The sequence below is a fragment of the Polyodon spathula genome, chromosome 17 (assembly GCF_017654505.1).
Source record: "Polyodon spathula isolate WHYD16114869_AA chromosome 17, ASM1765450v1, whole genome shotgun sequence".
In the NCBI taxonomy this organism is placed as follows: domain Eukaryota; kingdom Metazoa; phylum Chordata; class Actinopteri; order Acipenseriformes; family Polyodontidae; genus Polyodon; species Polyodon spathula.
In genome coordinates this window covers 25,712,225-26,000,582 of record NC_054550.1, presented here as the reverse complement: position 1 = coordinate 26,000,582, position 288,358 = coordinate 25,712,225, and the positions used below count along the sequence as shown (strand labels likewise).

General features: G+C 37.3%; 8 protein-coding genes across 18 annotated transcripts; 5 read left to right on the top strand and 3 right to left on the bottom strand.

Moving 5' to 3' along the window:
- The first annotated feature begins 4,136 nt into the window (after positions 1-4,136).
- LOC121329562 (chromogranin-A-like) lies at positions 4,137-15,319 on the top strand. The gene is made up of 8 exons (XM_041275203.1): positions 4,137-4,406; positions 4,938-4,987; positions 7,982-8,075; positions 9,039-9,107; positions 9,353-9,445; positions 12,537-12,923; positions 13,279-13,772; positions 15,051-15,319. Exons 1-8 carry the CDS (start codon positions 4,361-4,363, stop codon positions 15,129-15,131), a joined length of 1,314 nt encoding a protein of 437 aa, XP_041131137.1. The 5' UTR covers positions 4,137-4,360; the 3' UTR covers positions 15,132-15,319.
- A 5,717-nt stretch (positions 15,320-21,036) lies between these two features.
- LOC121330127 (inositol-tetrakisphosphate 1-kinase-like) lies at positions 21,037-70,426 on the bottom strand. The gene is made up of 11 exons (XM_041276416.1): positions 70,153-70,426; positions 69,487-69,670; positions 57,806-57,829; positions 42,015-42,140; positions 40,437-40,554; positions 29,160-29,258; positions 28,629-28,669; positions 27,453-27,618; positions 26,782-26,849; positions 24,886-25,048; positions 21,037-21,761 (listed from the first exon to the last, which is right to left on the bottom strand). The coding sequence occupies exons 2-11, from the start codon at positions 69,580-69,582 to the stop codon at positions 21,430-21,432; spliced, it is 1,233 nt and encodes a 410-aa protein (XP_041132350.1). The 5' UTR covers positions 69,583-69,670; positions 70,153-70,426; the 3' UTR covers positions 21,037-21,429.
- Positions 70,427-78,047: 7,621 nt separating this feature from the next.
- On the top strand, positions 78,048-80,327 carry LOC121330056 (transmembrane protein 251-like). Its single transcript, XM_041276310.1, has 2 exons — positions 78,048-78,179; positions 79,586-80,327. The coding sequence occupies exon 2, from the start codon at positions 79,604-79,606 to the stop codon at positions 79,997-79,999; it is 396 nt and encodes a 131-aa protein (XP_041132244.1). The 5' UTR covers positions 78,048-78,179; positions 79,586-79,603; the 3' UTR covers positions 80,000-80,327.
- A 5,487-nt stretch (positions 80,328-85,814) lies between these two features.
- On the top strand, positions 85,815-94,302 carry LOC121329927 (putative E3 ubiquitin-protein ligase UBR7). The gene is made up of 11 exons (XM_041276008.1): positions 85,815-86,334; positions 86,959-87,092; positions 87,798-87,858; positions 88,109-88,204; positions 88,599-88,652; positions 90,952-91,057; positions 91,439-91,623; positions 91,970-92,134; positions 92,273-92,441; positions 92,723-92,784; positions 93,245-94,302. The coding sequence occupies exons 1-11, from the start codon at positions 86,206-86,208 to the stop codon at positions 93,335-93,337; spliced, it is 1,254 nt and encodes a 417-aa protein (XP_041131942.1). The 5' UTR covers positions 85,815-86,205; the 3' UTR covers positions 93,338-94,302.
- Positions 94,303-98,177: 3,875 nt separating this feature from the next.
- On the bottom strand, positions 98,178-157,021 carry LOC121330117 (BTB/POZ domain-containing protein 7-like). 6 transcript variants are annotated; one of them, XM_041276395.1, is made up of 12 exons: positions 156,729-157,019; positions 146,585-146,663; positions 129,363-129,528; positions 125,531-126,613; positions 109,991-110,199; positions 108,319-108,394; positions 107,101-107,261; positions 106,251-106,394; positions 105,682-105,871; positions 104,493-104,671; positions 101,595-101,999; positions 98,178-101,396 (listed from the first exon to the last, which is right to left on the bottom strand). In XM_041276395.1, the coding sequence occupies exons 3-12, from the start codon at positions 129,442-129,444 to the stop codon at positions 100,626-100,628; spliced, it is 3,300 nt and encodes a 1,099-aa protein (XP_041132329.1). In that variant the 5' UTR covers positions 129,445-129,528; positions 146,585-146,663; positions 156,729-157,019; the 3' UTR covers positions 98,178-100,625. The 6 variants fall into 6 exon arrangements, with proteins under 6 accessions (XP_041132329.1, XP_041132328.1, XP_041132327.1 ...); XM_041276394.1 differs by having other exon boundaries at positions 146,603-146,663; XM_041276393.1 differs by lacking the exon at positions 146,585-146,663.
- Positions 157,022-162,800: 5,779 nt separating this feature from the next.
- On the top strand, positions 162,801-165,590 carry si:dkey-85n7.8 (COX8 domain-containing protein). Its single transcript, XM_041275067.1, has 2 exons — positions 162,801-162,966; positions 165,247-165,590. The coding sequence occupies exons 1-2, from the start codon at positions 162,847-162,849 to the stop codon at positions 165,337-165,339; spliced, it is 213 nt and encodes a 70-aa protein (XP_041131001.1). The 5' UTR covers positions 162,801-162,846; the 3' UTR covers positions 165,340-165,590.
- A 3,309-nt stretch (positions 165,591-168,899) lies between these two features.
- Positions 168,900-224,943, top strand: LOC121330424 (protein unc-79 homolog). 3 transcript variants are annotated; one of them, XM_041276947.1, is made up of 51 exons: positions 168,900-168,991; positions 170,916-171,036; positions 175,699-175,844; positions 177,200-177,370; positions 177,882-177,977; positions 178,373-178,428; positions 179,376-179,505; positions 179,733-179,797; positions 180,158-180,246; positions 180,968-181,008; positions 182,293-182,321; positions 185,848-186,077; positions 186,401-186,572; positions 190,781-191,011; positions 191,552-191,742; positions 191,982-192,105; positions 192,247-192,387; positions 193,032-193,250; positions 194,104-194,331; positions 194,728-194,866; positions 195,431-195,510; positions 195,829-195,977; positions 196,360-196,517; positions 198,124-198,305; positions 198,961-199,162; positions 199,551-199,727; positions 200,245-200,313; positions 200,831-201,117; positions 201,873-202,055; positions 202,544-202,706; positions 203,161-203,310; positions 204,299-205,495; positions 206,172-206,273; positions 209,493-209,609; positions 210,247-210,349; positions 211,091-211,231; positions 211,802-211,840; positions 213,073-213,185; positions 213,269-213,354; positions 214,121-214,294; positions 214,709-214,777; positions 215,323-215,433; positions 216,617-216,721; positions 217,097-217,174; positions 217,805-217,894; positions 218,130-218,305; positions 218,451-218,634; positions 220,684-220,881; positions 223,179-223,256; positions 223,459-223,500; positions 223,587-224,943. In XM_041276947.1, exons 1-51 carry the CDS (start codon positions 168,970-168,972, stop codon positions 223,785-223,787), a joined length of 7,845 nt encoding a protein of 2,614 aa, XP_041132881.1. In that variant the 5' UTR covers positions 168,900-168,969; the 3' UTR covers positions 223,788-224,943. The 3 variants fall into 3 exon arrangements, with proteins under 3 accessions (XP_041132881.1, XP_041132879.1, XP_041132880.1); XM_041276945.1 differs by having other exon boundaries at positions 175,540-175,844; XM_041276946.1 differs by lacking the exon at positions 206,172-206,273 and having other exon boundaries at positions 175,540-175,844.
- A 12,703-nt stretch (positions 224,944-237,646) lies between these two features.
- LOC121329484 (proline-rich membrane anchor 1-like) lies at positions 237,647-276,348 on the bottom strand. 4 transcript variants are annotated; one of them, XM_041275052.1, is made up of 4 exons: positions 275,723-276,348; positions 272,241-272,391; positions 253,195-253,321; positions 237,647-240,476 (listed from the first exon to the last, which is right to left on the bottom strand). In XM_041275052.1, the coding sequence occupies exons 1-4, from the start codon at positions 275,750-275,752 to the stop codon at positions 240,377-240,379; spliced, it is 408 nt and encodes a 135-aa protein (XP_041130986.1). In that variant the 5' UTR covers positions 275,753-276,348; the 3' UTR covers positions 237,647-240,376. The 4 variants fall into 4 exon arrangements, with proteins under 4 accessions (XP_041130986.1, XP_041130983.1, XP_041130984.1 ...); XM_041275049.1 differs by lacking the exon at positions 275,723-276,348 and adding an exon at positions 275,491-275,716; XM_041275050.1 differs by lacking the exon at positions 275,723-276,348 and adding an exon at positions 275,491-275,716 and having other exon boundaries at positions 253,195-253,318.
- Between the last annotated feature and the right edge of the window lie 12,010 nt (positions 276,349-288,358).

The window sequence follows — 288,358 nt, the reverse complement described above, 5'->3', positions numbered from 1 at the left end:
CAGGTACAAAGTGCAACTATAAGGATCCGTTCAGAAAACATTGTAGGATATAAACCGAGGAGTGAGGAGGTTTTATCAGGAAAAAAAAATACAGAACACAGTTTCTCGGGGTTAGACACCAAGTCACAAACATCTGTAACAAATTGATTTGATTGTTAACTAGGAATTACATTTAGTTACTAGCTTTAAGGTACTAACATTAAGTATTTACAAGCTGTTTTACGAGTGACATGTTATAACAAGCTACGGCTGCAGTCTGTGATTATTGTTATTATTAGAAGTAGAAGTAAAGAAAAAATTTAAAATAATAATAAATAACTGATTTATATGTCACCAAACCCTCTATTATGTACATTATTTCTTATTTAATGTTTTCCTATGACACATTGTTTATGGATCACCCTGTGTGTATACATAATACAACAAAGCAAAGAAGCATTATAAAAACAGAAACATCTGACGAATGATTTATGTTTTGATATTAAATCTAAAAACTATGATTTTCTTTTCTATCTCTCAGGCAGTGAAATGTGTGGGTTTTATTATTGGTTTGCTCCATCTCCACTGCATCGTTCCAGTTTCAAGAGGAGCTCTTTCCCGTCTTTAGCCCTCAGGCTATTTCTGTGTTTCTGTCCATGTGGGAATTCACACTGAGCAAGTCTGCTGCCCGTGCTTGTCTAGCCAGATCATGTGCAAACTCTCCTGAGCCAGGTTTTCTAAACAAGTCCTCACTGTATAGCGCAGAGTAATACTGTGGATATGCAGGGATACTAGGAATGTGGAATAATTGAAAAAGAAAAAACAGATTTTCTATTGTGTCAGACAATACATTTTACACAAGGTGGGAAAAAGTAATATCTTTGGTAAATAAATGAATAAAATTATCAACAGCAGTGAAATAATTTATAGAAACATGCATAGCAGTGGATATTTATATACAGTTTTATTATTGCTGTTGTTTTTTGTTTTCACAGCAACAGATGTCAAATGATGTTGTATGAAAAGAGTGGAGATCAACTAAATTGTTGCCATCCATAGAATTGCACAGAAACAATTGAGAAACAATTGAATTGCTCAGGACCATGAACCACTACAAAACGAGATTAACACAGCATTCAGTATCTGTACATCACGTTTAAATGACAGTATGTGGAAAACAGGAGGCTGTTTTCCATTTACCAAACGATGGTACTACTCCTAAAATCACAAAAACAAAACTCATCCTCCATTCTTTGTAAATCAAAGCCAAAACAAACACTTGATATAGTAATGGTTGTCAAGTTCTTTGACATAAACATTATTACGGTTGTAGGAGCCAGTTTTTCACCTTTGGAGGCCCAGGTTCAAAACTGACTCACAAGTGAAGTGAAACCCAGTATGGACAATATTGAAACCACCTTAAGAAAATAGCATAGCGAATCTCTGTAACACTGTATCTATTCTTTCACAACCAAATGTCGTTCAAATAATGCATGACTCTTGGAGTCACAAAGTAAACGTGTTTTAAGAGGCCTGCCACTGCCTTCTGGTAGCTTTGTATTGCAATGTGAGGTTCGCACTCATTTTAATGGCTGACAGATTTTCCATGAAGTAGAAATGTTGAGGGAGCAGCCATTGAAAAGAAGTGTGAGCTCAGCAAAATAGAAGCAGCAGTGTTTTCTGTGGCTGTTCATTCACCTCCCAAACCACTTTGACAGCTATGCTTTCTCGGCTGTTCAGGCCTTTTTAAAGTGAAGGTTTCTCACTAATTGCAACTTAGTCACTGACTTGCTTTCTTACCTATGGGGAAAGTTATTGGATTTTCAGCACACCAAATGTAAAATCAAGTACCCTTATCATTAAGGCTTATTACAGATTTCACGTGAAATGTACCCGTTGCCATGTAATATGTAGTTCCCTGTGAAAATTCCCATTTCTGAAAGTACAGTGTAAATATGCAAATGTTTTATTAATTAAAAATAAATACAGCACATGTTTGCCTTATTGACACACTACCTGTTACACTGCAGTTAGGAACCTGGCAGCTGGTTTAGTTTGCCTCTGGCAAATAATTGAACCCACTGCATAGAGCAGTCCTACTTATGAGTGATTGTCAATGGTGTCCATTGTGTCGCCATTGATGGTAATGCTGTGGTCTGTTGATGTTTCTTCAGGATTACACACTATGCCAGCAGTATTTTTAGTAAAATATTAAAGGGCTTGTGGGGGAAAAAAGTGCTAACCCTCAACTTGGCTAAAGTTGTGATATGTACAGAGCTTATGAAGAATTCTAAATGGAGAGTGTTCTGTTCATCCCATAGTCCTACACCTGGAAAGCTGGTTTATTCTGGGTGTAGTCTCAGACATTTTAATTCTGTAAAGGGTAAAATATAAATCCCAGAGTACAACTTGTAGCTCAGCAAGGCTGCCAAGGCATACCTCTCTATTCAATTCACCTATCTATGCATTTATTGAAAAAAGCAAAACGCTACAAGTTATAGATTATTAGATTTTTTTCTCTGGTGGATAATAAAATTAATTTTCCTTTGCAAAATAGGTCTGTCCTATTTTTTCCAGTTATATAATCCCTCTCCCCCTATGTTTGTTATTTAATCTTCTGAGAGAAAAGGCCATTCATACATACAGTATGGATTAGCTGTGCTTGCAGGCAACCCATCTGGTGCTTTCTCCAGAGATTGTACTTCAGGCCTATCAAATAGAAAAGGTATTTAACGTGTGCGTATGTGTGGCTCTGTCTGTGCCTTTCCTTAACCTGACAAAACACAATGGAAGCCTAACAATAAAAATTATGTTTTTGAAAGGCCTATGCTAAAAAGGGAAAATAGCACACAGGGACAAATAGAACTGCTAGGAAGATATGACTGAGGATTAGACACCAGTCCCATAGTCATAAACCAACCCAATCCTATTCAACTGCTCTCTACAAAGCTGAGCTGTATAATTTCACACTGTATTTAATCAAGTCAGTGTTTTGTGTAGCAGCAATAGAAAAATCAACAGAGTCTTTAGTGTAGTTCTGTCAGTAAAATAAAATTAAAAAACAGAGAGGGCGCTATTTTAAGGATTTAAATAGTATCAAACTGATCACGATTTTCTTTAAACTGCTTCAGCAAAATGTTGGAGTTACTTAGGCTTCAGGGAAGAACATAACACTAATATTAAACATAAAAAATACTGTGGGAAATTTGAACTCCATAACCCTATAAATATATTACATGGTAAAACTGGCATATTTTGGTTGTGTTGAATGTTTGAGTTTCCTTTGAAATTACTTTGAATATGATCATGCAAAACTATAATAGTCTGTGTAATTATTATTATTATTATTATTATTATTATTATTATTATTATTAGTAGTAGAAGTAGTAGTAGTAGTAATAGTAGTGGTGGTCATGTGTTTAATGATTTATTAATAATTCATTGTAATCATGTATTGTTATTAAATTACATTCGTTTTGTCTAAATCTGCATTCTTATGAAATAAAAACACACTGGACAGAATCATCAGATATATGATTTTGTCAAAGCACTTTCAATTCAGTTCAATACAATTTCAAACGAATATATTGTATGTAATCTAGTTATTGTCCAAAAGACAGCTAGCCTTAATACAGACCCCCTCTTGTTATGATAACTGGTAATCCAAAAGCATAAAAGCGTGTATTCCGAAGTTACAGCTCTTGACATCCAGCTTGCAAATTGAAACGTCACATACACTGTTCAAGACAATGACCCAAACGTAACAATTAAAGATGCAGCACCATTTGTTTGGACACATGCCTGGCATGATATTCAGACATTAATACTATGCCTAAGTGGAAACTATTGTACTAGATGATGGACTCTTATAATAGCAGTATGTAGTGGAAAAAAAACAGCTATATAATGAAAAGCAGGTGACAATTGTTATGGGAAAAAATCTAAATACATTATAATACTGTTATAAAGGGAAAATCATGGAATTACCCGCAACGTCACACAAAAGACCAGGGATAACGTACGCCACCCTATCAGGTGTCTGAATGTCCACCACTAGCCACCTTTAAACACAAAATAGTTATCGAGACTAATACTGTTTCATTTATTGCAATGTTTGCTCCGGCCAATGCCTGATGTCACATCCTCCTCTATAGCTGCTATATAAAGCAGGTGTTGCTGCATTGAAGCTCAGCGAGACCTTCACGAGAGACACAGGGAAACGTTCTGCTGCATATCTGGTTAAAAGAAACCGCGGTCTCCTAGCAATAACAGCAGCAACAACAAAAACATAATATTATCTCAACAGATTTACTGAAGATAAATTATAAGCGACTTAGAACCAGAATCACATCAGCTTTTGTAAAACCTATTCCGTTGCAAAATGTTAACAAGAGGCTGTTTGATCTTGACCGTCTTTGTCTACCACGGTAAGGCAAATATATTTATTTTACTTGTTGTGAGCATGTGGGATTAAAGAATGTATGTGATTTAAACAGAAAAAAAACGAGTTACAGTTTAAGTTGCCGTGCACAAGGGAGTGCGTGCCAACCGTCCTTCAGCACCAAGGACAGCAACACTCATCCTAATACGAAAATATTGATGGGAGATCAAATCAATTACTGTATTTAATATGTATACAGAGGCAATGCACAGGTAACGTTAGGATACATTGATCCTTATTAAGATAATATACAGTCTTCTAAATATGCTTTTAATGCAGTAATGCAAATCAAATGTTACACTGATCAAATTATTCGCAATACAATTTTCACTAAATCAGCATTCAAGGTCATCACTGCAAAGCAATTATAGTTATTTTTAAGGGGTTTCTACGTGAAGTGTTGATTAAGGTCCTTAACAAAGCAGAGTCTCTGAAGTCAATATACAGTGTACATAGAAATGTCCAGGGAATACGCGATAGGTTGATGAATATAATTTGATGCATTTTTCACTTACAGCATTTTCGCTACCAGTATCCTCCGATCATATGAATAAAGAAAATGCCGAGGTAAGCTTTGTCATTTTACTAAATATATATATATATATATATATATATATATATATATATATATATATATATATATATATATATATCTATAACGATTGCATCCAGAATCTTAAAAATATTAAAGTTATAGTCGGAGTATTTTCGATTTAATTAACAACTTTTTTGTGTAATTGGCTTACATCACCTAGTGGATGTCTCAATTTAAAAATCCCTGGACAGAAACAGTCACCGATATAGTTCACTAATTCATTATTCCGTTTAACGAGGTTCAGTGCTATCGTCATGTTACTTAAACGCAGAAAAAAAAAAAAAACCCCGAAGGAAAAAAAAAAAAAAAAAAAAAAAAAAAAACCATAAGAGGTAATTCGCGTATTTCTTTTAAAAGTAAAATCACCCAAAGAGACCAGAAAGTGATCCTCATTGGTACAATACAGTAGTGTTCTTAACATTCCGGTGATGTTCCACGTAAAATAAGCACGCAGAGGATAAGCAGTGGTCGCTGTACAGGGTTGAATATAGAATCGAATGAAATTAAAATGCTTTTAAAAAGGGTTTACTTTGAAAATATAAGCTACAAATGTTAATCTGTTTATTTATTGTTCTAAAATGACCATTTCAGCGACTTTTATTTCTGTTTGTTTTGCTCACTGCAGTATAGTGACTATTTGGCAATGTTTATTATTTTGCTCAGCTCAGACTGAAACTAAAGAACATGCATCATGCCAAAACGTAACTTTAACAAAGTACTCCAGGGCTGTTTGGAAATGCTGAAAAGGTGAAACAGTACACGATACAAAAAATAGTAAACTAACGTTCTATTAAGTGCTGCTAAACTTCCTTTTAAAACTGTGGTTTTCCTTTAATTGTGATTTTGCTCTGGTTGTTACTTAAGTTCATCTGTTATTGGGGAAAGGAAACAGATGTTAGCTTCAATTCCATCTTTGAGCAAATAGCATCAATCAGTAGGTGGCTGTGATTAATATCCCAGTGCATCAATATTGCTGCTGCAATCACATTTATTATGAGTGCTGGTGGCTCAGTTTTTGGATTAATTGCAGCATTCTCATTGCCTTTTTTCAGATGATCTACAAGATGGTGTGATTTATGCATTGCTTATTTTCTAGAAGGTTACATATTTTATTTACAAATTTAAAAGATCCACCAGGGGTTACACATCTCATTGAATACCCCTGTAACGCATATATCCATACCATGGTATATGTATACATATGGTATAATATATATATATATATATATATATATATATATATATATATATATATATATATATATATATATATATATATATATATATATATATATAAAATTAGCTCAATGTTAGGAGGTGTGGTAAGGCAATGGAGGGAGATAAAGGAACTTTTTTCCCAGAGCCTGTGCCATGATAAACATTTATACGTTCCACTTTGCCAATCCCAATGCACATAAATTAGCATAAGAAAGCCTGTTAACCTTGCGTCCAAAGAATAGCTTAAGAAAATTGAAACATACACAGCAAATCAGTTTTATAGCCTTCATTAAGGAGCTTTTATATACCCAGCATACCATTCTGTTATAACACGGCTTCACTCATTGCTTCCTGCACTCCAATTACTCTATTAGAGAAAGCATGTGATACACTAGCTGTTACAAACTCGATGCAAATTGAATTGTAGGTTGACACACAATTCAATTTAGTATAAAGTGTTTTTCATATCAATTTCTTGTTTACGAAGGACCATGTTTCTTGAAAGTAGCATTTTAAATTAACAGAACATTCTTACATCAATAGCTGCATTTGAAGTTAGGCCCATGTTTTTCTGAATGTTAATTTCCTGGTTGTTGGAATAATGTAAAGATTGTAATATCACATAAGTAACTGAGAGGAGACACAGCAATTGGAGGTAAGGAGTCTGTGTTCTTTCAGCCTTGAAAACAATGAGAAATTGTCCCTTTTGAGTCACAATGTAACAGTGTCAACTGGGGATAGGCTGAGACCACCAAACTCACTGTTTGCGCTCACTGAGCTGGATTCAACATGGAAATATCTGATTCTGAAAAGTCAAGATAATGATAACAGTCAGATAAAACATTTCAGCTCCTACTTCTCAGTCTCTCTTTGGCAAGAGGAAACAGATACATTGTAGAAGCCTGACAGCGTGTACCACCTGCTGTATATCAGTATGGGTTTTGATGAAGTATCAAAAAACTCCTTAAATAAGGAGTCTTTATATTTCTTAAAGGAATGCTAGCCAGGATTTTGAAATATATTTTCTTATTAATTCTAACAACATTATCACTGGCTCCCCTTTTGTTCAATTTTTTTAATTGATTTGCAGTACATCTCAATAGACTTAAATGATGCTGTTGTTTCTTGGTGTTTTTAGGACTTGTATTTAAATGAGACGTCACCTCCTCAATCAGAATTAAGCATGAGAAATGCAGCATTTAAAAAGTACACTAATACCTTCTTGGTAATGAATCGTAAAAGAAAAATAGACACCATCTCCATTCTGCTTTGAATAAGAGACCACTATTACTGCACACAGTCATTTGGGTGGGGTTTTTGTTTTTTTCTTTTCAAATTTGAAATGGTTTCATTAATATTGTAAATATAGGCTGTGTGATTATTGCAGTTTTTCTGGTTTTTACTATTTTCGATGTCCTGTTCCCTGTGATCCCCTGACCTTAATGGGACACACCAGTATCTTTTATACAGCATGTCTCCTGAAAACAGAGTTTGTGCAGAAATTGAGAATGGCTCAGTTATAGGAATCAATCATATTTCATATCCTGTCATCAGCGTGCTATAGATGTAGCTGTTCATTTAAATTTGAATTACAAGTATCACACCGACCAAGTAGAAAAGAATCCCTGATGATGATAATGGTGGAAGTGACAGGTCCCTGCCTTGCACTTGTCTGCTTACCCCTGCTCTTCTCCCAGCTGCTGCAGGCTTTCATATAGTCTTATCATGACTATGTTCTTATCATGCAGGTGATGAAGTGCATTGTGGAGGTCATTGCAGACACACTGTCCAAGCCCAGCCCTTTACCAGTCAGTCAGAAGTGCTTGGATGCTCTCAGGGGAGGTAAAGTATATTTTAAGATGTGTGTTTATTTAACTGAGCAACCTGATTCTACTGGCAACATGCAACCTATTGTATCATAAGCAATCCAATACAACTGTTTGCACTGATTCTTTCATTTACCCTTGAGTCATGAGATTGTTTAGAGTGATTCATTTATCCCATTGTGTGTGGTCCCGTGGTTAAAGAAACAGTTTTATAACCTAGAGGTCCCTGGTTCAAATCCCAGCTCAGTCACTGACTTACTGTCTGACCCTGAGCAAGTCACTTAACCTCCTTGTGCTCCATCTTTTGGGTGAGACGTTGTTGTAAGTGACTCTGCAGCTGATACGTAGTTCACATACCCTAGTCTCGTATCTTGTAAAGTGCTTTGTGATGGTGGTCCACTATGAATGGCACTATCTAAAAATTACTATTAATTATAAGTATTAATTAACACGGTCCTATATAAGAAATGAATCTTCTAGTTTCACAAGTAAGATAACCTAATGAAATGTGGGAGACACCAGTGTCACTGGTCACAAGCCTGGGAGTCTAACAAACTAGAAGCAAAATCTTGTCTATTTCACAGATACTGTAATTTCTTTACTCTACACCAAGTTAAGACTTAATGAAAACTGGTTTCGATTCCTTCAAGACATTTCTGGAATACGTCATGAGCAAACTACCTTTTCTCTAATATACTCTTACACTTTTTATATAAAATGTATGTTCACCTATTTTTTTCTTTTTTTTTTTGCCATACATTTATAGAAACTTCATTCCTATTCCCTGATTAATTGTCAGTCTGCAATAGACCATGACAGGTTCCACAATACAATCTAGGGCAATTAGCTCTGAAAAAAAAGGAAAACAGCTGAATCAACTGAAATCCAAGATGTGCTTCACACAGCAGGCCCAATCATTAGAAAGATCTGAAGACATTTTTTGAGGAATATTTAAAAAAAAAAAATCTGTTTGTTTCAGACGACCGAATAATTTCAATACTTCGCCACCAAAATCTTCTAAAAGAACTGCAGGAGCTTGCTGCTGAAGGTAAAGTAGACTTTTCTTACGATTAAATATCTATATTGTAGCACTTTTTACTAAAAACACAATTCAGATTAAGGATACACAACAACATAGAACCAGTAGCCAAAACCATGCTCTAACGAGTGACGTGTCTACAGAGTTGTATCAAATAGCCACTCTTTAGATGCATATTTTGTTGTACCCAATTGCGTGCTTGTTGTGCAGAAAGTATCTTTTTCTCATTTGCTATGGGCTCTATATATTTACAGGTACTAGCGAAAGAGCCCAGAAACAGAAGAAAAGCAGCAACTTGGCTTATCATATTTCTGGCGTCCTTCACAACGACAAGGATGCTGAAGCAGGTAGGTGTCAGGGTTACCAGGTGTATCGTATTACACTCTTCAGAACACTGAACACCACCTAAGCAGCCTTGAGTATTGTTTCAGATATTTCTAAGTGGGTTTCAGCACAAAAAAATGCTTATCATAAAAAAGTAGGTATTTATGACTAGGAGGGCCATGGTCAAGTGGTTATAGTCCTGGGCCTGTACCCAGAAGGTCACTGGTTCAAATCCCCCCTGCCACTGTGTGACCCTGAGTAAGTCAATCAACTTCCTTGTGCTCCATCCTACAGATGAGATGTTAAATCAATGTCATACAATTTAAGTTCACAGCCTACCTTGGTAAAGTGCTTTGTGATGGTCATCCCCTATGAATGGTGCTATATGTGTTATTATAGTTACATAATAATTATAGTTTTTTTTTTTACTGTACTTAATATATTATGCATAGTTTTATTTTTTTTTTTACTGTATCTTATAAAGCTCTTTGTGATAGTGGTCCACTATGAAAGGTGCTGTATAAAGTAGCTTGATTGATTGATACATATGGCACTTTATACAACAAGAAGTTAAACTTGTTACATAAACAGAATACACTAAGAACATTTATAGAGAGTTGTTGGTTATTTCATGAGCATAGCCAGATACAATGCCTTCGGTTATCCTCATCCATGGAATAATTAAGGTACTCCAGAAACAACTTCATAATATGGCAGAATACAGGGTGTGTTTGCTTGAATATTCATACCATGTTCATCACTTCATAGTGACATCCTTTGTATTGTTTTGGTGTGAGGGGTCCTAGTTTAATTTATTATGATTATGTCTGTTAAGAGGATTTGTTTGGTTGAATACATTCAACACCCCACAAGAGCATCAGAGAATAAGCTACTCTGTTATCTCAGGGGTGGGTCTTCCAGTCCCATCCACTGCAAGACTTTGTTCCAACCAGGTCCTTCATTATTTAATTAACCAGGTTTTGAAGAGCCAATGGAATGGAAGAGTCAAAAGTGCCTACCCCTATGCTGTAGCATAGCAACAGGGGATACAAAACCAGAGCCTGTTGCTGAGGACCTTTAAGACTAAGTCACACTTTCACGAGTCTGATTTTAGTGTTTAATAAACTCTGAGAGAGAATCACAAAGACACATCAGTAAGATCCTACTAAAATCTATTTTTAATACTGCTAATCTTGAATTGGACTGCTGTAAAGTAACTCTAGGTTGTGGTTAGAGTTCAGGCACTGTTGTTTTTGAATAATTATGCTGTTGGCTAGGATTAAATCTGAAGCCCAGATTGAAGCTAAACTAGGCAAATTCAGAATTGAAACTCTGGTGAACCCTGACTAATAGCTGCTAGCTGCTAAGCTGCTGTACAGAGATTACCATGAAATCTGCCATCCATTTCCATAACATTATCACTTTTTCCGTTGCAATTAATTATTTATATCCTCCTCCACTGCCCCTGACAGGAGTGATTCAGATGTAGATTTCTTAAAGGAAAATTAATGTAAATATATTCTCCCTTAAAACAAAACAAAACCAAACATCCCTATGGAAACCATTATTGTCATGCACATACTGCATCTCTGTTGAGATGAATAACTGCTGGTACAAAAACAAGACCATGGGTTGAATTGTGCATGATGCATGGGTATATTACTCATGATGTTGCAACAGAATACATCAATAAATTGTGCTATTATGACAACACAATATACAGCAGTAGTTAAGATAATAAGGCATCAGGATTTTGGTTCCAAGCATCCATATCAGTGCTTTCTTTTCCAGTTTCGCAGAGTGTCTCAAGGTAGGACAAGAAGTTTCGTTTTTCTAATGTGTGGCATTGTAATAATGTGTCAGAACAAGAACAGCTGTCTAAGTTCTGCTTCTTAATGTAATGAGGTATCCCTTGTGAAAGTTTAACATAGCAGAAGCATAGCAAAGTGTAATAAAAAAAGTGAAAGCATTGTAAAGCCAAGAGCATATTTAAAAACATGAGAAACTATGGCAAACTGCAGCAAATGCAAAGTATAATCATGGAAAAAGCATGGGAAAACTGCATAACTGCAGCGCAAATTTACCATGGTAAACTTTTAGAATAATAATAATCTTTATTTTTATATAGCGCCTTTCATAGTGGAATACCATCACAAAGCACTTTACAAGATACGAAACTAGGGTGTGTGAACTATGCATCAGCTGCAGTGTCACTTATAACAATGTCTTACCTGAAAGACAGAGCACAAGAAGGTTAAGTCAGGGTCACACAACAAGTCAGTGACTGAGCTGGGATTTGGACCGGGGACCTCCTGGATTACAAACCATTTTTTTTAACCATTTAGAGGTTTAACTTTTACAGATTCAGCAGGCATTATTATAGAAATGTTTTTTGTTCTTATCAAATTGTGAGGGATTATTGTGTTCATGTCCATCTCTAGAACCAACACCGTGACTTTCACTGCATGCAAACAATCCTATTTTAAAACTAGACTATATGTTGTCATTTTTTTTTTTTTTTTATTATTTGCACTGTTGATTTTTACTTGATGTATTTTATAATGCTTTTGAAGTATTTGAATACAGTCTATTGTTGAGAAAATAACAATGTTACATTAGTCAGTACCTGAAACTCCATTTCAAACTTGCCTTTTGACTAGCATGCACGAGGAAGCTATAATGCTTGATGTTGCCATCTAGTGAGAGCCCGGGGAAGTACTTTTATTAGGTCTTACTGTTGTAATTGAAGACTGTTACAATTAAGGCTTACATAAAAACCTGGAATTTTAGAGAGTCTTATATTATCCTTACTGCAGGTATTCTTACTGTTACATGGTAGGGTTCACTGAAAAAGAACTGAAAAAGAACAATTAAACAGATTTACAGTTGTGCGAACTATGCACTCCAGGGTTTTTTTTTTTTGTTTGTTTTTTTAAGTACATATCTTCACAAAAAAAGCATGGTCAGCATCAGCAGACATTATTCTGTAATATATTGTCCTTGAAATTGTACTCACTCTTTTCTGTATCAGAATTTACAACCCAGAGAGCACATTAATCAGCGTAGCCCTTTTCTTTCAAAAGCTTACATTTCCTCTATTGATTTTCCCGGTAGATCAATCCATGCTGGCTGTGCTGGGGCTGCCCAAGTCATCTGCGGACGAGGAGGAGAAGAGAGACGAGTTTCAGATAGAAGAGAAAAACGACACACAGCTATACAATGACCTCACTGAAGACAGTGCCGAGTCTCTGCAGGACAATGAGATTGAGCAGAGCGAGGAGGAGCACAAGAGAGAGGATACTCCTGCCAACCACATCACAGACTCTGTGAGCAAGGAGGTCCCAATTTCTGAGGAGAAGGACAGCACACAAGAAGAGCCTGAGGACACCAGGGAAGAACAATCCAAACCCAGCAAAGAGGAGCCAGAAAGGAAACACTCTTCCCAAGAGGAAGAAGAGAGAGAGAATGAGATCAGAGAGGAGCAAAGATTACATAAAGACAGTAAGGGATTCACTCAAAATTATCTTTATTGAATAATCATAGCATTGTTATTCCCTGCATGTATTGATTTTGGATGATGAACCATAGGTAACACTGGTAACATGGAATAGCTTTGATGTCTTTTTAAACTTGTAATTCCTGATTGTCATCAATCGTCAAAACTCTTATTCTCTATAACCACCTGCTAGCCACTAAATATATTCTATATTGGTCCAAGCTAAGTGCTGGATAATGAACACATTGCTTAAGTTTTCTTGGTTGACCTAACAACAGCGATATCTCCATGGATCTTTGTAACTCAAGATGCAGGTAAGAAAAAAGGAACACTAATAAGCTTGTTTGATTCTGTCTAAAGGCTCTGAGAGTGACTCTTCTAAGAACATTTCTGAGGAAAACAAAGACGAGAAAATCTCCCAGAAAGAAGACTCAGAAGCCGACGATATGAAATCCGCGGAGGACAAAGTGGAAAGTCGCAAAGCAGGGGAAGAGAGTCTCCATGGCAACATGGCCGAACGAGAGGAGAAGAGTAGCAAGGCCGAGGTTGAAGGGGAGTCCAAATGGTTGAACAAAATGGACAAGTTGGCTGAGCAACCGTCCTCAAAGAAACGCTTTAGGGAGGAAGAGGAGGAAGAGAACTCCACTGAAAGCTTGCAGGCCCCCCTTCCCAAAAGCCCACTCCTCGATGGAGACCTGCGGAGACATCTGACAGCTGAGAAGCACCATTCAAAGGAGGCCAGTGTGGAAGAAGACGGCGCCAGATCCTTTGAGTCTGCAGAGCTCCAGATGATGCACCATCCTGATGTGGAGGAGAAAAGGGAAGAAGAAGGCAGCGCTAACAGGAAACCTGAGGTGGGTATTTCATAATTTAAAAAAACTGCTGAAACTGTCCTGTTTATTAACACCATTGCTGATTGCAGAGTCCCAATTGGTTGAAATCACCAGCAGGATCTATTGGGTATTTTCCTTTTCAATTATAAGAATTGTGTATATCAATCAAACTAATCTGTAGTATACTAAAATGGTGCTTATTAAAAGAGAACTAAAAATGTTACAATAAAAAAAAAAATTATATGCATTTAAAGGCTTTGTTCCAGTGCAAAGCTTAGAAAATGGTAAAGAAAAGAACACCTGCCATTGCTTTTAAAATAGTACTGTTAAACATTTGACTTCCCTCTGAAAAAGGGGGGAATCTACATTAAGAAGAATTAAGAAATGCTCTGTCTTAAAGTAGTAGAAAAAAAAAAGCAATCCCCATAGTTACAATACTTTGAACCCCAAATACTGTTAAGAGAAACCAAACAAAACCTCTTATCCTAGCTGACAGATGGTTTCTACAATACCTTCTACAGTAGCAGCCTGAGATTACACCTCAGTTAATGGCATTTTGTGCTAATTCATTTTTTTTTGGGGTATGACCTTTCTGGTTTCTACCAAAATGTCTTATGCCCAAGGGCAAAGTCTTCATTAAAAGTACTCTCACCAGAGCCTATAACGGCTCCACTTGAGTTCTGTTTACAGCCACTGGGAGGCTCGTAAAAAGAGTTTTATTAGCCAGTAGTGGTTGCCTTTTCAGACACCCTGCTGGGATAATAGCAGTAGTACTGGTCAGCGTCATTACAATCTACAATCAGTAACAGTCATGTACATCCCATGGCGTTTGGGATGGTTCTAGACATGTAGAGATAAGGAGCCAGTATCATCAAACAATCTTTATTTTAGGAATTCTTATTTTAAATTCCCAATCCCTGTAAACAGGATTTAGCATTCAGACTAGTCCACAAAGGGCAGAGTGTTGCAGGTTAATGACAACACTATCAGATACCAGATACACTGTACTTGGCAGTTTGACATGATTTTTAGAGCTCTGTTGAGGACACACAGGCGCTTTAAACTTCACCACAATGTGCTGATTAACAGAAAATGCTACAAAGTGAAGCTCAACAAGAACAAATAGTTAAGACAACTCAGATATTTCAAACCCACACCAAGTTGCTCTTTAAGACAAACAGCAAAATAGGGAATTGACTTGATATATTTTTGATATGTACTTCATCTTTTTCATCTTCTGAATAGCACAGAACCTGAAACACAAACTTCCGTAGCAGATCCTTGTTTCAATTTTTTCAGGAGGAGATTGAAAGCCTGGCTGCGATTGAGACCGAGCTAGAGGACGTGGCCCAGAAACTCCATGAGATCCGGAGAGGCTAACCTTCACGCACATCTCATCCAAGAACTTTGATTTCCCATTTATCTGCACCTCTTCTGCTCCCCCTTATTTTGAGCTTTGCTATTTGCCCGCTTATGAAATCATTTTGCACTGTACTATAATAATAATAATAATAATAATAATAATAATAATAATAATAATAATAATAATAATAACAACAACAATGATACTACTACTACTACTACTACTACTACTACTACTAATAATAATAATAATAATAAATAATCAGGTGATGTATTCTTGGTGTATTTAAAAAAAATACTTTATAGAATATTGTACCTATAAACTTACTCTATACTTATGTTCTCGAAGACAAAAAAAATGCAATAAATGTAATAATTTTAAAAGGTGACTGATTTTACTGTAATATATACTGTATGGCATTTATCTAAGAAAAAAATTAAGTGGTTGGTGATATCCAATTGCCTTTTGAGGGTTGTTCATGCATTTCTATAAAACAACTGTGTTGAAGAACCAAGATCAAGCTCTGAAAGAAAGCTCTGTGCTTCCCAGTACTTTATTTGCCTGTAGCCAGCATCATTGTCTCTCCCTCAAGTGTTACTATTAGATCCAGCATGGATATCCTTCTGTCCGCAATTGTTTTTATTGTCAGGACTCAGGTGGACAGCTGTTTAAATGAAAAACACTAATAATGAAATAACTGCATGACAAAGACAAGGCAATTAGTTTTTTTTTTATATAAAAATTAGAGATTACAAAAAGCATTTGTATCGTAACGTAGCTTTAAAATAGGAGAATAAAGTAAACAATAACTGACACGAGTATGAACAATCAGGAATATCTAAATCATGTTATAAAGCACTGGAAATACAGAGCCTTTAGGTGATCCTATCTTAGCCCTGCTGCAGCTCCCCTCTATCTCACCATTTCAATTGTGTGCCAGCCTTCCAAACACTGCCTGATAAACAAAATGAAACCAAACTATCACTCTAGCTGGACCAATCCTACGTGCCTGCTAATTCAATATAGATTTTAAAAGAAAAAACGAAACATTCACTTTAGTACAAGTATTGCCAGTTAAGAGAATTTACAATAACGACTTCACGGTCAACAGCTATAGAATGACTACTGTTGAGGTCAATCTTTAAATTAGGATGATGATCAGATAGCGAAAGCAAGTATATAGGATGGAGTTTGTATGCTGCCACAATAAGAGGGGTTATTTATTTATTTTTTGTATTATTGTATTAATTATTTTTTTGAACAAATTAATTTGATTCATTCCCAATTTTTTCCCAATTTTTTGGAATGTCAAATTATTATTCAACCTGGCTCACCGCTGCACTAACTCTGGAGAGACGGAGACAAGCACACGCGTCCTTCGAAACAAGTGCTGTCAGCCATCTGCTTTATTTTCCCTCTGCAAGCCCATCATGCAGTCATCTCAGAGCTTACAGCATCGGAGGGCCTTGCAGTTCTGAATTGCATACAGGCAGGCCTGCAGGGACCTGGTCAGCCACAGGGGTCACTGGTGTGTGATGAGCCAAGGACTCCCCAGCAAATCTAACCCCTCCCCACCCAGGCAGTGCTTAGCCAATTGTACTCTGCCCCTTGGGAACGCCTGTCCACAGTCAGCAGTGGCATAGCTTGGATTCGAACCGGCGATCTGCAAGCTGTACGGTGCATCCTGCACTCCGGGTGGAGTGCCTTTACTGGATGCGCCACTTGAGAGCCACCAACAGGGGTTATAATAAAAATGTATATTAATAAAAATAATGTTTGGCATTGAGAAGGTTGAAAGAAATTCAAACTTGGGAGTTTGCAGAAATTGTGTAGTGCACACACACACATACACAGTGGATAACCTAAACTATTCTACCTGATTGCAAGACCAGAGTCAGCAATATATTACTGTACTGTGTTGTGGTCTCAAACTGACCCTCACTGAAGCGTAATCAACATCATAAAAATGAAGTACAACTGGAAGTGGGAAAGGACTGGATGAGCACAGAAACTGAACCACTCCCTCACCTGAGGCATGCTGATAGTGCTTGTGAAGAGCCTTCCACAGTCCCTGCTTGTGCTAGACATACAGTAGACAGCACTTCAGTCTCCAGCACTGGTCATGAGCACCAAAATACATCACATTACAAAAATTCCGAATTAAATCATGTGCTAAATGACATGAAGGAACACATTGCTTAGGAGTGTCTGTATCTAAACATTCAAGAAGCTAGAATTGTTCATCAATAAATGACAGCTACATACACAAGGGCAGCTACAAGGGCATGCGCCACAGTATTACAGCCTACCAAACATATCACAATGGTATAAAATCAATTACGTTACCATGGTACCACGTCAGCACCAGTGTGCTGTATTTCTTCCAAATCTATTGTGGTATTTGTCACTGTAATAAGAGGCATTCCCCAGGAAATATCCAGACAAACCACAAGGCACAAGGAACCTGGAAGGAGAATGTGAGTGGAATGTCTATGCATGGCTTGTGTGAGCGCTAGGATGTAAATTAATTTTTGGGACATACCCTTTACGCCAACAATCGTTTTATATTATATGTAAATACAATACAATATAATATATATATATATATCTAATATATATATATTATACCCTGTGTATGTACATAAATAATAGTAAATAAATATTATTAAAATATATTATTTATAATTTTTAAATAAAAATTTAATAATTTATTTATAATTATTTAAATTAAATTTTAATTTGATTCACAATATTTAAATTTAATAGATTATTTTAAATACTTTCTTTTTATTATTTAGTAAGGAAAGAGATTGGTTTTCAAAAGGGTCAAAAGTAAGATATTCATCCTTTGACTAAATCAGCAAAGTGGTATTTTAAAAAAGGAAGACGACATATGTGCACAACATCCTGAGATGGACCCAAAAATGAAAGATGTTATTTTGTCAAACTTGCCTTAAATGCTTATTTTTATTTACTTTTGTTAAATTGCAATAACAATAATAATAATAATAATAATAATAATAATAATAATAATAATAATAATAATAATAATGCTAGTATTCTCTTCTCTATATGTTCATTTAGCCTTGTGCATACTTTTACAAAAGACATTTTGCTTACACCTATTTTTAAATATCTGTAACGAATATTACATTGCAAAGATTTGTGTTTGCTGTACATCTACATATGTATGTGCCAGGCAAATGCACATGCTGAAATCCTGCAGGAAACAAGCAAAAAAAGCACCCGACCAATTAAAACAAATAGTAAAACCAAATAACTGTTCAAAAAAAATAAAAAAAAATAAGCCTTGTTAAAAAAGGCACAATTTAGATTGCTAGTTTGTTAGTTTTCCTATAACAAATTATGTTTTCAAAATGCTTTTGTAAGGAAAGGGTTAAAAAAAAAAAAAAAAACAGCGCAGTAAAACTGTAATCTGAGCCCCAATTAAAAAAAAAAAAAAAAAAAAAAAAAAAAAAAACTTTGCCCTTTTGAAAAGCATGATGAAAATCTACTTAATCTATAATGGACATACAGCAATACATCCATAGTATACAGCTATCAACAATGGAGAAGGTATAGGTTTGGTACTCTAGACACCTGCTGTACTGTACAGAAGCACATCAACTATACAAACTGATGATGATCAAGGGTGTTTGTAAAGACGTTCAGATAATAGCATGGTAATTGACACTGTTAATATAACATTCCCAAGCAAGAAACCTACAGAAATAATTAAATGCCACTGCTTTTCTGAAATATTTACAGTACTGTACTATAAATACCAGAGACGCATGTATGACAAAAAGGTGGAAGTGCATAGCACAGAACGTCACAGGTTATGGGAGCAGCTTAGCTTGGATTGGGATAACAGCAAATAAGAACAAACAGGATGCTCAATCACAGGACAGATGCTTTTGTTCACATTTATTTTTCTATTGCTTGGTGCTGGTTTGTTTATATTACAAAAACTTAATGTCTTTAATTGGTGGGTTCAACTGTAAAGAGATGCACAATTTCAACATACACTGTAACTCAGTTTGCTCCCATTCAAGAAGAGTGTATCTTCTGCCTACAAACCTTTACTGTATTCTATTTGTTCTCCCCGACCACCAGCTTTAAATCCCAATAAGACAACATACATTGTTCTTCAGGCCTACCAACTCATTGTTTAATATACTAGCATTTCTATCACCCATATACACTTGCCTACTCCAACTAAATTATTAAAAAAATATGTGAAATACTAAATTCGATCTAGAAGAGCATGTTCCTCTCATTTCAATAATCAAATTATTTCAGTGAGCGTACAGTACATGCATGCCAAGAACACACACAGACACAAACTAATGTTCTGTTCCCTCATCAGGATTGCTGATGAGCCTTTATTCTGCACCAAAATCTAAAAAAAAAAAATAATAATAAATCAACTTAATTTTTTCATGTCAAGTATATATTAATTGATTCAAACTAGCTATTGTCTTAACTTACTATGCAAAGCAAAATAGAGTGTTTTTCTTTTAACGCAAAACAAACATACCTCATGGAATAAAAAAAAAAAAAAAAAAAAAATGCCCCTTAATCTGATATACAGACCATTATGACAACAATGCTGTTGGAATCATCAGTTCAAAAAAAGGAATGATGTTTTCCTCTTGTGGGTAAGAAACACTAGGAGTTCTGTTGTGCAGTAAATCAAATTAACAAATCATGAATAGCTTTTTTTAAATAAGTGAAGACTCAATTTCTTGAAAATCTCCAAACTAACCCCGAAAACAACCTCAACTCCTGGCTTTTCTTGCCGTGTTTCATGTTTGTAGCTTCGCCTGAAGAACTAAAATGCACTTCGTCAGGTAGTATGTACCAGATACACGACCTGACAGATATAAGGGTTAAAACACTGACACTTTACATGTTGTCATAGCAACATCAAGGTACCTAGTGAAAAGATTAATCTAAAAGAAGAGGAAAGACAACTGCAAACCTAGTATCAAAACAGCAAAGCATTTGATCTCAAGTTCAAGGGTTTTGGTGAATTATGAGCGTTCTCCTTACTTTACTATTTTAGTTTATTAAATTACTCTTACTCTGCTGCCTTCACTTCTCAATGGATGATGTGCTTTATTCAAAATAAAAATGTGTCTGCTATCTTCAGTATATGAAGATATCCAAACAGACACATAGAAGCAGCACTTCCTTTTCATGAATATATTTACTCTCCCCCATTTATGGGTCTTGGGTAAGTACGGTCTTTAAATTTGAAGAATAACTGAAGATGTTTTGAGTTCGGTAAAAAGAAATGGGATTAAACATCCCAAAATAGCGCCATTTTAAGCTTTGATGACTACAGGCTATATCCACAACCTCATCTGAGCAGCACAGTTCCCTTGAACACCAGGCAGACAAAATCTGCCCCAGAATGAGGAGCTCCTTTACAGAACCGCACCCTACTAAAGCTGGGGGTTTCCTTGAGGTCTCTCACACTGACCAGGCCCAGTCACTAAGATCTGGCTGTAACATAATTCACTGGTTTCACTGCAGGAACCTATGGTCTGACTTGTGTTCAATGTCCTTTTGCTTTACTTTGTCCAACACAAACTGTGATGATGTAGGATCACAAGCAATACAGATGAGTTGGGAACCTTCAATCCTGAACTGGCTGGGAATTTAAGTAAAGAAAATTACATACTTTCCCAGGGAAAGATAATGAGAAGTAACAGAGAAGACAAAAATAAATCAACCACATTGTTCTTTTTGTGCCATATTATCTATAAAAAGGAGATGGGGGCTCTAATTATATATATATAGATAGAATACACAGTGATATTCGTCCAGATTGCAGACTGACCCCTACTCAGCCAAAAGCAAATGTTACTCAAAGTCTCTGTTTCCCCTTTTGTTATGTTACTTTTACATGTGTCCTGGGTAACAAATACCCAAAATGGAACCATTTCAATTTTCCACCATACAATGTCAATTCCTTTAAAAACTGTAAATCTACTTTATCCCCCAAAATAAAACAAAACAAAACAAACATGTACAAATCATTTTGTCATAGATGTGTACATAACGCACACTATGTTTACTTTTCAAAAGGCAATGTCAATTTCCTCGCCCACCCCCACACCTCGGTACCATTATAAAAAAGTGTACTGGACTGATACAATAAATTAGTCGCTTATCCTTTGGAGCAATGACGTGATTCACAATGAATTGTAAAAGTGATGGGGAAGAGAGGTTGTCTTAACTGTATAAAAACACTCCTAAAATCAGCATCAGGTGGTCTGTTTTTTTTTTTTCATTTCTTTCTATATATCATTGGGAAGAAGCTTTTGTAGACAGTGTGGCTACACAGTGCTGCTGGAAATTGGGCGACATGGCCGAGTTGCAGCCTAGTCTCTGGTGCGAGGCCTTCTTGCCGCCACTGTCTCCCTCCACAATCCAGGGATTGGCTTCTTTTCCCAGCATGCCGCAGCACCCCGTGGGAGTGCCACTGCCTCGGTCTGCTGTGTTCACCACAACACTGGCCACCTGCTCTGCTGCACTGCCGTTGTGTGGAGCGGCTGAAACCTCTGAAGTTTGCCCCTGAAGCACAGCAGTTATGTGGTTCAGGAGGTCACTGAAGAATTCTGGTACCCCTTCATAACCTAAAACAAGAAAAGGGAGCCATGTTAACATGTTATTGACCAATAAAGAGGGTGCCCCATAGGCCAGGTAATACTATAGATTATGCCAATTAAGCAAAGACGAACAAATCATCATTCAGTCAATTTATTCTAAAGACAACGAATAAAGAGCCAACCAATATCAACTGCTATTCCTATGATACTAGACTTACTGTACATGACTAGAGCAATCAGTATCATGAAAAACAAATTCACCATGATCCACATTCACTGTATGCACATGTACACATGGACAGACGCCTCCACATCCTCCCACATGCTGATACGCAATACTCATGCTACAGAAATTTCTAATTAAGTTCCAATATAACTGAATTAACATTGTGTTACTAGTGGAAAGGTATATCCTTGCGGTGTTAACAGGTTTCAAAGTTTATAGATGTTGGCTTTATAAAAAATAGTAACAATTCAGTGCAAGATTCCCCTAAGATTTTTTCTCATTCAGTTTTTATTAAAATCATTTTTATGGAAATAAGACTCCTATTGCAAAGCAGTTTCACCAATTCCAAATGTTCCTATGAACCTGTTTAGCCACAATGTATAGGTAACAAGCTCAGGTAGTGTCTTATGAAGATCACAGTAAAACAAAGACTGGATCAAACTGCTATGCAGTCATTTAATATTATTTAACACTGTGTTGGAGTGCTTATTGTTATTAGTCATCTGTTTTAAAAAAGCACTTTACATTTTGAAAAAAGCTCAATCCGCCATTAGCAATGGCGGTTAAGTGCGTGGTTATAAAAATATGTGCACATAAACATGTTTAATATTAGTTTAAATGCTTAGGAAATTAAACAGAATCCAGAATCCACCCCTAAAATGCATAGGGTCGCTTGAATCAACACACATCCTGCTAAATGTATAAACTGAAGTGCAGATGCAAAAGATGTGAGTCTACTCTGTGTTTCAACTTCGGATCAATCCTCAATGTAATGTATTTACATTGTAGAAGTAAAACCAACAAAGATAAATCGTTTCTGCACCAAAATAAATCAGGACGGTAGTGTTGCATGAACCTCAAAGTCCACTGGTTATGCTCAATTGAGCATGCCCACGGAAAGCCTCAGGGTGCTAAAGAACGCCCCTTCGTAGCTGAGCAATGCTGGTTTCTAAAGAAACAGCCAATTCCCAGGGTGCTTTGTGTCACCGCAAAGCACTGAAGAAGATAATCCCACGGTAGCATGTAACAGCAACCAGGCATAAACAAACAACTTCCGAGTGATGGGCAGAGCTTTCTTTTCTGTAATGATGACGAGGAAGAATGTGTATTATGAACTTAAACAGATATAGAGGTCACAACTTGGTGATTTAGTGGAAATGTAGTTATAAAACTTTTTTTTTTTTTTTTTTTTTTTTTTTTAAATGCAGTAAAAAGACTAACCCACACATTAAAAAAAAAAAAGAGTGCTTGTTCATGACGTTATGGTTCATTGTGAGCAAGTGTGGAATATAATGAAATTCAATATAAAACCATACTTCACAGGAAATTGCTTCTTTTGAAACACTGTTATGAAGTTTTAAAGTCCAAATATGTACTTCTTTAAACTATCTTTTTAACCATCTCAGTTTGAAAACAGAGCTCCCACTAATGTTTATAACAGTAAATTAAAAGTTGCTTTAAGGCTGCACTGTATTGTTGGAATCCATAATACCAAATGATAGCCTAACATAGATATATGTGTGGGAATTAATGTCTAAATTAAATAAACTCCGAGGTTCTGTTTGTTGTGCCCTCAGGACACATATCTACATATCTCACAGAGGATCTCCTGGCAAACTACGTTAATTACAAAAACAAAACGCAAGGAACTCTGTTTTGGGAAGTACACTGCATATAAACAAAGAATAACAACCACTCTATAAAATGCCAGAGTAATAACTAGTTGTTCAATGCATCACTTATTTAGTACAATCCCGTAAAATGCATTTCTGACAAACTCACTGTAAGGCTACAGTTTACTTTATTTAAATTCACAAGGGAGACACCTAGTGGTGTTAAGACCTGCCAAAAGGTGATTACGAAGCCAGTCTGCAACTGAAGACCGGTGGTAATTACCAGGACCAAATTAACTCCACACCCCCTACAGTTGAACTGGGGGAGTTTATGCAAGACTGGTAAGAAATATTACCTCCCGATCTGAATGGTGGGCAGGCAATATTGAAAACATTTTTAATAAGAGGTGTTATTTTTGAAAATGCTGCATTCTGGTTTAAATGTTGTGCCAATAATGGAACCCATCGTCAAGACAAGCAGGCCTGTATTAAGCTCTCAAGCACCAGATTCAGGACACAGGAGCAGCTTTCAAAGGCATTCGCCAGCAGAGTGAGAGGTTGAGGGGGGTAAATGCTGCCGCTCCAGCCCCACCGCCCCCAAATAGGTTATTAATAGTCAAAAAGGTGTTTTCTACTGGGAACGAAAGTGTTAAAAGTATCTTCAGGGAAGAGGTACAGCTAGAGCAGCACAGCCACAGTGTTCATGCAATTATAAAAGGGAAACTTTCTCAGTTCATTTCCACAACACAGAGGTGTTCATTATCCCACACAAGGGGGGGAAGTGCACACAGTATGACCTCAACTCTCGGATGTAAAATAAGGATGACAACACTTTTCTGTACAGTCCTCAAGGAGATGAGACATTCTTGGCACACACTTTGAACCTCTGTTTCAGCTTTGGCAGCACAACAGAAATCTTACTGAAATATCTACTGCTGCGTATACTGGGAGATGTGTGTTTGTGGAGTCAAATCTTTAAGTTAAACCTTGCTAAGGACATAATAATTTTATATCAAATTAATAAATGCTAGGTAATAATCACAGTTAAAATAGGAGTGGTTTTAGTATTGAAATGACAAATTGTTGCTGAGTGGTACTCAATTGTGTAGACGAGGGAAACGAGTGAACATTTTGATTTGTGTAATTTACACATTTAAGAGCCCTCCTCCCGTTTAATTAATAATGAACAACTGAAAAAACGCTAAAGGGAATTAACAGGAAAATGCGAGTACCTGCATAGCCCTATTGTATACTTAACTCAGTACATTAATAATAGACAACAGTAAGTCAACAAGCAGGTTCAACAAATTACCTGGGAATGCATTAATGTCAATGACTGCGTGCTGGCCGGTTTGGTTGTTGATGATCACATCGATTCCAAACAGGGACACCCCAAGCGCCCGGCACAGAGACCTGGACATCTCCCTGATGACATCATCGCTGGGCAGCTGGGACACCCCTTCCACATTGTCCCTCTGTAAAAGTAATGGGTTTTATCCACACACCATGGAGTAAAGGTCCAGTCTGTGTAGTTACCACAACCATAACATAATGCTGTTCTTAGTCTGTAATATTATTCTGTATACAGCATCCCATCTACCATGGCTTGCACTGTTTGTTAGAACTTGAACACTATGTTCTGACTTTAAAAAGTATGTTTTCAATCTGTTACTTTTGCCTGTATTTTGTCCAGGAGAACCCTTGATGACTGTAAGGCATATTTCAAGGATGTTATCCTGACCCTTTTAAATAAATACACTTAAATACAACCCCCTACGGTTGAATATACAAGATGAAACTTTCATGAAAAATCTAATGAACCAATGAACAGTACAGTATGTGCATGTGTTATAAAGACAGACCAACAGATAGACAGACACCTCTATTCACAGATTCCAATACTCTCAATAACTTGTGGTAAAGAATGTTGTAACCGAGTTTAATTACAATAGAAGATACAAGCATAAATTAAGTATATACTGTATAAAGTAAAACATTTATGTGAAATACAGTACATACATACACATATAAAGACAGAAAGATCATACATACACATATGTAAGCAATAAGGCACGACAGGGTGTAGGATATACTCGAATATCCACATGTCACTGGTGCGATAAGTCACGAGGCAAAGCCTTATTGCGCTTATAAAATGGGTCAACTAACTAAATAATTTAAAAAATAAACATAAAAGACATGTTTTAATTAACAAAAAAGTAAATTTTATTAACTATTCTTCAGCCTCAGCCTCCTAAAAAATAGTCCCTAAAACTAAAAAAAAAAAAAAAAAAAAAAAAGCATCAACTACATTATTATTATTATTTTTTCAAAATAAACATTGAAATGATTAAAAACAAGAAGCACTATTTACGGTTGTTAAATTGAACACTGCCTTTGAAGTTGCAGCTTTGAAGAGTTACAGGCCCTTTTCTTAGATGTTCATTCTGAACAGTAGGTGGAGCTGCAGCAACCGATTTCAAGCAACATGGTGTTTGATTCATTGTTGTGGTTGTCTGAGGAAGTGCAGCTGGACGATCACGCAGACCTTCTTTGCCACGTCTCACATCAAAACAAACCTCTCTCACAAGACCTGCGGCAGTGTCAGGTGACAGTGTTGGGGAAGATTATTATTATTATAATTTTTTTTTATTGACTTGTGATACGGGAGGAGTGACAGGAGGTATCCATGTCAGATTTGTGGTACCGATTCTTAGTGGCAACAAAGATGTTTGTTTGCATTTTCAAATACTCAGACAGCAATAAAAAGGACACCCGATGCCCAGGCAGTGGACTTCTGTGTATTTGTTTCCCTTTTTCTATGTCCACAAGCTGTGCTTCGATAAGTTCGATGCCTAGCAGTATTAAATTTTTTCACCACTGAAGAAGTATTGGTGTCTGATTCATCAATATGCTGTAATATTCACACCCCCTTGTGACCTGTTTTCACCAATCAGGATAGAGTATTTAAAAGACCTATTTTATAAAAAGACTTGTATCCACATATCCTGCTATTACAAGACATATACATAAAACTGCATCTCTACGGGACATGTATCTGCAATCAGATATATATATATATATATATATATATATCCCAATTCTAGCATCACTTTCTTTTTATATCATTAGCACCTTTTTTAATAAAAGATCAATTAATTTATACATATTAAATGAAACAAACAAAAAACCCAATGTTGTTACTTACAGATGTCAGGTCTGAGGACGACTCTGGCTTTGAAACATTGTGACTATTGAAGAATATTGTTTTTCTGTCTGAAAACAGGAGTAAAACAAAGTTGTTTCAAGATGACATGGTATGGAGGACTCAAAGGAAAGCCAAGCTACACCTACATAGCAGTCCCACAAAGACATAACTTTTTTTGGATGGTTAGGCCAAAGCGATGTCAAAGAGTTATCTCGTCCAGCAGTAGGGGGCAGCATAGCAGTCTAAAAGACATTTAAAGCTATTGCTACAAACTACAGGCTGACGGACCAAATGGACTGGTCTGTAGCCATGGGGCTACACAAATATAATATAACACTATAGTCAAACACCTCTTTGATTATCATTCGGGCGGTACTAACAGTTAACAAAATGACCATTTAAAATCCTTCAGTTCCAGTATAACTATTTTAGGAGCAATATACCAAACTGGTAGAGTAGCTCTAGACTTCCAGAACATTGTTTATTGCACATTTTCCACAGATGGTTTTATTAAGGGTTATTTAAAGACAGAATGTACCCTTGTGCTTAGGGCCACTCATCTTTAAAGGAGATTAACTATTAAATGTTTGTGTGACTTTTTTATAAACACTTCCCATACAAATTAAATTGCTGCTTAACATAGCGTCCTGCTGACTGGCCCCTACTCTCACCTGCAGGCCCAGCTGGAAAGTTCTTGAGGGACGGCCTCTCCACCACTGTGTAGGACTCTCCCACCACGAACACCTTGTACAGCACGGCATTGTGGTTGATGAAGCTCTGGATCACACAGGGGGGCTTGATGTCCTTTAGACCCTCCTTGTTGAAAATGATTGCCATCTACAGGACAAACAAATACTGTATATAAAAAAATATGATTTTTGGCCATGACTATCAGGTGTAAAGTTAGACAGCAGTACAAGCCTCAATCGACATCTGTGTCACGTGTTGACAATTTTATTATAGCTTGTTCATGGTACCGAATGTTTTCCCTACAATAAAAGCAGCAGCACAACATATTATTATACAACACTATAGAATATATTATTCTCGTTCAAAAATAAATATGTGCTTTATGGACTAGCGTGTATATAGTTCTGTGGAAAAACTAAAAACTAAAAAAATGGACAAATTGGTTTCACCGATACGTGACTTGTCTTTTTTTAAATGCTGTTACTGATATGGTAAACAGGTAGTATACAAAGACTGAAGGAGATAACTAAAGATCGATACACACGCAAAGATCGATGCAAAATGTTCTTCCGTTCAGGTGAATATTGCTTTTAGGAGTTCACTTGTGTTAAAAAAGGCGACTACAATATTTCTTCTTTTTTTTTTTTTTTTTAACTGTTTCATGTATCATTGAAAGTACTACACTTTCTGAATGAAAGCCAGTGTCACTGCAACACCACAAACAGACACTGCTTGTACAGAACAAATAAGGGAATGCAAGTGATACGATCTAGCAAATTCCGATCTAAACTCAAGGTTCTGGTTGCTGTCGCTTAAAAGACAATTCACTGCTAAACTACTTCTGATAACTGCACCTAATCATAAACAGATTATTTCTTTAGCAACTATTACAGAAAAAAGTGGCTGACTGTGGGCAACATTACCCAATGCCACAGGCTCAACACAAAGCAAAGAGTTTTTCACTATAGGAAAACTGCTTCATGTCACAGGACAATAGTTCTTTGACACCTGACTGCTAGTGACTGTTGCCAGGTTTGTGGCAATAGCATTATTCTGGTCACTGTGACTTAAGAACCCGACATCCACCACAATGTGGTTGCTTTTCTTAAAGAACACGAGAGAGATACGTTTATACTAAGGGACTAAATCTTACTTACCTCATGAGAATTTGTGCCATGTGCTACTCTGGTTTTGCAAACTACAAGACAAAAAAAAGAAAGGAAGATTACAGCAAGAAGATTATTAATGTTTTACCAGACTGGGTACAGCTTACATAAAGAGATAATAACTTCTGTTTGGCTCCTACACTTAGAAGTTATCTACAGGTCATGTTTCTCCAGCTTCAATGTCTGTTCTGTGTTCCACTTCAATTCCATTTACTCACGGCATGTTAGTAGTAATGTGTGTTATGAAACGGTATTAAAAGTTAATTAAAACATTTGTTTCTACGTATTCTGTACGGTGCTGTTTGGAATAATTGCATCAGTCAGTGCTAAAAGGGCTGATACTCACTGTTACTCAGTACCACTAATATTTAATACCACATATTTGTGATGCTTTGTGCATTGACTGTGTTGAGTACTGGCACTTTTGTAATAACATCTGACAATCATACACTGACAGTTTTTGAGTACAGTACTAAGACATTGTCTGTTAAACCTGTCAAACGATGTGACAAGGGTACATACTGAAGGGGAATGTTAGTCTGTGCTTCTCTATCTGCTCCAGGGTATCTGGTCCACACTCGCTGGTAAGCACCATGAAGGGAGGAGAGCAGATCCTGCCATCTGCAAAGCAAAAAAGAGAGGAGGCTGTGAATGCAGCCGGGGGCAGATTCTTGCAATCCCGCGCAAAGGGTATATTGTCAAAACGGTCGCTACTCTTCATTCTTTCGTATTTATCTGGAGAACCGCCTACCCAATTGTCAAGAAACTTGGCATTAATATTATGTCGCTTAAGTTACAACAGCGTATCTGCCAATACAGCCATCTATTACGGAAATTGGTAATAACATTACTTAGCGTACTATTAGATTGTAGGGGACATATGGGAGGTGTGTATGTCATATATGCTTATATCTGGAGAACTGTGTATCAAATTGTGATTAAACATGACATTACTACAGTAATTAATAGTGTATACTGGTACTTCTCTTTACACACTGTTGATCAGTCTGCACATTTTTGCATCATACAGACAGCTCCAATTTACAGCCGTGGCTGGGAATATATGTTTCTGACATACTGTAATTGGCTCCAAATACTACTGTACCAAGTTCAAAACTGACAAGCATTCCCCATTGTTTTTTAAACAGTTTGAATTATATATAGTGTGCAAACTGAAGAACCACATACATAAATACTGTATAGTCTATTCTCCAGATGTAGTACTATTCATTAATGGGGTTTGAGCAGACTGAATAAATGACAGAGGTTCAAATGGCTGTAAAGGATATTTAATGAAATTAAAAACAAACAAACAAAAGAAAAAAGATTCTGAGCCTCGATTGCTGAAAATATTTTATTATTCTGTTTCAGCAATAGGGGATCAGATTCTTATCATCCTTTAGGGATTAGAACTATAAATTCTCATCTCCCACGGGCTCATGGCTGTTGAGATTGGCTTCTGTTCTCTCACTGAATACACTAGATACCGCCATCAGTCTGATTTCTTTATTTTCAGCCAGACTGGGGTCGAGACAAAAGAAACTAAAAAAAAAAGGCCCACTGGGAACTTTTCTTTGCTGCTAGTAAACGTTTTTTTTCTCAATTTCTTGACATGCAGTCATCCCAGAGGAAACTTCTTTGCTGCCTAAAATGCTGTTTAATTATCTGTGACACTCTTTGAAATTACTCCATTTAAAGTCATCTGTAAAGGTCCAGACTTATTCTCAGTTGCAGACTTATTCTCAGAATAGTGTTTTGATATAGTCCTTTGATCCTTATGAAACAAGAGCAGCCCATGCTTTTAGCAAAATTGTCAATTTTATACTGGGTTCACTTCAAGTTGAATGGGTGCTTCAAAAGAACAGTATTTAAAATGATGACAACGTGGGCCATTGTGCAGAACAGACTTTGCTCTCTAACTACATTAGGCTGTATTCATCAAGGAGGCCAGGTATCCCCTTCCAGGACAGTTTCAACACCTTTGAGGCTTGTCGTCACGTACAATCAGAGATACCAATGATGGCCCGATTTTCAGATATTCTCCCCACTGTTAGTGAGAAAACAATGTAAAACCTTGATTTGCGTTACGCCTGGTTAATTGATATTCTGTACAGGGTTTCAAATGACCAGAAAAGAGGTTAATTATAAGCTCTTAGTCATAGAGTAACACACAAATGTGAGCTTGTTGTGTCCTTATCCACCCACAATGAACAGAACTGTTGTGGTGTTTTTTGGTTGACACTGCCGCTCCAGGAGTCTTGATGGACTTACACTTGTACACTGAGGGAGATGGCTACTTTCCATACAAGCACAGTGTATATCATTTGCGTAACAAATTTAAACATCAGTAATCTGATAGACAGTATGCTATGTACAATATTTTAGGTGTTTACATTTTTGCACACCTGCATTTACTGGCATGGTGACCCTACAATTGTACAATAAATAGTTTCTCATTTAAAATGCTGAATAACTTTACAAGTGTCCACTTTAAAATAAAACCGCAATTTAGGTTTGCCTGCTCTTAAATGCTGCCAGTGCATTACTAGGAAACCAAATCAATACATTTAACTCAACAGCTGAAGTAATTCCACAACAGTGAAGCAATCTCTATGAAAGCTCAAGGGCCATTTCTCTTAAATCAGAAGCTCTTTTTCAAACAAACCTTCCGATTACCATTGTGCTATCAAGTCTGCTGCCAAGGCCGTAAGCTCGGGTTTTTCATATTTTCAATTTTACATCTAATATTTGTTAAGCCAAAGTGACCCTGTTCTGATTGCTCCAGTTTCCTTGTCAAGATATCTGCTGTAGTCCCTTTTCTGAAAGACCCATAGCCTTACTTCCGTTTTACCTGCAGTCATTTCCGTTTTACCTGAGCCACTTCTTCACACTGGCAAAGTTCAAAGTCAGAGCATTCTGAGACGTTTCATATTCCAGCTTCAATCGTAATACAGGACACACCTCTGCTGGATACAGTTTATAAAGAAATTGCTTAAGACGTTTTGTGAATTTAGTGCTGGTCTACCGTCAGGGTTAATGACACTGGTTTTGGTCAGGGAGAATCCAGGCAGGCATAATGGGACCTTCCCTTCATAACTGAAAGCACTGAATGCTGACCTGGGCACCCACTGCCACCCAGTCTAGGCTTCTCTCTAGCAATTGTACTAAATTGTGTGTCATAGCAGTAGCTTTGTGAAGTAGACTAATGCTGCCACGATTAGACATTTTATAAAGCACAAAAGAATCCAGCTGCTTTCGATGCTGCTAGCTGCCCACGAGAACAAAGCCCACTATGGTTTAATGAGAACGGGCTTGAGGTGAAATTGAGTTACGTGAGAACCAAGACTCCAGGCTGCTTCTTGTTATGTCAACAAAAAACAGCCCAGATTTAACTGGAAAGAAAAAAAATCATAAAACTGTTGATACTAGCTATCTATTTTCTCATTATTGCTGTGTTAACAGAATGAGCCAAGTACTTGAACACGAAAGGCTGTAAAACAGCACAGCAAAAGTACATCACAGGTCAAAGTACGCAATAGCATGCTTGCACCAAGGCATTTAAAAAAAATACAAAAAAAGTTTTATGCATTCTGTTAGGTGCGAAAGTACAGTTCGTTATGTATCAAAAAAAAACAAAAACTACAGATATTCTGCTAACCTGTTTTTTCAAGTGTTTTTACAGGAGTACAAAAAAACCCTACTTAATTCAAACACTCCTAGGTAAGGAAATCTGGTGAGTTATGAAACCCATGGAAACTGGAATATAACTTGTTTGAAACAGGTTTCTTACTGTGTGTACTTCAAATGCGATTTCACACATGCTGATCCTTTCTATTTACTAGAAATACCAACAGCTTTGTTTTTGGTTGACAAAGCACCAGTGGTGCTACTAATAGTTTTTACATATTTACACTGCCCACAATGTGTTGCTCCCAGTGCATTGTTTGAGTGGAAAAATAAACCCAGTGTTCATATTCTACCACAATGATTAGAGTTGTGCTTTCCTGTGGGGTTTCCTCTGCAAATACTGCCATTAATTGATGTCAATGCACTGACACTCACTGTCAGGTCTTGTGAATTCAAAGAGATCCTTCAGCTTTCTCATTGTTGTTTATGAATAGTCGCACATAGCTCTAACATATTTGATATAGGTCTTGTGGAACAGCTGTAACCACATACATTTGCATGCAATGCAGACTACGGGATTTTCCAATTTTGCCTTACATGCTACAATTTCTTTTGGCATCCAGTATTAAAAAAATGTTACAACAAAAAAATATTCTGCAGCACGCCTTGCGTGTGCAAGTAGATGCAAGGAGACGGTGAAGGGGAATGTCCTCACAGCAAACTTGCTTGACCTCAATGTGATGCTGTCAACATAACTTCCCATCACTAACTGTGTGATACTGGATGAGTGGCAAAAGGACTGAGCCAATGCGCCTGCTGGTTATCATCTATTCTGTCTTTCTAATGCGATTACATTGACAATGAGATTTAGTAGGAATCATGGAAGGCCTATGGGGCAGACTGTCAAGACTGGGAAATGACCCTGCCAAGCTCACAGTATTTGTAACAACAACAGAGCTCCAGTCATGATCTCTACACAAAACAGCTGAGAAATAAACAACCTCCCTTAATATAGGATCGCCGTTGGCTCCTTCACTAGAGTGCAAAGAAACGTGACCTGGTTTGGTTGTTTTAATTTTTACTTTCAATATTATACTGAAAAGTGCATAATGATCTACACTATACAGAAAATAGTGACTGCTTTTGAATTAACCAATTATGCTACAGAAACCAAAAGCAACTCTCCAAAATGATATACTGTTGTGGTTTACATGCAAAGCAGACACAGAAGGTGAAATGACATCAAGGCATTTTATACAGATACAAATAGGTACCCACTGGCATCCCACACTAAAGAGTGCATCAAATGCAAAATTGTCTTGTATAGGTTAGAAACACAACAAGCTGCACAACAAAGACAGTTACCTTTAAAAGAAAACAATTTACATGACATACAGTGCAAGCAACTGAACCCCCTACTGGCGTATGGTGACCAAATTTGAAACAAATATGACCAGTATTAAACTAACAATACTATTAGTTATACTACTGGAATTGTTTTATTCCTCTATTTGAACTTACTTTAAACTAACTAGGGTCTTTAGTGTTGTTCAATGCCTTAGCCACTGTTAAGGAATTGAAGGTTAAGGAAATCCAGCCTGGGTTATACTAGAGCATTATGGGTGCTGTAGGATTATAAAGAACTGAAGCAATGCTTAATGCATAATAAAACTACAGGTACAGATGCCATCATTCTCTTGAGGGCGCAGTTCAATTCTATCCTCTATCCTTCTATCCACACACACCCAACCCCGGCTTATATCTCAGATATATTTTTTTTGCAAGCTACAGCAGGCCAGTGTCACTGGCAGTGAAATCTGAATAAAATGCAAGGACCTTTTCTGTTTTTATTCTGATCATTTTTTCAGGACAATTGAAACAGAACTGCTGATGCTAAAGGAAGGCTGCAGCAAAGTGCAGTATCCTGTTTCAAAGACAACAATTTAGACTCAAACGTAGAAATGTACTTAATTGGTGCTAGCTAGACTGACTGCCTAACCGCCCGCCCCTCTCTAATTTTCCTTCACATACTGTATGTGTTTATAAAATAAATTTGTAAAAAAGAAGGTGTCTGTATGTTTTAAAAAAAATCTCAAGTATCTATCTTGTTAACTAAGATGCCGAGGATCAATCTCTTTATGACCAGCCATTTATTTATTTATTATTTTTTATATATATAAAAAATGTAGTAGTCGTCAATTATTTTTTGTATTTTCTCCCAGTTTAGAATATCCGATTATTTTTTTAGGCTCAGCTCATTGCTACCACCCCACGCTGACCCAGGAGCGGTGAAGACGAACATATGCTGTCCTCCGAAGCGTGTGCTGTCAGCCGTCTGCTTCTTTTCACACTGCAGACTCGCAATGCAGCACCTCAGAGATACAGCGTTGGAGGACAACGCAGCTCTGGGCAGCTTACAGGCAAGCCCGCTGTCGCCCGACCAAGCTACAGGGGTCGCTGGTGCATGGTGAGCCAAGGACACCCTGGCCGATCTAAGCCCTCCACCCCTGGGCAGTGCTCGGTCAATTGTGTGCCGCCTCTGGGAGCTCCCATCCACATTCGGCAATGGAACAGCCTGGACTCGAACCGGTGAAGTCCAGGCTATAGGACACATCCTGCACACCACGCGGATCACCTTTACAGCTTGCACAACTCAGGAGCCCTGACCAGCCTTTTATAAAACGATTTCTGAATTGCTAGACCCATTGAAGCCTGCTTTACCTTTATACGTTTCCTGAAAGATCACCTTTACAACTGGTTTAAACTTGAAATAACTTAAAATACACAACAAAACACAGTGTGGGCTTCTGCTATCCATACCAGCCTCATCGAATAATACATTATCATTATTATTACTAAACTACAAGAACATATTAAAAAAAGTGAAACTTCAATTAGAAACTACACAGTCAACAACTGTAGAACATTCCAATAGAATAAAGTCCCTATTTGCAATAAAACCCTGATTATCCCTGCCACACCTTCCTGATGTGGAACACACTGTACTGTATGGTTATTATGGGCACTTACAGTAAAGTGTTATTGCAGTTTTTTTTTTTCAGCTTTAAAAAGGTAGCAATGGTATTTGTTGTAAATGGTCCTGCTTTGGTAGTTTTATTTAGGCTTTAGACAAAAAGGAGCATTTTATAATTGTGTATGCTTGTTTAAAATAAAATAAAAACATGTTGCTTTTAAAAACTGATATAGTTTCTTTCTTTCTTTCATTGTGAGACTTGAGATTTGTCTGATGTTTTAGCTGTTGCACAAAGTCACCCCACCCCTGCAATAAACAGTGGCTGTCCAGCAAAGCACAGAGCTCTGAAACTTATTAACACAGTCATTCTGCGCTCTTTCAAAAGGGTGTGTAAAAGCTGCAGAAATTGATTGCTTGTCCCTCAGTTTGTTTTCTTGTTTTAGTTTAATGTTTCGCTTACTTTCAATATGTTCTTTTATTCTGTCAGTGCAAAGATGTACCTCTACGCAGCATTATTTGCAATGTAATGCTATGCATACTCTGCTATGTGTCTTTTTGTATACAGTACTTCAAAACATTCATATTCTTTTGAATATTCATAAACTCATTTACATTTTCTCCCCTTCATCATCCTGTCAAAATAACAATTTTGTTCTGTAAAATTTGGAATAAACCAGAAATGTGGAATGCTAGGAACACTGTATGAACTTGTTAATTCAAGGCACCTCTTTTTAATTCAATTGTATTGGAAACAACTAAATCGGTTCTGCCAGTAAGTGCATGTGGTCAGACATAAAATACTGTACACCAGTCACATTACAGAAAAAAAAACAAATTCAATTAGGACATGTAGGTATACTGTTTAAGGTGTTTGTTCCAGTCTTCAATTAAACTAGAATTAAAAGTTTTTCAAAAGGAGAAAAATCCACATTACGGGAATGACACCTGTAAACTCCCCTTTTTGTAATACCCCCTAGGCAACTACAGTAGGTTTTATATCGCCCCTTGTTTATTCTCCAGGTACAGTACATCACAAGTGACTTTATGTTTAGAACATTAGGATTTTGAGAATCCGAGGCATAAATCGTTAATTCCTTTCATCCTTTAAAGTAGATTAACTTCCTATTTTAATTACGTAGTATTAATCTATATTAACATGCAAGGATCATAAGACAAATATTAGGTTCAGCAAAGAATATTAAAATTCTAAGTTTGCACAGATAAATCATTCTGAAAAATGTTGTACAGATATCACAAGAAGAGAAAGTCTAAGGGTGCAGTTTGAGGAAACTGCTTTCTACACACTGTAAAACACTATGGACATTGATGTTGAAGTAATATTCATTTTAAAAAGTATATTATGTTTGACATTTACTGCCTTTGTTAACAGGAAGCAGTAGGATTTTATTACACATACTAAGTTTGTATTACACATGGCTGTATTAGTCACACCATGAGGGTTGGTTCCTGTACAACAGATGAATGCATTTTATTTATGTACCAAACATCATTAGTCAATAGCACAGTAGTTGGTCATTATGTCGGGATCCTATCATTATCACAAGCAGCTGCTCTATTAACCGTCATTCGTTACTGATGAATAGCATTCACTGCACCATCTGTTTGCAAATATTACATCTTCAGATGACCCCCATTGCAAAGCATTAATAAAAAGCAATGTATATTGTTATTACTGTATGCTGTACATAAGCTTATTATTAGTTATTTTAACCCTTTAGGGAAAGCCAATCTCCATTCAGCATTGCTGAGGGGATGTACAGTATGTTTTATGCTTGAAATACTGCAGGTCAGTTTTTTTTGTGCTGTATTTTAAGCACTGCATACCCCCCTGTAATTGAGTGTATAATAAAATATGTCTTTATGGTTACCTGAGCTTATTCGGTCAGTATTTTATTAGTAATTTTGCTTGGTGTCATCTTGCACAATCCTGAGAGAGTTTTCAAGTGACATAACACTGTCCCAAACCTAGTGTCTAATGATCCTAGACACATTGAACTGTACAGTTTTGGGAAACAGGTGAAATTTTGACCCATTCAGACTATAAATAATCATTTCACCTCAAAAGCAAATATACTAGCATAAGAACACAAAAAAATATTACAATTCCCACTGGGCCAGTTTGATCCAGTTTTGGCCAGTCAAGCATTTACAACAAGTACAGTATTTGAGGTGACATCATCATCTGAACTCAACTGTAGTGGGTTTTTGTAGTTATTATATGTATCCTTAGGAACCCATACTTTCACAGGTTGGCATGGCACCCACCCACACACACCCACACGTGACATATATATATATATATATATATATATATATATATATATATTATATATATATATATATATATATATATATATATATATATATATATATACACACACACACACACACACACACACACACACACACATACACACACACCCACACCCATTTCTCAATTTTTTTTGTTAGCATGTGAGAACAATGTTAGAGAATGGGATTAAGGATGTTAGTTTTCATAACAAGGTAAAAAAAAAAAAAAAAGTAATCTCAGACAAAGGTCAATTTTTTATTCAATGGATTGATCATTGGCATGTCTGAACCTGATCAGTACTGTATATTCCGCTTCAAACCAGCCTTCCTAACAAACCTGCTGCTCCACCTTCCACAAGCATCCAGTCTCGCCTTCTTAATGGCAAGGTAGTAAATAAACCACCATACACTATGTTGTATGCTTGAAACAATGCAGGGCAGTTTTTTTTGCGCTGTATTTTAATCATTGTATATGTATAGTATAATAAAACAAGTATTTTTGGTCAGCTGCTCTTACCAGTCAATATTTTGTCACTTGTAAAATTGGCTTGGCATCCTGCACAATCCTGAAAGGGATGTTGTGAACAGGATGGCTCTGCAGTGATGACGTCAGACCAGAAATGCAGACTCCAAACAATTAAGAATGCGGTGAATCTGTGACGCTACAGCGTCCAGGGTTTTATTGTAAATAATAAACAAAACGATTCAAACAAAGCACACAAAACAGGACACGGAACTTGAGGCCAAAATAAAAAGGTAAACAAAGCAGACAACACTAAACAAACAGTGGACGAACAGACAAACAAGTACCATGCTGGCACTTCAAGCACACTGTAGCAATTGTTATTTTAAAACTTCCTTCTCTCTCCCGTTCTCCACTCACGAACACACAGCCCCGAGTGAGTGAAAACATGCAGCTGGACCGAGACTCGATTGCTAATCAATCATTCAATTGGAGTCTCGGTACAACTGCACGTGAATTAATAAAAGTGCAATTCCCCGTGTTCACATATTATTCTACTTGCATGTGAAGTGCTGCGCAATCCTCGTGCCTAAATACAAAATATACATTTTAAACACTTGTATTTATATTTATATCCCATGTATTTTATACATAAACACCAACATTAAACACACTACATACAAAAGAAAACACTTAAAGGGGTGGGACACTCCACCACAGATCTGTACAGCATTGTACAGTCAGCTTCAAACCAGTCTTCCAGCATTGCAGACTGCTCCCACTGTTAGCTAGGAGTGTTACATGTCTTAAATACTTGTTGCCAAACGTTAACAAGCCTTCCTATTGGCAACTGTTTTTTTTTCTAGTGTAAACACAACTCATCAGGACCATCTCAAAATGAATCTCGGGGAACTAAAAAAAGCCAGTGTTCACCATGTGTTGCTTGCTTCAAAGCTTAGTTAAGGACAACTTGGGTACCAAGGAAATCAGCTGTTTTAATGGCCGCTGGTGTACAAAATACATCACCAAATTTTAAGACACAACCCTTATAGGGTCAAGAGGCTTGTTTGGAATGATCCGATAAAAATAATTTAACTGAACAAGACTGACGGTCAAGGCTGTTCTTATGTTTTAACAAGCAAGGAGATTGTGTGGAGGTGGAGGTGTGTGTGTGTGTGTGTGTGTGTGTGTGTGTGTGTGTGTGTTGCCTCATTGTTGTAGTTTCAGGTATTTTATGGAAAAGTCGATGCTCACTGAAGGAAGATTTCTAGTTTGGTGTGCTTCACACAACAGACGGAACAGTGTGTTTGATCTTTCCAGAGATGTGATGTGATCTTATTTGTTCTGCGATCAGAATATTTCAAACCACCAGAGTTTAAGGGTCACAGAATCACATTACATTTTACAATAAGGAAGTGACTTGCATTAACAGTTTACAGCTAGCAGTGCACTTTGTAGCTCAAAAGTCTCGCTCAGGGAAAAAGTGTTGAATATAAATCTGCTCAGAACAACTCAGAATGAGTGAACACACATGCTTGAACAACATTTGACATCATAATTCCTTGTGACATTTTTTGGGAAGTGTCCAGCAGGGGAAGAGTTAATGAATCATTAAACAATACTGTGGCCAAACCCGAGTCAAGCAGACTTTGGTTAATGGATTCATGTTATATGGCTAGTCAGAGTCTATTTGATTTACTGTTTTGCATAGAATTGTGTAAAAAAAAAAAAAAAAACCCGGTGGGGGGGGCTCGGGGTTGGTCCAAAAATGGTCCTTTTTGCCATTATGGTAGAAAATAGAGGAGGCTAGTCCCACACTTGATAGAAGACAGAACATAACAATTTCAAACGAGGCTCAGGTTGCCGTTTGTCTTGGCCGAAAACTGGAAAGTTACTGGCTACTCTGGTGCATTGAGGACCTGCGGCTGCCAGTTTTACAAGACAGGGCATAATTTAAGACTCACACTGTTTATCAGTTTGAGTCATTCCAGCTTTTAGTGAGTATAAAAATCAGGCACACCTGAGCTCAGCTGGACACAATTACCTGCGCCGAACAACGTCCAAACCACAGAATCCAACTTAACCCTCCCTATGTCATTCTGATCGTCGTGCTAAAAAAAAGTTTTTTGAAGTTTCATCCTAACTGAATAAGAGGTTCTCATACAGACAGACGTTCAGACAAACACCCCCCCCCATTATGATTCTGTTATACTGAATAACCTGTAACAACTTGTGTTAAAAAATATTCTGTAGCTAGTTTCATTACAGCATACTTATGTACGTCCACCTCCATTCTATTTATTGATATGCATCCTCAGTGGGGATTATAGTAACTTTCTCATTGCATAAAGAATGTTAACTTGAAGCGTATGCTCTTTAAGTCATGAAACCCAACGGGTAAATAAACAGCGAGGCCTCAAACCTTGCATGCGGTCTTCTATCCTGTGGATCAGCTCATAAGACTTGCACCGGTCCAACAGGGTCCGGATAGCTGGAAGGGGGTCAAGGACAATGGTCTCTGGATGTGCCTCAATGTAGTCCTGAAATCATTCAAAACATATTGCTAAGACCTTTAGGAGCAGATGAATGTTCTTATAAAAAACTGTGCATCTCATTAAAATCGCAAACAAAAAATAGAAGTAAAACAAAAATTATAAACACTGTAATTCTTCAATTCATTCCTTATTGCAGACCATGAATGTACATAAGAGTATGCCACTTCTTCTGTCCCCAAAACTACTCCCTGTGATTGAATGAATGAATGAATGAATGAATGAACAAAATTAATAAATATAAACATTTATATAAATCCTATTCTGTGGGGATAGGAGAACAGTGTTGTTTTGCATTCCTCTTCCAATCCTTAGCCTTTCTTTTTAAGGTGTCCAGTGCATGCAGTGGCTACTGAAAATGTAAACCAAACTAAATCTCAAAGCTCTGGCCTCTAGCGACAAAATAGTGCATCACGCTGCATCCGTCTTCCACAACGCGGTCTTGCACCTTAACCAAAGAGCTGACTGAACTCACAACATTACAGCACATAATGAATCTGTTTAGTCCTGCTATAGTGTTCAAACACTGCAAGAGCTCCTGCAAAAACAATCAAATCATTCTGACCAAGGCACCATCGAAACAAATTGCAGTGCCAGCTCTACTCCATTGACACAGGCTCACTGTAAAGGAGCACAACCGTTACCATTAATATTATAACAATATTACAGCACAGCACTTTTTCCTTAATGTTTAAAACCTGCAACACTTTGTCTTTTTTTTTAAAACCACAAAGTTATAACATTATTACTAGGATAATTACACTGGCAGACAAGATTATGACAGTGGGGATATTGCAGTAGAAGAACATTTCTCTGTCTACACTAACAAGATAATGAAAATGAAAAAAGTTATGCCGGACAAGGTGACAAAGTGTTTGAAGGTGATGAAAATGCCCTTATTAAAATGTCTGGTTTTTTTCCCCTCTGAGTGGGGGGTGACCTTGACAAATATCGTTCTTGTTATTTTAAAACACGTTTCATGGGCTTTCAGATGAAAAATAAGATGCCTAGAAATGGTTTGTCTGCTTAAGATGAAATGACCCAAACCTACTATGAGCTAGATACTGTCCAAGATACAGGGTCAATGAACATCCATCATAGTTTAGTCACAACTGGATAACTAGGACCAACAACTTAATCGCTTGTATGGATTAGGTCACCTGTGGATCTCAGAACTGTGTTACCTCCATTGTCACACTAACCAAAAAGTTTGTCTACAGGACTTAAGTTACTTTGAAAGATCAAAATCCGAAAAACCCTTATCTTGCTGACACCCGATCACTCCTATAGCTGGTGTTTCTCTACAATATATTTGAGGTGACCATTTTGCATTGGAGGGTTAACTACAGACCCCGTTCCCAGTTTGAGGCCCACGTAGTAAACGCACAAAGGAATTCTATTTTAGTGTAAAACGTCTGAGAAAGCAGCAGCCGTGTTGACTGTCTTACCTGGAAACGCTGGACAAGCAGCAGAGACTGAGTGTCGTTTTGGTCTGCCTCGAGAATGAGATCCGTCAGCTTGTGGATGATCACGTCCAGTGGGCCCTGCTCCTCGATGGGTTTCGTCAAGTCAAGCTGAGGAAGAAACGAGAAACAGGGTCAGTGAAACAGTATTAATGCAACCATGTCCGGATTTAAACAAAAATGAACCAACTAACATTACTTACTTAAACAACCGTATCTAACACTCTATTGCCAACTCCATAAAACTAGAAATCAAACAATTCAGTCGTTTCAATACATGGGTGTCATGTCGCTTCAATCTTAAGCACTCCCACATTGTTTCTTTAAAAAAAAAAAAGGAGCAAACTAAAAACAAGAGTTTTTGTGAACAAAAACAAAGCATCCCTGATAGCATAATCTTAGGCTATGTCACATCAGATTGAATGGCAAAACCTGTAGTATGGAAATGTAAAAAAAGGTTCAAAATCATGTGGGAGCTAAAAGGTTCATTTTTGTTGGGCACCACCTGCAATGGACATTTTTGATTATAAATTACAATTAGTAAGTCATGTTTTCACCACCATTAACTGCAACTTAGTATAGTAGTCCTTTCTAGCTCACAGACCTTTTCCTTCTTTGTTTGTCTTTACATGAAATTACTGGACAATGAAACCTACAAGTTATGCCAGTAACACACAACCCCTTAGGATATAAAAACACACGGAATAAATTGCAACAAATGTCTATGCTTCAGCTTTGGCAAAGGGTTCTGAGGAAAATGTATTTATCAAGACACATTTATTAGAACAACAGTATGTCCCTGTGTTTGAGGACAAAGTGAAACACTGCTTCCCAAAACTGTACACAGTGACAATGCAATACAGACACATAGGCCTATTACAACTGTGCTGACACCTGGGACCAGTGAATACCCATTTTAAACTCAAACCCATAACATTTCTCACCACAATTCGTATTACTCTATGTTAGTGTTCAATAGCAGCACCGTCTGGTGTTGCAAAACCCTTTGGTTATTTAACAGAAAAAGCTGTTACTGTGCCAGAAACCAGCCAGAGGGCACTCATGGACAAAGTGGAATTTACAAGACATTCGTTGTGACAGGTATACAAGTTCTGCTCTGGTGAAGTAATAAACAAAAGTAGGCCAAGAACTGTGACAGCAAGATGAAAAGCTCACCAAGAGCAAAGAAAAAACTGCAGGAAAAATGGGCCTATTCAACCCCCAGCACTGACAACCCTGTAGAAGAACATGCAGACTCCAATGCCAGAAAAACAAATAAAATCATCTTCACCCACTGAAATCTCAACATAATTTGACACCTTAACGAGCTATGGCAAGAAAATATTCTAACATTACGTGGGTGGCCTTTCCTTATTAAAAGTTAATCTTTTAACAATTGAATGTTCTATTTCTTATCTGCTGTATTTAAACACAGCACAGACATTTTCTGGATTTCAGCCAGGACCACACCATGGAATAACACCTCTGCCAACATATGAAACAAGATCTTTAAATGTCCACAATGTACAATAGAAAAGACCTGTGGTTACATCTAACACCATGAAGGGGCATTGGTTAGGGACAAGTGCTCCCTCTATAGAGCCACCAAGACTCATCCTTATATTATATTGCAGAAGCTGGTGTTTATTGAAGGCCAGGCCCAATCTACAGTAGCTTAACCTCAGAGAACAGAAGGCAGTAGAGTATGGATAGAGGCAAGCAATGTGCCACATTATTCTAAATAAAATATAAATGTGACAGGTTGCAAGGCCATTTCAATGTCAATAGAATATTAAAGAATAAAAAAAAAAGTGTTATGTATTACAAAGAAGCCCAGGAGAAGTAGCACGTAAGAGCTTCCATTTCTTTTTCGGCAGGTTCTCCAAATGTTTGATCAATGTGGGCTGCTACTGTGCACGTGAGCATTGAAAGATATCACTAAGGGAACTGGTTTAACAAGCCCCAAGACAACCATTACAAATACCAACAATGAATGCTTTTTAACGAAGCAATTACAAGCATACTTTAACACTCTATGGTTTTAAAATTGTATTTTAACATTCAAAACAATTTTTGCAAAAGAACATACAGCAATATGGTCATGAAACCAAGCCTCTGAAAAGCGTCTGATTTCATACTGTAGGTGGACCAGAAATTCATAAAGATGGCTGTGCTGTTTTCTGAACAGGTGAAACTCTAAAGGAGAGAAATATGAATTGCTACAACAAACACATTTTAAGGGACCATTATGTACAGTACAGAGACGTGCCTAAGAGAGAAACACACATGACCGCTTATGGGAATATTTTCACTCATGCACAAGGAGCTACGTAGAATGTGCAGGTATTTGTGCATTATGAACATTGGCCAATAAAATGCATATACATGTGTCACCATGCAGTACTTTAGTGTCTGAATATTTATTTTCTCTCTAGATATGCTGACTGTACATAAATATTGCAGTTTTCATCAAACTGGATATTTCTTGGGGCCCCCTGAATTGTAAAGTGTGAAGCGAGTCAGATTTAGTGCAGAGTAGGCAGCTCAGGAAACCTTTGGAACTGCGTGTTCACAACAGACTGCCTCCCACACAGTTTGAAATCCCCACTGCTCTCAAGCCTGCTTTCCAGAAGGGAAATTATCACTGCTGGCAAGCTATAAAAATACATCTCGTCTCCCAAGATTCATTGCCTGTGCAAAACAAGCAAGCAATATAAAGTTATGAAAGAAAAAGTCATAAAAAAAATACTGCATTGGCATACCGAAAACTAGTTTACCGGTCTGCTGTGTTAAGGCCTGTACTGCAACTGGGAGTGTTGAAATAGTTCAAGGAGAATACAATAACGTATTCAAAAGAAATATCAAAATCTACAAATCAAGTCATGAACAGTCCAATGCAATTTCTCGAACTTCAATAATAAATTTAAAAATCTGTAACACAACTGGGAAGGTATAGGGATGGATGCTGAGAGATAGGTGTTGGCACACTGCAATGTAGGTAGATTTTGCAGTGTGGCTTGATGCAGTTGATCAAGCAGCGGCACGTATGCAACAATGAAAGGATCTTTGCCATAACACCTGCTTTTACATTGTGAACCCGCTCAGTAGATGAGCAAGACAATACTTCAGTCCTCAGTACTGTAAATGTAATATGGATTTCAAAATCAGGGCCCAAAAATAAATAAAATAAATCACACACAGACACATGTGAATTGTAGTACTTTTAAAAACCTCTTGTTTGTCTGCCCTCCAGGAGCGCAACTAAACCCTGCCTTTCACTTCACAACACAATTTCCTGCCAGCTCAGAACAGCTGAATTCTCACAAAAAATAAGGAAGACAATGACTCGGCAAAGGTTTCAGCCGTGCAAATCCAGTCAAACACATGAACAGATTTCACTGAACGTCCTTTATGCTACGACTGGCATGCAATCCTACCCTGCTTACACAGCAGATCAGATACTGTTCTGATGATCTCACATCACTTAATTCTGATAAATGTGTCCATAATAAGCAAAAAAAAAAAAAAAAAAAAAAAACCAGCAAACTAGATAAATAAATCTTGAAACAAGGTGTATTTTTATTTTACTTTTATGCAGCTTTTATAAAAGGTACTGGACACCCTTGTCTACAAGAAACAGGATGACTGAAAATAATCAAGTATAAATAAAAAGCCAAAAGTGGATTGTGCACCAGTGAGATGCAAACACAATGTTGTGACCAAATTTTACGATGTTACAGTTTTTGATTGTTTATTTATCTGGTGGCATTACAATATTTTGTCAACTGACTTGTTAGTAATGCAAGGTCATGGATGTGCTGGTGAAGAAATAAGCAACATAAGACACAAACTTGGGAGGAAGCAACAAAAGACCATGGGGAAGAGGATGACATGACTGTCCCCTTCAATTCTAGGGGGAGAGGTCATTGGGGAGGTAAACACATACAGACACTATGCCATGGTGGGTTTTCACAACTTGCCAATCTTTAATTCACTATGGCGTCATTTTTTTACTTGTTTCAAGCAGGAATCCTTAAAGAGACTTCTTCTGTCTTCCTTATTGCCCAGAGTGTTTATTAAAGCTTTTCACAAATAAAACCAGTGATCATTTCACTGGACTGTTTGTACAATCGTGATGCGATTAGCAATAGAAATCATATTTATATTAAATACTGTACTTCATAAGGTTGTCAAGCAGTTCTGAATTTTAAACCCTGGTATCTGAAAGCACTGGGCTGAAGGAAGCTCAGCAAAACTACAACATCTGTGTATTTAAGAACACACCAAGTTAGCTAAACCGTGTAACAAGGATGAACTAAATAGAAGACAACAGCACGTAGTTAAAACTATAAAACTATAACTGCATTGTAAAGTGGATTGTTTAGTGCTAAACAAACTAAAAATAATAACAATCAGATAAAAACCATAGAAATACTACATTAGACTGTTGTGTAACTGTAATGAACACAACAACATGCACACAGTGCTCAATAATTATATATTTAGACGTTATCTTGCACAAACACTTTTTTGTGCGATGGCTATTACAGATTTATCTCATTAGAAGGTGGCCCCTTCTACAACAGAACAGACTACAGTAAAAGGCAGTACTGCATGGTCAAAGATCTTATTTGCTTAAAGAGAGACTTTGTATTTGGTATGAACTCTCTTCTTGTTTAGTTTAATTTTGTATACAATGTTCCTGTCTTGTTGACATTATAAAACTCAGATGGTTAAAAGCACCCCAGTGGTAGAGCTATCAAACATGTATAGTATTGTATAGCTTGTACACCAGAGTGTAACCATTAACCTGGCCCCTGTAACAGTACATCTGTCCCTAGTGCATGTACGAAATACATTAGTGAGACCACCACAAAAAAAACAAACAAATGTGGTACTTTTTAAATCCACTGGGGGCAGAGTGCAGTGAGAGAGGTTCGTGGCACTGGTGTTCTGTAGTGTACATACAGTAACCATACAAAACAGTATGATTTCAAAACAGTTAAAATGATTTTCTTCCATTTCAAAATAGGGCCCATTCTTAATGCCCTTAATGCGTCCTGCTGCACAAAAACAGTCATTTCTTCTTCTGCCTTTCTGCATGGCAGCAGGCTTTATTATCCTCTACATCCTTCTCGAAGGGACTCCTACTCTCCCTCTACAGCCCTGCTGGCTTTTTCATTATCTTGGAAGGAGTTTTTCAAGACCTAAAGTACATATTGTACTGTGGATTTCATAATGACATCATTGTAAATGTATAAAATACAGAGTAACAGAAGTGACAATGCAAGAAACAAAAGGACAACCGGCTTGTTCAAACCAGTGTGTTGTTTTTCTTATAAACAATAGGTACAGTGTACTGTAAATGAAAAGGTCACTCTCGAAGTTATCCCCTCTCAGCGACGTTTTGCTGATGTTACATTAATGTGTCCTAGTTTATCGTCGGATTAGCATTTCTTGTTTCTGAGAATCAGTCCCAGAGGGAAAACTGCTGGAGGTATGGATTCAAATTGATAGTACACACTAAGAGAAATACAAATACTGACTTTGTACTTTACAGAAACAAAAACACAAATAAATGTAAATGTCTTGTTATTCTTTACTGGGTGTTGCATCACAGTATTTACTGTAAAATCTGACATCAGCATTGTATTACTTAGAATTTTGCCCAGGCGACACAAGCAGGCTTTATTTTCCAGCCTGTCTGAAAATATATACTGTATGCTTTCCAAGCACACACAGATTAACATAACAGGGAAGTATTACACTCTGGGAAGCTGGAAAGTTAAGCGGTTCAGTCGTTGAAGAACAATATTTGATTTTGTCTGCTATTATTAAATACAGGAAGTATCATTAGAGAGGTCATTGGTAGAGGTTTACATCTACAGTAGTCTTCAGAGAACTCCCAGGCAGGCAAGGTAAGCTGTTCCTCATTGGTCAGTTCTCTAGCTGCCAATCCTATTTTTTGTCGCGTCGCTTCAGTGTCACCCGTCACATCGCAGGCAGTGTGAAGGGCATGTATCAAAAATACATGCCCTTCACTTTATTTATTTATTTATTTTTTTTGTCGTGGTGCGGTGTTTCATATGACACATTCACTTGTTGCATTGCGTCCGCTACTGTATCTTTTAATGATTTCAAGCATTCCTTTGCATCAACATGAAAGGGCTTTGTCAGTTTTATAATGAATTCATTTGGAACTGGAACAGCACTTTCACAGGTAACGAAACAGGTATTAAAAATCACACCCACACTTGCAGACAATTCACTGAACCCCAAGCTTGTCTTTCAAAGGCTAGATCTTGGCTTTATTAAATAACTTTAAGACAACAGGTCTAAATGAATTGTGCTTCTAGAGATATTTTAACAGAATGCACAGCAACAGCTGCTGGTACAATGGTTGTTCTGTCAAATTAAAATATATTGAGATTATCCACAATAAGGTAGCAGGATGCAATTTATCTTTTTTTGTTGCCAAGTATTTCCAAATCTGCTCAAGGATGAAGCACTCTGGTCCGTTCCCTGAAATTCATCGCTATTCAGTATTCTCTGGAACAAGGAAAAGAATCTGTCCCACAAACCACCTGCACCATTTTTAAAACTCAATCTCATCTCTGTCCAATATCAAACTGGGGCTGCAGCTGGATCCACCTGCAGTATACAAATCTAGAATCTAATCTGCAACGGGACATTGTACAAAAGCCAAAGATCACCTGTATCTACCATGCTTTTATATCATTCCTATCTACAGTAAGAATCCCCAAACCTACACTACTACCCTATATATTTTTTCTGCAGTCAGAAACTTAATTTTCCTCTTCGCAATGAACACTCACTCAGTAGACAACTTTCAACACCAACAATCATGAGTGATCACGTTCTGCAAGGCCGATATCTTAACTGGGGCAACAGAGTCCCAATTGAAATCCACTCGATCTCAATCTCCTGCTGAAGGAAATGAACAAGTCTGATTTGAAATCGCTTTCAAGTCAACCTCAGCGAGATGGAAAAGTGTCTTCTTTGACCAACCAAAAACACATTTCTAGTGACAAGCATGGTAAGCACTGCTATGGCAGGTTTAAACGAGTACTGTGGAGCAGGCTGGCACACCCTCCATGCCAGCACCAGGGACATCACCAGCATGTGTGTGCGTGCGCACGCATGTGCATGTGTATGTATAACTGCCATGACCTCCAGATTAACCCCATGTGAAGATTACACATAGAAGGTACGTAAAAGAAGAAACAAAAGAAAATGCAACTGGAAAGTAAAAAAAATACATTTAAAAAACAATGTCTGTGGAACCTTTTTACATTACATCTCATATTGTTATGCAGAGTCTGGTTAGCAACTCATTTTTGATGGTCGCTTTCTATTACTACTTTAAATCTCTATTGAGTGTTTACAGATCATTTTACATTTAACATTCTTGGATATCAAGTTAGTCTTGACAAGCGTTAGATCGAATACAGAGGTCAGGAATATTTGACTTTTCCACCAAAAGCATCAACCGACATTAAATAAAGTCAAGTCTCTTTAGTATTAAAGCTTTCCTAATGATCATATTCCACTAGCTTCACTGCCCCTGATCTCTTTTTTTTTTTTAAACAAGCAAGAGACTGAAGGTTTATGGACATTGTCTGAATTAAAGCTGTTTTTTTCCCCATAAACATTTTCAATTTGACATTAAATACAAGATGACAAGTGTTTGCCAGAAATGTAACTGGAGACAGATGTTTCAATAAAGAAGTTTGTCGATGTCTTTTGTTATTTTAAAACAAGCCTTTCTTTAAGTTAAAAGGAGAAAAATACAAGAGAGATAGGCCTCTATCGTGCAATTAACTCAGCAGTACATTGAGAGCTGGTCTGCATAATGTTTGGCATTAAAAGGCTCAATTAGATCCACTAAGATATATAGTTGCTCTTTCACAAATACTTCCTCTCCAATCAGCAGTCTATAAAAACCAAATGATTTTAGGAAACACAGATGTGGGACAGTCAGTAACCAAAAACCAATGCTCTTTACTTAGCCTGAGGCATGACCAAAATCAACCACAGTAAGCACAATTCACAACTGGAGGCAAAATTACTGTTAAATTAGTTTTCCTGTTATGCAATGTAAATTATCACCTGGTTAAAATGGAACTAATTTAGGGAAATGTACTGTGGATCTTGACTTTGTAAGTAAGCTGTCTTGGAATCAGCCAGATTTGTTTTTTTGTGGTTTTGTTTAGTAAAATGTTACCACTCCATAAATTTTCTAGAATATGACTAATTGTTGCAATTTTTTATTGGTTACAACATGTAACCACAAAGTAATAGTTTAACTCTTCTTTGAAAAAGAACACTTAAGGAATCGTCATTGCAAATACTACTTACCTGAAGATCGCATTTAAACACAGACCACAATAGTGTACATTCCTTGCCATTTTTTAGGAAGTGGACAAGTACTGTTATAATGTATTGCTACATAACAATGCTATATACGTAATGTTCTTTCAGATACGAGACGGTTTACACTGAAACTTAAAAGGAGACTCCACTGAGCTATTATACCAGAAACAGTACATCTCTATATAAGCCCTGTGCAATTTTATTCAAGTTTGGCTGCTTTCCCATCAACTACTGCCATCTACTCTACAGTTCGGTTTAAAATAAACTGGTATAACCACGGTACAAAAATAAACAGGGAGTTTGACGTCTTTTTAGTCTTGGAGGGGGGAAATGTTTTCTAGCAAATATCTTGCTTGTCTGGAAAGTGTTTGTGAAGTTGTCCTGGAGGTTAATGCGTCATGCAAGCCTGCACAATGACAAATTCCATCCATAACTAGCTTTTATGTATTTTTTAAAGTTTGAACTTTATGAAAGTGGCACATACAAGCCACTGTCAAATGTACAAAGTAGTACAACAGTTTAAAGCACTAGGTGTTGACACGCTGCACATGTGCACAGATTGAATTCAACACAAGTTCTGCCACTAGGGTACCAGCAATGCAAGAAACGCTAATAAATAAAACTAACCTACTGCTGTTGCTCCCCAAGCCCCGCCTCCCAGCGACTCCAGGTCTCCAGGCTGGGCAGCGCTTTCATAGGCATAGTCTTACAGTTGAAGGGCTCCGTAAACAAAGCAAGCTTTCGCTCAGCCATTATCTGTGTAGCCATGGCTGTACAGTAGCCTCGAGTTGTGGCGCAAACGCTTTTTGAGCTGCGCACGAGCTCCCCAGCACGCCCCCTAGCTAATCAGGACTTTCCGATCAGCTCAGCACTCGGCGAGCCTTCCTGCTCAATTGGTTTCCTAGAAACATGTCTCCTGTCGGGCGTCTTAGCTCCTTCCACAAAGGTACACATCAACGCAAGAACCAGCAACAGGGTCCTCCCATTCACAGGAACTACATTTTAAAAATACACCAAAACACTATCAATTCACAGCCTCCAAAGAAAAGTCTTCAGCCAGTATGTGTGTTGACCAGTCTAAGGAATAGAATGGAAACTGAGTACAAACCAGATGAACTCCAACATATTGTAAACTTAGAACTGTAATTTCCCGCTGAAGCATGCTCCACAGACTACTTTGTAAAGTGCCATTGAGCCAGGTGTCTGCATGGTAAAGCATTTTAATTGCAAGGTGCTGTTCTCCCAAGTCATTCAAACTACTAGTAAACAACTATATAGTTTACAATAGATAACTTGAGACACTCCATTAATAACTTTCTCCATCTGAACCCAGACAGAATGAACACCTTATTAACAGCAAACCCTTCTGTTGCCTTACACTGGTAGTATTCAGAGAGGTTTGGGGACACAAGGTAGAGGAGATAAATATTTAAGGCTATAAAATGTGAATGCAGTGGGGTTTTTTTTAAGATTTTTCCCCAAAAAATTAACATTTACAGTATCTAGACATTAGACACTGTACACACACACACACACACACACATATATAGATAGATAGATAGATAGATAGATAGATAGATAGATAGATAGATAAAACATAGCAGCTCTTGAGCCTCTATTTAAAAGTTTCAGGCAGAAAAAAGTAAACAAATCAGATTATGCACGGAAACGCATAGAGATCTCTATGGAAAGCCATCTGGGTCAAAAATGTGTTGTGCTGCTTTCAGAATCTCACGGGACTGAAAAAAGGCAAGCACGTCTTTCTGCAATGCCTCGCTTAAACAGTGCCCAACTTTTTATATATTATATATTTACTGTTCGACTTTATCACGTGGAATGTAATAAACGAGAACCAAAACGGTGAGTTTTTCTTCCCCTTCAGAATGCCGTTTCCACATTTGTTTTATTTGAAGTGTTTAAGTTAAATTTAAAAAAAAAAGTTTGGTTGTTCAGCTACATAAAGGCACAAGTAAACCTGATGTTACTACTGTATGAAAATGTGTCTGTGAAGAAACGGCAATGACAAGGAATGAAAAAAAAAAAGTTAAAAAAATAAATAAAATAAGGTGTACACTTTATGTACCATTTATTTATGGAATAAACAAAACAACATTTAACTTGAACTGCTATTTGGCATCCTTTGTTTTGTAGTTGATTCACTGCGGTAAAGTAAGGTCTACACAACGTATTCTTTTCTTCCTGGGTTATTTTTCTTTAGTAAAATTATAAATTAGATTGTTAAATTTTAATTAAGACAATAAATCATAAACAAACTTCATCAACAGAATCGTAGACTATGTCAGTGTACCAAGTGTTGGGTGGGTCAAGATAGTTTTGGTATGACAGGTAAACACCATCCACCCTGGCCTATTGTTAACAATCGCAAAAAGGCAAGGACAGGATTTAAAAAATGTAAAAACACACAACGTCAATGTCTTTGTCACAATCGTTGCTCTTCATAGGCAAACACAGCCTCAGGTATGTTGTTCGTAAGGTCCTGTTCAACCTGTGAAACACTACGAATGAACTCCAGGAGGGACAACAGAAACCTTTTACAAATCAACGAGCACAGAGGCATGCGATTACTTTTAATCAATTATCATCCTGTACAATCTGTTGCGTCGTGTTCAGTCACAGGATAGAGATTTACCTAAGCAAAGTCAGCTGGATTGCATTGAGCTGACATTGCTGAGGCACTCAGGAATATCCTTGTTACAGTGACATCATACAGGAAATTCTCATTAAATATTTGCAATAGGTATCTCGCCTCATGAAATATTAAAGCCAGATCAGTCTCATTAAATATTAAATGAAAGCAGACTGGTACAGTTCAACCCCGGTGTTGTCCACCCACTAACACTTTTAACCAGGATTTTTGAGATTTCCATAACATGATTAGTACCTTTTCAATGCTAGTTACATGGAAGTGAAAATCATTTCGGAGGAAGTTTCACCAGAAAAGAGAACTGCAGTATCACCTAATAATAATAGGGAACAGATTACAGGTAAACACATTTTCACAGATGATAAAATATTAATATTGTCCTCTCAAGACATTTATTAACATTCTCAGAACAATAATGGGAGGCATCTGGGTTAAGACACAGACAAAATAAACAAAGGACAAAAACATAACAAAAATGGGATAGAAATGGCTATTGTTGCTGTCAGTACGTGTGTTTTTTTTAGATCTAAAAACTTTGTAAAAGACTAGAATGTGGCACCTTTTGATCTGAAACACATTCTGTACTATACTCCATGTACAGGATATACTGTATTGTAGTAGCAAAACATCTAAAGTAAGTCATAGTACTCTAATCCATTTTATAAACAAGAGCTGAGAGGTCACATTTTTCATTAAAATTAACAGAAAATGGCCAAGAGCCATAATACGGGCATCTGCTAAAGAAATACTAGGAAATACTTTAGCTTTTCTCTGCCCTCCACAGTGTTGCAAAGCTGCAAGTATGTACTCTGACGTTTCCACGGAAACCCCATAAACAGAATTGATAAAGCACCATGAACAGTTGCTGCTGGGGCAATTCTTTACTAAGATTTACTATGGAAACAGTTATTAATAAATAAAAAGGCTAGACAAGACCTGCCATTTATCTACTTTTTCTTGCCATATAGGACCATTTTAAAAGAGACACACTAAACTTTCCCAGCCCAAAAATGGGCTGTCCCTGCTTGCTATGTTGGAACCAATAACCACAGATAGCATTGTATCTCAGCTCAGCCACCAACTCTGTGGGGTTGTGCGACATTGGGTCTCAGAGTACCAGCCGCATGGATCCCTTGAAGCAGGGGACTCGGTTGCTCTATACTGATAATTAAAAAGTTCTTACTCGATGTCAATGATAAAGTATTTCAGAATATCTTTTTTATGAAAAAAAAAAAAAAAAAAAAACATGGATCCAACAGCTTTTATTAATTGCTCTGTTTAAAACACAATGCATTTCAAAACATGATTTGCATACTGGTTTCCTGAAGAGTGTATACTAAGACAGGGATGGAAGTAAGACTCTTACTGCATTGCAGTGTCACCCATTCCAGGTTTTGGTGCAAGATTGATTAGCCACAGTGTATAGGAAACAAGCTCAGTGTGTCTTATTAAACTCATTTTAAAAACCAGGAATGGATCAAACTGCTATGCAATGGAGGCTTATTTCCATCCCTGTTAAGGTGATGGCCAACACTTGGAGTTGTTCATTTTTTACAGTAGTAAGTTAACCCATCCATATTTATTTTGCTATTATTGTACAATATGTGAAGTTAGTTAAATAAAATGCTTCCCAACTGCCGCCCCCACCCCCCAGAATGAAAAGCAGGATGCAATTTTAAAGATGCCATAAATGAAGGAATGTATCCAACTACCATGGAATGGAGGACAATTAAGTCAATTTCTCAGGGCACCAAAACACATGTTCAAGTTAACTGCAAGTCAGGCTGCTTATGTACTGTATGTGAGCATACAGTACTAAATGTATAAAGCGGGCAGAAATGTATTGCTTACTCATGTATTTACAAGCATGTTAATATTTTATGAACACTGCCATATGTATCTATCTTTTGAGTGCCCATGTTACTGGTTACATGTTTTTTTTTTTTAGCTCAGATCTAAACTCAATTAGCAACATAACATACTCAGTCACTGCAGCTAAATCAACTACCTTTATCCTTCTTTCTTCAAAATGACTGCTGTAAAAAACACATGTATTCATTACACTGCAGTTAAACTGCAGACTGTATTTCGTGCTAGATTTGTTTGGTATAAGGCTAATAAAAAATAAAAAAAGACAACACAACTGTGCATCTGTAAAGGCTGCAGGCCTTGCCTAACGTAGAAAGATTACATTTATTAAGATGTAAATGATGGAGTCGCTTTCCTCTGTAAACTTTTCATTCTGTACTAAAATTACAGAAGCCTCTTTTTATGCTCACTGGGAGAACCTTATCCCCCTTGGCTACAACCGAACCATGACCATAACACAGATGTCTAGCAAAACTAGACTTAGAACATAACTATTAACTTACAATGAAATACCTAGTACTACAACATAAATCATACCACTGATCTCAGAACATGGTACAGATTAGTGGACTAGGGTAACATTAAAATGCCAGGTTTGGGTATGTTAAGGTGGAATGAGGAAACAAAAAGGTCATGTGAATTCCTCTCCACAGTCACATACGCAATACCATTAGCTGAAAAGCAATAACGCGTTCAAGGACCTTCCCTCACATTATTCCTTGCTGTAAACAATAGACTCCATGTATACTGCTTCAATCATTAAAGGACACCAAAACTCAATGGACACGCCTACAATCAGAAACCCCAAACCAAGTTCACACACCGCTGTTCCATCAATACATGGTTGTCATGACAAGCTCTGGTTCTCATATATTCCCAGTGAGAAAACAATCCTGGAGGTCCTTTTCCTTAACCCAAAGCAATCCCTAAGCAGATAGTATTCTATTTCTAGTCTGAGTGCTCAGAATGGGAAATCCTATGATGCAAAAGATTCCATGTCATGCATAATGACGCAAGTAGGCTCAGAGGGGACCACAGCATTCAGTTTACAGTTCATTCAGGTTATAGAAAGGACAGATGTTTAGAGTTCATCAGCCTCTGGTACTGTAGCATACTTGAGCTGAAGGAGGTGGCGCCATGGCGAGTATGAAACTTTAGTACCAAAACCAAGATGTGCTGTGCTTGAACCAAACCATGGTACAGAGGTTCTGTCTAATTCAATTGTGCTGCAAGTTTCATCTTGGGTTTACATATACTGTAACTACATGGCCACAATTACACATTTACTGTAGCAGTACAGCATAGCTTGGCCAGGATTTGTGGTGTTGCTGCATATCACTTGAATGGCTAGCTCTGTTCCAATTAGCTGAAATCAACTTGAGAATGTTATACACTTGGGTATTCACTGTTTTCATGTACTAGCCCCTGTGCTTATGTCTACATGCAAGCACTCATATGCCTGACGATACCAGACATGTTGCCCAAGATTTATAAAACTGCAAAAGAGCACGGTACTTTAACTTATAGTACAATCGCATTAAGACATTTAAAGACATATAGGTCAATTTCTAATAGATTTTTAATTCATTTTTAACTAAAATAGATGTGCATACAAGCATATGTGCTTATTCTAGGCAGACGTTACATACTGTTCATAAAGCCATTTATGTGCTTGTATTGTGTAAGGATACACTGTCTGGATTCCAAATGTTGTTGTTTGCAAGTATGGTATTGTGCATCTGGCCATTTTCACCCAACATACCTCAAAAGAACACACTATTTTATATAAGAGACAGGGACACCTTAAATAAAACTGGGGAATCAAGTAGAGTTGGTTTCAGTGAACAATATTGAACAAGGTGAAAGCTTACCATTCCACTTTGCCTTCATACAAAAAAAAAAAAAAAAAAAAAAAAAAAAAACAGACCTATAATACTGAATATGCATTCCTACAGTATAAAAGGCCATTTCAACTGAGGAGTGAAACGAACAGAAAATATATAATTCCTTTACTATATCCACAAGAAATGACATTTATTCTGAAGCAGTACTATTTTTAGAGCAAATCCTTAATCCGTGGTTTAAATAACAGTCTAAAATGTCTATCAACCTGGAACTGACAGAGTCTCCTGAAATGTTTTATTTTAATATCCAGAGAATGTTAGTGTTAATGGGGTACCAGATTGTGAATTAAAATACCCCTTTAAGTGCCTAATATTAATTTCAAACTAGCAATGCAAACACAACGAAGATATTAATTAGTACTTTATGATTTGCCTTTTGAAAGGCTCTACTTCTGTATATAGAGTATTTACATGGCTAACCTGGACACAGCCTTGGCACAAGCAATGCATCGTAGTAAGAATTCCATTGAATTAGATATTTACACACATAGTAGAGGAAGTAAATGTAGGACTAATAAGTATGAGATTCAGGTGTACTCATCAATCACAGCTCTCCTACAGTAAGCCTGCAGTGTGTGGGTGAGAATGCACTTACTGATATAACAAACTAATTTAAACATTAAAACTTAAAATGAATCAAGAATGCACAGTAAAGTTAACTATTCAGTCACCAATACCAGAGAAATATTTCAGTGATCAAAGATGAGAGTAAGAAATTACAACACAGAATTTGGGGTACACCAACAGCGATGTGGGTGTCTAGAGAAGTGAATTGTAAAAGGCAAAGCTGAAACCGTTGAATATATATATATATATATATATATATATATATATATATATATATATATATATATATATTTTTTTTTTTCTTTTTTTTTGACTATGGAATCCCACTCAAAAAGGTTTTTCCATAATTCATAATAAATTAAATATGGAAGACTCACCTGCACCACTTCTATTCCTCTTTTTCCTGTGGGGGAAAAAAACAAAGGAAATAATTAAAATCTCGTCACCCCCCCCCCCCCCCCCCCCCCCCCCCCCCCCCCCCCCCAAAAAAATAAATAAAGTCTCTTATGTATTTTACAGTAAGGAAAAGCAGACTCAAATGCAGTTGTTAGCAGCAGAAAGTATTACTGTAATTATTCTGTGACCAGTCCTACAAAACAAATACTTAAGAAAAAACTCCTGGTTAATATTACACACACCACCCCATCAGTAAATACCACTACAGTAATAACTCCTGTATTAGAACTATAAAACCTGCCCTTTTTTTTTTTTATAAACTTACCTTATTTGTGTGTACTAAAGGCCTTAAGTTTGAGTGACTTAGGTTATGGGTGACACAAAGATATAAGCTTAAGAGAACTAAAATGTACTAATTGCACAATGGGTTAAAATGGAAGAAACTTCTCAAAGTGTTTCTGAATTCTAAATCAAAAGCACCACCTTTAATAGCTGCACTTTTATATTAGAAGACCACACACACACAAGAAGAAATATATCTGAAGGCTTGGGGAAATGAGCCTGTTATGTTTCAGGCAGTTCTTTTCGCAACACTTTTCAGTGTATAGACAAAACCAGCCTACCATGGCTGGATGACACAATGGTACTGTAAAAGCACATTGTTTGTTTTTTTTTTTGTTTTTTTTTAAAAATCTGTTTCCTTGGTTACACAACACTGTAACCGAACAGCTGCTCCAACAGGGCATTGTTCTGTGTCCATTCATACAGGACTTAGTTACAGAATGTCAACAGTTAGTTACAAGCATACTTCATTGTTGTTAATGTAAAGAACAACGCCACTTCACTGACACATAGTTACAAGCACATTGGATTTTAAATAGAAGCTTTTTACGCTAAAGAAAACCTTAATTAGGTATATGAACATTTGCCTTGGGTTTATCTGCTTTTATTTATTTTTTAAAATAAATAAACACATTAATAAATAAAACACATTAGGCCCTGTTCACAAAACTATTTTAAAGGAATGTACTCTTTAAGGACCAGGGGTGTGCAATATTTGAAAAAAAAAAAACTGGTTGTCCAAGGGACAAAAACGCTAGAAAAATCTACTTGCCCCCTCCCCGTTGCACAAAAAACACACAAAAAAAGTAGAATATAACTTGTAGGATTTGGGTTTTACTTAGCAGGTGAACACAATAAATCAATTAGTGATTAACAGGGGCGAGTCAAGCCTTGTAGCTTGACAGGTTCACCAAAATTCTTCAAAATGACCCCACCTCACCTCACCAAACGTATAGGACCTAATACTCTAAGGAAATGTTCCTTTCAATTCAGTTTGGAAAACAGTTTGGAATACTGCATTTAAATCTAAAATAGAAAATGTTAATACGGTAAATAGTAAACTAGGTTAGCAACACTAAAAATCTAAAGAAAAACAAAATCTTTACTTTTTTTTTTTTTTTTTTTTTTTTTTTTAAACATCCCAACAAGTCCTGTACATGCTTGACCATAAAGTTGGCTATGGCATTTTATTGGTGTAACTTTCCTAGACTGCTGCATTTAAATGGCAGGTTCATGCAGCAGCATCACTTATTTCTTAGTTTACAAAAAACTTAATATCTTAAATTTAAAAGATTAGTCTGTGTTGCCAGAGGCTCTCTTGGCAGCCAGTTTCTTTGTAACCAATAGAAGATCAGCTTTTCCCACACTTTTTTAAATGTTTGTGTGTGTGCTCATTAGCAATATACCTATAGTGTCTTTCTAGCAACAGAACAAACATAGGAAAAATAAAAAAATAAAAACTTAAATGTTGATTAAACCCACTCAATCGGTTGAAAAGGGATTAATGGAGTACAGACGATTTAATTAATCAAAATGGTCTTTAATTTAAAAAAGAGCATTTTAGAAACATTTATTGAACACTTTATTCCAGAAACTATAGTGTTGCTCAACTTCTTTCCCTGTTTTCAAAACATTCTAGAGCACTTGAAAGCAAGATACACTTACAAGATCCAAAATAAATTTACAAGACCAAATAACATTTACAAGACCAAATAGGATTTACAGGAAAGCCCATTCCCCGTAATGATCTACAGAGTTACTGGCCTACTTCTTAGCACATGAATATCTGCATCTGCTTACCAGGCATCTGTCAAGATCAGCCAGATTGGTTGTTCTGAGACAATCAAACTCTTTCACTTGTGACCTAAGCCAGAATCTGATCCTAGAAGTGTAAGGTTGGAGGAATGCCCTGTCACTGAAATAGACTTTAACAGTTAGTCTCTTTTACTACTCCAAAGAATTGAAGAATATTGAGACGTTTATATTAAGCATTGTAAATCCACAAATTCTGTATCGTAATGTCACTCTGTAATTAAAAATGTCTCTGGAGTGGCACTCTCTCAATGCATGGCTTTGGGATTCATTTACACTTAAAATACACCTCTGAATATCCCTTAATGATTTGAACAATGATTTACAGAACACATTACAAACGAGAGGAAGTCATTCAGCCCATCTTGCTCGTTTGGTTGTTAGTAGCTTATTGATCCCAGAATCAGCAGCTTCTTGAAGGATCCCAGGGTGTCAGCTTCAGTAACATTACTGGGGAGTTGGTTCCAGACCCACACAATTCTTTGTGTAAAAAAGTGCCTCCTATTTTCTGTTCTGAATGCCCTGTTATCTAATCTCCATTTGTGACCCCTGGTCCTCATCTTTTTTCAAGTCAAAAAAGTCCGTTTGGTCGACATTGTTAGCACCTTTTAGAATTGTGAATGCTTGAATCAGGTCGCCGCGTAGTCTTCTTTGTTCAAGACGGAATAGATTCAATTCTTTAAGCCTGTCTGCATATGACATGCCTTTTAATTTAAACCCGGAATAATTCTGGTCGCTCTTCTTTGCACTCTTTCTAGAGCAGCAATATCCTTTTTGTAGCACGATACCAGAACTGAACACAATATTCTAGATGAGGTCTTACTAATGCATGCAGTTTTAACATTACTTCCCTTGACTTAAATTCAATACTTTTCACTATATATCCATTGGCCTTTTCTATAGCTTCCCCACATTGTCTAGATGAAGACATTTCTGAGTCAACATAAACTCTTTTTCAGATTCCTTCTTCAATTTCAATATCTCCCATATGATATTTATAATGCACATTTTTATTGCCTGCGTGCAGTATCTTACACTTTTCTCTATTAAATGTCATTTGCCATGTGTCTGCCCAGTTCTGAATGCTGAATGAAGTCAATCATTTTGAATGACTTTTGCTGCTGCAATAGTGTTTGCCACTCCTCCTATTTTTGTATCTGTAAATTTAACAAGTTTGCTTACCTGAATCTACTGTAAGTCATTAATGTAGATTAGGAACAGCAGAGGAACTAATACTGATCCCTGCGGTACTCCACTGGTTATCTCGCTCCATTTTGAGGTTTTTCTAATCAGTACTTTCTGTTTTCTACGTGTATCACCCAGCATGAGCACTACTGCACTCACCCAGGACTGGTGACCGTGTATGTATCATTGTGGGACGGATACGTGTTGTTTATTTTTACTGTTTGGGTCTGCAAACCCCTTATTGTTTATTATTATTATTGTTACTGGTCACCAGATACCGGGATACAAAAATAAAAAGAAACATTTCCAAACAGGATTACAAGCCTCTGTTTGTTCATTACCATAATGCATCAGTCTTTGTACCTGTTTCCACTCAGCCACTTTGTCACAGGACTACATTTGAGTTTGCTCTAAAGTAAGCCCTACACAGTGTTTGGAACACCCTCAGCCTAAAACTTGAGTGCAGATACTTCCCTGAGGATTTACAAAACAAGGAATGTGTCTCTTGTTCTTATGTACTGTATATATTACAGATTTAGGTCACTGTTCAGCAACAAGGCATGTTTTAACAACAAGACTAGCAAAGAAATATGCCCAGAATAATTTTTAGGCCATTACGTTTGTTCTATTAAAATTTCACAATATGTGCAATTGTGTTACTGCACTTGTTGCTAAACTGGGCCCCTAATCTTTACTCTTTCTGTGTGTCAAAATATGTATACTTACCATCTATATTTTCATTTTCCTTGCTCTCTCTTCTTCACCACTTTCCACTTAATGTGTTGAAGGGTGTGCTAGACTTCTGTTATATTGCACAGCACATATTATTGTTCTACAGACTTGTGTTAAGCATTGTAATGAATGTCCAAAGGTATTTATAGCTATAGTTCTACTAGTCCACCAGTTTTTGAATGTAAATGTGATTTATAGTTGGTATGAATGCATGCCCCCCCCACCCCCTCCTCATTCAAGTTCTACCTTTTAACAAACTAGTCCAGCACTAATTATCATTTAAACTTCTTACATGTCATACAAAGAATTTGAAAACAATTAATTTACAGTACAATTTATAATTCATGTAAGACATTTCACAGCCACAGTGTGATGTGCCAATGTCACAGGGAGGTCTGGGTGCGAACTGGCGAGTCCGCACTCCACAAGCGAGAGTCTTAACCAGTTTACTCTTAGTTGTTAGAGCTTTTAACCTCATCTCATCTCACCGACTGGGAGCAGAAACCATATCGACAGTGTATCAATCAACACTGCCTGTCACACCAACTTCTGTGCAGTCACTACCCCTTGAGCTTTTTTGCACTGCAATTTCACTGCATTAAAAAGGCCCACGAATGTATTTAACTGATGTATATGTGCATTTTAATTAAGCAATTACCAGCATTGACAGAACTACCACACATTGCAAACCAATTTTGTCAGCATTATGAATACTGCATAATTTCCCATGTTAATCATTAAGCACCCTTGTCCTGTAGCAACACTTTCTTTCTTCCCCTTGTGTTCAATGATCTCCCACTATTACCAGGTATTTACTTAATCATTGTTGGGAAAAACAGGAATCAGTGGGGTAGGAACAAAAAATACAACATGCGTCAAACAGTAGTAAAAAGAACACTGAGATGACAGCCAATTACATGAAATCACCATCAACGCCCACAAATACATTGTGCACTGTACACCAACCAGAAAAGGAGACGAAAATGAATCCACTCCACTGTTGTGTTTATAACTAATTTCAAATCAACAGAAAACAAAGTGATGGATGAACAAATCATCCATTTATCAATAATATTCCTTTTATACCCCTTCCTTACATTTCCACTTGGCCCTAGACTGCGCTGTAATGCACACTGTACAGGTTAAACGCCCGCCCCTCGCTGTCTTTAATGTAACACAGAGAGCTGGATTGATTTCTGCAAATCTAAAAATCCTAACCTGGGTGGACAAAAGTCAATTCACACCTGTTAGTTCTGCTGTGATGTAAATGTACTGGACTGGTGGATTGGTGGGGGGCCTTGGAAACAAAAAGGCAACCTACAGCTACAGAAGTATGAACATAGTTATTTTATTTAACATTCGACCGGAACCCACAATAGTAGTACAGTATTTCAAGTTATATTTTTTAATTCCTGGCAGTTTTTCATGAAGTATAGGGTAAACTACAAAGCGGTATGTAATTCAATATGTTAAAATAACATCATTCAGTAGGTTTATGAAGCAAAATGTGTTAATTCTATAGGGTGATGCAAAACTTTTGGCCATAGCTGTAGAATACAGATGTATAATCTTCTGCTATGTCATTAAAATCTACTCTATTCTAAAATCGCTGCTTTGGTTTTCAATCTGACAACAGGAAAAAAAATCTGTATTTCACGTTATATTTTGGAATAAGTATTTGGTTAACTCAAAAATGATCACGCCTTATGGCCTACGGCCGAAAAGAAGCTTCAAATGCAAACTGAAGTAAAGTAACTCCACATTCTTTCACTCAATAACGACGATCTAAAACCTGATATACACCCTCTTGTTAACATAACCACATACAGTACAAATACAAAGCATGTCCACAAAAACAAAAGGATGTATACATTTTGACGGTGGAAGTAAGATCCACCACTATTTAAAACCATTACAGACAGCAATCTCTTTCAAAGCAATTCTACATACAAAAGAAGTCCGCTGTACTAGACACTTAAAGTAATGTGGTCAACATGGAAATCTAGTCTTCAATATTTGAAGAAAGAAGAGCAAGCTCAAAACAGGACAACACAGGCTACAACCTGCCTGTTGCACATTTGAAAGTTCTCCTTGTGACGCTTTACAGATCAGTAAAGACAGCTGAGAATCAAGGAGAACAGCCAGGCACTTCACACATTGCAGTCTCCACACAAAGGGTGGACTCAGTATCTGTGGCAGGCTGGCTGCATACAATAGATATTAAAAGTGGGTGGTTGTAATCAGTATAATCACCCATGAAACTTGGCATGAGAAATACTTGAGCCCCTATGCCTTTCATTGGCAAATTATCAAACAGCAACTTAAGACAATGCAGGGCTGCCTTAATGCAATCACAGAGGGAATCTGCTTGTTATCCTGTAATTACATATGAGCAGAAGCACTCTTTCTGTACTTTATACAATCGCACCTGTATTTTAAACAGGGAATCCAAATGACAATTTAGGAATTGGACAGAAAATAAAAACATCTGTGTTTGGGAAACTGTGGGGTCCCACCGATTCACTGCATTGAAGGGACAAGTGACCATTCTTTAGTGAAACAGACTCCATAACCCTACAGAGAAGATGGTCTGGAAATCTTTCCCACTGCAGTCATCACCAGTGAAACAGCATGGTGCAGTCGTGGAAACGCGTAAACAGAGAGCTTGCTATCAGCACACTACCAAAGTCAGATATGCTGACTTGCCCACCTTGATAAACCGACTGGCAGCAAAGGAAAAATGCTGTTTACTGCACTATAGAATATGTGCCAGGTACTTGCAAAACAAACTAAATTAGCCAAGTAAAATACCTGAAATATGTAACACACACCGTTACATATTTACTGTAGATACTGCTGATATTTCACTTAAATAAATAAAAAGTATTCCACTGTCCATAGCAGAAGTTAAAAGACAAGGCTTTATTGGGTTTTGAATAAAAAAAACAAATTTAAAAAAGGAGTTTAATTATCTTCAAAAGTGTTTAAACTATCAGTAATATTCTGAAATAATAGCACAGTTAACAAAGACATTGAGAGAATACATGTTTTGCTGCATAGACCGAAGTTTGGCAGGGGCGTTCAGAATTAAAAAAAAGTTAAAACAATAATATATACACACACACACACATTATATATATATATATATATATATATATATATATATATATATATATATATATATATATATATATGGGCTGTATGCATCTTTTTAATACAGTGCAAGAGGGAATCGAATTGTTCAGATTCAGTGGAGGATTTTAGTGGGGGCTACGTTTACAAGTGTTTTCGTAAAAGCACTCAGGCTGACAGCACAGCCTTCACAAGGCCTGGCCTGTGTCGTAAGCTGGGAAATAATTTCAAAAGAGAGAGAAAAAAAAAAAGAAGTACATTTGGAGGTATCCTGAATGGTGACACTTCACTACTGCAGATAGCTAGCAGAAAAAAAAAAAAAACACTGCACTTTCCCATTCACAAACCACAAACAACAGCTGAACTTTACACAACTTTTTTTTATATTTTATTTGGTTCACGGACATAAAAGGAATTAAAAAGAAATAGCTGAAAAACAACCTAACGTTTCGACAGTCAAACGGTCTTCATCAGAGGTAACAAACAGACATACAAATCTCCCCTCATTTACACTCATCATTAACATAAACAAGCATTTCTCATTCCCTAATCAAGGAAATACAATAATACAGTTTAAAATCCAAAAAACATCTGTATAAAACACATACTGTACTACATGCAGTAGTACACTCCAACCACAAAATGATTAAAGTAATTGTAGATAACAAAATAATGCCATACATTTTTCAGCCTATGCATATCCATTTGCGTCACATGACTGAATGGTGTTCTGCAGATTTCAATTAAATCTGTTTAAGCGAGCATGAATTTTCATTTTAAAAAGATATCTGGTACTACACTTGGTTAAAAAAAAAAAAAAAAAATCTGTCTGCAGGCTTTTTATAGCAGTAGTCTTGCAGTTTCATGTCAATTTCCCACCCTTTCGGGGTCTTCTTTTCTGTCAGTAACCCAACAGTTGCTTCTCCTGCTTGGCAGCCAGTATGACAGTATGACGCTTGACCCCCAAAGACACTGCTGAGGTGAAATAACCTAAGAAGTGTAAGCGTAGCACATTTCCTGGAAGACAACAAACTGAGAACTCTCTTTTACCTAGTGTAGTCCAGACGTCAATATTGAAACAAAAATACATGTTTGCACATGAGACCCATATACTTCCAAATTAATAAAGTTGCACCTCTTTCCTTTCATGTTGTCCCTGTATACTGCTTTCCCAACACAACTGCACAAAACCAGCCGATCCCAACAATTCAGCTATACCATCACTAGACGAACCAGAGGCAGCAGCCTTCAATGTAGGGAAGCAGTAGTCAGCTGGAGGTTTATAAAGGATTACCATGTAATCCACATAACGTGTTTAATCTACACTGGTGCAATCAGCCTGCTTTGTGAGTCTACAGCACTGTGCAAGGTGCAAATCCCCTGCACGCTGTTCTGTTTAATGCACAGATGAATTCAAAGCAATAACTGCTTCGCTTAGTCTGGAAAACCAACAACATTTTTTCATTTTCGTTAAATTGTCTACATATCAATATTGTCAACGAATTACCTAAGAAATATGTATAGACAGCCAGCATCTACACACAAGCCAAAAGGCGAGCATTCACAGGGGTTACCAAGTAATACTGCTTGAGCATTTTATTAACGCAGTATTTTGGATGATAATGTTTCATGTCCCTTCTATCTGTGGGATTTCAGAAAGGAAAAAAATGTGAGTTGACATTGAAGGAGGCAGCTATGGATCTTTACTAATGATACCGAGATGTGCAGTGTTTGAACTGAACCCTGGCACAAAATTTGCATCAATTTCAAATGTGATGCAGGTTTCATCTGGGGGTTGTAATATACAGTAAATGGGTTCAAAAAGTGCCACAAAGTTGAAGAAAAAAGGTGTTAACAATGATAAGAGGCCTAAGGAAACAGACACTTCCTTAAAAGCATCTACTTTCCTTAAGCCATCCACATGTCACTGTCACAGCAGAGGTTAAATGTGTGGACAGCATGCTGCACTTTATCAGGATTAATCACTCACAGTGTGTGTTCCTTCTATAAAGTTCTAATACTATACATGGGAAACCTATTAGATGAACTACAGCAGGGGTGGGAATACACTGCAAAACTCCAAATGTAGAACGGTATGAGCCACTTCACATTTACTACTCTACTGAGTTTATAGACAACTGAACTTATGACCTCTACAGTATAATACGCCTGACTAACTCAGGGACAAATAATGGCTACATTAAAATGTGGACTTTCTTGGCTCAAACTGCTATGGAAAAGGCGTCTCTGCCTCTTTCTCTGAAAAACAATTGTTCACTATTTTCAAAGAAGTCCGATTAACATAGAAATCACATACTCTAGTACTGTACTTTAGTCATGCTCAGGCTTTTCATAGTACAACTATCATACATTATTCATATTACACTGAATAAAAAAGGACTCGGTTACACAGAGGAAAATGCCACTGTACAAACAGGAGTTGGTGCGTTCCAGAAACACTGGGAGATGGTGGTAGACAACATGGAGGCTCAACCCAGTCTCACAAGAGAAACGTTAACAGATTCATGTTTCTGCATTTCTGCATTCTGGGGGGAAAAAAAACGTTACGTTGGGTAACGTTTTCACTTTCAACCACAATGCTTCGCAGCAGCTTTTGTCGAAATTCTCTTTTTATATTTATTTTCTGTGAATATAAGTGTACGGATAATCTTGTTTGCTTTTAAAACAATTAAATTGTTACAAAACATCTACTGTTTTTTAGTCAATTTGTTTTAATTCCGTACATGGTCGTGAAGTAGTGCTAAAATATACACTGCCTTTTTTCTTCATATATTTACTCGAAATCTCACACTTTTAAGCCAATTAAATTGTTACAAAAAAACGACTATTCTATAGTCCATTCATTTTAATTCCATACATGGTCTTCTACTAGTGCTAAAAAGTGCTAATATAGGTCTCTGAAACCAGCCATAAGAGCACTATTAGATTGTTTTGGGACTATCATGGGATAAACCTCAATGTGCTAAAAGCTTTTCCGGTTTACAACATTTTTAAAAAGTACAATTAAATACTGCAGGCTAAACTCACAACATGGTGTTGGAACTGTGTTTGCTTTATCGAGAATCAGATTTCTTTGATTGATACAGTTGTTTGCCTACATTAAAACACTATCCCACGTGATGGATATCTTGCCAAAGACTGTTTAAATACTGTTAATTTACTGTTATGGAATTTAACCATTTTATTTTGTACTACCCAGGAGTGAGCACTACTATAACACAAGGGAGTTCTATGCCAAATCAAGTGTCTATCCCTTATTTTAAGGGAATTACAAAGGTTATAATTCGAAAACTATAAAAATGAGATCTGCATGTTTTCAGTTTGTTCTGTTACCACTTCAGTACATTTGAGGTGCACTAAAGTGAAAGTTTAGTCATAAGGTTTAGAATTTCACCTCAAATGGAAAATGAATGGAGATGTGAATTTGACACATTGTTCTCAACTCTGAAACATGCAGAAAAAAATAACTGTCTAACAGCTTTTTCTGTGTTATCCAAGCATGCAAATGTTAGCTTTTGAGGCTGGCCTGTAAACACAATACATGTATATTGTACAGAGGATGGCAACGTATGATAAGCACCTGTTTAATCATTAACTGCCATTAAACTAAAGGATACAAAGACTCAAAACGAAAGCTGATTAAAATCATTTGTGGGTGACACTTGCCATAGTCATGGGAAGCCAGGACAAAACAACTTGAATTGAACATTCTCCTCTATGATTATCTCCTTCAACTACTTCAGGGAAACACCTGCCAACTGAACACCTACTAAATCGGTGCTCAGTTGTAAAAAAAAGTATGTGTTTTTTTACAGCATACCCGACGTCACTCACGTTATTTGCATAACAAATTAAGGAAGCAGTTAACTATAGCAAGAGCTGTACACAAAATGTGTAATGCAGATGAGTTTTTTTTTTTCTCTCAACCCCAGTAGTGTTTGTGTTGAGGTTTTAATATGTTGCGCAGTATGTTATAGCGAGCTTATACCTATTAACATATTGTTATATTTAACATAGTTAACTTCCCTTTTCTCTTTGTCATACTAGAAAACAGAAACTAATAGTTCAAAATAGACATGCCCCAGTTGTTATGAAATGGGAAACATAAAAATAGTGGTTGCACCTGAACTACAGTAAAAAGTTTCAGCACCCAAAATACTGCAGTATTTCAGTAGTATTTTGCGTTAATATTATTAACAGGAGAAATATGACTGATGCCACCGATGTGGATCGTTCTCAGAAATGTATCGTCATTAGCGAATTGTAACATTACTATACTACTCTATCAATGAACGCACCACCAAGCCTAGTGCATAGTGTTTCTTTACTTCATCAACAACAACAGAACAGCTAAATGTTTTGTAGCTTTGCGTGTTTTAAGCTGTTTTCACCGTCACAAAAAATACGGTATAAATAATTAAGCAATGCAAGAACGTTACCTGCACATCTCTGCAAAGGCCTGAAAATTGAGCTTCTTGATCTTCTTTTCGCTCAGCCAGTATCCAACTCTTCTACCTTTAAAGAAGGTCTGCATCTTGAGTTACTGTATCAGTCAAATCCAGATGTGACAAATACTTTAAATGGGACCCGAAATAAACATGAATCCGACTCTCTTCTTAAACCTAGGGAGAGCAGAAAACGTGTTAATATCAAAAAGCGGATATGTATGTAAAGTGAAACTATGTCACGGTGTACAACTACTGAAATGCAGCAACACAATACGATAATTCGTTCTCTGCATCCACCAGTAGATACAAACTGGCTGCAATTAATGTAGGCGTTCGTATTCTATTCTGGAAGCTGTTTATTTCCACAATTTACAAGTGGCTCTTAACTTATACATGAGTAGAAAACCAGTAGTCCCTCGCCCTGTTTTTTGTTTTGTTTTGTTTTGTTTTTTTTTTTTTTAATTTATTTTAAATCAACCCTCTCTCTAAACGTTTTTTTGTTTTTGTTTTTGTTTGTTTTTTGCTGGGGGGGGATTTAAGAAAGAAAGCTGCAGAGTACAAATTCAAAAACTTTACTGCATTTAGTGGAAATCGAAATCAGATTCTCCCTGTGCACAAAAGTGAGGCTTACAAAAACAACTCAAAAAACAACGTACCCGGTTTTGCATTCTTTGATCAGATCTCCATTCCCTCTGCCTTGATCGAAATATCTAGAACGTTCTCCGCACTCCTTAAGACTGTTTGTGATCTCGTGTTTTCAACCAGGTTTATTGCAAATATGCCCCCTGACACACCCTCCCCGTTTCAATTCTGTTCATTTTTTAGTGAAGGCAATGTGCAGCCGGATCAGCCATAGCATGCTATGTGTCTGGATTTGCACACATCAGCCTATAAAGATACGAGCTCTCCTCTTGCTAAAATGAGAAAACAAAACCACCTCAGTTCAACACAGCACCCCTAGGTGGCGGCTTGGGGACTCTCAACGTTAAAGAAACAGCGCCTCGCTTTTCCTGTTGCAATAATGTGTACCAGAAGGCTTAGATAGGACACGTCTATGCAAACGTCTTAGCTGCAGCATGTGCATGGGGCGACCGTATTGCCTAGGTAAGGAAGTACATTCCCTGTGTGGCAACAGCTAGAAGATAAGATAGAAAATAGGTGTTTAGTTGTTGTTTAAACTTTAATTTATAACAGTAATACACTCAAACGACCAATATTACATGAAAATATCGATTAACACAGCGTGTGTGTTTTTTGATCATTAAATACAAGCCCAGGCTGTCACGGTACTGTATCGTTATCCGATTAAGCAATGTTAATCTAATTTTCCACTTACTGTATTAAATGAAAATATGCTAGTTCTCCTTCTTGTCATCATCATTATGACTCTTACCTTGTCAGACAAATCGTTTTTGATAATGTTGCTTGTGTATAGCCTACTGATTATTTCAACGCTGCCTTCACGATTAACGTTTATTTACAGGCACGAGCACCAATAATTAACTGCTAATATAGGTTATTATTCTATAGAGGAATACAAATATGTTTCCAAAAAGTAACATGTTTCATTACCTTACACATAATTCATAAGCAACATCACTTCTTAATTTCGCGTGTTAGAGATTAAGGAAAAAGAGAAAGAAATGTAAAACACCAAATAAATAAATACATACATAAATATATAAAGCATTATTTTAAAGTATAGCATATTTCAATAGAAGAGTAAGATCATGCGTAATATGCATTGGAAATGGAACACAATGTTATAGTTATTTGGCAAACAGCTTTAACCAAGGCAACGTACGTGGTTTTTAATACATTTAAATATAACATCAATCCAACATTAAGTCAGTATAATTATACAGTCATATAAATGAAAACTTTATATATAAAAACTATATATATATATATATATATATATATATATATATATATATATATATATATGTGTGTGTGTGTGTGTGTGTGTGTGTGTGTGTGTGTGTACAGACATAACATTACAGTGTAACATCAGTCCAGCAAATTCAGTCACATGAAGTTGCAGTTCATTTTAGACCAAAATATTAAGTACTGTAAATTGAAAATGAACTACATATCAGGTATCTGTGAACATGAGCATAATATATACATTTATTTAAACCATGCACAGTTGAACTTTAGCGATCATTGACCTCGAAAATAAATAGATTTTTTTTTATCAGAAGTGTGTCGATGGATGGCGATTCTCCATTGACTTCTTTTGAACAGATTATTCGAAAATCTAAGAATATTCAAACATTTCACATCAAAACTGAACATAACGTGAAAGTACCTTGCTTTTCATGTTGCAATATCGTCTGTATACTGTATAGTACAAGACCGCAGTTATCTCAAATGGCCAGGTTTGGCACATCACCTAACAGTAATGACTGTATGTATATGTGCACTATGACAATATCGCCTCTTGTGTGTGCAGTGGGAATACCCAAAATGTATATTCAGTTAAAAGTTTAGTCTTTAATAAGACAAATTAGTGATTTAATTCATACAATGCTATACAGTTAATAGTCAAATTAAAATATATTTTACTATTATTTAAAAGTTTAAAGTTTGGCTCACACATACAAGTTTTGGGAACGTTGTTGAAGCTGTTTTGAGTAGTTCTGGTTTAACTATGTAATCTCATTCTTATGCATTACAACTGAAACTTACAGTTTGATACAACTTATTGTACATGGCTTATCTGGGCTGTGCTGCAATATACCAGGCAGCATACATCTTAAGCCTCACCATGGATGCCTGAAGACAGTAACTGACATTATGCTGACAACAGGTATGGTCTATTGACAATTCATGCATTGGACAGCATGGGATCCAAAGTACATAAAAACTGATCTAAATAGTTAACCCACATTAATTACAGTCTCATGACAACTTTGTGGACTATAGCAAAAAATGGTTAAATTAAAAAAAAAAAAATGATGATTCAAGTGAAGTCATTTTTCCTGCCATCCAGTATGTCATCACTTTTCATACTATTCCAGGTGACAAGCAATCACTGAAGCACCTGCCAATCAGCTCCTTACCAAAGTCTGATCAGATGTCACTGAAAATGACAGCCGTCACAATTCTTCAGGTGTAGGATTCAGTATCAGATCTTAATAGAACTGCATGTGTTAATAGGATATTAAGGAAATATTTAGAACTCTACTTGCTAAATGGGATATTTGGCCATAGTGATTCACTTTTATCCAGTAACGACACTGATTTTCTGAAACACTAGTGGTTTATCAATATTATGCAATGTGATTTAAATTTCATAGGTCAACTACATAATGTTTGTAAGATTAGTGCTAAGACCAAATACTCTTCCAAACTTCTTAATACTGATGAAGTCTGCTTTGTCTTATTTTATATTCAAGCACATACATCTGCATGCTGCCATCAGTGTTTTTAAAATGTCTTTTGAGAGGTCTGTCAGATCAGGTGAGTGAATACTAGATCTAGCACATATCCCTGGGACACACCCTGGCTCTGATGTGGTACTGTCCATTCGGCAGAGAGAGAGAGAGAGAGAGAGAGAGAGAGAGAGAGAGAGAGCTCTGTGAATCATTATCTTCAAACAAGGACACCTTCCCAACATGTTTCATCATGTAATGTATGTCACCCAATTTGAGGAGTTCCTAGGCTTTAAAAGAAAAAGTATACCTCACAGTAGCCTAACAACATTCTCCCAGGCCTTCTTTTGAACCTGTTGTACAGGTTATATGACCCTGTGCTGCCTACAGGAAACGAGGTTGAGTTTAGGCTGTACTGTAATTCTATTTATTAATATAAGAACAAAAACACCTATGCATTTTACAAAACTAACCAGTAAATTATTGAGCAAATGTGGTTTAATGTAATTTTATTTTAATTATTATGCACTGTATTTGTAGTTCAAGAGAAAACAAATGCTCAATGAAAGGCACAAAAAAAACAAACCAAATTATGATGACTCACAGTGCACCATCGTTGTGCATTACAATTATTCATTTCATTTTGCATACAGTTTCTTTATTTTGAAAAGGATCTAAATGTAAAACACTGGCCCACTTATACACGTTTACCTAAATTGAACCTTATTTTTGCAGTTTATTATGCTTTTCCCATGTTTAATCAATGCAAATACTGTGTTTACCTGAAATCCAAGTAAGAATAACAATTTTAGCCATAAAAAGATGTGGCCAAGAATCTACAAAAAGAGCCATTTCCATACAAACCACTCAAGCACAATATTATCTGACTTTTCTCAGATATTATAGACCCGAGTGTCTTGTGTTTGCCATGCATGTGGACTCTGGGATCAGCTCAAACTAAAGCAGTGCTTTATATCACTACAAATAAAATTCTAAAGCATGGGCTTTGTTGGCATCATTAATAAGTAAGGAAGTGGTTTTACTCAGACCTAAGTAGAGAGGTTTTGAATGACTGCCACTTTTCCTTAGTTTATAATAAAACACGGAAGTGGATATATACATGTTTTCATTTAATTATGTGACTTTTTTATGGTAGAAGCAAACTGAGAAACCTCACCTCCCCTAAAACTAGGAAGGCCTGAGCCAAAAGCAAAGCTGTAGGTTGTACTGCCAATCAGTGTTGTCATTTGAAGTAGCCATTCACATTACAGACAACAAAATCAGAGTGATTTCAAACTGGAAATATAAGCATTTGAGTAAAGACATTTTGAGTTAGGCAGATGTTTTTTAGTGTTTTGTGTTAAATTTCTAATGACCGCCATTCAAAAATATTACACACGTAGTACCCTGCAATCAAACTGTAACTGTACAAGTCATGTCCTAACTTCTTCAAGGGTTAAATGATCCCAGATAGTGATGATATTCAGGAAGTTTGGAGCTTGGTTTTATGGAATGCTTCTGTAAGGATTGGGGGAGGTATGACACAAGCCCGATTTTTGGGATGGGACCGCATATCTGTCACGCGTTTTGATTGGTCTTTGTCTGTCACGGGAATATCATGTCATTACGAGTGGGAAAGCTTGGAAGCATTGTGATCAGAGATGGAGAGAGAGAGAGAGATAGAGAAAGAGAGGGAGGGAGATGATGGATGATAGTTTTTTCAATTAAAATATAACGTATTTTGCTGTACTATTATAACAAACTATGGATGAGTTACTTTTTATAAATTGTCATGTTATGCACAAATGTAAGAAGTGGCTTTGTAAGAGGTTTGATTTCTTCTCAAAAATAATTAATCTTCTTCAGATGAAGTCAATCAAAAATAGTTTACTCAGGAATTAAAATTCAAACAGGAACAAAGCAAATCAAATGTGATACATCAGTCATCTCACATACAAGTCTCGGTTGATGGTTTTCTGAGCTGGCATCAGTGTAGATGTTATTTATTTCTGAGCTGGGAGAGAGTTCTGCTTTCCAGAACCATTCAATTAAAATATAATGTGGTATTTTGCTGTACTAATGTAACAAACTATGTGTGACTATTACTTTATATAAATTGTCATGTTATGCACAAATGTAAGAATTGGCTTTCTGTGGTGATATACTTTTTTCTTTCAAATGGGCTTTATTGCAGTGATGATAATAATAAAAAAAAAGAATTGTGTTGCCAAAGCACATACATGGCATAAACAACTAAAATATATAGACAGAGACAACATATCTTTTAATACTAAACAGTAGCCCGCTTTCCTCTATATTGAATAACAACTCCCTCCCTCCCTCTCCCTCTCTTTTTCCTCTGTAGTGTGACATGTTCACTGTCTCTCAGCCTATGACAGGTCTTCACGTATTGATCAACCAGTATTGCTGTGTGTTTGTCTTCCCCCAGCAGGATTGACAGCTTCTGGGTATCGTGCATTTTGGGGAATTCTGGGACTAAATTGATGGATTTGGAGACGAAAATGTCCCTTATGTTTTTATATCTTTCACAGTGTGTTAGGAAGTGAATCTCTGTCTCAATCTCTCCTGTCTCGCAGTGACCAAAGAGCCTGTTCTTCCTGGCCAGCCAGGTTTGCCTGTGTCGGCCTTTTAAAATGGCAAGGTTATGGTCACTGAGCCAGTATTTGGTCAGGATCTGCCTCTGCTTTGTGTTTCTGACAGTTACCAGATATTCTGCCAGAATGTCATTTCTATTTAGTGTTCAATAGCACTCTATTTTGTTGTGTTTTAGTGTTTGTTTTTTTTTGTTTGTTTTAAGTGGCATCAACCACTTGTTGGTACACATTCTTGTTGCGCTGTTTCAGGTGATCAAGCTGGCTCAACACACCCAAGTCATTAACTATAGTAAAGCCCGGGTTTCCTTCTTGCTCTGATGATTTTGACTAGAGGGTGGACGCGCGTTGTCTTTGGACATAGCTGGGAGCAAAAGTAAATTCAGTTACAGACATTTAGTAAGCAGCTCACTTGCTCTTTGTGTTTAACTTTAGTGTAGTTTTTACAGCAGTGGTATTCTCAAACAGCTGCTATAGTTCATGGTAAGTGGTTTTATACAGAACTGTAAACACACAAGAGATATACAACATGACAGGCCAGACATAATAAAAAAAGTCACTCGCTTTATCGTTAACTTAGGTTAACTACACCACTGCTAACCATAAAACCACCCATCAGCCACTTACTTTCTACTGTCTTGGAATCCACAGTAACAACTGATCTGCTCCCTTGCAACATTTATAGTGACGTCACTTAAGGATACACAAGCTCACTAACATATACGTGAAATGCGGGTTTTCATGCGAAACTGGGCGTGGATTTTCCTGTGTTTTTCGTCATTTACAAGAGTAAATGAAACTGACCCTATCCCTTTCTTTGGCCGTTTTTTCCGTCCACAGCCCTGAATTACACAATTTTTTAGCAGAACTCTGAATGCAGGGTTTCTTTGGGGTGTTTAGTCCGGGCTGGTGATTGGACCCCACACTTCACTGCCACATAGGGCAATTGGCTGAATCACACTTTCAAAAATGTTGAGACAAATTCTGACAGGGAGATTTATATTATAGAGCCTCCTCTTTAGGCAGAAATAGCCCTGCATGCCTTCTCCTTTAATTAATTCACTGCTAGGTTAAAGCTCCCTGAGGCACTGATGGTCAGGCTCAGATATGTGTAGCTGGTGGTGTGCTCTAGGGTGGTGTTGCCTGGAGTGAAGTGGTACTTATTTACCTGAGATCTGGCTTTCTGCTGGAATATCATGACTCTGGTCTTGTTCATGTTTACTGCCCGGGCCCAGTGTTGCTCCAGCAGTGACAGGCCATCTGCGTAGAGCAGGAATTTTATTTCAGTGTCATGCAGAGTGAAGCCAGGGACTGCAGACTGCTCCAACACTGTAGCCAGCTTGTTGATATAGACATCTCTCTCTGATCACAATGTTTGTTTGTTTTTTGTCACGTGGGTCTCTTTTTTTTCTCCCATTTATTTACTTTAATATAGTAAGATACAGTAATATTAAAAAACAAACAAAAAAAAATTGCACAATGAACAACAATGAGGCATATACATTCCATAATCAATGAATATTAACAATAAAAAGAAAATACATTTAAAAAAAGAGAAATAATAATAATAATAATAATAATAATAATAATAATAATAATAATAATAATAATAATAATAATAATAATATAAACAGGGCTTTTCAATATCTAAAGGCTACTAAAATCGATAATTTAAAGAAAAGAATATGTTCACAAGTCAGTACCACTGAAGACATCGAATGTATTGATAGCTCTCTTGTCTTTACACATCTTCAAAGAATTGGGATACATTTTACAAAGAGCGAAAATGAGAAAAGTTTGGTTTGGTTTTCATCCATTTGCATTTATGTATGTAATATTTTCCAAACAAAATAATAAAATGTATTAGGAAGACAAGAGAATGATCAAGATCTGATTTCTCAAAATAAAAGATTTTATCTTTTATCAAGAAATAAATGAGGATACTGCAAGAATCAAGAAGCCAGTAAGTAACTCTTCTCCAACATACATTAGAAAATGTACAACTGAAAAACAAGTGAGGGATTGTTTCAGTATGAGAGCTGCAAAAGGTGCAATTTGGGTCAATGTTTGAAAGTATTTTATTCATATAATAATTAACTGGATAAACCCTATGTATGATAGTAAACTGAATCTCTTTAATTTTCGACAATAGGGCATACTTATGAGAAATTGTCCATGTTTTCTTCCAATTAACATTGCAGTTCAGTAATGAGTTCCAGGGCACACAACTTGTATAATCTAAGTCTGAGAAGAGCTGTCTTACAAATATATCATTGCACTTGGAATCAAATAAACTACCATTACGAATACGCAAATCTAAAAACGTAGGGTGTGCTGTAGATGACTGTAGTCAAAGGATGATTTACTGAGGTGAAAAAGGCTACTAGGAAAGCCGTCAAATACTATTGCATATTCTTTTGGAGTCACTGGAACTTTAAATTTATCCAAAAATTCTAAGTCTCTGATCACAGTGTCTCCATGCTCACCCGACACGCTAGTGGTGACGTCATATGTCTGCGACAGACAAGGACCAATCAAAACACGAGACTGTTATGTTGCCAAAAACCGGGCCTGTCCTGCCTCTGGTAGGATGTGCGGCGGCTTATTGGCAATTCTGCGGTCGCTGCTTGAAATGTTTTAGCGTATAGCGTAAACAGTGTGTGCTGAAGAGTTAATTGTTATAAATTAAGAAAGGTAAGTATATCTAGTATATTTACTGTGTGTTCGGTACCGTATGCTGTGCCTTAATGTATTTTAAAGGGTTTCAAATTTACGGAAGTTGGCTGTGTGTGTGTCTATGTGTGGTCTATATATATTCTTTATATATATATATATATATATATATATATATATATATATAATATATATTATTTACATTGCTTGCTACCACCACCAGAATGAATTGAGTTCAATAAATAAGTTTAAGATGGAGAAGGTGAGAACAAAGCCTGGATAAACGACTCGCTGACTGTTTTTTGTTCCCTTTAATATTTTACGTATCAAGTAATAAATATATCGCTGAGCTGAGGCTGTTGCACATGGCTGATAAAGTAAGCACATTTTTACCCGTCGTAAACACAAATATTGCTACTTGCTATTGCTATTGGTTGGGGTTTATTAATTCTCTTTCGGGTGATTTTATAGAGCCCGTTGGATTTGCATTGGTCTTGGTCTACCTCTAAATGGCTGGTGGAAAATACAGCGATACTGCCTTTTATTGTTGTTGCCAGGTGGATACACATGTCACGGTAGTCGGTTTATACTGTGATCCACGTTCTCCGATGACCGATATTTTCTAAATTGCATGGGCTGTTGTTAAAATAGTATGTTGCTAGCAGATGTTAATTAAAACAGGCGGCACAGTAGATTAAAAAAAAAAGTATGTCACTAAAATTAACCAGTATGGAGTTATTTAAGTTTTCCAACACTGGAGCGCAATATATATATATATATATATATATATATATAATATATATATATATAATATATATATATTAACAAACAATCAATTCGGCATCGAATGTAACATTCTGGGCTAGTAGGCTACAAATGGGAACTATTCTGAATCATTATCACGGGTTAAAGTGACGTTGAATAAAACTTGTGAAAGACCACCTTGTTTAGTAAACCAAACACATGCGATTCAAATGATTCTTGAAAATACGTGGAACTAGTCCACTGGAGACATACAGGGCGCATTTATTTCAGTATTCCAACATAGTGTGATGCAGAGTGTCTGTTACAGTCAGGCACCTTTTGTTATTTAACCCTTTGTAATAGTGTAACAACAGTAATCATTTTGGCAGGGATTCTTACACATCTGTGTAAAAAAAAAAAAAAAAAAAAAAAAAAAAAAAAAAAATTCTATACCTGTTATTTACCAATTTTGGTGATCTGGAGCTCTGTTTTGTGTAGCTCACATTATAACAGAATATGAAACCGTGATGATGTTTTTGCACTTTTGTCTTCCAATTTGAAATCCGAGACATTATGCCAATGAGAAGACCGTTCTGTTCTCAAGTATTCTGTATTCGACATATTTCACAGAATAGTACAGGCAGGTATTTATATTCTGAACACTGCACTGCCTTCCATTTCAGAAAGGAGTATGGAGAACGATGAACTTTCGTCAGCGGATGGGATGGATCGCTGTGGGGCTGTATCTGCTGGTTAGTGTTGCTGCAGTTTACTATGTCTTCGAGATCAACCAGACGTATAACCGTCTTATTCTAGAGCACATCAAACAGACTCCTCACGAGCCCCAGCCCAGGGAATCATCGTGGGCTCACAGCCTGAAGAGCCGCCTGCTCTCCTTCCCCTTCTGGTTATGGGCTACCATTTTCCTAATCCCCTACCTCCAGGTCTTTCTGTTCCTCTACTCGTGCACTCGAGCTGACCCCAAAACCGTAGGCTACTGCATCATCCCGATCTGTTTAGCTGTCATCTGCAACCGACACCAGACATTTGCCAAGGCCTCCAATCAGATCAGCAGGTTTCAGCTGACTGATACGTGAAATAAATCATTAAAAAATAAAAACCCAACAAACGACCAGTGAAGGATTCTGGCACTTCAGAAAATCAACACCATGCGTAAAGGAAGGCAAATGAGCCAACTAGTGAAACTGCTTGGGAGGGGGATTTAAAAATAAAAACAAAACATTATATATATATATATATATATATATATATATATACACACACACACACACACACACTGAGTGTACAAAACATTAGGAACACCTGGTCTTTCCATGGAATAGACTGACAAAGTGAATCCAGGTGAAAGCTATGTTCCTTTATTGATGTAAGCTGTTAAATCCACTTCAATCAATGTAAGAGGAGACAGGTTAAAGGATTTTTAAGCCTTGACACAATTGAGACATGGATTGTGTATGTATGCCATTCAGAGCATAAATGGGCAAGACAAAAGATTTAAGTGCCTTTGAACGGGGTTTGGTAGTAGGTGCCAGGCGCGCCGATTTGAGTGTGTCAAGAACTGCAGTGCTGCTGGGTTTTTCACGCTCAACAGTTTCCCGTGTGTATCAAGGATGGTCCACCACCCAAAGGACATCCAGCCAACGGCAGGCCAGTGGTCGAAAACGGCTCATTGATGAAAAAGGCCAAAGGAGGCTGACACGAATTGTGCAGAGCAACAGACGGGCTACAGTTAGTCAACTGACAGTCCAGTACAACATTGGTGCAGAAAGACCCGTAAAAGAATGCACAACTCGTCGTACCTTGACACGGATGGGGTATGGGAGCCGACGACCTAACAGAGTTCCACTTCTTTCAGCAAAACACAAGAAACTGCGGTTACAGTGGGCTAAGGAACGAAAACACTGGACACTGGAGGATTGGAAAAACATTGCCTGGTCTGATGAATCCCGGTTCCTGTTGTTTCATGCTGATGGGAGGACTAGTATATGGAGAAAACCACATGAGTACATGCACTCATCATGCCACGTGCCAACATTGCAGGCTGGTGGTAGTGTGATGGTGTGGGGTGTGTTTTCATGGCACACATTGGGCCCCTTGATAAAAGTGGAGCAACGCTTGAATGCCACAGGATATCTTAACATCGTTGCCAATCAGGTGCATCCCTTCATGGCAGCAGTGTATCCATCTGCTAATGGATTTTTTCAGCAGGTTAATGCCCCATGCCACAAGGCTAGGATTGTCCAGGAATGGTTCCATGAACATGACAGTGAATTTAGCTTACTGCAGCGGCCTGCCCAGTCACCAGATCTCAATCCAATTGAGTATCTGTGGGATGAGATGGAACAAGCTATTCGGAGTAGAGATCCACTACCAGCCAACTTGACACAACTGTGGGAAGCATTGGAGTCAACATGGGCTAGCTTCCCTGTGGAACGCTTTCGACACCTTGTAGAGTCCATGCCCCAACGAGTTGAGGCTGTTCTGAGGGCAAAAGGGGGTGCAACTCAATATTAGAAAGGTGTTCATAATATGTTCCTAACCCACAATGAAACATAACACAGGAAACGGAACAGTTATAACAGGTTCAGAATTTAAAAGCATACTGAGCCTGAGATAACTATCCACCAATTGAAGGTACTTTTGTGTTGTATGTTACAGCAACAGTGAAAATCTTTGTTATCTTTTTTCTGTTAAATTACCTGCACACTCCAAGCATCATCTTGCTATTTTTTCACATTTTTATGATTTAAAAATTTTCAGGTCCTTTTTTAAAAAAAAAAAAAAAAAAAAGGCTGGTTTTGGATGATCCAAGATAAAAACTAGTGTTTCTGATACAATGTAAAGCACATTTAAAGTGAGAAACCCGGATCACAAAGCTAGCCACAATGCAGTGTACAATGCCATAACCATTATGCCACCCCCCCCCCCCCCAAATCTCTGCTTTTATTAAGCCTCATGTTTATTTTGTGCTACATTTACCATGCTTTTTGTGAATTATGCTTTTTCAGGTTAAACAGTTTTCACCCAAAAAAAAAAAAGCTTTTTAATGAAACATTTAAATTATTTCCCACAGGTATTTTTATTCTACTTCATAAAGGCAAATTAGCATAGTAGCGCTTTATTTAGATTTTTTTTTTTTTTTTAGCAATTATACACTGAAGTTAACTATTTATTCATTATGACCACATGAAACTGTGCTCGCATTGATAAGATGAAAAGTAGATAACATTTGTCATTAAGGGATTATGAATATTTCTGTCACTGTCGGCGTTAACTCACCGCTCAACACTTTTCAACAGATTTTATCCAGGCGGTAGTGTGTAATATGATAAAGAAACTTTTTTTTTTTTTCAAATAAGTATGTTTAATATTGTTTGCCTCTCTTTTCTGATTGCATTGCCAGAGAATGGTGACGAGTTTTGTTAAAGGGTGTTTTATCTGTTGTACAGTAGGGCATGGACATTCTACATGCTTGTTTTCATATCTTTGCATTCAAACATAGGGACAACTTTTGGTTTCATTAAAGGCAAAAGCTAGGTTTAAATCCTCAGTAGTGTTCAGATGAAAGCATCAATGTTTATTTTTATTTACAGATATGTTTGAAAAAATCAATTATTTTTTCTCCTGTTTTATTTTACACCACTAAAAGCATGAATGTATTGAAATGTATTATCAGTAAAGGGCTATGGTAGTTGTTGTTGCTCACTGGGTAAGGGTTCCTGCAAGGTTTTAGGACATATGCATGAAATTCTGAATGAGCTTGTTTATGTCTAGTATTCTTATAAATTGAGGTGACACTGTTTCTGCTGTAAGAATTGGTATAGTGGTTGATTTCTCAGTGCCCTGATTCAGACGTTTCTTGAACTTCCTAACTTAATGACTATTCAATTCTTGTAATTTAAGGAACATGCACTACCAAGCAAGCTCCTATGGTACTGATTGTGTTAACCAAGTATGAGTAATTCTCTGTGTATGTGATCAAGGCTGTATGCCAAAGGTAACATGTTTGATCTTATAGTACTATATACAACCTGCCATTTGCCTTTGAAGATATTGCCCTTTTTTGGTTGGGAGTGGAGGTGTACTGAGGGTTTTAAAGTAAAAGCCTTTACTATATTGATGCAGTTTATTATAGAATGTCCAGTTGAAATGAAACTTCTATTAAGACTTTTAGAAAAAGGGTTACCATCAGTATTCATGATGATAAAAATATTCATTTTGGGGAACTTTGTTTTCTGTCCTTTAAAAATAATTGCACTGTGATAAAATAAAACTGCTTGGGTTTCTTTTTAATAATAATACAAAATAATAATAAAAAAAAGTTTTTTTCTTTTCTTTTAAAGCAAAGAAACAAATTCTTGAAATTCAATACAGTACAGGACAGCCCAGTATTGATCTTTCTTTCTGCAGTTTGGATAAAAAGTAAAATGCCTGACACTTCAATCAAAACTTGGTAAATAGACAGCAGGTCTTATTTTCTCAAAATGGCATTGATAAGCTACTTTATTACCCTATTCAAGAATGAGAAAATACATGTTCATCACACGAGTTGTTACATTTGCCATTCCAGATTCAATGCAAGTGTAGACCAGGTGATCACAACATGCAGTTTCCATGTAAACAAGCAAAGTTCAAGAAATTGTGGGGCAGACATCTCTAACTTTGTTTTCAGGATACTGAAACTACAGTATTTATTGGAAATTACTGGAGCAGAGCGTGCATAAAAAAAGTGCAAATAGAATATTAGTCTAGAGACACTTTACATAGTCCTAGCAAAATCATGTCATATCAAGGTAGTTTCCAATCAGTAGTTTATTTTAAATAAACAATTAAGAACATCATATGTGTAGATTTGGATTCAGGCATAAAATGTTCTACATTAATCATGAAAAATGTTTCAACACTGCAACATTAGGCGAAATGTAAATGTACAGGATAACATGGCACAGTTACCATGGTGACTAGTTTAATTGGAGTGTCAGTAACTAACTGTAAGAATGATCTACAAAAGCTTCTCACTACAGAGTCTAAGCTCTTAACTATCCCTTTGTGTCCAGTCTACATCGCCATGCTTCTTAGTTAAGTTGATGACTTTTGCTAGTCATTCGTGTCACAATTTATATCTCTATTCAGAAATGTCTTCATTAAATGAGTTCTGGAGGTCTCGCTTCCAAATAGACAGGTGTCCAAAATGGGAGCAGCCATTATTACCTACCTTTGCTGGCATATGGCCGAAGGTGGAGACGGAACTGCCTTCTTAATCCAACCTAACAGAGACACTCCTCAAGGATAATTAAAGCAAACTGACTGTGAAAAAGCATGCACAATGAATAAAGTGGGGGCATCAGTCCCCAGTGCTGAGTCTGGCTAATATTCAATACAGCAGTAAAAGAAACAAATCTCCTAAGGCAGTCCCCTGTATGTGACCACGGTTTCACACCTGCAAATTTTTGGTTCGTTTTGCAGGTGGCTCCAGACTAGATGCTTTGGTCTTGGGTTTGATTTCCTCTTCATCGTCACTCTCATTTTCATCTGTAATGGATTAGGATGAAACGGATGTTAGCATTAATTAAGTAACGTTCAGTTTTACGTTGCATCTCTTAACTTTACAAAAAAAAAAAAAAAAAAAAAAAAAAATCTGCCTATATCTGCTTTTATTTATTTATTTTTTATTTTATTTTTTTTCTGGAGCAGAGCTTGATCATCTTATGTATTCATTCATTCTTATGTTAATTATGCACATTAATTAAATCCCTGTTTTATACAAATGTAAATAGCTTGGCAATAACGAATGCTTATTACATAACAATGTCGAGGTTTGTCTGAAGCAGGTCTGGTACTGCATTACACAAATAATAAAATACTAGCAACTACAATCATCCATGACAAGTCAGTGTGCAATGAAACAATGCATACAAAGACTCCCCATCGCAAACGTGGCTCCAGGTTGAACTGAAATAAATATTTACAGTAGGTTAAAAAAAAAAAAAAAAAAAAAAAAGCGACACATAAATACTGTTGTCAAGGAGAACTAAACGACTGCTAATTGGACTATGTGCCACAATTCACCTTGATGATCAGTCTTCAGCGGCAATGGAACAGATGACACATCTGCAAATATTTAATATTCAACAGGGTCAGTTTTATTTTTGTTTGTAAAAGGTGGTAAAGACTAAAGAATAAAATAAAACGAGTCGTTTTAATATGGGAATATACAAGCCGTAAAAACTGCACGTATTTGACACTAATCCGTACGGTTTACGTGCATCCTGTTTGAAAGAAATTAAAATATGATGCAAGCCAAACCTGTATATGTTTTTAAAATGCTTTTTATGAGTACTAAACCACATGCACATACCGTCTGAAACGTCATTGCCATTCTGAGAACGTGGGTTCTCGCTTTTTTCTTGAATCACCAAGTCACTGAGCACCACCGACACCTCGTCTTTTAACTGTTGTACCCCACTTAGAATCGACTTTATGTTGGTGTCAGCTTTTACAATGAACTGTTTGGTGTCCCCGTTTCTGAATTTCAGCTTCCCTCGCAGCTCACAGCCTGCCATGATTGTAGCATGACCTCTCAACTCTGAACCTTAGCGCCAAAATAGTCGTGTCTTTTTACTATTTTAAATGTATGCATGCATTTATTTATTAGCAAACATGCACACAAAGTTCATTGTGTTCAAGTTAAAGTTTAATGTTCATTTTTGCAAAGCATTAAGGAAATAATGCTTAGATTTAAAAAAGCAAAAATATCTAAAAAAGAAAATCCTTAGTTACAAAAATGCAAACCATGAAAACATGTTAAGAAGTGTAAAATTAAATTACAGTAGTTTAAAAAAAAAAAAAGGTGAAATGACAGCTCTAACCTTTTATTTCTGACCTGGAAGAATTAATTGCCAAAAAGTTTAGCGCAGTCTTTTCAGTTTAAAATATATGTATATTAATCTGTATTTTCTGCGCTTGCGCCACAATACAAGTCTGCGTTCAGAAAATGGCAATTTACATAACAATTACGACCTGTCATAATTTGCCAGTGTTTCCGTTTTGTTCAAGAGGCCGTGTCATAAGTGAAATTTACTTCAAAAGTCTGATGCATTTTTTTAACAGCAAAACACCTCTCCATTGTGTCTCCTGAGCTCTTTCTATACCCCACAACCCTTTGGCGCAGCGTGGCGGAAGTTCAGTGTTTCTTTGTATATTCAATACGTTTGACGTTCTCTTGCAGCAGCCTTGACCTGGAAGTACCAGCAGTTTTTTTTTTCTTTCACTGTTTTTAAGGATGGCGGTAAATGAAGGAGACGAGGTTGTTCTTTCTATGGTGGATGTCCTAGAGGAAAACGAAGAGTTAGAGAATGAAGCCACCGCTGTGCTGGGGGGCAGTGATCCTGAGAAATGTTCCTATCCCAAGGTACTGTATTTAAGAAGTTGGCACAAGTTGCAGTAGATAAATAAAATGCGAGTATGTATTTTTTTTTTTTTTTCAGCTTAAACAAGAGTCCCCTCCCGCCTCTGTTTGTAAACAAACCATTTCCTACTTGATGCCTTTTTATTTGTTGTTTTGATTTGATAATAATGAATGCACAGAATTTGGGAAATGACAATGAACCTAACGTTTTATATTCCGAATATTTGTTTTTAAAAAGGAAAACCCATTCCTTTTCTATGTAAGCAATTTCTTAATTCGTAATACTTTTTGTTAGCAGTAGCACACAGCTAGGATAACACATTAGAAGAGTTTGGCACCTATTTTGACGAAGGCACTTCTCAATATTTTACAGTAAACGTGAGCATGAGGCCCAAGTGTGGTCCTTAGACTTGTTGCACAGGAAGAACTTGGACTTCTAGTGTTTTGGCAGGGTACTTTTACCATAGATAGTCAAATGGGAAATAAAGTTTCAAGAACTCTGATTATTCTTTTGCTAATGATAGGTAACGAAGTGTTTTTAACGGTGTGTGGTATGCAGATTTTCTAATTTGGGGTTTCCCGGTGTTATTGGATCCCTTACTTTCTGCCTATCTATCTTTTCCCAAGGGCTACGTTAAGAGACAGGCCCTCTATGCCTGCAGTACCTGCACACCGAAAGGTGAGGATCCAGCGGGGATATGCCTAGCCTGCTCCTACAAGTGTCACGAGGGGCATGACCTCTATGAGCTGTACACCAAAAGGTAAGCTTTACTTCTGCACTGTAGGGTGGAGGTGCCATGACTGGTATGCACAGTGTCAGTGCAAACAGTGTATGTAGTGTAAGTGTAATGCATTATATGAACTCTGAGTAATCAAAACTGTTTGCAGCCTTTTTGTATAAGCATATGTTCAAATATTTACTGTGTAAAGCAAAACAAGACTAGTAGATATTTGAATGCCATGAAATGATTTGTCTTTTAAACTATAGTATACCTTCTGTAACTACACAAGGACTACTATAAAAACAATTGTACATTTGTTACACTTATTGGAATAATGGCAAGCTCAATTTTATGTGGTGATAGGTCCAATACGATACGATACGATCCAATCCAACAAAGTCTTGAGCTTGCTGGTAGCCAGAAACGTATAATGTACTTATCCAGCGACACGCTTTTCCATGGAATGGCCCATGATCTAATTATACAGTCTGTGCACCAAGGTTCACTATTTCTTCGGTATTATGAATATAATTTTGGGGTATCTGCTTAATAGTTATTTTTGAAAGTAAGGAACTAAAGGAAACCTGCCAAGGTCTAGTGAATGGCCCCTGCAATGCAGGCATTACAGTAATTAAGCTAACCCTGTGATCACTGTAAATGGATTGAACTGTACTTCTTAGCTGGTACTTGTCCAGTGAATATAGTGAGCTTGGACCATTGATTGGGGATTTATTTTCCTAATAGGAACTTTCGTTGTGATTGTGGCAACAGCAAGTTTAAAGGCTTTGAGTGCAAGCTGTATTCTGTGAGTACTTTAATTTCCCACATTGTGTTGGTGACAATGAATGCATACCCCAGTCTTATGTTTTGATTTTGTGTTATGTTTTTATAACTGTTATCCATATACAGGTAACATATCTCCAACTACATATTTCACATGTAAATACATAGATAAACGTGGATTACCATCTGTTGCAGTAAATCTTTTTTTCTTTAAGCTCTGATTTAAACGCTGCTTTTTATTTATTTATTTTTATGTATTTATTTTTTTTAAGGGAAAAGACACATTGAATACCAATAACAAATACAATCAAAACTTCATTGGTTTATACTGCACCTGCAAAAGGCCTTATCCTGATCCTGAAGACGAGGTATGGATTTGTTTGTTATGGTACTGTAGCAAGAGTCAGCTGAACACAAGATTCTATATATACAGTAGTAGACCCTGATAATATCTTTCTTATATAGGATTGAAATTTTGACATTAGGTTAACTACATTTACTATTTTTATGTACAATCCAAATGGAATTTAATAAGAGAGAGGGTACGCCATGAATGATCATAGCAAACTGTAGTTATTCCATGAACAATGAGCGTCATATGTCTGTTCTCAAAGTACTGGAACTATAGCACAGCATGCTATATTTTGTTTTAGCACAAGTATTATGTATGAAAGAAAGTATGTATAACCCTAGATTTAACAGCTGCCTCTGCATCTGCTTAGCTAGATTTTGTCAACATTTAAAGTGCATTTCTCTCGTCAGGTTTCAGATGAGATGATCCAGTGTATTGTGTGTGAAGACTGGTTCCATGGCAGGGTAAGCAGGATTACCCTTCAGGCACATGGATAGGGAATGTGTGAACTAGTAAAAAAAAAAAAAAAAAAAGGGGGAGGGGGGGGGGGGGGGGGGGTATAATCGAGGATTCTGTACATGTAACACATTGAGCTGGAGACTGTTCATCCATTTACAATGAAACTGATGTTTCGTTTCCCTAATTCCATGGATACAGTTAAGCCATTGTTTGATGTTGCTGCACTGAACTAAAGGGCAGGTTATACAAACGCAAAGAGATTTTGGATCAATTGCCAACTTTGGAAACTATCACTTTATACTCAATGCTCACCCTCAAAGATTTACACAACAGTTTCCCAAGTAAAATAAATAAATAAAAATAGTTTTAAGGTTTTCCAACCTCCTATTTCTATAAACCTATATGCTGCTACAGATGTATAATGAAATTGCATCATTGTACTACAGTACATATAGAATTCACAGTGATGCCTGTAATGCGTTATGTAGACAAGTTATCGAAGATCTTTTGATCTTTAGTGACCTTTTAAAGAAGCACTGTAACAAATGGTCTTTTACAGTTAATTTCTTGTGCATTGGTGTTTGGTATTAATTTTTAAAGCTACTGTAGTTATTAAAAATATATACAGCTCTGGAAAAAATTGAGACCACTGCAAAAATTATCAGTTTCTCTGGTTTTACTATTTATAGCTATGTGTTTGGGTAAAATGAACATTTTTGTTTTATTCTATAAACTACTGACAACATTTCTCCCAAATTCCAAATAAAAATATTGTCATTTAGAGCATTTATTTGCAGAAAATGACAACTGGTCAAAATAACAAAAAAGATGCAGTGTTGTCAGACCTCGAATAATGCAAAGAAAATAAGTTCAGATTCATTTTTAAACAACACAATACTAATGTTTTAACTTAGGAAGAGTTCAGAAATCTATATTTGGTGGAATAACCCTGATTTTCAATCACAGCTTTCATGCGTCTTGGCATGCTCTCCACCAGTCTTTCACATTGATGTTGGGTGACTTTATGCCACTCCTGGCACAAAAACTCAAGCAGCTCGGCTTTGTTTGATGGCTTGTGACCATCCATCTTCCTCCTGATCACATTCCAGAGGTTTTCAATGGAGTTCAGGTCTGGAGATTGGGCTGGCCATGACAGGGTCTTGATCTGGTGGTCCTCCATCCACATCTTGATTGACCTGGCTGTGTGGCATGAAGCATTGTCCTGCTAGAAAAAACAATCCTCAGAGTTGGGGAACATTGTCAAAGCAGAAGGAAGCAAGTTTTCTTCCAGGACAACCTTGTACTTGGCTTGATTCATGCCAAAGCTGCCCAATTCCAGCCTTGCTGAAGCACCCCCAGATCATCACCGATCCTCCACCACATTTCACAGTGGGTGCGAGACACTGTGGCTTGTAGGCCTCTCCAGGTCTCCGTCTAACCATTAGACGACCAGGTGTTGGGCAAAGCTGAAAATTGGACTCATCTGGGGGTGCTTCAGCAAGGCTGGAATCGGGCGGATTCGTCTTTGTGAAGGACGCATGAATCAAGCCAAGTACAAGGTTGTCCTGGATGAAAACTTGCTTCCTTCTGCTCTGACAATGTTCCCCAACTCTGAGGATTGGTTTTTACAGCAGGACAATGCTTCATGCCACACAGCCAGGTCAATCAAGGTGTGGATGGAGGACCACCAGATCAAGACCCTGTCATGGCCAGCCCAATCTCCAGACCTGAACTCCATTGAAAACCTCTGGAATGTGATCAGGAGGAAGATGGATGGTCACAAGCCATCAAACAAAGCCGAGCTGCTTGAGTTTTTGTGCCAGGAGTGGCATAAAGTCACCCAACATCAATGTGAAAGACTGGTGGAGAGCATGCCAAGACGCATGAAAGCTGTGATTGAAAATCAGGGTTATTCCACCAAATATAGATTTCTGAACTCTTCCTAAGTTAAAACATTAGTATTGTGTTGTTTAAAAATGAATCTGAACTTATTTTCTTTGCATTATTCAAGGTCTGACAACACTGCATCTTTGTTATTTTGACCAGTTGTCATTTTCTGCAAATAAATGCTGTAAATGACAATATTTTTATTTGGAATTTGGGAGAAATGTTGTCAATAGTTTATAGAATAAAACAAAAATGTTCATTTTACCCAAACACATAGCTATAAATAGTAAAACCAGAGAAACTGATAATTTTTTGCAGTGGTCTCAATTTTTTCCAGAGCTGTATATATAACCACAAGCAGCCGTAGTGTTTAAAGTTCTGGATGATGTTGCTGACTTGCCTTGTTCCTTCTTGCAGCATCTTGGTGCCATCTCTACAGAGAGTGTGGAGCTCCAGGAGATGATCTGCGTGTCCTGCACAAACAGAACCCCCTTCCTCTGGGCCTATGCAGCACACCTATCAGGTTTTCTGACACCTTCACAGCATGTTCTTGTTCTGAACAACTATGGATGGCTTGATCTGTTGAAGGTTGCTGTTGCTTCCTGTTGAAAGACTTGGTTATTATCCCTAGTCCAGTTGTAATTGCGCTAAACCTGAAATTGATCTGCAAGATACTGCTTCTCTACTTTTTATTTTTTTAATTTTTGTTTTTTTTATTGTAAGTGGTAACATGCCCCAAAAGCTGCACCTTTTCAAAGAAGGCAGAAACCAATTTATAGGGTTTTCAGTAAAATGTAAACTAAATAAGTAAAATTGGTATGTTGCTGGAAAGCAACGTTTTGCATACAAAATTAGAAAAAAAAATTAAATAGGCTAAACTGTACTTTTGGTGGTGAACTTCCAGCTCCTTCTGTGACTGTAATGAGCCCCATCGTGGCTGACGTGGACATGAGTATGGAGGAGACTGAGGGAAAGAAGGGGGTCAAGGAGGAGACTGAGAACAAACCCCCTGAGCCAAGCGCAGAGGAAACTCCCACCTGTAAGAATGAAGGACAGCAGCCTTCCACCAGCACTGCTTCTGACCAGGAGGTAAAATCTATAAAGACCAATTGTATCTCAGCACATCTTAAATAGTTTGAATATTGCCTCACTATACCCATCAGATATTTCTAACCTAATCCAGGGGAGCAATCTTTCTCTTTGGGCCCCCTGCCAAGATCGGCTGCTATGGGAATCATGTACCCTGGAATCTGAGTCCTGTGCTACTAAAGGCAGTAGCTCTCTGTTTTTTTATTAGGTTTTTTTGGTTTATTCCCCATGTTTTACTTATAGGTTATGGTGATGTACTGTGAATCTGATTGTAAAGTGCTTTGTATTTCTTTACAGGGAATATACATACTTAACTAGTTTTTGTTTTCTCTCCTCCCACCTCTAGCCGGTCGTCAATGGAGAGACTGCCTGTAAAAGGAAATTGGATCAAGCAGAGACAGAGACTTGTAAGCTAGAGAAACTGAAAGGAAAGGCATTTGTACAGAAAAACACTGCCATCTACTTGCCATACAACTGGCGCAGCAAGCTGTGTACCTGCCAGAAGTGCAAGGTATTCCTATTGTGTATATAGTGACATTACAATTTGGATGATCATTTTGACTGTTTTCTGGTAATGATATCAAGGAAGCTTTCAGAAGGAAGGTAGAGAAGTATATTAAGTATGTTTTTCTTAATTTATTGTTTTCAGAAAACCTATGCAGAATCTGAAGTGCCCTTTCTGCTGGATGAGTCGGACACAGTGCTGGCCTATGAGAAGAGAGGACAGTCCAATCAGGAGAGTGACGCAGAAAGCAGAGATCCTCTTATGGCAGCTTTGAGCAGCATGGACAGGGTCCAGCAACTGGAGATGATCTATGGTGAGAAAATGACTCTGTCCTGGGAGATTTGTAGCACCAGGCTGCCATGTGCAAAGTAGCAGGTTTGAGTATCTATGTAGTTCTGGCCTTATATTTATGCCAATAAAATATTTGTTGTCTTTCTTATACAGATGTTAAAGCTATGTATGAGTGTGTATAGGCCTTATAGAACAGGCTTGCACTCCAAAAAACAATCAAGATTATATTAGAGTCCTGTGCATAATATGTCTAGATTCTGTGCAAGATTCTTCCTTTTCATCCACCTGTTACTCCCTTTCCAGAGTACAACGACCTGAAGACTGAGCTGAAGGATTATTTGAAGAGGTTTGCCGATGAAGGCAAGGTAAGTGGTGAATGCAGTAATTACACATACCTGTAGTTTGTATACAGGAAATGGCCAAGAACTCTGACTTGAGAGGTGTCCTGTCACTGTGCAGAGCTATGCACCATTAATATAAAATCAGATTAAAATATGAAACTAGATAAACTGCATATGGTTACAGTATGTATAGCTTCTCAAACCACAACTATACTTACTGTTTTATTTATGGATTAAGTAACGTTCAATAATGAGGCAGACAATGACATTGTTGTTCCAAGGAAAAGTTTGAATTTCTTGTTTTTTTGATTGCTTTTGTAGTTTTGTCTTGAACAGAGGCCCTTTTGGCCTGGTTTCCCGTTTTAATATTGTGTATTTAATCTCCATTGCACTCCCTGGATAAATAAAGGGTGTAATATTAACTGTGAAACACACACAGGTAAAAGCCAACTCAGTTTAAAGATTTGTATTCCGTTCTCTTCAGGTGGTAACCAGTGAGGACATCCAGGACTTTTTTGAACAGCTACGGTCCAGGAAGAAAAGAAGGGTTGATAATGACCACCATTACTACACTTGAACAATTTCTATCTCTCGCTGTCTCTCTGGCATTCAAGCAACACTTTTAAACAATTCAGATTTTTTTTCATGCATTTTTTCCCATAGTCTGCTTTTAAATAAAGATGTCGCAATAGGAAATCAAATGGTCCTTCAGGTTTCTTGTTTTAATATTTTGAGCCAGCACCGTGGTTTTAAGACTGTTCAGTTTAATGACTTGGTGTAGGGTATCTCAGCAGAAGACATAGAATGCATGGATTATTAGAATCGCCTTTCTGCTTGGTGAGGTGGTTTGCACCATGAGTGTATGGACCGATATGTGGAATCCAGTGCAACACTGCACAGCACTGCAGAACCTCTCTGCCACAGTACAAAATAGGACTTGATAGTCAGGCTTTAAGTGGGCATATGAGTTTAATGTGTAACTGGTTAATGTGCAAGTAGCACATACTATATTAAACGTGGTACTGTCATTTCTTTTTAGATGTTTTGAGTCGTTGTGTTACCATCATTTTTATTTATATGCTTTTGTTCTTTTAAACTTTAAATCTTTTTGTTTGTAGGAAGAAAATGTAATGCTAGACGGAGCTTTAGTTCCTGGTTGTATTTCAAAGGAGTGAGACCTCTATCTAACAAGCTGTTTTTGTCTTTCCACAAAGCAAGATCTACAAGAAATTTAAAAAGGGATGAAATATACTGTGACAAAAAACGTAATGTCTGACATCGCACAAGCAAACAGTATCAACAACATATAATTTAGCCTTAACAGTAAAAATTCATCTCTGTGCTATTCTGTACTGTTTCATATTTGTAATTGATTTGACAAATATTTGTTAAATTGATGTTTTATTCCATTTCTCAACTGAATCTTCTTGTACTATTTATGTAAAACAGTGAGATTCTAATTTGGTTTAAGTACAGCACTGATGTTGTTTATGACCAGAATAAGGCATAATTAGGTTTGAAATAAAGTGTACATTGTGTCTTTTGGGTTGCCATGAAACACTTTTTCCCCACACCCCAAAATACCTTTTTAAATCCTACCAGATCCTGCCTGTCTAGGTACAACTTGCTTTTTTTTTGTGTGAAGTTTTAATACTACATTTTTTTGTTCCTAAAGAGTGAACAGGTATAGCTAAAAGTTCCATGTTGTAGTGCATTTCTCTGTAGCACCAAAGTGATTAACTATATGACAACCCTCTGCTGAGAGGGGGGTAGAAAAATACAGACTTGACACCAGCACCAGGAGCTTTCTATAGAAGCAGTTTATTTTCAAAATGCCAACTAGTTGCAGACTTATTTTTATCACTGTTACGTGCCTTTTCTGGGTGAACAGTAGAAAAATAGAACTAGTGAAACTTTGTACAACAACCTGCAATGGTAATCTACAAGAAATGTTTTATATATATATATATTTACATATTTATATATGTAACCACAAAGTCTGGAGGTTCTGTTCAGGAGTACCTAAAAATTAAAAAATATGATCTTTCAAAAACACTATATACATTGAAGCATACTAGAGTTTACAAATAACTGGTAATGCAGGTTTGTAGAAAACACTTGCATAGGATATAAGATCACTTCAAGAAATTTCTGAGCCTTTTATATTGAAGGCACTTGCTTGGACTACACAAAGCAAATTAAAAGAAAATACATTAAAAAAAAAAAAATTCTGAAAACAAAAACATCCAAAAATCAACAAAATAACCAAGTTGCACATTTTTAATAAGCCTGCATAATGGATAAAAAAAAGTGTTTTATCCAGCTGTCCATTTTATTGAAGTAAAACTAACTACTAGCAAAATAAGACCATTCTTGTAGTTTAAACTAGAAAAAGATACTTGTGTTAATGCTCGAAGGCTTAAAGATAAAGCAACCTAAAGTAAAATTCTGTTTTGCAATAAACAACTTGACAAAGTGAAATGTAAAATTGGCATGTAGGAATAAGACAATTACATATTGTAATTTATATGGGAAAGTAACCATGAACACACCAGAAGTTACAGAAAGTGTTTTGTATAAGAGCTTAATTCCAAATGCAATTTTGTTTTGAGCTAAAGCTTTGTAGTACTGTCTGGAAATAGTGAGGTGCTACGCTAACTGTTTATTTGAACAGAAAGTGAACATTTTAAACATTAAAAATTAGTTGTGAATAGTACTGTAGATGACTAACAGACATGACTTGTGCTACCACGAGAAAACAAAGAAGCGTGCATGATGGATGCAACTTTACAAGTAACACAATGCAACACTTATGCCAGAACAGCACATACTAGGGAGTCAGTCACACGACACTCTCTGATGTTTGCCTGCCCTAGAATACACCCAACCACAATTCATAAGGGTACAACCGCCTCCAACAAAAAAAAAAAAAAAAGTGGGGATGCATCCATGTAAACAAAACGGGAGGAAACTGGAGTATTTAAGTTACATTGGTGGGAAATGTTTAGGCTTTGTCTGAAAAACACCTACTTCACCCTCGCAACCCAAACTTTCCTCCGCCTCCACATAAACACACAGTACCCTTTTCAGTCACTCATAATAGATATTTTACTTCCAAGTTTGAAATTGCCAGGTAATAGATTTCTTGATCATGTAAACTTATACGTGTTGGAACACAATGTTTATTGACAGAAAAAGAAAAGGGAGAGTTCTGCTCAAAACTAAAACCCATACTGGTCTCTGGCTTAGAACCCTATTCGGCTAGACTATTTTCTTGATCTGGTTATTCCAAACTTCATTTCGAAATCCAAGTTCACATCTAACTAGTACTATTCTGTTCCTGGTGAGTTTATGTTTGATTATATGCATGTTCTTCTATCACTGTTTATTATTTAAGACGACTCCTATTGCTAATGTGTGCAGCAAAGAAAAAAAATAAACAACTGAAAAAATACTATATTGCATAAACAGTGTCATTTACCTATGTGTTCATCTTATGTTGCAGGCTCACTTTTACTTACATTATAGCATGCTTTAAAACCTACAATGCCATGTTTTTTGTGAGGTCTTAAAATCACCAATGGTTAAAGTACAAATCACCATGGTTACCTAACCCAAGAGACCTGTTCTGGTGTATTGGGTTCTATATATATATATATATATATATATATATATAATATATATATTATATATTATATATATATATATATATATATATTAATTAATTAATATCTATCCTTGGGCAAGTGAGACTATAAAAGTATTAAGATTGTCATAAATGAAAAAAATAAAATACATAAACAAAAATGTATTACCTGGGCATTACAATTATTATTTTTTTTTTAAATATAAAAACTGAACAAGGTGACATACCTTATCAAAGCAAAGGTAATAGAAGTTTGACACACAATATATATTTTTACCCAGGAGATAGTTGCCTGAATTCCAGACTTGAGACAACACTCAGTTTTACACTATAAGATTAACAGACCACTATTAAAAGGGGTTATTTCTTGTGCTGTATGCTTTATCATGCTTAAAGTTAGGAATTTGCAGCAGTACTGAGAACAGGTCCTAGTATATCTTATCTGGTCAGGATTTGTTTTGGTGACATCAATGCGTTCAAGTCCAAAAACTCTCCTGTATCCAAGGCAGCCAACAGATAAGCAACTAGATTTAAACGTCACTACAGCCCAGTATCCAAGCAACAACCTCAACACAAATATATCCAAGCAGAATTCTATTTTAAAAGCAAAACGCATACTTATGGAAGAGATGGCCTAAAGAATTAACAGAGTTGACTAATTAATTAATAATGATCATTATGTTCCATTATGCAAAGGCAGTTTAGTACAGTGCTTAGAGCTATGGGGGCTGAAGATTATCCTGGTCACTCATGTGGGATATGACGGACTTAACAAATACCTTTGAGCCCAAGCAGCTTTGCTGAACAGTTGAGACACTGTTGATCAAATTATATTTATGAACAAAAAATGTGGTTCTATTATTTGAGCCCTACTGCCAATAGTAATTACAGACTTACTAGAAATATTTAAAACTCTGCAAGTGCACGGTTCATTTAGCAAATACTGAAAGAGTGCAAACGAGACCGGTCAGCTGGGTTTTGGATAGTGACAGTTTTGTTTGAGGTATACAGTTCCAGAAAGAGCTGGCTAGCCACCCGTCCAGCGGAAAAATTAAATAAATAACAGGACTAGACTTTGCAGGGTGAAGTGTGTCCTCTAGATGGTGATAGCGAGCCTATTGGGTGTGGACAGAAGCAAGATTCTATATAAATTCACGAATCCCACTCCCCCCTCCCTGGAAACAAAGCATATCCATTTTATATTCATGTATCTGTTCAAACACACACACACACACAAAAGTGCGGAGGATACACATTTGTAGGCTTTTCATTATTTGTTGTGGGCTTGAGACTGGGTCCTTTTTTAAAAAAAAAAAAAAAATAAATAAATAAAAAAAGGGTCTTTCAACATTGCAGGCTTGTAGAGCCGTCAGGCCTGCAGTGTTGGAAACTTTAATATTGCTGCACAGGGAACATAACTGCACTCAAACCAGCAGAACAGTAAACTATTCTTGTGGATGACCATTTTTTATTATATTTTAGTACAAAACAACAAAATCATTTCATTAGTTATCTTAGGGCTGTTATTCTGCTGGGTTATTTCGTGGTGATAGAATTAAAGATGCTGTTGCACTGAACAAATTATTATTATTATTATTATTTTCTAGCCCAAGGCTACCTCGGCTTACACCAGACAAAGTGAAAATGTTATATATATATATATATATATATATATATATATATATATATATATATATATATATATATATATATATATATATATATACATACATACATATATATATATATATATATACATACATACATACACACACATACACACACACACACACACACACACATATAAACCACAATTATAGTAGATTTCTACCGCCTCTTCCTAGAATTAGCAACCTATAATACAAGCAATGAAATGAATCACTAGGCAGTGTTTTCAGCAGTACTCAGCAATGTGAGCTGCTGAGTTAACTATGATGTTAAAAACAAATAATGCCAACGAGCTGAGAACAAATATAAAGTCTAATTAAACAAATTTAGTCCAGTTAATGGTTTAGTTCAGTAATTGAGCCCTCAGTTGGAACGAAAACCAGAACATACTGGGGTCCCGCTGACCGTGTTTCAGAAGCCCTATTTTACATCATTAAGATGTAATCTTGTTCAATTATATATTTTTCAAAAGTTATCCACGGTTAACAGTTATCCATAGTGAAATGTGGAATTAGAAAGTTGTCTACAGAGAACAAAAAATACACTGGGATAATGGTGTAGATGTAAAGATGAGCACTGGTGCCAGTTATCAAGCTGTTTATGCATTGTGAACTCATACAAGCCTTGTCCTCTCCTATTAGATTAACATTAACATTCCAATAGGCCAATAACTGCATGGCATTTATTACTCTATTTGTCCATACTTTTCCCAGATAACCTTAGAGTACAGGCACAGCAGAAGAGAGTGTGTGTTTCAAAAGATTTCATCAAGTGCCAAAAAGTTAAAATGAGCACGAGAAGGTGAGCAAGCAGATTTCAGTAGAAAAACAAGGTTTTCTGCTGAGAAATTCTGCTCCCCGTTAAGATATTATTGAAACAGTACAATGTATTTGGGGAGGCTTTAAAATACTGTATATGAATACAAATGTAAATTGTAAAATCCAATATAGGTTTCATTAAAATTTCCATTAAGAAATACATTAATTCATGATTCAATCCACACTTCAAAATCACCATAATCCCAAATGTATCACCAATAACAGGCACTTGAATGTGACTATAGTCTATGTTTACAGCAAACGTTTCTCATCTCACAGTGTAAAATTAATTTTGTTTGTTTTTGCTACTTTCCTCCCACACTAACAAAGTATCCACTGACTGTGAGGACCATATGCTCTGGACCTTTGTGTTATAATCATACCAAAACATCTTCAGCCAAGCCCCTCCACCCTTAACCTCAACACTGCTGTGCATTCTTAAAAGCACAACAATATTTACAAAAACGACAGAAGTCACGGCTCCTGCTGAATACAATACAAGGGATGAGACCGGTGCCAGTAAAAGAAACACTAATGGGAGTAACAAAAAATGGGTGGAAGTGAAACAAAGCAAATAATCACACTGCAAAGTAAAACACAATACAAACAAAGTGTCATAAATAGATTGGAGGAAGGAAAAAGACAAATAGTTAAAGAATGATAAAATAATAATATAATAAAGTAAATGTTTTTATGCTGGCGTATTCCGTGAAGCTCAATGAGCTGGTTTCCCCACTACATTCTCAACCGGAAATGATTGGAGAGTATGTGTTCTGAAGTTCTTGGCAGGGTTGACCCTTTACTCCTAGAACATTTTCTTTTCACACTGTACCCATGTGTTAAAACAGGTGTTTTCAAACCTGGTCTTCAAGTACCATCTAAAGTAGATATGTAGATTTTTTTTTTCAACTAGAAACTGAATATTTTTTTTAAACATGCACTGTTCTCCAGTGTACAGAAGACAGCACTTACATTTGTATGTAAAATCTGTAATATTTCTAGTCTATAACAAATCACCAGACTGAACTACAAATGAAAGAGAACAGGTTGAAACTAAAACCTCAACCATTGGGGGCAGTTTGAGGACCAGCACTGAAAACCATGTTATACAACTCTGTTATCGTTGTGGATATTACTTTCTGAACGTTTAGCCGAGATTCTTTTTGTTGTTGTTACTTTAATCTTTTTTTAATTGAAAAATTTAACTTTTATAAAACCCATGAAAAAAGGAAGATAACAGAAAAGTGAAATGTTTTTATGCCAGCTGCTCCACAACACACTTGCATCTTTTGGATAATTTATTCTGTCTGGTGCATTAAGTATTGTAGAGTGTACAAACAAACCAGCAATGTCATCTAAGGATACTTGTGTGAACACTGCAGGTGCTGCCAGAATGATTCTACAGCAAAGTACAGCACATTGGGCTGTTTAAATCTAAATCTTTACCAAACCAACCACACAATAAATGAGCGCATATTATGCATTGTGTCAGAAATTATGCACTAGTGCCATGTGAGGAGTCAAATTGACTGACCAAAAAAAAAAAAGATTGAGTGGCCCTTAAGTCAGTAAAAATAGCTACTATTCAGAATATTCAAGCATTACAGGCAACTCTTAAATGAAAAAAGAAAACACCCAAAGAGGAAAGGGTCAAAAGTCTTACATATTTCCTATTTTTGTTCTCTTATATATGTACATTTAAAAAAGAAGAAAAAAAAAAAAAAAAAAGAGTTTTAAAGTGCAGATTTCTTGTACTGGTAATCAGGCTTGTTTGGTGACCTGCGCTCTCTGCTGGCTATTGCCTCCTCACTAGCACTGTTCCTATGTGGATGCAAGGCTCCTGTAGGCTCCAGTGGCCCCGCTGTACTGTCAGGGGCTGACCTCCGGCCAGGGGGGCGCTCATCATAAGTCTCTGGGGCCCACCCAGAACCCAGACCACATGTCAGGTCTGTCTCATTTTTGGACCTGACCCTGCCCACCCCGTGGGCCCCCACGGCAGAGCAGTTCTGTGCCACCAGGGCCAAGTCAAGCCGCTGTGGGGGCTGCTCCAACACGTCCAGGTGCAGCGGGTCAGGACCAGGCCTTTGGGAGTGCATATCAGGGAGATAAGAGGGCGGCAGGGAGCCCGGGGAGGGCCGGCTGTGACTGTAGAGGTCAGGCCCGGCGTATGTTCCCTGTGAAGGGGAAGGTGCATGGCGGCTGGAGGCCGGGGTGGTTGGCCGACAGGTGAAGTCGTAAAGGTCCGGGTACTCCTGGCGGATCTCAGCTTTTTGCTCGGTGCCGTGTTTTTTTCGGGAGTTGTGACTGTGCCTGCTGGGGTGGCAGATTGCAGAAGGCTGATAATGTGAGGCGGCTGCTGAGGTCTGTTGGTGCTGCTGCTCGGCTACCCCCACGTGTCCTTCAGCGTCCACAGTCAGCTCCGGCATTCTCCTCTCTTTTAGGTTCATGGCTGACACTCCCATGGCAATGTCTGGCATGAACTCATTGATCACAGGCTCCATGTTCTGTTGGAGGAAGACAGTTGTTAGAAAACAAACTAATCGTACATATCACTTACTACATCTGACTTATCTAACAAAGCAGGTAACATATGATGTATGGTAGTAGTACTGGCTATTGTAAATATATTTTGTTTGACGAGAAATATATAAAATATCAATAGCAGACTCTTTACATTAGAAAATGTTTTAATCTGTACTTACACCCTGTTTCTCTGGATGAATGGTCCGTCCCATTCCTGCTGTGTTGGTGCAGTCGGGCGGGATGGCTTTGGCCCCTGCAGGGTAGGTGGGGATTCCATGCTTGGACGAGGGCCGCAGGTGCAGCAGGGAGTGGTTACAGGGGTAAGAGAAGGAGCGCGAGGGGGGCTGGCTAGGGATTCGAGGTCTCCACCCAGTCTTCAGCTGTCCATGGCTGGATGTGACAGGGGGGTGGTAGGGAGGGGGCAGAGGGGGCAGTGGCGGGTGGAAGGCAGTGAAGGACTCCAGATCAGTAAACATGCTCTCCACTGTTGGAGTGCTGTTAATCCGACAGTGGCCGTGCTGGCGTACTGAGAGAACTGGGCTCTCATCGCCAAAGCGTTCCTCTGGGAAGAATTTATGTGGGTTCTGCAAAGATAAGATAAATTAAATTAAGTTCCTGCTTTTATCAGGTGAAAGTATAACCACTGAGCCATAATCGTCAGCAATAGAAAACCACTGTACAAACTGGGGAGATAAAATCTGACTTCCTGTTTTCTGTAAGAATATTAGTGGCTGCAACTTGTATGAACTGTAGGTGAGGTACTTGAATAATGTAGCTTTGCAATAAAAAAGGCACTCATTTTACCTATCATGTCAAAAAAATTCAGAGTTTCAAAATTTTTTTTTTTTTTCTATCAAAGCTGATTGCGTTCTATCAGTACCTAAACTGATTTTCAGCTGGTCTACTGAGAAGACATTTATATATTAGAATCCACAATCTCTGAAATTCACTCTTGCAGGAAACTGGGACATTACTGTCTAAATCTGGTCTTTCAAAGACTTCATTTTAAAATACATTTTAAAAATATTTTTCATTTAGATTGTTAGATTGCAAATCTCTTCATCACAAAAGATATTTCATAAATGCATGAGAGGACAGAGGCGCACATACATGGCTTGAAAATATGCTTCCGTAAAATATGTACCTAGTATGCAAGACAGTGTAAGAGAAGTGCTATGGTAGAATGTTTGAAACGTACAAAATATACGCCAACAATAACAATTTTACTTTAAAAAAAACTGAGCACCATCTGACCTTCCCTGCTCCAGCTTGTGTTACCTAGAAGCAAATCTTTAATTTCTTCATTGTCCATCTTGACAGCAAAGCATTGTATAGCGTAAAGTGTAAACTGTATTGAAAGAAACGTCTCAAAATCTCTACTTTTGGGGATTTTTTTGTTAAATGCCAAGAAAAAAAAAAAAAAAGTTGAATGCAAACTGTGCAAGCGACTCGTATCATGTAGGCATAACCAACCTCTGGGATCGCTTCAGAAGCGTATGTTTGTATTACTATTAATATTTTTATTAGTAGTAAACTTTGACTGATAACCTGCTTGGAATGGTGACTCCTGCTTGGAGTGTATATTTTTATTTAAATTCTAAAATCATGATTACTGTTCTATATAACATTTTTAAACTACATGTGAATGTTTTATTTCATTTATATGGATTACCTGTAAAATAACAGGATTTTCAATCAAATATAAACAAGTAGCTACAGTGATGTCACCAATATATTATGCAAATTAGTACCATGAAAGGTTCGAACCTTCCTTCAGTAATGTGTTCCGAACCTTCGAAGGTCAAAACGTACTCTTCGTTGTAGCCCTACTTCCATTGATATTGGTGGATAATGTGTGGAACGGTACAAAATAAACAGACTGAACCGGCAGACAACCGTGTTTGTCAAGGGAGCGTCACAGTTTAATGAAAGTGGCTTACAAAACACTTAGTCAATACACAGAGAAACAAGGAGCAGCTGTTATCTAAAACAATATTGACATAACAAGGAAGGAAACAAGACTCACACTGCATAGCAGTTTGACCCATTCCCAGTTTTACAGTGAGTTTAATAAGACATACCTGAGTTTGTTACCCACACACTGTGATGAATAAAACTCAGATTAATCTAGAATGGGTGAAACACCTGTGCAATAGGAGTTTTATTTTCAACCACGATAATATAATACAATATATATGGTAGGCTGCAGCGGATGGTGATTGATAATAGCTTCTTGACATGTAAGTTTTTTTCACAGGTGTTTTGCCACACTACTCAAGTTTCGCTTCAATTGCTCAATACTTGAACACTCCTTTTTATAAACTTGATGATTCAGAACTGGAGTCTGGGTGATGGACCAGAAGAATCTGGATTCTTTCACCCATAACAAAACTTTTAATTAAAATCTCCATTTATGGCACGCTTCGCAAGGGTAGCCAATTCTAGGGTATGTCCATGCTATTCCTATCACAATATTATTTCATCAGCACTGAACTCTGAAACCTGCATGGCCTGCTTTCGGACAGGAAAGTTATTGTAGTGCTCATTTGCCAAGAAAGCCAAACAGATGCTTATTTGTATTAAAAATTCAAACAGCTACAGGGTGTGTTAATGTTCAGTGTGGGATCCTATGGCCTTCACAGCTGTCACAGTACCACAGAAGTCTGATCCTGTCATCAGTGGCAAAACAGGCACAGCACAGCTCTTGTGTAACGGAAAATAAGAGGAGAGGAAAAAAGGAGCATGGAAAATGTTTAGTGAATGTGCAATATCTCTTTACAAGCAGCACAGCTCTGGAGGGGCTTTTATTTACATGGTGTCTTCTAAAGAGGGCAAAGGAAATGTGCAACAATATGTAGTTTATAAGATTTACCAACAGGGGATGTTATAAAAGACTTTCGCTAAGGCTTTCAGTGTAATTTTGAAGGTTGACAGAGCCTCAAATGGCAATGTTATAAAACATTCTGGCTCAAAATGATAGTGATGTAACCTGCAAGGGGCCAGGACATGAAACCCTGTGAAGAGTAGCAGATACAGTAGTACATCATCACACGCTTTGTTGTCTGTCCCTCCCTTACCTGCAGGAGCTCTGCTGCAGCGTCAGGTAACCCAAACTCCCGCAGCACTCTGATCTGGAGCTCGTAGCTCACCGTGGCTCCCTCTCCACAGTTCAGAGCATAAGCTCTCTGAACTTGGTCTGTGTGTCGTATCTCCTGTAACCTTCGAATCATGTCTTTCACAACTTGCAGCTTAGGGACTAAAGGAACCAAAAGGAAAGGTGGAAACATGTCTGACCATTTTAAAGTGGATAGTTATTTAAAAAAAAAAAAAACAAATGTACAATATTTGCTCTTTATTGGTATGCATGGGGAAGGCAGCACCAGGAAATAACTTTGGTTTATCCTTTGATAAGACAGCAATTTCAGTGCATCAGGATTTGCTTTGCTGCACTGCGACCTTCTTCCAGCAATAAAAATGACTGACTATGCGACCCCACTGCCCTGTGTTATTGCAGAATACAGTAGTTAGTTTTGAAAAGTAAAACATGCATTGCAAGGCAATAAACAAAATTAATATATAGCCATTTGTTATTTTGAATTAACAATACAAAATCACAAGATTTTTTTTACAGCCAACCGTAAAAAAAAATAAAATTGAAAAAAATGCTTCCAAGCTGCCATGGTTTACACAAATCATACCACAGCTTCTTGATCCAGGTAAGCAAAGCCAGCCATTAAGCATCTACAAGCGTCTCAGGTTTTTTTTTTTTTTTTACTGCTGATCAGGTCCTTGTTGTCAGCACTTCTTCCTGCCGTGCCACTCGATTCCCCTTCATTACTCCCGTTTCCTACATTTTTCTTCAGAAAACTGTCACTTCAAATATTTACAAAGCAACTTTAACTCGCTTCACAAAAAAAAATAAAAATAAAAATCACAAGTGCATTCTGCTGATTGGCTGCCATGGAAAATTGGTTGCTAGGTAATCAGTTCAGAACATTCAGAAAAAGGCAGGTAGGGCGAGGGACCCATTTGGAGTAAAATTGAGGAAAAGTGCAAATAATAATAATAAATTAACTTATCTGTTTCTTAAACTACATTTAAAAAAAAAAAAGTGAACAGTTTGAGAACCGCTGCTACATAAATTAACTACATTTAAAAAAAAAAAAAAAGTGAACCGTTTGAGAACCGCTGCTATAGAGAATCAAGAGCACTTTAGGGCCTCTCACCAGTAGGGCAGTACACATCTTCATATCTTCTTAAACTCACCAGGTATTTCATTGGCTACTACAGTGGGAGGGCTGCACTGGCTGCTGCTGATTTGCTGGAGGTTGATCATGTGGCAACACTGGGGCACTGCATTGTTCACCATGTAGAGCGTGTCAGGCACGTTAGACATTCGCACCATCCGCAATCGAACCAGGTCAGTCTGCTCCACCATAACCTCATCTAGAACAGCCTAAAATAAAACACACCACAACTAAGACTCTTAAATCAAAAGGAGCCTGGAAAACATACAAAAAAAAAAAAAAAAAAACACACCCATGCTAATAACTATCTATTTCTAGCCACTGGGTGTCACTATTTCACATTTTTTCTCTCTGAGTAAATATTTAGGTAATGGCTAGGTCCAGTATATTTAAAAAAACAATTATAAATCACCTTGTAATGTATTATCATAAAACATGCTATATAAAAGATGCTATATTAATCCCTATTTTAACGTATGTGGGTATAAATCAATATACGCATTTTAGAACAGTGCATCTGTATGTGTGTGCAGCAGGTCATCACTGCACCGGCTCTGTGCTGCTGCGTTTTTCAAGGTACATGCATACCTTGGCCTCTTCTACGTATGGCGAGAAAAGCCGAGGGCGGACGTAGATGCCAGCGTTCTTCTGCCGTAGCCAGGCATTGGCTTTCCCCCCCTCAGCCGTGGGCAGCATGTCTGATGGAGGAGTGCTGATCAATCCTCTCTTCATCTAGGGAAAATAAAGGTTACTTGGAATACAGCTAATCATTTTCTTCATCTGTTTTTTAGTTTGCCATTTTTACCCCATGGTCTTTTAGTGCTTTTTACCAGAACTAAATTGGTTGGCTCTTAGAAAGGTCTTGGAACAGGAAGATGATTATTTTTATTTATTTATTTATTGAAATTGACTGAATCCATTTGCAATAGTAATCTAAAACTGTAACTACCTAGCTGTGAATTACCATTTACAAGCATTTCTCATCTTCAAGAGCTTTACAATGGTTTCACAGACCCCGATTTGGATAAATCTTGGACTACCTTAGAAGCATTACATTAATCTTTGAAGTCATTTTTTAAACGAAAGCAACTTTCAAGTTGTAAACATCTTTTGGACTTAGATTTATCATTTATTTTGCATAATACATAGTTAAATACATAGTTATTTGAATGATCATTTTGGCAGTCCTGTTTGGTCATGAGAAAGAGCTTATAAACCCGCTATTACCCTTTTCTTTCTGGACAAGGCCTCTGGAAATAAAGAGAAACCTTGACCTCTCCACTGCAGCTTGGAGTGTTCTTTGTACAAGATGACTATTTCAAATGGGCTTCCTCTTAATTAAATGTTACAGCTAACAGGGCTGAGCACAGCTGTGCATCTTTTTTAGCTGGGCACTAGTAAGAGTTACAGTTGTAATGTCAGTATGTGAAGCACTCACAGTGTCTGAGAGGACCTCACTGTTGGTGGGCAGTATGTGCGCAATACGAACAAAGGGCAGCAGAGGCGACAGAATCTCCTTCAGCTCCTCGATATCCAGATCTCGCCGCTTCACTCCCCGCTTGTTCACACTGTGAGCTGTGCCACTCAGCAAGTTGGGTTCTGTGTCAGGGAGGAAAAAACAAAACTAAGATGATGCCAATAATAAATAGCCCTTGGGGTCCATTTACTTAAGACTCAACTAGGCAAAAACACTCAAGCCAAGTACAGCAGGATAAAAGTCCTTTTGCCAGTGCTTATGAAAAGCATTAGACACTGGAGAAAACATTCATAGAGGCATACAGATTCACATCCACATCACAGGTGGTCAGAATCCAACAGATTTAGCCTGATGCAGAGTGTAACTTTCGTACACCTGTCCTACAAGAATGGAGAAATGCTCCAGGCGCATACTGACAAAAACCTTCACCAAGGCTCTTGCAGTGGCAAAACCACTCAGTCCTATGATTGAATTTAAAGAAACTGATGCCCTAAATGCAACCAATAATTGCATCTGGAGTGGATCAGATGTGATTACTGGTTACACAGGATCCACATAATGAACTTATATTTCACTTAGGACATGCAGAACAGTGGCACCACCTTACAACATATATTCTCCAGGTGTATACCTAGTTTTTTCATACTCGGCTGGCCAATTGAAATCATACTGTAGTTCTTTCCATTGAAAGTCTGCTCCAAACAGATACTGCACAGATCAATTAAAATTACTAGTATGTTCCAAAATGTACTGTTTAGTGTCTCGAGTTACATCAGTTAATTGTATCTTTCGAAACTTGTGTTGAGGAAAGGTTGCAATAATGCTAACTTTAACTCAGACCAGAAAGTAAAACCAAAAAAAAAATTGTAAAAATAAATAAGTGAAAGATGAAGATTAAAGGAAACACAAGGGCATCGTCTTAATGAGGCATGTCTTAGAACCCTGCTACGTAACTTCAGGGAGAAACGTACTTGGAAAATCTGACTACAGAATCCATTACCAACTGTTCTCTGTCTAGTGGATTCACACACAACACCAATGATGCTCGTCTAGGTCATTACATTTTGCATTCAAGGTTCATTTAAAATTAAAAAAAAGTCCTTTTAACAGATGCACCTTAAATTCAATCCAGTAGGTCTTTTTCTTTATAAATGAACCTCTGAAAATGGTGTCTCTCACCTCTGTCTGCCATTCTTTTTATAAGCTGGTGCTCTCCCCACTTGATGACATATTTGAGGATATCTTGCTCACTTGCCTGCGAATAAATTTTTGTTTTCATTAATTATTTTTTTTTTTGTATCATCATGTTGAGATATGTTGTACTAAGTGACAAGATGGAATCTTTGGAAGAGAGATGTAAGCAAAGCCTTGGTTAATCATTCTTTATGAAGATGTGCTAACCAACGCTTTAAAATCTCTTTTTTTACCTCGTATTAGTTTATTTAATTTCAATTACAATGTATTGTGGTGATACAATCAAAAGAACCAACAGATATTCAAGAAGTGGGTGATAATCTCAATTTTCAACCCTACAGCACTAAAGTGGTGTTAAAGCCTTGATTATTACCCCTCTACCAGGTCCTTCTGCCCTAAGTACTATTAAAAGCAGGTCCAAATTATATACAGTACATACAAGACTCTGTTCTGTAGCCTTTTCATCATGCATGCTCACATTCTTCATAATCTAAAGATCATTCACCTTCAGTTAAAATAACTGGACTTTGGAGCCCACGTGCAGTATATTCATCCAATGGTAGTATCGGGACTGTCATTTTAAAAGATCTGAACATAATGCTAAGCACGTATTTAGTGAACACACAGTGCTAATAAAATGCCCAACTTTTCATCAAAAACAGAGCATGAAACCAGAACAAATAATTTATTTGTTGTCAACCTACTGTAGCTTTATATTCTAAATGCATTTAACAAAAAAAAAATAATAATAATTTACTATCGAGAGATGATTATATTTGATACTTATCGACCAACACTCTTCAGAAACAAATCGGGCTTCAACAAACCTCAAATAAAATAAATATGCTGATATAATTCTGTAGCATAACTTCTGCTGCCAAGACACAAAAGCATTCTACATTAAAATACCACAGTGGCAGGAACCAAAAACACAGTGATGCATTAGAAACCCAAGAAAAACACAAAACAAAACAAATGAGTTACTTGGACACTGCCGTGTTCCTAATTTTGCCCCAAACATCTGGTAAGCAGTTTTGAAAACATCAGGAGGCAAACGTTAAGTACAGCTGTCTCGGATGCCTGCAATGGAAACTCTGCACTGTACCGTCATTAGGAGTAAAGCCTACTTGGCACTAGAAGACAAAACTGAAGTTTCTACTGAACATAAATACATAGCTTTCTGCTTCATGCACTATCCAGTGGAAGCAAATGGAAAATAAAGCAAAGCAGAGATTAAGAGATGAATGAGATTAGGTCTTGCATTAACAGGAAATGGCTTGTCGTTCAGCTTTGCAAAACTAGGCAGTTTGTTTATTTACTTTAACTTGGTTAACCCTTGAGGAACAGAATTTCAAGTTTGAATAAGCTGAGCAGAAGACATGGAAGGACCACAAATCTTAACAGAAATGCAGCGAGATTTGCCAGTTGCCTTTGCAAGCAACAAGCAACTGCCGTGTGTGTTACGTGATAACATGACCTTATTCTGCATCTTTTGCACAGGGAATATATTTCCTCATGTTTCTTTACCACCACTGGTCAATTAAAGGCTGCACAGAACAGTGGCATTGAAAATTACATGCAATAATCCAACAATTAACAGTCTGGACACATTCTCAAGTGACTGTTCTACATTCTATTTGCCCTACTGGCACCTTACCTGTAGATAGTCAGACTGGATCGCGGTAAGCAAGTCATCTTTATTGAGCTCATAAAGAACATCGGAGGTCATGACCTGGCTAAACTCCTCGCAGAGGAAATGAAGAGCCTGTCGATAGACCCACTTCGACCCATAAGGCTGAGAACTCCACCTCAGGATGACGATCAAAGAATCAAGAGAGATGCTCTCCACAATGATATCTTCACAGCCTGGAGGAAAAGTTTCAAAGCACATACATTACGAAGAGATAGTGTTGATATGAATTACAGATAAGCAATACAGACTCAATCTCCTTTATTTATTCTACATGATTATACTTCTCAATTTTAAAGCATATCATTTGCTTTTGCACTTAATAGAATTCCCCAAAAGTAGCTTCACCTCCCCCTTGAAACCTGCCTGACAGTAAGCTACTGCTGTACCACTTGCAGCAGGTGCTGTTTAAAAAATGATAGTCAAGGTTCACTACAGATCAGCAAAAAGAATAAAAGGAGATTGTGGTGCAGTACGGTCTGGTCCCCCCCCTCCAAAAAAAAAAACAACAATAAAAAAGTTGTTTGTTGTACTATTAACAGTTTATCATTGGAGTTTATTCACTTCTCTTGCTTAGTAAAGCTGACAGTAACTGACGGCCATCACAACGACAGAGGCAACAGCAAAAAGCAAAACAAAAAAAACTGTTTTATTGATGCGAGCAGGTCTGCTGAGATTACTTTCTTGTTCCTCGGGTGTATGTGTTACTGTTACTCTTATTCAGTTGTAGCGCTATGTGTCCTCAACACCTCATAAAAACAAACTTACAGGAATTAAGAGAACATTTAGTACAGAAAAAACTAACAGAATCCATCAAAATGTGTACTCTAAAAACTGGAGGCAGGTACTGTAGGGTCCATGGAAGTGCATTCTGGCTTGGGTAGTCTGGGGTTATATTAAATCATTAATAAGACAATAATATATATTTTTTAAAAAAAGCATATTATAAACAGGGATGGAAATAAGATTCTGATTGCATAGCAGTTTCACCCATTCCAGGTTTTAATACAAGCTTGATTTGCCCCAGTGATTAGGTAACAAGCTAATGTGCGACTTATTAAACTCCAAACAAAACCTATAATGGATTAAATTGCTATTCAATAGGAATTTCATTTTCTTCCCTATTACAAGATAATTTCAGGAACACCAGATTAAACTGTAAATGTGTACAAAAGGTTAAAACATCTCTGAACAATTTATTTCATTTCATTTAGTTTAAATCTAGGGCTGTGTTCACGCACTGAATTTTTGAAACAAAGTCCCCCCACCCCCCCCTTCACAGAAACTGTAAACATAGCTGCTGGACAACAAGACTTCTTGAAGAAAAGCTCTTAATTCAAAATGAAGAAAAAAACACTGTTGCCGCCGAATCTAAAAAGTATGCTAAAATAAACAAAGTAGTAAACTGAAGAATACTGAAGTTACTTAATACAAAAGTGCTTTTTAAATCTACTCGAATTGGCGCTTTCTTGATACAAGCATCATCTTAAGCACACATGAAGTGTGGTTTTGTTGCACTGTGAGTCCTGAAGAAAAAGCGGTCTTGCTTTTTCCTTAACCTGGAATGGAGAGGACTACATTACAGATCTTAAGTTTCTAAGTTGAAACATTTTAACCAAGCTATACAATTCTTCATTGCGAGACTCTTTCAACTTTCTTCACATATAAGGACTGGTAGCTAAACAACTTATGATTTTCCATTGTTTACTCCATTGCACAATAGACAGTATGATTAATTCTGTTTGAATCAAAGTAATAATACTATGTTGAGTTACACTGTCGAATATGAAAGCATTGTTGAATGTTGAACATATTAAGAATTCTAATTAAAACTGAATATATGGTTAATTTGTCTTGAACATACTTAGTATAATGCTGGATTATACATTGAAAACAAATTATAACTAATCTACATTTATTTTTGTAAATATTCACATACAAATGCATTTACTTAAGATCTGTAGTTTTATTTTTGTATGTTTAAACAAGCAGTGGCATATGATAACACTGAATTGAATCAAAGTTGAATATTGTCTAAACCTTAAAACACATTCCTAATGAATCAATCATATTTCTACTCAGAATTGTAGGATTACTGTAATATATAATGTATATATAATGTTTGTCTAGCTTTTTATTTCACTTGGATCTGAATGTTGTTTAGATGGTGATATAGGAGGGTATTGTGGTAAAACTCTAGATTATAGTAAGGTATTGTTTATATATGGCTAAAGGCGTGTCTTCAGAAACATGTATTTGGATACCTTACTTGTTGAGATAGCTAAAAAAAAGATTTATGTTCCAGTTACTTTATGAATCAATCCCTCCACATATATGGGGGCTCATTAAATTATCACCACAAAAATTATGCAAATTAGTATCTTCCTTCGGTAATGTGTTCTGAACCTTTGAGGTCAACATAACAGACAACCAGATAGGAGAGAACAAGTCCCGGAAAAAAAATGCTTGTGATCTTTTAAGGGTGTGTACCCGTGCCACCCATTCAGAAAATATCAAAGACGTGATAAACAGTCTTTCAACACATGCTTTAATAATAAAGACATGTCTGAACTTCTGGTTAACAGAGGCTTTGCTCAGCTTTTTAATGAGATGTTCCTAAATGAAACAAAGGGGATCAAACCGGGAGATTTAATTAACCCACGTCCACGCATAGTCTTACATGGCTAGTCATTGTAAACAGCTCTTTCTCGAGACTATTTACAGTCTATCAAGGAATGGAATTAAATTGGCAAATTTATGTTACAGGTTCAGTCCCCCACACCCCCCCCCCCCCCCCCCCCCGTGCTGTTTCCCCCTTAAGAGATCTTTGTGTTAAATTCCAGTCTACCTCCAACTCAGACAGCTTCTGTCACTCACTCACTCTCCAACTGCGCTCAGTCATACAATCCCATTGATCTCTTTGCATTAAACCACACCCTCTATCCTCCTTCACCAATCCCCGGCATGCCACTTGGACCCCAATCTCCTGATCCAGCATTGTAAGAATACAAATGCATATCCAGGATTAGTGAAACTGGAAGACTGGAAATCAACCCCCACCGCCGCAGTCACTAGCTAGTGGTGGGGCACAACAAAACATTATGTAATAGATACATAAAAAGCCAAACAAATGGGACAGTCAATAAGTCCTGCAACAATGGAAATCGTCAGGTTGTTATAATATTGCAGCATTGAGTATGCTGTAGGTTATACCAGGATGCAGTGCAGTTGGGACAGCTGCAAAGGTGCAACATTTAAATAAGCGACTAATCTTTAATAAAGTTTTTATATATATATATATATATATATATATATATATATATATATATATATATATATATATATTGTAAGGTACCAGGGAGGGGGTTAAAATCCTTCCCTGCTAAAAACCTTGTGAGAATGCACATTTGGGTGTTATGGGGTTTAATTGTGTAATTGTTTAATTGTTTAGTAATCCCCTGCACCTGATGGTAGTTGTAAATTAGAGCCAGGTGCAGGGTATTTAAGAGAGGCAGCCAGTCTGTTCAGGGCTGCTGTGCATAGGGAGGCAGAAGGTGTGGTCTGCTTCCAAGCAGTCAAGGTAAAGTGCTGTGTTAAACCTTGTGAGCAAAGACACAAATTTGGAACACGGCCCAATGTCCATTTGTCCAATCGACAAGCCAATGCTGTTTCCAGACTGTCTGATTGGGTACAATCACGAGGTTCTTCCTCTCATGTGTCTTTTTTGTTTTAATTTAGAGCTTGTAATTGTTGTTTTATAAAAGTGCGCGTCAGCGTGAAATCAGTTCCCATTTCTGTGTCCTGGGACCCAGATGAAAGGGCCGTTGCTTGAACTTTTCACTTTTTCCTAGCAAATGTTATATATATATATATAATATATAGATATAGATATATATATATATATATATATATATACGCGAAGTTCGCTTCAAGTTTAATTTAAGTATCATGGTTATGCAGTTCTTCTCTTACCAAGCCAAATTTCAGCCAGTTTTGTTTCCCCTCCATAGGCAATAAAAATAAATAAATACAGTCAACATTCCAAAACAGCAGGCATCTAGCAGTTCCGCCCAGAACATCCCCACAAAAATGTCTTTGATATGGGATCACACATACTGTACTGCCCTCATTCAATGCCAAAACAAAGGAGAATAAACAAATGGAAAAGAAAGCAAATAAAGCTAAAATCCCCCCTCCCAATGCATTTCAAAACAATGGAATTTGTAATGGCTGCAAAACGTGTCATACCAAAGTAATTCAACTGTTACATATAAACCACATTCAAATCAACAGATAAGATAGTATTGAACCATACCCTGCACCTCTGTGTTCTGCTACAGTAGTCAACCTCTGGAACAGCTATGGGTTGGATCAGTTGCCAGTTATAAATCTAAATCTGTTAGCTAAACACCCTGAAGAGTATGATATGATGATGTAAATCTTTAGGAAACAAATGTGAATTAAAAAAAAAAACACCCAACACCTTCATGGGTATCAGGTCCCGTCGCATTACCTAGCTACTAGCAGGATTAGATGCTAACAGTAATCTGACATTTTAGAGAGGATTTCAGACCAAAGCACAGTCTACAGCAGTGAGGTCTGAAATCCACTTCACAATCCAGATGTGATGCACTGTTTCTAAATGTCAAGTCTGTTTACTCCATTGCATGCGCTCAGCTAAAACCGAGCCTTTGTGGTTAACTCCGTTCCTGCACGGTCAAGGGAGAGGGTTCATAAGTTATGCTTTCCTATCACTGCAAATTAAAGGATTATTAACTCTCTGTATTTATTTTTATCAGTTGTACACCAACAAGGAGCTCAGATCAAAGTCTGAGGTAAACTGAAAGCCCCTAGTTTGACAATGCAAATTGCAATCCCTTTAATTTCAGCAATCAAATTAGTAAAAAAAAAAAAGACTGCCGATTGAAATTAGCATTTCCCAACTAGTTACAGAACATGTTACTGAATTACCAAATCAATAAATTAAGTTAAAAGGACAATCCAAAAAATGAATTACAATTGACATCATGCTTACAGTATATGTTAATGGCTTTAAAAACAAGAGTTCCATAGTAGCTCTTTTTTGGTGTATTTACAGTGTGTCTCACAAGCTGGTGCTGATATTGCATGTCAACCTTGGGCTAATAATTTATTGAATTTGGATTGAAAACATGATGCACTGCAGGTGAATCTTAAATCAAATCCTGATTGCCAATGTTATAGGCTTTCTTTTATGTTTGGATTCATCCTTCAGATTTACTTAATTTCACCAAGGTCATTTCTTCCCTACTAAAATTCAGAAATAGAAACACACACATTATGGATTTTTTTATTTTATTTTACACTACTGTGTGACAGCGGAAGATTAGAAAAATTGGCTGCTAGAATGATCATCCGAAGATATTAAAACAGCTCAAATATCTTTAGGATCATCTGTATATACAAGAACACATCTCTGACAAATGAAGCAAATGGTCAATATCCTATGTTACATGCAATAACAAGGTCCCACCATTGAAAATGAACAGTTTTTTCAGAAAGAAATAAAAATGTGTAGAACCTTTTCCTCAGCAGGGTTGCAGGACAGTTAACAATAGCCATCCTATTTGTTATAGCACATGGAGGGTTTGATACTGGAGACACCACTGGCAATAGGATTCAATTTCAGCAAAAAAAAAAAAAAAAAATTTAAGTATTTCTAAATACAAACACAAACTGCATACAACAGGTTGAGATTGTATTAAGTTAAAGCTGGTATGGAACATACCAGTTTGCTTTTATTTTAATTTTTTTGTCAAACTTGGTCACTTCACATCTCTCTCGCGAGCATCCTGGAACAAAACAATTCATTTTTACATTGCTTTCTGGTTTTCACCATTGTATTGCCTTCGATTTCCCTGAACTTCACTGCCCACTGAGGCAGGACTCATTGATCTGATGTTTCTTTTCTAATAGGGCAGCTCTTGTCTCTCATTTCCAAAGCTGGAGAGCATTTCAATATTGTACTTGTTTTCTCCAAGTAAGCGAAGGGAGGAAGTCTCCAAGCACAACCAACAGGCACAACTGACTGAAGGAATGATTAAAAACTATGAGATTTTTTTTTCTTCCCTTCTCATATAAAATAGGTGAGGAGCGATGCTCTTGAAAGGCGACGTGCTCCGGGGACTGAAGTGCTATTAGAAATCAGCTGGCCCTTTACAACAAGGGCAGCTGCAGAGAGAGCTTCCCCACACAGTGTCTAAATCAATCTCTAAGAATACAGTACAATTTACATTATCCCATCATTCGATGTGCGTAGGAAGCACAAACACAATAAAGCCAGATGCACCTGCAGTTAATAACGCAGCACAGGGTCCCTGCTGCATTTTGTTAATTACCTGTTTGTTTAAGAATTGTTAATTAACCGGTCTGTTTATGAATTGGGTGGTAAAATTAAGTGCTTGCAAAAGATCTCCAATTGAGACCACAGGAGTCTGAAGATCCTCTTGTTAGCTATACAGCAGGTATGGGACAGAGAGCTGAGCTTCGCCCATACACTGTACAAACAATGCCCAACACATTATGCTGTGGGATTCTCTAAAAAATAACCATCTCTAAGGGAAAGACGAGTTCATTCTGTCTTTGTACAGCACCTAATGAATGAAGTAACTAGTATAATAGGTGATATGGACACATACAGTGAAATGAAATTAATTTAGTACTGTATCTTGAATTTTCTGTTACGTACACATTCATTTTTACATTTTTTTTAAATTCTCCATTTGCAATCCAACAAATGTTGCAATGTTTATTTTTTAAATACTGTATATTAAAACAGCACTTGAGCAGGAACCATCTTGACTTTCGTTTTAACAGGCTTGTCACTTTCTCTCACCCTACAGCACTGTTTGCTCTCCCATGCAGTGCTGTGTAAATGCTTTCCCTTCCAGTATACAACTAAACATTTACATACCTATTACAAGTATATACATATTTCTTCAACACAGCCAATTTACCAACATTTCGGTATGTTTAACATACATTTGTCAAGGGAAAGTGCCTTTCAAAAACAGTGGCGGTGTACAGTACACACAGGCTTTTGTTGCTATAGCAACTACTCACATTTCTATATAAATCTATGAATGTGCTTGTAGTGTGTGTATATCTATCAATCTATACAAACATTATACTAATGTTTTTTTTTGTTTTGGGGGGGGGGGGCTATAACCAATGTAGTTCTGATGCAAGTGAAACTTTCAAATATTTCCTTAATTACTGCTTTCATGTGTGATGACTATCAGGCTGCTGTACAAGCATCTTCATTTAACAATTGTATCAGAGCTCTGTGGAATAATTCATCCCCCTTAATCCACTATACTAACCTCAAGACGGGGGGAAGGGGGGAAACAACGGACGACGACCGCAGTAATGAAGAAAACAAACAGCAGGCTGCCCTCCAGCATGCATGCTCACTTTCAGTACAGTCTGAAGCCTCTTTCACCCTGTCACTGCAGGAATCTGTTCTAAATGGGCTGGATTAACAAATATTGATTCCTCGAGCTTTCTCCCATGTTACAGCAATGCTTTTTCTTACGCCCTTTATCCTAATTACATTTCAGCTGTGTTTTCCAAGGGATGTGTCAGTGTTTTTGAAGATCAAATGCAGACTAATGAGCCCAAGCAAATGTCTGCCAACTGGCTGTTCTCACAAAACCCAGGATTATTCCTGCAGAAGAGCCGATATTACTGCGCAGCTTTTAATCCAGCAGCCAAGAGGGTCAATTAATACACCTACACAGGAAGCTCAGAAAACAGGGCATTTCACAAAAGTGAATAGGGACGCTTTGGTTCAAGTCTGCATTTGTAAACCTTTGCTAAAATTACAGGCTAGTATCTCATAATTGCAAGGCTACAAATACTCTTATTTCTTGGCAGTTTATTCAGGGTAGAGGCTGTATGAAGAACCAAATTTAATTCCATTGCACTTGGATTCAAACTTGACTTTATTATTATTAAAGGGTTTATAAAATGTGATCTAATGATGGGGGGGGGCTACATAAAGCAAATGTTACCAACAATTACAGTAATGTATCCTCTGAAAGAGAACGTGTCAAGACGAGAATTTGTTATACTGGGGTCTGTTTTAACGATCTAAACAGCACTTTACCGAAGACCAGTTTCCACTGTATTGTAACATTGTGAAGCTGCAGCTCTGGGATAACAGAAGCACAATGTATATACATAGTTAAAGGGTAGTTCTAGACAATACACCACATTGAGATCGTTCCCCACTTTTACCACACATTTCAAACTGGTACTACCTCAAATTATTGTAGCTACAGTACCAGTACATTAATTGGTACTATTTCCATAAAATGCCCTACAAATCAAAAAAACATTTAATACTAAAATTATATTATAGAAATTGACACTTATTTAGTTTACACTTTGGGAAACGACAAGAAAATAGGCTGATAAGCTGACAGCCTTGGACAAGAGAGGCAGTTCACATAATGGGCACATCTGCTCACATGGTCTCTAGTTTTTATTAACTTAATTGACCACTGCAGCAGTGAGATAGAATGAGGATATAAAATACAGAAAAACCCCAGAGCAAACTTCCATGTAATAAACAGCAGCTCTTACTGGGTTTTTGTCAATAATATTGACTAAACACATGCACACTTTTAAAACCAATAGATATGTTATAATCTATAACTTAGACAATTGGGATTCAAACTCCAAAAATTGAACTAATACGCTTATTTTTGTTGTGCATCTTATTCTAATATTTGGTAACAAAATATAAGTACAAGTACATGAAATAAAGTTGGAAACTAATGTGCTCTGAACAACTTTGACTTCTGTGCCAGTCAACACCAGCTTGCTTGGTTCAGTCTGTGAGAGGATAGAAAAGAACACCTGGACCTCAGGAGGTCAGAGGCACTTTCTCAGCTCCTTCTACCCTTTGTTGTCTCTGCAGCTGTATTTGTCACCAGGAATCGCTCTTGGCCTGTATCATGGATCTACTGTATCATTTATCAAGGCCGACTTGTGCTAGCTGGCATCATGCCCATAATTGGTTCATCACAGACTGCGGTTCCCATTGAGCTGCAGTGTGATGTGTGGCAACTACAAATCGGTGACCTTTCAAAAATTCCATCTCCATTAAATACCAATAATGCAAAGAGTCAAACAGGCAACTATGCATAATGTTTAATCTTGGAGTACTGTGGGAAACTCACTGCTGCATTACAAAAACAGCTACCATTGAGGACAGGTTTATTGTGAAGTTTCTTTTGCTATAATTAGTATTTTCATTCCCCTACAACACCTGCCTTGATGATCCAGAGAAACCTGTCAGAGTTCTGTTGACTTCCAACCTCCTACCACTATGGATAGGATGCATGGAACTTCTGTACAGTAACGAGGCAAACAATTATAATAAATGGCTAAGGTTACTGTTCGTAACTACAGTATGACAATACCAAGCACAACTGAATAAACCCAAAAGGAAGATTAGTAATAATAAATTCATAAAATCTATTCTGAAACTGTTCAACCATTCCTAACTAAAACGATGACTACTGAGAAATTTTACTGTTCACACAAAAACTAAAATGGAAAATTAAGCAAAATCATTTAAAAACAGCATCCAAAAATAGGTTTGTTTTCCAATGGACAATGTGAAATTATACTCTTGATTTCAAGACAGGAAGTAAAATACTAGAAAACAAATGCACATAAAGGTTACATTTAAAATAATGCCTTAATGTTGGATTGTTGTAACTCTATGGAAGTACAATTACCTATGCCTAGGTGACTGGAAGGACCACTTTTTTCCCCCTCTTTTTCTCATGTTGGTCAACAGCTTTTCTTTCTGAAAATTTTCCTTCTATTTCCTTAATTTCTCCTTTGTGGTCTTTTCCACCTCATCTGTGTTTAGCAACACTTACCAGAATTATTTTCTGCATTTATTATTATTATTATTATTATTATTATTATTAAAGCCCTACATTTAGGAAATGGCATCTAAACTCAATTAGGAGATTATTAGATTTACAATCAAAATGAAAAGTGTAAGGTTGTGATTTACAATGAAGCACTAGTGTCATTATTTATTTAATTATTTTTCAATGAATATGGCCTATACATTTAGGGATTGTTTGAAAGAAACCACGTTGGCGTTGCTTGAGGCCTACCTGTTCTGTGCCCTGCCCTCCACATGTGGAGGTAACCTTTGAGACAGGGTTTTAATGGTTTTAATGGAAAGGCTCAAAGTGTGTACAGACTGTGCTTGATCCCACCTCTTCCAGCCCATAGGAGAAGTCTATAATTTACTAATATTTCCATTTTAGTTTTTTTATTAAAAGGGGTTGTGCTTCTCAAAAATGTTTAAGTTGTAATATTACAGTGGATCTCAAACAAAAAGGTTTTTACTGGATTATACATGTTAATGCTTTGCACTATCTGACTGCATTATAAGGAGTGTTTAGGGAGTGGCTTGAGGGAATGCTGGGATTGCTCAGGCCTATACAGCCTGTTTGCTGGCAGATGTTGTATAGCCTTGAGGAGTAAAGACTGCAAGGAGAAGTAATTCTCCTAGCTATATAGGGTTACACTAAGGGCTGAAAGTTAAAAGCGAAGGGGAATTTATTTATTTTATTTTTTATTTTTTGCTTTTATGTTATTGCTGTCTAGTTTCGATGTCTGGGTATCATGAATAAACCGACCATCCATTTAGCTGAAAATAAGTGAGTCATCTGGAGTTACTTCATCCTGGGCATCTGACCCAGCAACAGACAGCAAACTTGTTTTAAATAGCCACCAATTGCAACAGAGTCATTCTATGTCAAGTCATCCAAGTGATGTGCTGTAAATCAAATTTTGCTCATACTCGATGCAGAGTACTTACTCGCCAAGAAACGAAAGCACCAGAAAAACCCTTATATAAAAAGGGCGAAATGTAATCGTGACAGCAGAGAATTTTTTTATTGCCTGTTGGCTTATTCAAATTACCGAGTTACAGACCTCTAAATGTTACAGTACGGTATTTCCTATAAAATAAGTGGTTTCTCCAGTACATTCTAGATAATTTTTTATACACACAAATTCATTAGTACAAAAAAAATAAATGGCCCCATCATTTCCACTCTGTGAAAATAGGTTAGTGACCCACACTCTCCAAACTGGCTTTAGCTTATTCTACTCTGCATTTCAGTATGGTAGGCACAGTATTAACTGGTTTCTGAAATAAAGTGGTTTGCCCACAAACATTCAGTGTTTTATACCGTTTATGCATGTACCGATACTCGTATTTTCCGAGTAATTTGAAGTCTATGTTAATTAAAACTGAATAAAATGCATTAATTACTCAACAAAAAAAAACAAAAACAACAATGCTTGTTTGTACAATTACTGAGTTTCAATTGATAACAATCTGACTGATTTAATATAGAACCCTTATGTGAGCAAAACTAATTTATATTTAAGTTGTTTGTCTTGCCTTTCTCTTCTACTTTTGCTATTAAATAATTGTATTTCACTTTCCTTAGAAATGCATCATCTCTGTAGTGAATTGTGGAACTATAGAACTGGACAAGATGTAATCTCTGATAAATATTGACAGTTTCCACAGCTGCAGCTCTTGAATTAGGTTTAAGGAAAGGTAACACGCACTGTACAACCTCAGTATGGCAGAAGGGCAGTAAAAATGGAAAATACAAAAATACAAGCATCAGCACATCCCTTACAGTATTTGTTGGGGATATTGGCCACTGTTCTTTGTTGCAAAAAAATTATATAAAAAAAAGAGATGTCATTTTTTTATTTTATTGAATTTGTTAACAGATTCGAATTTACAAAAATAGGCCAATTTGAGATCATTAATTATTACTCACCCGTCTTCAATAAATAAACGTAAATCTGGTAAATTACACGTTATGTATTCCAAGCAATACAGCATTCAATTAACTATTTATGTAAACACTCAATAACTTCTGAAGTTAGACTATTTTGCAGTGCAGCTGAAAGAGCATGAATGCTGTTCATTACTTGAATTTAAAAGTTCTAAACAAAAAACAAAATTCAATCAATCATTTCCCTGAAGCAATCCTTTACTGTAGTTTCAGACACCATCATTAAACATGCAAGAAGCAGCGTGTTATCATTTATCCAGCAAGAATGTGAATTCCACATCTGATCATTTTTTTAAACTGTTAATTTGATAAATACATTTAAAAGACGGTCTTTGCTCAGTCTGTTAAACATCCTCTTTTAAAATCCTATTCTGTCAAAAAAAAAAAAAAAAAGTTTTGATTTAACTGCCTTTAAAACTAGCTTAAAAGTGCTAAATACGGTTAGCGTCTACACTATGCAGCGTTTAATACCGTACTGGAGACCACCTCAGGGGCTAGTCTCGAGTCCGGTTCTAAATTAGACCGCATGAGGTAGTGCAGTTTGTCAGAAGTGTGGATGCTGTAATACCAAACTACCTTTTTTGTGCATTTCTCCAATATCCTAAAAGTACTTTTGATATGTTTTGGCGCGCGGAGTAACTGAGAACGTCTATCAATACTGCTATGCTATTTTTTAAGCTTGTTGTAAAATGGTGGATCGTGGAGCGATATCTGGAGTGATGAAATTGTTCAAGGAGAACTTCAACTTCAAAACGAAACATACATATTTATGCAAGAAGACTTTGAAAGAACACCGAGTGCAGGAGCCTATGCAAAGCTTGCCTATGGCGAGACTGTTGCTGCCTTCTCCATTGCCGATACCTCGTGTATTTAAGAAACAAACCCAGAATGTTCACGTTAAGCAGCACTATGTCTTGCGTAGGCATGGGCTCTATATTTGCAAGGTTGTAAACAGACAGACAGTCCACTGCACTGCTAGGAACTGTAACCAAACAATTTTAATGGTGTTTGTACGCATTAAGCCAGACTAAACATGAAATAGTACTTTAGTGTGAACGCTTTGAGCTAGATTAAAATGTTTTCAATACGGTTCTCAAGATCGATAATGTGTGGACAGGGCCAAAAATCCATTAAAAAAAATCACCTTCAGAAACTGGCAGTCTGATCCTCTACAGAGGGCTGTACCACACTTTAAAGGCTCCCTAAAAAGGTGATGGTGCTTTGTCCCTATTGAAACCACACAGTAAAAAAGTAGTAGATGTACACTGGTACCTATGAATCATCATAGGCTTTTAAAACACATCCAGTACTGTACCTGGTGCATCTACAACCGTGAGATTCTTTGTTTTCCGTCTCCTTGTCGTACTGCTGACAACCTTTCCATTTGTTAGCACAAGGTAGTCAAAAAGCCATTTGGGAGTTAAGGCTGGTGCAGATAGGCGGCAGCATGTTAACACAGAAAAACCTCCCCACCCCACTACCGGTGATCTGATCAATTTCTGGACGTTCATTTAGTGAAATGCTATATGTAGAATTAAAAAAATATATCTTAATTTCTATATATATATATATATATATATATATATATATATATATATATATATATATATATATATATATATATATACACACACACACACACACACACACACATTTTTTAGACCCACTACCGGGTAGTATATCAATTTCATACAAATCATTTTTGAAATTTGTATAAAAGTTTAAAAACCATCCCTTCATGCTGTCTGTCTCAAAGTTATCTGGGTGATTCCTCACACTCTATAATAGGAGTGGTACAGTACATTATATAATCCCAGTACAACAGGAACTCCATGAATCACTCCACTTAGTTTTACTTCAATTATCTTGTCTGTTACATTGACAATCTCTGCTTTGGTCTCCCAAAGTTCATTTCATTTCTGATTGCTCCCACGCCACTGCAGCAAATAAAGTTGCCCCACGCTCTACCTAGTTTTTTCTGCACTTTTGTGAACAGAACATACAAAAAGCTGGACAATGTACTGATCAGGATCAACCAGAAACATTAAGTCAAGCCGGTCCTGTAAGTAGGATCTAAAAGTTAATTATCAAAAATTATATTTACTACAAGTCTATTTATTTATTAACTACTGCAAATTGGACATCTCATTTATGAAATTCTGGGATATATTTCCCCCGGGGTAATTTCTCCAATATCCTCCCCTACACTCTGCATGAAATGAGAGGTTAATAACACAGAACTGAAGCTGCAGGAAGAAGACAACTGTGGTATTGCTGGAAGCTAAGCACGATGGTAAACCACTCACTTAAAACTGTTCTCTGTGGAATCTGCAAGCATGCTCATTCGATTTAGTTTTGCTTTGTTCCCGAGATCTGCTTTCAATTACGGACTCAGAATTGGACAAGAGGGTGGGGGGGTGGGGTGCATTTAGAGATCAGCTAACAGCCACAGCTTTGAAACAGTCTGGATCGATGCCTATAAATGAGACACAGAAGACCAGGGCTGTAAATAGTGTCCAATCAAACTACCTTAAGATTACAGTTCTGTCACGGGAGTGGCTCTACAGTATAATATTTAGCTTGTAGTTCACAGGCTTAGCTTAGTCCTGTTGCCTAGTTGGTTGCAACTTCTACTGTTGCATCTACTTTTTTTGTCTTCTATCCACTGACCTCTTAACCTACCCAGTAGGGCTACCCACAATGCCTACCCTACAGTCGATTCTCACAAACCTCAAGGTTCAGATATTAGTATCTCCTACACATGCTATACTGTACCTAAACAATATACCATCAAACACTTCTGATGATTTACAAACTCTCTTTAATAAGGAAGGTGATTTATCCAAAGTAAAAACATAAATTATGATTAATGGCATGTCATCTCCGAGTCGTAACAAAAAGCCATCACAAAGTTAAACTTAAAAATAGGCTCCCTATAGATATCTTCATAACAAGTCTGAATGCCCGCCCATAAGAAACCATGGTTAGGCATTCTGATTCTTTAGTTGAAGTCAATATCCAATCATTTAAGTTAAAAATAAACATCTGTATTTTCCGCAGTAGCAATAATGGTCAACCAGTTACCCGGTTTCAAAATCAACAAAAAACACCACCACAGAAAATTGCTATGCAGCATCCCAACAAAATGATCTAATGGTTACCATTAGCGTTTTTTAAACTGGAAGGCTGTGGGTCCACAGATATTGTACCCTGCTGGGACTGACCGTGCAGAGACTAGCTGGTGGACCAGAGCTATGCACTCTGTTCCCCATCTGTCTTGCTAGAAAAAAAAAAACCTGCTAGTCAACACATACATGCCTTTTAAAATGCACATTTGTAAAATACAAGAAGAAAACACTGCACAATGGGAATCAGCTTTACACATATAAAAACACTGTGTAATGATGAAAATATTGAGGGGGGAGAAATGAAACTGCACATCATCAGTATGACTAAAAGTCATAGGCCAAAAGTCCAACCCCAGAATTATTCAAACAGCAGGCCAACTACACTACTGCATAGCAAATCAACAGTCACAGTACCCAACACCTTGTAAATTAATTTAGCTGTAAACATAGCCAAGCTAGGGGTGGGTGTTTGGGTAGCGTACCTTGTGCCAGCATGTTGAATTCCAAGAAGAGGGCTATGTGGTACAGCTCCATAGCTTCCTCAGCCCGGCTCATGTTCCCCTTCCCTGCCACCAGGGCTTGAACTTCACTCAGGCTACCAATCGAGGGGCTGCAGTGCAGGACGTAAGAGAGGTCCACTATGTCGGTATACATGCAGTGCAGGATGACCTTGGCGTACTTTTTAGGGATGATGGACTCATCCAGGATAATCCTAGTGGGGGTCTGCAGTGTCCTGTCCGTAATCTCCTCTCCGGTCCGTATTCTCCTCTGGAGGAGGTTGCGGAAAAAGGGAGAGCGAGCTGAAAGAACTGCCTTGTGGGCCCTGAGCTCCTCGTCCAGGCAGCCCTGATTCCCTGCGTAGGTTTCCACAAGCTCAGAGTCCGATGAGAAGCTGAGGACCGAGTCATAGTAGCACATGTAATCGAAAAGGCCCCGCATGTCTACATCCAGGGAGTTGGGAGTCCCAAATTCCTCACTCAGCTGTACCAGGATGTCCACGTCCTGGAAGCGCGAATCCTCAATGCCAAACTCCCCTGTGTACAGATAGTGCAGCAGTGCAGAGAACATGGGCATGTCAATCCCGGGTGTGTTGATGTCTATCATGATTTCTGCCCCGTACTCTGGAGAAGAGGAAAGCAAAGACTTAAAAAATGGACATCGCGCGGCCAGGATGGCCCGATGCACGGGGAAACAGGTGTCTTGGAATAACAGGTCAACATCGGTGCAGTATTTATACTCGTAAAGATCAGACAGATCTTTCTGTAATCTAAGGTTTTCTGGCCGGGCCAGGCTGGCTTGGAAGTTAAGCTCCTTAAGGGCAGTGGTGCCCTCGTACTCCTCAACCAGGGCATTGGCATCCCGCACGTCCCAGCCAGAGAGCAGCTCCCGCATCTGCTTGGCATGGTCAGCCGAGCGGCTTGACTTGCGCCGCTTGATGAACTTTTTCTTGAGCGTGGCCAGCCCAGAGGACTTCTTCTTCTTGTCCTGTGGTTTCTCGTGCCCGTGGTCCAGGCTGTAGAGCTTCGACTCACAGCCATAGCCCTGGTGGGAGTAGGATGAGGTTCCTGAAGATAGAGAGAGAGAAAAGAATATAAGCGACTGTGAACCACTTTAGGATTTAATTTTTAAGTAGTTACGTTGGTGGCAGATGGCTGCAAAATCCTGCATGTTAAAACATTGATGGGGATAGAATTTAAATTATAGACCTATACCCTATGGAGATTACTGTGCAAAGAATAGCATATTTTGCTATTCAAATCTTCTTGGGTATAAAATGTAAAACTACTGCTTCGAATTAATTCATATTAATGTTCATTCACAAGACACATGCAACTATAGAAACAATTCTGTAAAATCAATTCTCAAACATTTCACTCAGATCTGTACTCACTTTCTAAGCGGCTAAAAACTACATATGATAATGACACAATTATAAAAATTAGTTTAAAAAATGCAATTTTATTTTCTCAAGAGCAAATTGCAAACAAACAAAAATCTCAGAACATGCAGAGCTACATTAGATATCAAATTCAAGTATTGACCCTCCATTAGCTCTCAGTTTGAGTTAACTTTAAAATCACTTTCAGAAATCAGTATATTGTAAAATTAAGATATTCAGACCTGAAATCCAAAAGTGTGTGTTAACTCTGGTTAATTAATTGTATACCACTTTGTAAACAGCACGTAGAGGCAATGTACTGCAAGTCTTAAGTAAAAAAACAACTACACAAGGAGTGACTTAGTCATTCATTCGCTGTGTCTGGGAAAAGTTCTACTTTTGCAACACTATTAAAACAGTAGAAACAAATTAATTAGTTATATTCCCTTTATAGCACTTCTGGAAGTCTCAATCAAAGGTTTAGATTTTCATTTGCAAAGGTAATTGAACTTCATTTTTTGAAGCATGAATTAGATTAATGCAGCTTAATGACACCAAGGTTAATTACCATTACACTATTAGGAGATCCAATTAACTTGTTTTACTTAGATTAAACACAGCTTTGAAGAAATGTCCCTAAATGTTCCCAAAGATGTAAACACTGGGTTCCTTCACGTTATGTGGCAGACTTTTCAAACAAGTGAGGATACTCAAAACAACATTATTTATATACTCTACAGTAGCTTTTTACTGGTCATACACCTCATTTAATTTTCAGGCACTTTTTCCAACTATACTACTATCTGTAGTTATTTGGACCACTTTTGTATCGTACAACAAACTTAAATTGAAAGTGAAAGTTTGTGAGACAGAGACAGAGAGAGAGAGAGAGAGAGAGAGAGAGAGAGAGAGAGAGAGAGAGAGAGAGAGAGAGAAGCTTCCTGCTCAAGCCCCAAGTTTGCCTTGGATAACGTTCTCTTTCAGTGTGTTATTCACACAGGAATCACAAAACAAGGAGTTTTCAAGCACTAACCAATACAGACGTAGAGTTCCTGCTTACAGGGCACTTACGTGCAAAGAATTATCCTAATGAGAGAAATATGCGCCAAGTGAAAATGACAAGTAACCATCACTACAAGCAAGCAGATCTGGATGAATGGCTGACTATTAAATGCAAGACACTAATTTAATTAGTGGCTTGGATTTTCACCAGCTATCCACCACGGTTTAAAGCTATACATTTTTTTTTTTTTTAATTCTTGGTAGTTATTTTTCTGTAGTGTTTTGACATTTGGAATTCATTTGGTTTAAACTGAGCATCAATTCCATTAAAGTTCAGTAGGCAGACTTGCAACAGCCATTACTTTGTCCTAGAAACTCATATGGTTTAGCCTACATTTCACTAAGGAAAAATGAACAGGTTTTATTTTTGTATTTGTTATTAAGCCTTTGCGGTCCTATGTCATACCAGGTCCGACATTACAATTTTCTCTTTTCAGTCCGATGTCGGACCCTGTCCGACATCATCAAAAAGACGTAAAGCACAGGGAGTCGCTTTTTCTTCGGAAAAAGCAGAGAAAACCTTTCAATGGCCGAGTGAGACCGATAGGAGACGAATGAAGCCGGAAAAAAAAAGGCGTATTTGATTGCCCCATGCACCACAGCAGATAACATGGACATAAACAAAGAGATAGCTGCTTCTGCATCCAGTGCTCAAAGAATATCAGACATCTGAAGAGCTTTTTGAGAAGGACTTCAGTGATAAAATGAGTGATCAGGAGAAGATTTATCGGTATGCATATCTATAAAGAGGTACGTGAAAAACATAGCGAACAAGGGGTGGAGCTTGGCTAACGATACAGTAATGAGTGTCCTTTTGCGATTCAGTGCCTTTTAAACCAGTTTTACTCTGAAAAAAAAAGTTTTAAAAACAGTGCATGTAAAATAAACAGCGTGTGTGAAAATAAATTCGACCTGATGCGTCTGACATTCGCTGAATAAATGGACCACAAAGGGTTAAGAATAATGATTTATGGAATGTCAAAGTATCCACTCCCCTCTCCCTCCCTCCCTCCCCATTTGTTTAATGTTTAAATATTCTTATTTATTTTCTTGCTGCATGACTGATCAGGACCGTGGAACCTAAACCAAATCTCCATGCACCAGCCATTTTCTCCCAAAATATTTGTTGAATATAGAATGATAGAAGCGTTTCTGTGAACTCTATGGGGTTTGAGAACTTGCCTTGTCAAGAAATATGATGTACTATGAAGTACAGCCTAGATAAGATTCTTAACATGGTAACATTATACTTTAAAATTACATCAGGGAAATAAGACAGTGGCATATACAAATATCAATTGATTGCTTCCTTACACAAGTGAAGACATTAAGGAGGAAAGGGGCGGGGTAAGGATGAAAGAGCTTTACTGTACCTATAAATGTCTGCTGCGTCTGTGAGTTTCCCCCAGTCCGAGGGGAGCACGAGTTAGGGTAGTTAGAAGCATTAACACCCATTTTCTTCACATCAGCTGCTGGGTCCACTCCTTCATTCTGCCTAGTGTTGTTTTTGACTTGTTACTGTATCCACGTCATCCATTCCTGAAAGAGTGGGAACAAACATTTAATTATTTAAGACAACATGATGGGTATTTTTACACAATAGGACAAAAAAAACAAAGACACACTTATCCAATTTGGTGTTCAAAAGAATAAAATGCAATAAAATGGCATTTAAAAATGTCAAACTTCCTTCAATTTGGAGATGATTAAAAAGATGCTGCTAGTTCCTTGTACCTAATCACTACACGAGTTTCTATCAAACTCAATGGTCAGGCTGACCACGTGACATGACAGGAATCAGGATGCAACAGTTTACCTACAGGGCTGTATTGGAAATGTTTGCATATCCTGGTTAAAAAGGGAAAACATTTAAAGAATCAAAAAAGATCCTCGGCACAATAAAACAGGGAATTGTAATACTTTTAATGATTATTTTCTGTTTCCCATTCTATTGAAGGTTTCAAAGGATTTCTATTTTTAAAAAGCTGCTGTTGTAATATTGTATTTGACTGATAGGAACAACAATGTTTTCAATGTTTTGGTATAACTAGCTGTAGTAAATATTGAAGGACACATCTCGCAAAACAACTTTATGGAGGTTCAGCACATCACTGAACTGGGCATCCATTATAGACTTATCATAAACTACAACACAGTTTGTTACTGTTATAAGTTGCTACAAGGAAAACTAAGCATGCTCATGTACTTCGCTTAATTGATAAATATTTTAGGGCCACAGAGAACAGTTAGTTCACCATGGTACAGTATAAAGGTTAAGCTGGCAGGAATTAATTGTGCGTTTGTTTTTCCTATGATAAGCTCACAAACGCATACTACTTTGAGACGGCCAGTGAGCTTTACTACTGTGTCTGCAGAGGAAGGCTTGAATTAAACACACATCAAAGGCAACGGTTTAGTCTGACAGGCATTACCAATTATACTACAAGATTTGAGGGCTGTCAGTCAAAATGAGAGACGACCTGACTCCCTGCCAGTAAAGAGGCAGTGCACCCTAATTGAACAGGAATGAGAGATTGTTGGCGACTCATAACCTCTAACCATACATTATTTTGAATTCCAACAGTCTGTTCAGCCAAACACAAGCCAGCACCAGTCCCATGCAGCACGTATAGCCAATTTATATTATTGACATTTCTGTGTGCAATAGGGATTGTGGGTAATACAGTGACAGAGTGGAGGGACACAGAAGTTGCGGATGTAACACGGCACAGACACTCAGGGCTTATTCACAACGAGCAGGAAATATCACCCGATTACCAGCAATGGGGTGATCTCACGGGTGATCAAACAAGTGTCTGAAAGGCAAAAAAACTCCCAAAAAAACACTGAAAACAAACTAGGAAACAAAAGGCTGCTGTGTAGACACCAAGCGTCGACACACCTCGTATACTTTTTCCCTTTTTCACAAAAGTCAGGTTTGTTGTCCGGTAGCGTGGGTGGCCCTGCTTCTTGGCTCGTCGTTGGGAGTTGTGTCAGCTGCTCCCTTTAATCAAGAGCTGCTCCTCCAGGACAAGCCCACTTACTGGTTAGGGATCCACAGCTGACCAATCCCCAGCTGCTTTTCCCCGCAAACCAAACACAGTAGGTATCATGTCCCAGATGGAGTGTCTGCCTAAATTTACAAAAACACAAAAAGGAGAAACAAAACTACACTACACATTAAACTTAGCCTTGCCACACGCCCCACCTCTACTTGCAGGACTGACCCCATAGGCTGTGGTACCTTTACCAGGAGATCACAGAGATACAAAATTCCAGCTCAAATTAACCATATTGTGGGAGGGGTTTCCTCCAGTATATATAAAACTACATGTGATGGAGAAAACAGTTCCAGAGAAGAGGCAGTGTGCAGTCTCTATTCCGTTTCATTTTTCAGAATATTTAAAGTACTGATTAACACGGCTTATTTCGATGTCCCGCTGCAATAACACTTGAAATTTGAAAGTGACTGCGACATAATGAAGAAAATTGTTTACAAGTCTAGTTTAGACATGCTGTGCCCAGCTTTCTTTGTTGGTCTATGGTCTGTGTAAACCATCATTGTGCTAGGATTTTGAATGAATAAGGTACAATGAAAAATGCTTTTACTGATATCTAGTGCTGGGACGAACACGGAATTTTCATGTTCGGATATTCGCTCATAACTGAAATATTTGTTTGAATACTCGTTCATTTTTCAGAAAGTAATAAAAGCTATTATATTGCTCTGAACGCAGGCAGAGACAGCATAGTAGCAAGAGCAGGGTGTGTGGCCGTGGCCCCTGTGTGTGTCTATTTTACAGCAAGACCTTACAATATGTAACACGTTAAAACAGAAAAATATCCCAGGCATAAAGAATAAGTTATGCAGGACTTACTTTACCCCAGTGAATTCACTACAAAACAAAGGATGCCAAATAGCGGTTCAAGCTAAACGTTATTTTGTTTATTCCTGAAATAAACACAGTGTTCCCTCACTATAACACGGGCCTTGGGGGACACACAATATGAGCGTTACAAACGGGGGATGGGGTGGGGGGGCGCTGCGGACACATCATGTGACTAAAATACAAAATAAAATAACTCCCTCTCTGTAAATGCACCATAATTCACTTTCCGTGAATTAACCATGCATAAAGCACCATATAATCTTTTAAATCAGAAAATAAAATAAAAAAATAAATCACAAAAAAAGTGTCACGTTCCCACTCATGGATCATTTTAAGTAGCAGTTTTTAAACTGCAAATAGCCTGGTTAAACGGCGTTCGGAAGTTCAGTTCGAAGAGACAATCAAACCAAGTGCGAGAAGGAGAGCAGGTTGGAAGATGGGTATGGACTCGCCCCGGGTTCGGCTGTCGGAGCGGGGCTGAAGCGTCTGGTCTCCCGGAGAAAGCCGTAGCTCCTATCGCAGCAAAAAAGTAAATACATCAGGACAGATAACCACGTAACAGGGCTAATATTTATTTCGTTATAAAACAAATGCTGAATAAGATGTCTGTGTTATATTAAAAGTGCCAGTGCAGATTTTCTTCAGTTCAGGTTTTGTATCAAAAGAGACAGAAACAGAAGTTAGACTGAGAAGTTGTTCACAGATTGAACACCAGTACTGTATTTACTGTTGAAATACTGCATGAATCACAAGTATATCTGAGGCGTGTTATAAACGAGAGCATTATAACGAGGGGGCACCGTAGTACATAAAAGTTGACAACGCATTTAATTTTATTTTTTTCATTCCTTGCCATTGCTGTTTCTTCACAGTAAACAATGGCCAGGCACGTTTTCATAAAGTATTAACATGAGGTTTACTTCAGCCTTTATGAAACCGAACAAGCAAACGAAAACTGAAATTTAACTAACACTTCAAATAAAACAAACATGGAAATGGCGTTGGTTCTCGTTTATTACATTCCACATAACAGAAAGTCACAACTTCATATATATATATATATATAATCACTACACAACATTTTCAGGAAGTTGGGTACTGTTTAAGCGAGGCATTTCAGAATGACGTGCTTGCTTTTTTTCTGGCTCGCTCTAAAGCAGTAGAACGCATTTTTATCCCAGATGGCTTTCCATAGCGTGCGCGCATAATGTAGTTTGTTTACGTTTTGCTGTCAAACTTTAAAAATATAGGCTTAAGAGTTGCTGTGTTGATTCTGTGTTTTTTATTATTATTTTTTTTTTATTATATATAGGCCTATATAGCAAATTCTGGTGAATAAGTGCAATGTATTTTTGTCATCTGAAGGGCATACGAACATCTGATTTTTGTATCCGAATACACGTCAAAAATATTCGTTCGAATATTCTGATATTTGTCCCAGCTCTACTGATATCTGTACAACAGTGTGTTATTATGTGGAAGCTTTAGATTGGCGTGGGTGGTGGGTTAGCTGGAAAAACAACAGAAATAAGAAACATTTTAGAAACATGTTTCACGGGTTTTAAACAGCAACAAAAAAAACCACTTAAAACACATATATACAATTAACAAGATGATTACATTTTGTTATGGCAAGTTGTTATGTAAGGTGCTATTCCATCTCAAGGAATGCATTCTCGTTTATTTAGACACAGATCAGGTAAGTAAAGGAAACCACAGCACTAAGCTTCCCTGCACAATGCCTGAGCCAATAAGCATCAACCTTGCCCTGGACAAACCCCTTGAGGGAGGGAATTGAAAAGCTTGGCTTTCAAGTGAATTTTATCTTTGGCTGTACTCCTGTGGTGTCTGATGGCCTCTCAATATTAGCGCCAAATAAAATACTGGATTTGGAACATTGATTGAAAGCACACAGACAGTACAGCCAGCACCACTTTATTGGGATGCCTTGGGGGGGAAGCAAAAATATACCGAATAAAGTGGCTGTCCCAATTAAATTTGTTTCCAAATGAAAAGAATGAAATGACGTCACATTATGATTAAATGTTAAATACTTCATTTAAAATCAAGAGTCAATCATTTTATTTTTATTTTTTATTCCTAAACTAAAAAAAAAAACAAGTTTATTTCTACATGAACTCAAAAATAATCAAATCCCATCTGATCACAAGGCGAGACACCTGCAATGTTGACACGCCAACTTTCTTTGCAACAGCACCCTGAGAAACCACAGGACTCTGCTCCTTCCAGAGTTCAGCATGGTTTACACAATTTATGCAAGTCAAAGTGTAATCACATACTCACTGCATTGTGCTATGCCAGCCTGTGTTCCTATGTAAAGTGATCTTTGTTTATCACTTGTCCGATAAAGCCTAATTGTCTTTGACTTGGTTGTCTAACAAAACAAAAAAATAAATACATTTAAAAAAAGACATCCCCATCACAAACTGGAGCTGCCAAAGTTAAAACCCTTTTAATCCAAACATATTTTATCTTTTACTGTGTATTTCCAAGCTCAACACAAAACCATTCACTTGTACGGATGGTTGGAGGCAATGCTATTTCAAGAGATTTCTCAGTTAAACAAGCCTTTACACAAATCACGCCAAGAGCTAGTCTAACGTTGCAGCTGCTTGGACGAGGGAAAGTCCAGCTAAACTGCTTACTCTGTGGCATTAAACTGAAGAAACCACATTGGGGGGGGGGGGGAAAAAGGGACCATGGGGATTTCTGTGTTTTTCATGTACAGTACAATAATGGAAAAATAGGTTGGTCAAGTGCAATCCAGTGACAGACATTCCTACAATCTCGAACGATTGGAATATTTGTATTCCAATAGCTATTGTTCTAGACCTACGAGTCCTAATCTTTGCACACAATGTACACCACAAGGCAAGCGTGTACGTACTTTGGTACTGTATTTCAATCCTGTCTAGTTTGTAAATGTAATCTTCGTTTTGGGCGTTCCCATTTATTGAATCTATATTTTAAAAAAGTGTTAAAAACTATATAAAAATAGTGGGAAACGGTACATGCAATCTGGTCAGTAACACTCCTTTTTACATTACTTGGTTGCATCAGATCAGACTGGTTCACCTTTGGTACCTTTGTTGGCACTCTCAAAACTGGATGGGAATGAAAACTTGCCTAGAGACTACATGGATTTTCTGAAGTTCAGTTTGAGGCTTTTTATGAATATTTAGTGGGGCTTCAGCACAGCAGCTGCTTAACAATTGTGGTTCCTAACTGAGGCATTCTACAAGGCATACTTTATAATCACAAACATCCCCACCTTCAAGTGATATGTTTGTATTTATCCTTTTTGTAACAACTTTTCATGCCTGTAAACAAACACAGTTGCTACTTAATAATCCCTCCATAAAGGCCCTACTGTTAAATGGTTTGTTTCCCCATATTCTCTTTGCCAATGATCTGGTGGCCTGTACTCTGTGACAGATTCTCGATCACAGAGGAAGCCTGGATTACGTGTCGCTAATGAGAGGCGACAGCTCACTGCACCACACTGAGGCAGCTGTGCGCTGACTAATACCCTAAACACAGCTCCACAACATTCCTGCAACAAGACCTTCCCCCCACATAAAAAATTAAAGCAGTTCACGTGTCCTTGCCCATGGATTTTGTGGTAGAAAAATGAGGGTTGGGCACAAAATGATCAGTCTTCCATTCATGTTTATGCAGTTTTGATTTCAACACCTATAGACAGAGCTCATTCTATAGCACACAGTCTAAGTGCTACCTGATCAGCAATGGGCTTCCTTCTAACCATGCCATTTTTAGTTTATGTACTTTATGTAAAAATAAAATACTTTTAAAACTATTGCCGGCTGGCTTGTATCAGAATTCATTTAGGCCCTCCGAAATCCGTCCGTCTCTCCCCCTCCCCTCTCTCTTCTTTCAACTAAAAAAAAGTGTCAGGCCTGCAAGTCAGACTCAGAGTGCAGGTCTGTACAGGAGACTTTTTTCTACTCGGGCCTAAATTTACTGTTTTCTAATACTAAAACTGCTTAGGCAAATAAATGCTTTGTTTGAAATCACTCATAAAAAGCTATTTAGCCTACATGATGATGTGATTTTAAACTTACAATTACCATTTTTTTTCTTTTGATACTAGTTTTTATTTCAATCCTACAAGTAATAGTCTATCTTCATAAACTTGTATTACTTTAGACTGGCACTGCATATTTCAGGTTAAGACTGCAGTACATTGGTATTCAATCTTCCCTATACAAAACTATTTGATTTCAGTTTTGTGTGTATTTTATTATAGCTACACTCATGCACACGGATACCCATTGTATAGAATAGTACTAGTTTAAGGATAATACAGAAGGACATCTAATCAAATACTGTGGTAGCCCAGGCTGCTTATCAAATTGATCAGAATAAGGAGTTAAACCCAAGCCCTTGATATAATCAACCATACAAGTGATTTCCATCCCATTTCAGGAAAACATTAAGACTGGATGTTGTTAAATCTGTTTGTATGGTATTGAAATGCTATGAAATACTTCAGTGACATAATACACAATATGGCAATATCTCCAGCTTGTTGATGTGCTGAAACCTTTAAACAAATGAAAAAGGACTTTTTTGCATAGCAAATTAAACTTTGAAATTCTTATTTTGCTATGGTATTTCTGAGCTACTGGAGCCTATTCTATTTTCATTCTCACTGTTTCAGCTCAGTCCTCTTACAGCAATAGAGTTTGACCGCACCAGTAATTCAACGGAACTTTCTGAGACCACTACCATAACTGTGTATGTAGGCTTACTCAATGGGGTTATTCAGGATATAGTGAAGACCGGATCTTGAAAGCAGATTGTCCCGGCCAGGCCCATAGCAGTTTCCTGAAACACTTCCTTTGAACTTCAGACAGCTCTGATGGACAGGGAGACTGCTGTCTGGGTCAGTTAGAGAGGAGGGGTGGGGGGGCGACACACTTCCTTGCAAACTTAAGTGTCCCGTTGCTTATAGAGAACAGCAAAGAATGCAGTCTAGTATGCTTCCATTAGTTTAGATCTGAGGCTCTTTGTGTGTCTAGAGGGAGTTCAGGCAAGTCAGGGTATCTTCAATGATTTGCACATAAACAAAAAAAACTATCTAAATCTGATTTTAGCTATGACCTAGTAGCAATGCATAAACAATTAAAAACTGTAAGTGGTTCTGGACATGTGTGGTGATACTGTACATTTGACTCAGTACAACCACAAACCTTCAAGTATGTTATTGCTTTATAAGTTTGCTAATTATTGCCATGTGTTTAAAAAAAAAAAAAAACTGTACAGACTCACATCCATGAAGAGTAAGCAGTTGTAACCCTTTCCGGAAAAAGCTGAGAAAACCTTTCAAGGGCAGAGAGGGACCGATAGGAGTCAAATGAGGCCGAAAAAAGGGGCGTACCTGAGCAATACAGGTAGCTCCATGCACCACAGAGATAACACAGACACAAACAAAGGAGAGAGCTGCTTCCGCATCCAGCGCTCAGAGAATATCACTGACATTTGAAGAGCTTTTTGAGAGTTATAGTAATAAAATAATGATTTTGATCGCATTATTGAGGAGTTTGGTGATAAAACGAGTGATCAGGAGAGGATTTATTAGTATGCATGTCTATAAAGAGGTATGTGAAAAATACAGCGAACAAGGGGTGGCGCTTGGCTGGAAATGCAGTACTGATGTCCTTTTGCCACGCACTGCCTTTTAAACCTGTTTTACTCTTGGGGGGGGGGGGATAAATTAAAAACAGCTTGTATAAAATAAACAGCATGTGTGAAACAAATTGGACCGGACGTGCCTGACGAGCGATGAATAAATTGACTGCAAAGGGTTAATGAAAGTATATACACCAAAAACATAGGTCTTGTTTATTGAAAAGGGAACAAATGCCATTTCAGAGAGTACAATACAATAGCACTGTGCAGACAGATTACAAGCTTATCAAATTCAGGAACAGTGACAACAGCATTGGGCCGACAACAGCATCCCAGTAAAATCTGGAATGCTGGGCTCAAAACAAAAGAAAAGCCTTCCTGTAGGCTGTTGTCTGCAACATAACACATCTGCTCTCCATTTAACTTTCCAGAGCAGCCAAACAGCGGGATGAATGGTTCTCAAAATTCATTGACAGGATGGCACTAAACGGAAATCAAAGACCACAAACTCAGCACTTGCAACAAAAGTCACCAATCAGAAAATAAATAAACAACATCCACACCAGCATTAAAGTGATGAATTACATCTAACAATTGAAGAGGAGACCCCAAGACTTCGTAGGGTTGTTTGGATAACATTTTATTTAAATAAGACCTTATTATGCATTAATAATGCAATGTATCAATTTAAATTATTCATTGAATCAGGCAGTTATACAGTAAACATCTGACATAACTTTACAGAACAAAATACATAATTAAGCACAGACAAATGAAATTACAGTATTTTACAAATGCATTATTAATGAGAATTTGCATCATTTTGTACAAAGTGTATTAATCATTTACTGTATATGGATCCCTTTATCTTAAAGGCCATTATGAGGAATAAGGTGACAACAAAGCTTTAGCTATATATCCACACATAGCTTGCTAATATTAGCGTGCTGAATTTTGGTACTGGAACACAATGGCTCAATAAAGAAAATTGCCCATAAGGGGAAACTGTTAAAAAAAACAACTGTGAATATTAGAGTTAACTGCTGTATGAACTCATTAATTTAGCATTGCATCACTCGGTGATTTTAACACACAGCGATTAACCGTATGATATTGGTTTCAGTAGTGTCCCCTATAGATTATGTGCACAGTTTCTTCTCATCTTACTCTCAAGGCTTGTTCTGTGGCAAAATCCAGCACTCCACATCAGCTTGATAAGCCATAGCACCCTAAGCGATAGGTCAGAAAATACATTACTGTCCGCCAGTGTAAAAGCACAATGAAAGTCAGTCAGCTGTGTAGTAGGTGTAAATGGCAGATAAGCTCTCAACAGTGGGGGTCATACTGTACAGTGAAGAGAGTCACATGTGAGTCCATTTAAAGGCCTCTGTAATAAAATTAGTTCCATTATGACTTGATAATTAAATTTATGCTGTGATCATTGCAGACTTTTTTTTTCAGTTACTGGAGCATTCCCTTGAGTTGGTCGCGTTTTAAAATTCTGTGGTAGATCAATTCCATGTTAAACTGAACCTTGTTGTGACTTCAAAAACACAATGTAATGCTTTTTAACAAAGGTTAAAATTCAGAACTCAATGCATTTCATTTAGTGTTTTCCTCAAACTTATCACAGAAATGTGTGCAGTTAAGAGCAAAAAACTTCACTCTATCAAAAGTCATGGATTTTTACAGGACCATTCTCGTGAGGTTTCTAATTGTGGTATAGCCTGACAAATACATACTGTAGGTACAGTATTATGCAGTTTCAAATTGAAAAGGCTACTAAAGCTTCAGATTATTTTCTGCATTTAAATATGAGCCCAATTTGTCAATTCTAGTAATAGAAAACTAAATTTAAATCTACAGTACAGTTGTAGGACAACAAGTCCTACAATTGCAGGGCTCGAAATTAATGCCAGCCAGGCAGCAATTGCCATGGGTGCCCTTCTCAATTGCAGTGATGCCCCTCAAAATGTAAGTCTATTCACGGCCATTATGGCCACAGTGCCACTTCAGCTACAAATAGAGGCATCTGTTTTAAAGTGTTTGGATCCAAACAATAACACAATTACACAATTTACATGGTTAAGTCGCATCAGGAGAAACAAAAACAACAAAAATCAAAACAACGAACACAACCCTTTCAAGCACATGGATTTCTACCGTGCATAATAATAACATTATTAATAATAATAATGCCATCTCAGAAAAAAGACCAGAAAAAATGTAGAAAGCCTTGCACAATCTACAAAACTTGGTAATATTTTCAAGTCAGTAGTTAAAAAATATTCACGATTACTTACACATAAATACAAACACAGGCTGCCTGCGGGCGACAGGTCGCAGAGTCAGCTCGGTGTCTGCAAAATGCAGCTGCGCAGTATCTAGGACCTCTTTATCCAGGCATGCAATTTCTAAAATGGCATTTTGCGTGGGGGAGTAATGATCAGCTTGACCTATAGCCTGACAGTTTTTCAGGAATTGTGTGCTGTATGCAAGGAATTTCAAAACAACAAACACATTCTTCACCGGTCGGCATTACTGTGCAGTTATTAGGGCTGCTACGATTATATCAAATAGATTTTTTGATCGATTCCATCCCTCATTATACACATCGATATAAATTCTGGATAATTGATTCGATAATTACAATTTTGAACGCGCACAGTTCTGCCTTGCTATTTACAGTATTTCTGCCAGCCAAGCAGTGGGCGTATTGTTCTTTTCCTGCTCGTGGTAACTAGCACCTGCCAGAGAATCTGTTTTGAAAATGTTTTGTAATTAGGCCTCTCTGTGTATTCACTGTAAAGAAAAAAATAAAATAAAATCGTGCCACCTTGTATCCAGAGCAGGACGACAGGCTTGTATTTCTGGCAAACAGCCTGTAAAAATAAATTGTGCACACTGAAGAAAACTGACTGTATATACTTTGCGCTTCTTTGGAGTTTCAAAATGAGCTGTTATATAATGAATATTTAAAAACATTCAACAACGCTAAAAATAAATACACTAACAATTAGTTTTGGAGTATCAGCGAGACCTATTGAGTCTGCATGTTGTGATCAATAAATCAATGTATTATTATTATTACTATTATTATTAGCAGGGATTTCCGCATTGTGCATTTCACAGATAGTTTGGTGGTACAGTATTAAGATGCAATACTTGATGTTGAAGCTGTCGCCAAATAAAAAAACAGGCGGTTTTCATAAGCTCATGTCTAGTTTATAAAGATTACATTCCAAAAGTACTGTAATCTGTTTAGAAAAAATATTTTAGTAACACTCCTTTAGTATGTTAAACTTGCTTTAGGCTTGTTGTAAATGTCGTGTTTTTTTTTTTTTTCTCCTGACACTATCCAGGCGTAATTATTCCTTTTACTTAACTGTAATGATATTAAAATAATCCCAAAAATGTATGTGGGCAGAACAATCATCGATATTTATTCGAACCATTACATTGTGTGTCCAATTAATCGATTGCTATTTTGAGGCTTAACTGACAGCCCTAACAGTTACAGCAGCTGCACCAGAAACTGTGTGTTGTTCTGTCAGGGTACGGATCTCTCACTATCTGGACCAGGAATCGTAATCCTTTCCTTCAGTTTCAGTAGGACCTATTTGGTGCTCTATGATTAGCTCAAAATCATACGCACTGGAAAGTTTTTACCAGTAGATTCTAGCTCTACAAATTCTGATAAAAAAAAAAAAAAAAAAAAAAACAGAAGTGCTCTGTGAGATTTACCATCTTTGTTAACAAACCAGCCAGTGAAGCGCTCCAGCTAGTGACGTCACAGGTAAACTGTCAATATGGCAAAACACAGCAACATTCAAGTGCCAGTTGCCGTAATTTTAAAAGTATTTTTATTGTGTTTGTTATATGATAAGTACAAGGGTATTTGAATGGGAAATGTTAACTTGAGCACTTGATTAATCATTTTCCACCATTTCCCTTCCCCTTTACAAAATGTATTGATATGAAGGCCATTTTGGCCTTGCCCTTTTTGTTGCCAATTTAAGAACATAAGAAAGTTTACAAATGAGAGGAGGCCACTCGGCCCATCTTGCTCGTTTGGTTGTTAGTAGCTTATTGATCCCAGAATCTCATCAAGCAGCTTCTTGAAGGATCCCAGGGTGTCAGCTTCAACAACATTACTGGGGAGTTGATTCCAGACCCTCACAATTCTCTGTGCAAAAAAGTGTCTCCTATTTTCTGTTCTGAATGCCCCTTTTTCTAAACTCCATTTGTGACCCCTGGTCCTTGTTTCTTTTTTCAGGCTGAAAAAGTCCCTTGCGTCGACACTGTCAATACCTTTTAGAATTTTGAATGCTTGAATTAGGTCGCCACGTAGTCTTCTTTGTTCAAGACTGAACAGATTCAATTCTTTTAGCCTGTCTGCATATGATATGCCTTTTAAGCCCGGAATAATTCTGGTCGCTCTTCTTTGCACTCTTTCTAGAGCAGCAATATCTTTTTTATAGCGAGGTGACCAGAACTGCACACAATATTCAAGATGAGGTCTTACAAGTGCATTGTACAGTTTTAACATTACTTCCCTTGATTTAAATTCAACACTTTTCACAATGTATCCGAGTATCTTGTTAGCCTTTTTTATAGCTTCCCCACATTGCCTAGATGAAGACATTTCTGAGTCAACAAAAACTCCTAGGTCTTTTTCATAGATTCCTTCTCCAATTTCAATATCTCCCATATGATATTTATAATGTACATTTTTATTTCCTGCGTGCAGTACCTTACACTTTTCTCTATTAAATGTCATTTGCCATGTATCTGCCCAGTTCTGAATCTTGTCTAGATCATTTTGAATGACCTTTGCTGCTGCAACAGTGTTTGCCACTCCTCCTACTTTTGTGTCGTCTGCAAATTTAACAAGTTTGCTTACTATACCAGAATCTAAATCATTAATGTAGATTAGGAATAGCAGAGGACCTAATACTGATCCCTGTGGTACACCGCTGGTTACCACACTCCATTCTGAGGTTTTTCCTCTAATCAGTACTTTCTGTTTTCTACATGTTAACCACTCCCTAATCCATGTACATATGTTTCCTTGAATCCCAACTGCGTTCAGTTTGAGAATTAATCTTTAGAGCCCAGCAATATAAAATAACCTGACAACCTCACTTATTACCAAACATTTAACACCACCAATGTTTTAAAAAATTTACAAATTCACAATATCCAAACAGCTTGGCAGCTGCACAGTTCCATCATTTTTTATTAGAGAATCTTATTTCAGAGCACAACAATAATGAATAAATCATTTAGCCTCTCTGCCACAGCCTAGGGCTTGTGTTAATTTATGAATAAGAATACATTACAGCTGTACCTGCATTGGTGCAAAGATAACTTTTAGTAGAAGAATGATGTACTACTTATAAAAATGCAAAGACGACTGGAACAAGAGAAAATTAAGCTGCAGTTATACAAAAAAAAAAAAGCATCTCAGTCTGTCTTTCTCATGCTCAATGAGTGAGAGAAGAAAACTGCTGGTGCAAGTATAAAACCTAGTTAAGTTTTATAATGTAATAAAAAGCACCAGACACGCTTCTCAGCTTACGCTACATCTGAGCCTTTTTTTTTTTTTTTCAATAACCCTGCACGTAGACAATGCATAGTGATCAAAAGGCAAAGCAAGGTTAATAGAACAGGACAGAGCAAAGATTGAACTATAACTTCATGTAATTGTGGGTCAACAATCATTTGCGTGGGTCAGTGGGCACCAAGGATCAACAATGCTTGGAAAATCTGATACACTAGTGAGGAAATCTAAAGTATATTCAAGAGTCACCCACATGCTTCTGCATCTCATGTATTTTTAAATATAAATTTTTATGAAACATTTGAAATAAATAGAACAGGAATCTCTCCAGTAGCTCCTTAAGTTCCATAAGCCATCATCAATATCTTCTTCATGCCAAAAGTGAAATTAGTTCTGCTCAAGTTTTAACCTGAAAAGCGCTCTTACACACCGAAATACTCTTAAGGCTGGTTGTTTTACTGTGGATCCAAACATGACAGGTCTGAAAACTTAATAAATAAATAAATAAATCTGCTATCCTCACTCATTAAATTCTAAACATCCTGTACTTGACTCCATTATCTAATTCAGTCTAATGTTACCATAAGCTGATTGTACTGCTTAAAAGACAAAAACGTAAGAATTAGTTCTGTCATGATTACGGCTACAAGTCTTTGTCCTGCCTTCATATGGAATTTCCCTCACTTAACGAATTATTTAAAAGAAGTGACTCACTGTAACGGTTTAGTTTCTAAAGCCAATAGCTTTGTCAGTGTATCACTGTGCATGCTTAAATAACTTCCTCTCTATGAGTCGGGAGACCTATTTCTGAACTTGTCAAATACAAACACCCTCTTTTTCACAGTCCTGCTTGCGTGCTGTGTTTACCAAGTCAAGCTGAAAACAAAAACAAAACAAAACAAAAAGAAAGGTTCGTCTACCACATTTCCTTTACAGAGGACATGCTGTATTAATCCCATATTGCCGATGTCAATGCCATGAAAACCATTCGGCACGATCTATACACAGAACATACTATTAAGATTTCTTCTCAGCCAGTCTAGGTCAGTGGCCATTTTTTAACCAAGGAAACTCAAATTCAACCATTAAGCTGCAAGACCAACAAACTCATCGTATCTCTTTCAGGATTTACATTAAAACTGAACACAATATAAAACGATACACAGATTTGTTCTGCAATTGTTAATCCCCTTCGGGTTCATTCTCGTCCACTGGAATTTCTCGTTGAATGGATTATTTTATAATACATTAAAAGGTCCCTGTTTTGTTGCTGGTTCCTGTGTGTTCACAAAATGCAAAAACCATCATAAAAGAATCTAATATTCTAATGCCGACTCCTATTTTAAGCCTTGTCTATCAGGATAAACAGCTGCCCAAGGAATAGCTTTGGAGCTGCCACTGAAATCATTTTGCAATTAAAAAATGACTCTGTTTTAACCCCGAATCTCCAAATGCAGTCCATGCAATTACATAAAACATTCTGCAGAGCTACCGTTTCACTCTTAACAATCACAACTTTCTGGTACTGAATGGATGCGAGTGGTAATCAATAGTCCCAGCTGCCATTAGCTTTGCACCACCCAACCCACAGTCCCAGGGGGTTTGGGAAATGAAGAGCCTGTCAACACACGCTATTAAGTTGGTTACAATCAATCAAAATATTTGCAATATTAAGAACTTATCTGTATCTCAAGTGTTTGAGGCATTTCAGTACAGTAGGAAAGCATTTCACAGTAAGTGGCTGAGGAATACTACCTTACTAATGTAGCTATTCTCGTATACTGATCCTCAATTCTGAAGCAATCTCAATACTCAGTTTTATCAATGGACTTGTCACTGTGATTGTAATGTGTGCTGCTGAATTTTGGAGCTGCACTATTTGTTCAAATTTCACTGGTTTGGTGTCATTCTGCGACAGGCTCAGTTACTTCCCTATTTTCATTTTGATAGTTTCTATTTGTATTGTAAGAGTCTCAAATTGTGCTTAAATGTTTGAAGTGAATCATAAATTAACTTTTCACACCGGACAGCACTTCTTAAACTGAAATACAGTAACATTAGCTTGAGACAAGAACCAAAACGTACCTCATGACAAATCCACCCAATATTATTTTTTGCTACGACAGGCCCAATAAGCACAAACATGGTCCTATGAAAATTAATTTTCACATTCTCTGCAGATATATATTAATTAAAAGGCCAGATGACACAATGGGAAACGAGCCAGCCATTGTTCTGTGCAGTATTATCTCAAAGCTTTAAACAATTCAGTAGCATTATTGCTCCTGGTAATCATTGCCAACTGTTTGCTGACAGCAACTTCTTCAAACAGCTTACAATAGTTTTTGAAAATTGTACTTGCAACCTGGCTGTTACCTTCATCTAAATCATTTACGGACACAAAAAAAGTCTATTAACCCTGGGAAGATGAGAAGTGACAACAGTGACAAACAGCTGGCAGTATTAGGAATAGAGACAAATAAAATACAGCACTGATTTTAATGTTTTTCTGGTATTGACTATGCTTCACTTCACACCGTCACAGGAACCAAATGAGATTCCCTTTGGGTTCCAAAGCTCTCCACACAAATGTTCTTCTTAATTACAACATGCAGTTCTGTAATAGAACTTTAGAACAGTGATGAAAGCGTGCAAATGAAGAAACAGAGCAGGCATGAGTGTTAGGTTGCAACTGAACTATTTTATAGGCTAGCTATTCTAATTGCACTTCTTGAGCAGTGTTATAAAACTCATACTTGTTCCAAGAATACTGTACATCAGTTTCCTGTCCTGCTTCCAATAGCCACACAGTCTCAAGGGAGAAAATCAGCTGCTGCAAGTCCATGACTAAGAGTTACTGCAGCCACACCCAAAACATGACAGAAAACTGGAAATGCAGCACAATGCAAAAGATGAAGTCAGGGTTTTAAAAAAAAAAGATCATGGCTGCCTCCTCCCCAAGTATGCTATTACATCCAGCTTTCAGATTCAGGGAAACATACATGCATTTATTTGTTTTTATAAAAGTTGGTAGGTGAGCCAACAAGTAATTCTTAAATTTAACCGACATTTGAGAGTGAAAACAGCTTTTCATGGAAGTCATTTATACAATTTTAAATGCTCCACAATTGCCAGACATCCAGGTCATTTCTGTAATGAGGTCAAGCAGATTTTGGAAAGCGAGATTTATGTATTGTGTGGCGCAATTTTACTCAATTATGAACATTAACAGAATACTAACAGTGATACATATAACCTGCAATAAATAGCAGCAGTGGTCTACAGTGATCTACGGTACCAAACCCAGAACAATAACAGCAGCCATTTAAAATGGCACCAGACCCATTGAAAAAAAAATACAAAGCATGTAAAGGACTATTTACACTCAATTAAAATCTACTCTTCTAGTAAAAAAAATTGAGTTTTAGACATTAGTGAGATAGACCCTAAATGTCCAAGCCTAACGTACCTAGAAGTTCACTCTCACCTCTGCCTGCAAGGGCTTCTTTTTTCAGATCAGCCACCAACACACCATTTCACCATCCAGGCTGGTGGAGAAGAAAATAAATCCCGGATTAATCAACGCCTGCAACTGAATCACCTCTAACAAACTTACAAGTGGTAAAACACAGCATACAATAGAAAAAGTAACTGATGTTAAACTTAGATCAAGGAAGCACTCCTTTCAAATACCATACAGTACAAACAAGAGAGAGAATTGGACTTGGATTAGACTTTTCATTGGACATTTACTTGTTACAGTAACCACAGCCACTCATGAACACATTAACGTTTTAATCCCTGAGGGATCAAACAGTCTGCCTGCTCAAGTCTGCACTTACTAACAAGATGAAGTTACAGTACCTGTAGCACTCCCAACTGAGTTAGGCACTGTGAGAAACACTGCATATATCTTTGTATTGCAGTATACAACTCCTTACACGTGCAATGTATCCAGCAACAAATCTTTAGGAACTGACAAGCACAAAAAGTTGCCATTTAAAAAATGATATATATTACTGTGCTAAACAAACACTATACTATTATCACAACATGAACTAAAGCTGTGCACGTGGTCAAGTTTGAGGTACACTACCCCCTCCTGCGAGTAACCAACAAGCATTTTGCTTTAGGTTCTCTAGTTTATGCATTTTCTTTTTGTTAATTTTTAAAAGACTAGACCATGACACTAAGTTCTCCATGAAGATGCATGCGATTGAACTCGAGCTCCCCCCGCGAGTGTTTACTGACGGGACTGCATCTGTGCAGGAGTCTTCAAAGTAACAGAGCAAATTAAGAGCATTGTGCTAGAATTACAAATGCTGTATCGAGTGAGCTACAACGTCTTTCGATGTTTGACAATTAGTTTCTAAAGTAAGACGGCAACAAAGAAAAGTAAAGCAAGCAATGTTTGGGATACTCCAGTATCACAATTAATTTGTGTGACCATTTAATGAGATGCAGAGATCACACTAGCCTTTAAAAATGTGCATTTGTAAAAACATACCATCTCAAATTTTTACATATTGCATCAACAGTTATAATATTTTCCAGCGTAACCATTTCAGATTAACGAAGTTAACATACAAAACAGTACACAGTATAAATAACGGTACCAGTAGTGGAAGTTGAAATCCCCTCGTTCACGATGTAAAAATCAGTGTTGTAGAATATGCACCAATGTCTTTGTGGGTATCTGTCAACATCACAACTATTTACAGTTTTGCCGTTTTAAAAATTATTTAATTTTTCTTTTAGCACCCAAGTAAAAAAAAAATAAAAAATACTTGTGCTCTTTTCAAATCAAAGTGTTAATGCCCAGGAGCTTCCATTGAAATTGTCATGGGACCTCCGTGGATTTTTACATGTTACATTGCATAAATCTACTGTGTAATATAAACACAATTATTGGATAGGGATGAAAAAGCAAAATGCTGTCTCGTACATCTTGTTTTAGAAAAGCTCTTATTGTTTTGCATTTAATTAAAATGTCCTGTATAGTTTTTCTCTTGATTGGTTGTTACTTTCACTGGTTACGGATTTAAACAACTTTTTGTTTTTATTTTGCCTTGACCCCCAACTGGTACAAAATCAACACGAATAAGGTAAAAAAAAAAAAAAAAAAAAAGAAAAAACACAATAATTTAATATATTTAATTAGGAAACTGATGTAATCAATGTAATATGCACAATAGTTTTTAAAGCGTTACTTGCAATGTTACACAGTAATCTACAGCTCCACATATATTACTGCTTTTTTTTTTTTTTTTTTTTTTTTTACCCCTTCATAACGTGGATGCATCTGCTTTTTTGGAGAATGACATGAATAGTGAAAAATTAGACATTGCCCAGCCTTATTAAAAATTAAGGCTGGTTTGAAGAATCTCACAGTAATTGTTTTTAAGTGATAGCACTGCATATTGATTGCTTTACTTCAAAATGCACAACTGACAGACAGTTGTAGCTGCTGCCCCTTCACCTCTTTTGACCTCAATAGTAAATGTTTGAAAGGGAACAATTGTGCACTCATCTGACAACTTGCCTGTGACAATTTCATTGTCGTCCAGTGTAAAAAAATAAAAAAAATAAAATGAAGGTCAGAAAACAGCCAGGAAGTTGTATTTTAAGATAACTACATAAATCATGTATCTTGTTCCATGTCATTTTACAAGATGACATTGCAAAAACCTACAGCTTATTTAAAAAAAGACGAATGCTTCTGTATACAGGACATTGATAAGGGTTCCATATGGAATTCTACAAGCTCAACACCAACAGTTGTTGTTCTGCATGTGACACACTAATAGGAAGTACTGCACGAATCATGTTACCTTCACACTGCATGTACTGTATTAGCTCATGTTGCAATCAGACTAATTACTCAAGTAAATCCTCCTAGGATTTAGTCCACAGATAAAGGACCCAAGAACTTCCCCCACCTCACCCCAAAACAAGCCAGAGTTGCTTAAAAAAAGCTGCACTTGTGCTTATATTTATGAAAGAATAAATAAATAAAAAAGCAGAGGCTTAATATTTCTGCTCATTCTCTCATGCACTGACACTATATTTGGGCCCCCGTTTAAACTGATCCCACCTGCGAATCCCAAAATCATTTATTTATAAATTTCATCTTTAGATTTTATATATATATATTTTTTATATATATACTATATATATATATATATATATATATAATAATATATATATATATATATATGATATTTTAGATAAAATACAAAGTTCTACTTTAACATGTAACATTAACATTCTGATTAGTTTCTTTTTTTTTTTTTACTTTTAAAAGCTGCTTTTATATAATACAAGCGCAAAATGCTTCTAATACTGTGTGTTTAAATAATTTTCAAAACAAAACATGCTTTCCTTTCTTTTTTCATATACCAAGGCCATAAAACACACATTTTATCATAGCAAGTTACTTCCTCTTTTGCCATGGGTTGTACATATATACACAAAGTATGATTATCAACATACAACAGAAACTTCGTTCGGCAAATAAAAAAAAAAAAAAAAAAAAAAAAAAAAAAAACGTTTGACAAGTAAATCTAGTTTAATATTTAATATTAAAAGCAAGACATTTTTAATACAGATAGTGTAAGGTGGCTCAATCTAGGGCAAGTGAAAGCGAAACACAAGGCACTTGGTCTGTAGTCTCTAAATATACACAAAGACAGGTACATTCACACTGTTAATAAAACATGGCAATTGACATACCGATAGCAAGGTGAAGCCTGTGTCCAAAACACTGGAGTATATACGTCAGGTACATCGAACTCATTTAAATGAACCTTTTTGAAAGTTTAACATGACGTCTGATTGATTAAATGGTTGGCTTGACATTCAATAAAATAAGTTCTGGAATTAAACAAATATACTGTAATACAAATATTAATCTCCACTACCCATTGACCTCCCTATGAAGTTCAAATGGGTAATTCAAAAGCTTAATAATCAGGTTGTGTCACGCACAAGATAAGTGTTGACCAAAAAAAAAAAAAAAAAACACAACAAAAAAAACAATGGAACGATATTTTTATCGTCATTAAAAATACACCAGTACAACAATACTGGTATATCAGCTAACCCTAGTTTAGACCTACTGCACCCTCTCAAATAGACAGGATTACAGTACATGGTGCTTATAATGTGATTGTACTATGGGCTGCATGAACAAACTTGGATTGGCGATGCACATCCTATGTGGTGGCATAATAGTGTGCCATGGGAGGAAGGGCATTTAGATGTAAATCTAGGAAAAAAACTGGATAAATGGCAGGAAGTTTTGTGATCTTACTGGGAACTGCTCATGACCTTGAGAAAAGTTACACAACTACTCTTCCAGAATAGCAGAAATATTTTGATTGAATTTAAAGTGACTCAAGATTTTCTTTGACCTGGTAATAGACTGAGTAGGTTGAAAAGCACAAAGTGGTGCATGAAACACGGACAGCAAAATACTGCAGTTGGTTTTAATGCAAGTCTCAAGTACTGAGACCACAGAAACAAATAAAAACACCCAAACAATGCTTGACCCACTAAGCCTGTATCGTCAAGGGTAGGATTTAAGAAACTGCATGCCGTTTTGGTACAAACATGTAAAACTTTCTGAAACAATGTCTTCTTGTATTCTTTTAGTACAAAGGAGAAGCAACTGCTACTTCAGCATGCATCCCAAATAGCTGACAGCTGATTTCAGAAAACAACTAAAAAATATGTTTTTATTATTTATTCCTTTTTTAAAAATCCTCAGGAGTTTGGTGCTTTTAAAAGATGACAGGCTGTCTGCATTGAAGATTAAAAAGCCTTCTATCTGCCCAGCAGGTAGGCTACACAATCAATCTGCCCTACAAACTTAAGTTGGTTATAGTTGTATTGGAACACAGCAAAGGCCATGTGAACCAAATCAGCACCAACAAATACACAGCTACTATATTAAATAGATTATACTGCATCTTTTCAGACTAGAGGACAGCCTGAATCAACCTTGACAAACCAACCTCCCTTGTCAAACATGCATTTGTATCCCAGTGGCATACTCCTGTGCAAGGCAAATGACAACTCTGATAATGGTTGAAAACATCAATATGGGGGAAAAAGTGTAGTTTTGTCAAGTACTAAAAAAATTCTTGCAGTGGTGTCTTTGATATACCTGCAATACTTAACCTATTTTGAGATAGAATATTTTACAACTGGGAAAAAAGAAGAAATATTTGGGCTTAATTCTTTATTGCGAGTATGAAGGTAATTTGTACAATGTTTTGCTATTGAATGATGCATAAGCACAGTCTGGTTTTGTTTGAAATCTTAATACAAATTGCATATTTTGACTATATATGGGTTGACATTCTAACTTCCTATGAGACTAGGTGGCAGTGTGTATTGTCAAACAATAGAACAGAAAAAAAGTTTTCTAAATGTTCATGGCTCCCTACACAATTCAGAGGTCATGCTGGCTTTGCTGTTCATGCATTCCTGAAACGCACATGCCGCAAATTTTGTGTCCCATCCATAAAATACTAAACTATTGTCAAAACAAAGGCCAATAACTCCAAGGATGTTCATTTCGGTATATTTTTATGAATGTTTGCGTTCTATGCCATATAATAGTTTACACAAGCTCTGTCTGTGTACAGATATACATATGAACACGTATATGTATATTCGCTATATACAAATAGTAGACCGTTTGCATGATAACGACACAGAATTCTAAACCCTGACACTATCTCTTAAATAGTAGACCGTTCGCATAACAAAGAGATACGATTCCAAGCACTACTTGTTGCCTTCATCTATGTGTGTTTTCATGTCATCTCCCATTCAAAATTATAAGAAAGTATTTTTCATTTGCGTTTTTCTCCATAACTACTGCTTCATTCACTGTAGTTCTCATATAGTCAGAAATAGATGGCTGAGATCCCTATGGGTGATCTTCATGACAATCCCCTGAAGTTGCTGACTGCTTAGCAAAATAACTTCCGATTGACAACTGACTTGCTAAAAAAACATCAGGACATCCCCGTTAAACAAGTGTGGAAAATAAGAAAAGCACAATGTGAAATTAGGCGACTGCAAAAATGAAATGCAAGTTAAAAGTAGGATCAGGAAAGAACAATTCACGTAATTTGTCAGCTCTGTTTGAAATAAAATTGAAGGGACCAGAATAAGGCTCAGGCAAGACATGACAGAAAATGTTTTGTAATTAATAGCTTTTTCTGAGTTTAATTATGAAACAGAATCAGCTAAATTTGTTAAAAAAAACACAGTGCACTGTGGGATACTATCGTATTCATTTCCACTGTTCACTGCACTGTAGAAACTGTAACCAAACCATTTTAACAGTAAGTGCGTGTGTACGCATTACACCCAACTAAACTCGAAACGGTACTACAGTGTGGACGCTTTCAGCTGGATGAATTAAAACGTTTGAGTCCGGTTCTCAAGATCGGTTATTTAGTGTGGACAAGGCCTAAAAGTAAATATCCTTAATATTGCTGCGTAAGCCAAATATGACGCTTATTGCTGCCACCTACAGGACTGGAGTGTACCTTAATTTTGTTACAGCCAACCCTCGATTTACGCGGTAGACGCATTCTTGAAAATGGACGCGCAATTCAAAAAACGTGTAAATCAAACTTAATTTCCCCATAAGAAATAAAAGAAATGGTAGGGGTTAGGGGAAACGCTGCCTCAAAACATTTGTACGTCTATTTCCTTCATTGTTTTATTTTAAACTCTGCTTATGTGTTACTGACAATAATAAAGACATTAAAAAGCCTACCTAAAATAAGAAAAATTAAATGAAAAGTTTTGCTACTGTACTTATGTTGAACGCTGGCTGGGGTGGCTTGCTGGTGCTGTTGGTGGTGGTATTGGAGAGGTGGGGGTTACAAACCGCGTAATTCCAAAACAAACGTCCACGTATATTAAACTGTACAACTACAACGTCCGCGTTATTCCAAAAACTCATAAATAGAATGCGTGTAAATTGCGACGTGGCTGTATATTGCAGAATAGATTTTGTTGGTTGTTGTTTGTTTTTTAAACAAGCATTTACAGTCATTTTGCTGCAGTTTAATAGATTACCGCAAATATACATGCCTGCATACCTTTCCCATTCTGTGCAAAATATTTTTCCCTCCAATGGATTTATTTTGAGTCTAAGACGCAAACTTTTGCGTTAGCACGACCTCTGATAATTATATGCAGTCTGTATTAGCATTACATGTAGTCTAATAGTTTCTTATCATTGAGATATGCTGGGTCCAACTTAAAACAAATGCGACCATTCAAACCAGTAAAGAAACTATACTGTAACTGGCCTACTAAAACATGCATTAGAACTGGTACTGTAATACAGGAGTGAAATCTCAGTTAACAACTGTCACTCCACTTTGAATACCAAGGCCTGCAACATTTATTCTTTATGGAAGTCTCATATAGCTGGCTTTCTTACAGCTCATAAAAACTCACAGGCCACTCACCAGGCTCTCTGAATCTTTACTGGCACATCAGGCCTATGAAAGCCTTGATCTCACATAGCTGTTATTACAGCAAGTGGTAAAAACATGAATCTTATCTTAATGAGGACCTGTTGTGCTTTTATCGTTTACTTCTGCAAATATAGCTGGGCACCAGCTGCATGTGCTGAGGCAGTCACCCACATATTATGTTCTTTCCTTTACTTTTGGGGCTCAGCATTTTCCAAGGGTAATCTGTATCTGAGCAACCCAGAAAGTAAAAGATCCTGCAAGCGAGTACTCACTGACGGACACACAAATGTAATTCGTATTTGTTTTTCATGAAAGCTTGCCATTGTTAACAATGAGCAATTCAATTCATGCTACTATGGATAACTTAATAAAAGTATGACTCCAACAGTGCTTAATCTACAAATGGTTTGGTTCTTTCATTATTTAATATTAAACAAAATTCCAATTGAAAGGCGATATAGGGGGGCAGCTGTTTTGATCTCAGTCATGTAACAACTATTCCGAATGACAACCATTGTTAAGGGTTTTACATATTACAGTCTTTCATAAGAACATAAGAAAGTTTACAAATGAGAGGAGGCCACTCGGCCCATCTTGCTCGTTTGGTTGTTAGTAGCTTATTGATCCCAGAATCTCATCAAGCAGCTTCTTGAAGGATCCCAGGGTGTCAGCTTCAACAACATTACTGGGGAGTTGATTCCAGACCCTCACAATTCTCTGTGTAAAATAGTGCCTCCTATTTTCTGTTCTGAATGCCCCTTTGTCTAATCTCCATTTGTGACCCCTGGTCCTTGTTTCTTTTTTCAGGCTAAAAAAGTCCCTTGGGTCGACACTGTCAATACCTTTTAGAATTCTGAATGCTTGAATTAGGTCGCCACGTAGTCTTCTTTGTTCAAGACTGAACAGATTCAATTCTTTTAGCCTGTCTGCATATGACATGCCTTTTAAGCCCGGAATAATTCTGGTCGCTCTTCTTTGCACTCTTTCTAGAGCAGCAATATCTTTTGTATAGCGAGGTGACCAGAACTGCACACAATATTCAAGATGAGGTCTTACTAGTGCATTGTACAGTTTTAACATTACTTCCCTTGATTTAAATTCAACACTTTTCACAATGTATCCGAGCATCTTGTTAGCCTTTTTTATAGCTTCCCCACATTGTCTAGATGAAGACATTTCTGAGTCAACAAAAACTCCTTCAGTAGACCTAAGCTGGGCTCGCCACTGTCTTAACAGAATTATAGGCAGAAATGAAGCCCGCTCAGGCAGCAATGAAATCAAATTATTTGGCTACCATCTGAAAAATAATGCAGGACAGCCTTCCAAAACACACAACTGAAGCACTCTCTCCACTATTTACTCAAGTTAATAGTGAAATTGGATTTTGCATCCTTGCTTAAATACTGCATGCAAAGCTGCACACAGGCAATCGCATGCAAACTGTCCAAGGCGAAATCATTTTGAGACAGCACAAGGAATTTTCTGAATGACTGTGGCAGGGCTCAAATGTAAAAATAGCAAAAAATAAATAAACATTAAGGTTGAATCAAAGCATTTATTAAATCATGTGTCTTTCTTCCAATTCTGTGATTCAGGGCTGATTCCGATTACCGATATTTCATATCAATAATTGGAAGATACTGATTCAGATGCACTTTTGTTTTTAAATTAGTTAAACAATTGTAAACCATCACAAAATTGTATTTTGACACTTTAAAAGTGCATTTAAGATTTAAACTCAACTCATCACAGATGGTACTTATTGTATGCATCTACCATAAGTGAATTTTGCAAAACACTAGTAAATTAACAGCCTGAGATGAGTTTACTGCACTTAAAGTCTATACATTCGCTGATGGGTGAATCTGCAAAATTATGGTTTATATATTAGTACAGAGAATTCAAAAACAGCTTTATATCCAATGTCAATCAGGATCCAGCAGTATACTCAATCACTAGAAATACTTAAGGTAGAAGAATAGTTATTAACTGAAAACTTGCTATTTTAATGATTAGCTACAATGTTTCGGCTTCTAACTTTCTACCATGGTATCTGAAGAAGGCAAAAGCTAGTTATTAAAATAGAGAGTTATCAGTTTATCAATTACACACACAGACATACACAACTTAATTACATAAATTAATTAGGCACATGTTGGATAGCCCACTTAGTCAAAAGCATGCGATGCAAAATGTTTTTCAAATGTCTGACCAACCCTTTTACGCAAAGCAAACCCAAACAGTAGGTTGTAATAAAGACATGGATCATATTTCAAATTATTGTCGGTTGGGTGTTCGCTCATTGCATAAGGAACAATGTAATACAGCGCTACTTCAGGCTTTTAAGTTAAGAATTGGTGCAACTACATTAATACCGTAGAGGTGTGGTGCATGGGCAAATGAAACAAACACTGTGATGAAAATACTGTAAAGCACGAATGAGTCGCAGTTCAGTCCAGCACATCAGCTACCGACACTGACATTCCAACAGGCAACAACAATGCGATCAAATGACACCGGTGTTTTACATAACTGCAAGCACCTGAACCGTTAATCCGATAGTATGCAACGGGTATTATTCTACGATGCATCTTTTATTTATGAAGAAACTACATACCTTATGTTACTCTGTATTTGCTGAAGACAAACAAGTCTTGACAGGGGCTAGGAAATGCCAATAGTCTTTCAGAATGTGCGAATTTGAGTTAGTTGCGGTTTAAGCTGTTAAAAACAATTATATATTTAAATCGGAATTAGCACTTTTCGATCAAACCGCATACTTATTCATATGTCCATGAAAGTAAAAAAAAAAAAAAAAAAATGATAACAAAACAGCACACCACCCTCCCGTCGAGGGGGGGAAATATGCGTCTCACGTTTTGATTGAGTAATACTATGGAATAGGGTTATTAAACTGCTGCTTAGCTAATTGCGTTACGGTTCCTATGCCCGCCTTATGCTACACTATTGATACAGCAATCATTAAGAACACCACAAACACTGACAAAATAAGCACAACTTAGTCTGTGTTACTGTTAAAAACCTGTCTAGGTTGTTCGAAACGAAATATTCGCAGACTGTGCATCAAGATTTATTCCTTACCAAGTTTGAAGGATCCACGGTCTCCTTACCAGCCTCCCCCCTGTGACTCTCTCGTCTGACTGCACTCGCTGGCTCGCTCTTTCTCTGTCTCTCTCTCTCTCCTTTGCCAGACAAGTTTTTATACCTCCGAAAAAAAGCACAACAATTCTGGCAACGGTCTTCAAAGCTCAACGCACGTCCTCGCCATACCACCCCGGGCTTTCCAGATATCTGACAGGTTTGTTTTATTCAACTTTGGTTCGACTTTTCACACGATTATCGAACCTTTTGCTTGTTTAAAAAAAAAAAAAAAAAAAAAAAAAAAAACTCAAAACAAGAGGGGGGGGGGGGGGGGGGGGGGGATGCTATTCTCCTCGGCTTTATTTTTTGCAACCCTGAACGAATCACGAAACCTGGTTGGAGGAATGCGGCGGCCTATCCTCACGCTGCTTGCTGGGTGATTCAGGCCTCTGGCAAAGCCACGGAGTTAGGGAGCGAACGGCTTCAAGCCCCGTACTGCCAAAGTCTCGCTGGTGCTGCCATCATCTGGCTTGGAGTGATACATTGCATCACCTTTCGGTACAGACTGTGTACTGTAGGTTGTTTTACAAAACTACAGACAAGATTCGTATTCATTTATTAACACATATAAATGGTGCGGTTTGGATTTTTTAATAGAAAGAAGAGCAATAGGAAGAACAGACCCATATACCCAAAATCTGAAATACATTATTAATAGGCCTTTATTAAATATATTTGCTTTTTGTGTTTTGCTGACACAATATATTTTCAGTCATAACACAGCTAACTCTATGCATATAGAGTGTGTGTGTGTGTGTGTGTGTGTGTGTTATTCACCACCTTCTATTGATTTGAAGCAAACATTAGACAACTGGTGTGGTCATACTGATGGATTTAAACCGGTCATGTTGTTCCAAGATTCTGCCCTGGTTCAAGAATTGGTTAAACTGCACATAAGGAGGTGTGGTCCAGTGGTTAACGTCCAGGGCTTGTAACCAGAAAGTGAGTGGTTCAAATCCCACCACTGACTGCCTCACTGAACAAGTCACTTAACCTCCTTGAGCTCCATCCTGCAGATGAGATGTTAAATCAATGTCCTATTGTAAATGCCTCTGCATATAATGCACAGTTCACAGCCTGCCTCTGTAAAGCGCTTTGTGATGGTGGCCAACTATAAGGGGCTCTATATAAAGATATTATTAAGTCAATACTTTGTCTCTACTCCTAAATAAATCTATTTTCTGTAAACAGTAAATATGTGTTCCAATTTCAAACTACGTCATCATTGCTTTATGTGCACCAGCCAACAGGAGACCATTCCATTGGTTAACCATAGGTCTGCATAACAAAGCTCAACAAGTTCCAGCTTCCTTTATCATCTTCCACATGTCATAAAACTATAAAAGTCCAGGAAGCTAACATTCTTGCAAACAAACATTTGTTACTAAGGCTTGATTACATTAAATAACCCGCAGCCTGTGGAAATTGAAAGCATTGGAGATTAATTTATGATGCTAAGTGAGTGTAATGTAACACTATTTGTTTTGGTGTTTCTGTCAGCATTATATTTGTCTCCCAGTACAATTTGAAAAAAAGGCACACTTCATATTAACAAGGTTCTCTTGTAAAACATATCATCCAGATCTGTGAATCTCCAGTCAACACACAAGAGCTCTACCAGTTGAGCACAAGCAGCTGTTCCAGCAGTCAAGCTGTCATACTGTCTGCTGTATCAGCTTGTCACAATGTACCAGTGGAATGTCCAAGGTATCCCTTATCAGAAACATTCCATTGTCCCTTTGACCCTCAGCACCTTACCACTTAATTGCTGAGCTTATTTGTACCCTGGTACTATAACATTTTTTTTTATATAAATACATATTCTGGAAAACCATATGTACAGGTATGGGAAGTTATGGAAATAGTTAGTTGTATGCATATCTTACAATGTAAAATGAACACATCAAGACTGACCGCTGTTGTCAAATTATCCAGAAACATTATATATAATATTTAAGTGCTGTCTATAGAGGGTGTTTGAGTTACTGTAATTTCAAAGTTTTTTTTTTTTTTTTTGGTTTTATTCAAAAGCATGATTCATCATGAGGGACAACATTTATCAATATAGCACCTGGGGAGAGTTTTTCATGACGGATGCTATCTATTATTATATAAACATATAGTCAATAATCCATTGTGTCAAAAGCAGCATAGACAGTGAATAAAGAGAGGGGGGTTCTAACCCATGATCGTCCAACAACCGTCTGTGAGTCATGGCAGTGACACGGGGAGGTGGGAAAGTGGGTGTGTGGACTTTCCCCCTCTCTGAATGGCTGAGAGGCGCTTCTTTGGAGATTGTTAGCCCTATAAATTAACGCTCTGTTGTTTCCTCAGATCTGCCTTTTTAGACGCGTAGAGTGCGCGGAAACGCTGATCCACGACCGAACGGAACGGAACGGAGGTTCAGAGCGAGACAGTGAGGGAGGGGAACCCTTGGGCAGATCCTTGAATAAGGATAGCCGAGCAGGCTAGGTAGCCGGCAGCGTAGGACGGTGATCCGGGTCGCACGGGCAGCGGCGACCGGGATATTGCTGCAGAGTGCAGCACCTTTTCTTTGTAGTTTTGTTACTGTTTTATTTTTCCTGTTTCTTTGTGCCTTCGATTTTTGTAGTATTGTTTTGAAGCACCTGCGAGTGCACCTGAACTGTTTACCCTTGCTTGGTATTCCCGTGGTTCTGTTTACCATAGTTGGTAAGCAGACCATGGACCAACAGCACCCTTTGTGGGCTAAAGAAACCCAACGCGCCCCTGAAATAAAACTGGGCACCTGTGTGGTGTTTTCAATTACACCTGTCTGTCTCCTGGTCAGTGAATTACCCACATCCCTTCCACACTCACTTACACAGTAGTAGCACATTATAGTCTCATATACTCATCTTTTCCGATCAAAGGAATTTTATGAATCATAACAGGGGCAATGTGGACCTGCATGAAACTGTGCTAAAATGATGAAAATCAAGAGGAATCAAAATCTGGCAATGGATGCACATTTTGATACTGCCAGAATGTATTACGCAGTGCACTGCGCTTGCTCACATATGCCTAAACAACTTCCGTTTAGAAAGCACAGAAGTGCCCATTCAAATCTGGTGCATTATGCAGTTTTCATTCTTTTTCATCTTTTTTTAATTGAATTTGTCATATTTTTGAAACATTAAGAAAATAGTATGCAACTTTGTGGTGGGCTTCTCATTTTGTCTTGTTCGTCGTAAATTGTTTTTCTTTTTAGATAAATTGATTGTCTGTTTCTAGTTGAAGTTTGCAAAAAAAAAGTATAACTAATGTTTTGCAAAAAAAAAAAAAAATAATACATTGTATAATTAATCATATGTGTACCTCTGTTTGACAACAGGAAAACAAACCCATCCTTTGGATGAGACGTAAAACCGAGGTCCTTGTGTAAGTGACTCTGCATCAGCAGTTGTGATGCATTGTTCACCAACTAGTCTCTGTAAGTTGCTTTGGATAAAGTTGTCTGCTAAATTGCTTATTATTATTATTAATAATAATAATAATAATAATAATAATAATAATAATAATAATAATAATAATAATAAACATCTGTGACATTGATCGAATGATGCTTGGTGTTAGATCTCCTTTCTGACCTGAGAGGGTACTAGATAAAGGGAGCAGAGTACCTTGGACTAAAAGGCATCACATTTCATTCCTGTGGGTAGGTGGAAGTTGGCCGGTTTGAAAAGGGACTAAGCTACGGTGCCCGAACTCAATGACCCGAATGGGAAACGCCGTGGCATCCGCGGATTAGAGGAGTGGATGTGCTCGTTAACCAAGGGGTCATGAGAGAGGGTATAAAATAGGGGTGTAGCAAAGTAATCTGCTCCTTTGTAAATGGTTGGAGTTAACCTAAAAGGAGTAAAGATATTGCTGAAAACTGTGTTTGTAGTGTCAGCTGTAACTGTTGTTTGTCTTTTTAGACTATCAGTAACATGATCCGGAGCTGGAGTACAAGATAGGCATTAACCCGGACTTTTCACCCCAGCATTTCACGTAGTACTGTAATCACCACTAGTACTTAAATTCACTCACTGTTTCGTGTTTAGTGTGGGTGTGTATAAAACCTGGACTTCTGGTTGTGTGTCAAACCCAGGGATTACAGTTACGAGTGCTACACGCCGCTGTGTCACTCCAGCATTTATTAGTACAGGTGTTTGCCTTAGGGCTCTGGACATTGTTATTATTATCAATAAACACCCCTGCACCTGAAAGTAATTGTCTGTGTGTTTTGTACCTGCACGGCACTTCACTGCACTCACCTGTATCCACTCACCACTTTGCCACAACATTACATCGCAATTGATTGCACCTGTACCAAAATCACACAGCGTACCACTTTCAATATAACAGAGTAGCTCTTTCAAACATTACTCAGGTCAAGTTTTGGTACAGGTACAACATTGTGACGATGTACCCATTTATAACACTACATCGGTAAGAAACTAGTTGAGAAGCTAATTCTAGCATTACACTGGTGACAATGGCGGAGCTTCCATGCATGTTTTTTTTAGCTAGAGACATCTGCTCGAGAAAAGCGTCTCGTGTAAAATACTTTTTTGGGTTTCCATTCGCTCAGTTTCACTCGGGTAAACCAGGCTTTTCACCCGACGTCATGCAAATGAATGGGAAAGGTGGGGGTTGATATGTAAATTCGCTATGCATAAAGTACTCGTGCTGTTTGTCAAGATTTTACTAGTGACATTTTGTGAAAATGTGGTTTCCATGCGCAGAGAACTGGTACACGAGTGAATCAAAGCTGCTGTACTAAAGCAAAATAACTTGTGCCTGGCTGGTTAATAATGTGTTTTACTGATCTTGCCCAAATTGTTTTTTAAATGTCATTTGCAGGTTGGCATGTTGTTAGTTAACCTGTTTTCAACTAATTTATCTTACAATGACTCATTCATTAAAAATTAACTGGGAGGTATAAAATTAAATTGACCAACACAGGTATTGCAGATCACCATGGCTGAAAACACATTCTTCCATGTACGCTCCCAAGGCTTTCTGGATTGGGAACAGTGGATGTTTTGCCTTTGTTTTGGGAGCATGAACCTCCAAACATCCTCTACCAGCAAATCCTTATGTCTTGTTATCTAACGCCAATGGTTAGCGAAAGGACGGTTTGAACACATACTCGTCCATCTTGCTGGTGTGAAGAGGTTGTGCTGCATCACTCTTTCACAGATCTGCAGTGGATAGAGCCCTTTCGTGTCATCATGGCAACATTCAGCATTATAGTGGAACTGGTAAAGGAAGCTATATAAAGGAATTATATATGGCCTCCTGTGCCAGTGGAAAAAAGAGTGGCGATTGCTCTGTTTAGGATGGCATCCTCAGCTGAGTATAGGGTTAAGGTTACTCACAGGGTGGTTGGCATGTATTTGGAGTGCATGAAACCACAGTTCATCGCTGTATTTAGCACACTGGTCCTTTTTAAATATAAGGCACCCACCAGTGTATCCTACACAACAGGATAATCTGATTGCGTTGCACAGGGCAGTATTTTACAGGATTTTCCCCATGTAAGCTACTACCAGTGTGGAACTAAAACATATCTGTATTTTCACTACAAAATAAACAAATACTACAGCTCACATTGGTCATTTTCTTCAAATTATTCAGTTACTCTAGGTTTTAAACTGAAATGTTTTATACTGTAGTAATTTTGTTTACTCAAAGCAGGCTTATATTCATTACTTTTAATTTTTGTTTTATGAACTTTTAGTTCAACCTAACTGGAATATATGTCTGAATAATTACTGCAGCTGCTGTAGGATACAAAACTCTTGCCAAGCATTTTCCTCTGCAACTGAAAATAATCTCTTTGATGATCTAAACAGTCACATATATTTAAAGTAATTATTTCTCAGCATCCTCTTCCGTTATCTCTGTTAGAGTGGGAATCTCAGGATATCTCGGGGCTCCTCCCTTTTCAGAGATGGGTTAAATTGAGGCTGCAACAGGCTGTTCTCAGTACTCTCAACAGGGTTAGCCACTTGTGTCAGCAAAGTTCCAGCAGTAACCAACGTTGTGAGAGATGTCTCCCCTTTGGAAGGGGGTTGCTTCCTCTGCAGGTCTACTCAGAGGCAACAAGATGCTGGTTTTACAGAGAGCTTACATTTACAGCAAGCCTCCCAAAGACAAGATTGGTCCTGCTGTGAGTTCCACAATTTAATAATATTACTGTTCTTAACCAACATTCATTCTTTGAAATATATTGATCTACAATTGTTTATAGATGTATAATAAATGTACAACAGCAAGCTGTCGATGTACTTTACATGCAAGTCAAATAGATTTCAGTGTTTTTATGTTAATACAGTACTGACACATTGACTTTGACGTTTTAAAATGAATTCCAACGATGTTAGAAATATGTTATTTGTTAAAAGAAAATCAAACAAAATTGTTTTGACGCTAAAAAGTAATTAAAAAAAAAATCTGGCTTTTCAACTGCAAAGTATGGTTAAGAAAAATTTACAAATTAAAAAATAGAATACAGAACGTTGTTGACTAAGAACTTGAAATTAAAAGGATGCATGTTAAAATAGATAACAAACTTTCTGATATGTTGCTTCCTTTCTTTAATAGATACTTAAGTACAGGCTTTGTGCAATACTGTTAGAATATATCACTTTTTGGAGAACAAATATAATTGTGTTTCTTTCTTTCTTTCCCAGTACTTGTATAATAGTAGTAAAATGTTTTTTTGTTGCAAAATGCACATATTCTTTAAAGTGAGAGATACACAAGCAATTTTGTCTGGATTTATTTTCAGCTCAAATTTACACCAACAATCATGTCAGCAATTGACAACTTGGCCATTGTCGATTGGCAATCAAGTTGCTAGAATAGACCACACAGGTCCATTTTTCAGCATTAAGTTAATCGAAAACTGAGCAATCATGTATTCCAAATGACCCATCTCTAAGAAGCAGGCTGTCTGCTTTCAATACATAATTTGTACTTGCAATGAAAATGTGCAGGCAAGCACCAAAGACAAAACACCAGAATAATTCAATTAAGGAACAGACGATGACACACATTATCTGTAGCCTGTCTCTGAAACAGGTGACCAGATCTTCCTTAATAATGGAACAATATCAGTAACCGGAGGGGAAAAGTTTAATAATGAGACATTTACATGATACACAAACTGCAATAAAACTGGATGCACAGCCAAATGCAATTTAGAATGGTTATAGCTGCAGTATATCTGCACTATGCCCTCCAGCAAGTGTTGGGTAACATGAATACAGGACTACTGCACATGTGAAGTTTGTTGCCCGTTTTATCCCCTCCACATCCCTTGCTCACTAAATATGTTGGTATCTTTTAATAGATAATCATACCATCTTTAGAAACATGCAAACAATTTGAATGAGCAATCTGTCTCACAAATATAGGCATACCCTGGAAATAAACAATGTAAACTACCTATGAAGAGCAACTAGGTGGCAAATTTGTTCTTGTTTGCTTTTGTTTTTTAAATAAATCTGTGATTTAGCTTTAGCGAATCAAAATTAATATGCAGTTATGACAATTCATTTGAAAATGTATGTTTTGTTCCTAAAATCCTGACAAAAGATTGTCACAAGGAATCTACATAAAGAGCAACTTTTAAAACAGCTCGGATATTCACTTGCTGGGTTCAAATTCCAGTTTAGCCACTAAATGGCTGTTTGACTTACTCGGGCAAGTCCCATGACCTTTTCTGTGCACTACCGTATACAGCTGTGCTGAAGCAGGTCCCTGGTGTAATTGAAAGATTCAGCTGAGCTATGCTGGAGATGTGATTTCTAAATAAAATAAATAACCCTACTTGGCTCACAGTTGAGTTGGACTTTGAAGTAGATTTGTAGGGTTTTGGAGGATGTGGTTGTAGGAACTACATTGTTTTTTAAATGCATTTATTTGTTTAAAATATTCATATTGGGGGTTGGTTAAAACACAGCTCCTAGCTATCAGTAACTTTGATCTGTGTAGATTAAACAAGGTTTAGGAGTCAGAATGTTTGTTCAAGTGTGTTATATTATTTCACGTCTTCTTTCTTCTTCAGGGATTGAATGAAAGATGTGTTGTCTGTAGTATCAATGAATGAGTATCTCATAAGGACAACACGGGTCTTCACTGACAGTATTTGTCCATCTAAGTAAATGACTCAGTTGTTTACTGATTGGAATTGAATAACTACATACCCATTTTTTTCTGGTCTTTGTAGTCATGCCCATATTAGAGCTGACAAATTAATCAACTATTTTAACATATCGCTAATTTCAATTGTTAAAGATGCCACAGATACAATTCATAATGTAGAAAATACAAACACGAAAACAACAACAATCCACTGCACTCTATTTCCAGCATAAAAACAACATGCTTGAGAAGGAAATTAAATTTAAGTAGTCAGTTTAAGAATTTCCATTTGTTTTTACAGCAGACTCTGTTCACAATATCAGTCTTTGCCGTGACGCTGCTCACCCCTGCTGGCTGGATCCTGCACCATCTCCCTGAGTACCGCAAGAGATGATGGTGGTTCTTCAGCAACCCACCTAGGAGGAGTCGTTCATCTCAAATGCCATGTCATGCAAATGTGCAGTATGGGTGTTTGTAACATGCCACCTCTTTATCTTTGAACAATAAATCATTTATGTGGATAGAAGTGATTTTTCTTAATACAGTCACTGTTCAGGAACATATATGACAATACAATAACCAAAGCAAACAAAACCTTTATTGGCTTTTTATTACTGTATTATGTTTACTATATTAAAAGCAACAGAGCAAATTTTGAAACCGCAATAAAAGTAATACTGTTCTTTAGACACTACTACTCAGAGATATTCAATAATTTGAGAGTGTCAATCACTCTCTTGCAAGATAAGATACTCTTACTGATGCCAAAGAAATCACATAACATGGCGACCTTTCAACTCCTCTAATACACCTTCTAATGGTTATGAAAAGGTTGGGCCAGCAGACAGAAAATGGTAAAGGAGAAATACAAATAAATTAATGAATTATATTTGAGGCTACTTACCTCTCACATGAAAATGGTTTAGAAAAATATCAATATTCATCCATCAGGTTTCTCCAAGCAATACAGTATGCTATTGGACTCTGAACCAATGCTAACATGGTAAACCTCAAAGTAAACTTGATAAACAACAAGAATTACAAAAGTCTTGCACCACAGTATATTTGAACAGTGATGTTGAAGTTTTCCAATGCTTTCCTATGGGTATACTATGACTTTACCACTGAATACCATGCTTGACCATACTTCTCAGGGCTTTACAATGCCCACCTTTTCTTTACCATGCTTTCACAATATTTCAACACACTTTGCTATAGTTTTACTATTGAACACTTTTATAGGGATAATGGCCTGAAAATGTTATAATAAAAACTTTCCCCAAGGTCAGTTACTGCAGCGGCAGTAATGTTTGTAAGTAACACAAAATTACATGTCACAGAGCAACCCTCTTTCTCTCATTAGAAGTCTCCAAAACCCTCTACAGCACAGGAGAAACCTGATGATTTATGTTGTCCCCAAGGAATGTCCCTGCCAAGAGGACACAGAGAAAATAATTTGTTTTCTAACAATTGTGGAACCTGTTAATAGTATCTATTGTTACTTGCTGTTAGACCAAGTGAACCAGGGTGGCTCATAAAAATATGATTATTTATTTTGTGTTTCATTTAAAGGTGTATACTTTTCAACTTTTTTTTACTATTAAGAAACAAATATTTCTAATAATAATCAAAATGTAATATATAGAGGATTTGTGATGGCTTGAACAGTACCAGTAAGTGAAAGGAAGACAACAATCAAGGGTCCAGGTTAGTTATATCCGTCTTCATTTCTCCTACATATTTTTAAAACATGGCCTAGTTAAATGCGGCAGTTATACCACAGACACTGACTGTCTGCAATGTTTTGATTCAGTTTGGCACATTAAAATAGATGATACACTTTTTGTGACATGTTTTTAATTTATGTAAAATAATTTTGCCTTGGAAGCTCCAAACACTTGGGAATAATGGTCACAAAACATATTTTAAATAATATGAGCTTCACATATATTCATAAGGTGCTTCTAGTTAGTTCTCTACAAGGGCTTTTTGCATCATCAAAGTGAGACTGATGGTAAGAGAGTGAGATCAGTTTGGCTTATTAGTTTCAACTTCAACACCTGTGAGAGCTTAGTGTCAATTAGTGTCAATTAATTATCTGTCAAGCTATATATAATTTAAGTTCCAGGGTGCATTAGTAATAAATAGGCCACAAAAGTACTTCATGTAGAAGGCTTCAACATGAAAGATGAAACTTTGTTTAACAAACAATCTTATGTAATATTGTGACAAAGATGACAGGTGGCAGTGCAGTATACTTGATTCTAGTCAATGGGATATTAGGGAGAGTGCTGGCTGGCTGCCCCAATATGCAAATGAAGGAGTATTGAGGGTGCTGTTTTGGGATATTTTTGTCCAGTGTACCACTAAGTACCACTAAGTAGCTGACAAATATCAAAGCAACCAAAAAAAGAAAAGATAATGCAGGAATAAGTTTTACACAAGCTAGCTTTGGTATTAAGCTTTATTGTCTGACTCAATGACACTGTAAGTTGTCTGGTAATGTAATCATTTAGTAAAGGGGCACTATAGCCATCCACTGAGATTGATATTTGAAAATGGAAACTTCCTCGGCTGTCCAAGCTGATGACTATAAGAAGAGAAGCAGGTAGGGTCAGGTAAGAAGATTCATTTTAAGACAATCAATTTGTTAAGGGAATAGCTTGCTCTTCTGCCTGATGTGGGAAACATAGTTTCTTTTGGCAAGTTGTGTTAAGCAAAAAACCTTTAAGGTCATAAATTTCCTTCCTTCTCTAACAAAGCAGTGCTTATTTTTCACCAGGGGATTTTCAGAATGTAGATTGCTTCCTGTAAACCCAATAACATCCAACATTTAAAATAAATATTTAAACTAGTTTCCCTTGGCTTTGGGTCTTCTGAAATAACTATAAATGCAATCTCTCTCTCTCTCTCTCTCTCTCTCTCTCTCTCTCTCTCTCTCTCTCTCTCTCTCTCTCTCTCTCTCTCTCTCTCTCTCTCTCTCTCTCTCTCTCTCTCTCTCTCATGTAAGCAGTTATACATGTACATAAGTGGCTTTGTGTGACACCTGTTTTGAATTGTAGCAGCATATAACCTTTTCCTGTGTTGAAGATATTTTGCTTGTTTTGTACACTCACAGATAATTTGAATTTTCAAGTACAGCAATATGTAAATAAAAAAATATCGAACAGTTCCTTCCTGGTACCGAATCACTTCTGTGCAGTAGATCACATGACCTGATTGCAGCGAGAACGCTGGAGTGAGAATTGCCCTGAAGGGATTATAACGTTCTGTGTTGTTTGTGACAAAAACTGTTTGATTAGTTTTGAAATATAACGGAGGCCAATAAAGACAAAATAAAATTGAGGAGTTTAGTTGTAATTTACACAGTTAAAGACTTACAACATATTGCATTTATGCTATACAAGTTTAATGATTAATGATCGATTTTAAAATTACGGTCAATGAAATATAAACATTACAGTCTATCATTTCACAATCAAATGTGTATAAAAATGTAAGTTTAGGTCAATAATAATAAACCTAAAAGTATGTTACAAGATACGGTATATACATACGTATATCTACAGCAGGGTGGTAATTGGGCATACAATATACATGTCATTATTAGAACATGTGGGACGCGGCATTTAAAGGGTAAATAATAACAATAAATAAAAATCTAATCTCAGTCGTCCAATAAACAATCTATAAATGGCAATTTGTCAGAGATGGATTACTCCATTTGATGTAAAGGTGTAGGCAGTTCCTTTAATTTCACTTTCTAGTTTAAAAGGACAGATTTGAAACAAGAACAGGTTTTTGTATGCAGGTGGTCACAGATAAATATTTTGAGACTTGCGTTTTACACGAGTTCTGAGTTGTTGGAAGTAAGTTATTTTGTGACTGGTAACACCAAGCTTTAGTGGTATAACCAGACAGCTGGAGCGCAAGACGGTTCCTTCAATTCAGATACTAACCAGCAAATAAACTCGCACTGCAGTGATGAAACAACGTTGATGTCTGATTGTTATTAAAGCTGATCATGTCTACCAAAGCCGAGCAATGTAAGTATCACATTCAAATACAAGTAATAGCTCGCTCCTAAATGGTAATTGTCATTCTGCATTAAAAACTAAATCACGGTTGCTGCCCTTGGTGATGAAGCCGTTGTTGCTATGGCAGGTTGCAACACGTCCAACGTCGCAGAGGTTGTCAAGGGGGTGGGGAAGGGAATGGTATATTTTTCTATAAAAGAATAAACCTATTTTGTTTAATATAAGTAATGTGTAGATTGCAAAAGGTAAATAAGATTGGTAATAGAAACACAAATCTCAAGGTCGATTAGAGTGTCTTTCACACAGAAATGCAAACAATATGGAGGCAGATTTTGTAGAAATCACGTTCCACCTCTATTTATGTTTGGTTAAAACATGTTTTAAAAATAATATGTATTGTTATCACTCCTATTGTTGGCTTACCTACGTAATGTTTACACTTTAAAAATAAGTAAGTATTGTTTGGAAAGCAGCGGTGCCCCGTTTTTCTTCTCAGTACATAATTATTAATAAGTAGCTGGAACATTAATAATAATAATAATAATAAATAATAATAATAATAATAATAATAATAATAATAAAACAATGGAAGATTGTTTAACAGTGCGTTTGTGAATGTAGGCTACTTATTTTGCATTACAATGTTTGGGCCAGTTGTACACTTGTTTTTTTTTTACATTTGTGTTGGGGTATCAAATAGAGGACAGTCGTTTGTTATTAAATGTAACCCCTGAAATGTATATAAAGTGTAGGTAATTAAATGAAGTACTTGAAATACAAAATAAACAACCAACATAAAAAGAAGAGGGTAATGTGTCCTCTGTAACTTCTCTTTTACTCGTCTGTTGTTATAAACAGTATCAACCTGTTTTTGTTTGCATATTGATGCTCTTAATTGTGTGTGTATCCCTCACTCTAAACTTCTGATTTCACAATTACATTGATAGTATTTCTGGATCTTTGGGAGGAATGTACAATCATGTCATATAGAGCCATGCATATGCTGTATGTGTTTACAGGCATTTTGCATGTCATAAATATCATGTGCATGTATTTCTGCTACTCCCCTACTTGGGGAAATAGACTGGCTGGGATTACATTTGAATTATGGCCTCTCTATCCAAATACTAAAATCTTCAAAATATGCATGATCATTTTTATTTGCTTTGTTTTTTTTAATTTTTTTTTAAATCCTCTAAAAGGTTTTCAGAACCATGATGCATTTTGCTGCAAAGTTATGTTGATAATAAATGTATACCAGGTGTGCAGGATTTGAGATTTGGAGGGTAGGTAGGATACCTTTTTTTTTTAAATTGTGCATGGTATTGTAATATGGGCTGTGCTTAGAAATGAACAATAAAGCAGATATGGGAACTGGAGAGAGTTTTTTTTGTGAATCATGGAAGCAGAAAAGATATTTTGTATTTGTTTCAACTTTGATGGAACTATCATAGGGAATATTTGCTGAAATAAACTTGCCACATTCTTATACTTCTTTCACACATGAAGACTCAGAACCAGCACTGATGCAGAATTGTGGTCACAGAGCCGTCATATTGTATGCCGTCTCTGAACCACCAAGACAGCACTGAAATATCCTAACTCCTGGGTAAAATGCCAAAGTTGATTTTACATATGCCCCATGGTAGTTCCAATAAAGGTGAAACAACTTAGTAGTAAATATTTCATTTTATATGGTCACTTAAAGGCAAATTTCCCATGTTATAGACCATTATCCTTTTTAAAAAAGAAAGTAAGATAACTTATCACCTTTTTACTGCACTGTACATATTGTGTAAATGAGTCTTATGAAAATTAAATATAGTGTGTGTGTGTGTGTGTGTGTGTGTGTGTGTGTGTGTGTGTGTGTGTACACAAAACCCACAGTTGTCGTCCATGTACACATTTGTCACTCTGCTCTTTGTTTGTTTAGTTGCTTCTAAGGTACGATACTTGCAAGAGTATCACAACCGTGTGCTTCACAATATTTACCCTGTGCCATCTGGAACGGATATAGCAAACACACTGAAATACTTTTCCCAAACACTGCTAAGGTAAGTAGCAAATGCCGGAAAAAAAGCCTTTTGAATAAGGTATGTTTGTGGGGCATTGCATTTAGATCAGTGGTGGCCAAACTTTTTTCACACTGGTACAGTGTGAAAGGGCCTGTATGAGGGGAGGGTGTGGATATGTTGTAGAATTGCATAATTTAATATTATATAACAATAGAGTATATGTCCCACTATGTTTGGGTTTGCCCACTATTGATTGAGAGAAATTAAAAATGTTATTTTCCCCATTTTATCTAAAACATCTGGTCACAGTATCATACCTATAAACCAGAGCATTATGTGCTACCTCTAAGTGTGTCAGTTCCTGCAGTTTGGGAAGAGGAATGAACCCTTCGAACCCTTGGCTTGTCAGATGACCAGATTGAGTTATTGTTTTAAACTGAAAAATACAGACCAGCAGTTATTATTATTGTATTGTTGCTTTAATAAGGCAGGATATTTTTACTCTTCAGGCTCTGAATCCCCAATGTTTTATGACATTTGTCCTGATTTTGTCAGGGTATTGCTTGTATTGTCATTGTGCCTATTTCTGACTATGAAGCAGACACCCACTCACACAGTAGATACAGGGGTGAAAATTAGCAAGCTGTAGTTGCAAAACTGTTAATGGCACTACAACGAATTTGGATTCATTGCGGCAAGACGCAGTGGGAAGCCAAAAATATGTCATAGAGCTTAAACTACTGAAAAGGAATTTAGATGCATTGGAGGAGCCTATATTTGCTTTTGATGGTGCCCTGGTACAGCTTACCAAATGTCACTGTCCCCACCAGCTCACTAAATGGCACTGAATACTTGTGATACTACAGCTTAAAGGGATACTTTATCTAGAGTTTCCTGATGTTTCTTTTCTTAGCTGTTTAAACTCCTTGTAAATATTTACCACGCTTACAAACTATCCCATAAATAAATTGTTCTGACAAGACTAGTCAGGCTGGTTGTGAGATAAACTTGGTAGGGAATTATATTCAGTACTCAATGCTTAACCAAAGGACTTAACAAAGGACTAGTGTTAGTGCACAGCCTAACACTAGGATGCTTTAGTATGCTTAAGCACAAGTTGTCTTTTCAGAAGACATTTTTTTCTGGAATAGTTTCTCAGCATTGATTAATACTAATCAACAGTGGAGAGTTTTACAGAACACAGATATAAAACTAATATTAGGAAAATTATGATTTTTGGTTGGTTTCACATGCTCTGATTGGCAATCATTTTGGACTACTTAATGTTATCTCAAGTATGATAATTCAAGTGCTAATCAGGGTCTGTGAAACCAGATGATAAACTGTACCTTTAATGAATTGCCTGCAGAATAAAAAAAAGTTCAAATTGGAAATTAGCAAATACTACTTAGAAAAATGAATCATTTTCCTCTAATAGCTGATAATTATGAAATAGAAATTTAAAGCAAGCTCCATTCCACCCTGGGTATCTGCAGCAAGTTGATAAGGATGCACACATGTTTAATAAAATCAATTCAGTAAATAGGCAAACTTTTAGGCAGATCGATCCATATCTGTGAACACTGAAGCTAAAATGAAAAGAAACAGGCCCTGTATTTAAAAAAAAAAAAAGTTTTAATTGATATTCACAAAACTGTTCTAGATCACCATTTATTATTCTAAAACTCTGAAAACTACTCACAAACCCATTCATCATGCCTGACTTGTTTATCTCATGTTTATACAATCTTTATATCCTAAATAACTCCAGACTTTTGTGAATAGAGAGCATATTTTCAGTAGAATGACAATTCTGCATTTAGAGGTATTTCTCATTTGCCAGCAGAAGGCCAAGGTTTAATTAAGCAAATAATTTAAAGAGACAGTGTAGTTTAACCATGGTCCATAAGCTGCCCACAGGCAATATCATGTTCGTGTAAGTGTCACTTGTATGAAGTGCAATGCATGGTGTCTGAATGTAAATGTAGCAACCCTGAGGGAGTTGCATTGCTGCACTTCTGCCCTGACTCCCACAGACATGTGGACCCTATGTCCAGATCCAAGGGAATGACACAGTCTATGTGACACCAGACACAGATGTGTATGAAAAGTGAGGAAATACAATTACAGATGTATCCAGACTAGGGATGATCCAGTCAGTGCCACCCACAGAAATGTTTTTAAGTCATATGTGAATGTATTGTGGTATTGCATTATGAATTCTATAATCTTTGAACATTTAAAAAAATGTGTTTGAATTCATGTCACACATTTAAAATCAACAGTATATTCTTAAAAGAAAAAAAAAAAGGGAAATGATTTAATTTGCGCTAAATAAAAATGCACACACAAGTACCAACACATACAGTTTAAGAACCAATATTTTTGTAAATGATGAAACAAGCAGCCTAAAATATACTAGCTAATTCTATACTAGCTTATTCTAAACACCAAGTTCACATTATACCCAGGCAGAGAATGGAACTGGTTTAAATACTTTATGAATATGCGAGTGGTAAAAAGTTTTTAAACCCAAACTCAGGCTGACACTTTTTGGGTAATTAAAAATAGATACAGCTTAAGTTAAGTTATCAAAACCATATCAATACTGCATAAGAGTTTAAAATGTCTCATGTATGTCTCCATTGGCTACAGTATGAATCATGGTTTCTGGTATAACTTCCAGTAGATTTGTATACTATGCTGTGGTACAATATCAATGAATGTGTCATAGGCAATATATAGAGATGTGCAAAATATTCTATTTTTGTGATTAAATTAACTTCACATATAATGCTTTGTGTTTGCATTCGATTCAAGTGGGATTTGTTACATAGTGTATAAAACCACCCAATGGCTCAATATTATAATTGTGCTATTGATTTAAAATTCATTCAATAGTAAATTTTGAATATTCTGCACATCTTGAATAATATATTCATTAATAAAGGGATATGAAAAATGCATATGCTATTGCCAGGATTTACTGTATCTCATGCTACATAATGCTTTTAATGGTCAATGGTTTTAGCCACAACATTGTGTGGTTTCATTAAAAGTAAATACAAAATGTGCACATGAATGTGAACGTTTTAAATATAAAAATATTTGATATTCTTTAGTGTATAGTTTGGGCTTATTTGGAATTCACAAATGTAAGTTTCGATTTGTGTATTTCAATTGTAGTAGATTAAAAGATTAAAAAGTAAGTAGGGGGTCCGAAAATTTTAGCGTTACACATCCCCACATGTTGCTACAACTGTTTAAATAATGTACCTGTAATTTTCATTGTTAACATCCTGACAACTTTGTACTCTTATAACTTTAAAGTCTGTTTCAAAACTCTTTTCAAAATGTCCGCTCTAGTGCACTGATAGTCTAGGGATTATTGCCCACATTGTCAAACAGGTAACACAGCAGTAACGATCTGTGATGTGGTACGGAACAGAAAAACCAGAACACTTGCTGTTATGTTCATTTTTTTATTATTATTTTTTTAATCGCTCTTCCTGCGGTGATTTAGAGGACAGATCTCAAATGCTACTGCACTAGAGCGGCCATTTTGAAAAGCGTTTTGAAAAAGACTTTAAAGTTATAAGTGTAAACAAGTCCCTACAAGTTGTTAACAGTTTTAAGACTTTCTTTCTTTGAATAACCATACAATGAAATTTGTCAACATCGTTGTACAACCCCTACATATACTACCATAAAAACTTTTATTTGATATATACTATATAATTATATATATATATTATATATATATATATTGGATCAATGACTAGAGACAGCACACAAAACCTCCATTGCCATTAGATCACATGCATAATGCTACTGATCATCAATGTTAAGCAACCTCTATTATTTCTTTTTGTAGTTTTCCCTTAATGTAGTTTAGTTACATTTGTTTTTAGAACTAAATCCATATGCCTGTTGGATTTCATTATCCCCAAATGATACCTACAAGGTATCATAATTATGCATACAGACATTATTTTGGTGCAATAAACATGTGCTGTTAAGGGTTTACCTATCTGACACGCATGTTTATTTCTTGCTAAAACATGTTTCAGAGAGTGCCACCCCTATAGTTAAAACTGAAACAAACACAAGTAAAATTAAACAGCTAGTAAATCATTGGTCAACAAAAGAATTGATCAAACCAGCTGTCTTACGAGGTCAGCCTTGTGTATTGCTGTAGATAGTGGTCAAAGTTTACAATGCCCCCTCTGTCAAAGCATAGGGTTGGCACTGAAACATGTAATTTTTTATATTTTTGCTCCTTACCACCAGATAACGCATCAGATGCAGTGATCATTGCAGTTTTGCAGTAGATCTGAACCAATTTTAAAAGATCTAATAAAAAAAAAAAAAGACAAACCATCTTGCCTATCAAAAAAACAAACAAACAAACAGACAAGACACTGCATCCTATGTGGGGTTTATCTGGGGTTTTTTTATTACGTTGTCTGTAGTGTCATTTCAATGTAATGTGCTGTTTCTTTGTGTCTTTGTTGTCTCTTTTTTTCTTTATCCCTGGAACAGCATTCTATCCCGCACAGGCAAGAAGGAGAACCAGGATGTTTCCAATTTGGCAGTGCCCATGACCATGTGTCTTTTTCCTGTGCCATTCCCACTCACACCATCTCTAAGACCACAAGTCAGTTCCATCAACCCTTCAGTTACTCGCTCCCTCCTTTACAGCGTGCTGCGTGATACCCCGTCTGATCGCGGGCAACAAAGTCGGGATGCTCAGTTGTCAGATTACCCCTCTCTGGACTATCAGGGGCTCTATGTGACGCTGGTGACCATGCTTGACCTTGTACCCTTGCTCCAACATGGTCAACACGGTAAGCTGCTGCCTAAAGTGCTTGTTTGTGGGCATTGTGGACCTTCGCTATCAGGCTGCCTTTTTTAACACAGTCTCTCTAAACAGTTAACAATAAGATTTGTGTTGAAGCTTAGGCATCAAACCGCATGATGCACCAATCCAAGTCAATATTTTATCAGACTAATTTTTAAAATCTTGCATTGTTAATGATTACTCTTTAAATTTTGGTATCCGTAGGGCGTTGTTCTAAAAAGGAAATCCCTCCTATCCTGTACTGGAGGACTTTTATTTGATAGTCAATTCTTGCACGGAAGATTGAACTTTTGATGGCGTTGATAAGGCTAGTGGAGATTTTTGGATAACATTGTATGAAGATCAGTGCTTTTAATTTGCATTTATCTTGATATGCCTCCTAGGACAAGGCATTATTGCATTTTAAAATTTGATCCATGTGTTTTCCCTAAGTATGATTTGTATAGCTAAATTTATGCATTTGTGTCCCTTGAATATTTATGTATGCTGTGTTAAGGAAAAAGCGTGATAGAGAAGGCACATCAATCTGTATTGTATCTGTCTATCTTGTCTAGTATATCTGTATGTCTTTCAATTTGTTTCAGATAGAGTATTCCTGCATTATTATGGTTGTAACTGCTGTACAGAAATTGTTTTTTTAAGGGCGTGTTTAACAGATTTCCTAAGTAAGGCAAGTGAATAAACAAACTCATGAATATCTTTAAATGCATGGTTTATCCATAAAACAACTGCAGTACAAATACATTAAAGGGGACAGTACAACTAGTGAAGTTAAACTGCAAGCTACCTACCCTTTCCCTTGCCATTTTATTTGGCATTTCAATTTTTGTTTTTTTATTAATACAGATGGATTTCATCATTCAATGATTTGCAAGTTTTATTGCCCCCCAGTTTTAATGCCACCCTCACATTTGGCCAGATAGCCCCTCAGCACCAATGTGAACCAATATAAACCAAGGATATATTCATTGTAATATCACCATCCTCACTGTCCACTATCTGCCTGTTCTCAGAGTAAAGCAATTGTATGGAAATGCATTGCAGTCTCCTTCACATTACCTCCAACAAGATACTCAGAAACTGATACAATGCAGACAATGTAATGCACTCTTTGATGTTCACTGTACAGAACACACTATTGTAATTTTTGTACTGTAAAATGTATTTTATTTGAGTGACCCTCATTACTTTAGCACCCTCGTTGGGTATCTGTTCTGTAGTTGGTGGTAAAGAGGGAGGTCTGTACTATTAAGCTAATTACATTACACTGCATGTTTTTAGTTAAAAGAATGGGTAATATTAAGACAGAAAGTATTGATTTTTTTTTTCTTTTCTCTTCAGATCTTGGACAGTCCATATTTTACACAACGACTTGTCTTCTACCGTTTCTCAGTGATGATATTCTGAGCACTTTACCATACACAATGATCTCGACCTTAGCAACGTTCCCGCCATTTCTGCACAAGGACATTGTTGAATATCTTAGCACATCTTTCTTGCCAATGGCCATATGTAAGTAAATACCTGTTTCTCTGTTTTCAAAACTTAGCTAGTCAGCATTTCTTAATTGACTCCAGTTAATTTAAGAGATTCTAGCTTGTGGAATGATACCATAAATCTTATAAGCCATGTACTTTAATTTGCTTTTTAGATCTCATATGTATAGTTTTATTAAAATTGTTTTAATAATGATATACAATGCCATTCTAGGCTTAAGAAAGCTCTAGATTGCATGCGTTGTTTCCAAATAGTTACTGTTTCACTAGGTAATTTTACTTCAAACAGCACTGTCAATACATGTCACTGCCTACAAAACATGTCAGACATTAGAGGAACAGCTTGTTGGGTAATGACAGGATGGAAGGTGTTGAAGTGAGGGGCACATTTTCACTCTCCAGGTGAAATAACCAAGGCAGTGTTAGACCACTTGAAAGCAAGGTGTGCAAACAGAGCTCTGAACTTTCAGATGAGAGATGATGTAGATGTACAGGCGAGTGATTTGTTTGCAATGTGTTTTTGCTAGTGGGCTCAAACAGGAGAGGAGGAGGTGTTCCAGCCTATGTCAATCTGTCTGCCTCTTCGATGTTAATGATTGCTATGCAATACACTTCCAATCCCGGTGAGTGTGCTAAACTAAGGCTGCCTTAAGAAATACAATTTGGAATAAGAAACCAAAAAAGTTATCCCTGGTAGATTCGTTTTTCTTTTCTTTTTTTTCTGTGTAATTTAGAAACATATATTTTCCCTACAATCCTTAGCCAACCACCTATCCCACTAATTTACCATCCACTCAGAGCATCCCACAACTATAGATCAGTAGGACTCATTTTGCAGGACCAAATTTAGAGCAATGTGCATAAGGATTGCCAGGTGTTATCCGGCTGCAAACACACTCCATACACCAGGGCAGGGATTATTTTGCTGTGCGGATGCTTTTGTGTGGTGTTTCACTAGCATTGCTTTTGGTTCACAATATGTTTTGTTTCTATTAATTCACATGATGTTCTTTTTCAGTGTATCATTGTCAGTTGTTGGAATGCCTCATGAAGTACAAGCAGGAGGTCTGGAAGGTAAGCAACATGTCGAGTTTATTGTGGCAATGAGGATTATTTATTTTGTGAGGGCATGCTTATCTAAATAGGAAATCATATCATTTCATAAAGAATTTTGTTTGAATTACTGACAACTCTTTTAGAGGGTAGTCAGCCATGAAGTAGTTATAATATTTAGAATTAGTTAATTTACAACTGATTTGGTTTTCTCAGTTGGTTGTTATTGGTAAAATGTTGGCATTTTTTCAAAATTGTGAAATACCTACGATTGCCTGTATAAAGGGGCTTATAGATTCACCAGATGCACTTAAATCCCAAATAACGTTGCTAGAATGGTATCTGTTTTGGATTTCTGTGCGGATTTCATGTATTATGCTACTACCATGTATTATGTACTTTCCACTATATATCATGTATTATGCATTTCTCTGTTTGAAGTATTATGGCTTTTCTTGTATTTATTGCATCTTGTAAAACACTTTGTGATGGTGTTCCACTATGAAAGGCACTATATAAATTAAAGATTGATTGATTGATTGATTGATTGATTGTCTGCATTGTCAAGAATGCAAGCCCCTTCATTATAAACATTGGTTCATTTAGAAATCAAGCAGAGGAGGCCTCTTCATGATGTGTAATCAAGCAGGCATTGGGTTATTAAAAATGAAGTTACACTTGCTAAATAAATCTATGCTATGATTTTATAACCGGACCAACATTTCTACATGAAAAGGACCACCCACAATGCAAAATAAACAGTACTTTTAAAATGGAATTTTATTCTATCACATGAAACCTACAAAGCCTTCTGAGGTAGCACATTAGATAAACTGAATAGAAGGGAAGGCGAGAAAGGATTCCTTTTGGGATATGTAAAACGGATCACTGATGTGTAAGGAATCTGTGGAGAGACCAGTCAGGGAAACAGTCTTTGTAATAACATGGTACCTGTGTTGTCTTTGTAGGATTTGTTGTATGTTATAGCCTATGGGCCATCTCAGGTGAAACCTCCAGCAGTTCAAATGCTTTTCCACTACTGGCCAAACTTGAAGCCACCTGGAGCAATCAGTGAGTACAGAGGACTGCAGTACACAGGTGAGACTTTGAATAGGGTTGCAGCCCCAACAGCTAACAGGCATGGTTGTTTAATTAGCCATATGGGAACAGCTCAACATCAACTGGTATTGAAGTCATTGAGTTATTTTAGAATTTTATCTGTTTGTGTGTTGTAAACATTTAGGGCATTATTTATTTAAACTTGATGGGTTCTACCACCATGACTCATTTGTATAGACTAAGTGTTCTTCATTCTCTTATTTCAGCATGGAATCCCATTCATTGCCAACACATTGAATGCCACAATGCAATTAACAAGCCCGCAGTAAAGGTAATGCATTTATCTTATAATTGCCCATTCACAATACACCATTGTTGTTTTGTTTCTTTTTTTAACATTAGACAGTTCTACAAACATCTGAATATCGACAGTGTCAGATGTAGATAATGTAGGCAGCCACAGTGCATAACTTAAGGTTACAAGTTCTGATTTGGTAACCTATTCAGATACAGTATATAGACCTCAGCAAAAGGGACAACTACATCTCTGTAGTGATTGGGGGAAGGAATACAACTAATGGGAATGTGGGGCTTTCAACAAAGTGCTAAACATCTATAAAAGATGGTTCAATGTAAAGCAGTGAATCACCCTGCTGTATCCTGACATGCTTTTCTGTTTCATATCATTCAGATGTGCATAGACCCCGCACATTCGGTGGCTTTAGGAGACAAACCCCCTCCATTGTACATATGTGAAGAATGCAGCCAGAGGATTGCAGGGTAACAATTGTATTTGTATTAAATGACACATTTAAACTGCATGTTTAAAATCAGAAATGCCCAAAAAAACAGCAATATTGTAATAGGTGAGAAACCTTCTGGCAAAAAGTACTGAAATGATTAAAAATAACATGAAGATATTCTTATAATGTGAGAACGTATAGTACCAGCAGTAGCAACACAATAATTACTTAGTTTGAATTTGTTTTTATAATGATTGTTTTGAAAACGAAGAGTCGGTCTCCAAAGCACAAAAAATCATTCTCCCAATTAACCAGTACCCTCTAAATATAGCCTTTTCCTATTTGTCCTTGGAGCTAAAAATATGACCATCACCAGGCAATAGCAGCTTGACCTTGTGTGTTTGATGCGTAAGCTTAACATGCACAGTGAATTTGAAAATAATTCATTTCTTTTTGTAAGAAAAACGAATTCCTGAACTATTGCAATGTGTATTATAAGTCCTTGTTTTCTCTTATTTCTCTTGGTCAGTGAGTGTGCATCTTCCAGGCACTCCCTTGCAAATCCCAATGGGGTCCTTCCAACAACAAACAATTAAATCAAGGGGCTGTTTCTCACCAAGATCAATGAATGTCAAACAATGATCCTCATGGCCATTTACTCACCTGGTGTATCAATGTTGACCTAGTTCATCATAGTATCTGTTTCATGAACTTCGGTTAAATCATTATTTTCATTATTTATTCATTTTACTTTCTAGGGATCATGCTGAATGGCTCATTGATGTTCTGTTGCCACAAGGTGAGTTTTGTAGTAAACTAGAGGAGAGTCAATTCAGCTCCCATTCACATTGCATTGTTGTAACATGTGTTAATGCAGCATACACACGCTCTATTACTATGATCCATGGATAAAATGTTTTTTTTGTTGTTTTGGGTTTTTTTTTTTAATCTGAAATGCGACTGTTTGTGTCAGAAACAAAATTGCCTGAAGGTTGATGAAGCCAGGTGGCACTTTAGCCTGCAGTCAGTGAATCAGAACTAATGATCCAGCCCAAACAAACATGTATTAATAACTCCTAAAGGTAATTCATTCCATAATAGTTTGACATGGCAGCAATATGATATTGGCTAATTTAGTCACTGCCAAGAAATAAATAAAATCTAAGAGGCAAAATAAGACTAGTCTGGAGCTCACGATTTGGTAGTGAAAGAAAAGAAATAGCATCATATCATATCATTTAATTAATTTGTACATTATTTAACACTTAACAGAAAGGCAAATTATTCACTTTCAAATTTGTGACACCGTCATAAAGATATTGAAACAGTAGTTTACATAAACTGGCACTGGTGCAATTTTGTTTCTTTCCACATGGAGAACATATATTTAAATTGACAGTTTGGTTATGGTTGATTCACCCTCCTCAGACCGCATGCTGCTTGTATTGTACAGTATTCTTATGGTGGACCTGAAGAAGATACTATACTGTATGCTAGACAGTCGATAATGAAACACTGAATTAAACTAATTGTGAATGACCCACTAACAGACAGAGAAACTTAAAAGTTGATTGTATGTCTATGCTACTACCCTTTCAAGGTGCCATACATGCAGCTCATATCCTTAATTGTCCTTGATTTTATCTAATGTGAATTCTAATTGGTTTAATTTTTATTGAGTGTATTTTTTGCTTTTCAAACAGCTAAATATACATGTCCTCAATTGGGTTGCTAGCATCGTTTCATTTTTTCGTAAAATATATTTTAACTGCAGTGGAAGTGCATTCGTTTTGCACACATGACAGTTTTAGTTAGACTATAGTTGAAGTAAATGTGCAGTCATACAGGGGTCTGTTCAGCTTGTTTCAGGTAGGAAAATAACTGCTGGTGCACACGCACTAGTGGTTCTGCCGGCTTACTATAGAAATTGATCATAGGCCAATAAGGAAATAAATAATTTTGAGTGGGCACCTTGTACACTATTGCTGCATGTTTATTGCTCTCTTGTCTGTGTTCCAGTCCTGACATAATGTTCGTAGGTTACTTTTCCTTGTTGAAATTCTATGTACCTTCACCCTTACAGCTGAAATATCCGCTATTTGTCAGAAGAAGGTAAGGACTGACCTGTGTTTTGGTGGCAGAGGGCTGAGTGTTTATGTGCGTGTGTGTCTGTGTGTGTGTCTGTGTGTGTGTGTGTGTGTGTGTGTGTGTGTGTGTGTGTGTGTGTGTGTGGTTTGTTCTTGTGGTTTGTTGGTGTTCTCATGGCAGAGCATTCCATTGTAATGTGTTTCATTTGCAGTCATCAGGGCATGCAAACAGCAGACAGAGCCCTGAGCTGCGGGGAGAGTGCCACCATGAATTTAAACTGTTGCTTATCTGCAGGCTGGAGATAAATGCAGCCCGCACCAGATATCATTAACTGATCCTCCCCTGTGAGAGGACACTTAGCACAGTTGCAATGCAGAACCCAGTTTACAGTCTACTGGAAGACAAAAAAATGCACAGGTTTTTCACTGTACCATAAAAGCTTTAAACCATCTTTAAACTACAGTTGCTTTTACTTCAATGTAGTAGCGCTGTTGGTGTCTGACAGTGTAATTTACCAGTGTTATAACTGCTAATATTCTAGGCTATTGTACACACTCATCATGGGTGGTCTCAATGAAAGCTAATTGCATCTTTTTTATAACATGGCTATGCAAAATACAAAATGACCAGTTCACTGCTTCATGCGTGGCACCTTTTTTGTCTGGACTTAGAAACTCAATCTTTTTGATAGAGAAGTAATGTGGGAAGTAATGTGGCAATGCAATCCCCTGGTCTGCTGAATTCATTTACCCTGTACTTGAGAGGATTGCTTGATTGTGGTTGATTTAGAGCTTTTAAAGAAACGGTACTTACCTTCATTGTTGGATGTTCGTTCTGCCTGCAGATTGCAATGGTATTTGCTAACTCATCAGCATACACTTAACCCATTAGAACATTCTTCATGGCTTTTTACAGATTTCAGCTGTGCATTCAAATATATTATGGGACACGAAAGTACTAATTTATAAGAAATGTGAACTTGCATGTATGGTTATACTCTTTTTATAGTAATTGAGTAGCAAAGTGGATTTATTTCAGTGGTGCACAACTTGGTCCTGGAGGACCGGTGTCCCTGCAGGTTTTTATTCCAGCTACACCCTAAAGGAACTTATTAGAAGCTTAATTGGTTTAATTAACTAATTTAATGTATGGTTAGAACAAAAACCAGGAGGGATACTGGCCCTCCATGACCTGAGTTGTGCACCACTGTTTTATGTGGTATGTAAAATTTCTAGATTCACTGTAATATACAGTATGTTTCAAATATATATAAATAAGAGATCAAAGTTGAAGAGTATAGCCTACAACGGCCTCAAAAGTTTATTAAATTCTGAGTATATTGCTCTATATCTGCAGATTATAAGACTAGTGATGTCACAGTCCAAATACAACAGGCCGATAATATACAGTAAATGTATCTTTATGGAGATAATTTAATTTTACTCTGTGTAAAACTTAATTCATATGTATTACAAAACTCATCTTAGTACTATATAAATGCATCTGTTTGGGCGTGCTGTTATTATTGCACGGGTTCCATTTAAGCAGCCATTTGTTTGATTGTGGCATGTAAACTATAGCACAGAGTAGCATAATAGGAATGCATTCATTTTTGAATCCCACAGCAATTATTATTTTTTTTTTTATAAGGGCATCAGTCTAAAGACTCTAAATGAATGCATCTCTTTGCAATGTCCTGTTCTGCTTAATATCTCTGTAATCGATCTTAACTAGAGGCACGTGATAGTCCCTCAGGTTAAAGCTCTTCTAAATACTTTTCAAAGCACTTAACGAAAAAAAGAGCATTCACCTTGCAGCAATTCTGTTTTGAATCACAACCAATTTTAAACAGATATGCTAACAACAGTTTGTAAGTGTTCCTTGGTGCAATCATATAACAGTAAAGCCTACATTTTTCAATATACAAACTTTTGTTCTGATAAGTTGAATGACGGCGATAAACTATTAAATGTCAATAGACAATAAGATTATTTTGTCAAAAATGTGTCATTTTCATACTTATTCAATCATAGCTAATAAAAAGGTAATCTTTTTAACAAGATGCTTAATAGGCAATGTGCCTTCTACAGAGTGTTCAGAATACAGAGAATTATATACATTTTTAAATATTATCGTTTCTAACAAATGTTCACTAAAACATATTCCTGTCTGTATTGCAGGTCTCTTTCTGTAGTTGACAGTTTAAGCCAAACATTTTAGGAAGTGCTGTACATAATGCTTTGATCTGATCAACTCTCACTAATGACATTGAGAACAAAGGGATCATTTGATAGGCTGTAATGCATGGCAGTGACAGACCAAGCTCTTAAACAGATTAAGTATGCCCCTGGATCCACTGACTATTTTTAGAAAATGTAATTTTTGACATTACGGGAATCAGAGAATACCTAACTGCCCTAAACACATTTTAGAAGCATCTACCAAAAGATTGGACCAACACAAAACAGTACAACTGCACATTTGTAAGACAAAAATAATATTAGTATAATATTATTTAATGAGTTACTTCTTCCTAGGATTATACCATTACAAATTATAATTAGCTGTTAGCCTGGTTAATAACTATCATCATATTTAATAATATATTTGTTTATTAACATAAAACTAGTGTTTGGGTATTAACTTTTTTTTACTGTACAATACATTGCAAAAAAAAATGTTTTATATAATGTACGTTTTTTACTATCTGTTTTAGCTGAAGGGAAATATTTTCATACAGTAACAGAGTGTAGGTGGAATATTATTATTCCACTTGACAGCCTATTGAGTGCATTAAGAAATGAATCTTCCCCTGAAGTGCAGATAAGGTAGATGGAGAGCTCAGGCACTGCTTCATTTTTCATTCATGGATTCAAAGCCTGATGCTATTTTTCATTATATGCCGGAAAATAATAGCACAATAGATTATTAACCTTACCAAATTCAACCATTCTGCACTAAGGGTCAGTGGTAGCACACTGGCATTTACTATTGCATATACCTTTGGTGCAATGTTGCCACAGTGGCAGTAGTGTCATATTTTGGTATGATCCACTGAATCACCACAGTTGCCTGAATTACCACAGTATCTTCGTATCGTATCAGGTAAAATCCATTGCGTTGCCATTGCTATGCCCTGTCTCTGCAGCTAAAACAGCCTCCTTCAACTCACATTCTCCTTGTGTAGCATTGAATAGTTGTAAGGAATATTTATAAACAGTGTAGGTAGACAGATTCAATGAGCTATTGGCAAAGCTTTTTTTACTCCCAAATCATTGTTAGGAAGGAGAAAAACACCAAATATATTTCTAAAACTAATAAGACTTGCTTATATGCTGCTGAACTATATTCCTAAAGTTATTTCTGGTTTGTTAACTTTATTGAGTGCATTTTTCCTTTTTGTAGCAATCTTGTGAGAAGCTTTTTGGAGTCTGAACATTAATTAGTGTTACAACATATTATTCAAAATATAATATATTTACCCTCTTTTCTTTTATTTTTCCATAACCTACAAAATAATGGCTTAAAAAAAACAATTTATTTTACACAGAACTGTAGTTCGCACGTCAGGAGGGCAGTAGTTACCTGCTTCTCAGCTGGGTGCTGTGGACACCATGGCAACAGGCCTGTTCGCTACTGCAAGCGTTGCCATGTCAACCATCATAGCAGTGAGGTGGGAGCAGCGACTGAGACACACCTCTACCAGACGTCCCCCCCTCCCATCAACACACGGGAGTGTGGAGCCGAGGAGCTGGTGTGCACTGTGGAGGCTGTTATCAGGTAATAGGATCACTGTAGTATAGTGGTAAAAATGATTAATAGGAATGCAGTGCTACTTTAATTGCAATACAGTGATCATGTGCAAAGGGCACCATGGTAGAATACATTGGCAGGATGGTGTCACAGTGGTAACATTTTTATATTTTTTATACACTTAGTATTAGAGTTAAACATTCATTAAGCCTACAAATATATACAAACAACTGCATGAATATTGAAATGCTTAATTCACCATGTGTGCTGCTACTCATATATGTGTTGTCCAGCAGCTGATTGCAGTATATTGGAAATGTTAGCTCTAAGCATTGGTGTGTTTCTGCTAGCCTGCTGAAGGAGGCTGAATTCCATGCAGAGCTGAGAGAGTATGAGATGAACCGTCGCAGACAGATGGGTCTCTCCTCCTCACACCACTCCCTGGACAACACAGACTTCGACAACAAAGACGATGACCAGAATGACCAACGCCTCCTCAGCCAGTTCGGCATCTGGTTCCTGGTAAGAGCCGTCCACACCATGACCTGAGCATTTAGGGGTTTGACTAGAGTAAACTGGAGCTATGAACCTTGCCAAGTGTTTCTTTTAGCTCACTAAGAAACTTGAGGTCCAGCTTCTTTTTAATTGTTGTATCAGTTGTATCTGACTTTTACCAAGTTTCAACCGGTTGTGTTCTCAAGTTGTGGTAACGTTTTGTGTTGTAACATATAATAGACAGACTCATTGGTATGAGTTGCCATAAAAAGCGATAGATTGGTAGCACTGCCAAGCCACTGAAGCTAGCGCCAAGCCTGCTGCCTGTTGGTTAGGAAGCAGTTCAGTTTTCGTGTTCATCCAGTTCCTGACCTCTCTTTTTTTGTGCCATACTGTCTGCTGGTTTCGTGAGTACTATCCACTGAGGGCTTAGCAGTGACCACAAAATTAAATGCTGGTTTCCAGATTTAAATCAAAATAGCCAGTATAAAACCTAGGATCTGATAGAAATATTCAACTTCCAACTTATAAGCATGGAGTGTGACAGCAGTCAAATTATATTAGGGCATTGGAGTCCACATTTAATAAAACATATGTATGAGTATTGTCAGTGTGTATATTATTATTATTATTATTAATAATAATAATAATAATAATAATAATAATAATAATAATAATAATAATAATAATAAATTACAAACATGAAGAAGCAAATGTCATTCCAAAGGCCCCACCTGGTCATTGTAGATATGTAGCTAGATCTTTAAACAAGCACAGTAAATTCAAATTATCTTACCAGACCAGATCACTGTGGTTATCTTTATGAACATGTCCCAGCTTGCCTGTTAAAGTTGTCCAGTGTCCCTTTCTCAGAACAAAAGGGTAGAGCCATAATTTAAACTAATTAAATACCCTAATAAACCAATACAATTACACCTCTGTCATGGAGGAGTGATCCGTGCCCTTTATTAATATTAAAACAAACTTCAATTTAATAAACATACTAGTCAAACCAGACAGAAATTGTACTTATCCTTGGGCTTGGATGATCAATTAAAGTCATTCACCTTTTAAGGAGGATAAATGATTGTGGCCAGTCCAAAAGGAGACTTCCCTGGCTGGGTCCTTGCATTTGGGGTTCAGTAACTTTATAACATCTATTGCTTATGTTTGGCATTATAATTAATATAAACTATATATATATAGTTAGATAGATAGATAGATAGATATATAGATAGATAGTGAACAACAGACTTGGCCGTAGTTTGGGTTCGTGCCCCTTTAAAAACGTGACCCAGCGATGAAAAGCGTTTTTAGCGCTTATGCACACTTTTATTCACAATACAAATAAACAAAACAAAAACCTAGCTCTCTTTGAGCCCTCACTACACTTGTGCAGGTCCCTGTCTAACGTGCAGGACAGCTAAGCTGTTTACCTGACTTATAACACCAAAACAAAACACTTTAATACATTTTTTTTTTTTTTTTTTTTTTATATATAAAAGCAAACGTAGGTTTTAAACAGACCTTAACAATTTTCAGTCGGGCTCTTCACTCCACAGCAGCAGCCTAGAGCAGACTGACTGCTTCCCTTTTATATCCTGTACCTGGCTTTAATTTTCAATAATTGCCGTGTGCAGGTGATAATTAATTAAACAAAACAATTAAAATAAACAAAAGCAATTACCTTGGCAGGGAGGCTTCAACTGTCCCTGCCATAAAACAAAACATTTTTATATTGCAGGCCTCCTGTCCTGCTACATGTGTTACAATATATGTACAGTGGCTTGCGAAAGTATTGACCCCCCCTTGGCATTTTTCCTATTTTGTTGCCTTACAACCTGGAATTAAAATAGATTTTTTGGGGGTTTGTATCATTTGATTTACACAACATGCCTACCACTTTGAAGATGCAAAATATTTTTTATTGTGAAACAAACAAGAAATAAGACAAAAAAACAGAAAACTTGAGCGTGCATAAGTATTCACCCCCCCCCACCCCCCAAAGTCAATACTTTGTAAAGCCACCTTTTGCAGCAATTACAGCTGCAAGTCTCCTGGGGTATGTATCTATAAGCTTGGCACATCTAGCTACTGGGATTTTTACCCATTCTTCAAGGCAAAACTGCTCCAGCTCCTTCAAGTTGGATGGGTTCCGCTGGTGTAGAGCAATCTTTAAGTCATACCTCAGATTCTCAATTGGATTGAGGTCTGGGCTTTGACTAGGCCATTCCAAGACATTTAAATGTTTCCCCTTAAACCACTCGAGTGTTGCTTTAGCAGTATGCTTAGGGTCATTGTCCTGCTGGAAGGTGAACCTCCGTCCCAGTCTCAAATCTCTGGAAGACTGAAACAGGTTTCCCTCAAGAATTTCCCTGTATTTAGCGCCATCCATCATTCCTTCAATTCTGACCAGTTTCCCAGTCCCTGCCAATGAAAAACATCCCACAGCATGATGCTGCCACCACCATGCTTCACTGTGGGGATGGTGTTCTCGGGGTAATGAGAGGTGTTGGGTTTGCGCCAGACATAGCGTTTTCCTTGATGGCCAAAAAGCTCAATTTTAGTCTCATCTGACCAGAGTACCTTCTTCCATATGTTTGGGGAGTCTCCCACATGCCTTTTGGCGAACACCAAACGTGTTTGTTTATTTTATTCTGGCCACTCTTCTGTAAAGCCCAGCTCTGTGGCGTGTACGACTTAAAGTGGTCCTATGAACAGATACTCCAATCTCCGCTGTGGAGCTTTGCAGCTCCTTCAGGGTTATCTTTGGTCTCTTTGTTGCCTCTCTGATTAATGCCCTCCTTGCCTGGTCCGTGAGTTTTGGTGGGCGGCCCTCTCTTGCCAGGTTTGTTGTGGTGCCATATTCTTTCCATTTTTTAATAATGGCTTTAATGGTGCTCCGTGGGATGTTCAAAGTTTCGGATATTTTTTTATAACCCAACCCTGATCTGTACTTCTCCACAACTTTGTCCCTGACCTGTTTGGAGAGCTCCTTGGTCTTCATGGTGCCGCTTGCTTGGTGGTGCCCCTTGCTTAGTGGTGTTGCAGACTCTGGGGCCTTTCAGAACAGGTGTATATATACTGAGATCATGTGACAGATCACGTGACACTTAGATTGCACACAGGTGGACTTTATTTAACTAATTATGTGACTTCTGAAGGTAATAGGTTGCACCAGATCTTATTTAGAGACTTAGTAGCAAAGGGGGTGAATACATATGCACGCACCACTTTTCCGTTATTTATTTTTTAGAATTTTTTGAAACAAGTTATTTTTTTCATTTCACGTCACCAATTTGGACTATTTTGTGTATGTCCATTACATGAAATCCAAACAAAAGTCCATTTTAATTCCAGGTTGTAAGGCAACAAAATAGGAAAAATGCCAAGGGGGGGTCAATACTTTCGCAACCCACTGTATATAAGGTTATGATAGCATCTACAATGTCTGGACATTAATGACTTATATTGAAGTTTTCGTTTCTGGGAATCACTCTCCTTCTAAATCAAAAAAGGCAGCAATTTCCTTCAGCTTGTGTTGTCATAAACCCTGTTCTGATGTGTTTATACTATACTCCTTCAGAATTGTAGTTGTGGCAGCACATTGCTCATGGCAACAACATGTCCACTTGATAGCTGTGTTTCACTGCGTTATAAAAAGGAACCTGACAGAACAGTACTTACCTTGTCATGTGTCATGTCCTATTGAAACCGACATATGAATACCATACAGTAAATCAGATGTGCATCATATAGCATGCAATAATTCATCCCAGGGGTTCTGGAAATATAATGAACCACAACACCAAAGGTCCCATTGTTTGTGTTCATTATCTGAAACCAAAGCATCAAGCACAAAGCAATTGAAACAATTGAAATAACAATGAAACTGCAATACACATGTTCAGTACTTTATCTTTTCCATTCCCCCTCCTCCCTCTCAAAAACACTGCATTTTATATACAGTACTTTGAGCTATGATTTTATTGCATTTTATATACAGTACTCTGAGCTATGATTGTATTGTTCGATCCCCAGTTTATTAACACCTCACTTTATTATTGGCTATAATGTTCCTTAAAGTCATCTGTGTCTTTCCTCAGTGGTAGCTGTCTCTGATAACATCATTGAAGAGTGGTGACTCATAATGAGTGAGCTGTTTCAAAGCCAGGCTCTTACTGAGGGGCTGGGATTGAAATGGGTTCTGAGTCATGTCATTGCTGTTGTTGTAGGTGAGCCTGTGCACGCCGAGTGAGAACACCCCCACAGAGAGCCTGGCCAGGCTGGTCAGCATGGTGTTCCAGTGGTTCCACTCCACCGCCTATATGATGGATGATGAGGTGGGGAGTCTGGTGGAGAAGCTCAAGCCTCAGTTTGTCACAAAGTGGCTGAAGACTGTGTGTGACGTGCGCTTTGACGTCATGGTCATGTGCCTGCTTCCCAAGCCGGTGGAGTTTGCTCGAGTAAGTTACACTCTTGACAGTATTATGAATGCAGAAATCAAAAACAGCGGCTGTTTAAAGGGATATATACGCTACTTTTTTCCATAATATTACATTTTGTAATAATTTAATATGCTTTCTGTGTGATTGTCCGATGTCTCTGATTAGATCATTATTTCCCTTACAAACTTTTATTCCAGCACAAACCTCCTGAAGTCCTAAAAGCTGTCCCAGGCTTCAGTGCTTTGTCTTTGGGCTTCAATAAATGGTGCCTCACTGATATGCCTCCCTATTTTACTTACCCACAATCAACTTTGAGGAGTCTTTTCAGAAGCATTCTTTTTGTTGGAATAGTTATTAAGCAAGGGAAATAATGATTTAGCAGAAACTACTATAGAGAACCATATAGAAGGCCATGCTATTTGTGTTCCACATTATAACAAATAAAAGTTTTAGTAAAAAGTTAATGTAGAATATATCAAATCCCTTCAGCATGTTTATAAAACTGATTAATGAATGCGTTGATGAAGAAACAGCTTCAAGTAAGTCTTGTTTGGTCAGGTTGGAGGGTACTGGGACAAGTCGTGCAGCACAGTGATGCAGCTGAAGGAGGGTCTGAACCGGATCCTGTGCGTGATCCCCTACAACGTGATCAGCCAGCCTGTGTGGGAGTGCGTCATGCCGGAGTGGCTGGAGGCCATCAGAACCGAGGTACCAGACAGCCAGCTCAAAGAGTTCCGGGAGGTGCTCAGGTAATATTAGCATGGTAATGCATTTCCTTAATGTTTTTGTAAATCTTCTGTCTACTTGTTCCTATGAATCTCTCGGTCAAGTTTACTCAAAGTTTAGTTTTGCAGTGTCATAAAACGTCATGTTGATTCCAAGTTATCATATTATAATTATTTGTATTATTATTGGGGATTGATTTTTACAGAGTATATTACAAACCTAACAGGATTCAGTAATGTCAACAAAGGTATTATTTTTGCAGTAAAATGTTTGACATCGAGCTGTGTCCCCTGCCCTTTTCTATGGAGGAGATGTTTGGTTTCATAAGTTGCCGCTTCTCTGGGTACCCAGCATCTGCACAGGAGCAGGCCCTGCTCTGGCTTCATGTGAGTACCAGGGTTATTCAGAAGAGCCCTCTCGATGGAACAGTCACCATTAACAAAGCTGAAATGTTTGTCTATTTGAGTTATTCATGAAATAGTACAGTACCCATTAGAGCACACACAATAATAAGTTGTCTTTTGTAGGTGTTATCAGAGCTGGATATAGTGGTGCCCCTGCAGTTGCTGATTGGAATGTTTTCAGATGGAGTGAACTCTGTCAAAGAATTAGCAAACCAGAGGAAGGCAAGGGCCAATGACCTGATTGGAAACCTTGGGACAAGGAGGGTAAGTACAGCTATCCTAGCTTCTAAACAGTTCCTCACAAGGATTTTTCTCCACAGCTGTGAGTGGACCCCAGTAACCATTCTGCACACCTTCCTCTACTTCCTCCTTTCTTATTTAACTCTCTGCTGTTTTAAAATAAGTATGTCCAGGTTATCTTTTACAATCAGCAGACAGCAATTGTCAGCACAGTAAAATGTCGATTAATATAAGTAATAACCAAGGCTTTATAATCAAATTTAAACTTTTGATCAATAGAGTTATATTTGAAGTATTGACATTTCCCAAATTGAACTGCACAAAAAGAGCAAAGAACCAAGAGAGACAGTGATAACCTTACTAGTGCTAATAAGAGGTGAAAACATTATTTTAAAGCCCTGTTTGCCAGTCTTTTAATCTCAGAGCCTCCCCCGTACTTGCCCAGCCTCCCTTCTCTCTTTCCTACCTGCCGCTCCACTCTGAGGCGATAATGCTTGGTGCAACACTGGCCCTCGAGATCCATTCCCCTCTGGGTTTTTGTTCCAATCAGGTACATGCAGGTTCAATTAAATAAGCTCGGGAAAAAAAGGGGCATAGATGTGCCCCACTGTAAAAACGAATGCCTCAACATCAGTAGATGTAGTAGCTCTGTTCTCCCTCCCATGCAGGTGAGCGCGGTGTCAGATCCAGGGCGTCATGGGCAGCACAACACACTGAGCCCCTTCCCCAGCCCCTTCCCCAGCCCTCTGCGCTGTAGCCCCTTCCGTCGCAGCCCCTTCAAGCACTTGAGCCACGCTGCCGGACACCGCACCCTCGACCTGGACTGCGACGAGGACGACATGAACCTCAACTGCTTCATCCTCATGTTCGACCTCATCCTCAAGCAGGTAAGAGAACATGCAATGCATTCAGTGTCAACCTGAGAAAGAGGCTAAATAAAAACCATCCTCACTGAGCTAACTGAGGACTTCAGTCCCATCTTCTAAAAGTTAAATCAAAACAAAAACACACAATTCAGTTTTATCTTTTAAGAGCTACCATTTTACCATCTTGAATTTTGATCTTGAAAGATACTGTATTGCTTGTTACTAGTACTTGAATGTTAAAGGGGTAGTGGAAAAGTATGTAATTGGTACTAATTGGGACAGCCACATGCTATAAAAGAGAGCTAAAAGTCACATTATGGGGCAGCAGTTGGGGAGAGAGACATGCGACTGTGTAGCGGTCCAACTCACTATAATAGTTTTACTTGGATCAGGATTTTTAATTTTTTTTAAACTGCCTGCAGTACCACTCCGACCTCCAAGTGGTGATTGCGCCCCGCTTCTGACATCATGTGTGACAAGGTGACTCAGGTGGTGGAATATAAACAAGAAGCTCCAAGATGGTAGATCAAAGAGCAAAATAAAGGTTTAAACAAAACAATCACTTACCACAAAATCAAAAGAAAATCTTTACCCAAGTAAAACTATTACAGAGATGGAGCCCAACACAAAAATGTGGCTCTCTCCCCAACTGCTGCACCTTAATAGGCCTTTTAGCTCTTTTTTATATCATGTGGCTGACCAACCACCTCCAACACACAAACAAAACACTATTTATGAGCAGGGCTCTGCCCTGCCACAATCCCTCAAGCTAAACCACAGAGCACCTAAGAAAACCTGAAATAATGCAAAATATAATTTTTTTCTAATTACAGTAGATACATACTGAACTGAATTATTTAAATGTGTATGGCAGATGGAGCTACAAGATGACGGAGTGACCCTTGGTCTTGACAACAGTCTGTCCAAAGACATCATCAGCATCATCAACAACGTGATCCAGGCTCCCTGGGGTGGCTCCCACACCTGCCAGAAGGACGAGAAGGCGGTCGAGTGCAACCTCTGCCAGTCCAGCATCCTCTGCTACCAGCTGGCCTGCGAGCTCTTGGAGAGACTGGCACCAAAGGAAGAGATCCGATTGGTGGTGAGCAGCTCTTAGATTTGATCGGGTTTTGGTCAGTAGTTGAGCCACACCACTCCCTCAGGTCTATTGTTCAGTAATGTGGGAGTGGTATAAACTAATACAGTATCACTAAGTGCATGTTACATAAGCTACTATAAAAAAAATTAAAAAAATAAACTGTTGCCTAATTTATTTTGAAACCTCTAAAAAATGGTGCAAGAAGGGAAACGTAGTAAAATGTAGCCCAAAATGTATTCTCATTAAAGGGTTGTATATTCACTGTACTTGTTATATTTTCTTTGATTATAGATAAACAAAGATGACACACACATTTGAATCACAGGATGACCACGAACCCAGAACTTGACCGCCAAGACAAAGGCAGAAGCTATAATATCTCTTGTGGCTTCCTTCTAGGAGCCCACAGACACCCTGGAGGAGAGCCTCATCTTCCCTCGAGCGGAGTTCACCATTGGAACTGAGATAGAGGAGGAGAATCTAACCAGCAAGCAAGGAGACAACCCTGGAAACAAAAGCGACTCCACTGAGAAACTTAGTACGTATCCAAAAGAGAAGTCAGCATCAGAGTGCATGAAACATGTAGGGGCTCAGGCTTTTTATTGACTAGATGATGGCAAAAAAATTAAATAATTACGGGTAAAAATCCTAAATGTTCTCTGTCCTTTTAATAAAGATAGGGGTAGGGTAATAAAACCAAATGTCATATTTTACATTGCTTCAAGTTTTAACAATCATGAATTGTTGCCAATATGAAAAGTAAAATCTATTTAATAATTTTTTACTAAATCTTACCTGTTTTAAGATTAGACCCTGCTGGCCTATGTTATGAATCACAGTTGGCATACATCATTCTTGTGATTTAGATGTACAGACAGCTGCCCAGTGGTGGTTCATTATTTCAATACCACTATAATTTCAAATATCTCAGGCCATTCCAATGACAATCACTGTCCTCTCACCGTTTCTTTATTTTTTATTTAAATCAATTTATTTGTGATATGTTCTGAGTTTTTTAATACCATTTTCATATACATTTTTAAGACACAGATAATCATTAACTGCAGACAGCAATGACAGGCTCTTTTTTTACGTTTCCCAGCTATGAAAAATAATGCTGACAAGAAATTCTCATACCAGCAACTGCCTGTTACCTTAAAGCTGATCTATACCATACTGCAGGTAGGAAGAAACGTTTGTAGTGTTTAATAGGTCAATTTAATTGCCATATATGATTTATAATAAAAAGTGTGTCAGCAGGATAAACTTATTTTTCCAGTAAAACTTATTTTGTCCGGTAAATTTTGAGTCATGTTTTTTATTTATTTTCTTGATAAATGAACTACTAAAAATATATTTTTATAATTACTCTCCCTGAAGACCTCTAACCCCTGCTGCCCAACCCTGAGTAAAAATCTTCAAGATGGTGTCTCACCAGGTGCCACGCCTTTCAGAGACATTGGGTTCACTGGTTTCCTATATCTGAATTTTAACTTGCAGGAAATGCCCAAGTTCGAGGAACCCGACATTCTCTTCAATATGCTGAACTGTTTGAAGATTCTCTGTCTTCACGGAGAATGCCTATACATTGCCCGGAAGGATCACCCCCACTTTCTAGCATACACCCAGGACAAGATGTTGATTCCAAGGTACACATGCACTGATGAAACAATTTTAAAACAAACTCACTGTACTGAAAGCCTGCCAGCTCAGTGCGATAGTTATATAAATTACCCTATTATGAGATTATGACTTAATCTGTTTAAGTCACCTATTTAATAAAATACCAGTCTCAAACATTTTGGGATGTAAGATTTTTAATGCTAGCAGCAATTGCCAATAATCCTTAATATTAGGGCTTTTAAAGAAAAAAAAAAAGACTGTGATCAAACAACATGGAAAATGAATTAATTTAAATCATGTCTGGTACTACCCATCCTTGGTGCAGAAATGCACCCCTAATATACACCATGTTTTAAAGTGAGCAGAAAGGAAAGCCAGCTTGCTGCTGACACGACTCTCTTTCCACAGTCTGTGGCGGGTGCTCACCTCAGAGTTCTCCCAGCTGGCTTCGCTGGCTGTTCCACAGCTGCTCCATGCCCTCTCTCTGCCCCACGGGGCTGATATCTTCTGGGCCATTGTCAACAGCAACTTTAACAGCAAGGACTGGAAAAAGCGCTTTGAAGCAGGTAAGGCACCAGCTTGAGATTCCCTGCACACTCTTACAGGGTCCTGTGCTAACACTACAGTGTCCCATTGACTTCATCTATGACCAATAAAAATAAAAAAAATCTGAGGGAAATCTATGTAAGAAAGTAGAAAAATGATTAATGCCTTTTCTATAGGAATACTGCTGAAGTCTTAATCTATAGAATCCACTAGAAAAAAAAATACATTTAGCAAGACTGTATATTAAAAGTCATTACAAAAAAGGTAAAATTGACTGGATCATTTATCTTTTTGAACAGTTTACACTTTTTTTCTTGTTTGTTCTGTGTTTATATGTGTTAGTTATTTTAATTTTTTTCTGGTTTGTATGTGTTTTACACTTCAGAGCCTCTGTACCTTATATTAGAGAATGCGACTTCAGTAGAGGTTACTTACAGTATAATCATATTGTTTAAGTGTAACAACAGATGTTAGCAGTGCAGTTAGAGTAACCTTATTACATTCAGCAGTTGTTTGCCCTTTTGTTGGAGTTTAGTTAAGATTATTATAGACCAAGATATGTTTGTGCTGTGTGTCTGAAGGTCCCTTATTGTATGCTGCTGTTGGTGTGCATTGCTAACTCTTTAATTATAGAACACTACACTTTCTTATATCACAATTCTAATGGATGGAGAGGCTTTAGATTGCTTAGAATGCCATGGTCTTGCACCCTGCTACCATGGTTACCTAAGCAGATGCTGGCATTAATCCCAGCCCAGCCACTGGCTTGCTCTGTGTGTGTGTATGTGTGTGTGTGTGTGTGTGTGTAACTTTGAGATAAAACAACTTGACCCTGTCTCTGTGTCTCTTGAAACTTAATAATTGCCTTATAATATGTTAATATAGTCAGTAAGATGTCACAATAATATAGCAGGCTTTGTCGAAAGGAGGACGGGGTGCAGAGTGGCAAGTGTTTCTTTGCAGAAATTATTTGCAACTGACCCAATTTGTGTGAAAAGAGGACAGCCATCCTCTTCTGTTGTATATCAGTAAAATAGAACCCAGTAGCTTAGATTGCTAATAAGGTAGAGATTTAAAGTAAATACAGTTGCCCCCTCTATATACAGTATGTCCAAAGTATAATGGGAGCAGCTTGCTTTTCCTTTAGTCTTACTGCCATCATGTGGTGACAAACTGGAAAACACATAAAGATACCAGAATATATTAATATATATATATATTATATATATATATATATAATAATATATATATTATATATATATATATAACCATCTAGGTGCTGATCGATAGCCGTATTATTTCTTCAATAATAATGTTTGCTTGGACCAAAAAAAAAAAAAACTTTTGCACTATATAATCCACAAAGAAATCTGTATGGGCTAGTGGGAAATGCTGAATAATGCTGTTTGTATATTAAAGAAACTAACATCTAATTTCCAAAGCTCTAACGCAAACATTAAAAAACTACAAAGCAATTTGCTTGCTTGCCTGTCTTTAAATTACATTGTGCTCTATTATTGTGTCTAAAAGAGGATTTAGAACAAGTCATCTTCTGTTAATACTCTGAACTGAATCTGCACAGCAGGCCTGGTTTGATGGTCCCTGATGTTGTGTTTGTTGTGACAGTGGAGAGAGTGGCAGTGCTGTGCCGGTTTCTGGACATCGCCTCTGTGACTAAGAACCACCTGCTGAAGTACTCTCTGGCTCATGCTTTCTGCTGTTTCCTGGCGGCTGTGGAGGACGTTAATCCTGCCGTGGCAACGCGGGCCCGGTTGCTGCTGGACACCATCAAGAGACCAGCTTTGCAGGCAGGTTACTCCAGGGGGGAGAAGGCAAGGCAAGGGGGTTCTTAATGGACCTTAAAGGGGGGCAGTCAGAGTAAACTTGTTTGGGCTGTAGTAAAAATTGCAGAATATTTTACAGTAACAAAGTTGAATACACAGAATTATAATTTGCATTAGATTAAATTACAGATTTAAAACTACTTTAACCTAACCCATATCTTGAGAACATCGCAAGAACAGATTTTGCTAAATGAATTTAACCTCTCTGTGTGGCTTCAAACTGACTTCTACTTGAGTTCATGAGTGGTCTGGATTTTTTGGGATGTTTGTTTATTTTGGCGATCACAGTCCATGCAGAAAGGTTCTATTCCCCTGTGAACTTCAATATTAAATGACAATTTTACTGCCTCTCATGCCATTATGCTGCATTTTTACTAATGTGCTGCTGTTTGTATGAATATGCAGTTTCCCTGCAGTTTTTCTGATGGGAAAACACCAGTGTCATTGTTTTGTTATATTTATTTTAAAATGCACTGTTTATAAGTAAGTTATAAAGGTGTCTAATTCTTATGCTGACTACCAGACCCCATTTAGTTGGCGGAGGATCAATACAAATGATGTCTAGTCTATGCCAGTAAGTGTGTGCCTGGAGCTATGTTATTCCTCTCTCCCCATGCAGGGTCTATGCCTCTGCCTGGATTTCCAGTTCGACACTGTCGTGAAGGATCGACCCACTATTCTCAGCAAGCTGCTGCTGCTTCATTTCCTCAAACAAGACATTCCTGCACTCAGCTGGGAATTCTTTGTCAACCGCTTTGACACACTATCCCTGGAGGCCCAGCTACACCTCGACTGCAACAAAGAATTCCCATTTCCAACAAGTGTGTATATATTATTATTATTATTATTATTATTATTACGTTATTAGTAGTATTTAATATGTCTATTATTATAATAATAATGTGGAATTTTCCTCCTTTCAGTCAGACTGGAGTCATATTTTGGAAAAACTTTTAAAGACATGTGGGGATTTAGGAAGCATTATCAACACAAGAGGGTGTTGTAGTAATGCCTCTTGCATTACCTGCTTACAGCTCACAAACATACTGTAGTTGCCATAGCATGGTATTATGTACTTGGTCAGGTACCATTAGTTATTGATGTGTGTGTGTGTGTGTGTGTGTGTGTGTGTGTGTGTGTGTGTGTGTGTGTGTGTGTGTGTGTGTGTGTGTGTGTGTTTGTGTGTGTGTGTGTTTGTGTGTCCCTCAGCTATCACAGCAGTCCGGACCAATGTGGCTAACCTGAGCGACGCGGCCATGTGGAAAATCAAGAGGGCGCGCTTCGCACGGAACCGTCAGAAGAGCGTGCGCTCCCTCCGAGACAGTGTGAAGGGCCTCACCGAGTCAAAGAGAGCCCACTCACTGCCTGAGACACTGAGCAGCAGACGTGAGTCCAGTCTGAATGCCTGCCTTTCCCTGTACTGCGGCTCCATTTTCATGCCTTTCTTCTGTTTCTGTCAATATTACCCTTACTCTTTTTCACTCTTCAATTTTCTCTTCCTCTGTCATATAAAACTGTCAGACATGACTTGCCTTTTTCAGTATCTTCTCTCTCTCTCTCTCTCTCTCTCTCTCTCTCTCTCTCTCTCTCTCTTCTCTCTCTCTCTCTCTCTCTCTCTCTCTCTCTCTCTTCACTGTCCTTCTCTATGACTCAGAAACATGAACATCATTGATTTACTGAAGATGTTAAGCCTTTACTGTTTGGGGATGATGTATTGTATTGAAAAAACACGGTTCATTTAAATGGAATGACATTAATACTATATTGGGGTAAAGGGTAAAATGATGTGTTATAGGACATCTGTGCTGGTACATTTATGACACAGGTACCATATACCCCATTGTGTTTCAATAGAACTTCCAGCCCCAACAATTGCTAAACCTTGTTTTAATTTTTTTTTTAGCTCTGAGACTAACAAGGCATGAGCAGTCAGCTCCAACTCTTGGAGACATGATAGACCATGTACTGCCAGGTAAATAAAGTCCATTCTTATTATCCTAAAAAAAATCATCAACATTTGTTCATGTACAAAATAAAAAAAGTTATAATCCACATGGATTTGTGCCATTGGCAAATTACCTCCACTACACCCTTAAAGGCCTCTTCCTTCAGTGCAGCTTAAAGCACATTGATGGGTGTGACGAGAGAGGAAACCCTACCTTTTCATTACCTGTGCCTGTTGACTGTCAAGTTTCCAATGCTATTAATGCAATGCTTTTTTCATAAGCAAATAGTGATACCCAAACAGGCTACTATCTTTTTTTATTTTCAAGTTGTGGCTTGTGATCTCCAGTGGCAAGCATCAAACGATGATGGTGTTCCTTAAAATCTGCATGTGCCCTTTTCATAGCTTTGTTCAGCCACAGTTTAAACACCATCCTCGATACTTCAATATACAAATGCTTGCCACTGGAGCATTGAAAACAAATGACAGTTACTGATTGTTATTGGGAGGCACTGTATATAATGACTATCTAACACTTCCATAGGCCAGAGCACCCCTGAGGATGACACCATGATCAAGGATCCTCTCCCTGAGGATGCTGGGATTGACCATCAGACGGTGCATCACCTGATCACTGTGCTGATGAAGTTCATGGCAAAGGATAAGAGCAGCGCTGAGGAGGACATTGGCAGCGCTAAGGCATTCAACACAGTCAAGAGGCATTTGTATGTGCTTCTGGGCTACGACCAGCAGGAGGGCTGCTTCATGATCGCACCGCAGAAGATGAGGACCTCCACCTGCTTTAATGCGTTCATCGCCGGCATCTCCCAGGTAACCAGCCATTGAGTTTTCCACAGCCATCCTCATTAGGGAAATAAACACTCTATGAAAGTATTCTGTTTATATAACAAATAAAATGTTGAGAAGAGAAAGCAGATGAATACTTTCCTTAGATCAACCTCTGCATCTGCTTAGCAACGCATTCATTTAGAACAGTGACATTCTGGAGCTGTATTTGAAGGAATGCACGATTCAGAGACAGTTGTAGAGCGCACCAATAATACAAATTATTCATCGCTGGAACTCTCAAGTTTACATTTGTCACGTTTATGGAAACTTTTTCCATTGCAGTGGCCATTTAGCACTTCAAACAATACAGATTCAAACAAGAAACCACCCCAACAATTGGGGCTACCAAGTTGTTTTGTCTTCTAAAAAAACATATGTAATAAAAATCAGTGCAATTTTATTTACAAATCAGTCCATGCAATCAAACATTCTTAATATCACTGGTGCAAGGTCTAGGATTTAAAAAGTCTGACAATGAAGCATAGCTTAAATGTAAAAATGTGTTTTGTGTTGCTTTGAGCTGTTTCAATGTTGTTATAAATATTGTGAGGAGTCTTATTCAACTGCTTGATTAACCTACTGATAAAAGTACAATCAAATGACTAAGCTAACTGCAAAGCTAAATAAACATGCACATGTAGCAGGCACATTTATAAGTTCTGTCATTGTAATCAAATGATAGGTGTCAAAGAGGCTTTAAATAAGCCACAGTGTTAACTGGCTGTCACTAATTATAGGTGATGGACTACAACATCCATATGGGGAAGCATCTCTTACCCCTGGTGGTGCAGGTTCTCAAGTACTGCACCTGCCCCCAGCTGCGCCACTACTTCCAGCAGCCCCCCCGCTGCTCCCTGTGGTCACTGCGGCCACACATCAGACAGACGTGGCTCAAGACTCTGCTGGTGGTTCTCTACAAGGTAAAAGGGTACAGATCATGTCACAGTTAATGACAGTGTTAAAAGTGGACAATCTATGACACATTTGTTTCTAGCCTTAGTTGAGTTCAGGGTTTTTACTATGCAGTTTCTATTCCTTAAGGGTTGTTTCATTGAAATGGACCAAAAATGGAAAGAAAAAAAAACACTGAGCAGTCTTTTTGTATAGAGGATTGTTATTTTAATTGTTACCAATACTCATAGCATAGCAAAGAACTGACATTTCATAATTAAGATTTTTTATTTTTATTTTTTATAAATGCACAAACTATTTTTTTCATAAAGAATAATAAAACCATAAACCACTGCAGTTCCATGGGTAACTTTAATTCTGCTATACATTTTTGTAAAAAATAAATTGTGTGATACATTTACCTCTAAGTTTTAAATGCTGTAGTCTAATTTAAAAGGCTAGATCATTTTCCAGTATGATGTTTTTCACTATTTAAATTTGTGTCTTTATATTGCAGTACCCCTACAGAGACATGGACATCAGTAAGCTAGTTCTACATCTGATCCAGATCACAATCAATACGCTGAACGCACAGTATCACAGCTGTAAGCGTCACACCACTGCTGGGCCTCTATACAGCGACAACAGCAACAACAGCCGCTACAGCGAGAAAGAGAAAGGTTTGAGTTTTGGCTTAGACTTTAAGATGACTCAAAGCGAGGTCATGTACAGCTTTTGCATCACCCTATAGAATTAATTAATTTTGCTTTATAAAGTCGACTGGAACCTGCTGAATAATGTTACATTAACATATTGAATTACATTGCACTTTGTAGTTTTTCATATACTTAACAAAAAACTGAAGAAATTGAAAAATGTGACACTTTGAAATCTAACATGAAATACTGTAGTACTATTATGGCTTCTGGTAGACACTTGCAATATCATTTTGTAGTTTTTTTGATTACATGATGTTAAATAGAAGCTATGTTCATACATGTTTTTTTTTTTTTTGTTTTTTTTTTGTCTCAATCCTAAAATTCTATGTGATGCAAAACTTTTGGTCAGAACTGTGTGTGCGTTTTTTTAATTTGTGATCTATAATGCTGATCCTTTTTTGTGTCTCATGTAAAGAGGAGGAAAGTGTATTTGATGACTCCGACATACACGACACCCCGACTGGTGCTTGTAACAAGGAGTCTCAGACCTTCTTTGCAAGACTAAAGAGAATCGGAGGGAGCAAATCTGTGAAATACCAACCTGTGGAAATGAACGCTCAGAAAAGTAAGACTGGGTTCTGATGAAAGTTTTACCATCCCATTGTTCACAATTGTAGTAAGGCCACCCTGAGCCTTTAATCCACATGGAAAGTAAAAAGTTCAGTGCTGCCAGTAAAAAAAAAACATATGATTGATTGATTTTTGCAGTTAATGGGGTATAGAAGTTTTGGCAGAACTAGGCATACAATTTTTCAAGTGAGAATAAAGTGGTTGGAGAATAACAGACAGGAAATAAATGTATCTCATATTCTCTTCATGAATTAAACATTGAGTCGTGTGTATCTGGTATTTACACAGTTCGTTAAACATCTTAATGACCTCTTATCTATCCATTCTCTTTGCACTGCATTATATATTCCCTCTGATGTCTTAGATGTTTTTTTTTTTTACTTTAATTGTTTTTGTTTTAAAATTCCCTTTGGGAACACTTGTATAAATCGTAGATTCCTAAGGGTATACTTGCTCCATTTAGGGTATAATTTTGGATATTTGTTATGCATTTTCATTGAGAAGTGTTCAATAGCAGCTGTACATTTCTGGTAAGTCTGGTGGGCTCAACGTGCTTGGAGGAGGGGATCATAGCACTGTTCATGAAAAAAGGACATTAACAGTGCTGAGACCCACAAGGGGCCCAACAGTTACAGTTCAATTACATGTTTATTGTTTGTATGCTATAAGTTGAAATGTAACTGCAGTATACTTGTCGAAACATTTGTAGAAATGTATAGCAAAGTTTATTTTTATTACCACTGTACAACTGCGCTACAACTACAGTATGTAGGAATTGCACTTTGACAATGTACCCTGCAGCTCTGTTAGATCAGTAGAATCCCCTTTATCTCAATGCCCATTTATTTGAACTCATGTCCCCAGAACAGTTTGGATAAGAGGAGTTCTTTCGAACCAATTTACTTAACTTATACTTCAGCTTAACTGAATTTGCTTCCTGCTTGTTACTTCAAGTCACATATATTTTTTACCTCTGCCTTTAGGTGAAATCGAGCTTTCTGAATACAGAGATGCCAGCGCTCTCCAGGACAGCATCCTGCGCTGTGTGAGGGAGGAGAGCATCAAGAAGAAGAGGCTCCAGCTTTTAAAACAGAAGTCGCTGGACATTGGGAACGCTGATTCAATTTTGTTTGACTTGGACGAGCACCGAAGGAAGTCCTGCATTGACCGTTGTCAGCTGGACAAGCATGGCGTGGCTTTCCCAGCCTGCAACACCAAACGGGATGACCACTGCAGCAAAGCCTCTGAAGACGCATTGAGGAAGGCAGAAGCAAATGACCCTCATGAGAAATTTGGCCAAGGGGATGGATCAAGTGAAAACAAACGGCCGGTAATCCCTGAAGTCAGGCTGAGCTACATGGAGACATCTGAGGACAAGGTGGACTCTCCAGGAGGACACCCTCCATTGAAAGAAGATCCTGATCTCATCGACCTGTCCTCAGACTCCACTTCAGCTCCAGAGAAGAGGTCGACCATCTCAACGTCTGACAGTGACTCTTTGGTATTTGAGCCCCTACCTCCTCTGCGTATAGTGGAGAGCGATGAAGAGTATGAAATGCAGAACCCCACATACATCAAACCCAATGGAAGGGTTACTCAGTCGCCTTCCACCTGCAACACACTTGGCTATACCCCTCTTGTGCAGGTCAGCAAAGACCACTCCAAAGATTGCAAGCCCAAGGGTTTTGTGGACAATACTTTGCTAACCAACGAAAGACGACCTTCCATAAATCCCATGGCCTTGCTTGACTGCAAGGATCTCACAAAGCCTGCCGATTTTACAGACATGTCCAATGAGAGCCCTATGACCCTGAAACAAAAAAGATACCTACTCAAGAAGTGTGTCGCTTTGCCTGAGATATCCCTTGATGATAACTGCGAGATTCGCCTGGAAGAGATCAACCTGGGTGTGGGGACTATCGTCAACCCCTCTGTGAAAACTGTGTTCCTGAACGTTCCCAGGGAAATGGAGGAACCAGCTCCCAATGATTCTGAGTCGGACAGTGAGCAAATGAGCAACACCAAACCAGAGGATGAGAATGAGGAGGCCGAGTTCAAAATACAGATTGTGCCTCGGCAGAAGAAGCACAGGAAGATCGCCGTCAGTGCCATTCAGAGGGAGTACCTTGACATTTCTTTCAATATGTTGGACAAACTGGGGGGACAACAGGGTGAACCAGGTAAGAGTGCAAGGCATAGGCATTGACTAACACTTTCTCCACTGTCTAAAACATATTTATTGATGGCTATGGGATGTAACAGCAGGAGATGGCGGAAATAATTTAATGGGATTGTGTATCAAGGCTGGTTCAAAATAAATTAAGCTAGGAAAAAAAATAAATTAAAGTACCTCTTTGGGCTTGGGGACGTTGCACCTCAGTTGAGTTATAGATACCAAACATTACTTTAAAAAATCAAATAAAAATGATTGTATTTTAACTTACAGTAGATTGACATAATCCAATGTAAACTTAAAAAAAATACTCATGTTTTCCAAAGAATATCCCTAGTTCCACCTAATCTGTTTAACCTTGTTGTGAGAGTAGGTTCCATACTTCGATAAACTAGAAACAAGTTTCAAAAGCATAAATCACTTGTTTTGAAAAACTATTACTGTTCCACTGTTCAGGAAACATTTGGTTTGGCATCACATACAGTTTTTATCATCAGTAAGCAATACATCATTTTAGATTTTAAAATTCAAACATAAATAGTATTAAAGCACATAAAGCACATACAATAGACACTGGTTAAATAACCATATGCTAAGTCCATGGTTTTAAATTGAGCCTGTTCCCGTCTGTAAAGTAAATACATTTGCTAATGTGCCCGTCACTCACCAAAATTGCTTTACAGATCAGAAAGGCTTTTCAACCCTGGAAATGCCACGAGAATCTGCGTCTGCCCCAACACTCGAAGCTGCAATTCCAGAAACAAACAGCCGCTCTTCAATATCAAGTAGGATCTGAATGCTTCTTTCTTTTTTAAAGGGACTTTATATAGGTCTGAACAAAAGATGTTTTACACTGTCCTGCTATTTGAGGAATAATAATAATAATAATAATAAATAATAATAATATAAATATAATAATAATAATAATAATAATATCTGTAGTGGTCTTGGCTTAGGATAGACTAAACCCAGTCCATTGGTGAAAAAACAAAAACACCAAGCCTTTACCAAAATCTTTTACTGTTTTAAGGTTTAAAGACAGTTTTCTAGTGGTTAGGGCTGTTTTGGGATTACAGTAGTTCCAAGCGATTTAGTTTCATTTTCTATTTTCACTATTTCACTGTTGTTTCTATGGACCATAACATTAGTTTTTTTTTGTTTTATGTTATTTTCAGTTTAGTTCTTCACAGCTCTGTATATTATTAATAATTTTACACTCTAAAGCTTGCCAAGAAGCTTCACAGACACCAGCCATCATCAAACTTACTCAATGCACACAAAGAGAGGAATTAAATGTAGCTAAAAATATGAAATTTGGAAGAATGTGTGTGGAATAAAAATAAATATGCAAACAACAAGACAAACAAAGATAATGAAACACAAAATAAATCTCTAGGAACTAATCTACTTAACTCCACTAGGACATTCACAGCATCATTTTCCGGATAAGTGAAACTAAATTCAGCATCAGGATTTTCCATTAACGCAATTTAAAAACTGCATTTATGATTGGATTTGGTTAATTTGGCTGCAAATGAGTTTAATGAGGCATAGGGAAATAAATTGATTTCTGTGCAAATCGCTATAGCTCATTTAGAGGAGGCTTGCATAGTCTGTAGCAATGTGGATTTCTGGAAAAGCCCTTGTGATCTGTCTTTTATTAAATCACCACAGAATACAGTGTGTGCTTTTTGTACTTTGTTTATCCAAATAAAACAAACAAAATAAACAACAGGATAACAAATATGATAATAGTATCACTAACAACAACAATAATAACCAGTGTTAAAAATCCTTCAGTCTTAATCTTGGCTCTATGGGATTACAACACAGTTATATTTTCTTAGCAACTGACACCTTCTGAATAGAAAAGCAAATACAAGAGCCCAATTTAACAATAACTTAAGGAATCAAGGGTCTCCTTTTGATTTCTTAGAGGTATAGTGGCTAGAACAAATTAGGGAGACCAACATCTTCATTTCTGTACATTCATGCATATATTATTAGATTTTGGACTGTATACTGTACCACTTAACCATTTTATTTGTATTCTTAAAAATATGAAAAACATGCCATTATATATATATATATATATATATATATATATATATATATGCAATATTATGACTAACTTATATATATACCATATATATATATACTTAACCATTATAATGTATATATATATATATAATACTATACTGAACAAAAATATAAACGCAACATGTAAAGTGTTGGTCCCATGTTTAATGAGCTGGAATAAAAGATCACAGAAATTTTCCGTACGCACAAAAAACTTATTTCTCTCAAATTCTGTGCACAAATTTGTTTACATCACTGTTAGTGAGCATTTCTCCTTTGCCAAGATAATCCATCCACCTGACAAGTGTGGCATATCAAGAAGCTGATTAAACAGCATGATCATTACACAGGTGCACTAAACAATAAAAGGCCACTCTATAATGTGCAGTTTTGTCACACAACACAATGCCACAGATGTCTCAAGTTTTGAGGGAGTGTGCAATTGGCATGCTGACTACAGGAATGTCCACCAGAGCTGTTGCCAGAGAATTGATGGTTCATTTCTCTACCATAAGCCTCCTCCAACGTTGTTTTAGAGAATTTGGCAGTATGTCCAACCAGCCTCACAACCGCAGACCATGTGTAACCACGCCAGCGCAGGACCTCCACATCCAGCTTCTTCACCTGCGGGATCGTCTGAGACCAGCCACTCGGGCAGCTGATGAAACTGTGGGTTTGCACAACCGAAAAATTTCTACACAAACTGTCAGAAACCGTCTCAGGGAAGCTCATCTGCGTGCTTGTCGTCCTCACCTGGGTCTTGACCTGACTGCAGTTTGGCGTCGTAACTGACTTCAGTGGGCAAATGCTCACCTTCGATGGCCACTGGCACGCTGGAGAAGTGTGCTCTTCATGGATGAATTGGTTTCAGATGGCAGGCAGCGTGTATGGCATCGTGTGGGCGAGCAGTTTGCTGTTATCAGAGTTGTGAACAGAGTGCCCCATGGTGGCGGTGGGGTTATGGTATGGGCAGGCACATACCACATTCCACAGGCCACAATCAACAGCCTGATCATCTCTATGCAAAGGAGATGTGTCGTGCTGCATGAGGCAAATGGTGGTCACACCAGACACTGACTGGTTTTTTGATCCACGCCTCTACCTTTTTTTTAAGGCATCTGTGACCAACAGATGCATATCTGTATTCCCAGTCATGTGAAATCCATGATTAGGGCCTAATGAATTTATTTCAATTGACTGATTTCCTTATATGAACTGTAACTCAGTAAAATCTTTTAAATTGTTGCATGTTGCATTTATATTTTTGTTCAGTGTGTGTGTGTGTGTGTGTGTGTGTGTGTGTGTATTATATATATACACACACACACACACACACATATATATATATATATATATATATATATATATATATATATATATATATATATATATAATTGCTAACACTAGAAGCTAGATTTACAAAGCTTTTGCTCTTCAATGTTTATTACATATAAGTTGAATAATGTTTGTTTCTATATAAGTGGAATACAAAAAAATAAAAATTATAATCATTACTTGTTTCCCCTGAAATAGATGTATCTCCATTTTAAAAAAGATGTGTAGTAGATTTGTGTCTGCAATCACTTAACAAGATATATATTTAAAACTGTGTGTTATGTTTGATTTACATGGCGTATATTTCTTATTAATTGTGATATATTACCAGAGATATTGCCTTGAGATGTATACTCATAGTGCCAGCACAGACATTTTTTGACTCTAACTTGTTAAAACAATCCACTGTCTAGTAGAGTGTACCCTCTTTCACAGCTAAAATAATACCAATTAAATAAATTGCAGTGACAATTGTGGACGTTTATGTGACTTTGGAAGTCTTAAGTAATTCAATTTATAACAAACAAAATATCTAAATAAATCAATCTTGCTGTTTAAAAGGACCCATTTTGTTTCCCTCCCATGTTCAGCACAATACAGACAGATGAAGCGCGGCTCCTTGGGAGCGTTGACAATGAGCCAGTTAATGAAGAGACAGTTGGAACACCAGTCTAGTGCTCCCCACAACATCAGCACATGGGAAGCAGGTTAGTGCCTCTACCTTCTACTGAAAAAGGTAATGACCCAAAGCAAAGATAGACAGAATCAAAGCAAAGCTTAGCCGAGCATAGAGAAATCATAGTAAAGCACAGGCAAGCATGTAAAATCACAGATAAGTATGGTAAACCACTGCAAAATAAAAACTTTGTGGTAAATGAATAGTAAGAGAATGGGAAATTATAAAATTTATAGCAGATTTGCTACACAAGGAAACCGTATTTCAGTAAATATTTGTTGCTGTGTGATAGATGTGAGAGGTATGAATTGATATCATTCTGGTTAATGTAAATTCATTGATATAATTTTTTTATCCTCCAAGTAATTTTTGATTCAAGTGTTGTCAGCAGTTTGCTGGACTGACATTTCAGTTTCTTCTGTAAAATTTGCAATACGCATTATAACATAAACTGTAAGGGTATGAATGTTTAATAACCTTCCCATGGGCAAAATGCAGACAGACATTCACAGTGTTTGCAATGCTGATGAATTGAAAACCACCCCCATTTGCTTATATAGTAAGACACAGTGTACTGTCACATAGACCTCACTTTTAACCACAATTTTGTTTTGTATTTTGTTTTACAATCATGTTTTAATACTTATATGTTGGTATTGTTTTTGCAGGTGCTACAAAGTCAAGCCTGTTATCAGCTCCCAGTACTGTCAGCATGTTTGTGCCAGCACCTGAAGAGTTTACTGACGACCAGCCAACAACAATGACAGACAGGTATGTCAAAATGTTTTTTAAGATTTAAAATAATAGATGCATTTAGGGCTGTGAAATGATTGCTGTCACTAGAGAGCTACAGTATGTTTTTGGTCTTGACCCATCAAATGGAAAATTATTTCAAACTGGATTTTCTGCACTGAAGAAGTATTGGAGCCTGGAGCCAATGAACATTGAAAAAATATCATTAAAACAGAGCGGCAAACACACTAAACCTTCATATTTGTAATTGCTGTACCTCAGCACACAAATTGTCCTTTCCTCTATGTTCTTTTCATTTTAAGACCCTTATGCACAAGCACATTCATGCCTGCAACAATTTTAATAACGATACGGCCCCACTCTTCCACCCACCCAAAAAATGATACTGCTCTTAAAAATGTACAGATAGAAATCAGCAAAATCAATGAAAATGAATGCAGGTTGTAAATAAATGTTGGAATTAAGGTTGTTCTAAGAAAGCTTATTTTATGAGGAGATTATATTATAATGTAGAGCCATGCATGCGACACTTAACTAATTGTAAAAATTACAGCAATTGTTTTTGCTGTCCTAAGTTACTTTTTTGGGAAAGAAGTAATCAAAATACCGACGACGACCACTGCACTAGAAATACTGTAGAACCAGCTGAATAGAGAGGTTTTAACAATCTTAGAGTGGGCAGGTATACAAATGGAAACAAAACTATCAATGAACATTTCTTTTCTAAGGCCTCATTCTTCACTTTCTTTGCTGCCCCAGGTGTCACGACTGTGGAGCGGTTCTGGAGGAGTACGATGAAGAAAGCCTGGGCCTGGCTGTAGTGGTGCTCTCAATGTTCATTCATTTGAGCCCAGACCTGGCAGCCCCTCTGCTCCTTGACATCATGCAGTCTGTGGGAAGGTACAGTACAGTGAGAGATGCAGGGGAAGTAGCTCCGGATCCTACACGGTAAAGAAGTAGCTATTTTAAAAATGGCTCAGTACAGTATGTATAGACTAGAGCAGTTAGTCTGAAAGGGGCATGACAGTCAGAAAGACTGCAACTGCACTGGGGAAAGTTACGGACCACTGTGTACCCCTTCTTAATAAATAGATGACAAATGTCCCTGAAGGAGACTCATGACTGGTCCACATGAAGATTCCCCCGGGACCCCCCCCTCCCCCCTCCCCCCTGCCCCCCCATTCCTATCTGTGTAAAAGGGTCACATTATCCCCTTTTATTATTATTATTATTATTATTATTATTATTATTATTATTATTATTATTATTATTAGTAGTAGTAGTAGTAATAGTGGTCATAGTAGAAGCATTGTTGCTTTAAGGTGTGAGAGATGTTTCTGATAAATCTCTCTGTACACTTATATGCTCAAATGAAGATAGAGATATGTGAAAACGGGAAGGGGAAGTGGAATGGACTGAAGCACTTAATATTAAAATGCTTAATATTTGTTTTCTTTTTAATTTCTGCAGATTGGCATCCAGCACAAATTTCTCTGGTCAAGCTGAGAGGTAAGGGCATTTTGTTTCCAACTTATTAAGCCCTCTTACAATGCAAATCCTCCAGGATATACTCCTACATCAGAAATCATTTCCAGTGCAGTACATCGATTCTTTAAAACCGGTGCAACTAATGCGATCTGCGCAAATTGACATTTTATTGTTATTAGTTGATTTTGGACAGATAACTTTGTCAAAAATCCTGAGGGGGAAAGAAGATTGGATATTGGTGTTATGTGGTTCAGCTCAGCCAGATCCTGTTATTTGATAAAAGTGCCAGAATGCTGTATTATGTTTTATGATTAGAAATGACAGTTTGTCTGTGAGACATGCCTAGTTACCAGAGATCTGTATGCCAAATGTAATAACAGCATTGTAGCCATATTATTTTTTATTCATTTCAGTTGTGACTAACATTTTTTAAAAATTACACAATGAACCGACATACATAGACATCAGCATTTTATGACTGTTCCAATTGTTTATTAAGACTAACTGTATGTTGTATCTAATAGTGTTACTATAAGTTAAGATAATGTGTGTATGGTGCCTCCTGTTCTATAAGAGATGTCATCTTGGGCAGGTTCTAGCGTGAGACATCCTATACACAATGTATTAACATTTTGTAATTCACAAATACAAAGATCCTACACAAGGATTGCTGTTAAACCTGATTGGTTGATTTCTTACACATGATTTATACTTACACAGCCTAGTGATTGTGCACATCTTAATTTACACATTAACAGCTGGATTCACAGACCCCGATTAGCACTAATTTCTGACTACTTTTCCTAAAGTAACAGTGGATAAGCCATTAGCAGTACTAATCAGGGTCTGTGAAACCAGTTGAAAAACTTTGGTTACAAAGTGAGTATGCCACTATAGATGCTATTCGCCACATAGAAACGTGGTGACAAGAGGGTCAAAAAGACTTAAACTGCTTTATAGAATATGGTATGGTAACCATTTGTCCCTGAGAAGGATTCCATTGTCAAAAAAACATCCTTTTAAAATCGGTTAGATTTGTAATTTTTTTTTGCAAAACGACATATTGCTTTTCTAAGCCTTTACTACAGCATTACTTCGTTGTAAACAACACTCAAATAGGCAATGTGAGACTACTGATAATTGGACTGAAAACTGCATTCTCACTGTATATTGGTCTATATGATTGGTACTGAACTATTTTGTACCTCTGTATAGGAAAATATGTATTAAATCCTTTTTTTTTTTTTCTCTAGCATGATGATTCCTGGCAATGCTGCTGGGGTAGCAAAACAGTTTCTCCGCTGTGTTTTCCACCAGCTGGCCCCTAATGGCATTCTCCCACAGCTCTTCCAAAGCAACATCAAAGGTAATGAAGGAATTAAGCTTTTAAAACATTCATTGATTCCCTGTGCTGGTATATCATTAAAAAAAAAAGTTTTTCTCCTACAGACGGGAGTTTTTTAAGAACTCTGGCTTCTTCCCTTATGGATTTTAATGAGCTGAGCTCGGTCGCTGCCCTCAATATGCTGCTCGAGGTAAGTCAGACTGTTGATTGTGTTAAAGAGCGGTAACCCGTACTGACAATAGTCTAGCAATAAGCATCTCTAAGAAATTATAATAATACAAAATAAAAATTACAGGTATTTATTAACAATGGATACAGCTAAGCGCTTTGTGATGGTGTTCCACTATTGAAGGTGCTATAGAAAATAAAGATTGATTGATTGATTATGACAATAGTAATTTAAACAATTTCATATAACCCCCTAGTTACATATGTTTTCAGTTGTTTCGAAATATATTTCTCAACATTATTGAAATGTAAAAAGCTGCAAAATGTACATTTTCTGTAGACAACAGAGTAGGAAAATGTTGTGGTATAAAAGAGGTCACTGTAATTGTTATTAATATGCCATGCTTCTGACTAGATGGTGTACTGCTGGTTTAGTCCAGCAGATGGTGCCTTTGTACTGTAAAATTAACTGAAGCCATTTAGAAAAGGATCTCCCTTAAAAATGCACAATGCTCGGAGGAGCTGGATCTTGCTTTTCTATCTGAACAGAACTTCTACATGACAAGCAGGAGAGCTAATAGTATAAGCAGGTCCACGTACTATGTAATTAAGTTGTTTAACTGCCATCAGTGGGATTACTGCAACCTTCTAAAAAACAACACTTAAAATTGAGACACACACCCTAAGATTGCAGACTTTAGTTGAAAAAACATTTGGCACATGCAGTATTTTTTTACTAAGACCCCTCTTGTTTCAGTGATGATACACTGTCCTTCCCTGATTTGCAGGGTTTAAACAATAAGAAGAGTTTGCCAGCAGGGGGCCCCATGCTCCACTGTCTGGAGAACATTTCCACCTTCATGGAAGCACTACCCATGGACTCTCCCAGCAGTCTGTGGACGACCATCTGTAACCAGTTCCAGACCTTTTTAACGAAACTGCCCTCCATCTTACCACTGAAGGTACGAGGAACAGATTAACAACCCTAGCAACATATTTCAAGCTTTTTAAAATGCTTGTATTGGTTTCCTTAACCTTTCGTGTCTGTTACCAGACTGCTTTTGTTTATATTGTAATGAAACATGTTGATGGGCTTTCTTGAAATAAAAATAAAGTAAGATGTATACAGTACTGGCAGATACAAGAAGCTGCTGTGATGGAGAATGCTGGTGTATTTAAGACAGGAGACCCTAGACATTGAATCAGATATCGTGGCTTTCATATAAATACATCGATCATAACCATATCTGCTTATTGTTTAGTTAATTTACCCACCACCTTGTAATTGTAATTAAAAGGTTATGCTTTTTATTTACTAAACAGAGGAGAACACATTGGAAAACAAACATGTCTTTTATCATTTCTTCTTTTGACAGTGCTGCTTAGACTCAGCTTTAAGAATTATTATCTGTCTGCTGAAGATTCCTACCACAAATGCAGCAAGGGTAAGTTATTGCCAATGTAGTCAGCAAAAGAACACGGGCCCTATTTATTAAGTATCCAAGGGCATATATAATGGGAAGGTTAAACACTGTGTCTGTATGCTGTATGCATGGAGGATCTGAGTTTCCCATTTCCTGAAGTAACTCCTGATGTATTATCACTTGTCCTCAAGTTTATTCCAAGTACGTGGATGAAGTTAGAGTGAGTGGTTTTTTAGGAACACATTCGCTGTTACTGTGCAGTGCTGTGTGCTGCCTCTTGACTTCTCCCTTGTGTCCTGAGCACTAAATTATCATTAGCAGGTAAATAGGTTCCATCAGCCCAATGACATAAATATAGAAACACTGAGTGCCAGATTCATCAAGGTGTTTACATCAAAATGGAATTTGCACTAAACTCTTCATGGTACGTAACTAGTAACATTGACCTTTCTGTGAGTGTGCTAATTGTGTTGTAAGTTTAATAGTTTAATTTTGTTTAAAATGCTATTTATTTTTAGTTTGAAAGCTTGCAAGATATTGATTTTGGAGTCATCTTTCATTTTTAGAGCCTGCTGGAACCCTTTTCCAAATTACTGGGCTTTGTGATTCAGCACGCGGTTTTCAGCCTCCCCTACCTTGCGGAGCTCTGTGGATTGTGCTATCGAGGCTTCAACAAGGTAATAATGGACTTTCACTTTTCATCTAGAAATATTTCTGTGACAGGCTGCGCCATCTCTTTGATGAAGTATCTAATCAGCGCATATTGGTCTACATATTGTGAAGTGTATACAGAAGATACTAGCCTAGATATGAAGAAAGCTGAGCCGTGGAATGGAATGGATAATAGAACTGTGTGTCTTACTGAAGCCAGAGTGCATTCTGACAGAATTCTACACTGCCAGCAGATTGCATTGCTAAATTCTTTTCTATAGGAGATCAGGTTTTATGTCTTAGCTTAAAATTCTGTTTCTTACCTCTTATTAGCATTTTCAGCATTATCCCTGCCTCCTTCATCTATGTGTGGAATATTTTTCTGTTCTTCCTTTTTTTGTCCTTTAATTGTGGATGTACAGAATCCTTCCAAGTTCCTTCCAAATTCCAAACTTTATATGGTCAAACTATTGAAAAAAATAATGGTAAAGTTAAACTGTGTGCCTATGCATGAAAGATATGCCATCAAATACAGCTTGTGGTGCTTTTCAAGTGTCCTTGATTTAACAAATGTAACAGCTCATTGTAGGATTTCTCATGTTGATCTAGTTACTGTCAGTTCCCTTTCCTGGTGTAAATCAAATGATATACTTTGTTACACATGGTGTTTTCTAAGTAGCTGATTTGTAAAAGGATTTCACAAATCCGAGTGGCCCAACTTAGGGTAATGTTCTGCTGCAAATTATCAATTTTGTCAGAATACACCAAACAGAAAGCACAGCCCCATGCTTTTAAACCTAGGAGGAATATTCCATGGACTAGCCAGAGAAATGAGGGTGCATTTTTATTGTTCAGTTCTGTTTACTTCAAAAGCACAATTGATTTGGTATTGACATCGAGTTAACAAGCATGAAGTGAAAGATACTGCACGTAATCACAATGCCTGGCTGCGGCTGTTGTCACCACGCAAAGTCAATTCATGCAGAATTGATGAAACTGAGATCTTAAATGTTCAGTTTGTTATGCAACTCTTGTTGATGTCGGTTTTAGTCTTCATCAATCCAAAGAAAGAACCAACTGGCAAGCTAATACATAAAGGTACTGAATTTACTGAATTAATTTGAGATGTAGAATATTTAAGGTTGTAACACTGAAAATATAGAATTGGGTTTTACATGATTGTGACATGATTGTTTTTTTTCTTTACAGGAGCGGGATAAATTCTATCTGTCTCGCAGTGTTGTTTTGGAGTTGTTGCAGGCTTTAAAATTTAAATCACCTCTTCCAGACACCAACCTGCTACTGCTGGTGCAGGTAAGGTTTTCCATAAAAGGGACAAGCAAGGGACATTAAGGTTAGATATGCATGCCTCAAGCCTCGGGAGCAGTTAGGAACCAAATTGTTCACGTATAGTCGTAAATAAATATCTCTTACTGCTTATATAAATACTGCTTACAAAATATGTCAAGTCTTTATTTAGTACAGGTGCATAAAATATTAACAATTAGCTAATGCCCATTAGGTGGTAAAATCACATTAAAAAGAAGGAAATGCAGTTTCAGGAAGATCATTACTCATAATAATTTTAAAAAACAAACGAAAAAAACAACTATGCAATATTGTACATCTACGTACTCTCCAGGGAGAGAGAGAAATATATAATCAGTATATCTTTAATTTTCTCATTAGTTTGTCTGTGCTGATGCTGGAACACGGTTAGCTGAGTCGACAGTCCTGCAGAAGAACATGATTGCAACTATACCAGGCGTGAGTATTGACTATTTCATAAAGCTTTTTAGAAGTTTCTATGTTTTCTAATTTGGAGTGAGTGCATTCTTGGAAGGGGGTTTAGGAATTTCAAACTCGTATTGTACTTACTGTTTGGTTTGAGATTTTGTAATCTTCTGAATGTTGTTTTTCAGAATTTACAGATCCAATTCTTCTGATCAGCAAAAAAGGAATTTACACATTTCTACAATGCAAGTGGACTGTCTGTTTACTAGAGAGACGTTAAACGCCATAACTCTGCAACTACTCCCCACCTAAACACAGCGTCATTTATAAACATCTTATTAATAGAGGGTTAATAGATTATGAAAATGTATCAATATTTGAAAATCTTTTAACCAAAAATACTTGTGTTTCATATAGCTGTTACATTTACTTTATGATGAAAGGATCTTGGTAGTTAGAATTGATCCAGAGTACTTAGCAGCCAAAAATAAGCATTCCACGACTGAACTATATAGTGCAGTCTGCTGACAGTAACAAACTGTGGTCTTGTGTTTTACTTGCTACAACTGGGATTAAAAGTAAATCATTTAGTAATCTCCTGAAGAAGAAACATCATGAAATACCATCATGTAATGGTTACATGTAATTTTGATTTTCTTCCAGTGTATCACAGCTGCAATGGAATGCATGAGGCAATATATTAACGAATTGCTGGACTTCATAGCTGACATGCATACATTGACAAAGTTAAAAGTAAGTATAGACTACTTTGAAATAAAAACAATCACTTATATATTTGTTAATGAAAAAATAGGCTTGCAAGGATTTTGTTGTTAGATAGGATTTACCTGTAAGTTTGGAAATACTGGAAGTACTGTGTAATGGACAGGTTCATTAGTTACACTGCATTCACTAATATTTTAAACATGCACTTATCACACAGTTCTGTACTTGTACATCCATATTTGCCATCCCTGTTGCATTTTAGCATCACATGAAGACCTGCTGTCAGCCCTTGCATGAAGACACTTTTGGCGGGAACCTGAAAGTGGGTCTTGCACAAATAGCCGCGATGGAAATCAGCAAAGGGAATCACCGTGACAACAAAGCTGTGATTCGCTACCTGCCTTGGCTCTACCACCCTCCATCTGCCATGCAACAAGGGTAACAACAGCCAAACACAAGTCATATTTGACACGACAATTAAGCTTTTTCAATGTTGAAATGTTTGACCTAAGAGCTGAAGTCGAAAATCAATTTCTTATACTTTTGTCTTAAAAAACAAAAATGAGCTTAATTTTTTTTTCAGACCCAAAGAGTTTATTGAGTGCGTCTCCCATATTCGTCTGCTGTCTTGGCTGTTGCTCGGATCTCTTACCCACAGTGCATTGAATCAAGGGTCTACTTCCTGTATGCCCATTCCTCTCGACGCTGGCTCACACATTACTGATCACCTGATTGTCATCTTGATTGGGTTTCCAGAGCAGTCAAAGGTAATTGCTACTTTTCTGTGCATCTCTTTCTTCACAATGATTAGCTAACCCTATTATTTAATCATGGTGTTATACAACCAAATTCAGATTCTTTAGCTTTGCGGGAACTTAGATTAATCATCTAATTAAACTAGACAGGTCGCCACAATTTCCATGGCCACATTAAAAAGAGTAATGAATAGATGATCACTCCATCTTGTTCAATGATGAATTAAATTCAATCATTTTACTTTGGCAACACATTACAAAATGCTACCAAAACATAAAACAATAAAATGTTGGTGCTTAATTCTTAATGTAAAACCAAACTTGTTTGTTACTCAATGAAGAAAAGAGCTTCTTAAACAACATAGAACAAAATCCAGTAATTTTTCAATACTGTTGCTACTTACAATAAGCCTTATTTTCCTTGTGGAATGCACTGGTCTGTCCGATCACAAGAGAAGGGTTTTCAAAATGTATGATGCTGATACCAATCCTTGGAGTAGTAATAAAACCTTCAAATATACATTATGGACATCTGCTAAATCTGCATTCCCTATGAGTAGATTGTCTGCATCTGATTAGCATATCAAGGATTTTGCATCTCTACCTATTATCCAGAACTAAGAAGATTACAGGAGTTAATGGGCCATCTTAAAATAGTTATGAATAGACTCCCTGAGAGTAATCTTTTTTTTATTGTTTGAATCCTTTTCTTTCTAATTTCATTCTTTATTTTTTCCTCACATTTTCTGTCAGTTTTATTTATCTGATCCCATGCCTATAGTTTTTGTGGATTAGTGATGGAGTGTCCCACAGTGGAATAATTTATGCCTCCTGTGCTATCCTTAAAGTCAATAGCATTAATAATGACAGATAAGCTTGCTGGACGGTTATGCTCTTGTAAAGGTTTGCTGTGTGATATAATGGTAAAGCACAGCAAAGTGTAGTAAAGCACAGGTCCAGTGAAGCATTTTTTTTTATCCCTTTCTATGTATTCTTAATCATCATTTGTCACAGTTTCTGCGCTAATGGATATTTAACATATTTAATAAGATCAAATCTGTTTGAGCCAAGTAGAATTTTAATAAAACAACATCATGCAGGTTCAGAGAAATCCAAATATTTTCAAACAGCTCAGATAATCTTACTGACATAGCAATTTTCACAGCTTTCTTTTTTTTCCCACTTATCAGCACATCAGACATGCTCTTAATGCATCTTGATTTGCCATGGTCATTGTTTGTACTTCGGCTCTGTATCCTGATTTGACTATGGTGTGCTTTGTTCTGTCGCTATGTGTTTTAATGCTGTAGTTGCTAGCTCTGTTCTTGACCCTGATAACCTTATTTGGTTTATAATGTATCAATTACCTTGCTCGATTCCAGCACCACTTTTCATCTGTTATATTAGCTGACCCCTAAAGACCAAGGCTTGGTGTCTAAATGCATAGGCCATACAGTAGTTAAAATAGCAAGCACAGTAGCAATACTGGAAGGTGACCTAGTGGATAAGCTAATAATGTGTAGGATGTCAAACTTTCAGCCCTGGTTTGCTGGTTTGAAACAACTTGATGTCTGATCACTGGTATTTATTAGGCAAACAACACAGATGGAGGCATTAGCCAAAAAACTTTCTTCCTAGACTTTTTATAGTTTCCTTCTTTCACACAAGTGGTGTACTGTAACAAGGACCTGTTCAGTTATGGTATTTAGAAAGTTTAATTGACCTCAATGAAGTTTTAATTGAGCACAATTTAACTTTCCATATTAGTGAATGATGCTGGGGTAAATATTATAACTGGGGGGTGGGGGGGGGGGGACGACAAACCTGTACAGAAAAATGGAGATAGGAAATCCTGCTGACTATATTCTGTACAATAAGTGGTATTAATTGAGATATGGAAATTAAATATGTGAATATGATATACAGGTGAGGGCCGTGTAAATAATAATAATAATGGCATCCCCTGGGAATGTGTTGGAAAAAAATCAAAATAAATCAAATCTGATTTTGTTTAAAGAGAATTCTGTAAGTAATTTCTTTTTATTTTCTTTTTTTTTGCAGACGTCCGTTTTGCACATGTGCTCCCTGTTCCATGCATTTATGTTTGCCCAGCTATGGACAATCTACTGTGAGCAGGCAGGTGCAACACCAACAGTGCAGAACCAGAATGAGTTTTCATCAACCGCAATCCTCACGGGCCTGGAGTTCTGGAGCAGAGTCACTCCCAGCATTCTTCAACTCATGGCACATAATAAAGTGGTAAGACCTTCATTAAAGCTACAGAACCCAACAGCACATGGTGTATAGGCAATAGCTCAGAACATTGCTACAGCCATGTGAATAAACTGTAACGCTTTCTTTGACCATCACTGCATTGATTTATGCAAAGACAGCTGAAATGTTCCACCTACATCGTTCTGGTGCTCGCTGAAGCCTAGCCTAGCACAGGTGAAGCGTTTCATCGGTCTGTCGAGTCCACATTCATTTTGAGTGATTTATATCAGGACAGTGTTTGCATTCTCCCCTGTTCTCCCATTTGTGAAGGAGCATCTGTGCAGAAACCGCACTCTCATTCTCAGCAACTAAGCTTCAACTTGGAGACAAGGCTGCTCATGTATCAAGATAAAAACTGAAAGTTCATTAACTGCACAAACTGCTGCACTGTACTGTATATCACTGTTGATGCAAAATAAGGCTTGGGGTGTTTAAGAATCTCAATGACGATATCAGTTACTAGCAAGTCATGGTACACCAGCTTCATTAAAAAAAAAAAAAAAACAGAGATGACGCTGCTATAAATGCAATTTCTAAAACAGGTTGGACACAGCCTCCCACGATGTATGGGAAAGAACTGCAAAAATCACATTTGTTTCCACTCCCTTATTATCAGATGTGCCTGGATGAGTCATCTCTCCTATCCCATGTTACATTATATTGGCGCCAAGTAACCTACCAAGCTATACTGAGCTTCCCTCAAAGTATTACTAGAGCTCTTGTGAGTGCTCATCATATAGATTGCTATAACATACTAGCAAAAGATGCAATCGTCAGCAATTCCACTGTCCAAGAGGTTCAAATGTACAGACAGCCACAGAGACCTTTTTTCCTCTTGAGAAGGTACATTATACATGGGGGCAACTGCACACATACCCACAGCTCCTACTGCACACCCACAGCTCCTACTGCACACACACAGCTCCTACTGCACTCACACAGCTCCTACTGCACTCACACAGCCCCTACTGCACACACACAGCCCCTACTGCACACACCCACAGCCCCTACTGCACACACCCACAACCCCTACTGCACACCCACAGCCCCTACTGCACACACACAGCTCCTACTACACATACCCACAGCCCCTACTGCACACACACAGCTCCTACTGCACACACCCACAGCCCCTACTGCACACCCACAGCCCCTACTGCACACCCACAGCCCCTACTGCACACACACAGCTCCTACTGCACATACCCACAGCCCCTACTGCACACCCACAGCTCCTACTGCGCACACCCACAACCCCTACTGCACACACACAGCTCCTACTACACATACTCACAGCTCCTACTACACATACTCACAGCTCCTACTGCACACACACAGCTCCTACTGCACACACACAGCTCCTACTGCACATACCCACAGCCCCTAGTGCACACACCCACAGCCCACATTGCACACACCCACAGCTCCTACTGCACACCCACAGCCCCTACTGCACACCCACAGCCCCTACTGCACACACACAGCTCCTACTGCACACACCCACAGCCCCTACTGCACACCCACAGCTCCTACTGCACACACACAGCCCCTACTGCACACACCCACAGCCCCTACTGCACACCCACAGCTCCTACTGCACACCCACAGCTCCTACTGCACACACCCACAGCCCCTACTGCACACACACAGCTCCTACTGCACACACACAGCTCCTACTGCACATACCCACAGCCCCTAGTGCACACACCCACAGCCCACATTGCACACACCCACAGCTCCTACTGCACACCCACAGCTCCTACTGCACACACCCACAGCCCCTACTGCACACACCCACAGCTCCTACTGCACACACCCACAGCCCCTACTGCACACACTCACAGCTCCTACTGCACACACCCACAGCCCCTACTGCACACACCCACAGCTCCTACTGCACACCCACAGCTCCTACTGCACACACCCACAGCTCCTACTGCACACACCCACAGCCCCAACTGCACACACTCACAGCTCCTACTGCACAAACCCACAGCCCCTACTGCACACCCACAGCTCCTACTGCGCACACCCACAACCCCTACTGCACACACACAGCTCCTACTGCACACACACAGCTCCTACTGCACACACCCACAGCCCCTACTGCACACACCCACAGCTCCTACTGCACACACCCACAGCCCCTACTGCACATACCCACAGCTCCTCTAGCCCTGTGAGCAGTTCAGTCCTTGGCCTTTTTTGAATGAGAGCCATCAGAACTGATTTCCAGCTTGCTTTTCGCATGACCTTCTTGTTTTCTTTTTTCCAACCCACAGATGGTTGAAATGGTGTGTTTGCATGTGATCAGCTTAATGGAGGCTCTTCAGGAATGCAACTCCACGATTTTTGTAAAGGTGGGTGTATTTGTGTTAAAATAAACAAATAAAAAAGCAATCTAAACAGTGAACAAGAAACTTAGGGAAATGGCAATCATACTCACTGTATATGAAGAAATGAATTTGCTATGCATTTATCATTATAAGATTGCATTTGTTTTGTGTATGTGGTAAAATGTTATTAAAAAGCTTTCATTGCATTTCTCTTTCCCTTTAACAGCTCATACCCATGTGGTTACCTATGATTCAGTCAAATTTGAAGGTAAGGGTTACGGCTTAATACAGAGTTTTGTTAACATTAAACAGTTTAGTATCCGCTTACTCTTATAACCTTGCATGTGTTCACAGCATTTATCAGCTGGGCTGCAATTGCGTCTTCAAGCAATACAGAACAACGTGAACCATCAGTACCTGCAGGGTCTACAGGGCTGCACTCAGACCAGCGTCATCCCTTCAGTGCTGCGCAAGTGGTTACAGTGCACCCAGTTCAAAATGGCCCAGGTGGAGATCCAGTCCTCGGAAGCTGTGTCTCAGTTTTACCCCATGTGAAATACCATGGCAGCAACCTCAAAGCTTATTCTGCAGAACGTCACATCGAGTGAAGTCAGGTGATGAAGAACTCTGTCTGTTCTTTTCGGTTTGTTGCCGTTTGCACCCAGTTTGCAGTGGAATTTTCAGCCAGACCATGTCTGCATATTGAACACTAAAGTGAAACTGCTGGGTTGTCATTTCGTGTTTTCTTAAGTGCTTACAGAAAATAATTATTGTATCTATATTTATCTATGTCAAAATTTCCCAACATTGCAGTATGTTTGACAGGGCTTTCACAAGGGTTTAGAAAACAGAGCAAGATATTTTGAGGTTTCTGATGACTATGTCTTTGAATAAATTATTAATTCAGTGATGTGAAACATTTTAAATGTCTATGCAGCAAAAGGGTGAAGTGCAAAATATCTACAATTAAGTGTGTTGGGAGAAGGATAAAAACTTCAGGATAACAGTGCAATAAGTGACACTGATTCAAACAGAAAGAAATTCAAGCCACAGAAAGATTCTTCCATTCTTTGAAGGACTCAAATCCTCACAAGGTTAGTACTCCATGCAATTGTGCCACTGTTGGCTTTCATAAATAAAACTGTTATTAAATGATAATATTACACTAAACTGTATCTTTAAATTAAATGATGGTACGCATGTGCATAGTATCATTGAAGTGCCATCCCAGGACACTGCTGGACACAACATAATTGTATTTTTGAAAAGATACAAATTGCACAAACTTTTCTGTTACAGGACATAGTAACACTTAATACAGAAGACTACAGATTGAGAGTGGAAGCTTTGTTTCTGTTTTCTGCACATTTAAAGGGATATACAACACCTAGGGTAACTGTCTGAATAAGGTGATGCAGTTTGGCTAGCATATTTACTATTGTGGAGCATTATTGACTGTGACTTACTCCAGGGATCACGGTTATCATCTCTAATAGTTTTCAGTTCTTTATTCAATATAAGATGAATGATGTAATGCTGTATATTTTTTCCTCCAGAGGAAGGTTGTACCGATCACCAGTGCTTATTATCACTGATTTTAAAAGGTGCCTACAGTTCCTGCAATCTGAAAGATAATGTGACAGGCTGGTGAGTGGATTGAGGCCCAGAGACAGACTGCAGTTCAAAAAATACTAATTTTATTATAAATAAACACAAAAATAAAGTGCACAAGGGCAAAAATAACGGTATTTAAACACAAATAACAAAAGGCCAAGCAAAATAAAGGTTTCCAGGCTGGGCGATGGCTTCACTGGATCAAAAAATTCAAAAATCACAACCATCAACCATCAACCATCAACCATCAACCATCAACCATCAACCATCAACCATCAACCATCAACCATCAACCTGCTTCCTCAGCTCCCTCCTCTCTCTTAATGGGAAGCAGAGGCCTCCTTTTATGTCAGGTGGTTGGGCGCTGATTGATCGTTAATTAAGCTAATCAACTAATCAATCCCCAGCAACCTGAACATAATAAACCCAGGCAGGTAGGGGAAATTAACCCCATCCCTGCCAATTTAAAAAGGGCAGAGCTTTGCTCTGCCACAGATGTATTAATGTATTTACCTTGCATAAGTTTTGTGATTTACAAAAAAAAAAAAAAAAAAGGTATTACTGTTTAAATAAAAGCTACTGACAAGACCAAAACATGTTCATTTGAAGGATTTTCAATTTTCGTTTACTATGTTGTGTAATCTTAAAGAGTAAGTAGCGGGGTTCTGAAAAATACAGCGTTCCACGTCCCCACTTGTTGCTACAGCTGGTTAATGTACCTGTAATTTTTCTTTTTATAATTAACATCCTGACACTTTTTTCGACTTATAACTTTAAAGTCTGTTTCAAAAGCTCTTTTCAAAATTGCCACTCTAGGGGACATGCAACGCTATATTTTTCAGAACCCCGCTAGTTACTCTTAAGTTACTCTTAAAGAAAACAATATGCATTTCCACCAAACACCTGTTTAACAGTGCTGTAGAAACCACTTTTGTTAATAGTGAAAAAAAAAAAGAAATAAAAACTGATTTTATTAAATTGTCTGAGACTGATAATGTTATTACTTTTTACTAAACTACCAACCCTTTTCCATCTAAAATTGTATTACTTTTATTTATTAAACACTGTTTTTAAAATGTTGGGACTCCAAGCCTTCTTTAGAAGCAGCCTAAGAAAATAACAAACATTTATTTAATCAAAACAAGTTTAACAGGGCTCCCGAGTGGCACATCCAGTAAAAGCACTCTACATGGAGTGCAGGATGTGCCCTATAGTCTGGGGATCACATGTTCAAGTCCAGGCTATGTCACAGCCGACCATGACTGGGAGTTCCTAGGGGGTGGCACACAATTGGCTGAGCACTGCCTGGGTAGGGAGGGCTTAGGTTGTTAGGGGAATCTACAGTTGACCGTGCATCAGAAACCCCTGTGACCAATAGGGCACCTGTGGAGCTGCCAGATCTGTGTTGTCTTCCAGCGCTATAGGTCTGGTGGCCTTGCTGTGGATCCACAATGCAAAAAAAGACAGATTGGCAGGAGCACATTTCAGAGGACACGCACTCCAGCCCCTGTTCCTCAAGTCAGTAGGGGGTTTGCAAGCGGTGAGCCAAGGATACAGATAATAATTGGGCACACTAAATTGGGGAGAAAACCAGGGTAAAAAATTGGAGACAACTAAATAAAAATAAAATTAAAAAAAGAACAAGTTTAACAGAATCAATCTTTAAATAATATAGAACTAGTTATACTTTTAAAAATAGGTAAAATATCTGAATTTTACGGCACTGGAGAATCCCCCTGGGTTGAATGAACCAGCAATCCACAGTAATCCAGGATTACCCCAGAAAATAAATGGATGATGCAATCCAGGTGGATTCCCTGGTACTGTAATAAGAAAATCCAGCTATTGCCTCTCTCAATGCGGTATACAGTATGTTAATCAAAAATGCATTTGATTAGCAACTTTTCCAAACTAATTCATTTTAGTGTCATGCCCTTTACATTTTTGTATTATTCCTTTGCTATGAAAAAATCTAGTTTATTTCTAATTTAAAAGCTATAAGTGAAAATAACACTAAAATAAGAAAAGGCTGTAGATCAGAATTTGGAAAAACTATTTTATCAAGAGCTGTCAGCAGTTTATCAAAGAAAATGGAGGAAATGTATTGTGTAGAAAACAAGGAAAGCTGTGGATGACACTTTGCACTTTCTAGGACTGGTGATAGATACCTGCCAGTAAATATTATGATACACTAAAGGCTCTCAAAACCATAATGAAAACAAATGCTCCACACATGTTTTCCATTACACAAGAGTAGGTGAAATCATTTGAAATGCATCTGTCAGTTGTATGGGACAAACCAAATCATGTACAGTGAGTACTTTTTACTGTATAGAGGATACATTCCATTTGATGTCACTTACCACCATGAGTTATGAAAGACCTATACTACTAACGATGAAAACACACACAGCAGTATACAAATAAAGCAAGAGAAGGAAATGGGATCAATAATACTGCATCAGGAAACTTATCTTGCTATGCTCTGGCCATGGATCAAGTGAATCTTTTACTGCAGTTCTCTTAAAAGACAAAATAGCCACTGGCTCATGGTGTGAGCTAGTTAAACCCTCCATTGGAGACTTAGGTAACAAAACCTCAAAAGGGAAAGCTTTTTTTGCACTGTAATATTTCCACTTCTCCATGTCTCTTTTCTATGCCCCTGTCAAATCTTTTTACATAACTTCATATAACAATTAAGGTTTTGTTAGGAAGGAATTCAGTATATTTTATTTCTTCCACTAGACAATTTAGTAATATTCATTTTTTTTGGCAGTGTCTTGTTTTGTACCTATTAATGAATTACCAAGATGAGATCAAACACGTGGAAAGCAATATGCTGCATGTGAGAGAGAAAAGCAGATCCGGAACTTTCAACACTCATCATAAAATAGACTTGGTTTTGACAAAAGACATCTGTGTTTATCTAATTTAATTATCAGGTTTTTTTTTTTTTTTTTTTTTGGTTTTTTTTAAGAACATACACTTTTACATTAGACCAGTATTCTTGAGGGTAAACATTAGCATTTGAACAACTACTATATCCATAAGAAAAAAAAAAAAAACATGTTATTTTCCCCCATAAATCTTGTGCCAAACATGTATATGCCTTGTCTAGTCTCCCAACAATGAACATTCCCCATGTCAACATTTTAAACAGCATATGTATCCAAGCTGAGGTGTCGTTTGCCACTGAAGACAAGACAAAATTGTAACTGCTATGAGTCCATCAAAACCTTGAATTTGAGATTTATAATTTCAAAAATATTTGGCATGTAGCATAAAATGAGGGATTTATTTCTCCTACTGAACATCTAAGTGTGGTTAAAGTCTGTACATTTAATAAACTATATAGAGAAAGAAATAGAAGCAATTCAGATATGCTTAACCAATCCACTGCTAAAGAAAGAGAATTTGAGTGACTGGTAGATCTGGGTAAATACATTCAGGCAGAGCCTTTGGTACAAATTTCACTCTTGAGCCTCTCCTGCAGATGTTCGGATGTTGTGCTCTCTAGCTCATAAATTATAGGCAGCTAGCGAAGGGAATAACTCCTGGAAACATACCCAGTCATGTGTGTAATATACAACCTGTAGACTGATCAGCAAGACCACTCCATCACAATGAGTAAATGTGTTTATGCAGAATAAATTACATCTTTGGCTTGATATCACTCAAAACACCAGGAGAGATTGACTCGGTTTGATACATATATTGAAGGCTGTCCGGAAGAGCTGTCAAACATTCTTGAAAATGATGGGGTTATTTTTCAATTATTTATAAACTGCTATTTACTTTGCCCTTGATAGTGAACCCTCATACCTAAAAGCACTACATTTCAGTCACATGGACAAAAAACGTGGTGAATACAATGAAACTGGGGCTGTGAAGCCCAGCCAGAAGATTTATCAGGAGCTTGTAGGAGCTTCAATCCTCAAAACTGCCAAAACAAACAGCTCACAAACTCAAAAGAAACTGTCAAACACCTGTGTGGCTAGAAAACTTAATTAACTAATTGGCTACCTTATTACTTGCTGAATTAACTAAAACAAATTGAACTTTGGTGTGAACAATGCACTGTACTTGTTAATCTAGTACATACATCATCCAGTAGAAACAAATATATATTAAATAATGATCAATTATTTTGATTATTTGCAAATTAACAAACAGTCCTGGATAAAATCGAAATGTAAATTGTGTGCATTCCCTAAGAAACATTAAACAATGCATCTGCACATTTTCAACAATCTAACTACGTAGTAATTACAGAATAATTATCATTAATGGTATTATAAAGTAATAGTATTTGTAATAATAATAATAATAATAATAATAATAATAATAATAATAATAATAATAATAATAATATTTTTCTAAGTAATGTGAGTTTCTAAGTAATGTGCTTCACAAAGTTTGCATCTTTGAAACAGCTGTGCTCTTCTATTTTGATAAACCACAATGGAATTTTTTCATGCATTTTATCATTCCACTTGTATAGCCTTTATTCATTTTTGCTTTCTTTTGACTGACAAAGCAGACACCTCAAAATCATTAGCTCAGGTCAATAGTGTAGGCAGCTTGGAAAAATGCTGAATTTAGAAATGTGACAGTTTGGATAACACAGCCTGCTCAAACCTGACAGGAGGCCTTGCTATGTGGCTGAGCAGTCAGAGTTCTGACAGGCACAGAGCCGGCAGAGGTCATCTATCCATATTTATTGTTTAACAGTGGATAAACAGAGAGCCTGGGGCTTTTCCTTGTCTTGTAAGGTCTCAGCAAAGGTAAACGTGCGTGACCATCAGCATGAGGACAGGTTTAGGTAGAATCCCCCTTTTAATGCCAGCAATGCTTTCTGTGGAGATTATAGGTGGCACAGTGACCCAAATTCATTAAGTTGCTATGCTTTTAAACTTTAGAGGTCAGGATTTGAATCCAATAAGCTGAATGAGTTTGGTCATCTCAGCTTCAAGTGAGCAATAGACCACATCGAAAAAACTGATCAGCCCAGAGTTAAGAAATGCTTGCAGAGCTGTGAGGGGAAGCCCTTATTTAATTATTCAAAACAGACTTTAAAAACATTATTTAAATAACTTTTATTCTCTAATACTGCAGATAACTCAAAACTGCAGATTGCTCAATTAAAAACAACAGAACAGCAAACGTACCTACTAATATGTATATCTGTTGCCATTTTTACTTGTTTTTTATTATAATGTATTTCATTATTTATCCTAGCATAGTCTTTCTGTAAAAGTAGTTGTTACAGTTTACGTTACAGTTTTATGAGTAGAAGATCTTGTCTCTCATTAGTACAGAATTCACTATTTAAAAAACAAAATAGGCAATCTACAGGTACTCAGCTGTTAAACTTTCAAAACATATTTTCATCAATCTCAAATGTTTGCCGAGCTGGAATAAGAACAGGTTATTGGGTGTAGAAGGCCACAATTAATTACTTGAAAGCTCAATTACATATGCTATTGTATTTGAGCTCCAGCAGCCTAGTTTGGTAGACTTTTTTCTTAGTCACAGTATTCTAATGTCTGCCATTGCATGTTTGCTCTTTAACCTCAGTCTTTGTTAGGTTCTGAATATGAACACTTGCAAATTGTGGTTTGTTGATTACAAGCACTGCCATTAAACTCTGGATGATGTGAGTTCATGCAGCAACTTGGGATTGTATATCAAAGCTGAATTACACCCTCTGGAAGGTTATCCTCTTTGGTGATGACCTGAGCGATGATAATGATAGCATTGTGTACTTGCTGATTTGAACCAGAAGGCCCTTTGTGAAAAACATAACACCACTTGTACGTTATCAAATAAATACATAAAACAAACATTATTATGTATTTATTTGTTTATTTAACCAGGATATTTACCCATTGAGACTGAGGCCTCATTTAGAAATATAAGTCCGGTAACACAGACTGGTTCTATCTAGTGACTATAACCCAAATGAATCCTACAAGTACGCTTTATCACAGCAAATTAAATTATGCCAGATGTAATTTGATTTTCTTCATTCTGTGTGAGCATGACCGTTGCACCAAGGATAATAAATGCAGAGCTCAGTGCGAGCTGATGAGATTGGCTTTTTAGCTTGTTTACCCATTCTCTGTGTGGCTTATTTAGTTATCCTCCTTGAACTTAGTTTGCTTTTGATTGATTTGAACTTCGATGGGAAGAGGCAGCATGTCAGAGACAGCATGCGAGGGCATTTTAATGCAATTCAATTTGAGTAAACACATGCTGTTCAGCATCCTTAACTTTTTGAAAACCACAGGAAAATAGACAAGTATATATTCCATTTATAAAATACACTGGTAACACTTTATTTTGCATGTCATAAATGAGTATTAAATGGATATACAATAACCCATTTATTAAAGTTCTATGAGATGTTACTAAACAGTCAATTGAATGTAATCATATTAAAATGACAAAGTAGCAGTATTCAAAAAAATATTACACAGCTGTCTTTTTATCGTATATATTTGTTGGAAATAATATTAGTTTCAATAAACATACATATAGCACAACATTGCATTTACTATTTATTAACATAAACTGAACTTCAAATAATGGGTATTTGCATATCAAAAAAAAAAAAAGCATTACCACTGTACTTTATTAATCAAGTACTGTAATAGTTCAACTAGATTGAAACAATTGTCCCAGTTCTTGCATGTGGCTTGCCTGTGGTGATTTTATCACACACTTCTTTTGCACAATTCTGCAGCTATAATCCAAGGCACATTACATAAATGTCTATAGTTTTGTAGTGGGGATTTTCTTGTGTGAGTGAGTGTGCTTCTGGCCATGTTGTCTTCTTCACCGACATTGTAACGTACATTCAGGCCCCAGACCGATATAAGGTAGGCAATGATAATCCTTTAAACGTTTAAAGTGTTTTTTGTTTTTTTGTTTTTTCATTTTTAATCAATAAAGAATAATCATTAACTGAAATAGACTGCAACTACATGTATGTCACAGAATACCACATTACATGAACAAAACGTTGAAGGGAAAAACTCCATCTCCCAGAAGCCTTTGCAACGGCTACACATACACTTACAGTACATACATAAATAATACCATAAGGATTATGAGGCTAATTTGAAGGGGTAGCAGTAGAATATCCTAAGGCAATGAGTACTGGCTCCTTCTGGTGGCACTCCTCTTGAAAAATGACATACCAGTAGGTGAAATAATGACTAAATGCCAGAACAGAAAGAATGAGGGAGCATCAGGTCCTGTTGACCTAGCATCTTGACCCCCACTCAGCAATCAATTTGACTTGATTCTTGTCATCTTGGACATACCAGATCATTTCTATTTGATGTTAGACTATCAATACTAGTTCAATAATGAAGCTTTGATTGGTGTGGCGTTATTCAGTACACTTACAAATAACTTAGCATAGCTGTCTGGTGCTGCTGTCCATAAATATAGACTGTCAGTATTAATGCAGAAAAGTAAATGTTTTGATTATATATATATATATATATATATATATATATATATATATATATATATATATATATATATATATATATATATATCTGTGTGTGTGTGTGTGTGTGTGTGTGTGTGTGTGTGTGTATATATGTGTATGTATATATATATATATATATATTATATATATATATATATATATATATATATATATATATATATATATATATGAGATAAGGCTTCCCAAAGCTAGTCTTCTTCCATAAGAAGGAGTGTCAGGCTTTCCAAAGCTAGTCTTCTTCCTTACGAAGTGTCACCATTGAATAATTTCTGTGAGCATCCAAAAGTGTTATTCATTGACACCCACTAATTATTTTTACTTCCCCTTTAACCCTTTGTAACCCAACCTTCAAATACTCCCATTCGAAACATTTGAAGAGCGCTGGAATATTGCAAACGAATGTGCTGTAATAAATTATGCAGTAGCTAAAACCAAGGTCTATTTTTTTTTTTTTTTTTTTTTTTTGGTATTTTATTTAAATTAAGTGATGCCTTGACAGCTTTTGATACAGTAAATGTCTTTTTCACACGTAGGCAGTTCTCCCCAAAGGAGGTGGCCGTATCTCTTCAAGGCACTGTTATCTAGTTCATAGACAGTGATGGACTGGAGGCTTTAAAAAATAAAAGCCTTCTCCATATCCTTTCATTGGCACCTGGCCAATTGTTGAGACAAGATGAGGCAGACAGGTTTAAAGAGCACTTCTTTTCACAGTTCTGTACATTACTTTGATGAAAAGAAAAAAAATGGACTGACTTATTTTGGTATGCAGAGGCAAAAAAGGGGTTTTAAATTATTTTTCTGTCATACCCAAAAAAATATATATTTGATACTTTAACCAAATGTGTGAATCCCAAAATAACAAAAACAACAACACAGATAGATACAGTGGCTGGCTCATTGAATGTGTTATGTCGGGGTCACAAGATGAATATTGTCATAATCTCAACATAACAGACTGAAATGTCGAGATCCTGAGATTAGTATCTTGTGATCTTGACAAAACACATTTTTTAAATAAAAAATTCCACTGTCTTTAATGAGACACTGTAGATAGGGCATGTGTTTCTTGAAAGTGTAACTATTAACATACCAGCAAGAGGAATCATACGCATTTCAAAGATGAATACAAACGTCCATTATTATGTGCCGGGCAATCGGATGTCCATCTACACAGTTTCATTAGAATTTAGAATGAGGTGATCCTTTAACAACATACTGTATTGAACATGAAAAGGTAACATGGTATATTTATAAGAGTTGTTATTAAGATTTCAAAAGCACTAACACAACTGAACTCATGGGGTGGGAGGACAACCCTGACCTTCACTTCTCCAGAGATGTTGTGGGGCATTGCTGTGCTGAGGGAGCAGTCTACATTTCGAAGATAAAATGGGTGGAAAATAATCGGCACGTTGGTTGCAAAGATGACTTTCAGATACGATTCAATGATTCACGAAATGATTACATTGTTTTCAGGAGCTACCATGATGTTTATTTTTCATACTCAAGATCTAAACACCCTGTAGCTATTTCAACATCAAATTCAGCTAAATCATCAGACGTTCAAATTCAAAGGCAAGTGATAAAAAAGTAATATTCTGTAGTGCGATATTTTATAACAACTGTAAATTGCCCTGGATAAGGGCGTCTGCTAAGAAATAAATAATAATAATCTAAATGAACAGACTTTGTTGTTTACTGTATGTTTTCTCCAGATAGACAAAACTAGCTATACAACGTATACTAGAAACCAAACTAGTAATCATTAGATGCTTAACAGTTCATTTGGTATTTCAAATAAAATACTGCAGTCTACTATAGTACGCTGAAAATGTACAGTTATTTCAGACTGTATTAGTCTTTTTTGCATTGTGCAGTGTGCACTAATTTTCAACTGAAATATGTCTGCTTAGTGATACAAATGTATTCACTTCCATTTTCAAAGTAGGATTGTTGTGACAATAAAGGCCTTCTGTGTCTATTTTCTTTAGGATTTCACTCGGTCTGTTAAGGCTGTCAAGTTTTATTACTGGATCATTCGAAGGTCTCTTGCTGGACAATACATGAATGCGTAGATTGCTCCAAATGTCTAATTGCATTACCTTCAAATCGCACATCCACAGAAAAAGCAGTCCACAGTTCACAGTCTTGTTCATGCAGCATCAGCTTTATTCACATTCCTCTCTGTATACACTTGTCTCTTTGTGATTCTAAATGTCACATTAGATAGATATTATATTATATAGCCTTTTTCTAAAACACCTTCAAATCTGTGTGCTCATCGTCAGCATTCAAAGGCTGATGCACAGTTAGTGTAGAATGATAATAGACAATAGGGAGTAGAGACAATACATTGGATTTTACCTCCAAGTCTGGTGTGAACAGCCCTCAATTAAGGTCAACCAAGATTGAGTGATGGAGGACTTCTTCAGAAACCCTGATTTTCAACATAAATAACATAGGGAGAGTATATTGAGAAAGGCAGCAGGCAACAATAGTGTTCTGGAATAATTAAATTAGCTTTGAAGGCTTTAATGAGCAAATTCATTCATTTGATTGCAGAGCTTAAGAAGACACAGGTGCTAGGCTTTTGAAAATTAAAAACAGGTGTAAACAGCTGTTACAGAGGTATAGATTGAAGAGATTGTGGGGGTTTCTTAAAAAAACTGTGGTGAGCTGTCTCACACGGGAAGGGTCTTGTTTGCTTAAGTAGAAACTTTCTACAGGTCTGAAGTAGCACCATTATCTTATATATTCTTCTTGCTGTTTAGAATCCCCCTGTAAATTATTTTTTTTCTTACAGTCTACAGACTCTACCCCTGGCATGAAAGAAGTCCACATTCGTTCTATGTGTTTATTAACAATGTCTTAAATCCATTAGGGGCAGGGTGTTGCAGAGGGGCCAGAGTGATGGTTACACTCTGGTGTACCAGCTGTTCTTACTGTATAGAAACTACATATCTGAGAGCTCTTTTCGTGCTACAGAGCTGCTTTAAACCTGAGTTTTAAAAAGTCACCAGGTTGTAATGATTGAAACATAGAGAATTTAAACAAGAAGGAGAATAATACATTGGTAACTATATATCACGCTCATACGATATACATAATGAATGTAGACAGGTTAAGATGAACTGTTATATATATTATCAGACTGATACTAAGTTAATTATTTCCATGTTCTATGTTCTATGCTTTCTCCAAGTCATGTTCCACAGTTGGCCTGTTCCCTTGAGTTACTTGGGTACCACATGTGCACACATTTATGTTGCTTGGTAAGAAATGGAAAGACGACATCCTGCCCTCCCCCACAGTAACTCAATACCCGCACTAAATGACACATTTCTTCAGCTGATGCATTCACTTTAAAGTTAATTTGAATGTTTCCATTTCACTGGACCAGAGTGAATTCGAGAATTACAAAGAGACATAACAACAAAGCATCTATGATCCTGTTTAATAAGTGAGATAGCTGTTCAAAGGCTGACATGGCTTTTAATGTATTTCTGTATTTGCATCCTTAGCTTCTGAGTGTATTGCTGTTTATAATTGCCTTCAAAATTCATCAGCTTTGATCGCCTGCTGCAAATAATTATTCTAAAAATGTGACTATGACAGATAATCTTGTGTTTTTTTTAATGCAAATGTGTAAATTATAGAGCCTGGAATTCTGTCTCCCCATTCCATTAAGGTTAAATGTTCCCTCTGTGAATAAACAGTTGTGGTAATATGGGTTTGCATATTCACGGCACATTTGTGCTGCTAAGTCACTTCATTAGTCTAGTCAGCAACTTAGTGTAACAGCTTAACAGAAATGTGTATTTGCTTTGCATGAGCTATTAAACATTATGAAGTGAAAACATTTTAATATATGCTAACATAAAAGAGTTATATGATAATTCCAGCAAGGACTAGCTGGCACAGTTTGCAAGCAATTCCTTAAGTAGTGCTGCACTTCCATGTTCATTTTACCTGGACTGGATGGTGAAATTATCCCCACCCCTTCAACGACTTCTTTCCAGTCATTAACCAATCAGCAGCTTCCCCTACTGACTGAAATGCTTTCAGCCAGTAATATGCTTTTAAGAACATAAGAACATAATAAAGTTTACAAACGAGAGGAGGCCATTCGGCCCATCTTGCTCGTTTGGTTGTTAGTAGCTTATTGATCCCAAAATCTCATCAAGCAGCTTCTTGAAGGATTTCTTGACATTTATCCCAGGTGTAAGATTCCCCAACTTACTGGACAAGCTCAAATGATACATGTTTACTGGGGATTGAACCCAGGAACTTCTGTCGTGAAAGCAGATCGATAACCACTACACTATGTGATACCCTTTGACCCAGAATACACTGCAGAGGTCAAATGAAATAAGAAGTGCAAGTGTTACAGATTTCCTGAGATTAAGGCATGGAAATTGAGAAATTTCATAGTACCAGGTATCATGTTGTGTTTCTTGTTTTTCAAAATTTAGCTTTTAATAAAGTGAATACTTTTAATCTTGTTTTTAGTGATGGACTGCTCCTTAAATACAGTATCAACAATACGTGTAAGCTTTCCCTTCATTATATTAGCCTTTTACAAACTGAAATACACAGTGGTTTTAATAGTACAATTTAATTTAAAACAAAAACAAAAGTCAGCATGGCGCAATGTATATGTTTAACATGTTGATATGCAATGCATATATTGTGCAACAACCTTTAATTACCAAATATACATTAATGGCTTGTTCCAGAAACATGACAACATGTATTTAATTCTGATTGGTAGCATATCAACAACATATTTCTTTAACTCTGTACATGTGATACACAGTCAAGAAGGCAGATTTTTAAAACTTAATCATATTTACATTCATGCATTATTTTTTCACACTTTATTTATACATGATATGATACACTGGTATGTTGGGTATATTGTAGGTATATGCAGTTATATGTCACAATGCAAGGTCTGTTCACACTGGTGATCTCCAAGCTACAGGGCGCATCCTGCACTCCGGGTGGAGTGCCTTTACTGGATGTGCAACTAGGGAGCCCCACTCCTACTGTTCTAACCAAAGGCTTTTATATATATATATATATATATATATATATATATATATGATATATATATATATATATATATATATATATATATATATACACACACACAATTATGTTTTTTTTTTTTTTTTTTTATATTTTATAATTCTATATTTTTTAAAAATTTAACTCTGCTCAGCGATATGAAGAAAGAACACCTTACTGTTTTTATTTATTTATTTATGTTAGACACTAAGATTTAGCAACATTGAACTCATCCCGCACTTGTTTAGTCAGGGGACTCAGACGTGTTCAGACTGAAAGGTGAGTTATTGGAATATGTTTATGGTAAGAGACCTAGAGCACAACTAAAGTGTTAAAACGTGTCCATTCTTGAGATCAGCACTTGCTCCACAGAGGCCAATCGTAACTTCAAGCTCTTAATCAAAAAATCTTTAGTGCTACTAAAAGCTGCAAAGCACACTTATGCACAGGTCCAGAGTAGGGGGTTCACTGCATGCAAGCACAGATACTTACTGTTTTGGCATAACTGATTTGAGTTCATTTAAATGTGATAAAGATGAGGGGCCATTTCCATTACATAAAAAGGGATGTCTGCTTTCAAAAGAATGGTAGAAAAGGTCGATGCACCAAGACACTTTCCTTTGCTGAATTCAGCCACGATGCCAGACCTCAAGAACTTTTGGAAATACAAAACACGTGAAACATTCCATTCCATTCAAACCCTCCATTTAAAAAAAAAAAAAAAAAAAAAAAAAAAAAAAAACTAAAATCAAAAGACTTTGTTTTGAACCACGAGCATCCTTAGCAGTGAATGCCTTCGCCCAGCTTTTGTCAGACCCCCTGTTCTCATGCAAAGTGATGCTTTTACAGCACAGACCTCTTCAGCAGGATCCCAAGGTTTATTCTTTTTGGTCGAGAGGGGAGATTTCATTTAGAAAGAGAAGGATAAGCTGGTAATCACATTAAGTATTTGACAGAGTATTTCCTACTTCATATTCCACAGCTTCCTGTCTTCTCTAAGCTTTTATTCACTATTTATGGCCAGTTTTCTCTCATACCTCCTGGAGTTTGCACCCTCAAAGGAGAAGGACCTGCTGGGAAATGTACTGCCTCCAACACAGTCACTACTGTTTGTCAGTGTCTTGAAAATAGTTACCAGTGTCACAGAAAGTACAAAGTACAGTGTTGACACATTAAACAGTTACATGAACCTGCTTGAAAAGGTCCAAAATCCCTACCAGGTAACTCAACATTGTTATGGACAACAGTATACCAGGTACAGTACCAGTGTGACTTAAAGAAGACTCTTTGTAAAATCACACTGAAATGACTTTTTTCTATATTTTAACCAAAGTGTTTTTTTAAAGGCTTTTTGTTTGTTTGTTTTTTTTTGTATGTGAAAGAAAGCCCCTACCCATTCCAGTTATACTGTAAAACAAAAAATAAATAAACTCTGCTTCAATAACCAGTGTGTTTATTTCTAGTCTTGTAACTTTCAAATGTTTTTTTTCCTTCTCATTTTGAAAAGTAAATGCACGTGTACAAATTAGGGACAAACAGCTTTTTAGGATGAGTTTATTTTTGGAACTTCTCTATATATTCTGAGATGCTCAGTAACATGGGGGGAAATACAAATCAAACTGATGGTTTCCTTAACTGAACTACAGTACTTTCTGTTTCTTCGACACCCACACTTCACAAGCATCTCATCTCTGACAGAACTCACAAGAACAGTTTAGCAGGTTGACTGTGGCAATGTGATACATGTTGCTATGTTATGACTGTTTAACAAATATTTTAGTAGGTTATATACTTAATGAACATTAAATTAGCCAATAAAATAACTTTCTCTTGAGGCAAAGCCAGAGTAGAGAGGTGACGATGGCCATGCATTTCATGTTCAGAGACAGACAAGGCAGCAAGCTTTTCAGAGGCAGGCTTCTGAATATGACCACAGTCCCAGTATTTCAGGAAGCTGATGACAGCGGAGCAATGAAATAAAATAAATACAAAACAAACGGAAGCCATTTAAAAAAAAAAAAAAAAAAAAAAGGTTCACAACCGTGAAAATTCAGATGGAACCTAGAGTAGGTGGATATTTAATTTACTTGTACGTTGTAAAATACATTGAAAACATCAACAGTCTTCTGCCAGGGGAAAAATATAACAAGGCAAATGAAATAAACTGTGGGATTTAAAAACAGCACCTTTTTTTAAATCTTCCATAAACGATGCTGGTGCCCAAAAAAAGCAAACCATAGCTACTTCGAATTGCATAGTCAGGGAACTGGAAGTCTGGTCCTAGTTTTTAAAGCATGCAGTTTTTTTGGTTTACAAAATTGGCACCAACCATCTATCCCTCTTCATTCACATTGTTGGTTTATTGTTTTGGGGTAGAGTGTAATGGTCAGACCATGCAGACAGTGCCTTGATTTTAGGCTCAAATGGGCTGCCCCTTCTCTTGTATTTCATGCCAAATAACAATGCCCTGGTGCAACATCAAACGAAGACAGAAACAATAAAGGCAGAGGAATCTAAAAAGTTGTTGCATTCAACAAAGACTGCATGCAGTTTTTTTTTTTATTTACATTCTAGTTTTTCTTTTTTTTTTTTTTCAAATGTCTATGCAAAGTTTTTTTTTAATTTTATTTTTTTTTATCCAAGTTACTGTGATTGACAGGTTCATTCTTGCTTCTGACAAACATCAAGACTTCAGAGCGAGGCTGCCTCCCTGCTCTGAATATCTTATATGTGTGCACTTTGAAAAGGAGGTCCTAAGCCCCAAAGCTTGCTCTCACTTTATCTCTATTTCTTCCATTTCCCAGTGAAGCCATGGTACACAGGCATGGTTTGGTCGTGTATTCAAATTTCATCTCCTCTGTCATATGTTTGGGAGTAGCTGTGTTTTGGAAGGGAGTGGGGTCGAGGGTCTGTCTGTCCTTCCTCTTTATCCTGGATCTTATACGACCGTATTGTTAGCATCTACCGTTTTCTTGTTTCGGGAGGCCATTGCATATTCACCTCGGCTTGTTCCATTCTCTTCCTTTCGCAGTGGTTTCCTGAAGCAGAAGAAAGATAAGGGGACTTATTCACCCAACAGTGGCTACAATGATGAATTTAAATAATATATGTTTTCACAAATTAGATATTAATTAATAATGGTAGAAGACTGAAGACTGGGATGCCACATCACATGACTAACGTACACTTGGACCAGTTTTTAGGTGAACTTTCTTGAGCCAGAAAGTCACGGTTATACTGAAAGTACTTTAACAGCATGCAAGATCAATTTTATCCTGTCATGAAACTGAGCAACAGCTTTCTTTCCAGATCATGCCATTAGTCTCTCCATATCCCCCAAGTCATCACCTTGGAAACAAGGTAAAGTCTCTCCTGTGAATTGGTAAAATAACACAGCAGTACTACAGGTACTGATATGATGATGTAATATCCATAATGCACAATCTCAGCTCAGCAGGTTAGTGTTTAAAGATATATGACTCTTAAAGACAAGAGAGAGCCTGAATTAACTCCCAGTACAGTAAATTAAAGCTAGGGGTCCATTCAACAGTGATAAATGAAGGTAACATCAGCTGCTAGTGTTATTGATCTTTTTAAATATGAATGGTTTATAACTGTTAACTTTAAACAACACTGGTTTCACATTGTTTACTACAACTGTACATTACTTCCCACTACACTGAAGAAAACTATCCTGTAGCTTGAACTTATTTTAACATCACGCAATGAATGAGTGCACAAATAAGAGACCGCTAGAGATTGCACGCTGTCGAACCCAACCTTCAATACATTTACATAACCTTCTATTCTTTAAAGTAGGCCACTTTAGACACTGAAGTCGAGCACAGTGACGTGTGGCAGGATGATGCCCTAATATAAAAGCGAATCTCTTAACAATCTCGCTGAAGGTTGACTGTTTAAAGGACCTTCTGATGTTGCCCAGCATTTTACTTTCATGTTTACATGCCTTAAAGAGCAACTTGCTGTGAGTTTCAAATATCCCAGATATCTCAACTAATGCATTCTTCTTCTTGTTTAAACCAATTTTGTATATAAAATTGAATCATATCCTGGTGACCTTTTAGTTAAATGCACTCCTTAATAGTTTTTAGACATGTCTTCTCTCTAGGTACAGTTGGTACACTATAGTCTAACAATTAACCTGTCCCATTGTTCTATGTGTTATTTATATTTCTTATTTACACCATAGCTCTATAAACTTTACAAAGGTCGTTTTAGCTGTATTGCCTGTAAGACAAATAACATGAATTCTCTGGCTACTGCTTAGGTGGTTAGAAATGACACTGTCACTCCAATAGGGGAATGGGGCCACCCTTTGTAAGGGGTTGTTTTAAGACTACAGAGCTGTCTCTATGGAGCTGAATGCCTTCCTCTGCATCTCAAGCCCAACAGCAATGATGGATTAGGGGTCTGTGGAAGAACCAACGGCTTAGCATCTGGTTTTTAAATTTTTTTTATTATTATTATTATTACACATTTCCAGGTTCGAACCAGAAAGCAGAAAGCCTTTATTTACTATTCATAAACATTTCAATACTGACATATTAAGTGCCACTGGCATTTTAAATGTCACCTTTTACAATAGTTTTAGAATAGTGTTCTGCTGCTGTTTCTGCAATACTCTGCTTTATGCCATAGCAAAGCAATTAGGTTCCATGTGACTGAATAATGTGCCTCAGGAGCCAGAGCAGTGACAGAATCCACGGAGCGACAGCATACACTAATTCATAGCAATGCCTGACACAATGGGGCAATAAACAGTATAAAAAAGAAAGACTTTAATTTGTATTAACTGCTTAGAAAATATAATTTATGCAAGACAAAATTCTACAACCTGTTGAACAAAGTAAAAAAAAAGAAAAAAGCTTTTTATCACGCTTGTCAAATTGCTTAAAGTGAAATCCTGAATAAAGAAAAGGTCACTGGCCTTTCAGATCTGCTGAAAAGAGCGGTTTGAGCTGATGCATGTGTCAATTAATACTGCTTTTGATAAAAATCATGGTTAGGTTTTTATAAAGAAACAGGAACAGCATGGGAAAACTACTATAGATTGGACCTGTTCCTAGGTGCCTGTACAGTAAATGACTCCACATAACTGATAAGTTACTTGCATACCTGCTACCCAAGGAACATGATATCGTTGAGGGTAATAGATTAAATGTGGGGCCTCACTTGGAATGTACTCCCTCCCTGCCATACTCCTTGGCAGGCTGTTTTGTATGTATAGGAGGATATATTAAAACACTTTACTTTCATTAGCTACTTCAATACCACACCACAGTACAATGTATTGCAGTAGCTCTGCTGTTTCATTTCATTAACGCATAGACTTAACCAGTCATTTCAAGTCAACATTCCTAGCAATTAAAACTACTATTACAATAGCTTGTATAGTTAATAACATTTATACTGGCATAAACAGTCAGCGTACTGGCAAAATCCAGTCAGCTGTGGCTTTAACTCATAAAGCCTTGAAACCCAGAGTGGTCTATGATAAAGTTGAGTTCAGAAGCTGCTCTACTGTTTGAGTTACCAGCTATAGAAATATACAACACAGGCCTGTGTCTTTATCTTTGCTAGCACCAGTGCCTTACCAACTGCTGTTATATGGTGTGATTTTATACTGCTGGCAATAGAGAGTAAGTGTTCACTAGATGCCCGTGGTTCTTCTGAACATAAAGAGATTTTTGCTCATTCAGCATTTGGTTATGAACATGTTACTTTGTTTGACCTTCTTACGCTGACCACCACTGGCCCACTAAGGTGTGGCTTACATTAAAAAAAAGGGAAATATTGATACTAATGACTTGCTTACAGACGTAACTGATTTTGCTTCATAAATTCGAATGAAACCTGTTGAATAATGTTGTGTTAACATTTTGAATAACATACTGCTTTGAAGTTTTCCATATACTTAACGAAAAAAACGGACAAAATGGAAAAATGTGACATTTCAAAATCAAACATGAAATACTGCTCTGCTAATTTGGTTTCAGGTAGACTTTTGTAACATCGTTTTGTAGTTACTTTCATTACATTATGTAAAATATAAGATCAAAATTTTAGATGATGCAAAACTTTTGTCCATAACTGTACTCCTCTTTGTTGATTGAATAACTCTGTGACAAGACATCAAAGGGCATTATCCATAAGCCTCTTCTTATCAGCAGCGGCCAGGAACTATTAGCTTGGCACCAGGAAAGGGCAGAGTAATGCTTCAGAACATTTGAAAGCACTCCCCCCGCCCCCCATGGCATGTTAGGTTCAGAGTGTACTACATTAGCCAGATCACTTTGTTTTTGACACTTTTGCTATTTCATTGGCACGTTCAATGTCTGTCCTCCTACAGTATGATGTTAGTCCATAGTTCATTAAAATAGAGAAATAACGCTGGTCATAATGTTGACTTTGTGTTTTAATCTTTACATCCCTTTAATTTGAACTACAATGGCAAAGAAGCAACAGTACATTTATATACAGTATATATCCATAATGTAGAACAGAGAAATGACACAGGTTATGTATTTTGTTTTCCCCTCTACCCCTGCCCCTTCTACGTACTGCATTTTAGAAGTGAGGCACACAGATTTTATATTTTGGTAGATGAACATTACTATTTTTGATAGCGTTACTTACTTTTACTTATTTTTTCTCTATTTCTGTCTTTTTTACCCGGGTCAAATTGAAATTAAAGCCAAATGGGCTTGAATTCTGTATATTTTATTATTTCACTGAGAGAAAAAAAAAACGGATTAAATTACATCCAATGGAAATATGAACTCTAATTAAACAAAAACAAAACAAAAAAAACATCTTGCCTCTTAAATGCCATGCAGTCAAACCTCTGACAGTTGGGTCATTTTTATATGGAGTGGAGATTTAATGAGAATGGGGAAGGGAATGCTAGTGGGCAGGGGGGGTGGGTTATATTTAGTAAAAAAAAAAAAAAAAAGGAAAAAAAAAGTATATATGCTGCTTTTCTCATTACATCTGTCAGACGGCTCCAGAATTATAATGACTAGAGAACAAAGCGGGAGAAACAATTTATTGCAACAAGGCCAATTCATTTAATAAGAAGTACTGTCGCCCAAGCGGAGCCCTTCAGAAGCATATGCTGAGGCTGGCAGTGAATGATGGAGCCGGGTCAGATGCTGTCTTTTCAAGAGCTGGTCTGGGGATAGCAGGAGCCATTCACTGCAGATGGCTGCCTCCCTTAGCAGATGCTCCATTATCCAAACTGGAAACGCAGTTCAAGCAGCAGAGAAACATTCAGGAGCTGTTAAATGCTTGAGTACAGGCTAGTTCGGAAAGGATACTGGTACGGGGGCTGATATTAGACTGCTACTGTTGCGAGGACAAAACAGCAACAAAAAGAAATGTTTGGCGGCTGTATTCTTCATGTGATATTTCATCTTAAATAGTTTTTTTTCCCCTCAATTTCCTCATGTCAGGGGAACTGAGGGGTGTAAACAGGCAGCCATACAGAGACGGAAAAAGAAGAGGACCTCAATGGTTATTAAATATTCAACGAAATATGCTGAAACAATGACTCCATTCACAAAGCTTCAACTCATGAGTCATTTAAAGGCTGTTTATAAAGGCTGTTTTGATGAATAAATCAGTCTTATATTTCTGTACCAGAATACAAAACAGTTTCATGAATATCCAATCTTTTATAACTAATTACGACTTAAAATAACTTATTGAGTTATTGTTTCCATGAAGGTAACACAAAACACTATGATAAAGCTATGGGCGATATAGAGTCAGACGGTTTTCAATCAAGTATTTGCATCTTGCATTGACTCAAATAATATTAATTCCATTAACTTGTGACTTAGCTTTCTTTTTTTTTTTTTTTTTTTTTTTTTTACTGCTCAATAAAAATAAAATCAGCGATCTATACGAGAGATCCAGCTTGTATTCAAGCTCAGACTTGATCTGTTGAGTGCTGATAAAACTACTTTTAAGCAGGTGTTTCCTTTCGGTATAACAAACACCCACCAGATAAACCTTTATCTCACCTCAGTTGAACAACTAGGTAGAAGCTACAGGACCTCAAGCAGAAACAAGATGCTGCATCTCAATTGTGTTACCATTGGGAAATTAGGCTGAACCATTCCAGTTTAATATATGATGCTTTACCTACGTCATCTTCTCCTTTGATTCAACAAAGATCTTAAATAATATATTATATATGGGGATGGCAGGTGGTGGAGTGGCTACATTCTGCCTTTTCATGCAAAATAAAAAAAAAAAAGAAAATAATTACAGATTTACAAATACTCTACTGTTTTTCTTCTGTGTCCGAAAAGCCAAGTTTTAGACATTACTGATGCCCTGCTTGTCTGCTGACCCTCTTAGATGCCCCTGTTACACTCAAGTCAGGCTGTCTTTCACCTGGGCAGAAACAACAAATAAACTGAATCATATTGCATGAAGCAGCAAATCCTTTGCCTTTACCACTGCACCTGCTGCACAATTAACAGGTTTCAATGATGTTTCGATGAAGAACCAAAGCCGGTGCTGTGTTTTGTGCGCTTTTCAAAAACATACAACAAAAAAGAAGAACCCTATTATTAAGGATCTGGCTTTAATGTCTATAAAGGTCCAGGCAGGAAGAACCCCACTGCTTCTCACTCGTGCTCACTTTGTATTTATTTTTTTAACAGCGGGTTAGATTTATAATGAATAGTTTTCTGCTTTCCTCTGAGGGATTTCACCAGTAATATAATGAATCTCATAAATACCGTCAGGCTTTTAGCTCTGTTGAGAGGTGAAGAGATCCCTCAGTCTGAGGACATCATTAAAGAAACATAAAAAATTAATTTAGATAAGCAGATTCAGGCCTAACATATTGTTGGTTCTGCTATTTAAGAGACTATCACCTTGAAGAGGCCCTGACGGACTGAAAACTCAAAAAAGTAAATGTTTGTACTACCCCTTTACAATTTTCGCTTTACTGTATGGTACCACAGTTGCAATAAAAGGCAGAGACCAATTAACTAATTAATTTTTCCACCCATTTATTTAATCTGCTGGTTTAGGACAGAATACCAAACAGTAATTCTTAAAACTTTTAATTACAAGTCTATTCTGCCTATTCTGCAATGTCCTTATAAATGATCCAAAATAGTCTGTACTATAAATGTTTATGACAATACCATTTACTTCCCATCTCAGCAAAATGATGTGTGCCTTTTAAAACGCTCACAGCATCAAAAACATTAACCTCAAGATAAAACTATAATAACTAACAGGGATAAACTTTTTATTAAAGCCAACATAAAAAAATGTCCCAAAGAGACTTGGTAGAACTTTCTGTCACTCACTGAGTTAGAACTAAAACACATGGAGTGATTAGGAATCATGAAGCCGCAATACACAAGCAAATAACCATCCTCGACTGAAGAACAGGAGGACCTGTCGTAATACTGCTACTGCCAATGAGAGCTAAGACATTTGATAAACTAATAGCAGTGTGTAATGGTTCATAATATTGATATCAGTTATGGTATGTGAAAAATATAAAAAGCAATGTGACAGAGGTTTAAGATCCATTGCCTTCATCTATTTAGAGCCCAAGGGGACCACCCCTCTGAAGGAGAAAGGGGCCAGCCTCCTTGCCCACCCAATTCCTGACCTCTCCTTTTAGGGCTACAAAGTAAGGTACCCTGCTTAACTGAGCACACCAAATGAATGTCACTAAACCAGATTTATGCGCAGAGGGAGAAATGCTAATGCACTGTAATTGTGACTTCTGTGTGTGGTGTTTCTAAAGTGGCTGCCTATGTTGTTACTAGCTATTTTAGACAAAAGTGTCAAGGTGGCAGTATTTGCATGGCAGGTTCCTGCTATTGCAGTAAGCAGGTAAACCTTAATTCCTGCAGTCTTTCAAAATCAAGTCGATGTTATAAATATAGGTTTGCTGTAGTTCTAGGGGCTCAGCTCAGCTCACTACACTAATCCTACTGCTTCCTCAACCTTTATAGTCCAGGCTCACCTTCCACTACTTGTTCTGTAAGTCTTTCTCTTCCACCTCCCCTCCACTTCCTATGTCTCCCTTCTGGGGATCGGTGGTCCATCACCACTCGGCCTTGGTGACCCCTGACCGAAGTTGGAGGGCAGCTCCTATCAGTCCAGAAGGCAAGATCCTGGGCCAAACTGTCAATCATCCCACACTACACTTTACATCTTAGAATTGCTGGGTTTCGATCTTAGAAGTAGCACTTTAATTGCAAAAATTGTATTTCCAGGTCCTAAATTGAAAATACACAAAGGATTCACTCCGCTAACCCAGCGGGAAGAACATCTCTCCAAAATGTAACTAATAATTGAAAAAAGAATGCACGCACCACATTATGAAGGTTAAATTATGATACTCAATCTTTAAGAAAAGTACTGAACCATAGAAGCATTGTAATTGAAACGAAGTAGTTTCTTGAATTGTGATGAGATTCCTGTATTGTCTAAACAGGCTTTCTGTTTGTGCACTGGTTATGAAAGCTACTTCCTATATCTTGGCTTCCAAGAAGATTAAATTCCACCTCTTCATTAAAATACGTAACACACTCAGCAAATACTCCCAGCGGAACTGTTAGAATGAAAGTGGAGTATATTTGTCATTGTGATTAATAAACCAAATGAACTAGTAAGTTAACGTGAAAATAAATCCTGCCTATTACTGTCGCACACATGCAGAAAAATGAGATGACTTACAACACAGATGGTAAAAACACTGCAATGTTGGCACTGCATTACAATACAAGTCATGCTGATAAATGCAGTCTCCAGTGCTATAGCATACAGTCTGTCACTACTCTTCTATGGAGTTTTGTGAAAGCTGGGAAGGAGATCTTATGGGGCCATTGTGTTATGCAACTGGGTCTCTATAAAAATAAAAAAAACAGCAATCCTGAAAAGGTTTCTTCCTGGGCCGAGGACATGGGTCTGATCTGACATCCCTGTGCAATAAAGGCAGCGCTATTATATTATAGCATTAAAAAATGGTGAACATATAGGTCTGTGGGAATATCCTTCACAAAACTCTGCATTCTGAATACATATTTATTGTATAACATCAGCAATCAGTCTAATCAGGAAGCACCTGACAACCATACACCCACTATGTACCCTCTATTAAAATCTGATGTCTTGTCTAGTGTGTGCATGTGTCAGAGCTCTTTAAAATGACTTTTCTTTTAAGTGTGGAATACTAATAAGCCTTAAGGTGTGTCTTATAATATCAAACAGCTTCCTCATAAGCAGAACTTGCTCTTCTGTTTCAAAGGAACAAGCAGGGGTGAACATGGTGAGAAAAAGTTCAGATGCTATAAGTACCGAGGGTTTTGCTCAAACAATGTCTCTTATTGATTTCAATCACTGTCTGCTTCCCAGATATCGCAGTCTGATTCAGTTTATTTCTTTATTTATTTCCCTGCTTGTCTGCCTGCCAGCCTACCTGTGGGAAATATAGTGCATCCTGCAACCTCTTGTTAGCAACTATGGCAGGGATGATGTCTCATCCCAAAATCGCTTTCATCTCTCAGTTGACGTATTCCAGTAAAACAGGGCTATCTTGCCTCTATTACATTAGAGATCGAGGGGAAATCATAGAGGACCATTTAAAGAGATCAGCTACCTTGGCTGCATATGATGTTTTAAACTTACATACAGTGGGTTGTGAAAGTATTGACCCCCCTTAGCATTTTTCCTATTTTGTTGCCTTACAACCTGGAATTAAAATTGATTTGTATTTGGATTTCATGTAATGGACATACACAAAATAGTCCAAATTGGTGAAGTGAAATGAAAAAAATAACTTTAAAAAAACGTTTAAAAAAATTCTAAAAAATAAATAACGAAAAAGTGGTGCATGCATATGTATTCACCCCCTTTCCTATTAAGCCTTTAAATAAGATATGGTGCAACCAATTACCTTCAGAAGTCACATAATTAGTTAAATAAAGTCCATCTGTGTGCAATCTAAGTGTCACGTGATCTGTCACATGGTCTCAGTATATATACACCTGTTCTGAAAGGCCCCAGAGTCTGCAACACCACTAAGCAAGGGGCACCACCAAGCAAGCGGCACCATGAAGACCAAGGAGCTCTCCAAACAGGTCAGGGACAAAGTTGTGGAGAAGTACAGATCAGGGTTGGGTTATAAAAAAATATCCGAAACTTTGAACATCCCTCGGAGCACCATTAAAGCCATTATTAAAAAATGGAAAGAATATGGCACCACAGCAAACCTGGCAAGAGAGGGCCGCCCACCAAAACACACGGACCAGGCAAGGAGGGCATTAATCAGAGAGGCAACAAAGAGACCAAAGATAACCCTGAAGGAGCTGCAAAGCTCCACAGCGGAGATTGTGGTATCTGTCCATAGGACCACTTTAAGCCGTACACTCCACAGAGCTGGGCTTTACGGAAGAGTGGCCAGAAAAAAGCCATTGCTTAAAGAAAAAAATAAGCAAACACGTTTGGTGTTCGCCAAAAGGCATGTGGAGACTCCCCAACCATATGGAAGAAGGTACTCTGGTCAGATGAGACTAAAATTGAGCCTTTTGGCCATCAAGGAAAACGCTATGTCTGGCGCAAACCCAACATCTCTCATCACCCCGAGAACACCATCCCCACAGTGAAGCATGGTGGTGGCAGCATCATGCTGTGGGGATGTTTTTCATCGGCAGGGACTGGGAAACTGGTCAGAATTGAAGGAATGATGGATGGCGCTAAATACAGGGAAATTCTTGAGGGAAACCTGTTTCAGTCTTCCAGAGATTTGAGACTGGGACGGAGGTTCACCTTCCAGCAGGACAATGACCCTAAACATACTGCTAAAGCAACACTCGAGTGGTTTAAGGGGAAACATTTAAATGTCTTGGAATGGCCTAGTCAAAGCCCAGACCTCAATCCAATTGAGAATCTGTGGTATGACTTAAAGATTGCTGTACACCAGCGGAACCCATTCAACTTGAAGGAGCTGGAGCAGTTTTGCCTTGAAGAATGGGCAAAAATCCCAGTGGCTAGATGTGCCAAGCTTATAGATACATACCCCAAGAGACTTGCAGCTGTAATTGTTGTAAAAGGTGGCTCTACAAAGTACTGACTTTGGGGGGGGTGAATACTTATGCACGCTCAAGTTTTCTGTTTTTTTGTCTTATTTCTTGTTTGTATCACAATAAAAAATATTTTGCATCTTCAAAGTGGTAGGCATGTTGTGTAAATCAAATGATACAAACCCCCCAAAAATCCATTTTAATTCCAGGTTGTAAGGCAACAAAACAGGAAAAATGCCAAGGGGGGTCAATACTTTCGCAAGCCACTGTAACTTTATAAGGAGCTATTCCTTGGTATGTTAGCAACTTGAAACACACAGATGGTTTGTTCTAAAGTGTTAATCTACACAGACTTCACTGGAGGAAGCCTGCCTAAGCTTAGGGCCTGTCTGTTGCTAAGTAAGCTTGTGCCATTTGTTTATGTTTGTTTGAGAGTGCTTTCATGTTATTCTTGAGGTGCAATTTTAAAACATTTCTGGCTTATAATACTGGCAGAAACTCAACAGTGCTTACCATCTGTCAAAGCTCAATTTCTTTTAAAATAAATACAACCAATTCAAAAACAACAAGTCCCCCAAAATAAATAAAAGTAATAAGAAATAAAAAGTGGGAGTGATATTATATTTGCGGTCTGAATGGACAAAGACATCACCAAACCATTGGCATGCATATAAAATGATAGCCCATGAGTAAACTGCTCCTTCAACCCTGAGGAGGGAGTTCTTGTCTTAGAAATGAAGTTGCACCCCAAGCTTCTCTTGCTGTGTCACCAAGACCCCCATCTGAAAAAGGCATCACTTTAATTGTGTACTCTCCTGGTAAAACAATTTGCTATACATACTGTGGCAGGCTGGTGAGTGGATAGAGGCCCAGAGACAGTCTGCTGTTCAAAAAAGTAACAATTTTATTATAAACACAAAAATAAAGTGCACAAGGGCAAGATAACACCAACACCAACACCAACACCAACACCAACACCAACACCAACACCAACACCAACACCAACACCAACACCAACACCAACACCAACACCAACACCAACACCAACACCAACACCAACACCAACACCAACACCAACACCAACACCAACACCAACACCAACACCAACACCAACACCAACACCAACACCAACACCAACCTGCTTCCTCAGCTCCCTCCCCCAAAATGAGAAGCAGAGGCCTCCTTTTATGTCAGGTGGCTGGGCGCTGATTGATCGTTAATTATCCTAATCAACTAATCAACCCCAGCCACCTGAACATAATAAACCCAGGCAGGTGGGGCAAATTAACCCCATCCCTGCCAATTTAAAAAGGGCAGAGCTTTGCTCTGCCACACATACATTTAAAAAACAGTAACACGCACAGTACTCCCACAGACAAGCTCTTCTTGGAAAATTATTTTTTACTATCACACATATCACTTTAAAATAAATAAATTAACAGATTGCCCCAGCTACGCTCAATGCACTCAACAAATAAAAATGTAACTCAAGTCTATCAAGGACTCTAGAGCCCACGGAGAAAAATTCAATTTTAGCAACTGCTTAAATGAGTGAATTCAACTGTCTCAAGGCAATCTTCCCTTTGACCATTTGTTTGGCTGTGTTGCAGATGTGAATTCCAAATACAGTTCATTCTCAAAATTACTCTAGCAGAATTAAACCCCATTGCATCAAAATGTAAACCTGTTTCTCACTGGCTAAAAAGAGGTATTTTTATCATTTCCAGGTCAACTGTTGTAACTGAACAAAAAAGATTTTATGCTACTGTAGATAAAACGACATGATTGTGCAGGCCTTGTTTCCCAAGCAAATGTTGAGAAATATATTCCCCAGTTGATTTACGACCAATAAATGTGATTCAAATTATGAAAAGGCTCAATACAATATGTTAAAAATATAATGCTTCAATACAGACAACACAGGACACACCAAAGGTAACATGAGTCTCATGTAAGCACTGCAGGGTATTCTGTGACACAGCATATAAACTTCTCAACGTCACGGTAACAAGATGTTTTCCAGCAATACATAGAGGAAAAGGCATGACCTTGGATAATATATACCCAGTATTTCCACTGAACAGGTTAGCAGTTTTTATTGAAAAAAATGTTTTTCCTTTATACTGTATACACAAAGTATCATCTTCACCTAGCTATACAGTACATAGCATCATGAAGGCACCACTTTCTGAGGCCTGGAGCTGGTAAATATATAATGTGTCTCTTTATAAAGTTTTTATAGTCTGTGTGCATGAGCATGTGTTTATGATCAACGTCAACAGCCTTTCACCCATTATGGTAATTCTTCCAAATGGCAATTAACCAAGGCTCAAGAAGAAACTTAGACAGTAAACTGATGACTGTGTGACACAGGGTAAGAGGAGTCAATATAAGACTGACCCATACAACCTATATGTCATACAGGTAATGCAGGCAAAGGGAACTTTACCAGGTCTGCAACAGCTCTTTCAAGAGAACCTGTTTTTTGCACAGACAGTGGTTAAGATTTGGGGCTGAAGGGGCCACATTTTAAGGCGCCACAGTGGTTGCTTGTCACTCTCCTGGGCTGTCCACATACCTGGATTATTGTTTGCAACACAACTGTGATTGGAATTCTCTGCAGTAATAGTATATAACACACTACTAAGAAATGCACTTAAATGTCTCCTACCTTTTTATTGCCTTGTAGCAGATGATGACCATGACCAGGAGAAAGACTAGCGTGGCACATCCCACTGTCCCGCCTACAACTACCTCCTTCCACCAGGGCTTTAACAGGGGCACCGTTGACTCAGCTGCTGTAAAGAGAGAGAAGAAAGGTTTATTGTGAGAATATTCACACGTTATTTCAACAGGTCCCCTGTTATACAGACACCAGGTTCACAAAGACATCCTTCTACAGTAAAAGACATTCGGTATACCTTTCTAAAGGCATACAGTATATTGTCACAGAACAGATGCTCATGCTTTTACATGCTTACACTATATATTGACTCTTTTTAACCTTTAAACAAAGGTGGTCATGTGACATTGCAATCACTCCAAGCCATCTCCACTGGATGTTTTTAAACTGAAGGACACTCGGTCAAGACCCACCTACTTGCTGACTGAGGACCAGCACAGCAAACCACTTGCTGCCCTTCCCCTCAACCAAGCCTAGCAGGCAGCAAGTCTAAATCGAGCGCCCATCTGTAAACAATAATTTAATCATACAAAACAACAAAAAAAAGATACAAAATGAACCTGTTTCCACATATAAAATTACACCAACAATAACTCCCCCCTGTGCAGGGCAATCACCCTGCCACACCATGGTTTACCATCGTTTCCAGTTGTTCACAGCCAAACCTAAGCAATGGATGTTACCCAACATGTCAGTTTCCATTTTTCTTTATGTAAGTTGTTACTGTATATGTGTAAACATGAAGTCCTAATACTAACCTTAACCTAATCAATTATAACAGATAAACTATACATAAGTGCCTTATTAATTGTTCTGCAAAATCCATTGTTGCCTGGTTAATATAACGCATGGCACCATTAGAGCATAAAATATTAACAAGATGTTATACGACATTTCATTTGTGAAATGACATTGTGGTTTTCTTTACAGTTTGTTAACATGTACCCTAAACTATTCTTAATAGGGCATCATTGATCATCTTTTGTTTCTAACTATGGCATAGCATTCCTAGAGCATTTGGTTTCAGTTTCTTATTGAAGTACATTCTTCATACTGTGTCTGGCTCCTTCTTACTGACAGCCATTCCCTGAAAATGTTTTCTGCTCATCCTGCTTCTTTAAACAAGCAATTACCAGGGGGCTCCCAAGTGGCGTATCCATTAAAAGCGCTCCACATGGAGTGCAGGATGTGCCCTACAGCCTGGGGATTGCAGGTTCAAGTCCAGGCTATGTCACAGCTGACTGTGACAGGGAGCTCCTAGGGGTATTGCACAATTGGCCAAGCGCTTCCCAGGTAGGGAGGGCCTAGGTCAGCAGGGGAATCCACAGCTCACTGCACATCAACAACCCCGCTGGCCAATATGGCATCTGGTTCTGCAGTGGAGCCTCCCAATCTGTGTTGTCCTCCAGCACTATAGGTCTGGTGGCCTCACTGTGGATCCAGAGTGCAAAAAATGACAGATCAGCAGGAGTCCGAGTCAGCAGAGGGGCTGCAAGGGTTGAGCCAAGGATACAGATAATAATTAGGCACACTAAATTTACAACCTCATTACTATAATTACACATTTAGCAGTACAACTGGATGGTTTATGATTTTAGGAGTATATTTACATGTTTCAGGTGGTGTTGGTGCTGTTGCAGCATGATTAATGAATGGCTATCTGCCCACTGACTGGCATTGTATACATTATTACATATTAAAAATAAACAGTGAAGTAAACTCTATAGGATTCAACATCATATAACATTTTATATAACACACTCAAACTATTAATTTAAAATAAGTAAAAAAGCAGTAAAATGCCTACATAGAGATTTCCTACAACCATCATTTGCTATTCAGCAAATACATACAAACATACTGTACTGACCTCCAAATGAATAAATACAAATGCATTAATATTAAATGTAACCTTTGTCATCAGTTAGATTCCAATTATGTTACTGATTCAGAAAGAGGTGCTAGGCTGCGCTTCGATGTTAGTTTTGCCCTTGTAAACATGTCCTTAGGGGCCTCCTTTCCTGATCCTTAACCAGCACTAACCATGACTGGTGACATAAATTATTCAAAAATTCTATCTGGATATCAGATTATATCTGAAACTATGAAGGATGATGTGGCACTGATTTTACTGATTAGTGAAGGCAATCCATGAGTTCCGTAATGCCTAGTGATTCACAAGTAGGCTTTGAGGGATAGCAGAAGAGTTGTAATGCAGTTTTGACTACAGTTGTTTTAATGGTATATTCCAGTTAACTGATGGTCAAATACAGACCTAAATATATATATATATATATATATATATATATATATATATATATATATATATATATATATATACACACACACACACACACACACACACACACACACACACACACACACACACACACACACACACAAAAACACACACACACACACATACATATATACAGCTCTGGAAAAAATTAAGACAACACTGCAAATTTTTCTTAAATCAGCATCTCTACATGTATGGCAGCCATTCCATTCCAGTGTCTGCTGAATTCCAACACAGGCACACCTCATTCTACTGAATGAGGTACTGATTAGGGGATCACCTGAACAAAATCTTATTTAACGAGGAAAAGTATAAAAACCACTCCTGTGGTCATCACTATCCTCTTGCAATAGGACCAGCTGGATGGAAAAACAGTGCTAGTAGTACCTCAAAAGTAACTGGAATCCAAAAATAACTATTGACCATGCCCAAAGAGTTGAAAAGGAAAGTTTTGAGTGAGGAAAAGAAGGGTTCAATTCTGGCTTTACTGGCAGAGGGATACAGTGAGCGTCGGGTTGCTTCCATCCTTAAAATTTCAAAGACGGCGGTTCATAAGATAAAGGTCAAGCAGCACACATTGGGGACAACAAAGCTACAGACCGGCAGAGGGCGAAAACGACTCTCCACTGACCGGGATGACTGTCAACTCAGCAACCGCAAACTCACTCAACTCACTCAACTCACTCAGCAACCGTAGGATGACATCAAGTGACCTACAAAAAGGATGGCAAACGGCAGCTGGGGTGAAGTGCACGGCGAGGACGGTTCGAAACAGGCTCCTAGGGGCAGGGCTGAAGTCATGCAAAGCTAGAAAAAAGCCCTTCATCAATGAGAAGCAAAGAAGAGCCAGGCTGAGGTTTGCAAAAGACCATAAGGATTGGACCGTAGAGGACTGGAGTAAGGTCAACTTCTCTGATGAGTCCAATTTTCAGCTTTGCCCAACACCTGGTCGTCTAATGGTTAGACAGAGACCTGGAGAGGCCTACAAGCCAGTGTCTCGCACCCACTGTGAAATGTGGTGGAGGATCGGTGATGATCTTGGGGTGCTTTAGCAATGCTGGAATCGCGCAGATTTGTCTTTGTGAAGGACGCATGAATCAAGCCAAGTACAAGGTTGTCCTGGAAGAAAACTTGCTTCCTTCTGCTCTGACAGTGTTCCCCAACTCTGAGGATTGGTTTATCCAGCAGGACAATGCTCCATGCCACACAGTCAGGTCAATCAAGGTGTGGATGGAGGACCACCACATCAAGACCCTGTCACGGCCAGCCCAATCTCCAGACCTGAACCCCATAGAAAACCTCTAGAATGTGATCAAGAGGAAGATGGATGGTCACAAGCCATCAAACAAAGCCGAGCTGCTTCAATTTTTGCGCCAGGAGTGGCATAAAGTCACCCAACATCAATGTGAAAGACTGATGGAGAGCATGCCAAGACGCATGAAAGCTGTGATTGAAAATCAGGGTTATTCCACCAAATATAGATTTCTGAACTCTTCCTAAGTTAAAACATTAGTATTGTGTTGTTTAAAAATGAATCTGAACTTATTTTCTTTGCATTATTCGAGGTCTGTCAACACTGCATCTTTTTTGTTATTTTGACCAGTTGTCATTTTCTGCAAATAAATGCTCTAAATGACAATATTTGTATTTGGAATTTGGAAGAAATGTTGTCAGTAGTTTATAGAATAAAACAAAAATGTTCATTTTACCCAAACACATACCTATAAATAGTAAAACCAGAGAAACTGATAATTTTGCAGTGGTCTCTTAATTTTTTTCAGAGCTGTAATTTTTTCCAGAGCATGTTTGTCAGGATCCTACTATAAAATACCTGTAGTATAAGTGCAAGAATAGAAACAGCAAATTAACATACCAGTACCCCAATCACAGCAAAAAATATTAGCGTACAAATAGTGCTGGCAAATGTTAGTTCCTTGTTCTTCATAAAGGGGAAAAAAAAACTCTTGACCAGAGTTTGACAGCGAAACATGAATTTTGTGCATACAACCACAACATGTTCATTAATTATTAATTTACAGCTCTCAAGAGACAACACAAATATTTCCTGAGCATCCCCTTCCCTAGTTTTTCAGATTAATAATATCAAAGTCAAGTAGAGGTAGGCAACCTTGGCACTTTCAATATATTCCATTCAGATTTTGTTCCAACCAACTCCTTCATTATTTAATTAACCTAGGAGGTCAAAACAATAATGAAGGATCTGGTTGGAAAAAGTCCTGTAATGAAATGCATGGGAAGTGCCAAATTTGCCTACCCCTGAACTATATTACACAACTTTCATAACCGTTTCAAAGTCTAATAATAATAATAATAATCTTTATATAGCACCATTCATAGTGGACCACCATCACAAAGCGCTTTACAAGACACGAGGCTAGGGTGTGTGAACTATGCATCAGTTGCAGAGTCACTTACAACAACGTCTCCCCCTAAGGACGCAGCACAAGGAGGTTAAGTGACTTGCTCAGGGTCACACAGAGAGTCAGTGGCTGAGCTGGGAGTTGAACCGGGGACCTACTGGTGACAAACCACTGGACCACACAGCCTCCTATAATATTCCATATTTAACTGTGGCTTTTTAGTTCCTGCACAATAGAAACTGTGTACATTTGTTTACACTTATTTGCGTTCAAGGTGTTATGGACGTTGCAGAATCCTGAATCAACTGCAGGTTTCTTATGCATCAATAATTGACTATGGTGTGCCATTTATTTATTTATTTGTCATTGTGTTCCTTTATCCCCTTTTCAAAGACCAAATCATTATAAAAAGAAAAGGCAATAAAAAAGGAACTTAATTCAAAATTTAAAAAAAAATTAAACAATTCATGTAAGCAATTACACACATGTAGTAGTTATAAAGTTGGTAAACTGGTAAAGTTGAAAGGTCACATGAGAAGCGTCTTACTCTCAAGAAAAATATACAGTACTCAAAGAAAGATATGGACTGTGGCAAATGACAATAACCCTTCTGAATAACCTTCACAGGAGACTGAACATGTTATGATGCCTGCAAATATTTGGAAGACCAGAGTTGCAGTGATAAGGGCGACTCAAAATCATATGGTAGAACTGGTTTGCAGTTACTGCTGGGGCTTTAAGGGCCCACATCCACTCTACTCGTTCTCCCCAGATCTTTCTCTGTGGCATACTTTCCTCCTCTACATCTTTTTCAACACTGAAGGCCAGCCAGCTTAGCAGATACCATCAAAGCTCTGATACTGAGTAAATCCCACAGGAGATTGTTACATTGATTCTTCAGATTGCGTTTGGCGGCAGTTTAATTTCATACATCCTACCAAGGCTCCAGCAGCAGGCTAATCTGGCTTTATCACTGCGTGGGAGGGAGGGAGGGAAGTACAGCCCAGCAACAGATGTGATCTCGCTTCAGGTGCTTCACAGCACAATCAAATAAGTACTCCCTCAAACGGTTCTGAACAGCAGCCTTCTGTTTCACCTTTTTGGCTCTGGAGAACATAATAATCAACTGAAGCCTTCGGGATAATCTGAGCAGCCTGCTTGAAGTGATTTAACTGCAGGGATTTACATTGATTTAACTGCAGCAAAAATAATTGAAACTGGGGGTGACATCTGCAGAGTTTCGTTGAACAGCAAGTAAATGGCTCTGTATATGAAGAAAATAATAAATTACCACGATGAAAATATTCATCTGCACCATTGTAACTGCAGTCTAACTTCATTCCGCAGTTGAGGCCGTCAGTACACTGATCATTTGTCCCACATCGATTTCAATGTTAGACACACTTCTATTACATAACAGGGCTTCAATCACGCAGGGTTGCTTTGAAAAATCCACTGAAAGTTTACTCTGAGGAACGCTTATAACAAAACCCAGGTATACAAATTTGTACTCATTATAAATTAAGGTGAATAATGCTGTAATAAATTAGAACCAGGTATGTATTATTAAACTTTATTAACAGATCAAACTGTTTACCCTATCCTTCTGGGGGTTCCGCAACTAACACAACAGCTCTCCCTATATGAGAAGAGGTGCTTCTGTCCACTTCTCAGCACAGGTATCCCCTTTACCTGTTGAAAATAACACAATAGTAACTTTGTATGTTTGTATAATAACTGGACAAGCTGGAGACGGACAAGGACTTTCCTGAACTCCAAGTTATTCTGTCCCTATCACCAGCCCCAGACAAGTCAAAGATGTCACCAAAATAAACATCAGTCGCCTCCAGAGTTCATATTGTCTCAGAATGTACATGGAGTGTTTTGCTAATTTCACCCCTGAGTTATTTGACTATCCTCATTCATGGAATAACTATTCATGGAGTGCCCTCTATTTATTAACAGAAGTTGTAGTAGTATCATATTATCTATATATCTATTGTACTTCTGTGCTTCCAGACCCCTATAACAATAGTAACTTCATAGCCCTGCAATGCCATGTCTGTGTCCTATCTGGGTACAAAGGGTCTGAGAGGCAGCAGGACAATTGAAGCTAGCAAAGTAGGATATATCCCAGTGCTCTGGGGTTTATTCAATTAGACACTAATCAGCTGCAGACCTGGAGCGCCATGTGAAATATGGAAGGAGACAAATCTAATGTTTTTGTTTTAAACCAAAATTATAATGGGCATACCGAGAGGATATAAAAGTGAACCTAATTTAATCCCACGGGCTATTTTAAAGATAACCATCCGGGTCAATTACATTCCAAACTTTGCAACTGAATGCCTGTTGGGCTTTGAAGAAGAGTATTTACTAAAAGGGCTGCAAGTAAACTTTTAACAAATACAAGTTTGAGGGGCTAGGTGACACAGCAGGGCTGATTCACTAGGTTCTCATGCCAGATTAGTTGCTATGGAAGCCCCCAAATGGCAAAGCAAAACTACTGTACCACACAATATCCAGTTTCTGTTTCAGGACTTAATGGTAGGAGGTGTGCAGGTCAGGGCAGAGGTGCTCTGTCAGAGGAGCCTCTTATGGCACAATGCTTGACTCTTATCCTCACTTTGTTGATCAGGTCCCACCTCTCTTGGGGTGACTCCCCCCTGGGACAAAACAGGGGACCTCTAGGACAAACCTAAATAACAGAATCATTACCAAGTCTCTTGAATTACTAATCAGACCATATGACCAACAGCACAGGTACCAGGAAGAAGTAAACTGTATAACTATAACTGTAATACATATAGTGACATATAAAGTTAGCACTCATTCAAGCTTAAAGCACATTCACTGACACTGCACTGTCATGTCAAACAAGGTGCTCTCAGTGCCATGCCAATGTACTCAACATTAAAAAAAAAACTAACGACGTGCATTGAAATGCCTCATTACTTAAAATACTGATTGACAACGATTCTATAAATATGGATAATACTGTATAACTTGAGAGCACTGTACAAGAAACTTGTACAGGAAAAAGAAAATGAAAATTTGATATTTATCTTTCTGCAATTCTTAGTAATTGAAAGTAATAAAACAATATTTTAAATGTGCATATTTACTGTAGCTTCACAACATTATTCCAGAGTTTTTGGAAAATTTAAGGAAGTCATTCTTAGTAATGTTTTTCTTTACTTGATATAAGCTAAAAAAAGAAAAAAAAAGAACAACAAATGTATTCAAATGCCGTTACAGACTCTGTCCAGTCCTCTGTGAGATGAGATGAGGTTAAAAGCTCTAAAACCATCACTGTAAACAAGTCTGGCTCTTTTGCACTGTGGTTTAGACACCCGCTTGTGTTCCACAGGGTTGTCGGTTTCCACCCTGTTATATTAACTACAGCATTTTTTGCACAAGTAATCACATCTCTTTTTAGATTCTAAGTTAAATAGAAATGCTAACCAAGTGAATCACTTGATCCAAATAATTAACATATTTGAAAAGATTATAAAAGAGAAAAGAAATGCTTTGTGGTTGAGCCCGAAGCAGAAACAAACCACTTTACCAGACCAGTGCTCTGGGTATAGTTTTAACCGAATCATGTTCAATATTTTTTTTTACCTGGAATTGACTGCAAAGTAGGATAAATGAGCAGCACTCCATAGGATAAATACAGGCATAAAAAAGTGATTTCTACAGGCTGTGTTTACTTTAAGCTCATTAGGTTTATTGTGTGTATTCTGCCAGCAATCTAGCCTTGAAACACAAACTGAGATTGACTAACTGATGTCAAGGGCCCTCTTTTATATGCCTGTATATGCCAGGCTGCATTAGACTAGAGACCACAGTGATATCACCAGCTGTTGGATTAAGGCTATATTTATACTTGTGTTCGAGGTTAACACAACTATTAGTTTCAGTTTGGCTTTGGCAGTTTTATTCATACAGTATCAGACTATACAGAGAGAAGCATCGTTCACTTTAAACCTGCCTTAGTGGGAAATGAAAAGAGAAAAGAGCTAAAAACACAGAACCTTATCCTCACTATCATTTATTTCGGCAGGTTCTTTAACTTCATCCTGTCTAAAAGATGCCAGCATGTCCTTTATTCCTCTTAGGAAATAAAGAGAATCCAATAGAAGAGAAAAATAGACTGTGAATTAAGGTGACTCCCTTATAGTTGTATTTACTTTGTAACAAATAACATTTCACCTTGAGATCAGGCAACTGGTTTTCAAGAGTGTGTGGGAAAAACATACATGCAACTGGGGCTGACAGACTCCCAATTCCAACCGGTTTGATCTTGGGTCTGCTGCACATGAAAATGAGCGTGTCTGATTTGCACTCCCTCTGTGCGAATAGCAGTAGCAGAAATGTAAGGCGATGGAAGATTTGTAGCCACCACTGTAATTTGCGCCTCTGTAACCTGCCGTTGCTGTTTCTAAGGGGCTTTCCTCGCAAATGGCAGCTGAGTCGTGCTGCAGTGCAAACTGGCAGCTCACCAGCTCCCGGCAATCAGTCAGCAGTGTGGTCGTAATACAGCCTGCACGCTCCAGCTCTGAATGAGGCAGAAGATAATTATCCTGACAGGACCACAGCAGCTGAGGTTAAGAGTCAGTTGCAGGAGGGCATATTACAACAACACCCTCCCAAATCAGAGGACCAGAGTAGACAGCTCTCGTCTGGTGTGCTGCTGCAAACCTCCCCCAAAAGAATGCATGCGTTTCTAGACAATTAAAACCATCAGCCTGTGAAATGGAATGCATAGGAAAATGAATGTGGTGAAATAATTACGGTAATGTAATTTATTATAAACACAACAACATTTTGTCCAGAATGATTGGGGTAGGGCACGCCTGTTTAACAGCACTATCTATCATTGTTTCTTTCAGAATTAGGGCAAAAGTAGTGACAGTGACACTTAAAGAAGAAAAGCCTGTAAAGTTAGACAGACTGATCCTGTAGAAAACAAGGAGAGCTTTTTTTTAGGAATGATGTTAGATACCTAACAGTAATTAATAGGATTAATAGATTAATTGGCTCTCAAACAGACAATTAGCAAGTGCTGGGATATCTAAGCAAGGACAGATGGAGTGGTAAAGGCATTTGAATAAGATGATAAACATTTGACAGCTTAACACCCTTTATTTCTGGCCCATAATCATTTTTTTTTTTTTTGTAGTTTAATAGAAAGAGCACTGTAAACTACAGCAATACTGTAGCCAGGACCTTACTTGCTCCAGAATTGCTGAACCACAGAAAAATGTCTCTAACCCTGATACACACACACACACCAGATTACACAGCAAAAAGCCCTCAGAAGGACTGGTTAGGTCTCAGCAAAATTCTGGACTGCATTTAAATCCCATTTTAATTAAAGTCAAAACAGGGGATAGTGCAATTTTTTTGTAGAACAGATATTAGAACAGAATGCACATTTGACTCCCATGCATGGCACTGTCAAAAATTGTTTAGCCAGCTTATTTTGTAGCCTTGTAGTGCCTGAGGCTCCTTATGAAACAGAACACTGAGCCAGGCAAGCTGCCAAACAGGGAGACGTGGACACACACTAAGAAAGGCACTGCTGGTATTAAGCAGTCCATCTTGTATGTTGGTGTATACTGCATGTATATTATCGATTGATAGACAGTCATTGACACAAAAGGAGAACACAAACTAATTTACTTGTGACCTAAGCCAGATTTTACCCCAGGTGAAACCCAATACCATAGGTCTCAGGAAGTTATTTTCACGAGTGCATCTTTTCGACATTTACTTTTCAGGGGCTCACAAAATACTGTATTAAATCACACCTTTTAGAGCTGCGCATTTAGTTTTGAGCCGGTTCTGGTTCTTTATTGAAACATCGTGCAACCTGAAGGGGGTTTGCTACTTAATGCAATCATTTCCAATTGATTCTGCTTCTGACCAGCCGCTGGCCAAGTGTGGCTGGTCAAAAAAAGGAAAATCACAGCAAATTAAACAAGTGTCAATTATATCAAGTAGCTGCGTGACCTTTGGTACAATTTACACACAGAGTCTGATGTATACTAATACCTATTCTTAAAAGCCTGGCCAGTCTGTATTGTCGCCCTACAAGGCTCTTAAATGCACTGTAACTGCACGTGAAGTTCTAGCATGCAGTAATAAACATATGTGCAGCTAAGCTACAGTCCACCCACAGTCTGCAGTGATGTGTAGCAATGCATGCACTTTAACTGCAGTGAAAAAGCTCTTGGTAAAGGCATACGCTGCTTGACAAACACTAATGAAAGTTGTAGGAAGGGGAATAGTTGTGGGCAAAGAGCTAACTACAATGTATATGTTTGTCAGCATTATGTAAACAGCTTCATTAAAAAATCATCTTTGGGGTCAAGCCTGGCTCCAAAGCCACACAGCCAGTCAGTGAGAATAACTGATGTTGGCTTGCAATGGAATCGCACCTTATTTTACCAATAACTGTCATTTTACTAAAGGTCTTCCATTAATATTGCTGCCTTGATTGACAGAGACAGAGAGCATTAAACAGTTGTGATGAATCTCCAGCTTGTAAGCCTGAAAAAAATCTTGTTAAACCCCTACCCAGACACAAGACTTCAGGAAGGGCAACAGTCTAAATGAGAGTTTAAAAAAAAAAACATGACTGGGATGAGCAATGAGGCTTCTAACCTTTGTTTTCCGAGTCGGGTGCATAGTAATGTAATTCAGAATACTGAGATAGGAAACATGCTTGGTCTGCAGGTTTTTAAATACAAATACATTACTTTTCAGTTTCTTAAGGAAACCCATTGATACAATAAAAGTGTTTCTGACTGCTTTCAGATGCAGTCATTAGTGGAAGCTTTTATTTTATCAGGCAACGGATGAGAAAGTGCAGAACATATCTGAATACCACTTCTGGCATATATTCCCCCTTTGAAGGCGAAGCTTCTGGACTTGCCAAATATATCATATAATTATGTCTTCCCAGTTTAGCAAAATCATTAAATTAAATCAGCAACACCCAACTTGTCCCATGGCTTATATTTGCATTACGCAATGCAGATAAAAAGATATAAACCATTTGACACAATAGGGTGCATTGCTAAGGTTTCCAAAAAAAAAGCATTCAACTTTTAAGGAAAGTTCAAGCCAACCTCTTGATTTAGCTGAAGATGACATAGGGCCTGATCTGCCCTGGTTAAGCTAATCCAATCTTAGGAAGGACTAAAGAAAAGCTTTGTGTATAAATTCAATCTATTTCAATTTCATTGCTCAAGGAAAAGATTCAGAGATACAGCGGAAGCTTGCTCTCAGTTCCCCTGAATATAACCCAAGACACTCTACTGTCTTTGCAAATTTGTTTAAAATGTGTTGTTTGCCACCTAAACTGAACTTAATTTTACCATCACTCAAACTTTCAAACTATTTTTAATATTGTTTTTTTTTTGTTTTTTTTAACACACTGTTAAATTACACTGAACAAAAATATAAACGCAACATGTAAAGATCTCACGTTTCATGAGCTGAAATAAAAGATCCCAGAAATTTAACAGCATCATCATTACACAGGTGCACCTTGTGCTGGGGACAATAAAAGGCCACTCTAAAATGTGCAGTTTTGTCACACAACACAATACCACAGATGTCTCAAGTTTTGAGGGAGTGTGCAATTGGCATGCTGACTGCAGGAATGTCTACCAGAGCTGTTGCTAGAGAATTGAATGTTCATTTCTCTACCTCCAACGTCATTTTAGAGAAAGTGGCAGTACGTCCAGTTTGCTGATGTCAACGTTGTGAACAGAGTGCCCCATGGTGGCGGTTGAGTTATGGTATGGGCAGGCATAAGCTACGGACAACGAACACAATTGCATTTTATCGATGGCAATTTGAATCCACAAGATACTGTGATGAGATCCTGAGGCCCATTGTCGTGCTATTCATCTGCTGCTATCCCCTCATGTTTCAGCATGACAATGCACAGCCCCATGTCGCAAGGATCTGTACACAATTCCTGGAAGCTGAAAATGTCCCAGCTCTTCCGTGGCCTGCATACTCACCAGACATGTCACCCATTAAGCATGTTTGGGATGCTCTGGATCAACGTGTATGACAGCGTGTTCCAGTTCCCGCCAATATCCAGCAACTTTGCACAGCCATTAAAGATGAGTGTGACAACATTCCACAGGCCACAATCAACAGCTTGATCAACTCTATGCGAAGGAGATGTGTTACGCTGCATGAGGCAAATGGTGGTCACAACAGATACTGACGGTTTTCTGATCCACGCCCCTACCTTTTTTTTTTTTAAGGTATCTGTGACCAACAGATACATATCTGTATTCCCAGTCATGTGAAATCCATAGATTAGGGCCTAATGAATTTATTTCAATTGACTGATTTCCTTATATGAACTGTAACTCAGTAAAATCTTTGAAATTGTTGCATGTTGCGTTTATATTTTTGTTCAGTGTATAACTCAACAAGCAATGCATAAGCATTATTTATTTTTAGAAAGATTTATTTAGAATATAATTGATATAATAAAACTGAAATGAAACCTAGTGCTCTGGCCCTCTGATGAGCCCAGGAGGAGACTAGCCTGTCTGGGTCCCGCTTCTAGGCTTCAGTAGCTTAGCAACATCTGTTGCTTAGGGTAGGTGATTACCTTGACAACAGGAACTGAGCTTGCCTGTTGATTTTAAGTCAGATATTTTCAATTGCATTTGGTAAAATCTGATGAACTTGAATTTACACGGGGGAAAATGTGTTTCTCCAATTGCCAATGGTAATTTAACTTGAACGTTTGAAAGGGACATGTGTACTGGCTTGACAATAATGACAGGGACCTGCAGTGTTGTGTAACAGAGTGTCCTTCAAAGCAGCCAGATCTGAACTATGAGCTGTGCGAGCGAGTTGCCTAGACAGCCTGACATGAGTGTGAAACTCATGCTGACAGAAGGGCACATGTTGTTTTTGTTTTTCCGACTTCAGATGAGAGATTTCCCCCTGGACGGGATGAACAGTACAATAATAGCCTGGTGTTGTGTGAACGCATACAATGATGTCATTCACTGTAGTGCTGCTCTGCAATGACTGCATTGTTATGCTAGCTAGGAGCTTAGGGCGGGCTAATACTGAATTCACGCAGCTGGAAATATTTTGTAAGAATATTCTGTAGAAAGTGTGTAGATGTGTGTGTGTGTGTTAGAGTGCGTGCGTGTAACACACCTTTTTAAGAACTAAACATGCCTTTAAAAAAATATATAAAAGTGCGAAAATATTTAGTTTGTTGTCAACTTTCACCCTGTGTGAAGTTTTAACTGACTGGAGTTAGAAATAGTAAATAAAAATATAGTGAGAGTCAATGAGAAGTCCCCACAAGTATAGGAATACAAACATGTGTGTGTGTGCGTGCGTGCGTGCGTGCGTGCGTGTGTGTGTTAGTCCAAAAACCTTACATGCCATTCAATCTTTCAAATACTGCCGAAAATAGCCAAGTTAGAAATCTAATAAGATTTGTATCTGTTTTACCTTGATGCTATTTTATGAAGAGTAGAAAATAATAATGCACATGTTCGCCTTGGGATCTTTCAGCTACTGACCTCATCAAGCTATTGCTAGTGGTAGTAGCTAACAATATAATCCCATCAATCGTACCTGCTTTGCACGCTCATACTGTTGGATGTATTAAATGTGCATGTATTACCATGTATTATCTGGTACATTATGTTAAAGAAAGTTCTCAGTTAGCTACACTTTAACCACTTTGTTAAAGGTTTTTTATACAGTACAGCATTTACCAATAACCAACCTGAAAGCATATTTTGGTTTATTTCTCAATTTCCATGGTGCAATCCTGGCTATCAGTAATGCAAGTGTGACACAAACAAAAAGAAAGGCTTTCTTTGCAACCTTGGGTAAACATTGACATTGTAATAGAGTCACTCAAAACACAGGATGAGAAGCCTTGACTGCATTGAAGCATTTAAATGCAATGACTGCAGTTCTCACTCCCTCAGGCTGAAGGCATTTCACATTCTACTGAAGGGAACTGATTTGTACCTATGCTGTAGCTAAGTACTGGTTCAGTAAATTTCAAATTCTGCATCACATAACTTTGCGGAACTGCTCATTTTGCAGAGGGATGACATAAATGCATAAACACTATGCCAAATCCATGCTTTTAATGTGATATTCATAGTTTCTAGCCTTTAGCATTCTCAAAGAATTTTTTTTGTGCATCCGTCAGTAAAATGCTATAAAACAAATGCAAAAGATACACACCTACCCTTTGTAAGATCTGGCTTTTAGGGGTTACAGAATTCTGAGGTTTTCTTTCTGGGGAATTCTGGGGGTAAGCTTTTATAGTCAGTGATTCTGCATGCTGCTGCTTGAATATTTTGTTCTGTAATTTTTTTTTTTGACAGCCTGTGTTAAGTTGCTTGATGATGACTTCAGAGCCACATCTTCAGTTGTATCTGCCTGTTTCTCTTTCAATTCCTCAAAGCCTTACAGGTTCACCACTTACTTCAAAGGCTTGATCAGCCAAATGGATCTATAGCAGTGATAGTTAATAAGGACTGAATGATAAGCCACCAAGGTGCATAACGTCATTGTCTTATTGAATCAGGCATTCCAATATTACTGCATTCAAATTGCAATTACAGACACAGGCAATGGGTTCAATAACACATTATAACACACAGGCGTTCTCAGTGTGTGTTTGCACCTGGGATATAAAAGTAGAGTTTGCATAACATATACACCACACTAGTAGAAGCCAGTGTGGAAAATGTAAAATATAATTGAATAACCATTAATTATGCACTGTGAATAACCCTTTGGGGCTTTTAGTTTAAAAGGTATTAAAAAATGAAGACAAGAGCTGTGGTAGTGCACTGAACTGAAAAATAAACTGATGACCAAACAATAAACGAGAGCACAGCACTGAAAAAGTTCGTGGAGAATTTGAGATGCAGCTGAAAAGTTCTCTGTGTAACCGGACACTAATAAAGGGTTTTCAAGGACAGGGTTTTATAAAGGGTTTTCAACTGTTCTCAACAGTTCTGTCCAGGTTAAATAAACACATTTGAATGTGTCTGTTTGTTGTCACTCAGGTGAGTTTGCATGCACTGCTGCCTTCTCAATCCTCTGATGATGAAAATGCAGCTCAGAAAAAAATGCTGATTTACAAAATGGTAGGTTGTGGTTAATTCATTTTTAATGAGGGTTCAGAAAAGCACAGCGTGGTAATATTACTGTGGGTATACTAGAATGGAATCATTAATGTTCAACAAAAATGTGATTTAAATGGATTTGTAAAACCCTGTAGCACTGTATTAAACTTCCTAATAAATGTATTGCATTTAAAAGTTGTAGTTCTCCCAACACAACTGTATAATCAGATAACACAGCACGGATTGTTACATGGATTCTATGAGTAATTCACAGCAGTTGGAACCTAATTAGAGGTAATTTCAATGAAGCTTTCTCTATATTCTATCAAGTGAAAGAATCACTTGTTTTGTTTTTGTGGGAGGAATCTAGGTTCTACTTCTTCTGTATCAGATTGTGCCTCTTCTAGAAAAGACTGAAAGGAAAATGGAAGCCTGAGAGGACTACAGGTAAGATACAAAAATAAACCTTAACGAGTAATACTGGACATTGAAATGCATTTGTGACATTTTGAATTCATACATAAAGTAGCCTAGCATGACAGTGAAAAGTGTCCAGCAACTCTACTTACTGATCTATACAACATAATTTTACATACCGTACATTCCAATTGTTTGCTTACCTCCACTTTGAAAAAAAAAATAACAATAATAATAATGATTAGTTTGCACTTAATAAAAGTTACTGGTAGGAAATTAATGTCCTAAGGTCTAACAAAATTTAAGATCTTGTCTCACTTTTAAAAGCTGACAGCTAAATGATGGCCAATCAATTATCTCTCCCAGCACTACCTTTAAATAACAATTTTGTCAATACAGTGCAGTGAGCTTACTTGTACAGAATTCTAGCAGCTTCAAATCAAATATTGACCTCTACAGAAAAAAAAGAGAAAAAAGAGACTGATCATTACCTATTTAATATTTTAAGGCCCAAAAAGGCACTCCATTTTCTATCACGTCAAAACCTTCTGCCATTATATACTGTTTTAATGCTAAACAACACAGGAATATGGCAACCAACCTCCCTCATGAATAGGTTCCATAAGCTATCACAATATTAATCAGATAAAAAAAGCAGGTACTTGCATTCTGATTTTGTTGACTTGTCCAAGGCTTTTGACAAACTAGATTATTTAGAAGTTATCTAGCCACTGGTGTAAGAAAAAAAAAAAAAAGAAGCTTAGAATAGCCTAACAACCGTGGCACGATTATTAGTGTACAGATTTTGTTTACAGATGCTTTCTGTCTGTATATCAAAAGTGGCTTAAAAGCAAATCACCTCATTGATCAGTGCAGACTGTTTTATAATGGAAATGAAAAATGCTAAAAACAGTGTTTGAAACCAGTTATGGAGTTAACAGCCCCCCTACTGTCAATGTCACACAGTGATTCACACAGTAAGCTCTGCACGGGAGATATGCTTCTAAGCCTCTAAGGGGTCTGTGTGAATAAATGAGATTTCATTCTGGCAGGATGTCTTGCCTTCTCTCAGTATCATAATATAGGACTCCCCTTCTTCCTATGAGGGAATATTGTTTCTTTTAATGCCTTTAAATTATATATTTCAAACCTCAGTTTCTGTTTGTAAGTGAACTACTTAACAAAAGGTGGAGTTTTCATGAGTTTAATGATACAAATGTTTTTTTTTTGGGGGGGGGGGGGGGGGTTCTTTTAATTTATGGCTATGAAACACATAGAAGCCTTCTTTGATTGACTGTTACTATTCTTTCAATATTAATATACAGCACAGGACTGCCATTTATAAAATCAAACAAATACGACTGTATACACTGTCAAAAATATTTAAGAAAATATAAGAACATTCAACTTACTAGAGAGCCAAATAATGAAGGAAAAAAAAAAAACTTTTCTTTTACTTTTTAAAAACTGTTACTGCTGAATATATTTTACATTGCTTTTTGGAGGTTACTATACTAAATCAAGGCTTGACCCTTTTAGACTGTTCACATAATTAGGTTTCACAGACATGAATGCTAATGTAAACCAATGACTGACAATGAATCACAAACATCTGACTTCAAACCAAGACAGGACCCCTTGTGGCATTCATTAGCCTCCTATCTGTTACTGAACCTAATTTAATTAACTAATTTACCTTTTAATTAAGGGACCCTCAAGGGGGGAATCCTACCCCTGAGTCCAACAGCATGTCAGGGAACATTTCAAGAGCTTTCTGTGGCAGTTCCATACTCCCCAAGGTCAAGACACATCAGAGCAAAGATCCTGCTCTTGACTGTTCTATTGTTACATTGTTCAACAACAACAACAACAACAACAACAATAATAATAATAATAATCTTTATTTTGTATATAGCGCCTTTCGTAGTGGACCACCATCACAAAGCGCTTTACAAGATACAAGATTAGGGTGTGTGAACTATGCATCAGTTGCAGAGTCACTTACAACAACATCTCACCCGAAAGACGGAGCACAAGGAGGTTAAGTGACTTGCTCAGGGTCACACAATGAGTCAATGGTAACCTCCTGGTTACAAGCCTGTTTATTTAACCACTGGACCACACAGCCTCCTCATAAGAATATATTTGTTCCAATTGTGACTTTAAAAATGTATTGAATTTGCACACTGTCAAACACACATGAAACCCTATATAACAAACATGATGGTAAAGGCTGTTAATTAAGAATCAGAGCTATTAGTATGATGGATGACATATATCAACAGCATGTACAGAATGGTACAGAATAAGAAATAGTCATGAATTGTTTTCATTCCAATCTGATAATATGCAAAAGCTGAAGTGTGACATACAAACAGGCATCCTCCTATGTCACCAGAATATGATATTAAAAACTTTTGCTAAAAAATGTTAAGACCAAGTTTTGTGACAATTAGATAAGTGGTTCCCCACATATATGCAGAAATGTGAAGTGTGACCGTACTGTACCGTACTATGTAGGACTGTCTCCACTATATCCCCTACACATCCAGTACAACACCCACATTTACCCCATTATAACAATATTTTTCAAAAGGATGGCTGTCATAGCCATAGCCTCATTACCCCGTGGTAATGGGACATCACCAGCCCTGCCTTCTCTTATCTAATGGGTATCTGAGCAGAGAATTAGATCAGACACCTCCCTGATACCCCCTCCCCACACTCACCCATCACAACTAGGCGCCGATTGGCACGAGGAGCAGTAGCACTTACTTGCAAAAGCCAGTACCCTTGGGGGAGGAGGCGGTGGGGGGGGGGGAGGTAGAGGAGGGTAGGGTCTACATTGGCAGATCAGCTGGCAGCTATCGGTGACCTTCTCAGCTATGGTCCTCTGGCATGATTTCTGGAGTTCACCCTGAGTAACCTGATGGGGAAGAAAAAGAAAAGAAGAAATGAATAGCAATCTACAGTACAGGGCTATATTGAAAGCAATGTGTTATACAATAAACACATCATCCATAACTCAGTTATAGATTATTCATAGAAATGAAGATACTGATGAAAGCACTAGCCAAAATGTTTGTCTAATTGACTATTATGCTCATTAGTTTATAGTACATATAAAAATTACCCACTTGACATAACAGTGAAAGTATACAAGGTGAGGACTAAACTAGCAGGTATGTAAAGCAGTGGTGCACAACTCGGTCCTGAAGGGCCGGTGTCCCTGCAGGTTTTTATTCCAACTGCACCCTAAAGTACTTTATTGGACCTTATTAGAAGCTTAATTGGTCCAATTAACCAATTTAGGGTATGGTTAGAACAAAAAACAGGAGGGACACCGGCCCTCCATGACCTGAGTTGTGCACCACTGATGTAAACTGTAGGATTTTCACTTGTGGATAATATTTTTCCTGGTGAAATAATCTGAATAAATTAGAATAAAATACGGGACAAGCAAGAGGCTATAACCCAATTCTCTCTCTGGTCTATAGCTTATATTGCTGAAGCAGCAGGGACAAGATAAGCAATGATGGAAGGCAATATCAAACCCAATGAATGCGAGACACGTCTCCAATCCCCATTTCACAAAGCTTAACAATGTGAATAAGAATGTGTGCAATACTGTGAGTTAAACATTTATCTCTTAGCATAGTGTGAGTATGTCTCTTTGGGTGCAGTATCTCTACAATGCATTTTAGAACTCCAAAAGACCAGAAACGTTAAGTTATTTTTATATTATAATACCAAACATTCTTGATTACAGTATGCCAAAGTGCTTTACAATACTAAACTGCTGACAAGACAAAGTGTTAGTAGGATTAAGGGAGGTTCAGTAGCAGACATTCTACCACCCACAGTAGACCCTACACAGTGCAATTTACAACCTTATCAAAGAACTGAAAAAGGCTAGTCTTAGAGGATAGAAAAGAATGAGAAGGACTATCATTTTGTAGCAGCTGAACCAAACTGGTACTGCCTGGTCAAACATTATGGCAAAAGCATAGCATAGATCAGTGATGTATTATCCTGACTATTTAACCTGACCAAACTGGACTGAATAACTAGATAAATAAATACTTAAATATCATACAATTTTACTGAGGTACTCCATGGTAAAGGAATAGCAAAGATTAGTAAAGCAGAGTAACAGCAATGTGTATTACAGACCTGCTGGCATCAATGACTGTGTATGCACTGTACAGGGCTTGGACAAGCCTTTTGTGTAGATGTGATCAGGCATGAGTCAAGGCAGTATTTGATAAAAGGTTGATACATGTGTCTCTATGCCCAAAACTGCACAAAGCTATTAGATGGAACTTTTGGAAATTCCTGCTGCTGCGGGTCACAGCAAGAATATACTTCTTTGGTTCGTAGTGACAGAGCGACAAGAAACCTTTGTGCCTGCAGTTCCAACTCCCTTTAGGGAATGTAAACAAACTGGAACACCAACAAGGTCTGGTTTATAAAGAGACAGTTATCTGTAAATATCTTAGTATGAAAACTGTTTTCCCCAGATACAGGGGTCAATTCAACTGATCTAACTTGTGGCAAATATAAAAACCGCCAATGTTTAAATATTTGAAATGTTTAAAAATAAAAAGTAAATGACTTTTCCATGCTCTTACAGGCTTGTTTTGTATTCACACAATGGTTAGATCCATGACTTTTGCGATTCATTGAATAGATTCCAAGGTCTATGCCTCCCTTTGTTAGACTTTTACATTGCTGATTGATATGTATGTATTTTGTGTATACATGTTAACCCTGGAAGTATTACAGCCACGTATTGGGAGATCTCAGTGTGCTTGTTGATGCTACTGATCTCCTAAACTAACATGAGCATTGCTGTCGAGGATTCAGCTCTTAACCCTGTGATACACTGTGACAACTGAACCAGACCAGTGGTGTTCAACTTCAGTTCCTGGTTGGCAGAGTTGCCAAGCCTTGATCAAAATTCTCAGATGCGATGAAGACATTGGAAAGACGATGGAAAGAAATGTGTAAAATGTTGTTTAAATCACGGTCAAAATAGAAACCTAGAATGTTAAAATTACTAGGAATGGTTTCTAAATACTGGACTGGACACAGCGTTTCCAGCAAATATGTACATTATATATATATATATATATATATATATATATATATATATATATATATATATATATATATAAAATTCAGTATTTTTCATACATCAAATGCATTGTTTGTAGTTTTCCAGTGTCCTACAATCCTGCTGAATATTGCTTGATTCTTCTAGTTCTGCCCACTCTAAATCATCTGATTTTGTTGACTATTCAGTCTGTTTACACTGAAACCCAGTTTTGGTAGCAAAGCAGAAGGTTGCCACACAGCATGTCATATCAGCAACAAATTTCAAGGGTTGAAGAAGCTGAGAATGTAAACGACATGGACTGTCATCAAGGTCTGCTTTCTGATATGATAGAGTGCACAAACGGTGGAATGTAGCAAACAGAAGAGTGTATTACATGTTAGTATAAAAGTGAACATGACCGCTGGACACATGCATTAGCATGTATACTTCAAAGTGTAATACATGTTATACTTCAAAGTGTAAAAAAATAGAACCCGAATACACTGTATGTAATCTGTTAACGTCTATTGATTTACTATGCTATACTAGAAATTAAGATTTAAGTCTGAATAATTCATTGTAATAACTGCAAGTGCAGATAAGCTTCTCTGTGTGTGTGTGTGTGTGTGTGTGTGTGTGTGTGTGTGTGTGTGTTGTGTACAGTGAATGTAGGACTGCACAGTAATACAAAAAACTGTAGCAAACACTTCGTAACAATTTCAAAATCATCGAAATATTTAATAGTTTCTACAGTAGTGCTTGGTATTACTGCCTAACAGTGATTGCAATTAATTGCTAATTTGGAATTGCCATCTAAATGTTAAGAGGGCAGAATAACTTCAATTATGTTCCCATTACTAGATGCAATATATACATAAACAAGTTTAGGTTAGCTACCACATTGTTTTGATTAGATATGTAACCTACCTGAAATAACAGTAAAAATAATGTTAGAAAGACATGACCCAGAAAGAAAGGCCAAGAACTTAAAGTGAGCGGCAGGAGATCTCGGACCAGCATTCCTCCTTCGCTCTTCTACCTGCGTGACCAAAGAAGCGAACACATACAAATCGGTAGATTTCCAGAACTTAAACCGATCTTCTGATTTCGGCGACAAAATGTGTGTCAGACGTTTCCAGCAATTGTTTTTGCAACATACTTGTCTTTCAATCTTCGTTATTGGTGGCATGGGAGAGCTTGGCACAATATACGCCCAGCTTTGACTGGTCCTGTCACTTGCATTACTTGGAAGTTGGAACACAGCGCACCAATTGTTAATACTGGGCAGCTGCTATGTTGTTCAAAGTCTTCCGCAGTAACGGATATGCAAATCAAAGCAAAGTTCTCTGTTGATTAAAAACCGTTTGAGGTGACTTAGAGTACACAAGGGATAGGTTTTAAAGCAAGCTTTTCCCATCTACGTCATTGATGTGTATAGATATGATACCAGCAGGATTTAAGCATTTATCCCACTCCAAAAGTTCCCAGAATTGGGTAGGATTGAAACCCTTCTTCTGTACACTTGCCACTTGCGGAAACACAGCCTTGCAGCTCGGCGTTAAATGTTAGTTCCGTCCGCATTTGAGTGTATTTTGGTCAAATTAATCTTCTGTGTTTCGTTGACCAAAAAAATAAATAAAAAAATAAGAGAGAGACAAAAAAAGAATAATTTCAGACAACAGAAAAGTGTAAAACGATATGTCGGTCGAGGAATCTGCTGCGAGCAAAAGAGGCTTCAGCGAGAAACGTTCACTGTGCTCAGAGGAAGAAGCGAGACCGAGCGAGGGAGCTAAACCCATGTTGTATATGCAAAAAAAAAAAAAAAAAAAAAAAGAGAGAGAGAGAGAGAGAGAGAGAGAGAGAGAGAGAGAGAGAGAGAGAGAGAGAGAGAGAGAGCTGTTTTCTGAATCTAATGTAGTAAGCATACTGCAGAGTTTTTTACACAAGATCTGACGTGTCCTCTGAGAATTTAATTCTTCAACAAACGTTATCACATTTATGCATTTTTTAGCTGGAGTGGTTTGCTTAAAATAAATGTCAATATCAAACTTATTTATTTGTTTGTTTGTTTGTTTGTTTGTTTGTTTGTTTTGTGTGTTTGTTTAATTACTGACACGTGAAACCTTTCTGGAGATAAATCGTCCCCTACGGTCTCTCTTAAATCCACCATCTTTTAAAAAAAAAAAAATTATACATTTATAGCCTACTTGCATTCTGATTGAATGGAGGATTCCGAGACATTTACCTACCTAGTGGCATTTAAGGACGCGTAGAACCCTCCTGAAAAATTGCAGAACACAGTATTATTATTATTATTATTATTATTATTATTATTATTATTATTATTATTATTATTATTTAACGCCCATATAGTATAGCTTAGTACATGAGTGATTTATGAGTGGACTTGTGTAATTTGCAATGCACATTATGGGGATATTTAGTGAATCAGATATAAACCTTATGTGCTATCCTACTCCATGATTCTAAAATATGCAGACTGAAAACTATTCACATATACATCTGATAATAACTATGTAGTTAAATACATACAGCTTATTTTTTGCATATATACTGAATAGCAAAAGCAGCATACCATTTAATTGCATGCAGATATTATTGCACAATAGAAAATAGAACACACATTAATGAAAAACCCTAACCCTTAAATTGCTGAAAGCTAGTTAATGCTTCCATGCATTCTGCAAGATTAATTAAGCTATGGGGAGCTAAAGCATTTGTGTATTTAATAATAATAATAATAATAATAATAATAATAATAATAATAATAATAATAATAATAATAATAATAATAATTCTGCAAGAGCAAGTCCATTAAAATCTCTCATAAGAATGCACTATCAATAGTTCTTCTATTGCGCTATGGCAAAAGAGTAATGCTCCATTTGAGTAGAAAAAAAGGACTGTTTAAAACGTGCACTACTGTACTTCGATTAACAGCTACACTTTGTCGTTTACTCTCTCATTTAGTCTAGGAAGCAGTTGCATCTGAACAGATTCACTTATACCACAAAGTAACATGTTCATTAACCCCCAGATTTACATATGAGATAAGTCCAATGTTTCCAAGAAATCAATGAAGCAGATAGCACACAGGAAATGGAACAAAAACAAAGCATTCCTGAGGTGTGGTGAGCTTTATGTATATCAAATATAAATCTCTCCAAACAGAGTCTGTGAAGGAGTTGCAGTTAAAACAGTGACACTGAGCCACCAGGGGTGATGATAAAGCTGATTTCCTGCAGGGAAAAAATATCTCCTTCGCTCTCTGTGATTTTTAAACTGCAATAGTCATAACAGCTGAGCAGCTTCTTCACAACTGATTTTCATTGAGGTCTGATGTCATCCTTCTACAGAATACAGAGAATGTGTTCCCCAAGCACTCCATTGTTTTCATGACAGTGCTAATACCCTTAATGAAGCTTTTTATCTCACTGCATCAGTGTTCCTGAACAAAAGTTAACGCATTGATCTGTAGGGAAAAGGTTCAAGGAATATACAGCACAAGTTTAAAGGGCAGTCATATTTGGGTGGGTTATTAGATTAGCATTGTCATACTGAGGCAAATTTCAAGGTCCAGTTAAAAGTGATTGAAAGTAATTTCCCTCTAATGACAGTTTGGAGAATATGCATAATGGACAGCAGCCTTGCGCTTATAACATGTGCCAAACAAATACTACAGCATATCCAATCTATCCTTCCTGTACTGTATCTCCAGGGCAGCTGTGAGTGGGCTGCCAAGTAGTATTATTTAATATTGTTTGTGTTATCAGGCTATTGAAACCAAAGTGCCAAGGTTAGAAAAAATACACTGATAGGATTCTCAGACCAAGTTTAAGGCAGAAAATAGAAAATGCAGAAGGTGCTATTACATAAAGACGCAGACCAACTACTGGGTAAAACATTTTATTATCAGTTCATCTTTTTACATTGACAGCTGGATATAATATGCAGAATAATAGATGGCAGGCGGGTCATTATTTTTAGAATAACCTATGGGCAAGAATATATAATCACACAATAATATCATATTAAGTTGGTTTTGGGTAGTAAATCAGCAAAACAATCAATCATATATATATATATATATATATATATATATATATATATATATATATATATATATATATATATGATATATAACTATGATATATATATATTATAAAATTGAACATACTTTTTTATTCTTTTTTTTTTTTTTTTTTTTTTTAATATATACAAGGACTGAAATACAGTATTAACCTATTAACCATCCCTTGGTTGAATAGCCATGTCTTTTTGGATGTATTTTTGCTAGCACTACTCCGAGTGTGTGTGTGTGTGTGTGTGTGTGTGTGTGTGTGTGTGTGTGTATATATATATATATATATATATATATATATATATATATATATATATATATATATATATATATGTATAATGCCTTGGTTGTCATTTACAGTAAATCACTGTACATGTGCTCCTCGTTCTTTTCCTTTTTTTGAGTGCACAAAGGTCTTCCAGTGCACATTATTAAAATGAGTTTTAGATGTATTATCCAAATTGTGTCCTGAAGGCATCTCTGCTTTTGGTTTCAATAGGGGACACAATGAATTGCACCACCTGTACACAGTTTCCCATGCAAGACAGAGTTAGGCAGAATGTTTTTGTATCTAGAAAATCCACACAGTTTGGTTGCGATGTTACAGACAAGACTGCCTTGTTCTTTTATTTGAAGCCATGCCACCAGAGAACACCCCGTCAATATTCAAAATCTCACCTTGCCTAATTACTTTTTCCTTTACCTTAACAATTGGTGTGAAGTGGGATTATGGAACTATCATGGTGCTCAGCCCAGTAATGTCATAGCATGCATCATGGCTCATTAGCTCAAAAGGGAAAATAGGAATGTTTAGTGGTTTATACTTAAATGAATTTAAATAAACTATTAATCTGAATAGAGGTTTTTCACAGGCAGTAAGGGTTGACACGTGGTTTGATTGTGAGGAAACATCATCAAGGGGTTATTCCATGTCTAGTCAACCAGCACTGACCATCTTAAGTTTCTATTAAATTACAGTTCCACTATATTAGCAATACATGTATTTGATGTAACCATGCCAAAATGTTAAAATTGTCTCTGCTCACAATATGAACATTTGCACATGTAGTACGAAAGACTTTGACAATTATTGTTAGTAAACAGGTACCCATATCCAATAACTGATGATCCTCCCTTTTATTTCTGCATTCCCAATACGCCTAAATGAAAATGTTCTTCATTATTTCCTAGGGGATTCTTCTTAAAATCCAAGGTCGCTGTATTAGTAATGTATGGTATAATCCCCTTGTCATCAGTTTTAATTAGGGGTCATTGAATCAAATCGTTTTAATTAAAAGTTCCTGTAATTTACAAATCATTAAGTTCTGAGTAATTATTTAAGTGATTTGAGTTTCCTGGTAAATTCTATATCCTGACTCCTAAATCCTTGAGCAATTAGTTTTATACACAGATGTTGAACAGCAAATTGCAACTCAGTTGTTTTTGTCCATTTGTGTAATTGCATTCCTCTGAGTGTACTTTTCCTTGATGGAAATTCATGACACAAGTCTATGTAATGTGTTAATATTGTAGAAGTATAAATATGTTGAACTTAGTTTTTACCCTTAAGAAAAATAAATACAATTCTGAAATATACTTTGGTATAATGCAAACATATTCTAAACAAGCAGAATTGGAAGTGAAAATGCATCCTCATTCATTCAACTCAGGTGCCTCATTTCAAGAAAATACTATATTTGTTTATTATTTTAGAATATATTTACAATATGTCAGTCTAACAAATACATTTCATAATTATTTAAATAATATTATATTTAGTATTTTAGATGCTAGGTGTTTTTATTGTATTTGTTTTGCTTGTACTGTACATTGTGCCAAGAGCACAATAAAGATACATCTAGTTCCTCATTCATTCAGTTCAGGTGGCAGGATGACAAACCACAGAAAAAGACCTCTCAGTTTACACAGGAACACCTTCTCCCTGTGATTCCAGGCTCACAGCAGCTCTGCAAATCACTGAACCATGCACATCACTCCAGGAGATTCCAACAAACGCACAAACACTCCGGATGGGACTACATATTTCAGAGGGAAGTGCCAGAGTTGTGTCTCTGATTCCTGCCAAGAGCAGATGTGCCTCTCCAGTAATCAAAGGTACAGTTATTAACAAGGTGCATTGTAGAGAGTCTGTTGAGTATATTTCAATCACCTTAGGCAATTTTATTAGATCATCCTTTATTAAAGTCAACCGCCCAGAGCTGTTCTTATTCATACACAGCTTTAGAGGCACAGACTAACTCTGAACTAGATATTCTCAGACACCTCTACTCTGAGTTCACAATGTCCATTCACCGAACTCAGCATCTCAGTACTGAAACAAATACAAAGGAGGAAACCTCTGCAGAACCCAGGCAATGACTTGCCTTGCCTCCAACACTTCAATCAGGGGTTCGCTAACTTGTTTTGCTGTGCCCCCTTCAGAGCCTACCTTCTACTAAACAGTGCTATATTTAAAAAAAATAGATTTTTCTAAAACAACATATTGTAAAATTAAAGCAGTGTAAAATGTCACTTGTAAAATGAAAGCAGGCTTCACACAAGCTGTAGCTTTGTGCTCTAATTCAGCAGTAATGGTCTAAAAGAAGCATTGGGCATCATTTAAAACTTTGTGTTCTAAAAACATGTTTGAATAATTAAAAAAAGTAACCAAACTTTCCATTTGAAATCAAATGCAGCAATACAAACCAGTATTTAAGTTCCCATTCTTTGCAGCTATGAATTATTTATAATTATTTCCTCCTCTTGAGTTTGTCTCTGTTTTGACAGCAATGTAGGCTTAAGTTGAAAAAAGGAAATTTAAACACAGTGCCTATACCATTATAAATAAGGCCACTTTTGAAAGATTAAGCGTTCTACTATTTGAACAAAACAGGGAATTTGCTTGTGTTTGTTCACCTGTCTTTGCAGGCTGGTAATGAATAATGTTTCATTAAGTCAAAACAGCTCATTTACAAAACAAACTCAGAAGCTGATATGTGAAAAGCCTCCACTGGAAACAAGAATATTGGACTTGGCTATGTGGTGGGATACCCCACCCCTGTGCATATTATGTGTTATACTGAATGTATGTATGTAGTGGTGCACAGAGTGTGGGGTAGGTAGCACAAGTGTAGTTGAAATCTATATTTGTATTTGGGCACGAGGATTGCACAATCACTTCACATGCAAATTAAAGTGGTTATTTGTATGTGGGCACGAGGAGTGCACAATTAGTTCATGTGCAAATATATCTAGATATATGCAAAACTATAAAGTATGACATACATACATACATACTAACATGTACGTCCACCTACACTGTTGTTGCTGGCATACCTTATTCAACAGAATCAGTCTTCAAGTGTATGGCACCTGGTTAACCAGCCAGCATTATCAACACAATGGGGACTGTGTCTCTCGATAATCAGGAATCAATGAGCATATACCCTTTTAATGAAATAGTGAGTACATGAGGAATTCAGGGCATACACTTTCATTCAGCTGCACTGGTCAAATATTAGTGCTGATCTTCTGAAAGTGCTTTTATTATAAATACGTGCATAAGTACATTTTACTGTGTTAAATAAGTAGATACAGAAGAAGACACAGTTGATCTGCATCTAATACCATTTCTCCCTGGATTGAGACTGAGCCTTAAAACTGATGTAATCTCATTAAATAATGATGAACATTAAGGAAGGTTTGACTGATAGTTCATCCAATTGAGCCCTCGCCATTAGCAGAGCGCTCGATAGAGATCAGCTTCTTCTGGCCCTTGATCCAAGGTTATAAGACACAATGTGCAAGTGCATATAAACTTAAATAGATCCAGGAGGACCCTAACTCACCTTGATATATAGCTGACAGTAATTTAACTCCAGGCTTAAAAAATGCCCCATTCAGAGACTCAATTTTAGGACGCCCTCGTAATTCTGAGGATTAAGTCCCTCTCTCTATATAATAAACTACTTGTGAGAATAATTTAAAGAGCAGTCCAAACCCTTTTATAAAACAGAAAATAAAAATAGGTCTTCTCTTCTGTAATTGTCTTTCAGATGAAAAGCAATGAGGAGCCTGTCATACTGGAGACACGTGACACAAGGCAATAGAAAATGCTACATTCAGACTTTTAACAAAGCCATCTGAGTCATTTAATCACATCAAAATGAATATTTTCCAAAAATAAGTATGATTGAAAATAAAATATATATTTATATTATTTCTAAAAGGACCAGCATGTTTATTTTTACACCAATGTAGGATTCAAGTCAGATTTGTTTTTTTATTATCTAACAGTGCCTATTTGTAACTGATTTAGAAATGCTGTCTTAGCCAAACCATTATCTACACAGCAACATTGTAGCTTGGTTACCCACAAGTTACAGAAATATTTTTAATTTGTATCACTGGATAAGTCATTAATACCTAACTGATAACAAGCCCAAGACTTATTAATAATCAGACTTCAATGTATTGGGATAAACGACAGAAGTCTGATATCACCAGTCAGCATAACAAACATATCACTTTCATTTAAGTTTGTTGTATAATGACAAAAAGATTAATGTAGTTTGAAAAATGAACTGAGAACTGGGAATTGGGTCACTGTCCAATATTAAAGCCGCTCTTGAATACAATATAAAGTTCCATAGAAAGACGAAATCCTCTTCTGCTGCCTTTTGGCTGAAATCTGCTACTGTTTCCATAGGAAACAGCTGTAGGAGCAGTTCTGCAAACTCAGGTCAGCATCAACTCACTTTTAAAAGCATCTCAATTTAAAGAATTAAAGAAATAGCCATTTAATTGGTTTTGATTTGTCCTTTGTAGTTTCCTGAACTTTTTTTTTTTTTTCTGTGAAACCAGAGCAATTTTCTATAAGCACCTTGGCCTGAATGATAAATGTAATTCTGTAGTGCTGCTACAATATGTCTCTGGATGGCCATTGTAAAATAGAATAGTTTTGGTGTTTTGGGAAGCTTTATTTTTTAAGGCAGAATTGTTTCAATAACATTTCTGAAAATCTCAGATTCTAATGTTGAAAGTGTCAAACCTAGTTTGTCCTTCAGCCTCTGATTGTCCCAATTCAGACACATATGGCATGTGTATTGTTTCTGAGACTGTCAACATATAGAGATCTATGGGTATTTATAGGGCTCTTCCTGTTGGAAATATGGAACATTTATATGGATGGTTATATGGATAGGCTGTATGACACACTTCAAAAAATTTAGTGTGATTATCAGAGAGCACACTTGCTGTCTGTATCAACTGTAAACCTGAAAAGATTCAGATGCACTTTTATTTCAACAATTACCTTACGGATGCACACTTACAATGAATCTGGATTTTGAGGAATTTGTCAAAAATATTCTACTTCAAAGAAAGGACCTATAGTATACAAAAAATTCTGTTTGAAAGTAAGTCAAAAATGTATGTGTTAGAGACTCTTCTGGGGTCTGACATTGATTAAACAAAAGGAGAGACACTGTCCTAATGGAGATATCCTCTCAGCTAGACAATTGCCAACCTACCAAAGGAATTAACCCAACATATATTATAAACCTGTAACATGATTCAGTCCTATATCTGTGCACTGATGAATACTTGTTCTCTAGCATATGCAACATGTCTGCTTCCAATTGTTAAGAACTAGCACGAGGCAAATATGTGTTTATTTATTTTTTTTTAAAGAGCAAGTAGTTTTACTTACAATGTTATATTGTTTGCAATCATTCTAGGATATGTTGCTCTAATATTGAATTATCATTTTTCTCTAAATCTCCCTTTACCTGGCTTGGAGTTGGCTTTGAGTTTTGAGTTAAAAGGTTACATTGTCATATGACTTAAATGGAATTGGGAAGGCTAATCAGTGCATCTTAATTGTATAGGAATTTCCTATACTATAAAAAACAAAAAAGCAAAAGAAGATCAAATATAAAACATGAGTAAATGAGGACTGCAAATATGGATCGCAAATCTATGTTTAGTGTTTGGTATGCTGACATGCATACACATGTTGTGCAACATTCTTTGTAAACAAGTACAGTCAGCTTGGATCTTGCCAATGACAATATGTTGCTTCAAGCAGTTTCATGATCCATTTCCCAGCTGCTATGGATGCATGTTCTCCAAGGGGCATCAGCGCTGCTTCACAGAATTGATATGGGAGGTGCTTCCAATCACAAATCCTCCATTTCAAGGGCACTGCTGTATATCTGTCTGCATCAACTGAAGAGAGCTGGTGATTAATAGCCTGTAGGTGCCCTCAGACCTCAAAGAGGACAGCTATGTTTAGATCTCTCATCCAGCTCAAAATGGAGAAACTGAAATTCGTCCCAGTTCTTAAAGCGTGCTTTCCCCTAAACAACCCATGTGGAGGTTCTCGCAGAGAATGGCCACCTTTTAGTCTGTGGAGAAATGATGTAACGAAACTCTGCTCACATTTGATAAAACAAACTGCTGAAGTATGTCCCATCAAAAAACCATTACTCCCGTAAAACTTTATGCAGCTGGCAAGGGCCCTCTCCATTAAGACCTGATAGACACATTCTCTATGGTGCCTCCCAGTGTATTGGGAGGCCTCACATGAAAACACTGACCAAGTCTAAACTTTCTTAGCTTCTCAGTTCTTGCTTCTGCACAATATAACTGCAATGATCCAGCATCAATGTTTTTCAAAATATATTTTTTTAAACGTCAATGTGTCAGAAATTGCTGTAGCACAGACAACTGTGTTTAGTTTCTAAAATGGTTTACTGCTGGTTCTATGTCATCAGGAGTCTATGTGGAAATAAGCGTTTGAGAGGACTATAACAAGACTTTCAGAGTTCAAGTTAGGGCTGGGGTCATACACTCAATCCCTAATAAAGTCAAGTAGACACATTGTTGAGTAGAAAAGTTGGATTTAGTTGTGACAAATCAAATTCTTGGTTGGAAAATGACTTGAAACATTGACAGTGGACACTGAGGAAATGGAAGCAATCAGGATCTGTTCTGAGCAACTGTAAGTTTGTGGGCTGAGGATGTTGCTATCATTCACAAGGAGAGACTCATTTTCCCAGCCAATGTATAAAAACAGTACCATAAAACTGAAGTTATGGATGACAGAAATAAGAACCAGTATACCAAATTGGTGTACTTGCTGGTATAGTACTAATAACACTTCTATGTGTTTTTGGCTCCATTTCATATCAAATAGGGATGTATGTTTCAAAGCTAAGTGGAGGAAGCTTCTATAAAGAAACGTCTTCAAATATCTGTATCAGGGCAGTGGGAGTTCAGTACTTTTCCATTGAGATTTAACAGCTCCCTTGAGGCTAGGCACTAGAATAGAAGTCATAAAACATAATTCAAAAGGTAATGTACTCAGAGAGAATGATGGTGGGCTACACATCTACAAGAGGGGGATGGGCGGTGGTGGGGGCTAGATTAATTGTACCAGAGCAATTCCATACCCCATAAAAATGAGTTATTGCAAACTGACCCCCATCCTCCAAAGCCCATTTTACCCTTACCTGCTGGCTTGGCATGTTATATACTGATTTATTGAACGAAACCACTATGATAAGCCTCAGGAATCATTATACCCAACCAGGTTCCAAGCAGAGGCTCTCATCTGAGCTAACCAGACTTTAGTTTAAACCGATAACATATATTTCAGGCAACTCCAGTCCAAAATACTTGGATTTTATGGATTATAACAGTATTTATATTTTCCAAAGTGGTCATTACTTCAAGGTAATTGACCTTTTATAAATTACTGTCGCCGTGGTAAATTATGTAGCAGGTTATTGAGAAAAGTATCCATTGAACAGGTTGCACACTGTTGTTAAATACTAATATGACTTAGTAAATTATTATTTTTTCTATTAAAATTAAAGAACAATTTTTTGTAAAATGACACTAAGGTTCATACATTGTCTTGTCATTATTTTGAACAATAAATTGATAAATCAAATGCCATTCAAAATGACTGTGCTGTACAGTAATCGTGATTAAATTAGTTAAGTATTCTTTTTAAGTATGGAGAATAAAGATACATAGATTATAATAGTCAGGACTATGACTAAGAGGCATACTGGGACAGTTTTGCTTTTAAGAAGTATTTGGTCTACAGGTATTAAATAAATCAAAATACATGTATTTATTAATGTGTTGATTTAAAAACTAGAAAAGTTGCCCTTACCTCACCTTTAGAATTGAGTACCAGTCAGTGGCAATTAACTACCACATTTCAGAAGTCGTTTGGAAGCAAATGTTTCGCTCTTCCAGGGCACTAGCATTTTTACTGCTGTACTGCTGTACAGAGGATGAAAACTGACGCTAAGAAAAACTGGGATATGTATTTATTTGTTGACGTTAATCAGCGACAACAACTTGCCCAAGGCTACAATACCACAATTCATTGCAGAGATCATGCATTTCCAAGAAAACGAAGGAAAGTGAAAAAAAAAATTAAAAGGATAAAAAGTAAGACAAATAATCACATATAAAAAATTTCAGAGTTTTTGTTAGTTTGATCACAGCAGGTTCACCACTGCAATACCCTGGCACTTTGGGAAACGGAGGCTGAAACACACATCTTCTGAAATGTGCGCCTGCCAATCTGTCATTTTTCGCATTGCGGATCCACAGCGAGGCTGCCAGACCTATAGTGCCAGAGAACATCACAGATCTGATGGCTCTACTGCAGAACCAAATACGCCTTATCGGGTGCAGGTCGCTGGTGACTTCAAGGCAATTACTTGTAAAATACAAGCATCGGCACATCCCTAATATAGATGATTAAATATGAAATCATAATATACAGTAATACATAGCAATGGATCTGAGCTATTAGAACACATTTTGTAAAGTTTACTCTTGTTGCTTTTAAAATATGTGTTACATATTACATGCAAGGCCTCCCCTTAAAAAAAGAGAATAAAATAAAGGATGCATGGGTGTAAAGATATAGAATATAGGGATCATCATCATGGGAGTGTAAATAACCAGACTTTATATATAGGGTAGGGTGTTAATGCTGTACTCAAGGATTTGCTTATTTGTGAACATCTAACCTTTGTGTTGGAGCATCCAACTAGGTTCTTACAAAATAGCCTAGAAACATGACAAATATGTACTTTACCCCTTGCTAGCCATTGGTAGATTTTGCCAGTTGACATAATAATATTTTTTTAAATTTCTAAAATCAAAATCTTGTTAATGGCTCTTGTTATATTGTATGGAGGAAAAAATATTCTTTTGAATGAAATTGCCCTAGAAGACTTTAACTTTCTCCCTTTGAGAAAAAATATTAACTGCAAATGGCTTTTGCTATCACTGTTACGAAGCTAAAATGGGCATTCATGCAGGATACTTATAGTTGGTCCTTTATATAGTTTCTGAACGAAGTCAAATTAAAAACCATACTGGCTTCCCAGGAGCATAACTCAAAGGAGATTAGTCTGAAACTTCATTGCATCTGAGAGACAAGCATAGTTGTTTTATCTCCAGAATCCTTCAGTGTAGAGCCAACTGTTTCAAGAACTACAGCAAGGAAAATGAGCAGAATGTTAGAGAGAGGCCTAGTTTCCATTGACAACACAACATTACTTCAACACACTGGTGTTTTTATTTAACTTCTTTAAATAAAAAGAGATGGTGCTCCTCTGAAATATGAAATATACTGTATCCTGTTTCAGCTGTGTTACC

Bases quoted from the DNA above. Each gene is read 5' to 3' on its own strand.
- LOC121329562 (XM_041275203.1), top strand. From the start codon at position 4,361: ATGTTAACAAGAGGCTGTTTGATCTTGACCGTCTTTGTCTACCACG. The intron at 4,407-4,937 runs GTAAGGCAAATA...TTTCACTTACAG, and splicing joins GACCGTCTTTGTCTACCACG to CATTTTCGCTACCAGTATCC. The intron at 9,446-12,536 runs GTAGGTGTCAGG...TTTTCCCGGTAG, and splicing joins CGACAAGGATGCTGAAGCAG to ATCAATCCATGCTGGCTGTG.
- LOC121330117 (XM_041276395.1), bottom strand. From the start codon at position 129,444: ATGGGTGTTAATGCTTCTAACTACCCTAACTCGTGCTCCCCTCGGACT. The intron at 106,395-107,100 runs GTGAGTGCTTCA...TATTTTCCCTAG, and splicing joins GTGAGGTCCTCTCAGACACT to ATGAAGAGAGGATTGATCAG. The intron at 101,397-101,594 runs GTAAGTACAGAT...TTCCTCCAACAG, and splicing joins TTCATCCAGAGAAACAGGGT to AACATGGAGCCTGTGATCAA.
- LOC121330127 (XM_041276416.1), bottom strand. From the start codon at position 69,582: ATGCAGACCTTCTTTAAAGGTAGAAGAGTTGGATACTGGCTGAGCGAA. The intron at 40,555-42,014 runs GTAAGACAGTCA...GAATGATTTCAG, and splicing joins TGCTTGTCCAGCGTTTCCAG to GACTACATTGAGGCACATCC. The intron at 26,850-27,452 runs GTGAGAGTAGGG...TCCTGTTTTCAG, and splicing joins CTTTCCAGCTGGGCCTGCAG to ACAGAAAAACAATATTCTTC.
- LOC121329484 (XM_041275049.1), bottom strand. From the start codon at position 275,583: ATGCTGGTCCGAGATCTCCTGCCGCTCACTTTAAGTTCTTGGCCTTTC. The intron at 272,392-275,490 runs GTAGGTTACATA...CTTCCCCATCAG, and splicing joins TATTTTTACTGTTATTTCAG to GTTACTCAGGGTGAACTCCA. The intron at 240,477-253,194 runs GTAGGAGACATT...CTTCTGCTTCAG, and splicing joins TGCTACAAGGCAATAAAAAG to GAAACCACTGCGAAAGGAAG.
- si:dkey-85n7.8 (XM_041275067.1), top strand. From the start codon at position 162,847: ATGTCTCCCCTTTGGAAGGGGGTTGCTTCCTCTGCAGGTCTACTCAGA. The intron at 162,967-165,246 runs GTGAGTTCCACA...TTGTTTTTACAG, and splicing joins AAGACAAGATTGGTCCTGCT to CAGACTCTGTTCACAATATC.
- LOC121329927 (XM_041276008.1), top strand. From the start codon at position 86,206: ATGGCGGTAAATGAAGGAGACGAGGTTGTTCTTTCTATGGTGGATGTC. The intron at 87,093-87,797 runs GTAAGCTTTACT...TTTTCCTAATAG, and splicing joins TATGAGCTGTACACCAAAAG to GAACTTTCGTTGTGATTGTG. The intron at 92,442-92,722 runs GTGAGAAAATGA...CTCCCTTTCCAG, and splicing joins GCAACTGGAGATGATCTATG to AGTACAACGACCTGAAGACT.
- LOC121330424 (XM_041276945.1), top strand. From the start codon at position 168,970: ATGTCTACCAAAGCCGAGCAAT. The intron at 213,186-213,268 runs GTAATGAAGGAA...TTTCTCCTACAG, and splicing joins CTTCCAAAGCAACATCAAAG to ACGGGAGTTTTTTAAGAACT. The intron at 215,434-216,616 runs GTAATAATGGAC...TTTTCTTTACAG, and splicing joins GCTATCGAGGCTTCAACAAG to GAGCGGGATAAATTCTATCT.
- LOC121330056 (XM_041276310.1), top strand. From the start codon at position 79,604: ATGAACTTTCGTCAGCGGATGGGATGGATCGCTGTGGGGCTGTATCTG.